Source organism: Pelophylax lessonae, assembly GCF_965119305.1.
Source record: "Pelophylax lessonae genome assembly, chromosome: 4".
NCBI classification, from domain to species: domain Eukaryota; kingdom Metazoa; phylum Chordata; class Amphibia; order Anura; family Ranidae; genus Pelophylax; species Pelophylax lessonae.
Window position 1 is genome coordinate 450347572 of NC_138771.1, and position 288358 is coordinate 450635929.

Here is a 288358-nt window from a genome sequence, read left to right on the forward strand (position 1 = left end):
CAAAAAAAGTGTATGTATATCACACGTACACAACCACACTGGGCCCCAATTACTATTGTTTGTACCCCTAAAAGGCTAGATGAGGAGTAGGGGGAGTATGGAACAGGCAGCACCCTCAAACCTTCAGAAGTATGAGATGAACCCCAACAACTTGGAAAGGTGGATCTCTCTCACACGTACCAACACAGACTATCCCCCAATTTAACTGATCCCCAAAGGTTTTTGATTAAATAGCGGAATAGAAAATATGATCCAAAAAAAGTGTATGTATATCACACGTACACAACCACACTGGGCCCCAATTACTATTGTTTGTACCCCTAAAAGGCTAGATGAGGAGTAGGGGGAGTATGGAACAGGCAGCACCCTCAAACCTTCAGAAGTATGAGATGAACCCCAACAACTTGGAAAGGTGGATCTCTCTCACACGTACCAACACAGACTATCCCCCAATTTAACTGATCCCCAAAGGTTTTTGATTAAATAGCGGAATAGAAAATATGATCCAAAAAAAGTGTATGTATATCACACGTACACAACCACACTAGGCCCCAATTACTATTGTTTATACCCCTAAAAGGCTAGGAGTAGGGGGAGTATGGAACAGGCAGCACCCTCAAACCTTCAGAAGTATGAGATGAACCCCAACAACTTGGAAAGGTGGATCTCTCTCACACGTACCAACACAGACTATCCCCCAATTTAACTGATCCCCAAAGGTTTTTGATTAAATAGCGGAATAGAAAATATGATCCAAAAAAAGTGTATGTATATCACACGTACACAACCACACTAGGCCCCAATTACTATTGTTTGTACCCCTAAAAGGCTAGATGAGGAGTAGGGGGAGTATGGAACAGGCAGCACCCTCAAACCTTCAGAAGTATGAGATGAACCCCAACAACTTGGAAAGGTGGATCTCTCTCACACGTACCAACACAGACTATCCCCCAATTTAACTGATCCCCAAAGGTTTTTGATTAAATAGCGGAATAGAAAATATGATCCAAAAAAAGTGTATGTATATCACACGTACACAACCACACTAGGCCCCAATTACTATTGTTTGTACCCCTAAAAGGCTAGATGAGGAGTAGGGGGGGTATGGAACAGGCAGCACCCTCAAACCTTCAGAAGTATGAGATGAACCCCAACAACTTGGAAAGGTGGATCTCTCTCACACGTACCAACACAGACTATCCCCCAATTTAACTGATCCCCAAAGGTTTTTGATTAAATAGCGGAATAGAAAATATGATCCAAAAAAAGTGTATGTATATCACACGTACACAACCACACTAGGCCCCAATTACTATTGTTTGTACCCCTAAAAGGCTAGATGAGGAGTAGGGGGAGTATGGAACAGGCAGCACCCTCAAACCTTCAGAAGTATGAGATGAACCCCAACAACTTGGAAAGGTGGATCTCTCTCACACGTACCAACACAGACTATCCCCCAATTTAACTGATCCCCAAAGGTTTTTGATTAAATAGCGGAATAGAAAATATGATCCAAAAAAAGTGTATGTATATCACACGTACACAACCACACTAGGCCCCAATTACTATTGTTTGTACCCCTAAAAGGCTAGATGAGGAGTAGGGGGGGTATGGAACAGGCAGCACCCTCAAACCTTCAGAAGTATGAGATGAACCCCAACAACTTGGAAAGGTGGATCTCTCTCACACGTACCAACACAGACTATCCCCCAATTTAACTGATCCCCAAAGGTTTTTGATTAAATAGCGGAATAGAAAATATGATCCAAAAAAAGTGTATGTATATCACACGTACACAACCACACTGGGCCCCAATTACTATTGTTTGTACCCCTAAAAGGCTAGATGAGGAGTAGGGGGAGTATGGAACAGGCAGCACCCTCAAACCTTCAGAAGTATGAGATGAACCCCAACAACTTGGAAAGGTGGATCTCTCTCACACGTACCAACACAGACTATCCCCCAATTTAACTGATCCCCAAAGGTTTTTGATTAAATAGCGGAATAGAAAATATGATCCAAAAAAAGTGTATGTATATCACACGTACACAACCACACTAGGCCCCAATTACTATTGTTTGTACCCCTAAAAGGCTAGATGAGGAGTAGGGGGGGTATGGAACAGGCAGCACCCTCAAACCTTCAGAAGTATGAGATGAACCCCAACAACTTGGAAAGGTGGATCTCTCTCACACGTACCAACACAGACTATCCCCCAATTTAACTGATCCCCAAAGGTTTTTGATTAAATAGCGGAATAGAAAATATGATCCAAAAAAAGTGTATGTATATCACACGTACACAACCACACTAGGCCCCAATTACTATTGTTTGTACCCCTAAAAGGCTAGATGAGGAGTAGGGGGGGTATGGAACAGGCAGCACCCTCAAACCTTCAGAAGTATGAGATGAACCCCAACAACTTGGAAAGGTGGATCTCTCTCACACGTACCAACACAGACTATCCCCCAATTTAACTGATCCCCAAAGGTTTTTGATTAAATAGCGGAATAGAAAATATGATCCAAAAAAAGTGTATGTATATCACACGTACACAACCACACTAGGCCCCAATTACTATTGTTTGTACCCCTAAAAGGCTAGATGAGGAGTAGGGGGGGTATGGAACAGGCAGCACCCTCAAACCTTCAGAAGTATGAGATGAACCCCAACAACTTGGAAAGGTGGATCTCTCTCACACGTACCAACACAGACTATCCCCCAATTTAACTGATCCCCAAAGGTTTTTGATTAAATAGCGGAATAGAAAATATGATCCAAAAAAAGTGTATGTATATCACACGTACACAACCACACTGGGCCCCAATTACTATTGTTTGTACCCCTAAAAGGCTAGATGAGGAGTAGGGGGAGTATGGAACAGGCAGCACCCTCAAACCTTCAGAAGTATGAGATGAACCCCAACAACTTGGAAAGGTGGATCTCTCTCACACGTACCAACACAGACTATCCCCCAATTTAACTGATCCCCAAAGGTTTTTGATTAAATAGCGGAATAGAAAATATGATCCAAAAAAAGTGTATGTATATCACACGTACACAACCACACTGGGCCCCAATTACTATTGTTTGTACCCCTAAAAGGCTAGATGAGGAGTAGGGGGAGTATGGAACAGGCAGCACCCTCAAACCTTCAGAAGTATGAGATGAACCCCAACAACTTGGAAAGGTGGATCTCTCTCACACGTACCAACACAGACTATCCCCCAATTTAACTGATCCCCAAAGGTTTTTGATTAAATAGCGGAATAGAAAATATGATCCAAAAAAAGTGTATGTATATCACACGTACACAACCACACTAGGCCCCAATTACTATTGTTTGTACCCCTAAAAGGCTAGGAGTAGGGGGAGTATGGAACAGGCAGCACCCTCAAACCTTCAGAAGTATGAGATGAACCCCAACAACTTGGAAAGGTGGATCTCTCTCACACGTACCAACACAGACTATCCCCCAATTTAACTGATCCCCAAAGGTTTTTGATTAAATAGCGGAATAGAAAATATGATCCAAAAAAAGTGTATGTATATCACACGTACACAACCACACTAGGCCCCAATTACTATTGTTTGTACCCCTAAAAGGCTAGATGAGGAGTAGGGGGAGTATGGAACAGGCAGCACCCTCAAATCTTCAGAAGTATGAGATTGTGTTCACTGTACCCCACAAAGATTGAGTTCACTGCACCCCACAATGATTGTGTTCACTGCACCCCACAAAGATTGTGTTCACTGCACCTCACAAAGATTGTGTTCACTGTACCCCCCAAAGATTGTGTTCACTGCACCCCACAAAGATTCTGTTCACTGTACCCCACAAAGATTGTGTTCACTGCACCCTAAAAGGATGTTGTTCACTGCACCCCACAAAGATTGTGTTCACTGCACCCTAAAAGGATGTTGTTCACTGCACCCCAAAAAGATTGTGTTCACTGTACCCCCCCAAAGATTGTGTTCACTGCACCCCACAAAGATTGTGTTCACTGCACCCCAAAAAGATTGTGTTCACTGTACCCCCCAAAGATTGTGTTCACTGCACCCCAAAAAGATTGTGTTCACTGTACCCCCCAAAGATTGTGTTCACTGCACCCCACAAAGATTCTGTTCACTGTACCCCACAAAGATTGTGTTCACTGCACCCCAAAAAGATTGTGTTCACTGTACCCCCCCAAAGATTGTGTTCACTGCACCCCACAAAGATTCTGTTCACTGCACCCCACAAAGGATTTTGTTCACTGCACCCCAAAAAGATTGTGTTCACTGCACCCCAAAAAGGATTTTGATCACTGCACCCCAAAAAGGATGTTGTTCACTGCACCCCAAAAATGATTTTGTTCACTCCACCCCAAAAAGATTGTGTTCACTGCACCCCACAAAGATTGTGTTCACTGCACCCCAAAAAGATTGTGTTCACTGTACCCCCCAAAGATTGTGTTCACTGCACCCCACAAAGATTCTGTTCACTGTACCCCACAAAGATTGTGTTCACTGCACCCCAAAAAGATTGTGTTCACTGCACCCCAAAAAGGATGTTGTTCACTGCACCCCAAAAAGGATGTTGTTCACTCCACCCCAAAAAGATTGTGTTCACTGCACCCCACAAAGATTGTGTTCACTGCACCCCAAAAAGATTGTGTTCACTGCACCCCAAAAATGATTTTGTTCACTGCACCCCAAAAAGGATTTTGTTCACTGCACCCCAAAAAGGATGTTGTTCACTCCACCCCAAAAAGATTGTGTTCACTGCACCCCAAAAAGATTGTGTTCACTGCACCCCACAAAGGATTTTGTTCACTGCACCCCAAAAAGATTGTGTTCACTGCACCCCAAAAAGGATGTTGTTCACTGCACCCCAAAAAGGATTTTGTTCACTGCACCCCAAAAAGATTGTGTTCACTGCACCCCACAAAGGATTTTGTTCACTGCACCCCACAAAGATTGTGTTCACTGCACACCAAAAAGGATTGTGTTCACTGCACCCCAAAAAGATTTTGTTCACTGCACCCCAAAAAGATTGTGTTCACTGCAGCCCAAAAAGATTGTGTTCACTGCAGCCCAAAAAGATTGTGTTCACTGCAGCCCAAAAAGATTGTGTTCACTGCAGCTCACACACAGAAAAATGGATGTGGATCACTGACACCTGCCTATCTCCAATCCCACACCACACAGCAATATCGATTGTAGTTTGTAGAACACAGTTTCCCTAAAATTCAGCAGACTCTGTCCCTAACAGGATTGAGAAGAGATCGTAGATCAGGATTGAGTGCAGATTCACCCCACCCCCCACACAGCAATATCGATTGTAGTTTGTAGAAGACACTGACCCTATAATTCAGCAGACTCTATCCCTAAAATGCCTACAACTCGCCCTGCCTAAACACTCCGACCTGTCCCTCAATTCTATCCGGACACAAATGGTTTTTTCCTGCCTATCTTTCCCTAATCAGCAGCCAGCACATTGATGTGTGCTCTGTCCCTTAGCTAAGCAGCAGAATGACGCTGCTGCGGCGGCTGCCTCGAACTTATAAAGACTTGGTCACATGCTTCAGACGGCCAATCACAGCTACTAAGACATTTGCAGGCATGGCTGGGATGGCTTAAGGCACACCAGTTAAACGATTGTTGATTGGCTGTTGAAAGCCCGCCATGAAAAGAGCGCCAAAGCATGCAAAACCCGGAAATAAAACGACCGAACACGGATTTTTACCCGAACATACAGTAAAGTGTCCGTGTCCGTGTTCGGGTAAAAAAAATCCAATTATTCGGTACGAACACGAATAATACAGTCCGTGTTCGCTCAACACTAGTCTTAATCAAATTGCCTACAAAAATTTCTAATTGTTTTTGCATTTTGTTATCTCTCTGAGAGAAGGAGGGATCATTTAATAATGTTACACTATCTAAGTAGAGTTGTTTAATATCGTTATTCACAATTTCCAAATCTTTGGTATATTGTGAGCACAATAAATTCATCATTTTTAAAGAACAAGAATGCAGATTTGATTCCCATTCACTTTTTAATTCGGCATTGACTGTTTTAATTAGGGGAAAAATCTGAATTCTTAGTCCCCAAGGGACCAATTTTTCATCAATATACTTCAAAAAATATTTTTTATTCCAAAATATCTTGGATTTTTTTTCCAATAATCTACGCAATCTCAAGAAGAAGTGGTCAAGGGTAATTCCTCCCACTGATGAACTTTGAGCCTGATGGAACTTCATTAATCCATCGAAATCTTTCCCACAGCAGCCATCCATGGTTGTGAGAACCAGGGCTACTGGGGGAGAGGTTTCTAAGTCACAATACCACTTAAACGTAGCTAAGAAATGTCTACAAGTCAAAAATACCTCATAGAAAAAACAAAAATTGTAAATATATATAGTAAGAACAAGCTAAACTTGATTAATATAACGAATACACATTTTTCTCCAGCAATACAGGGGTAGTGGGAAATATAATCCCTAATCGTAAATTTTGAAGAGATATTGCTAGAGATGAAGTAAAAAGGACCACATCCCTTAAATTGAGTAACTACAATGGAGGGGGGCAAGTGGGACTATAAATCCAAATCCCACTTTTTTCCTATATTGCAATCTAACCCTAACATTTGGGCTTTTACCCAACAAGTGATTAGGGAAATTCAGAAGACTAAGTGGAAAGATGTGAATTCCTCTAACCTTAATGATAGCCAGATTAGGGCTATTCAATCACTTCAAAACGACTCCTCCCTCACAATTAAACCCTCAGATAAGGGCGGAAATGTCGTTGTAATGGACACATTAGGGTATGAAGCTATGGTTTTGAATATTTTGAATAACAAAGATTGGTATAGAAAAATTTCTGAAAGTTTCCTAGCAAGAATAATCATCAAATATCGTCAGCTTATCTTCGAAGCCTATTCAAGAGCCCTGATAGACAAGAAAACTTGGGAATTTTTGAATATCAAAGATCCCAAAACCCCTACCATGTATGCCTTACCCAAGGTTCACAAAAATCTTAAAAAACCCCCTGGGAGACCAATAGTTTCGGGCAATGGCTGCCTAACGGAACGAGCGAGTCAACTGGTGGATGATTACCTGCGTCCCCATGTACTGGCTTTACCTTCCTATATCAGGGACACTAGTGATCTCATCAAAGCCATTGATGGCATCCAGGTCCCTGAGGAGGCATGGCTAGTGGGCATTGATGTAGAGGCCCTCTACAACTCCATCCCACATCACTGTGGGGTCCGAGTTGTGGAGGGCTTCTTATCAGAAAGAGGAGGTTCTTCAGTGGAATATAATGCCTTTGTCATCTCACTTCTTAGATTTATTTTGTCCAACAATGTCTTCTTATTCAATGGCTCCCATTACCTCCAGGTGCAGGGTGTGGCTATGGGGACCAAGTGTGCCCCCTCCTATGCCAACCTGCACCTGGGGGGATGGGAGCGTGACCTTTTTTCCAGAGTTAACCTGGAGTCTTTGTTATCTTATATACTCCTTTGGAGAAGATTTATTGATGACATTTTTATGATTTGGACAGGTCCTTTGAGTATGCTTTTGAGATTTTTTGAGGTTTTGAAAGTCAATGACTTCAATCTCAAATTTACCCACACTTATAGCCAAAGGTCTTTGGACTTTTTGGATATTACCATTTATGTAGATGAAGATGGCATTTTGGGCTCCACCCTCTTCCGCAAAACCACTGCAGGCAACACTATATTGAGGGCAGACAGCTCCCATCCTCAACCTTTGGTATCTAGTATACCATACAGCCAGTATTTAAGATTACGATGTAATTGTACGAAATCTGAAGATTTCGAGAGAGAAGCTAAGAGCTTACAGAGGAGACTCTTGGGAAGAGGCTATAGTAGGGCCTGTTTGAAAAAATCTTACCATGGAGCGAAAAAATGGAACAGGTCTGATTTGATTTTTGGCAAAAAGAAGAATAAAACTAATACTGATGGGGTACGTCTAATTACACAATATTCTGGTCAACATGACCAGGTACGGTCAATTCTTAAAAAATTTTGGTACCTTCTAGAGGCGGATGAAAAGGTATCGAAATTTATTGATGTCCTTCCCCAGATAACGTTTAAAAGGTCTCGTTCTTTAAGGGACCAATTGGTTCACAGTCATTATGCTCCTTCAAATAAATCTAAAAAAACACTTACAGGCACATATTCCTGCAGAAAATGTAATTTCTGCAGATATCTGCCTAATTTAAGTGAAATCATTCTCCCTAATGGAAAACTGTATAGACCGAATTTCTATGCGAACTGTCAAACAGTAGGAATTGTCTATATAATGTATTGCAGTTGTAAAGCCTTTTATATAGGCAAAACAAAAAGGCCTTTTTTTAATCGAATTCGTGACCATGTTAAACTTGTCAAAAACAAAAAGTTCGTAAGTCCCATTAGCCGACACATGGGTTTATACCATGGCTTTGATGATAGGATGATGACCTTTTTTGCTTTGAAACACATCCCACTGAATGAAAGAGGTGGAAGTGTAGATAGAAACCTATTGCAACGTGAAACCAAGTGGATATTTAACCTATCAGCTATTCAGTATCCGGGTATAAATGAATCCATTAGTTTCAAACCCTTTCTAGGCTAGATAATGTCTTTTGTATTTATTGCTGATTCAGCACAGGACCTCTGTAGCTGGTCAGCATTTTGGATTTTGTACTTTTGTTACAAAGTCCTTTCCTTCTAGGTGCCTTTATTGGCACATCTCATATATTTTGGCAAAATTGCCTACATGTGCTTATTTTTGTAGATATGGTTTATTTACCGTTTTAAGAACAAGAATATTCTGTGAATTGTCCATTGTATATTTCTTCCTGACCCCCGCCGTTATGTGGATGCGATTGTAGGTGGCACATCCCGGGGTAAGCACATTGGGGGACCTCTTGGATTCGAGCCTATTTTCGGCCTCTATTATGGTTGCCCATATGGGCACCCGCGGTGCCCTACATTTATTTTCCAGGAACAATGGTCCAACCTGGTTAGTAGCAGCACCGCTTCTAAACGCCCAGTTGTCCTTTTATGGAGTTTTCATTAACATCTCTTTTTTATTTAATTGTCATCTGTATCACAATACTGATTGATTTATTAGATGGGGTAATTTTCTCTTGTTTATGACCCTTTTGTGTCTTTGGATTCTTTCCCCTTTGTATAGGCATTGCGGATATATTTCTTTGAAATCCGGTCTTCAACAATGCTGTCAATTTCATTTGGATCCCTTTTAGATTGCTTCCCGGCAATCTGTTACCTCCTCTGCTTACATTCATGTCCGGACCGGATGTTGTCATCCCCGACCTTCCGGTTCCGGCGGAATAACGTGATGCGGTCGCGTCTTAATGACGCACTTCCTTCTCGGCCTCCATTGGACCACTGGGCGTACCTCGCTCTCACTCCCTCGGTGACGTCAGACGCCGAGGGAGTGGAGAGGGTGTATAAATGCCGGCGCCGCATGGTCAGTATTACACTAGACCACCGGGGAACGATACATGATCTTTGAGACCATTTGCGGTAAATGAAATCTTTTGAACCCTGCTTCTCTCCATATATCCTTGGTAGATTCTAACGCTGACTATGTTCTTCCATGCCTTTCTCTTTCTCCTCCCGTGCAGTCTCCTTCATTTTTGAGTGTACTATTGGAAAATTTGTTGAATTGAAATGGCGGTGAACTTTTGAACACTGCATGACAATTTAGGTGCTGAATCTTGTCAATTTTGGGTAAGCACTCATACCCTCAAAACTTGACAGACCCTTATTATATTTATTACTATCTTCAACAAATTCCATTTCTTTTTGTTTCAAGGGATACCTCCCATTTGGGGGATTTTAAGGGGACTTCATTTTCCCTTCCTGTCTTTGTTACATTGAGGTACCTGGTGAATCAACTGCATATTTATTCATAATCAGGTGACTATCTTGTTAACCTTTCTACCTGATATTTAGCCCCATACCAATTGGAGACATAGCAACTTTGGGTTGAAATGTATTTCTATGCTGTGGTTTTATTATCTTTACCTATCGTTTCTAGCTTGGCTGTCACCCTCTCTATGGGTCAACTCTAGGAGTCCGAAGGTCTCGGCTCCCCTCCCCCTCTGTGCTTGCTTTGGTGGCGTCACCTCTATTGCCTCCACCCTCGGCATAAGAAAGGGCTCAGGTCATCTTAAGGTACTTCATTGGTATCATTGTCTTTACAATTATGTAAATCAATTGGGCACTCAATATTAGGACCATTGAGATAAGCCCTATATACATATACATGTCATTTTTTTTATGTCTTCTCCTTTTGTTACCCAGAAATGTTCACTCTCGAGAAATGTCTATGAAAACTCCTGAAGAAGCTATTATGAAGATGGCGAAACATGTAGAGTTGATATTTTCGAGTGCATTTTCTTGATTTTATCATTTTATATTGATGTATTGTCTTGTCCTCACTTTCTATGTGTAATAAAATGTACAATTTTTGAGAATTCAGATTTTTCTCCATCATTTAGCACCGTTACCACTTGCCCCCCTCCATTGTAGTTTACAAAAAAGTAATCTTCTGCCCAAGACCTACCTTTCTGCCTAAGATGCTATCTAACTTCCATCTTAAAGTTATATTAAACATACAATGTTTATTTGCCGTCATCCCTTCTATTTATGTATAAAGTTCAGGCTACACTATTTAATTTATTTACAAAATATATATATATATATATATATATATATATATATATATGTATAGTGGTGTGCCCCTTTATCCAGATGCAGGTGCAAGTCCCTTTAACTCAATTCCCCACATTCCTCTGGGCTCCCAGCATCCCCTGAGTTCCAGGACACGCCCAGGGAGTATAAATGCCAGCTCCGCCCAGCTTCCTGTGCTCAGAGAGATCCTGCCTGATGGGACAGCAGTGACTGGGCAAGTGAGCTGTCCCCAGGTGCTAGGTCCTCATTCAATCAGTCTGGTGTGTGGGCCACCAGCAGTGAGCACAAGAGCACACAGCATCTATCCAAGCCCCAGTCACTGGAGAGGACTCTGTTACAGTCCATGTGGAGAAGTTGTCCAAGCAGTTGGTTGGTCCTATCTACGGCCCCCAGAGCCTCCTGACCGAAGTCAGCATCAGCAGTGCCAGTGTGAAGTCTGTGCCAACAGGAAATCCCCTCAGCTCACAGTCTGCTGAATGAACGATTAATATATGGAACACTTTCTGCTCTTTATCCTATCAGTAAACTGAGCTCAGTGCACTCTGCTGCCATCTAGTGGCCATTAGTAGAACTGCAATAGAATTGTTTTCATGTGCGTTATGCCTGTTTCTCCCTTCCTCATATTGCTGTTTTGTACTGCAAATCCCTGTCCACATGATCTCCTGTGTAATCTATGTTCTACATTGTTAAGTAAAGTAGAAATTGCACATCTCCACTGGTCTGATCATTTGGCTGATACCATTACATAACATATATATATATATATATATATATATATATATATATCGGAGTACCTTTTTTAATCTTTGCTGTTCATCTATCCTCAGGGAAAGTTCTGAGGGAGGAGTTTCTAGTACTCTGCTGATGTATACATATTTGTCTGCACAGGGCTGATAAGTGCTGCGCCGGTCACATGACATATTAAAACGATTTTAGAATAGATAATTAAAATAAATAATTAAAAGCAACAAAGTGTTTTTAAACTTTATACAAATCTTTATTTTAAAGCAAGTGCTTTTTTTTTTTGCACTAACATAGTGTAGGTGGAGTTTAAGTTAACTGACAATAGCTTTCACTTATTTCATGCTATAAAGAGATCTGGAGGAGGTTCTGTCAATCACAGGTTGTGTCTTGCCCCTCCAGCCTGTGTCTATGGTGTGTATGTCCTGGGACTAACAGGGATGTGAAGCCTCCATCAATCACAATCTTATATCCTGCCCCCATAGTGTTTAGCAGTATGAGGACATGGAGGAGGAAGGGGGAAGGGAGGTGAGTGTCATTTACCACTGTATATGCACCCACGTGTGTTACTCTGTATCAGTGATGGCGAACCTTGGCACCCCAGATGTTTTGGAACTACATTTTCCATGATGCTCAACTACACTGGAGAGTCCATGAGCATCATGGAAAATGTAGTTAAAAAGCATCTGAGGTGCCAAGGATCGCCATCACTGCTCTATAGTCATATTGGCTGCACAGATAACAGAAATGAGGAATTGAACGGCTTATAAGGGAACTGAAATTTGAGCATATTCAGTAGAAGTCAACAGCTCGTCTACAAATTCTCAGGCTGCAGCAGTGACACAGACAAGGAGGGGGCAGCAGTGAATAGCAGGAATACCCAGGATTTTTGCAATCTACAAAAAAAGAAATGCTTCAGTGGAAAAGTAAGTATGAACACAATGTAAAAAAGAGAGCAGGGTCTGAAACTGCTTTATAGGTAACACGCCTCCATCCCTATTCATACATAAAAAGAAAAGAAAAACGCCCATGGGACTTTAAATGAGGTGGGTACCGTAGGCCATAAATGCTGCATTTCATTTTGAAATACAATACACAGTAGACAGGATCAAACAGTAAAAATACAAAAAGTATACATATAAGTCCATAACAGTATAAATTGCATATTGGTACATAAACATCTTGAGGCTTAATGCATTTCCTGAGATTCGACTCACTTCTTCAAGAGCAGATGCGTTTTTGGTCTATAAATATAATACAGCATAGTATCAAAATACAATGCAGTGATCATAATTTTTTTTTTTTTAAATGGACCTAAAGGCATATAAGTACTCACATCGGCTGAGCCAGGATGAGAGACCTGTGCAACCCCCAGGTAGCGGCTGCAAACGCCTGATCCGGGAGTTGAAGGAGTGGAACAAACAGACAGCCTCCAAGGGGGGACATGTGGGATATAAATGTGGTATATCCAATGTGGGAAGATATCCCTTGTGCTCCATAGCGGTTTGCTGTAACAAATATATGTGTATATGCATATATAAGAATATGTAAAAATAATGAAATAAGGTCATCTACTATATATAGTAATGGAGTAAAGGAAGTATCTGTGTAGTATACATATAGTAGAGCACAAGCAGGAGTATGGAGCAAGAGATAAGAAGATCAAAGATGTATGGTGAAACAGATGGAGACCAGGGCAGTGGCGGAAAAGAAACAATAAAACCAATAATGAGTGTGGCTGCTACCTGGGGGTTGCACTGCACAGGTCTCTCATCCCGGCTCAGCCGATGTGAGTACTTATCTGCCTTTAGGTCCATTTTAAAATAAAAAAATGTATGATCACTGCATTGTATTTTGATACTATGTTGTATTATATTTATAGACCAAAAACGCATCTGCTTTTGAAGAAGTGAGTTGAATCTCAGGAAATGCATTGAGCCTCAAGATGTTTATGTACCAATATGCAATTTATACTGTTATGGACTTATATGTATACTTTTTGTATTTTTACTGTTTGATCCTGTCTACTGTGTATTGTATGACAAAATAAAATGCAGTATTTATGGCCTACGGTACCCACCTCATTTAAAGTCCCATGGGCATTTTCTTTTCTTTTTATGAACACTATGTAATATATCATGCATAGAAAGTTTTTGATGATTTGGGTTTAATGACACTTTAACACAGACATTGTCCTTCCCTGTTTGTGCCCTGCTCCTTAGCACACCCAAAAATATTACTTTGCATTTGCTTGGACTTGTAGGAGCTAAACATTTATCTAAAAGCCGCAGCTTCTATAAGAAAGATGGATTCTTTTTTGTCTTGCCATCAGGGCCTCACAAAGGACATCATGCCTTGAAATCCAGTATTGCCAGGTATATAAAACAACTTGTCTCTAGAGCTTCCAGTCTAATAGATAAGACCCCTCCAGTACTTACATGCTCACTCCACCAGAGCGATGGGTATTTCCTTGGATTTCTAACATCAAACCTCTGTTGCCCAGCCACCTGGTCTACAGTTCATAGCCTCCCCAAATTTTACCAGGTGCTTCTGCTAAAGCAGCTTTCGGCTGCAAAGCTCCATGCAACAGCATTCTGAGTTGGGTTTGTTAATCTTGTTACTGTTGGGCCTGTTGGTGCAAATCTGTTTGCCTTGTTTGTCTGACTCCTGTACTTTAGGATTAAGATAAGAGGAATTTTAACTTACCTGTAAATTCCATATCTTAGCGTACAGTGCAGGATGCAGGGCACTCTCCCCTCTGTTCCTGCATTTCTTGCTAAACTTCTGATGAATCATGGAATCAGGTAGGATTATAGGGGTACACCCAGGGAGATGTGTCCATCAAAGCTTTGCCAAAGTCAGAGGCGTAACTAGAACCTTCAGGGCCCCGGTGCAAGAAACCATGAAGGGCCCCCCCCCCGGACCCCTGGCGGTGGCCCTTCCCTTCAAGCCTGGGGCTCTTCCCACTGATCCTGGGGCCCTTTACTCCCCTTGCGGGGCCCTTTATTACGGTCCCACAGCGGGTCTCTTTCACAAGTTTTGCAGTGGGCCCCCTTCCTGCCATCTTGGGGCCTCCCCACGGTGGTGGAATGCCAGGGCCGGTCGCAAGTGTGACCTTTGTGATCCTGGAAGTTCACCCACTGGTGTCAGTAGTTTTTATTTTTTGGTATTTTAATTGTATTATTTTTTATCATTTTATTTTATTTTTTTACAATGTCACTGACTATGACTCTGTCCATTTAGAGAAGCAAGGAGCTGGTAAATTACATATTTAGCGACCTCTTCCTGGTTCTCTATTGTGACACATCCCCTGCAGCAGCCGGCAGGAGAGGGGAGGGATCACAGTGGGGGGGGGGGGGACCAGGGGAGCACACAGGGGCCCAGAGACAGCAGAACACAAGTGAACTGGATAGGAGGAGTAGCGGGGGCAGCATACAGAGGATCCAATCTCCTCCACTTTCATTCTGCAGCTACAGGAGGAAAAAGGAGGACAGTGATTTCTCTACAGGCTGCCCCCGCCGCCCCTCCTATCCAATGCTGGGCCCCCTGGAGCATTGGGCCCGGTTGCAATTGCAACCCCTGCAACCCCTGTAGTTATGCCCCTGGTCAAAGTCTAAGCATCTGAAGGTAACAACATATAACCCAAGATAAATGATTATCCAGCCTGTGCCCTGTGCTGTACCCTAAGATATTGAATTTATTTAATTCCACCTTTTCATGCTTGCTCAAAATTTTCATTAAACCAGTATATAGGTTCCCCCTGAGCATCTATCCTGAACAGATGGGGTGAGAATGCCTTTTCCCTGTCAATGGCTGAAAGGCAGTCTATGATGTGAAGTCTCACCATTCATTAGGGATAAGGGGTCAAAAATCTATTCGACTTTCACAGTAAAAGTTTAAATATGCGTATGAGTATACTGATTGTTCATTGTTAAGACATGCAGTTTTTAATAAGAGCTCATTCATGCTTTGCCATCCTTGTGTATCATGGTTGCTTCACCCAGTGGCCAGCTGTAGTCAGTTACCTGATCGTATGACCTAGAAATACCCTCTTCCACTTCCTGCTGATCTTATGACCTAGAAATACCCTCTTCCACTTCCTGCTGGCACCTTAGGAGTCAGTTACCTGATCTTATGACCTAGAAATACCCTCTTCCCCTTACTGCTGGCACCTTAGGAGTCAGTTACCTGATCTTATGTCCTAGAAATACCCTCTTCCACTTCCTGCTGGCACCTTAGGAGTCAGTTACCTGATCTTATGACCTAGAAATACCCTCTTCCACTTCCTGCTGGCACCTTAGGAGTCAGTTACCTGATCTTATGACCTAGAAATACCCTCTTCCACTTCCTGCTGGCACCTTAGGAGTCAGTTACCTGATCTTATGACCTAGAAATATCCTCTTCCACTTCCTGCTGGCACCTTAGGATAGGTTTTGCTTTCTATTTTGTCTGTTGTTAATGTTCTCTTCTATTTGCTGACCTTGGCTATCCCTGACTTCTCTTTGGATCACCCCGTTGGATTGTACCGATTCTGGTTATCAAACTCGGCTCGCTCTTGATCACTCTCTGGATCACCCCTTTTGGATTGCACAGTTTCCTGTTTTCAACTCGGTTCACTCCCGACCTCTCTTCTGGACTTCGCTTGCTTTGGGTCTGGCTTCCGACCTACTACTCCTAACCGTGAGTCATTTACATGTTTGTTATTCCCTGATCTGCGTTTGCCCTTCCAGTGCTCCTTACTATCTAGACCAGTTATAGGTGGAGGAGGTGACCACTTTTTGCAATATCGTATAATGTTTATATTGGTCAGGCAACGCGCTGACACCTTCGCTGCCATTGTGCTATGTGCTGGGTGTTCAGTGTGACCCTGCGCCTTTAAGGAGGGGTGGGCTCCCTCCAGTCACCTGTCCTCCATCTATCTCATCAGAATGCATGTACTCCCATTGTGGAGACTCTTTAAAGGTAGAGTTAGGGACTGCAGATATCAGGGTGCCTTGGCGCGGCCTGCAGCTTACGCATGTATTTGCAAATGTGTGCAACTAAACCCCTGTTTTTAAGGCATACTGTTAGACAGGTTAATTTGGCTGGTTGCTGGCTGGTTGGTAAGTAGTGACTGGAAATCCCTTTGTTTTTGATTTGTTATTTCCTGAGTTTGCTTGTTGCACTTTCATTTGAGGTCCTGATATTTTGGATGCAGGACCCTATCCAGTCCTCCACCTGATACCAGGATACCAAGACTACTGGTCAGGAACCCGGAGGGGCGGTTGGCATCTCTGGCAGGCCTACCAGATACCACATTTAACAATACTGCATATACATATTGGTATGATTTACTAAAACTGGAGAATGCAAAAGCTGGTGCAGCTCTGCATAGAAACCAATTCGCTTCCAGTTTTTTTTTTTTTTTTTTTTTGTCACAGCATAATTGAACAAGCTGAAATTAGAAGCTGGTTAGCTATCATAAACAGCTGCACCAGATTTTCTCTCTCCAGTTTTAGTAAGTCTACCCCATTCTGACAGTGCTAGGCCATGCCACTGGCTAAATGGTAAAGGAAATGACACAAGATTCCCAAAGTTACAATTTTAGAAGTTCCCAAGTATTTGTTATTGATGGAGAAAACTGTTTGTACAGCTTTTCCGGGTTTTGTAATACTGGATCATGGTCTGGAGCTTGAAGGTTTAAAAGTGTCTTGAGTGGGACAAAACCTTCAATCCTGTGTCCAGATCTTGCTGGAGGACTGCAGGCTATGTGGTTGTACAGAATAGAAGCTAGGCCTGATCATAGATGGAGACATATCCCTGTCAGAGAGCAATGAGCTCCAGCTAGGAGGGACATTTGTTCCTGTCAAGAGACTGCCCCCTTTACACCCTTTGTTGGGGGGATTCCTTGCCCACATGTCTAGGTGAGTTGAGATAGCTTTCTCAGTCTCCCAAGACAAGTGAGTACAGGGGACTGAAGGAAATCCGTAGTGAGAAAGCCTGTGGTGTCAGGAAACCCCTAACGAGAGGCAAGTATTGGGTTCGTACAGCTGGAGACTGTAACTAAAGGCTGAACAAGCCAGAAAAAAAAACAGAAACCCAGGTCATAGAAAAGAGCAGTGGTGCTGCTGGAAAGACAGCCAAGTGGCTCCGCATTTAGTTTACATTTTTCTGTGTGAAACTAAAATCCCTTGCGTAGGCAACTTTGTTTGAACTTTTACTTTAATTTGCCTTGTCACAATACACATACAAACATTCTGGCTGGTCCAGTAATGTCACGGATCCTTTCTCTTCTCCAGGGATGGCTGTAGATGATCCTTATTGCTGTTCTGAAAGATATGCGTGTTAATGATCTGTGAGCATCATTTAGTGCAGTAGTGCTCTGAGCTCAGGTCAGCGCTGTGACATACCCCAGTGAGCAGGTCCATGACAACCTGAGCTCAGAAAGAGGGTTTATTGACCTGGGCCGTCATTTAGCTAAAAAGACTGGTGACATGTAGGGGTGAAAATTAATTACTATGAGGCACAGCTTTGGACTAAAAGTAAATATTACAGAAAAAAGTTTTTTTTTTTTTTATATTTCTATTTTCATTGATCTAGACATTCTTTTTCTTGGATTCTGCTTTAATGTGGTAGGCAATAATGACGTGGTAGGTAATAATGATAGAGCATGCAACTATGATAGAGCAGCTTTAAATTAAAGAGGTCTTTTTAAATAAAAATTCAGAAAAGTATAGTTAATCTCATTTTATTTGAATCCAATCAAACTGATTGTGTTACAGGCTTCCAAAAAGTTTGACATAGCTGCCCTTTAATTTATTAAATCCCATATGATTAGTTCTTAATTACTTCACAATAATTGAACATCTTTAAAACTTTATGATACTGTAAAAATATATATTTTTTTTACTCTGTAATGTATTTTGCATGCTTAATAAAAATAACAATGACAGTACAGTAAATTATATTATCCTTGTAACATAAAAGTATAGGTTTATAAGTTGTATAAAGCTGTGGTCAGTATAGAATAATAATCAAAATGTTGCCATACAATTGTTGCCTAATGCAATTAAATGAGTATGTTACATTGTAAAGATGTAGATTGTATAGGCAGTGCATTGGCTGTTTTAGTAAATGCTAGAAAGTATAGATACAAAAATAGTTTGTAGTACACTTTAGGCTAGATTTTAATGATCTCAACATAATCGGTTTCATTCTAAAGACATCCTTCTACTTCTGCAGTATTCTTCTTAAAAACACCTCCAGCAGTCTTCAAACCTGCCCTTTTAGTGACATGTATATATTAATCATTTAATACTGTCTATGTTATAAGCTTATCTGACTTTTTTGTAGGTCTACAAAGTCTGTGTTAGTATTCTAGTCCAGGTATACCTGAAAATTAATATATATGAAGCTGCTGCATATAGGAATGCACTATATTAACACTGAAAATTGCATTGCAAATCACAAGAAGCATGCAATAAGAAATACTTTTATTAATGATACATCCTAGAATATGGACATAATGTTTATAGATGGTCCTTTTAAAAAAGGCTGTGGATGCTTGAGTGCAAAATGTTTTATATATTGAGATATATTAGAATAATCAGGTTCAGTTTTAGAGTACCCTTAACATTAAAGCTCCACTAAACTTACAGTTTACATGAGCCAAACGCACTCCACTTGCATCAAAACAAAAGGTGTGCAAAGTATTTAGGTAAATTTTCGTGAGAAAACAGCTAAAGACTGGTCCTGCCACCATGCTGCAGAGCAGGACCCTTTATCTTTGTGTGGAAGTAGTGGTCTGCCTGCAAAGGTCCCACACACCCCCTGTGGAATCAGACCTACAGGTCTCCAATCAGCAGAAAGCGTGAAGTTTAATTATTGCAGAACCACTAACTCAGTAGGGGGGTGTGTTGAATCTCTGCAGAAAGGCTACTGTAATATCTTGCACACCTTTTGCTTTGATGTACCTGAAATGTATTTAGCCTGTTTAAAATGAAAGTTCAATTTGGCTTTAAATAAATCAAGCATTTAAAAGTGAGCTTTAATCCCTATCCCAGCCAAAGGTTTTCTCATGTTTGCATTAGAGTGGGTAAGTATCAGAACCTCTCTCAAGTTTTATTGCTGTCTGTGCCCTTGTTGGGGTGATTTACCCTCACTTTCCCTCAAGTGTCCCTGGGACAGGAAAACACAGACAATGTAAGGCTCGCATTAAAAAAAAAAAAAAAAAAACAGACCCTTACCTTGCTAATTATTTAATAGGGAATAATTAAGGATTACCATGATAATGGGTCTCCAGAGAGAAATGATTCAAATAACTATAAAATACAGTATAACTAAATAATATTAACTTCATTGAAAGCTTAAAATTGGTCATGGACCTATTGGTTTAACAAATACTGGGGCCTGACACAAGATAAATCTATTCACTCACACATGTAAATAATCAAGTGTTATTCATAGCATGCACCTTTCCAAAAAAAACCCTCCAAAGTCTAACTTAAAAATTCTCTACTTTAAAAGGAATAAGCGTTCTCAATTTTTTGACAAACTACAGATAACACCACCGTTTTGAAAAGCATAAATTCTTGAAATCATTGATATAGAGGATAGAAGTTAAAATGCGCACATATATGATATTCCTGCAATCAAGCATGAATCCTGCTTTGTAATCCAAAGAAAGCACTTACTGCTTTTACCAGGACATGGTGTTTAATAATCATAAACGTGGATAATTAGAGTATCCCCCTCAACTAAAATGTGGATTATATTGAACCACATAAGAAGGTTATGCTGCATAAATCCAAGAAAAACCTCAGCAGTTCCTACTGGCTATCTATTGGAGTTACACCAAATGATCTCTGGCCAGAAAGTTCTACCATAAGGCCGAAAGGTCGACCAATATCATCTGTGTAAAAACCCACCACTACTGCTATATCAATGGTTCAGCAAATGTAGACATGCATCTGGTCAGTCATATGTTTGTAGAATTAAATAGTTTCAAGTAAATCCTTGGCTTTGGGTAAATTATACTACTACTTTAGTATATAACAGTAGCATAAAAAACAATCAAGACTGAATGGGTAATGTAAATGTAAACTGTAAACCTGCCAAACTGCAAAGAGTGCAGCAACTCCCAGTCTAGATGCATTTTCACTGTGCAGGCTTTATCAGGGGGGTTTGAGCTTTCATTGAATTCAATGAATTTCATGATTGCAGGAACATCAAATACCGTATGTGGACATCTCCTATGTAATATTTTATGAGAACCGATTTTTAAAAAGGTGGTGATATTTGTAGTTCGCCAAAAATTTGAACAGGGTTATTCATTTTTGGGTAGAAGTCAGATTGGTGATTTTCAGCAGTGTGCATGCTATGGTTGAGACTTGATTATTTACATGTGCTAGAACAGATTTATCTTGTGTCTTGGCCCCAACATTTGTTAAAACAATAGATCTATGACAAATTTTAGGTTTTCTAAAATTAATAAAATTTGGTTTTGTATTTTATAGATATTTGAGTAATTTATCAGTGCAGATTTATTATCATGTTAATCTCTGATGGTACTCTATTGAATCAAAAGAATTTGACATATATTCTAACCCAACTCTACTAAATAAATGTTCTCAGTGTTGCTGTCTCTGCCCCCTTTAATTCATCACTTTTTGATTTTGTGACACCATGCCACCAGGACAGGATGTGAGTATGAATCTACCTAATGGGGTATAGATATGTTTTAGCCCTTCCTACCTTTGCTTGAGTTGTGCTTGAAGAAAAACTCAAAAACAGACAAAAATATAGGTATCTAATATGTGTGAACTTTGCTTTTGAATGCAATGTCCAACTGAAAAGCCAGTCACCCCCTCCAAAAACACAAAGGCTTGTTTGAGGTATGCAGACTTCTAAACATGCTGGGGACACCTGTCTGCTGTTAGATGTGACCTGAGTCTTAGAAAATGCACCCAGAATCAAAGTTGGTGATTTGTTATAAGGAGTTGGGAGCTGGTGGAGCAGGTAGGCTTACATTTTAATGTTAAGAGGTGTTTGCATTAAAATAAAAAAAATATCAAGTGAAAATATTCCTTTCCTGTGTAGATTTTTCTCTTGACCAAAGTTTTCCTTTAAGAACAGTCCAGAAGTGAAACATTGAGGTTGATTTACTAAAGATAAATTCTCAAAAAAAAAAAAATTGCCTGAAAATTGCTCTGCTTTGATGTGAAGGCAGCCTAAGTTCCCGAGCCCTGTCACTTAAGGAATGTCAGTTCTTGCTGAGCCTTGGGGCAGATTTTGACTTTAAGAATAAATGAAAATAAATGGTTTCATATTATTAGGCCGTATCTCTACTATAATGTGGTAATTTTGTTCACTGGGGCAACAAAGAAAGATTTGCATGCTTCTGCTTCTTAAGATTAGGAACAAACTCCCTATTTTTTGGAACTGTGATGGATGTGAGGCACACAAGTACCTTCTGTTTCAAAAAGGCCCTGCTGATTTTCGGAAAGGTGCAACTTACAGTGTTTGCATTCTCCGAAGATGATGCAAGAGCCGGTCTGCATCAGTTTAGCCTTTAGGTACTGTACCCATCCTGATACTCACTCCGCCCCTGTGTGCTGTCAGAGCTTGCTGCTTATGCCTTGGGTAATGGTCAGGAAGACTTGGTAATGCAAAAACAGTGAAAGCCCTAAACAGACAGTCAGAAGTTGTTTTGCTGTAAAAACGTACCTATTTATGGTATATGTACAGTTTTGCAGCATGTTCGATCCTTTTTTTTTTTTTAGTCCTGCATTTGTGAATAAAAGTAGTCAAATCTGTAAAGGCTCAAGGGTTTATAGGCATTATTTCTTGCTCCTTCCAAACAAAAACAAAAAAAAAACATAAAACAGAACTCAGGACTTTAACCTTGTAGGTTCACTATTGAATGGTTTGCTTGCTTCTCCCCTTTAGGAAATAATGTGTCCAGGCAACTATAATAACCAAAGTCTATCTGTAAAATTGTTTCCTTTTTTGTACAGACAGTTCTCCAAGATTACAATCACTTCTTCATGAAGATTTAAAGTTTTTAACACTTTTGAAATGTGTTTAAACTCTGTCTGAACTTTGTATTCTGTCTATATCATTAACACCCAGTGCCTGGAGCTTGAAAATGCCAAAGCTTCAGTTACAAAAATTATTTTGTATTATTTACATATACTCTGGCCCTTTTTTCATATTTCGACAGCCAGTGCAAGCACTCCCATTGACAGTTTAACTTTACATTTCAGTTGGTGTAAATTGTACAATGACATGTAATATAAGAACAAACTGCAAGCATTTTACTTTAGGGTAGTTTAAAAAAAATCTGTATTTTTGGCAGGTATGCTGTGTGCATGCCTTTCACTTGCCTGGAGCACCTTATTGGTCTGTATATCTATTCACATTGAAGCATTACTAGCGAATAGGTCAGTATGATTATCAGTGTCTCTTGCCATGTTAATTGGTCCATTAGAGTAGAGAGTTTTCAGTGCTGTGACATTAATGCTACATTTGTTCACACCCCTCTGAGAGAGTGGGTTTCATTAGCTTAATACAGTATAAAATGCCCTTTTATTTAGTCCACCTAATATATAAAATGTGGAAGTTGTATCACATCACATTCTCCTGTAGACTTGCCGACTGCTCCTTTCCGTCCACTGTGGCTGTATCAGGATCAGCAGAACTGGTAATTGTTCCCTTTAATAAGAGGCTGCTTGATATCTGTGCACTTTTCACCCCCACAGTCTTCATCTTGTTGACCCTGAATGATGTTTGTATATTCCTTTAATAATGAAAAAATACAACATTATGCTTGTGTAGTACAAATGATAGCACTCTAACATAGTGAAATATTAACACAGCTTGAAAAATGTCTAATGTCCACTAAATCAGATTCTAGTTCAGAAGGGGATGACAGGCAGAATTCAGTAGAATCTCCCACATTTGTTCCATTATCTTACTGTGTTTTTAGGACACAAATGCTGAAAATAAATCAGTGTGTGCTCAACAGTGGTCATCAGTTGAGCAGTTGGGTTGGATGCTTTTATACAATCATACATATTTCCCCAATTAAAAATAGGGTTAAACATGGTCATCAATGTATCTTACAAGAAACAAGTGGACCAAAAAGTGGTTAAATAGGCAAAATTGTGCCACCACCTCTTTTGGAAGAGCATTCCAATCTGCCTGTCCTTACTGTTAAACAATTCATAGCAGAATGTTCATATTGGTTTAAAGTTTCATTCATCCATCCTCCATCCCTAATACAATGCAGTGGTAATTCTACCTTGGGCACAGCAGGGGCCTACAGTCATCCCCAATCACCTGATAATGGATGGTTCATAAAACCATCCCACGAATGGCTACAAGATAGCCACATTCTAGATCTATTTTCATCAGTCTTTTGGACTGGCTTCCACCTTTAAAAGGTTTTGCCATTACATCAAAAAGCACTTCTCCCTTATGTCTTCCTTTCTGCCATAGTGATTATTACCCAACAACAAAATCCTATTATCCCTACTCGCTGACATCTGATATATGTATTGATAAAATCAGGGAAGCCATCAGAGATTGTGGGGCCCCTTACACAGCTTTAGGCCTGGCCCTTCCAGGCCTGACCACCGACATTTCCAACGGCCTGCTGACTGACCATCCCACTGAATCCACCCACTGGCCATCCCATCGAATCCTTCAGACACCCACTTTTATTTTGACACTCCTAAAACTTATTATATTCTCTATCCCATGTCCTTCTCCTCCAGTCCCATCTCCTCCTCCAATCCCATCTCCTTCATACCATGTCTGCCTCCTCCAATCCCATCTCCTCCATACCATGTCTGCCTCCTCCAATCCCATCTCCTCCATACCATGTCCTCCTCCTCCAGTCCCATCTTCTTCATCCCGTGTCCTCTTCCTCTTCCAGTCCCATTTTCTCCAATCCCATCTGCTCCATACCATATCCTCCTCCTCCAGTCCCATCTTCTGCATCCCATGTCCTTTTCCTCCTTCAGTTACATCTTCCCCATTCCATGTCCTCTTTCAGTCTCGTCTCCCCCCCATCCCATGTCCTCTACCTCCTCCAGGCTAGAGAAAGAGAGAGAGAGAGAGAAAATGAGGGTGAGAATGAGCGCGAGAACAAGGGAGAGAGTGAGAGACAGAGAGAGAGAAAACAAGGGAGAAAATGATAGAGAGAGCGAATGAGAGAGCGAGGGAGAGAATGGGGGAAAGAATGAAATCAAAAGAATTAGTGAGAGTGAACAAATGAGAGAGAGAATGAGAGAGAGAAAGAGGGAAAGAATGGGGGAGAGAGACAAAGAAAAGGAGAGAATGAGAGAGAGAGTATGAGAAAGAGAGAGAGAGTAAAGAGAGAGAGAATATGAGAGTGCATGCGAGAAAGAATGAGAGAGAGAGTATAAGAGAGAGATAATGATAGAGAAAGAGAGAATGAGTACGAGAGAGAGTACAAGAAAGAATGAGAGAGAGTGCAAGGGAGTTAGTAAGATGGGAGAGAGGAGGTTGAGAAGGAAGAAGAGAAGGGGAAGGAAAAAAAAGGGGGAAGGGGTTGAAACAGAAGGGGGTGGGGGGAGATGGTCCTGAGCAAAAAGGGGTGGAGGGGTGAGAGGGGGGGGGGCTGTTCTGGGTGCGGAAGGCTCAGTCACCAATTATGCCTCCCTCATTCAGGCTCATCTCCCCCAGGGCTGGGGCAGCAAGCAGCTATTGTTTTAAAAACTCCCACCCAGTTGCCCTCAGAACTCCTCTTACAGCACAGTGCATTGCATTGAGGTGGCTGGAGTGTGGCCAGGGTTGACACATATGGGGAACGGAGTGTCAGATTGGACAAGCAGCGGAGTGAGGGTGCGGCTAGGTGGACAGTAGAAACAGGACGGGAAATGGAGCTAATACAGCCCAACTTCTATGCAAGCTGCTTTCCCCACTCTCACTGTGTTACTATGCTAGGCTGACAGTGGATGTGCAGGGCTGGAGCTAGAGGCGTATAGCTGAGTCGGTCATTGTGTCTGGGGGAAGAAAACACCCGGACAGCTGCACACACAGGCTCCGCCTCCTGCTCCTCTTCTAGGTCTAGTTTATCTGTATGGCTTTTTATGAGGCATCAGAGTGGCCCCCTGTACCAGTCCGCCCCTGCTCTCGGGACGCCCGGGCCCCTACATGTGTGTGAGCTATCCCCTCCTGATAGCGGCCGTGGCCCCACTTTTAACACCATTACTTGTGGACTAAAATCTTACCTGATCTTTGATGAGACCCATTTGCTTGCTGATTAGATCAGTTATTTGGTTAAAAGTTGGCCGATTAGTAGGTTCCAGGTCCCAGCATGCTTTCATGAGACGATATCTATGATAGAGATATTCCATTTCAAAACCAATTGTTGCAATAGGATTCATTAATGTGTATCTGTAGCTCTGCAATTAAAAGCCCTGCTCTTCTACCAAGATGGTTGTCTTAAAACACACACAGACACAGTTTGTAACAAGGCACGGCAAGTTAGTAATGGGGAAAATATCAGATGCAGGAAGACCACAGCAATACTGGTGAACAGTTCTTTGTCTAAAACGGGTAAACTTAGCAATATTTTAGCAGTATATAATGCTCAACTTTGCATGCTAATTAGTGTTTGATTCAACAGAAATCAATTTTATATAATAGTAGTTGGAAGTGGGTCAATTATCCATGTGAAAACTACTATAAGGAACTATACAAAATACCAATTTTCAGATCTTCTGCCTTACTTACACGTCCAAAGGAGAACAATCTGGGCAATCCATCTTGTATCCTTCTTTTATCATCTTATAAAACTTCCTGTTTACAATAATTCCAGGATAAGGGCTTCTGCCTGTAAAAAAAAGAAGGGCAAATTTTACAGTTAAAAAATGTCTAGTCCACTGGTGTTTGTCATTGCTGAGCAGTGTCCACATTTTCACCAAAAGAAATTCTTCTCTCACCAATATCCACATCTCAACTACACATTGCGCTTGATTTACTAAAATTGGAGAGTGCAAAATCTGGTGCAACTCTGCATTGAAACTTTAGCTTCCAGTTTTTTTCATCCAAGTATAATTGAACAAGCAGAAGTTAGAAGCGGATTGGCTACCATGCACAGTTGCACCAGATTTTGCACTGTCCAGTTTTAGTAAATCAACCCCATTGTTTATTCATCAGTGTCCATATCACTGTTTACACTACTATTTTGCACTCTTTGGCCAGTGTCCCCACTAGCTTCTTTCATGGTTCTCCACAGCCTGTCTCCAAGCAGGTTCTTCCGCTGTTCTCAACTAGTGTGTGCATTGTTACCTGGCACCTTTATCCACATTGAACGTACTACGTGCTATGCCTCAGAAATCTAAAACTACTCCATATTCCATATATAGCATGCAATACCATATTAGGTATTCATTTTATTGGTGTAATTAACATCATCATGATTACTTAGTGCTTACCAAGGGAGAAGATCTCCCACAGAAGGATTCCATAGGACCAGACATCACTTTGCACTGTATAGATGCAATCAAAAATGCTCTCTGGGGCCATCCACTTTACTGGAAGACGTGCCTTTAATGAAAAAATTAAACAAATCCATGGTTAACTTTTTTGCCTTGCATTATTTGGATTTGCTATTCAGTTCTTACCAAGACAACTATTCCTATATTTTGTATGCTCTACCCATGTTTATGTGAATTCCATCTGAGTCACTGTTGCCCTAGACATTTGGCTTTTAATTGCCATTATGGCAATTAACCATTGTGACATTACTGCTACTGCATTCTCTCCATACCTCACAATTGCCAATGATCTCATCAGGTCAGGTTGGCACTGATATCTTTCATCACATAGTTAGCAGCACAAGCATGAGGCTTCAAGGGCATGATACTGAGAGTATTACTAGGTTCCTAAAAAAGGGGGGCACCCTTGGCACTGCCTGCGTTATCATCCCATCTCCTTTCCTTTTTAAGCCTGTTTGTTATCCCTTTACTGCTATACTTTCCTTCCATTACTTCTCTTGCCCTTTGCTCACAGGGATCCCAAGCCAAAGAACCCAGACATGCAAAACCTGAAGAAGGGTTGTCTCACCACATCCCAATATATGAGGAGTCTTGCAGCAAAAACATGAGAGAAGAAAACAGACAAACCCTTATACTGTATTGGTGTTAAACTAACAGATTGAAAAGATATTGTAATTGGTGTGGAATAAGTAAAAAGTGAATAAAAGGAAAGTCAATCTGAAGGAGCAGCAGTTAGCTGCAAAACAGGGCACCTCTGCCTTTGTTTAACCACACCATACAACTGACTTGCAAAAAGTCCCCAAAAAGTTCCTTGCAATGTCACTGCTTCCATCTAACCTTAATATTGTGCACCTTAATTAAGCCTCATAGAAGTAAAGAGATACAACTGTATTTGTATTTAATACATTCTCTGTAAATCTGGGTGTAATATAATCTATTTTACTGAAAATATGAATTGTTCCCAAGCAGTCGTAACTGTAATTTAGTAAATATAGAATGGAAACTTATCATCATTGCTGAAAAGTTAAAATGTATATACCAATGTTCAGCAAAGATACAAAAAATTACTGCAATGCAGACCTAATGCACTCAGTAGAAGAACCTGACCATGTGCCCCAGGTGCAAGGGTCTAGCAATGCCTCTGGCAGGATAAGATGAGAATACAGAGTTAGGGGTTAGGCTTGTGGGTTAGGAGGTTTAGGTGTGGTGTCAAGGTTTGATTTGGGGAGAAATGTTAAGGCTCATGTTAGAGGTAAGGTTTTGAGTATGCCTGAAATATGGCGCTGCTTAACTCTAGAAGGTCACTGTGCAAGCCACGGCTATCCTACCAAGATGAGAAAGCTGAGTGAATGGGGAGTGAAGGGTTTGCATAGACTGGGTTAGCTAGGGTGGCTGAGTTTTTGTATTGTTTATGAGTAGTGTTGAGCGAACACGGACTGTATTATTCGTGTTCGTACCGAATAATTCGATTTTTGTTACCCGAACACGGACACGGACACTTTACTGTATGTTCGGGTAAAAAATCCGTGTTCGGTCGTTTTATTTCCGGGTTTTGCATGTTTTGGCGCTCTTTTCATGGCGGGCTTTCAACAGCCAATCAACAATCGTTTAACTGGTGTGCCTTAAGCTATCCCAGCCATGCCTGCAAATGTATGAGTAGCTGTGATTGGCCGTCTGAAGCATGTGACCAAGTCTTTATAAGTTCGAGGCAGCCGCAGCGGCTTCATTCTGCTGCTTAGCTCAGGGACAGAGCACACATACGTGCTGGCTGCTGATTAGGGAAAGACAGGCAGGGAAAACAAATTGGTGTCCGGATAGAATTTAGGGTCAGGTCGGAGTGTTTAGGCAAGGCGAGTTGTAGGCATTTTAGGGATAGAGTCTGCTGAATTATAGGGTCAGTGTGTTCTACAAACTACAATCGATATTGCTGTGTGGTGTGGGATAGGAGATAGGCAGGTGTCAGTGATCCACATCCATTTTTCTGTGTGTGGGCTGCAGTGAACACAATCTTTTTGGGGTGCAGTGAACACAATCCTTTTGGGGTGCAGTGAACAAAATCTTTGTGGGGTACAGTGAACACAATCTTTGTGGGGTGCAGTGAAGACAATCCTTGTGGGGTGCAGTGAAGACAATCCTTGTGGGGTACAGTGAACACAATCTTTGTGGGGTGCAGTGAAGACAATCCTTTTGGGGTGCAGTGAACACAATCTTTGTGGGGTGCAGTGAACAAAATCTTTGTGGGGTACAGTGAACACAATCTTTGTGGGGTACAGTGAACAAAATCTTTGTGGGGTACAGTGAACACAATCTTTGTGGGGTGCAGTGAAGACAATCCTTGTGGGGTGCAGTGAAGACAATCCTTGTGGGGTGCAGTGAACAAAATCTTTGGGGGGTACAGTGAACACAATCTTTGTGGGGTACAGTGAACACAATCTTTGTGGGGTGCAGTGAAGACAATCCTTGTGGGGTGCAGTGAAGACAATCCTTGTGGGGTGCAGTGAACAAAATCTTTGGGGGGTACAGTGAACACAATCTTTGTGGGGTACAGTGAACACAATCTTTGTGGGGTGCAGTGAAGACAATCCTTTTGGGGTGCAGTGAACACAATCTTTGTGGGGTACAGTGAACACAATCTTTGTGGGGTGCAGTGAAGACAATCCTTGTGGGGTACAGTGAAGACAATCTTTGTGGGGTGCAGTGAAGACAATCCTTTTGGGGTGCAGTGAACACAATCTTTGTGGGGTGCAGTGAACAAAATCTTTGTGGGGTACAGTGAACACAATCTTTGTGGGGTACAGTGAACACAATCTTTGTGGGGTGCAGTGAAGACAATCCTTGTGGGGTGCAGTGAAGACAATCCTTGTGGGGTGCAGTGAACAAAATCTTTGGGGGGTACAGTGAACACAATCTTTGTGGGGTACAGTGAACACAATCTTTGTGGGGTGCAGTGAAGACAATCCTTGTGGGGTGCAGTGAAGACAATCCTTGTGGGGTACAGTGAACACAATCTTTGTGGGGTGCAGTGAAGACAATCCTTTTGGGGTGCAGTGAACACAATCTTTGTGGGGTGCAGTGAACAAAATCTTTGTGGGGTACAGTGAACACAATCTTTGTGGGGTACAGTGAACACAATCTTTGTGGGGTGCAGTGAAGACAATCCTTGTGCGGTGCAGTGAAGACAATCCTTGTGGGGTGCAGTGAACAAAATCTTTGGGGGGTACAGTGAACACAATCTTTGTGGGGTACAGTGAACACAATCTTTGTGGGGTGCAGTGAAGACAATCCTTGTGGGGTACAGTGAACACAATCTTTGTGGGGTGCAGTGAAGACAATCCTTTTGGGGTGCAGTGAACACAATCTTTGTGGGGTGCAGTGAACAAAATCTTTGTGGGGTACAGTGAACACAATCTTTGTGGGGTACAGTGAACAAAATCTTTGTGGGGTACAGTGAACACAATCTTTGTGGGGTGCAGTGAAGACAATCCTTGTGGGGTGCAGTGATCAAAATCTTTGTGGGGTACAGTGAACACAATCTTTGTGGGGTACAGTGAACACAATCTTTGTGGGGTGCAGTGAACAAAATCTTTGTGGGGTACAGTGAACACAATCTTTGTGGGGTACAGTGAACACAATCTTTGTGGGGTGCAGTGAACAAAATCTTTGTGGGGTGCAGTGAAGACAATCCTTGTGGGGTGCAGTGAAGACAATCCTTGTGGGGTGCAGTGAACAAAATCTTTGTGGGGTACAGTGAACACAATCTTTGTGGATTACAGTGAACACAATCTTTGTGGGGTGCAGTGAAGACAATCCTTTCGGGGTGCAGTGAACACAATCTTTGTGGGGTACAGTGAACACAATCTTTGTGGGGTGCAGTGAAGACAATCCTTGTGGGGTGCAGTGAAGACAATCCTTGTGGGGTGCAGTGATCAAAATCTTTGTGGGGTACAGTGAACACAATCTTTGTGGGGTACAGTGAACACAATCTTTGTGGGGTGCAGTGAACAAAATCTTTGTGGGGTACAGTGAACACAATCTTAGTGGGGTACAGTGAACACAATCTTTGTGGGGTGCAGTGAAGACAATCCTTTTGGGGTGCAGTGAACACAATCTTTGTGTGGTACAGTGAACACAATCTTTGTGGGGTGCAGTGAACAAAATCTTTGTGGGGTACAGTGAACACAATCTTTGTGGGGTACAGTGAACACAATCTTTGTGGGGTGCAGTGAAGACAATCCTTTTGTGGTGCAGTGAACACAATCTTTGTGGGGTACAGTGAACACAATATTTGTGGGGTGCAGTGAAGACAATCCTTGTGGGGTGCAGTGAAGACAATCCTTGTGGGGTACAGTGAACACAATCTTTGTGGGGTGCAGTGAAGACAATCCTTTTGGGGTGCAGTGAACACAATCTTTGTGGGGTACAGTGAACACAATCTTTGTGGGGTGCAGTGAAGACAATCCTTGTGGGGTGCAGTGAAGACAATCCTTGTGGGGTGCAGTGAAAAAAAATCTTTGGGGGGTACAGTGAGCACAATCTTTGTGGGGTACAGTGAACACAATCTTTGTGGGGTGCAGTGAAGACAATTCTTTTGGGGTGCAGTGAACACAATCTTTGTGGGGTACAGTGAACACAATCTTTGTGGGGTGCAGTGAAGACAATCCTTGTGGGGTGCAGTGAAGACAATCCTTGTGGGGTGCAGTGAACAAAATCTTTGTGGGGTACAGTGAACACAATCTTTGTGGGGTGCAGTGAACAAAATATTTGGGGGGTACAGTGAACACAATCTTTGTGGATTACAGTGAACACAATCTTTGGGGGGTACAGTGAACACAATCTTTGTGGGGTACAGTGAACACAATCTTTGTGGGGTGCAGTGAAGACAATCCTTTTGGGGTGCAGTGAACACAATCTTTGTGGGGTACAGTGAACACAATCTTTGTGGGGTGCAGTGAAGACAATCCTTGTGGGGTACAGTGAAGACAATCTTTGTGGGGTGCAGTGAAGACAATCCTTTTGGGGTGCAGTGAACACAATCTTTGTGGGGTGCAGTGAACAAAATCTTTGTGGGGTACAGTGAACACAATCTTTGTGGGGTACAGTGAACACAATCTTTGTGGGGTGCAGTGAAGACAATCCTTGTGGGGTGCAGTGAAGACAATCCTTGTGGGGTGCAGTGAACAAAATCTTTGGGGGGTACAGTGAACACAATCTTTGTGGGGTACAGTGAACACAATCTTTGTGGGGTGCAGTGAAGACAATCCTTGTGGGGTGCAGTGAAGACAATCCTTGTGGGGTACAGTGAACACAATCTTTGTGGGGTGCAGTGAAGACAATCCTTTTGGGGTGCAGTGAACACAATCTTTGTGGGGTGCAGTGAACAAAATCTTTGTGGGGTACAGTGAACACAATCTTTGTGGGGTACAGTGAACACAATCTTTGTGGGGTGCAGTGAAGACAATCCTTGTGCGGTGCAGTGAAGACAATCCTTGTGGGGTGCAGTGAACAAAATCTTTGGGGGGTACAGTGAACACAATCTTTGTGGGGTACAGTGAACACAATCTTTGTGGGGTGCAGTGAAGACAATCCTTGTGGGGTACAGTGAACACAATCTTTGTGGGGTGCAGTGAAGACAATCCTTTTGGGGTGCAGTGAACACAATCTTTGTGGGGTGCAGTGAACAAAATCTTTGTGGGGTACAGTGAACACAATCTTTGTGGGGTACAGTGAACAAAATCTTTGTGGGGTACAGTGAACACAATCTTTGTGGGGTGCAGTGAAGACAATCCTTGTGGGGTGCAGTGATCAAAATCTTTGTGGGGTACAGTGAACACAATCTTTGTGGGGTACAGTGAACACAATCTTTGTGGGGTGCAGTGAACAAAATCTTTGTGGGGTACAGTGAACACAATCTTTGTGGGGTACAGTGAACACAATCTTTGTGGGGTGCAGTGAAGAAAATCCTTTTGGGGTGCAGTGAACACAATCTTTGTGGGGTACAGTGAACACAATCTTTGTGGGGTACAGTGAACAAAATCTTTGTGGGGTGCAGTGAAGACAATCCTTGTGGGGTGCAGTGAAGACAATCCTTGTGGGGTGCAGTGAACAAAATCTTTGTGGGGTACAGTGAACACAATCTTTGTGGATTACAGTGAACACAATCTTTGTGGGGTGCAGTGAAGACAATCCTTTCGGGGTGCAGTGAACACAATCTTTGTGGGGTACAGTGAACACAATCTTTGTGGGGTGCAGTGAAGACAATCCTTGTGGGGTGCAGTGAAGACAATCCTTGTGGGGTGCAGTGATCAAAATCTTTGTGGGGTACAGTGAACACAATCTTTGTGGGGTGCAGTGAACAAAATCTTTGTGGGGTACAGTGAACACAATCTTTGTGGGGTACAGTGAACACAATCTTTGTGGGGTGCAGTGAAGACAATCCTTTTGGGGTGCAGTGAACACAATCTTTGTGGGGTACAGTGAACACAATCTTTGTGGGGTGCAGTGAACAAAATCTTTGTGGGGTACAGTGAACACAATCTTTGTGGGGTACAGTGAACACAATCTTTGTGGGGTGCAGTGAAGACAATCCTTTTGTGGTGCAGTGAACACAATCTTTGTGGGGTACAGTGAACACAATATTTGTGGGGTGCAGTGAAGACAATCCTTGTGGGGTGCAGTGAAGACAATCCTTGTGGGGTACAGTGAACACAATCTTTGTGGGGTGCAGTGAAGACAATCCTTTTGGGGTGCAGTGAACACAATCTTTGTGGGGTACAGTGAACACAATCTTTGTGGGGTGCAGTGAAGACAATCCTTGTGGGGTGCAGTGAAGACAATCCTTGTGGGGTGCAGTGAAAAAAAATCTTTGGGGGGTACAGTGAGCACAATCTTTGTGGGGTACAGTGAACACAATCTTTGTGGGGTGCAGTGAAGACAATTCTTTTGGGGTGCAGTGAACACAATCTTTGTGGGGTACAGTGAACACAATCTTTGTGGGGTGCAGTGAAGACAATCCTTGTGGGGTGCAGTGAAGACAATCCTTGTGGGGTGCAGTGAACAAAATCTTTGTGGGGTACAGTGAACACAATCTTTGTGGGGTGCAGTGAACAAAATATTTGGGGGGTACAGTGAACACAATCTTTGTGGATTACAGTGAACACAATCTTTGTGGGGTGCAGTGAAGACAATCCTTTTGGGGTGCAGTGAACACAATCTTTGTGGGGTACAGTGAACACAATCTCATACTTCTGAAGATTTGAGGGTGCTGCCTGTTTCATCCTCCTCCTCCTCCTCCTCCATCCTTTTAGGTGTACAAACAATAGTAATTGGGGCCTAGTGTGCTTCTGTACGTGTGAGATACATACACTTTTTTTGATCATATTTCCTATTCCGCTATTCAATAAAAACCTTTGGGGATCAATTAAATTGCGGAATAGTCTGTGTCGGTACGTGTGCGATCCACCTTTCCAAGTTTTTGGGGTTCATCTCATACTTCTGAAGCTTTGAGGGTGCTGCCTGTTCCATACTCCTCCTCCTCCTCCATCCTTTTAGGTGTACAAACAATAGTAATTGGGGCCTAGTGTGCTTCTGTACGTGTGAGATACATACACTTTTTTTGATCATATTTCCTATTCCGCTATTCAATAAAAACCTTTGGGGATCAATTAAATTGCGGAATAGTCTGTGTCGGTACGTGTGAGATCCACCTTTCCAAGTTTTTGGGGTTCATCTCATACTTCTGAAGCTTTGAGGGTGCTGCCTGTTCCATACTCCTCCTCCTACTCATCCATCCTTTTAGGTGTACAAACAATAGTAATTGGGGCCTAGTGTGCTTCTGTACGTGTGAGATACATACACTTTTTTTGATCATATTTCCTATTCCGCTATTCAATAAAAACCTTTGGGGATCAATTAAATTGCGGAATAGTCTGTGTCGGTACGTGTGAGATCCACCTTTCCAAGTTTTTGGGGTTCATCTCATACTTCTGAAGCTTTGAGGGTGCTGCCTGTTCCATACTCCTCCTCCTCCTCCTCCATCCTTTTAGGTGTACAAACAATAGTAATTGGGGCCTAGTGTGCTTCTGTACGTGTGAGATACATACACTTTTTTTGATCATATTTCCTATTCCGCTATTCAATAAAAACCTTTGGGGATCAATTAAATTGCGGAATAGTCTGTGTCGGTACGTGTGAGATCCACCTATCCAAGTTTTTGGGGTTTATCTCATACTTCTGAAGCTTTGAGGGTGCTGCCTGTTCCATACTCCTCCTCCTCCTCCTCCATCCTTTTAGGTGTACAAACAATAGTAATTGGGGCCTAGTGTGCTTCTGTACGTGTGAGATACATACACTTTTTTTGATCATATTTCCTATTCCGCTATTCAATAAAAACCTTTGGGGATCAATTAAATTGCGGAATAGTCTGTGTCGGTACGTGTGAGATCCACCTTTCCAAGTTTTTGAGGTTCATCTCATACTTCTGAAGATTTGAGGGTGCTGCCTGTTCCATACTCCTCCTCCTCCTCATCCATCCTTTTAGGTGTACAAACAATAGTAATTGGGGCCTAGTGTGCTTCTGTACGTGTGAGATACATACACTTTTTTTGATCATATTTCCCATTCCGCTATTCAATAAAAACCTTTGGGGATCAATTAAATTGCGGAATAGTCTGTGTCGGTACGTGTGAGATCCACCTTTCCAAGTTTTTGAGGTTCATCTCATACTTCTGAAGATTTGAGGGTGCTGCCTGTTCCATACTCCTCTTCCTCATTCTCCCTTTAGGGTAGGAAAAAATTTAATCGGGCCTAGTCTGTGTTTGTACTGAGATACACAGTTTTTTATCCTATTCCGCTATTCAATACACACCCTTTTGGTGTAAAAAACATTAAATTGCGGCATAGTTTTGACTGTGAGATACACCCGTGCGATACTGTTGTTCTTTTGTTCTGCTATTCAATAAAGACCTTTCTAGGGCAAGATCTTAAATTTCAGAAATATGAGGAGAGCGTCAAATAGGGGCCGTGGCCGGGGTCGTGGTGCTGCTGCTAGAGCTCCTGTTGCAAGGAGAGGACGTGGTCGATCTGTGCCAGCTACACGCACAAGTGAAACACCTTCCTCAAGTGTGAGTAGGCGACCTGCAGCAGTATTTGGTAGGGCATCATACGCCTCTAGAAGTGATGAGGCCAGAACACAGAGAGGCGATATTAGATTGGTTTGCTGCTGACAGTGCCTCCAGTTCCTTCACATTGTCTCCCACCCAGTCTACTGCAGAAAGGTCAGAGTTGGCACCTGCAGCCAATGTCCAACCGTCTTTCACCTCACCCCCTTGCAAATCAGGCAAGCAGTCTGAGCCCCAAGCCATACAGCAGTCTCTTATTCTTTTTGAGGACTCTGTCAGCAGGGTTTCCCAGGGACATCCACCTAGCCCTGCCCCAGAAGTGGAAGAGATTGAGTGCAGCGATGCCCAACCACTTATTTCTCAAGATGAGTACATGGAAGGACCATCACAGCACGTCTCCGATGATGACTAAACGCAGGTGCCAACTGCTGCGGCGTTCAGCATTGTGGAGACCGACAGGGAGGGCAGGGGTGAAGACTGGGTGGAAGATGATGTGGAGGACGATGAGGTCCTCGACCCCACATGGAATGAAGGTCATGCAGGTGACCTGAGTATTTTGGAGGAAGAGGCGGTGGTCGCACAGAGCCACCAGCACAGCAGAAGAGGGAGCAGGGTGCAGAAGCGGAGCGGCCGTGCCCTAGACACTACGCCTGCTACTGCCCAACGCAGCAAGGGAACGAGCGCACCAAAGTCAGCTCAAAAGAGTTCTCTAGCGTGGAAGTTCTTTAGAAAATGTGCTGATGACAGGACACGAGTGGTTTGCACCCTGTGCAATCAGAGCCTGAAGCGAGGCATAAACCTTCTCAACCTGAGCACAACCTGCATGATCAGGCATCTAAGTGCAAAGCACGAGCTGCAGTGGAGTACACACCTTCAAAACCAAGAAACGTCTCTGGCTCATCCTGCTTCCTCTTCTGCTGCAGTCTAGGCCGCTCCAGCCACCTCCGTAGTCATACCGGCACCTGCCAACCCGCAAACAGACGATCTGTCAGCAACACCACCACCTGGGTCACCAACAACCATCTCCACAATGTCCCGTGGAAGTGTTCAGCTTTCCATCTCCCAAACACTTGAGAGGAAGAGGAAGTACCCCCCTACCCACCCGCGATCCCTGGCCCTGAATGCCAGCATTTCACAATTATTGGCCTTTGAAATGCTGTCATTCCGTCTGGTGGAGACGCCCAGTTTTAAAAAGCTTATGTCGGTGGCTGTCCCACAGTACGTCGTGCCCAGCCGCCACTACTTTTCCAGGCAAGCCATCCCTTCCCTGCACAACCAAGTGGGGGAAAAAATCAGGTGTGCACTGCGCAACGCCATCTGTGCCAAGGTCCACCTAACTACCGATACGTGGACCAGTAAGCACGGTCAGGGGCGTTATATCTCCCGGCACACTGGGTAAATGCAGTGGCGGATGGGCCTGAGGCGGATAGCAATTTGGCGCATGTCCTTCCACCACCGAGGATTGCAGGGCGCTTCAGTTTGCCTCCTGTTCCTAACTCATCCTACTCCGCTACCTCATCCTCTACCGCCTCCTCATCCGGACAGCGTAATACCTTCACCACCAACTTCAGCACGGCCAGGGCTAAACGACAGCAGGCAGTTTTACAACTTGCCTGTTTGGGGGACAAACCACACACCGCGCAGGAGTTGTGGAGGAGCATGGAACAGCAGACAAATGAGTGGTTGCTGCCAGCGAGCCTCAAGCCCGGCCTGGTGGTGTGCGATAATGGGCGAAATCTCATAGCAGCTCTGGGCCTAGCCGGTTTGACGCACATCCCTTGCCTGGCGCATGTGCTGAATTTGGTGGTGCAGAGGTTCCTTAAAAACTACCCCGATATGTCAGAGCTGCTGCAGAAAGTGCGGGCCGTCTGTGCGCACTTTCGGCGTTCTCACCCTGCTGCTGCTCGCCTGGCAGTGCTGCAGCGTAACTTCGGCCTTCCCGCTCACCGCCTCATATGTGACGTGCCCACAAGGTGGAACTCCACCTTGCACATGCTGCAAAGACTGTGCGAGCAGCAGCAGGCCATAGTGGAGTTTCAGCTGCAGCACGCACGCGTGAGTCGCTCTGCGGAACAGCACCACTTCACCACCAATAACTGGGCCTCCATGCGAGACCTGTGTTCCTTTTTACGCTGTTTTGAGTACTCCACCAACATGGCCAGTGGCAATGACGCCGTTCTCAGCTTAACTATCCCACTTCTATGCCTCCTTGAAAAAACAATTCGGGCGATGATGGAAGAGGATGTGGCACAGGATGAGGAGGAGGAGGAGGAGGATGAAGAGGTAACATTTCAAAGGCTTTCAGGGCAGTCATTCGCAAGGGGCTCCGAGGGTGGGTTCCTGCACACACAAATGCCAGGGACACAATTGTCCAGCAGGGGCACAGTTCTGGAGGATGAGGAGGAGGAGGAGCTGGAGGAGGAGCTGGAGGAGGAGATGGAACCATGTTCACAGCAGGGTGGCACCCAGGCCAGCTCATGGCCATCACTGGTGCGTGGCTGGGGGGATACAGAGGACACGGACGATACACCTCCCACAGAGGACAGCCTTTCGTCGCCTCTGGGCAGCCTGGCACACATGAGCGATTACATGCTGCAGTGTCTCCACAACGACCGCCGAGTTGCCCACATTCTAACTTGTGCTGATTACTGGGTGGCCACGCTGCTGGATCCCCATTACAAGGACAACGTACCGTCCTTAATTCACTCACTGGAGCGCGATCGCAAGATGCGCGAGTACAAGCGCACGCTGGTAGATGCGATGCTGCTGGCATTCCCATCTGACAGCGGGGCCACAGTGGAAGCACAAGGCAGAGGAGGAGGAGGAGGAGGAGGAGGAGGTCGCCAACGCAACCAGGGCACCGCCAGCACCTCAGAAGGCAGGGTTAGCATGGCCGAAATGTGGAAAAGCTTTGTCAGCACGCCACAACAAACAGCAGCACCAGCAGCTCAGATGGAACGTCTTAGCAGGAGGCAGCATTTTACCAACATGGTGGAGCAGTATGTGTGCACACGCCTACATGTAGTGAATGAGGGGTCTGCCCCCTTCAACTTCTGGGTCTCCAAATTGGGCACATGGCCTGAGCTTGCCCTTTACGCCTTGGAGGTGCTGGCGTGCCCTGCAGCCAGTGTATTATCTGAACGGGTATTTAGCACGGCTGGGGGCGTTATAACAGACAAGCGCAGCCGCCTGTCCAGAGACAATGTGGACAAGCTCACTTTCATTAAAATGAACCAGGCATGGATCCCACGGGACTTTTCCGTACCTTGTGCAGAATAGCAATGGATACCGACCTTACCCACCCATTGTTCCATTTTTGCTCTTTCTCACTCTTTTGGGGTGTACCCTCATTTAAAATTTGTGAAAAGAAGCAGTGTTGGCTACCTCGTCCTCCTCCTCAGGGCCAGATTAACGTAGGGGCTATTGGAGCTGCAGCTCCAGGCCCCTACCTTTTATATAGGCCCCGGGTTGGCCATATTCACTGTGACCGCTCTTCTGTCACTTGTAAACACAGAAGTCTGGCTTCTATGCTCGCTTCCCCAGGCAGCACCCTCAGAACCTCCCCACACAGCGCGAAGGCCTGACAAGGAGGGACAGTTGCCGATGCATGGATGTGTTTATGGGCTTCAGAGACAGCATCCCATGTTGAATTAGGCATGCATGGCTGCACCCTTCCTCCTCTGGGTGCATGCCAAGGCACGGCCCTTAAGGCCCTTCAAAATCCTCAGCACCAAGACCATGATGCTCTTAATCCGGCCCTGGTCCTCCTCCACCGCCGCTTCCACCTACACCGCCTATAGGTGTGTGCAGCCTATTGCATTAGGGTGTGCACCCCAAAGTTGAAATACACATGCATGTGTTTGCCTACATGTACATGGCCCCGATACATTACTCTCCCTGCTGGCAAAGAGAAATAGAGCAGAGCAGGTCCGAGGGAGATCTTTCCCATCTCCTCACTGGCAAACAGAGCGATAATGCTATGTGCCCTAGGTGATTAGGGTGTGCCCAGGTACACCCGGAACACCCTGTGCGCACGCCTATGACACCGCCACATCCACCACCACCTCAACCTCCCTCCTACTCCATATGGGCCTCATCCTTCAGAGATGAAGAACATTGTTTTATTTTTCTGTTTTTTTTTTGTTGTTTTAAGTTATTTCCCTATCCACATTTGTTTGCAGAGCACTTGCCATGCTCTTAACTACGTTTTGCTGCCATTTGCAGCACTCTAGCCCTTTCCATTGGTGTTTTAGAGCCATTTTAGTGCCTTAAAGTTCGGGTCCCCATTGACTTCAATGGGGTTCGGTGTCCGGGAAAAGTTCGGTAAAAGTCCGGGACACGGACCCGGACTTTTTTTTAAAGTTCGGCCGAACCCGTCGAACACGGACATCTAGGTGTCCGCTCAACCCTATTTATGAGTAGTATAGTTGACTTTTAACAATGATATGAGAATTCTATAATACAAAAAATGTAGGGTTTTTTTTTTTTTAGAAAGGAATATGATTTCCATATATAAAATTGGGTCTGTCCCTGGAATTGAGTTATGGATGTAGACTTGTCAGTTATTTATTGACTACTGATTCAGCAAATTCAGCTTGTCAATTTACCAATAAGTAGTAGTGTCAGTAGTAGTGTCACTGTGCCATAAGGCAGTCGTTATACCCAGGTGGCTTTTTCTTCCTGTAAGAGCTTCGATATGGAACAAATGTCACAGTAGACACAATTGTTGTGTGCATGCTTTTTAAAGCTATTACCACAGACAGGGTGACTGTATTATAAACCATAAGAACAGATCCATCTTTATGCTGATTGCTGTAACTATAGATCTTTTCCTACTTGGTCAGCAGAATACAAACAGGAGTTTCTGTTTCTATATTAGAATGCTGCTATTGAAGTTGAACTATCACACAGAAGGACAGAGGTGGATATTGTCATGTCTCCATCATTATATTGTCATGTTATTCTTATGAGAGTTTTCACAATGTGTAATTTGCTGTGTAACCTACTGTTCATGTTGTACCAGCGCCATCTAGTAGCCATTCACATATTACATATTGGAACAATTTTTGTCCCAGCCCAGCTACCATAGCTTTCACCTATGAACTTTGGTGACATCATCTTCCCTCCATATCTTGTTTTCTACAGGAAATGCAGCTAGAGGAAACACAGCTAGTTGCATCCTCCCTCATCTTAGTTTATGGCGGCATCGCTGGTGTGTATACTCTTATGGATGCTTAACATTATCATCCTGTATCTATGTCTTGTGTAACTTACATCTTGTGCACATTTCTTGTATTTGCATTGCTATGTACAGTAATGTCTTATATGCATTGCCACATGTCAGTATACATTAGTAAGTGTATTCTCTTTTCTGTTCCACAGTTTTACCACTCTAATTTCACGTATTTCCTTGCAATAAAAGTTGAAGTTGGACCTTGCTCCTTTGTCAATGCATTGAAGGAAATCAGGGTTATACTGCCTGTCAATCTATGTACCCTCACACATAGGGAGGACAGAACAGTAAAACAGCGACCTCCTAACAAGCTAGAGACACAGTAAAGCTGCAGATTCTGCACAAGCTGATGCAAGACGCTGTGACCTCTCACAAGCTGCAGTGAAACAGCAACCGAGTACAGGTTGGACCACGTGATACTGAACCCCACACAGTGCAAGTGTGCAAACCTGCTACCATGTCAACAAGCAAGTCTGATCCATTGGAGACAAGGTCCCACACCTCAGCCAGTTCCAGAAGCTCAAAGAGGTCAGTGAGCAGCTCCACTATTGCCATTGCCCGCGCAAAGGCTGAAGCCGCCAAAATGCGAGCAGCATTTGCTGAACAAGAGAGACAATTGAAAATAGAGAAAGCACGCATGGAAGCAGTCCTAGCTGAACAACAGGCAACATTGGAAAAGCTAGAAGTGGAGAAGGAAGCTGCAGCCGCTATCGCAGAAGCAGAAGCTTTAGAAGAAGCAGCAAACTCCACAAGTGATAGACTCAGCAACATGCTTGGGCCTGAACCTGGTCATCCTGATAACCTGAAACGCACTACAGACTACATACTGCAGCACTCTAAGTCAGGTGACAGTCTGCATTTAGGACCAGGAGCAGAGTCAACCCCTGCTAAAGAGCAGCAGAATCCTCACACACGGCAAGCAACTTCTGCTGACCATTCTCCTCATGTTAAGCAAGAGAGCAGTTTTGCATACCATCATCCCTCAGTGCAACCTGAAGTAGATGGTGACTATTACAGCAACAAGTTGACACCAAAAAGCTATACCAGCCCGTCGGGACCTTTACACCACAATTTATCTCCGGGTCCATCAAGCAGAAATGAAGGTATGTCAGACTTCCTTAAATTCTTTGCCCGACGTGAGCTAATAACCAAGGGGCTCTCCAAGTTTAATGACAGACCTGAAGGCTATAGATCATGGCGATCATCATTCAAGAATACGATCAGAGATCTAGATCTGTCTGCAAGTGAAGAAGTTGATCTTCTAGTCAAGTGGCTAGGAAATGAGTCAGCAGAACATGCAAAGCGGATTAGAGACATTAATATTAACTATCCATTTAGAGGGCTGAACGCCATATGGGAGAGACTTGAAGAGTGTTATGGCTCACCAGAAGTAATAGAGAACACACTATTCCAAAGAATTCAAGATTTTCCCAAAATTCATAACAAAGGTTATCAAAAGCTTAGAGAACTAAACGATCTGCTGATGGAACTCCAAGTTGCCAAGGACGAAGGAGACTTGCAAGGTCTAGCATACTTAGATACGGCGCGTGGTGTCAACCCCATTGTACAAAAACTACCTATTAGTCTACAAGAGAAGTGGATCGCTCAAGGCTCCAAGTACAAACAGCAGTACAATGTCCAATTTCCTCCATTTTCATTCTTTGTGGACTTTGTGCACCAACAAGCAAAGACCAGAAATGATCCTAGCTTTGACTTCTCAATGTTTGACACCGCATACCCCAAACTAGGTAAACCTGTCTCACCTCGCAACCTGAAAGGTACACCTGTTGCAGTACACAAAACCAGTGTATCTCTTAAAGACTCCTCAATCAAAACTTACAGTACTACAGAGACTGAGAAGGTCCCAACAAAAGACCTGCACAGAGAGTGCCCTCTACATAAGAAACCACACTCATTGCTGAAATGCAGAGGATTTAGAGGAAAACCTCTCAGGGAACGCAAAACCTTCCTCAAGGAAAACCATATTTGCTACAGGTGTTGCGCATCTACCTCTCATCTCGCAAAAGACTGTACAGAGAACATTAAATGCTCAGAATGTGACAGTGGAGAGCATATTACAGCTTTACACCCTGGGCCACCTCCATGGACTCTCACACCTTCAGACCAGGCTGCAGAGCACGGCGGGGAGGAGAGAGATACAAAACCTCCTGAAGTGACACCCCAGTGCACCCAAGTCTGTGGAGAAGGTCTTAGTAACAAATCATGCTCTAAGATTTGTCTGGTTACAGTGTACCCCATTGGTCACAAAGAGAAAGCCATAAGGTTGTATGCCATCCTTGATGATCAAAGCAATAGATCTCTTGCTAGCTCAGCTTTCTTTGATATCTTCAGTATTAAAGGACATAACTCTTCATACTCACTTAAAACTTGCACAGGTGTGAGTGAAGAAAAAGGCAGAAGAGCTACTGGTTACCAAATCGAATCCGTAAATGGGGAAGCATCCTTGCCTCTGCCTACCCTGATCGAATGTAACCAGATTCCAAACAATAGAGAAGAGATTCCTACACCTGAGGCTGCATCGCATCATTGGCATCTAAAACCCATAGCTCATCTCATTCCTGCACTTGATCCAGAGGCTCAAATAATACTCCTGCTGGGAAGAGACATCATAAGAGTCCACAAGGTGAGAGAACAGATAAACGGTCCTCACAATTCTCCATATGCTCAGAAGCTGGACCTAGGGTGGGTCATTATAGGTGATGTCTGCTTAGGAAATGTCCACAAGCCAACCACTGTAAATTCTTTTTACACGCATACATTGGAAAATGGACGTCCATCCCTCTTTCAGCCTTGCCCTAACAAATTCCTTGTAAGAGAGAAGCCTGCAGGTATGCTATATTCGGACTTTACTGAAATCCAGAACCCTTCTTGTGGTGAAGACCTAGACCACTTAGGATGCACAGTGTTCCAGAGGACAAAAGAAGATCACAAGATAGCTCCCTCCTTTGAAGATGAGACCTTTTTAAAAATAATGGAACAAGGAATTTTCAAGGATGAAACAAACACCTGGGTTGCACCACTTCCATTCAAAACTCGGAGACGCTGTCTCCCTAACAACAGGGATCAGGCCTTAAAACGCTTCTGTTCACTTAGACGCAATTTCCAGAAAAGACCAGAGATGATGGAACATTTCTTCTTATTTATGGGCAAGATATTTGAAAACAACCATGCAGAGGTAGCTCCACCTCTGAAAGAAAAAGAAGAATGCTGGTATCTGCCAATCTTCGGTGTTTATCACCCTAAGAAGCCAGGTCAAATCCGAGTGGTGTTTGACTCCAGCTCACAATATCAGGGAGTCTCCCTCAACAATGTTCTTTTGACAGGACCAGACCTCAATAACTCTCTTCTAGGTGTCCTCATCAGATTCCGTAAAGAATCCATCGCTATAGTTGCTGACATACAACAAATGTTCTATTGTTTCCAAGTTACAGAGGAGCACAGAAACTTCCTGAGATTCTTCTGGTTCAGAGACAATGACCCCACCAAGGACATCATAGAATACCGCATGAAGGTACACGTTTTTGGCAACAGCCCATCTCCTGCAGTCGCAATATATGGACTCAGACTCTCTGCCCGAGAAGGTGAAAAAGACTATGGACAGGATGTTAAGAAGTTTGTTGAAAGGGACTTTTATGTTGATGATGGTCTAAAGTCACTTCCCTCACCAGAAGCTGCAATCAGCCTACTCAAGAGGACTCAGACTATGCTTTCATGTTCAAACCTCAGATTGCATAAGATAGCTTCAAACAGTAAAGTTGTTATGGAAGCTTTTCCTACTCAAGATCACGCCAACGACTTGAAAGACCTAGACTTGGCTACAGACACAATACCCATGCAGCGCAGCCTGGGGCTCAGCTGGGATCTCAAGTCTGACACCTTTACCTTTCAGGTCAACCAAGAGGAAAGGCCCTTCTCACGACGTGGTGTCTTATCTACAATCAACAGTCTGTATGACCCACTTGGGTTTGCAGCACCCGTGATCATCCAAGGTAAGACTCTGCTCAGAGTGTTAACCACAGATACATGTGATTGGGATTCTCCACTTTCCTCAGAGAAAGAGGCACTATGGATAACATGGAGAGACTCTTTAAAGTCATTATCTAACCTACACATACCTAGGTCATATACCCACCTCTCTCCAGCAGAGGTTCAGTCTAGGCAACTGTTCATCTTTTGTGATGCTTCAGTAAAAGCAATTGCTGCTGTCGCTTACCTCAAAACAATAGTCAATAAAGGTCAAGTTCAAATTGGCTTTGTAATGGGCAAGGCGAAGCTGGCACCATGTCCTGAGCTCACCATACCAAGGTTGGAACTTTGTGCTGCTGTTCTGGCAGTAGAACTAGCAGAGCTTATTGTGTCAGAAATAGACATACAACTTGACAATACAGTGTTTCATACAGACAGCAAAGTAGTGTTGGGCTACATTTACAATGAGACTAGGAGATTCTATGTCTATGTACACAACAGAGTGCAAAGAATTAGGAGGTCAACACAGCCTACCCAGTGGCGCTATGTACCAACTGACCAAAACCCGGCAGATCATGCCACAAGAGCTATTCCTGCAGCCCACCTCAAAGACTCTACCTGGCTCACAGGGCCAACATTCCTCTACAGACCAGTAGTGGACACTCTTGAGGAAGATACATTTGAGTTGTCAGAGCCGAATTCTGATGCAGAGATTCGTCCTCACGTTTCTGTACTCACCACAACAGTTTCTAACAGACATCTTGGATCTGAACGATTCAACAAGTTTTCCACATGGAAATCGTTAAACAGAGCATTAGCTGGTTTGATCCACATAGCCAGATCTTTTAGAGCCACATCTACAAGATCAGAACATTGTAAAGGTTGGCATTACTGTCATAAAGCCTATACATTGGATGAACTCACACAGTCTAGAGACGTTATCATCCGGTGTATCCAACAAGAAGTTTATGCTCAAGATCTTGAACACTTCCAAAAGCAAAAATGCGTTCCTAAAGACAGTTCCCTTAAGAGACTTGACCCATTTATAGATGATAATGGACTGTTGAGAGTTGGGGGACGTATTTCTAAGGCAAAACTTGAGAGTAAGGAATGTAACCCAATAATACTTCCAAACAGTCATATTGCATCGTTACTTGTGCAACACTACCATGAAAAGACCAAGCACCAGGGACGTTTGTTCACTGAAGGAGCTTTACGGACAGCTGGATTCTGGATAGTGGGAGCAAAAAGACTTGTGAGTAGTCTAATTTTCAAATGTATCACTTGCAAAAGACTACGTGGTATATTTCAGTCACAGAAAATGGCTAATCTTCCTGCCGACCGACTCAGTACAGACCCTCCCTTTACAAATGTTGGTCTTGATGTGTTTGGCCCTTGGTCTGTCACTACACGACACACCAGAGGAGGTCGTGCAAACAGCAAACGCTAGGCAGTCATATTCACCTGCATGAGTATTAGGGCTGTGCATATAGAAGTCATTGAGTCTTTGGACACATCCAGCTTCATAAATGCTCTCAGACATTTCATTTCTATTCGAGGCCCGGTCAAACAAATCCGCTCTGACAGAGGCACTAATTTTGTGGGAGCCTGTAAGGAACTGCAGATCCCCTCAAACATCGACAGTGACCATGTAGAGAGATATCTTGCTGACCAAGACTGTAAATGGACATTCAATTCCTCACACTCCTCTCACATGGGAGGCTCTTGGGAGCGTATGATTGGTATAGTCCGCAGGATCCTTGATTCTATCTTTCTACAGCTGGGGACTTTGAAGCTTACCCATGAGTCTCTTACAACCTTTATGGCCGAAGAAGTGACGATCATGAATGCCAGACCTTTGACTTCAATATCCAGTGATCCAGAAGATCCTCTTTTACTCACTCCTTCTATTATCCTCACCCAAAAGGTTGGTACGGTTACAGCTCCCCCTGGTGAGTTTAGCACTAAAGATTTGTACAAGTGTCAGTGGAGACGAGTGCAAACTCTAGCGGATGCCTTCTGGGATAAATGGAGAAAACAATACATCCCTACTCTACAGTCCCGGAATAAATGGCAAACCAGTAAACCCAACATGAAGGTTGGTAATGTTGTTCTTGTAAAAGACTCTCAGTCAAAAAGAAATGACTGGCCTTTGGGACTGATAACCAAAGTATTTCCAAGTGAAGATGGAAGAGTCAGGAAGGTGGAAGTGAAAGTCTGCAGGCAAAATGAGCTTAAACTCTTCCAGAGACCTGTTACTGAACTGATTTTGTTACTCTCTCCAGAGAATAGTTAATGTGGTATCCTTGGGATACCAAGCGGGGAGTGTCATGTCTCCATCATTATATTGTCATGTTATTCTTATGAGAGTTTTCACAATGTGTAATTTGCTGTGTAACCTACTGTTCATGTTGTACCAGCGCCATCTAGTGGCCATTCACATATTACATATTGGAACAATTTTTGTCCCAGCCCAGCTACCATAGCTTTCACCTATGAACTTTGGTGACATCATCTTCCCTCCATATCTTGTTTTCTACAGGAAATGCAGCTAGAGGAAACACAGCTAGTTGCATCCTCCCTCATCTTAGTTTATGGCGGCATCGCTGGTGTGTATACTCTTATGGATGCTTAACATTATCATCCTGTATCTATGTCTTGTGTAACTTACATCTTGTGCACATTTCTTGTATTTGCATTGCTATGTACAGTAATGTCTTATATGCATTGCCACATGTCAGTATACATTAGTAAGTGTATTCTCTTTTCTGTTCCACAGTTTTACCACTCTAATTTCACGTATTTCCTTGCAATAAAAGTTGAAGTTGGACCTTGCTCCTTTGTCAATGCATTGAAGGAAATCAGGGTTATACTGCCTGTCAATCTATGTACCCTCACACATAGGGAGGACAGAACAGATATATTGTATTTTCATTTTGCATCTATATTCATAGGAATATTGTGCATCTTCAGTGACCAGAATCATTTAAGCTCAGCTTGTGCACAATTGCCCGTGCTTCCACAGTTTGCTAAAAGTTTGTTTTGGATATCTGAATAATGCCCACAAATACTGGCTTCAGCTGCGTTCACTATCCAAATGTGATTAAAATAAATAAATTGGCGCTATGTTCAAAAAAATTCTCATAAATGTGTCATAAAATAATGATATGTGCAAAATAATGCAATGACATATAAATAAAGTGCTGTGCATAAATAAATCATCAAATAAATACCAGATAATCCATGTAAAGTGCTAAATTATGAAAAGATAAGTGAATAATATAAAATAAATCTAAAATCTGTAAAAAGTGCTTGGTGATAGGAAAATATAAGGTTCAAATATATAGTATCATGTGCAAATGTGCAAGAACATAAGTGAATCAATAAATAAATGATAGGACATTGGTGTATCAAAATTCAAAGTCCATATATAGTGCTGGTGGAGCCCTGATGAAGTCACGTGACGGTTGACGGTTACGATGATGCACTATCGTAATTGTTGCCGGAGGACCGGCCGGCCACCCTAATGCCTTTTGCCGCTTTGCGGCTCTGCTTTTATGTGAGTTTACTAGCCTTTATTTAATACATTTTTTTAAAACAATGTTACACTATTGGATCCATTTCTCTCCTATTTGATTGTGAAAATCCATCCTTCCCGAGCATCCACTGTTGGTAGGAGGCTTCTCATACAGATCCTCTCATCTCGCTCAATCACATTTTTGCTCTTCAGTGATCCAGAATCTTGCCACCAGCTGACAAAACCATTCCAGGGCCTGTAAGGATCCCGATCTAGATGCTCAGGATCCTTACAGGGCCTGGAATGGTTTTGTAAGCTGGTGTGAGGCTTTTATTACACAATCTCAAAACTCTGTTTCCAATTATATCAAAACAGTTCCTTTCCTCCATGTTCAATCTTTGTACCTAAATCCTTTTTGTTATCAGTAGAATAAAATATTCAGTGTGGGCATGACACATACTAGTTTCATTATGTAAGTTACAGGAATCTGCAGATCCACTGATTAAGCCTCCCTCCTGGCCTTCCTATCTTGTACCAACCTTAAGCAGACCGGCTTCCTCCACTACTGCAAACCTCTCTTTTGCCCTTACTAAGGGGATTTCACCATCCTTTAAAAAAGCAAGGAATTCTTCCCCTTGTGCAGTAGCACTCAAAAAGGCTTTATTAAGAAACAATATAACATATAAGGGTAAAGTATATTTACCCTTATATGTTATATAACCAAACGATGGACTTCCAAATGGGTAAAGGTCCCTTCCCTCAATGGATTTTAGCTCTGACCATAATCATCCAATTTGTTTCAAAGGTTAAACAACCTTCTTCATCAGAGGGACCCCTGTCGTTTTACCTTTGAAACGTTTGGGCATTAATGGTGGGGAGCTAATTTCCATTGAGGGAAGCAACCTTTACCAGGTTCGAAGTCCATGGTTCTGGTTCCAGACCCAAAACGGATGTTTTTTTTTTTTATAGCTTTCAACATGTTATTATACTATGCACTTTGCACTAACGTGAGTATGCTATTTTATTTCATAACAAAGTCTTTTGGAGTGTTACTGATATACAGCAGAAAGACCGAGAGGGAGGCTTAATCAGTGAGTCCACAGAAGCATAAAGCGGGACCCAGAGGGAGACATGGGACACATGAGTGACAGGACTGCAGAGGATACAGATGAAGCACCGTGGAGACGATTCTTGTAACTTACATAATGAATGTGTCATGCTTTATCACACAGGGAATTAGTTTGTATATTGATCGCAAAAAGGAACCCGGGACAAAGACTGGGCTTGGAAGAAAGGAATTGTTTTGATATAATTAACCACTTTACCACCGGAGGATTTTGCTGTCTTAAATCTGGGCCACTTTTTGCGATTCGGCACTGTGTGATTTTAACTGACAATTGCGCAGTCGTGTGACGCCGTACCCAAACGATATTTACGTCCTTTTTTTACCACAAACAGAGCCTTCTTTTGGTGGTATTTGATCACCTGTGTGATTTTTACTTTTTGCGCTATAAACAAAAAAAGAGCGTAAATTTTGAAAAAATAACAGTATTTTTCACATTTTTTTATATGAAATTCCCCCCCAAAAAAATGTAAAAATCAAATTTTTTTGAAATTTTTGGCCAATTTGTTTTCTGCTACCTATGTTTGGTAAAAAAAATCGCAATAAACGTATTTTGATTGGTTTGCGCAAAAGTTATTGCGTTTACTAACTAAGGGAAAGATTTATGTCATTTTTGGTGTTTTTTTTTTAACGAGTAATGGCGGCGATCTGCGATTTTTTTTGCGGGACTGCGACATTGCGATGGTCAGATCGGACCCTTGACTGACATTTTTGACACTTTTGGGGGTACCAGTGACATTACCACAGTAATCAGTGCTATAAATATGCACTGTTACTGTAAAAATGACACTGGCAGGGAAGGGGTTAATTTTTATTATTGATCAAGGGGTTAATGTATGCCTGGTGCTTACTGACGTGTGTGGGGGGAGAGGACTATGTGACACAAGGACAGATCGCAGGTTCAGCTATGCTGAACCCTGAAATCTGACCCTGCCTGTCACTTAGGAGATCCGCCCGCTTGTGTTTACACAAGCAGGCGGATCTCCACACTCGATTCACCGACGATCGGGGAAGAGCAGCGGCGATCGAGAGAGGGGAATGTCTGGTGACGTAGGTCTAAGTCGCCAGACGTTATCGAGCCACTTTGCCGCAGTACAGCTCTAGTGAGCAGTGCGGAAGTGGTTAAAAACAGAGTTTTGAGAGTGTGTAATTGAATCCCAACACTGTGAGTGTGTTTGGGGGAAAAAGGAGAACTGTCATCTTTATGAGTTAAGATGATAAAATGGCTTTTCAACAAGTATAATGCAATCACACACTCAAATTTGTAAAATGTTTTGTGAACTGGTAATTGTTAATGTATTTGTTTTATGGTTACATGAGCTACAAAGTAGCATGTAAGCGGCTTAATTATACTGATTTCTTGGGTAACACATTATTGTACCTAATGAGACAAATGATGTAGATGATGACAAGAGATGGAGGTGATGACCTTGCTGTTGACAAAAAGTTGATGTTTGCATATCAGTAACAGTGCAATTTATGGAATGAGAGCATTTGAAATGCTGATGGAAGTTCTGAAAGTTTGTTTGTTTATATGCTTGAGTTTTAGAAGGGTTTACTTACAATACATACATTTTTTTAAATTACATAGAACAGGAACAATAATGTCAAGTAACCAATGGAAATGCATTTTATGATTTTCTGCACCATGGTACACAAGTTATGTATCAGTGTAGACACTGATGTCATACAGGGTGCAGGAAAAACAGTATGATGACTACTGGAGAACTTGGGAAGGGTGCTGGAAAAATATGAATAAAAGCTGTTATCTCAACAAATTTTTCTTTGCTTACATTTCCTTTTACAACATAGTTGCTGTCGTTCTCGATGTCCCTGGCCAGTCCGAAGTCACAGATCTTGGCAATACGTCCTTGAGTTATCAACACATTTCTGGCAGCAACATCTCTGTGAATACACTGTAATGGAAGGCATTGAAACATGAGATCTCCACTCACTACAATGTCTACTCTTTACTTTGTCATTGGTTGCCTGTATGTAAATGCATTAAATATTTCTTAAGAAATTCAAAGCAGATCTTACCACATGGTTCACATATATTTTTTTTGAATGGATAGAATTATTACAGTTGAAAATGCCACTCCTCCTAAAATTATTGTACTACATCACAGTCCCCCTCAATTCTAATACCAATGGCAACTTTAAAGATTTTCCAGTCTACAATATGAAAATGTATTAGGTGTTCACAGGGTTGTAGACTCTCCTTTATGGTTTTAGACTCTCACATTATACATAATTATTGTGCACCAAAAATAGCACCACTTTCCATCCTGTATTCTACCACATACTCTCCTGACTGGGTTACAATGGAGGCAGAGTCTTGTGATGCATATCTTATACATCCAATGTGAATAACTTTGAAACAAAGACCACCTATCATGTACCTGACTCGGTCTTATGGGCCATACACACTATAAGATTTTCTGAAGACTTTTTCCTTTAGACTTACCAAAACCATATAATATGAGGTCAAACCTAAAACTTTCAATTTGTATGCAATCTGGCAGGCCCTTGCACTACATAGAAAAGGTAAATCTGAAGGAAATCTAACCACAAAAGTTGAATAGTGTGTATCCAGCTTTACTCTATGAAATTGTGGGAAGATACTTGCAAATGTGGTTGTGGTGGGGGAGAGACTGGCTCTATTAATCTTTAGTAGTTAATTGGCACCTTCCCCATTGTGCAAATTTGTAAAAAAGGGAGAGGGGGTTTCCAGATCTGTTACACTTGAACAGATATGGAAACAAAGGGGATTTGAGTGTGCCACAGATGTAATAACTTTTTCCAGATTCAGTCCATTTTAAAATTGTAAAAGAGTTTTTATTAAATATACATTAAAAGAAAAATAGACATACATGTTTATACATTAACATACATACATTATACATACATACTGTGACAGGAAGTCAGGTAAATCTGGGAATGTAGTCACTGAGAGGAGACACATTCCCACCTGCTTTGAAAAGTTCACTGATACTATAGGGTGTTGGCTGCAAAAAGAGCCAGCAGGAAGTTGAAAACAATAGTTTGGTTTATTAGGTCAATTTTCTTCATACCAGTGCATGCAGCAAAAACATCAAAATAAAATAAAAGACAAAATAAATCCTTGCCTCTGTGGGCGGCTACCTTCTCACAGCTGGAACCTACCTAAGAAGTCTTTCCAACCTACTGTTGGGCCGACACTGCTGATCCTACAGCAGACACTCAAATGTCCATTTGTTTGCTTTTCACACAGCACAAACATTGTCCATTGAACATGTCCCTTTGTTTCTTTCACATCAACACATGTTCATTTATAACAGGATCCTTTACTCTTCAGATTCTTCACATTGAACACAGTTCATTTAACAGGTCCCTTTACTCTTCACACTCTTCACATGGAACACTTTGTCTTCTCACCTTTGAGACGTCTTCACTCGTGGTTACCCTCCTTAGCTTCACATCGCTGTAGGGGGTCTTCTCCCATGCTCACCAGCTTGTCGGGAGGCACACATCCGACTGTCCCCCTCTCCCAGCCCACACGGCGACAGGCGGCAGCAGTCCTTCTCCCATGCCCACACGGCGTCGGGAGGTACACGTATGTCTGTCCTCCTCTCCCAGCCTACACGGCGACAGGAGGCAGCACTCAATAGATTTTCTCTGGACAAATTATAGAGGCCTTGATCTCCTCATTCTGAACAGCTGAATGGTTTTCAACTTCCTGCTGGCTCTTTTTGCAGCCAACACCCTATAGTATCAGTGAACTTTTCAAAGCAGGTGGGAATGTGTCTCCTCTCAGTGACTACATTCCCAGATTTACCTGACTTCCTGTCACAATACATTATACAAAATAATAGATTAACTTCAACGCTGACAGCCCCATAGGGGGGTTTGTAACAGAGCGTGAATAGTTACTGGAACTTTTGTTAATCTATTATTTTGTATAATGTATGTATGTTAATGTATAAACATGTATGTCTATTTTTCTTTTAATGTATATTTAATAAAAACTCTTTTACAATTTTAAAATGGACTGAATCTGGAAAAAGTTATTACATCTGTGGCACACTCAAATCCCCTTTGTTTCCATATCTGTTCAAGTGTAACAGATCTGGAAACCCCCTCTCCCTTTTTTACATACTTGCAAATGTCTTTCCCTCATATCTTCCCATTCTCCATTGTCTCCTGCTTTCAATTTTTTTCCACACTATGATCTGCATTTTTGATAGATATTACTTGTGAATCCCCAAACAATTATATATTTTCTGAAGGCAGAAACCCCAGAAAATGAAATAGACAGTTGCAATTTTTTATGTTCGAAAATATTTGCACTGTTGTATATTAAAAAATGTACTAAAATTATTTTTTTTCTTTTTTTAACGCTTTCCTATATTTTCCTTCATTTAACTCTATTGATATCACAAGGGGGCTACAAGCCCTCCATGTGATAGTGTGGGCAGGTGACAGGTCCTATTGTTGGAGAAATCTGAGGTCTATTAGTCTATTAGTCCCCTACCAACACAATACTATATAGTATGGGACAGAAAGTTACAGATGTAATTGGGGTACAAGGGAATCATCTCTTGTAAACAAAGTTAGTTAAATCAGTTAACTTCCTAATAAGATGCCACACCTTCTGGCGTGGGGGAGGGATTTGAGTACTGATGTGGAAACAGATGACTGGTTCAACTAGATTGACAGAATATTTAAAGGTATTCTAAATCTAAATTTTGACATTGTAGTCATTGCCATTGAAAATAGCCACTGTTAATGGGGGGAAAACCTCTGTAGTAGGCTTAGAGTTTATGAAAAACAAGTTATTGATGATCGCGATCCATGAAAAACTAGTTAGTATAATTAATGATAAACAAAAACTTTTTGAGAGAACAGGGCAGCCTTGGACAAATGACATGCAACTGGCACACTGAACCCTTTGAGGGATGTGATGATTTTTGTCTTATGCTTTCTAGTTTTGGGAAAGGTGGGGTCCTGGGTTGCAAGGGGAAGGGTGTGGACTGATGGGTGGCATCTTTTCTATGTCCCCCTTTCTCTGTTTCCATGAGTTTCGATGGGAATCAGAGCTAGGCCACTTCACTCGCTAGCCCAGAGCTGCTTCCATCAGACCTTCTGACTTTTCCTTTTGTTCTCTTCTTTTTAGTTCCTTCTTTTAATGCAACGCTACACTTACCTACACTGTGAGTTTTAGTGATAGGTGCTGAGTACTAGTCATATGTGAAACCTTATTACTGATCCTGTTCTATCAATGGTAGGTACAGGATCTCATTTATAGATAGCACGCTTATGTATCTAGTTATTGCTGTCAGTCAAATGTTACTATATCTTGCACTGTTTCATTGACAATATTTAAACATTTACAATATTTTATTTTTTTTCTGGTGCATTGGCTAGATTTATCAGGCATAACATGTTTAAAAGCTGAGAGTAAAAAAACAAAAAATGCACGAGCAGACTCAAGAAGTAAAAACTGAACCTTCACTCAACATGATCTTTAGTATATGTCTCCCAACATGTAAACCTACCAATTGGTCTCTAAGAAAGCGTATTATAAGTAGCACCAATAAGAAGCCTCAGGATGCAGAGTCAAGGATAAGTCAAGATCTGCAATTTCAGCTGACTATATCTTTTGATCTGCTGATCACATTGACATGCAATGTTCACTATAAATACAGTGCCTTGCGAAAGTATTCGGCCCCCTTGAACTTTGCGACCTTTTGCCACATTTCAGGCTTCAAACATAAAGATATAAAGCTGTAATTTTTTGTGAAGAATCAACAACAAGTGGGATACAATCATGAAGTGGAACGAAATTTATTGGATATTTCAAACTTTGTTAACAAATAAAAAACTGAAAAATTGGGTGTGCAAAATTATACAGCCCCTATACTTTCAGTGCAGCAAACTCTCTCCAGAAGTTCAGTGAGGATCTCTGAATGATCCAATGTTGACGTAAATGACTAATGATGATAAATAGAATCCACCTGTGTGTAATTAATCTCCATATAAATGCACCTGCACTGTGATAGTCTCAGAGGTCCGTTTAAAGTGCAGAGAGCATCATGAAGAACAAGGAACACATCAGGCAGGTCCAAGATACTGTTGTGGAGAAGTTTAAAGCAGGATTTGGATAAAAAAAGATTTCCCAAGCTTTAAACATCCCAAGGAGCACTGTGCAAGCGATAATATTGAAATGGAAGGAGTATCAGACCACTGCAAATCTACGAAGACCTGGCTGTCCCTCTAAACTTTCAGCTCATACAAGGAGAAGACTGATCAGAGATGCAGCCAAGAGGCCCATAATCAACCGGGGATGAACTGCAGAGATCTACAGCTGAGGTGGGAGACTCTGTCCATAGGACAACAATCAGTCGTATACTGCACAAATCTGGCCTTTATGGAAGAGTGGCAAGAAGAAAGCCATTTCTTAAAGATATCCATAAAAAGTGTCGTTTAAAGTTTGCCACAAGCCACCTGGGAGACACACCAAACATGTGGAAGAAGGTGCTCTGGTCAGATGAAACCAAAATCGAACTTTTTGGCAACAATGCAAAATTTTATGTTTGGTGTAAAAGCAACACAGCTCATCACCCTGAACACACCATCCCCACTGTCAAACATGGTGGTGGCAGCATCATGGTTTGGGCCTGCTTTTCTTCAGCAGGGACAGGGAAGATGGTTAAAATTGATGGGAAGATGAATGGAGCCAAATACTGCACTATTCTGGAAGAAAACCTGATGGAGTCTGCAAAAGACCTGAGACTGGTATGGAGATTTGTCTTCCAAAAAGACAATGATCCAAAACATAAAGCAAAATCTACAATGGAATGGTTCACAAATAAACATATCCAGCTGTTAGAATGGCCAAGTCAAAGTCCAGACCTGAATCCAATCGAGAATCTGTGGAAAGAACTGAAAACTGCTGTTCACAAATGCTCTCCATCCAACCTCACTGAGCTCGAGCTGTTTTTTAAGGAGGAATGGGCAAAAATTTCAGTCTCTCGATGTGAAAAACTGATAGAGACATACCCCAAGCGACTTACAGCTGTAATTGCAGCAAAAAGTGGCGCTACAAAGTATTAACTTAAGGGGTCTGAATAATTTTGCACGCCCAATTTTTCAGTTTTTTATTTATTAAAAAAGTTTGAAATATCCAATAAATTTAGTTCCACTTCATGATTGTGACCCACTTGTTGTTGATTCTTCCCAAAAAATTACAGTTTTATATCTTTATGTTTGAAGCCTGAAATGTGCCAAAAGTTCGCAAAGTTCAAGGGGGCCGAATACTTTCGCAAGGCACTGTATGTATTTTACCATCATATGCCCAGTTTGAATTTTCCAGGCTTAGGATTGGTTTAGTTATACATTCAGTTTCCCATTACCCTGTATATAAGTTGTATTAAAGTGCACTAGAAAGTTCAAAGTAACTTAGAAGCAGACAATTTTGTTGTGTAATGGTATTACTTAACAGGAAGGCTGCCTCTTATAACAGCATAAGACTTCCCCATCCCATCCCCATATGCTACCTTTGCCGTCAGTTGCTTAGTTATTGTGAACCTTTGAAATGTTTACCAATAAATGCTTTTATTTCCTCTACTGCATTATGCATTGTATGTTTTATCAGCATTTTTGTAAGTGATACACATGGTGACTTACATTCTTAGAGGCCAAAAATGACATTCCCTGTGCAATTTGAAGTGAAAAGTTCAGAAGATCATGTAGATCCAAAGGCAAATGATCGTCTGTGTCGTCCTCAACTTCATTCACTGAAGAATTTCCTGAAATATAAAGTTATTTTAAAGCCAGAGTGCATGGAAGCTCTAACAGGTACAGGAGCTATTTCTAAGGCATTAGCAGATATATGATGAATTCCACAGTGACCGGGTATTATATTTTAGCTGATTACTAATTGTTTGCTACAGTGTGTTATTGATTCTTTTAGCATAATAACATAAAGCTGGCTTCTTAGAATGCAGAAATAACATTTATTCTGTATATAAAGGGTTGGTGAAATTCTCGCGCTGTCTCTCTAATTATTGTCTAAAATATACCACCTTTAATGCCGCAGGTACTAAAATTGGTAACCTACACAATTCAGATAAATATAGTTGGGGGGAGTACCGCGCTTTAAAGTGCTTAATACAACATAGGTCAAATTATATACATATGTGAAAAAGTGCCTTAGTGCTTCTTAAATACAATATTAATAAATTATGTGTCTCAATGTGCAAAATAAATACAATCCGATATAAATCCTTCAATTAATATAATAGGTGATAAAATAGACTAAACTAAAATTGCTCTTAGTAAAACCAACTCTATCAATACAATATATAGTGACAACATATATATATAATCCGTGACTATTACAAAATTTTATAATGTGCTTTAAATAGGTGGTAACAAGTAAAGTGCTGAAGTGTCCTTAAATAATTATATAAATATATAGTGATCAACAAAATCTTCTTTATCCAAATTTGGCATGCAGGTGCTCTTTCATGCGGTGCCCACTAGGTGTCCTAAGCGCTCACCTCAATGCTCTTTTAAAAGAGCCTTAAGTTGTATGCCTCGGTATGCTGTTCCTTCCTCCTTACTGGCATATATGTACCGTTATGAATCCTCAGTTATATCTCCCTTGGATTTTAGTTTTTTATTTAATAATGAAGAAATAAGAGGCACGATAAACATATGTGACTTCAATAAAATGGCGGTATGTTTACATCCGGTTTTAAGAATATTAGCAGTAAATATGGCAAATGGCGGAACATCCGTTTCCGGCTCTAGGGCTTTATAAAGGACGTCACAACGGAGGGCGGGTATCCCTGGAAGAAGCTGCGTGGGTACGCAGCGTAACGCGTAGGATAGCCAAACCGGAAGTGACGTATCGGCAAAGGAATGTTTGTTATGCTAGAAACAAGACGCAATGCAATGTGAGTGTTACTCTTACCTTTTTTAATAAAACTTATGGGACGTACTTCACCATGTTTGGCCCAATTTGATGTTTTTTTGGAGATATAAAGAACCGCATATATCCCCTGGAATATAGCTGGTTATACAAGGGAGATATAACTGAGGATTCATAACGGTACATATATGCCAGTAAGGAGGAAGGAACAGCATACCAAGGCATACAACTTAAGGCTCTTTTAAAAGAGCATTGAGGTGAGCGCTTAGGACACCTAGTGGGCACCGCATGAAAGAGCACCTGCATGCCAAATTTGGATAAAGAAGATTTTGTTGATCACTATATATTTATATAATTATTTAAGGACACGTCAGCACTTTACTTGTTACCACCTATTTAAAGCACATTATAAAATTTTGTAATAGTCACGGATTATATATATATGTTGTCACTATATATTGTATTGATAGAGTTGGTTTTACTAAGAGCAATTTTAGTGTAGTCTATTTTATCACCTATTATATTAATTGAAGGATTTATATCGGATTGTATTTATTTTGCACATTGAGACACATAATTTATTAATATTGTATTTAAGAAGCACTAAGGCACTTTTTCACATATGTATATAATTTGACCTATGTTGTATTAAGCACTTTAAAGCGCGGTACTCCCCCCAACTATATATAACATTTATTCTGTAATTAGCCGGTAAAGCTGACCTGCAAAATGAAAAGTTGCAATATTAAAGGGAACATTTAGAAATATTAATTGAGCCTAAAAAGTACCTTGTATGTATGTTTTGCTTTGAATTCCTGAAAAATATCAGTGAACTCCCTTGACCTTGAGCCTCGTAGCTGTATATTTGCAGTGTGAGCTTTCATATACTGTACCTGAGGGCCTGCAGTATAAGGATCTTCCTACTTCTACTTCATTCATTCTGTGGTTCTCTACTTCCTAAACCTTTACCTCTACTTCAGCTCTCACATTGCAAGAGTTGCACTACTCTTCTACCAAGATGGTTGAAAAAGACTAGCTGCCAGGGAATCACAGGCAATTCTGGTGTCAAGGCCCTTTAAAGGAGACCTATATTGATAAAATGCCCAAGACCTCCCCTCCCCCCACCTATCCAAATCCAGCATTAGAAAAATAACTCCCCATGCAAGGCCAGGCCCAGGATGTTGCCAGCCTGAAATATAGAAAAGACTGGGGAAGGGTAGTTTACAATACCCAGAGGGAACTACCCTGATTATGACATGCCTTCAAATGCTCCATTTGGAGTTCACATAATACCTGCCAGGGAGTGCTAAAATATTTTTATCCCTGTGGGAGCTCAACAGACACAAGTGAGTACTTATAAGCCTCTGTTTTAGGTGATATACACTATTTTACCAAACGTAATGGGACGCTCGCACATGCACTTTAATGGCATCCCAGTCTTAGTCCATAGGGTTCAATACTGAGCTGGCCCACTCTTTGCATCTATAACAGCTTCAACTCTTTTGGGAAGGCTGTCCACAAGTTTTAGGAGTGTGTCTATGGGAATGTTTGACCATTCTTTCTGAAGTGCATTTGTGAGGTCAAGCACTGATGTGGACAAGAAGGCCTGGCTCGCAGTCTCCACTCTAATTTATCCCAAAGGTGTTCTGTAGAGTTAAGGTCAGGACTCTGTGCAGGCCAGTCAAGTTCCTCCACCCCAAACTCGCTAATCCATGTCTTTATGGACCTTGTTTTATGCACTGGTCCAAATCATTTGGTGGAGGGGGGGATTATGGTATGGGGTTGTTTTTCAAGGGTTGGGCTTAGCCCCTTAGTTCCAGTGAAGGGTACTCTTAAGGCATCAGTATATTAAGACATTTTGGACAATTTCATGCTCCCAATTTTGTGGGAACAGTTTGGGGATGGCCCTACCTGTTCAAGCAGGACTGTGCGTTAGTGCATAAAGCAAGGTCCATAAGAACATGGATGAGCGGGTTTGGAGTGGCGGAACTTGACTGGCCTGCACAGAGTCCTGACCTCAACCCGATGAAAGGCCTTTGGGATGAAATAGAGCGGAGACCATAAGCCAAGCCTTCTCGTCCACATCAATGCCTGACCTCACAAATGTGCTTCTGGAAGAATGATCAAACATTCCCATAGACACACTCCTAAACCTTGTGGACAGCCTTCTAGGAAGAGTTAAGCATTTATAGCTGCAAAGGGTGGGCCAACTCAATATTGAACCCTACAGACTAAAACTGGGATGCCAATAAAGATCATGTGCGTGTAAAGGCAGGTGTACCAATACTTTTGGTAATATAGTGTAAATCCAGGGTTCTTTTACTATCTAAGCTTTATGTATTATGCCTAAGTAACGTACCTTGTGTTGTTTTGTTTTTGGAGGTTGCTGGTTTCATATCAACGTAAGTGGACATGCCGTCACTCCCAAATTCACTGTCACTATATATAAACATAAATAAAATAAGGCAGCTAAAAAAACAACTAAAAAAGGTTTACAAAAAATGTATACCAACAACAATCATTTGAAACTGTTGCGTTGTACCAATACATCAATTAAATATTTACAATATAAATACACTTAAATAATTAAAATATGGGACTTTCAAGGTACTCTAACTGTCAAAGATCACACTTTTGGTTTCTGCTAGAGACAGATTCCTCCACAAATGATATGCAAGATATACTCTTCCACCTCTCCACACTGTTGGAAGTTTCTCCAAGACCCTGAGAGTTGTTTTCTTATGTGCTAGGAATGCCCTGCCATACAATAATTCTGGTCTGTTATAATACATTTTATGTTAGCATTGACTTCCATTTTATGTCTTCTTTTATTTAGTGCTAGGAAAGCTATTGTATTAAAAAGGAAATCTGCAAAGGCTTCCACATTGGAGTTTGGAAAGTTAGTTTGTAAAGCTACTTATGAGTCTAGAGGCTGGGATGCCTGACATTATTGTCCACAAACATCTAATCCCATAACAAGATTATAGATAACATCTTTATTGGTGGAGGAGAGATAAACTGTCTTACAAACAACTAGTGGGTGGAAGTGGGATATTAAGAGGCCAGCTATCAATTTTCATGATAATTTTCTATGAGTTGAACAGGTCATGGTGGAACTGAGTGTGACTGAATTTGCTGTGCTCACTACTGTTTCGTGGTGTTTTTCTTCCTTTTTTCTGTAAGTTGCTTATTTTGTACTTCTAAACCAAGGATATGCTGACATGGCTAGGTTTTGGATCTCAACCAGAAACTGGTTAAAAAAATAATTTATAAAAAAAAAAAAAACATAATTCAACTAGCTATCCCATTCGTTCAGGAATAAATGCCCTAACAATATTTTTTCACATTATGTAGACATACAACTTCAGAGATTTGTAATACAATAACTGTCTTATATGAAGGACAAACTTGTCCTGTTGAGAAAAGTGTACACTGTATGGACCACTGGTTAACACTGGATGTACAGTAGCTACACTTGTTAGAATATTCTTCACCAGAAAGGTGGTAAATTGATTAAATACCTTTAAAAAGACCATTTTATGTCACTGGGCCAAAATAATTTTATTTTAGTCTGTAGAATTTATTCTAATCAAGAATGATATTACTTTTTACATAAGCTTTATTCTCATATTACATAGTTACATAGTTACATAGTTACATAGTAGGTGAGGTTGAATAAAGACAATAGTCCATCCAGTTCAACCTGTGTAGGCATGTGTGGCTGTAATCATCTCCCATACCCCTGAATGTTCTGATCCTTGAGATGTAAGTCTAAGAGTCTTTTGAAAGCCACCATACTACCCGCAGAAACTACCTCTTGTGGTAGAGAATTCCACAATCTTGTTGCCCTAACAGTAAAGAACCCCCCGCGTTGCCTGAGGTTAAAACGCTTCTCCTCTAATCGCATTGTATGCCCTCGAGTCCTCATGCAATCCCTTCGAATGAACAGCTTTTATTCTAAGCTGGGATCCCCATTAAGATATTTATAAATTGCTATCATGTCCCCCCTCAGACGTCTCTTCTCCAGGGAGAATAAATCGAGCGATTGTAGACGCTCTTCATAGTCAAGGTCCTCCAATCCCCTAATTAGTTTAGTTGCCCTTCTCTGGACTCTCTCCAGCTCCAACACATCCCTCCTGAGGACTGGCGACCAGAACTGGACGGAATACTCCAGATGCGGTCGGACCAGAGTTTTATAAAGTGGAAGGATTATAGTCTTATCTCTGGAATGCATCCCTTTCTTTATGCATGCTAATATTCTGTTGGCTTTGGAAGCTGCCGCTTGACATTGCATGCTGTTTCCTAATCTATCATCAACCAATACTCCCAGATCCTTCTCCATTTTTGATTCCCCCAAGGGCTCCCCTCCTAACGTGTATTGTGATTTTATGTTTTTAGTCCCCAAGTGCAAAACCTTACACTTCTCCACGTTAAACCTCATTTGCCATGTCGTTGCCCACTCTGTTATTTTGTCCAGGTCATTCTGCAGGATATCTGCTTCATGTTGTGAAGTTATTGCCCTGCCCAATTTTGTGTCATCTGCAAAAACTGATATCGAACTACTGATCCCGACCTCAATGTTGTTTATGAATAAATTGAACAAGGTTGGTCCCAGGACTGAGCCTTGGGGGACCCCGCTTAAGGGCACAAAATGGGAACGAGGTTTACATTGAGTTTTGCAAATCTCTATTTGGGGTTGTTTTTAAGAGCAGTCTGTGTACAATTATCTGGATCTCGGTGCAAGCTTTGTGCTCTATCATTGCTTTATAGATGATGTTACCAGCATTTGGAGTGGTGATTCTTTCTCTATAGAGAGATGTGTTTCATAGAAACATAGAATAAAAAAAATTGAGTCCCCAAGTTTACAACTGAGTGGTTTAACTACGATTAACTTTTTAAATATCCCCTTACAGTAAAACCAGGTGAATTGATATCCATTAACCCACTTCCATTGGGGAACCAATGTCCCCTTTGGACCGTGTAAAAGAATAAGGCACAATTGCACTTATTTAGGCCTAAATCATGCCATAAAGATTCATCAATAGAAAATTAGCAGTGGGTCTCCTTAATGGGGCTTTGAATAAAACTAAAAATTATACACAAGATTATTGTTTAATACTAAAGAAATGAGTTAAAGGTCCTAAAAGGTGGGAGGATAAAAAAAAAACGTTCCTTACAACCTACAATTTCTGTCATCAAGATTTTAAAGCAAGCTTTTTGGATATAGAAAATAAATACTATAATACCAGATGGTTTAAATGAGACTCTAAATATTTATTTGAACCCTGTGTTTTAGAGAGTTCATTAGAATTTATTTAATTTAAAAAAACTTACTTATTTATTACATGGTTATTTTAGACTTAACATTTAATTTGATTCTACGTTTATTCCTTTTACACGTCAGGTCACATATACTGTATATTTGTAGTCATTTTAGGTGTGGCACAATGGAATGCTGCTAATATGTTTTGTCAGGTCTAATGGCCCGTTTCAGCTTTTTACTTACACCTTAAGTGTTTCCTATGGCTATTCTGATGCCTATCTGATAATGTTATTTGAGCCAACTAGATTAATTGTGATCCTCCTCAGTTGGCTGATTGTGTCTCAGTGGGGTGCGAAAGTCAACGCTGGGGCTGTGGGGACCTAGCAATGTTTCTAGCTCTGCCTTTATCCCCCACCAGCTACTTACTAGGTGATTAGAACCATTACATTTTGCCTGCTGGTAATTTTTTTTTGGCCTGCAGAGTGGTGCTTTTGGGAATTTATCCTATGGAAAATATTTAATTTAGTGCATTGATTTATTCTTTATTTTATTTATAAATGTAATATGTTTATTTGTAAATAATTATGCAATTTATATTGGATTTGCACCTTACTATAAACTATATAGTTCTTACGCTATATAAAAACAGAAGAAAACTAGATGTTAATGACCAGGGGTTTTAGAATTCCTGGGGGGAGTGAGGAGTGTTGAAATGCGCCAAATTGTTTTATTAAAGTTGGAGTATTATCTGCCACTTTCTTCAAGAAATTGCCTTTTTGCTTTATTTCTTACATTAAATATTAACACGTTTTCATTATATCAGTGTTCAAAGGTTTTAATAATGTTTTTGCTGCCGTGGTTGCGGGATTCCCTGATTGCTGGTTAAGCGCATATGGTTGATTTGAAACATGTAGGGTTATCATAATGGTAGTGCTCTCAGCTGTGTTGTGCTATGATTAAGTCCTTTCTAGCGTGAAACGCATCCACGTGTGTATTTCCTGGTTTGTAGTGCTGTGATGTTTTTATCTGGAATCATTTATTAAATAAGGCGTTAGAGTTCTTGCTACAGTGTGCGGCCACCCGCTATCCATATAAACCGCTGACACACATTTCAAAGATTACCTTGCTACATATTTTTGCTCCACTGTCATATTTTTGTAGTTGCCAGTGGAATCAGTCAGATAGGCGGTAAACATATCATTCATTGCCTCTGCTTTTCTCCTCAAGAAGTTCAACAGGTCACCGTGTGGGCAGTATTCTGTGATCACCAGAATCGGGCCTGGGACAAAGAAACAAACGTAAAATGATAGCATTGCTTCTAGTTATTCCAATAAGTGTTTGCAGATACAACAGATTAGTGTCAAAAAATAATAAGCAACAATTGAATCTAAAGATGTACAATGCTGCTGTATATAAAAATTGTAAAACTGCAACATGTATAGCATTATTCCAACTGCCCATCTGCAAATTGCCGATTGTTGACTCTTTGCGTTACATTAGAGCGAAGTACCACCCAAAAGTGGAACTTCCGCTCATCTGCTTCCTCCCCCCTTTCGGTGCCATATTTGGCACCTTTCAGGTTTTTGACAGGTACCCTTCCCCACTTCCAGGAGACAGCTCCACGGTACCCTCCCTCGAAAGTTCTTTCCCCCTTCTTGTTCCCCCCGCCGCTGAGCAAACTAGAATGCGCAGCGCGTTTCACACATGTCTATTAAGGAACCGGCTGTGAGGCCAAAAGGCTTCATTGCTGGTTTCTCTTAGAACAAATGGCGGCAGCAGCAGCCAATCCAAAAATTCGCTGGGGTGCTGACATCATGGGCTCCCTGGACGGGTGTCTATATATTAAAAGTCAGCAGCTACAGTATTTGTAGCTGCTGACTTTTTTTTTCCCCAGGCTGGAACACCGCTTATAAGTATTACTAAACCCAGGACCCTGCATTCATTATAGCTGGTCACACACACAGGGCCGTAGATAAGGGGGGGGGGGTTGGGGTGTTCAAACCCCCCCAGAGCATCCTGCCAAAACTGAAAAGCGTCTCTGCCCTGCTGCTTCTCACGGCGCCAGTGCCGCTACAACAGGCAGCACAGCAATTGGTATGGTGAGCGGAGTGGATGCAGCAGGTCGGGACCGATGTAAGGCACACTGGCACAGGCACTCACATCACTCTGTTACGGCCAGGCTGTGCAGGGTTCCCAAGTGACAGATCATAGGCACAGTAAGAGCGGGTGGTGCCTGTAGTCCCGCCCACCATGACCGACTGCCTCTACACTGGCATCAAATGAGGCCTGAAATATCCATCTGGTAGAAGTTAGAAAAAACGGAACCTACAAGAATGCATCTTGAAGGGAAAGGGAGGCACCTGAGTCCATAAGTTTTGATGATGGTTTTGCTGATGTACTGAGAGATAGTGAAATGAGAAGCTAGGGTACCCTAATGGAGTCTATCTGAAAATACATAAGGAATCAGCCTTCCTAAAGAAAGCAGTGGCTGTTGGATAGACTCACACAGATCGAAACACATCAACAATCGAGGAAATTTTCCTATTGGTGAACTGGAGCCAGAAAGAGGGACAAAAGATGAATGTCCTGGTGGAGGCGAAAGAAGAACTACCTTAGACAAGTAGTTGGCAATATAACCTGACAGTCTAAGAATTGGTAAGAATTAAGCACAAGTGGGTTTAACCAATAATTTTCTGCATATTAATTCTTCATGATCAGTGTAACAGGGAGCATAGCAAGGGTGTTCCGTTTTGTCGAAGTACTTGTTCTAAACAGTGTCACTTTTTCTTACCTCAAAAAGGTAAGAGGTATGGTCAGTAACTTCTAAAGATGTGTTTCCTTTCCTACCTAACTCCTTATCTAAGCATATTCCCAGGTGCATAGATCAAAATTCATCTGATTCAGCAAGGAACATCTGAGTTTCGATCCATGTATGGGCATGCTGGTTGTACAGAAGTCAATCTGTTTTTTCCCAAATGATCATTGCCCCCCGCCATAGCTGGCAGCACTGATTAATGTATTCTAATGACAGGAAAAGCTCCTCGCTGTCCCAATACAATAACTCAATGGGAGGAATTTGATGTTAATGGGGGAATCGGCTCTTAATAATGTATTACCAGCCTTTGATAACAAAATATAACAGCTGTGGCCTTTGGAAGTGTTGAGCCTGTAGTCAAAATCTTCCTTGCTGCTGGCTGCAGATGCTTGGTAGACAGAATCATAAAATATCAGCATACACTGCTTATGCTATAGGCTGTAAACATTGTAGAGGGCCAAAACGGTCAAATCTGGCAAGTATGCATCCAGGAAGGGTGAGGGTCAGCTATTTTATGTCAGAACTGCTAGGCAAGCTGGGTAGGCGAACATTATGTCAATGGGCACTTATCCTTTATTAGACAGCCCATAGTTTACATAGTGTATATTTTGCATTTAATAAATAATATGGAAATACACTGCACTATCTCTCCAATAGAAGCTGCCAGCAATACAATTGACATATAAATTTGTCCATAGAATACTAAGAAAGAAAAAGTGCAGCGCTCAATGAATGTACATCCAGTGAATTATAAATATGAATGTAAAAAATGGTGCCATAAAGGTAATTTCATGAAACCATAAGTGAGTCCACAGTTCATACAATAATGTGAAGAAAGCTGAAATGTGAAGCCGAAGTGTTCAGATATCAAAGGTTTTCAGTAGAAAGAACCCAACAACAACATTGAAGGTATATGCGTTCCCCAGAAAGTATGGACCAAGATACCTTATAGTAAATGTGTCAAACAGGCCATATGATCCTTAATGGAAGAAGGAAGTCCAATCGTGAGGGATGAGCAATCAGGCTGTATCCATATACCTTTTAGGTTAGAATGGCCAGCTATCCTGTGCTTGCAGCTGCATGGTCTTTCTCTTTCAGGGTGGCAATGATTAAACCCAGTCTCTCACAAAAGGGGCTGGTCAGCTAGAGATGGAAAGGCCTTATTCCCTAGACCAGAAGGTCTAAAAGCATTTAGGGTGCAGTCAGTCGTTTTTCAGATTATTTTGATTTACTGGGTTTGGCATCCCTGAACCTTTTTCACAATGTGGAAGGGCATGTAGGGTCATATACAGTGTAGGCTGTGTCTTAGCACAAGGGGTTTATGATGGAAACAAAGTGTTACCTCAGAGACAGTAAGTCTGGGAGAACTCCAGCTCCGACTTCCTTTTTTTTGCATTCTGTCAAAATTGTCTGTCTGCAGCTCCAAGTGAAGAAAGAACTCCTCCTGTTAAGTCTCAAGTGCATTTCTACAATAAAAACCTCAAGCACCACAGCAATAAAAAAATGAGACTAAGAAAGTGCTGGGCTAAAAGTAAATAGAGGCTGGATTCACCCCTTTTCTATGGATAGTGTAGGACTCACTGATAATGGGGTACTTTGACGCAGTGGTGGGCTTGAGCACGATATGGCCATATGGTGGGACTAAACCCCCATTTTTATTTATGGATTGTCTCCATATTTAATAGTCATTTCTTTTGCATGGTTGCGCTATTCTTTTTTAATATACATGTTGCTTGGTCCATAGCTGCACCGGCTTTAGATATACATGTTCAGGGTTTGCTCCCCCTATTTTTTGCTTGTTTATTATGTATTCGGTCTGACCAGACTTCTGTGGTTGAGCATCCCACCCCCCACACACACCTGTACTCTATCAGAGTCCACTATCAAGTAGATACAGGAGGAGTCCTTTGTAGTGCATTATCACATCCATCCCAGCAAGGAGTGTTGTCTCCAAGGGTTGGAGAGGCTGGATTCACCCCTTTTCTATGGATAGTGTAGGACCCACTGATAATGGGGTACTTTGACGCAGTGGTGGGCTTGAGCACGATATGGCCATATGGTGGGACTAAACCCCCATTTTTATTTATGGATTGTCTCCATATTTAATAGTCATTTCTTTTGCATGGTTGCGCTATTCTTTTTTAATATACATGTTGCTTGGTCCATAGCTGCACCGGCTTTAGATATACATGTTCAGGGTTTGCTCCCCCTATTTTTTGCTTGTTTATTATGTATTTGGTCTGACCAGACTTCTGTGGTTGAGCATCCCACCCCCCACACACACCTGTACTCTATCAGAGTCCACCATCAAGTAGATACAGGAGGAGTCCTTTGTAGTGCATTAGCACATCCATCCCAGCAAGGAGTGTTGTCTCCAAGGGTTGGAGAGGCTGGATTCACCCCTTTTCTATGGATAGTGTAGGACCCACTGATAATGGGGTACTTTGACGCAGTGGTGGGCTTGAGCACGATATGGCCATATGGTGGGACTAAACCCCCATTTTTATTTATGGATTGTCTCCATATTTAATAGTCATTTCTTTTGCATGGTTGCGCTATTCTTTTTTAATACACATGTTGCTTGGTCCATAGCTGCACCGGCTTTAGATATACATGTTCAGGGTTTGCTCCCCCTATTTTTTGCTTGTTTATTATGTATTCGGTCTGACCAGACTTCTGTGGTTGAGCATCCCACCCCCCACACACACCTGTACTCTATCAGAGTCCACCATCAAGTAGATACAGGAGGAGTCCTTTGTAGTGCATTAGCACATCCATCCCAGCAAGGAGTGTTGTCTCCAAGGGTTGGAGAGGCTGCATTCACCCCTTTTCTATGGATAGTGTAGGATCCACTGACAATGGGGTACTTTGACGCAGTGGTGGGCTTGAGCACGATATGGCCATATGGTGGGACTAAACCCCCATTTTTATTTATGGATTGTCTCCATATTTAATAGTCATTTCTTTTGCATGGTTGCGCTATTCTTTTTTAATATACATGTTGCTTGGTCCATAGCTGCACCGGCTTTAGATATACATGTTCAGGGTTTGCTCCCCCTATTTTTTGCTTGTTTATTATGTATTCGGTCTGACCAGACTTCTGTGGTTGAGCATCCCACCCCCCACACACACCTGTACTCTATCAGAGTCCACCATCAAGTAGATACAGGAGGAGTCCTTTGTAGTGCATTATCACATCCATCCCAGCAAGGAGTGTTGTCTCCAAGGGTTGGAGAGGCTGGATTCCCCCCTTTTCTATGGATAGTGTAGGACCCACTGATAATGGGGTACTTTGACGCAGTGGTGGGCTTGAGCACGATATGGCCATATGGTGGGACTAAACCCCCATTTTTATTTATGGATTGTCTCCATATTTAATAGTCATTTCTTTTGCATGGTTGCGCTATTCTTTTTTAATATACATGTTGCTTGGTCCATAGCTGCACCGGCTTTAGATATACATGTTCAGGGTTTGCTCCCCCTATTTTTTGCTTGTTTATTATGTATTCGGTCTGACCAGACTTCTGTGGTTGAGCATCCCACCCCCCACACACACCTGTACTCTATCAGAGTCCACCATCAAGTAGATACAGGAGGAGTCCTTTGTAGTGCATTAGCACATCCATCCCAGCAAGGAGTGTTGTCTCCAAGGGTTGGAGAGGCTGGATTCACCCCTTTTCTATGGATAGTGTAGGACCCACTGATAATGGGGTACTTTGACGCAGTGGTGGGCTTGAGCACGATATGGCCATATGGTGGGACTAAACCCCCATTTTTATTTATGGATTGTCTCCATATTTTTTTTTTTTTTTTGAAAATCTTTTTTATTGAATTTTGCAAGAAAAAACAACAACTACAAACATTGGTGCTCAGGCTCAGACCAGATACGAGCTAGCAGCAATACATACATAATGAAACACGGCACCCGCGCAGGGGTCCAAAGGGAAAGGCAAGTGTAGTACAAACCAAGTGAGAGGTATACACAGCAGCCCTGAGAGACACAGCAGATATTGTTAAACAATAGGAGATCCTCACCAAAACTCATCAGCAGGGCCCATGCTCAATACAGGACAGCCCCAAACATCACAGAATCCCATAACACCCCAAGGCGAGGGGCGCCATCCGCCTAAGACGGAAGGCGAGACCCGCCTCCCCCACCCGGGACAGCGGGGGGATCGGAGAGCCACCGAGTCCACACCCTATCAAACTTTTTCCGGCAACCCCTGTGCACATATGTGTCTTTATATAAGGGGAGGACTGAATTCACCAGGGACCTCCATTGTTGAACCGTGGGAGGGGAGCGCTGTCGCCAGTGGAGCACAATGGATTTCCTGGCATAAAACAATAATAAACCGAGCAACGTGCGGTCCGCCACCCGAGACACCAGATCATCCAGTAGACCGAGTAAACATATTCTCGGGGAGGGATCTAGCGAGACGGAGGAGACCTCTGTGATCGTGTGTAGCACCCCGGACCAGAAGGTAGAGAGATGGGGACAGGTCCAGAATATATGAAGGAAGTCACCCGGGGCCTGGCCACAGCGCCAGCACTCCGGCGACTGGGAGACGTGCATTTTATGTAACCTATGCGGGGTGAGGTAGGCTCTGTGTGCAATTTTGAAAAGTCTATCCCTAAGTGAGACCAACATCTTGAATGGAACCTCCCACATGTTCATCCAGTCCTCCTGGTCCAGGTCCGGAACGTCCCCGGTCCACCGAGCACGGAGACCAGAGAGCTCCGGAGAATGCACCCGGAGGAGATGCGCGTAAAGGGTCGACAGCGCTCGTTCAGAGCAGTCGTGCCGCAAAACCCGCTCAAGATCTGACTGCACTACCTGGGAACCACCGGGTGGAAACTGGGATTTGAAGGCATGGGAGAGCTGTAGGTAGCGGAAAACCATGGAGGGTGGTACATGGAAGGAATCCACGAAAAATTGAAGGGGGGGAAAGGAGAGGTCAGGGGAGATGTCTGAAAGTTTCTTAACATGGTACTTCGTCCACACCGCTGGGTCCGGGAGGGAGCAGAGATGCGGCAAGTTGGGATTATACCACAGAGGTGCGTTGGGGGAGACAGCAGAGCCCGGGTAGCCCTCTAGCTGCAAACCAGATTTCCATGCCCGCAGGACCGTAACCATGGAGGTCGTGAGACCATGCGGGGCCCTAGGACCCCGAAACAACAGATGAGTGAGCGCCTCCACGGACCCGAGCACCGCTGCCTCCACCGCAACCGCCGAGTTATGCAGGTCGGGGTTCAGCCACCAAGCCGCAGACACCAGCTGGGAGGCTAGAAAATATTTGTGGCAATCAGGGAAAGCTAGGCCCCCCTGTGAGGGGGGGCGCATAAGGGTGGAAAGTTTATATCTTGGGGGGCGGGGACCCCACAAAAAGGAGGAGAACAACTTATTCAGGGAAGCGAAGAAAGACTTCGGTATCCATTGCGGGGAGTGTCGGAAGAGATACGTAAATTTGGGCAGCACTTTCATCTTGACCAGGTTAATCCGGCCCAGAAGGGAAAGGGGCAAGTTCTCCCATGCCTTCAGCTTGGTCCTGAGCGCCGCCACCACCGGCTCCAGGTTGAGAGCGACAAAGTCGTCAGCGACCCCAGAGACCCTAACTCCTAGATACACCAACACATCCACCCACTGTAGCTGAATATCGGGCGGCGCCGAGTGTCGGGCCCCCTGGTCAATCGCCAACAGCTGCGACTTGGACCAGTTGACCCGCAGCCCGGTTACCCGAGAGTAGGCCTCCAGGACATGTAAGGCACCCGTGAGCGAAGAGTCGGCATCATTCAGGAACAACAGCAGGTCATCAGCGTACAGGGCCACCCTCTCCTCCAGCCCGGCAATCCGCAGGCCCCGAACCAGCGGGGAAATGCGGAGGGCCTCCGCCACCGGCTCCATAGCAATGGCGAACAGGGCCGGGGAGAGAGGGCAGCCCTGCCTCGTGCCCCTGGACAGAGCAAACCAAGACGACAGCCGTCCCCCCAAACGAATAGCCGCCACCGGTGAGCTGTAAATGATTTTTAACCACTTAATGAAGAGCAGGGGGAACCCCATCCTTCTGAGAGTCTCCCACAGGAAGGGCCACTCCACCGAATCGAAAGTCTTTTCGATATCCAGTGAAGCAACCACTCTGGAACCCACATTGACATGTTGCGCCTGGAGGTTGGTATACAGTCTGCGGAGGTTAACGTCTGTGGACCTATGAGGCATAAAGCCAGTCTGGTCTTGGTCTACCACAGAGGGGAGCAAGGGCTGCAGGCGGATAGCCAGTAGTTTGGTCAGGATCTTTAGGTCCGTGTTGAGCAGCGCTATAGGTCGGTAAGAAGCACACAGTTTCGGGTCCTTAGGGGGCTTATAGATAAGAACAACATGCGCTTCAGCCATCGAGGGAGGGAGAGACCCCTCCGCAAGACACCTGGAGAACAACGAAGCCAGTAGAGGGGCCAAGAGTCCAGAGTGGGTCTTGTAAAAGTCCACGGGGAGACCGTCTGGACCCGGAGCCCTGCCCCCTGGAATAGTCGAGAGAACAGCCAGGACCTCCTCAGATGTGATGGGTCTCACCAGCCATTCCCTCTCACAATCAGAGAGCCAGCCCAGGGCCACGGGGTCCAGAAGGGAGTCCAAAGCGGTCAGTCGAAAGTCTGGGGGAAGGGTAGTGGTGTAGAGGGCGCTATAATATGAGCGAAAGGCATCTAAGATGTCCTCGGGAGCGGTCAGGGAAACCCCCGCGGGAGAAGTGAGCTCTGGGACCACCGTCAGGGGGGCATCATGCTGGGATATCAACGCCAGAAACCTACCATTCCTATCCCCTTGCTCAAAAAAGGATTGTCGAGAGCGATACATGGACAACCTCGTGACCTCGGACATGTGAAGATGGAGGTCTCGCTTCATCGCCTGCAACGCCTCGAAGTTTGAGGTAGAAGGGTCCAGGCCGTACGCGGCAGTGGCCCCCTCCACCCCCCCTCCAGGCGAGTCAGCTCCGCGGCCTGCTGTACCTTAACCGCTTTGATGATAGACATATATTGGCCCCTAGTATAAGCTTTAAACGCGTCCCAAACCAGCCCAGGTGAGGACGTGTCAGCATTGTTCCTCCAATAGTCCTCCAGAACCGGCGGGATCCGAGAGGCGACATCCGGTTGTTCCACCCACTGGGAGCCCAAACGCCACATGGAGGCCGAACGGGCCGCGCCAGAGCGGAGGGTGAGCTCCAAGGGGCAGTGGTCAGACAGACCCGCCGGTAAGTACTTCGCCGTCGCCACATCGAATAACGCCAGGGAGTTGGCAAACGCCAGGTCAATTCTGGAGGAGGTCTTATAAGAAGAGGAGAAACACGAATAACCTCTTTGGTCCGGGTGCTTCCAACGCCAGACCTCCCGCACCCCAGCAGCCTCCGACCAATGCAGCAGATCCTCTGAAAAGGATTTAGGGGGTGAAGGCCTGTCCAGAGCAGGGGAGAGAATGGCATTGAAATCCCCCAAAAACAGCAATTTCGCAGGGCAGTAAGGGGAGACCTTATCCAACACAGTGTAGAGAATATCAGACTTAAACGGAGGAGGAACATATAGGCCCACTAACACATATCTACAGTGCCACATGGTGAGGACCAAAACAACATAGCGGCCCATGGGGTCCGTGTGGACCGCCTCCACCTCACAAGGCAAGGTTTTGCGGATCAGCACCGAGACCCCACGGGCGTAACTAGAGTAAGAAGCATGAAATGATTTGTGAACCCACGGCTTCTTGAGGGACTGTAGCTTGCTTCCCACCAGATGCGTCTCTTGAAGGATCACTATAGAAGGCTTGCGGGAGGACAGGTACTGAAACATCAGAGCCCTCTTAAATTTGGAGTTGAGGCCCCTGACATTCCAGGAGATAATGGAGAAGGACTGGGAGTCACGGGAGGCCATAACAAACAGCTAGGGTGAAGATGGGGAGGGACCCCGCGGGGGCCTGCCGTAGCATCTGGGGAGCAGCAAGACCAGTCGGACCCAAGCACCACACACTTAAACACAGAACAATGAACACCAAAACACAAAAGTGAATAACAACATAACCCAGGCACGTAGTGCCTATCCTGCCAAACCCCAGCATCCCCCGCAAAAAGAAAAAAGGAACCGGGGGGGGAACCAAGGCCCCCCGGGGGGAGCTGGGGCCGGCCTGTACCCCAAAAAACGACAACGTCATTGAACCAGAGCTCCCGCGAGAGCTATAGCATAGAGCACGGGAGTGAGGGGCAGGGGGAAACAAAAACAAGGGGGGGGGACCCGAGTGAGTGGCCGGGGGGGGGGGGCAGCACCAGGAGCGGAAGGGTCAGCAGAAGAGAAAAAAGGGGAGAAAACCAAACGTCACAGCACAGTCCAACGTCTTGAAGCCAGCTCCTTAACAGTGAGCTACCCAGAGTACATCATGAATGGGTAAAGGCAATTCTCAAGGCACGAAATAGGAGATGTGGGGGGGCAGGCAGGGGACCGAGGCAGGAGGGCAAGGCAGGGGGACAGATAAGGGAGAAATCCAGGGCCACAACTGAAACAGGATGGATGCTTGCGTTGCTCGGGCCCAGGAGGCAGCACGGATCAACGAACGTCCAGCCAGGAAGCCGCCTGTTCCGGAGTATCAAAGAACCGGGTGCGATCACCATCGATTACCCGGAGTCTGCTCGGATAGAGGAGGCTGTACTTGATGCCCAGATCGCGGAGACGCTTGCGGATGTCGGTGAATTGGCGGCGTTGACGTTGCACTTCTTGCGAGTAGTCCGGGAACAGCATAATTCGGGCGTCCTCATAACGGAGTTCTTTCTTGGAACGAGCCGCCGCCAAAAGTCTGTCCCGGTCCCTGTAGTTAAGCAGCCGCAGCAGGAATGGCCTGGGAGGCGCCCCCGGAGCGGGGGGGGGGTCGGGGGAACCCTGTGTGCCCTCTCCACCACGAAGGTTTGCGGCATGTCAGGCAAATCCAGCAGCTTGGGGAGGAAGGCCTCCGCAAATTCGGCAGGTTTGGAGCCCTCAGCCCGCTCCGGCAACCCCAGGATGCGGATGTTGTTGCGCCTCAGGCGATTTTCGGTGTCAATCGCCCTGTCCTGGAGAGCCTTCACCTGCAGCTGTAAGGCATGGATGTCCCTGGAGTCCTCCCTGGAATTGTCCTCCAGGCGGGAGATGCGATCCTCCGCCTCAGACACCCGAGAGCGGAACTTGTCCAAGTCATGTCTAATAAGGCTGATATCCGTCGCCAGATAGTCGATTTTAACAGTCAGGGTATCCTTACATGCCTTAATCGCCTCCAGGATGTCCGATGGAGAGGGATCCTGTGGTCGGCCAGGGCTCGGCTCCGTCTGGGTGCTGACCGACATGCTGGAGAGAGGAGGCCTCGTGTCCAAGATGGCCGCCGGCGGCCTCTGGGGACCGGGAGAAGAAGCGGGCGCAGCCGAAGAACGGAGCCTCCCGGGAGCTATCGGAGGGGCTCGCTGCTTCCCGCTCGTCTTCTTAGGGGGACCCAGGGTGAAAAAGGGGGTGCCGAGGATGATCGGGTAGCTCAAGGGCAGAAAAGGATGAGATCAGGATCGGAGCTCCGGCTTCACACGTCCGCTCGGCTTCACATCCCGGCCACGCCCCCGATTGTCTCCATATTTAATAGTAATTTCTTTTGCATGGTTGCGCTATTCTTTTTTAATATACATGTTGCTTGGTCCATAGCTGCACCGGCTTTAGATATACATGTTCAGGATTTGCTCCCCCTATTTTTTGCTTGTTTATTATGTATTCGGTCTGACCAGACTTCTGTGGTTGAGCATCCCACCCCCCACACACACCTGTACTATATCAGAGCCCACCATCAGGTAGATACAGGAGGAGTCCTTTGTAGTGCATTAGCACATCCATCCCAGCAAGGAGTGTTGTCTCCAAGGGTTGGAGAGGCTGGATTCACCCCTTTTCTATGGATAGTGTAGGACCCACTGATAATGGGGTACTTTGACGCAGGGGTGGGCTTGAGCACGATATGGCCATATGGTGGGACTAAACCCCCATTTTTATTTATGGATTGTCTCCATATTTAATAGTCATTTCTTTTGCATGATTGCGCTATTCTTTTTTAATATACATGTTGCTTGGTCCATAGCTGCACCGGCTTTAGATATACATTTTCAGGGTTTGCTCCCCCTATTTTTTGCTTGTTTATTATGTATTCGGCCTGACCAGACTTCTGAGGTTGAGCATCCCCCCACACACACCTGTACTCTATCAGAGTCCACCATCAAGTAGATACAGGAGGAGTCCTTTGTAGTGCATTAGCACATCCATCCCAGCAAGGAGTGTTGTCTCCAAGGGTTGGAGAGGCTGGATTCACCCCTTTTCTATGGATAGTGTAGGACCCACTGATAATGGGGTACTTTGACGCAGGGGTGGGCTTGAGCACGATATGGCCATATGGTGGGACTAAACCCCCATTTTTATTTATGGATTGTCTCCATATTTAATAGTCATTTCTTTTGCATGGTTGCGCTATTCTTTTTTAATATACATGTTGCTTGGTCCATAGCTGCACCGGCTTTAGATATACATGTTCAGGGTTTGCTCCCCCTATTTTTTGCTTGTTTATTATGTATTCGGTCTGACCAGACTTCTGTGGTTGAGCATCCCACCCCCCACACACACCTGTACTCTATCAGAGTCCACCATCAAGTAGATACAAGAGGAGTCCTTTGTAGTGCATTAGCACATCCACCCCAGCAAGGAGTGTTGTCTCCAAGGGTTGGAGAGGCTGGATTCACCCCTTTTCTATGGATAGTGTAGGACCCACTGATAATGGGGTACTTTGACGCAGTGGTGGGCTTGAGCACGATATGGCCATATGGTGGGACTAAACCCCCATTTTTATTTATGGATTGTCTCCATATTTAATAGTCATTTCTTTTGCATGGTTGCGCTATTCTTTTTTAATATACATGTTGCTTGGTCCATAGCTGCACTGGCTTTAGATATACATGTTCAGGGTTTGCTCCCCCTATTTTTTGCTTGTTTATTATGTATTCGGTCTGACCAGACTTCTGAGGTTGAGCATCCCCCCACACACACCTGTACTCTATCAGAGTCCACCATCAAGTAGATACAGGAGGAGTCCTTTGTAGTGCATTAGCACATCCATCCCAGCAAGGAGTGTTGTCTCCAAGGGTTGGAGAGGCTGGATTCACCCCTTTTCTATGGATAGTGTAGGACCCACTGATAATGGGGTAATTTGACGAAGTGGTGGGCTTGAGCACGATATGGCCATATGGTGGGACTAAACCCCCATTTTTATTTATGGATTGTCTCCATATTTAATAGTCATTTCTTTTGCATGGTTGCGCTATTCTTTTTTAATACACATGCTGCTTGGTCCATAGCTGCACCGGCTTTAGATATACATGTTCAGGGTTTGCTCCCCCTATTTTTTGCTTGTTTATTATGTATTCGGTCTGACCAGACTTCTGTGGTTGAGCATCCCACCCCCCACACACACCTGTACTCTATCAGAGTCCACCATCAAGTAGATACAGGAGGAGTCCTTTGTAGTGCATTAGCACATCCATCCCAGCAAGGAGTGTTGTCTCCAAGGGTTGGAGAGGCTGGATTCACCCCTTTTCTATGGATAGTGTAGGACCCACTGATAATGGGGTAATTTGACGAAGTGGTGGGCTTGAGCACGATATGGCCATATGGTGGGACTAAACCCCCATTTTTATTTATGGATTGTCTCCATATTTAATAGTCATTTCTTTTGCATGGTTGCGCTATTCTTTTTTAATATAAAAGTAAATATGATGCCCGAATGAGAGAAATAAATATATAGTGTAGAGTGTCAGTGTACCATTAGTTAGCAAGTCACAGCATTTTCAATCAGTCGGGTAATGTTGCAATCATTCCATGCACTACAATTCTCATCGCCCCTTGCACAAGTCCAGAGAGCTTGGACAGCTGTCCTGCTTTTGGTAATCAGAAGGGTAGATGGACAGGGCGCCTTTGAAATTGCGAAAACAATTAGTACCGTATATTTTCTATAGGCGGCGCTGCAAAAGCCCCCTATAGGTCATCAGCTTAGTGTTACGGAGGAGATGTGGTGCTAGAATTATTGCTCCAACTCTGGCGCGCACGGCGATATGTAACATGTGTATCGCAATAGATGTTTTCACGCATAGGCGCCCCCCGATGCATTCGTTTACATTCGTATGCATGTATAAGTGGGGGGGGGCCTCAATTTTTTTTTTTTTTTTGAGGAGGGGGTTATGTGCTTTGGTGTATCTTAAGTCCCCTATGTGATGATTTTTAATTGACAGATTCTCTTTAATTAGGCATGCAAGCTCTATCAGACTGGCTAGACACTCTGCCTGTCAGTCTGGAGGAATCTGCCTGTCAGTTTTATACACAATCCCGGTAGCTGCAGCCACTGGATTGTGTGAAAAAAACCTCCCGCTGTCAGGTCCATACAATGTACAGGCCTGGCCGTGAAAGGGTTAAAACGCTTAACCCCCCCCCCTTCACCTCCAGCACTTGCAGTTTACAATTTTAAATGCTGCTGACCCCTCAGTGCAGCTTTCCTGAAGGTCTGGTGTTTACAGGAAAGAGTTAATGGTGGACAGTGTAGTCTCCAGCCAATGTGTTAGCTTGAAGAAGGGAGGAGCAGGGGAGCGCCTTGCTATGCTAGGCTATAGGGCAATTGATGCACACAGTGTAGGGAGGCACAAAGCTAGTTCCTGCATTAGGGATGGGCTCTGTGTTCGAGTCAAACATCAGCTGTTAATGTGTTTGCAGAACTCACAAACAAATGGGGCGCTCAGACCCCCGCACCCAGAATTTTGTAAAGCCCGTGATCAGCCACTCACCTTGAACAGATTTACATATAGAGCTATTTTTGGATCTTGCCTGGACATAAATTTTAAAACAAAACACCAGCAACTTTTATATATTTAAACCCAAAAATCTTACCTCCACATGTACAAGCACCCAGAAGGTTCACAATGTTCTGGTGGTTTCCCAAGTGACTGAGAATTTTCAGTTCCGACATCAAAGCCTCCTTTTCATCTGTATGTGCACTGGCTAAACAATATCAGACATGGAATCTTTTACTCACGACATATTCAACAAAATTGTTAACAAAACAAGATAAAAAAATCAAAAACAAGATAAAAAAAGAAAAAAACTCACTTTCTGAAGACTGAATTAGTAAAACAATTGAGGCAGCATGTTTTTTGCAAAGTGATCACATAAGTCTTCATTTTATGATTTTGTTTTATTATTGTATACGTTTTTTTTTTTTTCAATTTTGCATATTGTATTTATTTTATTTTATTTCAGGTTCTATAAGTTCTATTATAGCCTGTGTTCATGCTGGGGAGGTTTACCTCTACTTCCTATCTCAATTACCTCAAACTATCTCAAACTATCATGGGAAGTTAGAAAATCTCCCTAAAAGTTTTATGAAAAAAAGTATCTTTTGGGAATGCTAGTTCAATGCAAGTATAGAGAGGGAATCTGAAGATTTCTGGCACTTACTTACAGTATGCATGTTGACCTAAAATATAATTAATGGCAAATTTTTTTTTTTTTTCGTTTTGGATAGAGCGGAGAGAGAATAGCACCCCTGTCAGTTTTCATTGCTGTATTTACCCTCATTAAGGAGATTCACCCTCCTCTATTGGTCCTGTTTACCATCATCATTGAGAGTGAAAGTAAAAGAAAATCCCAAAATTTGGGTTGTCCCCAGAAAAATAATAGAGAGAAAATATTTCAATGGGGACATTAGTTCTGGTGACCTAGGGGTCCCCAAGGAATTCCCTTAATTTGCAGGGATTTCCTCCTCTCTTCCTGTTTGGCTATAGGAGAGGAAGTGAAGGGAAATCTCTGCAATGGGACACTAATGGCAGAAAAAATTCTGACAGGGTTTACAACCCTCCCTTACTCTATCCATGAAAAAAAACTTTTGCCAGTGATGATAGGATGTAATGATTACACAATGAGTCTCACCTTGTGCATAGATTTTCTAGCTCGCAAACAATTTAAGCACCAACAGACTTTACTTTTTTCAGTCACTTGTGGGGTGGTGACTGCCGCTATTTGAGTGGCACCAGCTCTTTCTCCCCTCCTATTTGTCCCATGTGTATTCTGAATTAATTGCAAGGCAAATACAGCAGGGATAACTGATAGAGGAGTTCTCTCCCCTGCTAAACCCTTTCCCACATGACTAACATTCCAAAAGAACAGGGAGATGGTTTTCAGGTTGTGATTGGAAGAGGCTTCTACAGTGGGCCTTATTGCATATGTTTTATAGCAATACAGCAGCAGGATATTCCTTAGGCTGTCCATACATGGTTTGAACCTCAGCTGGGTGAGCAGGAACCGGCCAAGATTTGAACCGTTAATGGGCAGGCTGAATGTACCAAGTTGATCTATTGATCAATCTGCTTGGGTACAACCAGCCGGCCTGATTCTCTTGCTATTTTTGCTAGTGGCTGCTAAAGCTGCTAGTGATAATCACTGTCCTCCCCCCCCCCCTCCACCCACCGCCGGGAGAGCTCAGTTGCTTGTCAGGAGGGACTCCCTGTCAGCACTGTCTGCGTTGCTGGGGGAATTGTGCAAATTTCTTTCCTGCGACCCGCTGGTTGAGCAGGGACCGGCCAAGATTTGAACTGTTAATGGGTAGCTGAATGTACCAAATTAATCGATCGATCAGCTTGGGTACAACCAGCCTGCTGGATTCTCTTGCAATTTTTGCTAGTGGCTGCTCAAGCAGCTAGTGATAACCACTGTCCAACCCCACCCCCACCGCCAGGAGAGGACAGTTGCTTGGCAGGAGGGATTCCCCTTTAGCACTGTCTGTGTTGATGGGGGAATTGTGCAATTTTTTTTCCTGCAACCCTGAAATTTGCACAATTCCCCATCTGTGTTGATGGGGGGAATTGTGCAAATTTCTTTCCTGCAACCCCTGGATGCAGAAAATAAATTTGCACTGTGTATGGCCAGCCTTAGGACCAGCAGGTGTTTCTTTGCCAAATATATTATTTTTACAAATGCATTTAAAAAAAGTAAAATTCCCACCTACCAGTCTTCAAAATTCAAGATTCAAAGATTCAAAATAGGTAGATTGAGTCACAAGACAGCAAGATAATGCTGCCTAAATAGAGTATTTATGCACATTGCAATGCAATCTGGGTTCTTTTGAATATAGTGTTATCCCAGCTGAAATGTATCAATTATTATATTAATGGGTATAATTACATTTATTGCCAACTATTCTAAATACATCTATATTCCATCTGACAAGGTTTCACAACCCGAAAATCAGTATATTATGTAGCAACATGAAATTACAAATTGTTAGATGTTAGGCAATCTAGTGTGCTTTATTATACTTTCTGGGACATGTAATATACCTGAAGGTGTGTTAGCGTCCAGCTGATTTTTTTTACATTAGTGTAAATACTTTGGTACATTTTACATTAGTGTAAATAAGGGTAACTCCATTACAGTAGGATATGAATTGGAATTTAGAGTTTGGATGTATGGATTGCAATATGAATTAGAATTTAGAGTTTGGATGTGTATTTTCTTAAGACTGTTTATTACTTGACCAAAGCCATTACAATTCTCCTAAGTATGATTTTTATTTTGCATTTACAACCTCCTAACAAGTCTGATTCTTTTCTTCATCATAGAGGCATGTGACCAGTATGTTAGGAGTCTGTAGAATTTTCTCTGGGAAAGGTAAGAGTTTTCAGCTTCACTAAGGCTCCATTCACACCTGGGCGTTTTCAGCTCCAAAAACGCTCAAAAGAAACGCTTCCAAAACGCCCAACAATTAAAACCACATTAATTTAAATGGCCCCTGTTCACATCTGAGCGTTTTGTTAAACGCCTGTAGCTGAAAAAAGTACATGAGCTTCTTTTTGGGCTGATTACCAGCGTTTTTGATAGATGTCAATGAAAAACGCCTGAAAAAATCGCGGTAAAATCGCGGTAAAAATCGCGGTAAAATCGCGGTAAAAAACGCTACGCTCAAGTGTGAATGCAGCCTTAAAGTCTTTCCTTATACAAGCAAAACGCTTAATTTTCCAATTCCGATAATTACTTGGTATCTTCGTAAGGTAGGGGGAAGGAACACCTATTGGAGTTAGGTTCATTCACTTCTCCTAAATAAGGATAAGTGTACGGTATCTGATTACATTTTATATCAAACGTAAAGTTTCTGCTTTGGAATTACCCAGGTTGCTGTTGCAGTACTTCTAAATTATTAATATAAATAATTTATACAATGATATATCAGCCACTGTAACAGCACAGCCATACCATACCAGGTATTGTATACTTACGTTTTAACATTTTCACAGCTACTGTGAGGGCAGAGTCATCTTTCCCCATCCCAAAGGCTGTCGCTTCCACCACTTTGCCAAATGCACCTGCTCCAAGGGTCTTTCCTGTGCATGATTTACATTTATTAAGTTCCATCAACTTTGCAAGCTACACACTTCTCATTTTTTACACAAACCACAAAAAAAGAGCAAGCAGAGCAAGATTTTGTGGAAGTGCAACATTTTGCTGCTAAGCTGGAAAAAAGTGCAGGTGTGCTGATTTAGACTGTGCTAAAAATAGGTACATGCAGAAGAAGAACTTCCTTCACAACAACCCATTAGATACTTAAGTAAATGGTGCCTATGAAATACAAGGCACACACAGAAAATATTGTTATTGTATTCTGAACAACAGATGGAATAGGATAAAAGTGTGTATGTGCAAAGTATTGATAGCAGTTTTACAAATCCACAAGGCAATAAAATGGTAGGTAAATATAATGCAGTGTATTGATAAATACAGTCCAAGCAGGGCTTCGATTTGCCCAGAGCCACACTGCTACCCTACCTATGGCTACAGTTCAGGGAAGAGACTGCTGCCTATACATCACCCTTGGGTCCCTTTGATAAGTGCCACTTACCAGGAGTGTTTGTGAGTGTATTTTCTTTATTAATCCCTCTTGATGCACTAGGTGGGGTTCTTGCTATTTTTCCCTACATAGCTCCTCTTGTGTAAAGACTGCCTTATGGGTGAAGCTAGTGTGAGCAAGTTGGAAAATGTTTATCCTGGAAACTATAATGATATGCACCATTATGTCCTTCTGCTTGTGAGTTCATTGTAAGTATTTTTTCTCTCCCATATACAGTATCTCACAAAAGTGAGTACACCCCTCACATATTTGTAAACATTTTATTATATCTTTTCATGGGACAACAAGTAGTGAGTGTACAGCTTGTATAACAGTGTAAATTTGCTGTCCCATCAAAATAGCTCAACACACAACCATTAATGTGGAGATGTCCAAATTGGACCCAAATTGTCAATCTTTTGTGTGGTCACCATTATTTTCCAGCACTGTCTTAACCCTCTTGGGCATGGAGTTCACCAGAGCTTCACAGGTTGCCACTGGAGTCCTCTTCCACTCCTCCATGATGACATCACGGAGCTGGTGGATGTTGGAGACCTTGCGCTCCTCCACCTTCCGTTTGAGGATGCCCCACAGTTGCTCAATAGTGTTTAGGTCTGGAGACATGCTTGGCCAGTCCATCTACTTTACCCTCAGCTTCTTTAGGAAGGCAGTGGTCATCTTGGAGGTCTCAGGAGGGAGGGGATCATGCTCTGCTTCAGTATGTCATAGTACATGTTGGCATTCAGGGTTCCCTCAATGAACTGTAGCTCTCCAGTGTCAGCAGCACTCATGCAGCCCCAGACAATGCCACTCCCACCACCATGCTTGACTGTAGGCAAGACACATTTGTCTTTGTACTTCTCACCTGGTTGCCGCCACACACACTTGACACCATCTGAACCAAATACGTTTATCTTGGTCTCATTAGACCATAGGACATGGTTCTAGTAATACATGTCCTTAGTCTGTTTTTGTTCAGCAAACTGTTTGTGGGCTTTCTTTTGCATCATCTTTAGAAGAGGCTTCCTTCTGGGACGACAGCCATGCAGACCAATTCGATGCAGTGTGCGGAAAATGGTCTGAGCACTGACAGGCTGACCCCCCACCCCTTCAACCTCTGCAGCAATGCTGGCAGCACTCATATGTCTATTTCCTAAATACAACCTCTGGACATGACGCTGAGCACGTACGCTCAACTTTTTTTGTCGACTAAGGTGAGGCCAGTTCTGAGTGGAACCTGTCCTGTTAAACCACTGTATAGTCTTGGCCACCATGCTGCAGCTCAGTTTCAGGGTCTTGCCAATCTTCCTATAGCCTAGGCCATCTTTATGTAGAGCAACATGTCTTCTTTCAGATCCTTTAGAGAGTTCTTTGCCATGAGGTGCCATTTGGAACTTCCAGTGACCAGTATGAGAGAGTGAGAGTGATAACACCAAATTTAACGCACCTGCTCCCCATTCACACCGGAGACCTTGTAACAGTAATGAGTCGCATGACACCGGGGAGGGAAAATGGCTAATTGGGCCCAATTTGGACATTTTCACTTAGGGTGTACTCACTTTTGTTGCCAGGGGTTTAGACATGAATGGCTGTGTGTTGAGTAATTTTGAGGTGACAGCAAATGTTCACTGTTATACAAGCTGTACACTCACTACTTTACATTATAGTGTCATTTCTTCAGTGTTGTCACATGAAAAGATATAACAAAATATTTACAAAAATGTGTGAGGTGTACTCTTGTGAGATACTGTATATTTATGGTACAACGCAAGGTTGCTGCTCCCTTGTTTTTTGGTTTTCTCTATTATATTCTGAACTTGATTCCAGCACAGTGTTTTGCTCTGAAAACCTTACAGGATTTTGTAATCTGTCTACACTAATAACAGTTTGTTCAGTGTTATATTTTGCAATTCTAAAAAAATTATCATTCCATGTCTTTTGCCCTGTATGATTAAGGCTCGTTTCAAACTAGTCAACTCCAAAGTTGTGAGATTTTAGGGGTAATTTTGATACAACTTTGAAGTGAGTTTGATAAGACTTTTACACTCTATGGCATTGAAGTCGTGTCAAGGTGAGCTCAAAGTAGTACAGGAACCTTTTCTGAAGTTACAATGATTTCAGTAGTGTCAATTGGAACGGCTCTCAGAGAGATACATGGCATTTCACATTTAAATGTACAGTACACAAATGTATCACTTTAAGCTTAAATATTTTCTGTTCATACATATACCAGCTTGGGCATTGCTCTGGTACCCTGGTGGTTAAGGAGTCTATTTGAGTTTGGCTGTAAATACTTTTATTCATGTTGCCTATGTCCATAGTTATGAGCACAGAATTATTATTTGTTCATAAATATACCAGCAGGCGTGGCCATGGGAACTTTCATTGGGCCCTGGAATATAAGGGGCTCAGTAGAGTTTAGCTATATGCAATGTTATTGATGCTGTCTTTAGGTATATTGATATGAACACTCATTTCAATTTTGTTTAAACATACACCAGCAAATGTGGCCATGGGCACTAGCGTGGGTCCCAAAAACACAAGGGTCTTTATAGAGCTGACCCATATTAAAATGCAATTTGTGTTGTCTCTAAGTATATAGAAATAAGCACTAAATTGCTTTTTGTTCAAACATATGGCAGCAAATGTAGCCATGTATATTGCTTTAAGGCCCTTGAAGATAAGATTCTTAATAAAATGACAAATATATGTATAACATTTTATTGATATTGTTTATAGGTATATGGATAGAAACAGTCTTCACTTCCTATGTAACTAAAATAGAAAAAAAACTGTTATATTCCCTGTTTCTTATTCCTATCCTAACAAGTATTTTGTATATAATAATTACCAAATTGTAGATTTGCCCTTGGGAACTCCCACTTCTCATTGTATGGTAACTGTGTTGGGTCAATACAAGTATAATGGTTGCCTTCAGACACTTGAACAATCTGCCAGCGAACTTCAAATTTTGGTTTCTGTTGTGTGATGAAACATAAGAGAGTGATAGTAAACACTATTGATGTGCTGTCTAAACAGACCAAACAGTGCAATTAATGATATGCAAATTTCAAATTATGGTCAAAGTTCAGAAGCTTGGCTTTCATTTCTATCTCTAACAAATCCCCAAGACATGATCCTAGAGACAATCATGCTAGATTTCTACAGAATTTTATATATTCATTTTTCACTTATTTTCCAGAACACAAAATAAGAACATGTTCTTGTATCGTAAATTACACCTATTAATAAAATTCACACTCTTCAAAAATAAGTCAGACACCTCTATGTTGCCATTAAAGTCTGATTAGTTATTTTGTGCAGGTAAGGTTTTGTAAGGTTTTTTTACAAATATGCCCAACAGCAATATTTTCTTTTTTATATATTTTGCTGGAGTATGTTGTTTGTGAACCATGTGCCTTGCTCTTCATCATAAGATATATGTAATTAATAAATGAAAGATGTGAGTCAATAAAAGTGATACACTATATTGTGTATCACTTTTACATGGACATTTTCTCTATATACTCTAATCACAGATTATATAATTCAGTGATAATTATGTTTTTTTTTTTTACACCAAAAACAAAGTTAAAAAACACATGATCCTAAATGCCTTGAGCCATAATGACGAGGCAAATCAAAAAGAAACTTAGTACATCTCTGGAATATATGCACTTTCCCCATGCATTGTCTCTTTTAACACTTCATCTCTCACATCTGTACACCCTCTATGGACCGAAGCAATATTTTTGTAGTGAACCTGTTTATTTGGCATAACTTCATCATTACTTTAAGTAGAAATAAAGGCAAAACTTTTTTACTTTGGATAGGGAGGAAGTGCCGTGATGACTGCATTCCCACTCATGCGTGGGAGTGATATCATTGTGCACTGGCCAATTAAGATGCTCAAACACTGGCACCTTGAAGAACCTGGGGAGAAGATGCCAGCACCGACAAAGAACCATGAGGGCATTGAACTATTGAAACCAAGGTAAGAGTGTGCCTTTAATTCCACTTTAACCTCTAAAATCTTACTTTAACCTTGACACATAACCTTAAAACCCTTAACCCTAAAATGTAATCTAATAGTTACTGTCCTAAAGCGTAACCCGTAAAGCAGTATTAATCCCAAAACCCAAAATGTAATATATCGCAGCTTGCCATCCAATTCTTAGATGTAGTGGCTGCATTAGTTGTCTTTTTAAAGGCCTTTTTTCCTTTAATGTCACCTGGTATAAATGGCATGCGTTCAGGTACATTCTCCTTGCTTATGCAACCATTTATAGTTCATTGGCAGGTACATTTGACCTGACTTGCATCTGACCCTCTTCTAAGCACTGTCAACCTGGTTCAAGCTGCTTTTACGTTACCATAGATTTGTGTGGGCTGAGAAGCAGGTCTGATGTGAACAAAAACCCATCAACATTGGCATTTAAGAAATGAGACAGTGCAGAAGTTTGAATTTAATTATTTTTCAGTCTGTAGCTGCTCATATACCAAGCATGAAATACAGTGCTCATTTGAAATGCCGCCTGTGTGGTTCACAGGCATTTCACATTTTTAGTTTCTGTTCCTATTTTGATAACCATTATTTAGATTTTTTTTCCAATTTGTACTCCACAGAAAAGAGGTCTAGCTGTGATTTCTTAAGAGTTAGAACACGGTTTCCTGACAGGTTTGTGAGCACAGATTGTTTTTAAGTCTTTACGCTGTCTGCAGCACGCTTTTTTTTTGATTTATTGCTAAAAGGCAAGATCAGAAAGGCAAATGAGAAATATGACTCTGGTCCCTTGAAGCTTCAGCTGTAGCTTTTTAAAATTAAGCTTACTGTTCGCACCTCCTTCATATGCCAATGCTACTTATTTTTCTCAGTTTGGACCTGTGTTTAAGTAAAAAGTGGAAGGAGATCTGATTTCTCGTTGGCATTGCAAAAGTTGAACACTACCCAAGCAGTTCATTGCTGAATCTAGCAATTCACGTTATTGCTTTAGAAAACAATTTTGAGTCAACTCTTCTGAAAATCTCCAGAGACATGCGTCTAAATGCTACGTTTCACAATTTATCCCACAAATGGCAAAATAGATATTACAACATACCTGCTTATACTTATAGAACAAAAAGACTGACAGCAGCAGAAGGGAAGCTGCAACTGCAACCATTGCAATCAGTAAGGGGTCGAAGAGCTGGTGCTTTGAAATTACCGCTAAGGAAAACAAAAAACATGAACATAACAGTAACAAGTAAATCAATATATATATATATATATATATATATATATATATATATATATATATATATATATATATATATATATATATTTAGTACATACACAAAACATTAACTTGATTAGTATCAACACAGTCCTATAGAGCAAAAACAGTGGAACATGTTTACATAGTAACAGGTTGCCCTAAAAACCAAGATCAAGTTCATTTAATGGATTGCAAGTGAGTTTCAATGCAGTGGGTGCAGCACATGAGTATTCACATTCTAAAGAAGCCAAAAACACCTGAACAAATGCTGTGGGTGGTCTTCAATTGTTTTCCTGGGTTGCACTGCCTTACGGCTGTTGCTGCCTCCTTACTTGACCTAGCTTTTTTTCTGACTTTGTTTTCTGTCTGCTTTCTCAGCTTTACATCTTGGCTACCAATGACACAAAAAAAAGAGAAACACTGAGTGGACTTTTGAAGAACCCAAGAATTGCAACTATATTCATCTACCAGTACAAATGTTCATTAATATATATCAAAAGAATTATATAAAATAAAGAGAAATACTGTACATTATTCTCATAAAGTCAATCCACAATAGTTAAGCTGGCAAGTATAATCATTTTTTTTTTGGATTGAAGATGCAGTTGATCCTCTAGGCGTTTCTTGGTTGTGCTCAAGTTCCTCAGAAGGATGAGAAAGGCTAATACTGTATTAAAGATAGAAAACAGTTACCAGTGAAGCCTCTGCCACTTGCCCCAGGGACCCCACTTATGACCATGTGTCCAGGGAACCTGCAGTCATTCAGCACGTGGTAGATATTAACATTCATGAATTACTGTAAATATGGATATATATTGAGACATATTGCTGTATAAATGGTTATGTAACTATTTCTATGTTTATTACAGTATTAGCCTGAGTAACCACAGCATATCTGAGAGATGCAAAGAGAAATGAGGATCCCATTGTCCACTGCATCTTCAATCCACAAAATGTATTATACTTTACAAAAAAAAAAAAACTTTATGAAATTAACGTATGGGACAGGGATAAAGGGATTAGTATTTTTATAGGAATATAGTTGTAATTATTGGGTACCTCAAAGATCTGCTCAGTGTTTCTCTTATTTGTAAGAAAAGAGAAAAGTTACGTGCTAAAAACATGTGCAAAAAAAAATGCCTAAAGTAATCTGACATGTAAAGTGCTACATATAAACATACAGTGTCAAATATGTAAATGATTGTGCAAAACCAAATAAAGTGCAAAGTGACAAATGTGCAAACGAGCAACCTCTATATATCACAATAAAGGAGCAAAAATTGCATGGAAAAGAATAAAAGTCCTCAATAGCGTGAATAAAATGTGTTCAAATAAGGAATTACGTCCATGCCCATCCCATATTCAGAATGGAAGATTGCCAAAAGGTGCGACCATCACCACAGGGAAGAGTCAGGAGCGCTTACCAGAGTTAGTGGACTCTAATGCCAGCGGCAGAGAGTCATTCAAGAAAGAGGTTATAAAACCGAGATGATACACTAATCTCCAGAGGATTGTTAATGTCTCCTCTGCCACATCAAATCTTTACTTATGCATATCGGAACTCGGATACCCATAGAAAACAAAAAGTCTCCTCATAGTGTAAAACCATCAAAGAAGGACTTTATTTAAAAGTAGAAAACTCAGATTCTCTCTGCAGTTTACAAGCAGTATCAAGTAGTGTGATCACAGACAGTATCCAAAGGGCGCAATGTCACGGAGCAAACTTGGCACTACCCAACGCGTTTCATCCACACGGACATAATCTGGGGTTGTATTGTAATGGGGTACCCCAGATGATGTCAAGTCATTGCATCATTAACTGACATATATGACTATTACAAATAACTTTCATTTTTTGCAAATCCTACACTCCCACCCCCCCTTCCCCTACAAAAAAAAAAAAACTTAGATAATCATCCCAATCCCCTCCTGTTATATTCTCTGTTACATACACACTCTGCAAACTCCTTCTCTCTTAGGCATCACAATTCCTGACCCTGATCATCCAGGTCCCAGTGATTCAGCTCCCCAAACTCTCTCCTTTATTAGCCTCAACCACCCAACAACTTCATATAATCCTCAGTTTTTTTAAACCTCAACCAAACCCCTATATAACCAGGTATTTCGCACAGGAATCTTCCGCTATATATCTCGTTTCCTCAATAGTCTCGCCCAATCCACTCTTGCTGCCCAGTCCCTCATATTCGGGACTTCTGGTGAGTGCCAAAGTGCTGGTATCAGGTTTTTAGCTGCATTTAGAAGGCGGGGTACTAGCGTGTTCTTGTATATCCTCCCCTTTTTCTCTGTGTTGTGAAACAAACAACTCCAAGGTTCCAGTTGAATACAATTCCCAGTAATCTGGTGAATTAACCCAACAATCCCTTCTCAAAAAACTTGAATCTTTGTGCACTCCCACCACAAATGCGCAAAGGTCCCAGGAGCTCCGCATCACCTCCAACAAGAGGAGGATGTCTCTGCAGTTCCCAGTTACAGGGCCAGGACTTACTTGGATCTATCAGGCCTATCTTTAAAGTACAATGGAAAAATGTGAAATATAAAAAATCAGTAGTTAAGATGGTTTAAAAGATATATACAGCTGCACTGGTATCTGTGTAAAATTTGCATAAATGGACAAGTAACATTGATGATCAATTGTAGAGGCCTTATTTACAGTGATCATCTAGTACTGTATCAGCAAATCACATGCACCTTGAAAGAAGACGTTGTCATCCTCTTAGTGTAAACTTTATGTTGTCAATATGAAGGTGCCCCATGGGCCAGTTTTCCCCTTTCCCATTTGATTAGTTATCTCTTGCCTTACTTACAATTCTGACAAAATGTTCAGGATTCAAATAAGTCTTGGAGAGAAAATGTAAAAAAACAGGGTTACACAGTAAAGCTGGTCATACATGGTTCTATTTTTTCATTCAGCCAGTCCAATTCTGCTTTCCGCACATTTTGTGTGCATGTGGGAATTCACCCCACTGTGTCATGTATTGTACTGACAGTGTGGAGATTCCCCCACCTCCCCGCCATCAGAATATACAGATCAGTGCTGCAGCCCAAACTGGCAAGAATTGAAAGAGTCTCCATGGTCATTTTCCTGGATTAATTGAGAAATAAGATGGGAAAGTCCCCTTCACTTTTCTTCTGTTTGCTTTTTACATGAACCCAACAGACCAAAGTCTGATAGAGATATAGTTTTACTCACAAATGCATAGTAATAAATAATATAGTAATAATTTACTTGCATGTGGTTGTGCCTAGTTCCAGTGAATCAGGAGGGGTCCAGGCAAATGAAGATTTTCCCATGTAAGTTCTCTGAAGTAGGGTTTACCATTTATCAAGTCTAGGCTTAAAGTGTACTTTCTATTTTATCCAACCCCTTCTTGAACCTCTGTGTAATTCAAATATAAAAGATATTCAGCGAGATATAACTTATATACCCATGAGGGAGTGCAGCACAACCTTTAATCACTAAAAATAAAATCACCAAAATGCAATTATACCATGTGTATCTCCATGCATCTATTCAGAACCTTTAAGACCTTAAATGTCCATGCTTAAATTTCATAAATCAATAAATGGCCATATACTGTATCACTACATATCAGTGTCTTCAAATGTGACAATATATTACACCACAGTCCTCCTCCTCCATGTGTATTGAAGACGCTGATATGTGGGGACATATGGACATTTTATTGATTTATGATATTTAAGCATGGACATTTACAGTCTTGAAGTTTCTGAATAGGCACATGGAGATACATGTTATAACTGTATGTTGGTGATTTATTTTTGATGATAAAAGTTGCACTTTTAAAAAATGTTTTCATTTTTTTATATACTTTCACCAGTGTAGTACAGCTGCATTATATGACTGGTGTGGCAGTATTTAGGGATAATGAGTGCTGACAGTATGTAGGAAAAACATTTTTTAATTCAATCTTTTAAATATTTTTATCTTTTTTGAACATTTTTTCTTTTTTTAGATACTTTCACCGTAGTGACACTGTACTGCTCTAGGATGGAAAGTCGAACGGATGGGGGGGGGGATTGATCAGGAATTTTTTTTTTTGATTGTGATTGCTGCTACAGTGATTATCACTGTGACAGCGATTGTTTGATTTAATGAAAGAATGAATGAATGAATGAATGAATGAATGAATGGGTTACATTTATAACAGCTAGGCTTATTTTTGACATGCTGTGATTGGCTACAACTAATATAATTGTACAGGGTGCTGTGATTGGCCCAGGTACTATGTGATAGCTGTGAGCCAATGACAGCATCACTCTACAGGAATCACAGCTGTTATGTATGAAATTCATTCTTAACAGCTTTGTTGACATTGTAATCATGTGATCGCATGATCCCCTGGCCACTGAATACGGCCGGGTACCGGGAATTATAATCCTCTGTGTTCTGTAGACACAGCGGTGATAGGAGCGGTGCACCACTGCACATATGCCAGGCAACAAATGTTCACCTTGCTGAGCCTGGCTGTGCCGTCTGTCCACAGTAAAAGTATTGTGGGTGGATAGCAAGTGGTTATTACCACTATAAAAGCAAGTGCTGCCGGTCATTTTAAATAAAGCTGTCCTTAGATAGGTAGAAAATCATTAAAAAATTAGTCCAAAACACTCGATCGTTTGACTTTCTAATTGTTAGTGGGCTCATATCGATTCTCGAATGGCAAAGATTTATGGCAAAGAAAACATCAACCGTGATGGAATTTTTTTCTACAAACGAACGATTTCCGAACGAGTAGTGGAATCATTTGGGAATAACATGGCAAATCGTACTGAGCATTGGCATGTAAAAACATGACCCCGGAAGCACAACAAAGATATTTCCCCTGAACATTTGTCCATCAAAGAAAGGGCAATAGACATTGTAAAGAGGAATGCATGAACGAGCAGTGGAATTGTTTAATAGCAGAGTAGATACCACTTGGCATCCACTATACTTTTATTTTAAATCATTTTTATTTAAAATAATAATGAGGCAAGAATATGAACTATTTTACACAAGGCACCTGAATAGAAAGTGTCACCGCATTGAGAGCCAAGGTGTCGCAAAGACATTAAAATACCTTTTAATGTCAGAAAACAGTAATGTGTGAAACATAAAGTATCTGTTTAGAATCTATATTGTGGGAGCAGACACAGGGCCCTGAAAGCCTGTAAAAGTTGTCACCTGTGATGGTTTTATCAATAGGGCCATACACCCTTTCAGACATAAGGTGCCAGGATGCAAATTGAGTTGCAATTTCACACCTCAGAGTACCTACAGACAATATTTACACCTTGGGTTTCAGACACCTTTAACCACTTCTGGACCGGAAGCATTTGCCCCCTTAATGACCAGGCCATATTTTGCAATTCGGCACTGCGTTACTTTAATGGACAATTGCGCGGTCGTGCGACGCTGTACCCAAATAAAATTGATGTCCTTTTTTTCCCACAAATAGAGTTTTTTTTATGGTATTTGATCATCTGTGTGATTTTTATTTTTTGCACTATAAACAAAAATAAAAGCAACAATTCTGAAAAGAAAAAAAAAACCCAATATTTTTCACATTCTGCTATATAACATTCCCAAAAAAAATTAAAAATCAAAACTTTTTAACATTGTAGGCCAATTTGTTTTCTGCTACATATTTTTGGTAAACAAAAATCACAATAAGCGTATTTTGATTGGTTTGCGCAAAAGTTATCACGTCTACTAACTACGGGAAAGATTTATGTCATATTTATTGTTTTTTTTTGTTTTTTTTACTAGTAATGGCGGCGATATGCAATTTTATGCGGGACTGCGACATTGCGGCAGACAGATTGGACCCCTGACTGACATTTTTGACACTTTTGAGGGGGACCAGTGACATTATTACAGTAATCAGTGCTAAAAGTATACTGTAATAATGACACTGGTAGGGAAGGGGTTAACACAGTAAGTGATCAAGAGGTACCTAGGGGCGTGTTTCTAACTGTATGGGGGTTGGGCTTGTGAAATGATCACAGAGACCTGTGATCCTACATAGAAGGATCACAGGAGCTCTGTGATCATTCCAGAGAGAAAAACGGTCAGCTGTGTTTACAACAGCTGACTATCCTTCTCTCTCAGCGGGCAGCGACCGCGGGTGTCAGGCGGCAATTGGAGGCGCCTGCCCCGTGCATCTGAGTCCCCGCTGCCGAGTGGGAGCGGGAGCGCGCCGCCGACGGTGCGTGATCGCCCGCTAGCTGCAGGCACGTGACCGAAGTATACCTACGTTGGTTCATACAGGGGGGTCACCCTGCCGCAGTATAATGCGGCAGGCGGTCTGGAAGCGGTTAATGAATGGGAAACAAGTGATTGACAGAAAAGTGTGCAGAACAAATCAATACACATCCAAAGCAGCAAAAAATTAGGTATTTGGGCAGGAAAGTTTTCGTCATTACTCTGCTAGTTTTACTTGGGATTTTTTTGGTAAGTGCTTTGGCATTTTTTTGTTTCCCTAGAACTAAGGTCATGTATGTGAAATTGAAAAACAAACACAAGAGTGCACCGGCCTAGTGAATTATCCTCTAAAAAAGGTTTATTGGAAAAAAAGGTATAAAAATACTCACAAAAGAGTTCTTGATACAAGCATATCAAATAGGTATATTCCATTAGCATCAAGATCAAAGGGTGTATCGTCCTCTGAAGCTGGAAAGGCTTATGTGTTTTGAGGCTTAGCCTCTTCCTCAGAGCCTAGATCAGATAGGCTCTGGAAGCGGGGGAAACGGAACCCCTCTGGTACCTCTCAGACTCTCTGAAGGAAACTGACCCCCTCAACGCAAGTCAACTTTTACCCGGGCAGACCCCTTCAACAGTGTGGTGAGTCTCTCTCTTTCACTTCTGTTTGCTAATGTGGCTGCTGACTTGGCATAGCATTGACTGCTTGTTGAATCTAACCAGTTACACAAGGGACATAGAAGCACCACAGGGGTCTGCGACTTAAAGGGAAGCGGAGAAGAATAATATAGAAAAATGAAAGGTAAAACAGTAAGAGGAGGAGCGTCTTCCATGTCTCCTAAAACAGCTCAAGTCCTGGAACAATTAAAAAGTACATGACACAAGAAGATGGCCCAGACAAGCAGGCTCCAGAAAAACAACTGGGTACCCATGTAAGGCAGATAGAAGGGAAAGAAGAAAATGGACAGAACAGACCATCAATAGGTACAAATACGCTAGGGCAATCTAGAGTGGAACAGGACTTGGAGAGTGACACAGAGTCGAACCACACTGTAGAACACAATATGAAAACCCAACTGCCCACAAAAGTGAAAATGGCGGCTATGTTTGCAGCATTAGAAAAGTCCTTAAAAACAGAAATGGCAACAATACATAACGACCTAGGCCACCTACTGACATGTGTCGGAGATATAGAAAAAAGACAAGACAGTCTCTTACAAGCAATAAATGAGCTAAAAAGAGAAATGAAAGATCTAAAAATGGAACAGAGGAACCTGGCTTATAAACTGGGAGACCAAGAAAACCAGAATAGAAGGAAGAACTTGAGAATATTAGGCCTGCCAGAACCAACACATGGAGAGGACTTGATAGATAAAATCAGGAAAATCTTGAATCCATTACTAGACAGAGGAGAAGTTGAACAGATAAAAATAGAAAGAGTACACCGGATTAGAATATCTAAAAGGTACACCAGTGGAGGCCCCCAGAGATGTAATTATAAGATTTCAGAACTGTGAAGAAAAAGCCCAAATTTGGGAGAGCCTGAAAAGAAAGCCACCGATAAAATATGACAGTGTCAATCTCCAGATCTTCACAGATCTGGCACAGGAAACATTAAGAATAAGGAGATTACTGAAGCCACTTTTGGAGCTGATGCAAAACCATGGAGTATGGCGGTACAATTGGGGCTTCCCAGCATGTCTGGTAGTCCGGAGCGAAGGCTGCACCGCACAATTGAGATTTCCTGAAGATCTGCAGGGTTTCTGTAAAAAGATGGAAATTCCCACACCAAATATACCAGGCTGGCCTGAAGACAAGATAGAAGACACAATTCAAGAACAGTGGTCGTTGGCCTCAAAGAAAATAAACGGAACTGTCAACTTGAAGAAGTATGCAGGGCAAAGAGACTGCCGGGGGAGGACTCTGCCGGGGGGGGGGGGGTTGTGGGGAAGGGGTGGAGGAATGGGAAGGAGTAAGGGAATTCAAGATGGCTAGTCTAGAGCACCACGCAATGGCAATAAGAGTAGGTGGGCAAGGAGTGCCCATGAGGAATAATATAGACTACTTTAGGACTACGAGTTGGTCAAACTTACATCTTGCTAAAATTAGTAGTGGAAATGGGAGGGAAGGAGGGTGGAGGGGGGGATTGGAGAGGAAAAAAAAAAAAAAACCTAGGAATATGCAAAATTGATTTGCCAGGATGCCAAAGGAATTTTACACCACATGCCTAGTTTTAGATAGTCTATATATTTTTTTAATTACTGTACACTTTAATTTCACAAGGGAAATGGCTTAAGAATATGATCGTTTTAGTAAATCTCACCCAATATATATGTAAGATTTTTTAAGACATCTCTTTGTTACTGAGTGCCTTTTAAGTTTGCTAATAAACCATAACAATCTTTTCACAAAAAAAGTATCTTTAAATACTTTGCTTTTAAGACCAGGGTAATAGCCACACAAGTTTCCAGATTAATCTGTGTCAGTGATTGAGCTGATATTCTGGGGGAAAATGTTGAATCTTCAAAAATTCTTCCTGTCGCTAAACAGGATTGTATAGCAGGGTTGCTATATGTCTCTGTTCAGAGCTGATGACTTTCCGCATCAATTAATCAGACTTCTTTATATGGTGACCAATTAGTTGGAGTAGTAGCTCCAAAGCTTCTGTAGACATTCTCCAATAGTTCCGATAATCTTCAGGATAACTTTCCTTTAAATTGGGGAGCAAGGGAATGTGGAAAAATTGTTCTATTTTCAAAATCCAGTCATTGCACCAAACTCTAGATTTTTTTTTTCTTCCTACTTTTTTTTTAGCTCCTCAATTATTGCCATTATTGCCAGGATTGCAATTCTTCTTTTTTTCTTGAATCCATAGCTCAAAATCTCAAATGAATGCACAAACAAAACAACGGCTCAAACAAAAGATGTGTCGGGCATGGAATGATGTGTAATCACATTGTTATTATATAGGATCTATATAGCGCCAACAGTTTGCACAGCGCTTAACCACTTCCATATTGGGCCATTGTAAAATGACACCGGCAGGAAGCTTTTGTCGAACCAGACGGCCGTCATATGAGGTCCGCTCGCTCTCGCCGCTACCGCACTTCCCCAGGAGCGCGCAGCATGGCGATCAGGGATGAGGCTTGTCCTGCGGATTGAGCCCATCCCCGATCAAGGTAAACAGCCAATAAAATTGGTTGTTTACCACGTGATTGGCTGTGTCAATCACAGCCAATCACATGAGCGGCTCCAGCGTGAGCCGCTCATTCTCTCCTCAATGCGCGCCCCTGGGGGCGCACAGCATGACGATCGGGATGAGGCTCGTCCTTCGGACAGAGCCCATCCCCGATCTAGGTAAAGAGCCAATGAAATTGGCTTTTTACCAAGTGACCGGCTGTCAATCACAGCCGGTCACAGAATGTCAACAGAGAACACGGTAACTAGCTGTAATCGGTAACTAGCTGTTACCGTGTTCTCCTCCTTACACACTTATCCTGTGTGAGGAGGAGATTGTGGTAACAGCTAGTTACCGATTACAGTGCACCCCAAAACACACTGATTGCCCCCCCAATAAAAAGTACCTGTCACCAGCCCATCAGAGTACCAGAGTACCTGTCACAGCCCATCAGGTACTCTGATGACAGGTACTCTGATGGGCTGGTGACAGGTTCTCGGGTACTCTGATGGGCTGGTGACAGGTATTCAGGTACTCTGATGACAGGTACTTGAGTACTCTGATGACGGGTACTCGGGTACTCTGATGACAGGTACTCTGGTACTCTGATGACATGTACTCGGGTACTTTGAGTACCTGTCATCGGAGTACCCAAGTAGCTGTCATCGGAGTAGCTCATCAGAGTACCCGAGTACCTTTCTGAAGCCGATCAGTGTACCTGAGTACCTGTCTGCAGCCCATCAGAGTACCTGAGTACCTATCTGCAGCCCATGCCTCCTAGATTATGTGTTGGGGTGTTTTCTTTCCAAAATTAAGTCATTTTGTGGGGGTTTCCATTGTCTTGGGGTTCCAGGGCCTTCAAAAGTGTGATTGGTTGTAATGAAATTATATGTGTAATGTATGCTCCTAGAACACCTGACGGTGCTCCTTTGCATGTTGGGCTTCTGTATGTGGTTATGCTGTGACAAAGTCCCACAGATGTGGTATCCCTATACTCAGGAGGAGTAGTAGAATGTATTTTGGGGTGTCATTTTTGCTATGTACATGCTATGTGTTAGAAATATCTTATAAATTGACAACTTTGTGTAAAAAAAAATGCGTTTTCATTTTCTTTCCACATTTTCCAAAAACTTGTGGAAAAAAATGACATGTTCAAAAGACTCATTATGCCTCATAGAATATACATTGGGGTGTTTGCTTTCCAAAATGGGGTCATTTTGTGAGTAATTCTATTGTCCTGGTGCTCCAGGGCCTTCAAAAGTGTGATAGGTCGTTAGGAAATTATATGTGTAATTTATGCTCCTAGAACACCTGACGATGCTCCTTAAGCCCCGTACACACGTACCGATCGTCGGCCGACGGAACGTCCTACAAATGTTCGCGGCTGGTGTGTTTGTTGTTTGTCTGTTGAAAAGTGCTTAAAACTTGCCCAGGACATTTGTCTTCCGACAGAAAATGACGTCACTACGTTCCACGCACGTTCGCCGCTACAAAAGAGGAAGTGAGTGTTTGGCCGTGACCCTTCTGGGCATCTCGCGCTGATTTCGGTAGCATTTGTTTGGTTGACGACATTTCGCTATTTTCCGAGACATCGTTCGAGAATTTATTATGGCGACCGTGAATTCGTCCGTTGCTGTCGTTAGTGTTGGAGTTTTGGCTCTGAGACGACATACGAGCAATAGGAAGAAGAAGCGGACCTCCTGGACGAAAAATTGGTTGCTTAACCGTGATCAATTTTCTCATATGTCCTTGCTGAGGGAGCTCCAGGAAAATAATCCTGATGACTTCAGGAATTATTTGAGGATGACGGATCCCATCTTTTACCGTCTTCTTGCCCTGGTGTCCCCCTATATTCTGAAGCAGGATACTTGTATGCGGCTTGCAATTACTCCTGAGCAAAGGTTAATTGCGACGTTGAGGTATCTTGCAACAGGGAGAAGCCTGCAGGATCTGAAGTTCACCACAGGCATCTCCCCCCAAGCTCTTGGAGTCATCATCCCTGAGACCTGCTCTGCCATCATCAAGGTCTTGCAGAAGGACTATATCAAGGTATGTTTGATTTTTTACATTACATTACATGTATTACTAGTTTCACCTGAATTATGATGTTTTTGGATGTACAGCAATTGACACAGGCCATTATTTGTAAACTACCCTCTGTCCGCATGCACATAGTAGTAAAGATGTAGATTATCTTTAACCATTTGTAAAATTACCCACTAACCACCCCACCATTCTCTCCTATGTGTCCCTAAACGCATTGCCTGTTAACAGTATTTTGAATTTGGGTCATTTTATTGCTTTCCCTCAAACAATTATTCCTTGGCCAATGTTTTAGTACCTAGTTAATGATTTATCTAAAATACATCAGTCCATCCATTCCCACCTATGATTCTGTATGTTTATGTAATGATGTTAAAACCTTCACTGACCACAAGCCCTAATTGATGTATAAATGCCCAGTTTTACTTACCCATCCCCCCACCCACATGCTAAATCTCAAAGTCAGCATATACCAAAGCTCAAGTTCAGAGGTCTTCAAACTATGGGCCACCAGTTGTTCACGAACTTCAATTTCCATCATGCCTAGTCATGTCTGTGAATGTCAGAGAATTACAAGGCCTCATGGGATGTGTAGTTCTGCAACAGCTGGATGGCCGTAGTTTGTAAATCTCAGCTCTAGCTGGTGAGTATAATGGGCCATACACACTAGAAGATTGTCAGAACAATTTATCCTTCCGATTTACCAAAACCAAATAATATGAGGTCCAACAAACACTTTCAAATCCTATGCAATCTGGTAGGCCCTTGCACTACATAGAAAAGGTAAATCTGCACGAAAAAGTCTTCAGAGAATCTTCTAGTGTGTATGGCCCTTTACAATATAAGAACAATAGGAGGTTGAAAATAAATGTATGTAGATGTTACATCCCCATATCCAAACCTTTGCCTTCCTGTTGTATATTTTTTTAGCAAGTTGCATAAGCATTTAACAGACAACTGTGTGTGTAATTAATAATGTGATGTGCTCAAGCACTAATTTTTTTTTTTTTTTTTTTTTCCCCACAGTTTCCTTCAAACGCAGAGCAATGGCTGGAGATTTCTGATCAATTTCTGGAGAAGTGGAATTTTCCCAATTGTGGGGGTGCTATTGATGGGAAGCACGTCCGCATTGTCCCCCCTCCGAATTCCGGCACATTTTATTATAATTATAAAGGTTTTTTTAGTATAGTCATGCTAGCCATAGTTAATGCAAACTATGAGTTTATTTTTTTGGATATTGGCAAAAATGGCCGCAATTCGGATGGGGGAGTTATTGATCAGACGGAGTTCGCTCGTCGTCTAAAGAACGGCACTCTGAACCTGCCATCCAGGGAGCAAACTGTTGAGGGTATGAGCTTTGTGTTTATCGCAGATGAGGCTTTTGCGCTTGGGGAGCATCTCATGAAGCCCTACCCTCAGAGGAACCTCACCCCAGACCAAAGGATTTACAACTACCGGTTGTCCAGAGCTCGCAGAGTTGTGGAGAATGCCTTCGGGATAATGGCCAACCGGTTCCGGATATTCCTGACGTCCATAAACCTGGCACTGTACAAAGTGGATAATGTGGTCTTGTGTTGCTGCATTTTGCACAACTTCCTACGCAGGAATGCACAAAATTATGTCTTGCAGCAACTGGATACTGACCCTGCTATGCCAGGTACAAGTGGAGAGGCCCAACCTTCTAACCAAGTGGAGTCCATGCCGTCAATGGAAGTTGGACGGTCAGCATTGGCATCACACAGGGCCCGTCAGATCCGCCAGGAATATCTGGACTATTTCGTGGGGAGAGGAGCTGTGTCCTGGCAGCAATCACTGTCACAAACACATTAATCTTGTTAAAGATTGGACACACAAGATAAATGTCAGAGATATATTATTTTTCAACACATTAAACAAAAATTGCAATGATTCTGTATTGTGGATTATAATCATTTGGGCACATATGCCAAACACAATTATTTGGGTTAATCATGTGTTATATATGTGTGACTTTGGAAGGGTTAATACATTCATCAGTGTGTTTCTTGACTGTAGTCTCTCACCAGCTGATCCAAAGTGATGATGGCCATGTGTTATTTTTTAGCCAGTGGTGTAAATACAAGGGCCTTCTGCACCCCACAAAATGTACACAAACCCTGTCACATTGAGAACTAGGTCACACCCAAGGTTCATCTAATGTCACCTTATATTGGTGTTCATTGTCCAGAAGTTGCCCATACTATATATTTCAGATAATACATTAGGGTATTAACAAAGTACCTACACCTGTTATGTTGTGTTCATTTATGACATCCTTCTCACTGCCCACCAATGTTAGGATATGTCAGTGTTATGTGAAACTTGATCATTGTTCATCTCAAAGTGTTATATATATATAGGTAATGGAAAGTGAACTAGAGCAACGAACAAGCAATACACTATAGATTACACTGATCTCCCTACACTGATTGCTACTGGCAATATCAATGCCATATTGAATCCTAGGACTGCTAGTACCTTGAGTGTTGAGTCACACTTATGCGATGCGGGAAGTCTGCGACTTTGCAGCCTTCCAGCATTGCATAAGGGTGACCCGCCACTTACTTTTTCCACAGGATTGTATTCCACAAGTGTTAAGCACTGTGCGATCCAATCCAGATACATCAGAAATAAAGGGTCATGTGCGACTTGTATGCGTGTTCAGTGCGAATGTAGCCATACAAAGTGTATGTCTCAATTCACACTGCACAGCTGATGGCATGTAATATCGTAGCGCACTGCTCCTTTATTACATGCGATCAGATGTTCATGCGAAAATCAGCTATACAGTTTGTATGGCTCAATTCGCACTGCACTCGCACAAAAGTCGCACATGATGCATTTATTCAGCCGCATCAGGATAGGATCGCACAGTCGTTCAAACTTGTGTGCTCCGATCCTGTGTGAAATGTCAGATCGCACTGTGATATGCGTTAAAACTGGGGGTATCTTTAACATTTCATTGACACCTCCAGCAACTTGCATATGGCAGTGTCCAAAATGCTTTCATTAACATGTAAATATGTGAATAGGACAGCCATCATACATTTAGTGCTTCTTTACACAGCTTTAGACCTCGACCCCCCAACGAAAGTCTAATAAAGAATTGAACACACATTGTTGAATGTAAAAATGTTTTAGTATCAAACATTCACAGGGTTAGGGTTAGGGTTAGGGTTAGGGTTAGGGTTAGGGTTAGGGTGTTGGAAAGTGCTTTTCCCAAACTTGGGTACACTCTTTAACATCTGAGTGTCATAAAACTGGCATAAAATATTATATAAAAATGGGAACATCCCAATACAAACAGTAAAAAATTTTAAAATAATTATTTTTAAAATTTGGCAAGCATGTCCACAAAATCACGCATCTTTCCTTGCAATGCCGTTGCAGTCTCTTTTATTTGCTCGAGGTCTGAGCAGCATTGAAGAGCCTCACGGGTCAATTTGGCCAATGTGCAAGTATGTAATACATGATCTGGAAAATAAAATACAACGGAGTCAATGTGAATCACCTACATGAGGTCATAATATAGAAACATTTGGTGTGCAGGTAATCTTTAAATTCCTCTTGAGTTAATACCTACCCTGTTCTTATGCTCTTTTGCCCTAGGCTCTTCATCTTCCTCCTGACCTCCTCCAATGCTGTTGCTGATGATTCTGCCGGTCTCCTGAGCTTACTATATATTCATTAGGGGTGTGAACGCATGATGACGTCATTGTGAGGGCATGGTTGTAATGTATATATATTAAGATGCAGAGACCAGAGACGGGCAGAATGCACGGCAACAGCATTGGAGGAGGACAGGAGGAAGAAGAAGAGCCTAGGGCAAAAGAGCAGACAACATAAGAGCAGAAGATTGGACAGCAGAAGACTGGAGAGGAGAAGATCCAAAGAGCAGAGTGGAGAAGACCGGATGAAGATCTTTAAGAACATTTCATAAACGTCTCCTGTCGTTATTCACATACACTTCCATTTATGTGGTTAATGTGTAGGGGTACTATGTACCCCATACCCATTCACATAGTGATTGGGGTCTGGGATCTGGGGGCCACCCTTTGTTAAAGGTTGCTTCCAAAGTCCTAGGAACCCCCTGGCCGCATGACCCCCCAAAACCACCAGACAGGGTTGTGGGGATGAGGCTCTTGTCCTCCTCTACATGGGAGTAAGGTGCTTTTGGGTGTGCGGTGCAGAGGCCCCCTGGCCCAAAGCAACAAAACCCCCCCATGTTGAGGGCATGTGTCCTGCTGTGGTCCAGGGGGTGTTTGGTCCGCTTGCTCGTTCTCTTTCCTGGCCTGACAAGCTGCATGCTTGTATAAGGGTCTGGTAGGGGTTTTGGGGGTAACCCACGCTGTCTTTTTGTTGTGGGCATACCCTCAAACTCAATACCACACACAAAAGGCCTGGTTGTGAACTTGGGGGGACACCCACGGTGGGTTGTTCAATTTTTTGGTGTAGTTCCCCCTCAAAAATCTTCACAACGCAAGTGGCCCCGCAAGTCAGAGCATCCTGATCCGACTTACGGTGCGACTTCCATTCAAATAAAGAGGCTCCCATAGGGAACTAGTGTTGTAAATTGGAGGCTAAAAATAACACTGATAAAAATCATTCTGAAAAAACCTACGTGGGCACACAATTGGCTCTTGGACACTTGGTCCTGGTTCCTCCACAGTTTCGGAAGTGGCTTCCATGCTGCTTGGCAAGTTGCCAGGAGATCGGGGTTCTGACATGGCTGGGGATGCCACATCCTGGCATGATGCAACATCTGCAATGTAAATTTGTAAGGGAATACAAGAATATAAGGTTAAACAATCATTGCAAATACACATATTTCTATGATACCACTACACAAAAATCTGTGACTACCAACCTTCTTGTTGCTCTGGTGTCTGGTCACTTGTAGGCTCCACCAGAATCACCTCAGGCATAATGTCTTCATCTACATAATACAAAACATTGGCCATATCATAAAAGTCACAAGAGGTACATTTGTTAGGACATGGTGCCCTGCTTGATAGCTCTTTTAGTAACAAATATGAAGACATGTACATGGTTATCTACGAAAAATATGGTACATTAATGTTTGACAGTGCATAGGAACCAATTACCTTTAGTGGAATCTGTGCCACCTTCTGTGCCCATGTCCTCATCTTGTTCCACAACTGCCGATGGAGCTGCCAAACCTCTCCTCCTCCTTTCCCATTGTTTGGCACGGAGTTTACGTTTTTCTCCTATTTAAAGGTTTGAATAATAATCTGTGATTAATAGGAATGTTTGCTGAGAAGATTCGTGCAGGAAAGAACGTTCGTTGCAACACAATACATATATTTTTCACTATGGCTTCCTGACTTTTAATGTCATATACTAAAACATCAACAATAGATCGATCAAATCACGACATGACAACTAAAATGAGTAATCTAACTTTTTACATAGACATTATAATCTAGACATGTTAATACAACATACACAAAATTATAAAAAACATATTGCATGATTAAAAAAATAAAGAAAAAATAAAACTTACTTTTTTTCAAAATCCGATGGATTTGGGAAAGCTGATCCTGCTCACGGTGTTTGAGGTCAGACCACCGTTTCCGAATCTGATCTTTCGATCGCTCGACACCGAATTTTTTGACCAAACAGGCCACCACCTTGTCCATGATGCCATCTTTCCTGGCATTGGGCCGATCGTAATTTGCCAACTTTCCATCGTAATCCATTTTTTCTAAAATGGAGACCATCTCCACCATTTCTGGCTTTGACATGGGTGTAGCCCTTGATTTTCGGGTGGCCCAATCACTTCGGCCCCCACTAATTGAGCTCCCAGATTGTTGAGACATGGTTCCTAATTAAACAATTATTATTCCACTGCCTCAGGTGTGAGTGTCGCATGTAGGCCTGATCTTCGGCACGTACACACCCCTGCACAAGCCCGCCACTGGAGGAGGAGTTGACGCCTGCGCTGTATTTAAAGGACGCCAGATCGTTCGGCCGACGATTCGCTAGCGGACATATCGAGAGTTGGAGCACGATCGAGCGGCGAATCACGACTTTTCCCCACAAACAAAGGTACGACTCTTTTAATAGAAAGTGTGTGTTTTGGGCCCTATACAGCTTTTATTAGGAATATCTTTATTATGTGCCAAAATACATGCTATTTTAATATGTTTTGTGTTGTTTTGTGTCTTGCAGGCATATACTGTCCTGCAATATGGTGGACAATTTCACCACCCACAACTTTTTAATAAGTTTTATTGATGAGTTCAGGCAACTGCCGTGTTTGTGGCAAGTGAAGTCCGCGGATTATAAAAATCGAAAACTCCGAAAACAGGCCATGGAACATTTGGTGGCCTTCTACAAGCCCGTCTGTCCTGGGGCAAATTTTACTTATATCCGCAAAAAAATAAACAGTATTCGCACTGCCTACAGGCGGGAGTTAAAAAAAATAGAGGAGTCCACCCAGTCTGGAGCAGGGGCACGGAATGTATATGTACCACGGCTGTGGTACTATGATAACATGCGGTTCCTGGCAGACACCATGGAATCCAGGCCGTCAATTTCTACACTGCCTTCTACTTCGGCAGAGGGCTCAGTGTCGGTAGATCCAAGCCAGGATGAGGATTTCCTGGAGGAGAGTTTTACTCAGGTATGGCATTTCACAATATATTGTCTGCTAAAATGTAATCATGTAACAAAATTATAAGCTAAACCATAATTGACCCTTTAGGTAAACGGGCATAGCAAGGGGTTGGCATGACAGGCAACCGCCAGGGGCGCAGGCCAAGGGGGGTGGGTCACAAAAACATTGGCATTGTTTTATTGTTTATTTTAACAATCCACTCAGCCTGCACACCCCAGAACCCCCAGTTTGCAGGCGGATTCATGCAGGTGTAAAACATTGAGAGCAGCTTCATGCAGGTGTAAAACATTGAGAGCTGCTTCATGCAGGTGTAAAACATTGAGAGCTGCTTCATGCAGGTGTAAAACATTGAGAGCTGCTTCATGCAGGTGTAAAACATTGAGAGCAGCTGAGCCAAAAGACCAGGAGACTGAGACTGCCTCTCACTGCATCCCCAGCACCCCTCCGGTCTTACAAACACTGCTGCATCCCCAGCACACCTCTGGTCCTAAGAAACACTGCTGTAGCCTCAGCATTCCTCTGGCTCAACCTTTTTTAATACAAAACTAACAGCTCCTGCAAATGATCCATCCATCCTTGCTTCCATGTCTCTGGTCTCTCACTCTGGGTCAGCAAGGCAGGTGGCTTCCTTATTCCTGTTTCCCTGCACTGCTTCACCCTCAATGCCCTACATCAAGTCCTCTGCAAGTTCAGGCCCCTCTCTCTCTGCAACCCCCTCCTCTCTCTCTCACACCCCCTCTTTCTCTCCCTCTCTCTATCTCTCAACCCTCTCTTTCTTTTTCACACCTGAGACAATGATTGCCCACTAGAGAGCTCTACACTGGGCAAACAAGGGGCAAATTAGAAACTTTTAATGCCCTTTAATTTTTTTTTGGGGGGGTGGGTTACAGTTTTACATTGATCTTGGGGGGGGGGGGGTTGTTGCCAAATACAGCTCCTCAACAAGGGCACTGGAGACCCTAGATATGCCACTGTATGTAAAGTCTGCTATTTGTTCACAATAATATAACAAACATGCATTTTTATATACACTATAACATTCTAATCAATTGTTCATTTCATCAACAGGGAAGTGTCACTGAGGAGGAGCCAGGTTGCAGCCAGGAGCCTGGGGAGCCTGTGGAGCCTGAGGAGCCTGCGGAACTCTTTCCACCACCACCTCCTCCTGCCAAACGGAGGCAAAAGAGGAAGCACGTGGATGACATCACCGACGAGTTTATCCAGGAGGCCACCATAGCCCTCCGTAGGAAACCGGAGGCCAATGAGTCCTTCGGGAATATGACTGCCAAAATCCTGGATAAGGTGGACCTCAGGCAGTGTCAGTATGCCAGAAAAATTATTCTGGATGTGCTGCAAAACGCAGAAAACGGCATACTTACTGAGCACAGCCACGCATGCCAGGAGCACCCGTGCCCTCCACCTCCACCTCCACCTCCACCTCCACAACACCCACCACCTCGCCAAATGCCACATGGCCAGTGGCAATATGGCCAGCAGGATCCAAACCTGCCCTCATGGCAACCTGATTACAGTTACCAGCCACTTTAATTTGTGTAACCCCCTATTATTTATTTTACCCCTGTTTGCCAGTTTCTAGTTTAATTTTGTCCAAATGGACCTTTTTTATGTTTAGTTATACGGAAAGTATTGATGTTTGCTTTGTTTTTTTTTTGCTGAGATCCAAAAAATAAAGAAAATTTAAAATAAAAAATGGCCTATCTGAATTTGTTAACATGTTTAATATTGTGCATAACCTGAAAAATATGTTTTAGACATTAATTCATACAAGAATAAAGGGTCATATCAATAGTTAGATCTTTGGTGTGAAAATACAAAAATAATGGTGAAGAGTTCAAATTATTTAATTCTAAAATTTGATAGAACAGATAGAATAGACAAACATTATCTTCATCATAACAGAACACATGCCTTTTTATTAGAAAAGTATGGCATTATGAGCAGCATCTTCCTTCTTCTCACATTTATCAAGATGAGCATGTGCTCCGCATTTCACCTATTTCTTGGACTTCCGCGAGCCGAAAGTTCTTTCTGAATAAAATGTTGAGTTTACTAGAGAAAATTCTTCCGGGAACTCATTTGGTTTGATCATGCGTGTTGGGATTTGTAGCTGTGTGTCGGCCGAATTGTGTACTGACAGGCGAACAATCGTCCGTTCTGGTGTCGGCATACAAATATTTTCATGTTTGCAAGAAAGACTTTTGTCCGCGGATTGTGCGCAGACATCTGTCGGAGGCACCATACTAACACGCGTACAATCGGCAGATCCTTCGTCCACCGACGTTTGTATGCCGACGATCGGTACGTGTGTACGGGCCTTTAGATGTTGGGCCTCTGTATGTGGCCAGGCTGTGTAAAAGTCTCACACATGTGGTATCACCATACTCAGGAGGAGTAGCAGAATGTATTTTGGGGTGTAATTGCAAGTATGCATTTACTGTGTGTGAGAAATAACTTGTTATTATGACAATTTTGTGTAAAAAAGAAAAAAGAAAAAATGTTTTCTTCATTTTCCCAAGAACTGTGGGAAAAAATTACAACTTCAAAAAACTCATCATGCCTCTTACTAAATACCCTGGAATGTCTACTTTCCAAAAAGGGGTCATTTGGGGGGTATTTGTACTGTCCTGACATTTCAGGGCCTCAAGAAATGAGATAGGCCGTCGGTACATCAGGTGTGATCAATTTTCAATGATTGGAACCATAGCTTGTAGACTCTATAGCTTTCACACAGACTAAATAATAACCACTAATTAGGGTTATTTTTACCAAAGATATGTAGAAGTATAAATTTTGGCCCAAATTTATGAAAAAAAATTACTTATTTGCAAAATGTTATAATGGAAACTAAAATAAAATGTGTTTTTTTTCAAAATTTTTGCAATTTTTTCACTTATATCGCAAAAAATAAAACACCCAGTGGTTATTAAATACTACCAAAAGAAAGCTCTATTTGTGTGAAAAAAATGATAAAAGATTTTATTGGGTACAGCGTTGTATGACTGAGTAATTATCATTCAAAGTGTGAGAGCGCCGAAAGCTAAAAATTGGTCTGGGCAGGAAGGGGGTGTAACTGCTCTGTATGGAAGTGGTTAACAACATTAGGACAAAAAGTACAGTTACAATACTATTCAATTCAGGAGGAATCACATGTGCTCTTTGTTAAATATTCAGTAGGCGAGTGGGAGTGTTTACAAAGGTCACAAAATCTTGACATCATTTCCACTTATTCTGAAATTGATTCACAAAAATGTACCGTACATACCCTATTTGTAAACGAACAACAATATGTGGCAAAGTGGGGGAAAAAAATTGTATCAATGATGGTGTAATCACATGCCCAATCAACAGGTCTTTATCAAATGCAAACAAATTTTTGAGCGATTTTCTACCCATCTATGGCTAGCTTAAGACTTTGAGAGACTTCAGTTGAGTAGATTTTAGAAAGTTTCAAGTTTGGTCCTGTAAGTTCTGTAAAAACCATCTATACGTATATATCAGTGACATAAATAAATACAAGCAGAGTAGTATATTAAAGTGGTTCTAAGTCCAGGTTCACACTTGTCATGTGACTTAACAGTTTCAAAATGCATGACAAGTCGAAGTCTATTTTCGGCAATGAAACCATTCATATCGCTGAGATTCATGTCACAGCGATTATGAAAAAAGTTCCTGCACTCATTTTTGACAATTTAATTGTGACTTGCATAGACTTCTGTTAAAAGAAGTTGCAAGCTGCAATAAAATCATCAATGCAAATCGCACTTATGTGTGGCTTTGAAATGCGCTGAAGTAGAGGGAATTAAAAGCTGCACCGATGTGAACCAGAACTAAAGGTTTTAAGGTTTTTTTTACCATCATGCATTCTTGCATGAAGGTAAAAAACCTTAAGTATGTGGCTCCCCCCGCAGCCCCCCTAATTCTTACCTGAGCCCGATGTGCAAGAGAGCGGCTGCTCTCTGAGGTCTGTCTCCTCATTGGCTGACAGCAGCGAGAGTCATTGGCTCTGACTGCAATCAATCACATCCAGTGAGGAGGGAGAAGTGGGTGGAGCCCAGCACCGTTCTGTGTGTGTTGTTAAAACACAGAGAGGGGCTTGGGGGCAAGCATGCTCTTGCTATGAGGGCACTTAAAGAAGAGGTGGAGCCAGGAGTGCTGGGGGGGGGACTTGAAAAGAGGAGGAGATTTTTTAAACTTGTAATCCCTTTTAAAGAGTAAGATGCAAAATAATATATATGATGCTATAGGATATTATAAGAATTTACAATAATTAGGTACCCTAAAACTAAGATATCTAAACTAAACAAAAAATAAAAATTACCATATTGCAGCCATTTCTTAGTTGTTTTCTTTTTCAGTCTTTTTCCCATTTCCCATTATTTTTCACTTGATTAGTAGCACAATTCTTGTGATTAGTAACACAATCCTAAGGGGACAACACTGTTACTGCATTGTATTAATGAACAAGCAGTGTTGTTACCCTAGGCTGCTCTCTTGATTTGGACTGCAAACACCCCCATTTCTCCTTATTACAATTACATAATGCAAAGCTTTTTGTAGTTCAGAGAAGATAGTTGGGAATGCTTATAACATTATTTGAGATATTATTTCAGTCCACAAGATTTTACTAGGACATAATATTTCTAGGGGGATCAACAGGTATTGTTTTATAGTTGCAGAAAATGAAGTTATCTTGAGTAAAGAAAGCTAAAGCCACCACCACATCAAGGGATAGATACATATATTTAACACATTTTTTGTTCTTGGATTAAGATATTCTTAGCTGACAGATGGACAAAATAACTGTTGAAATAAAATTTAGTCTATGGCTGCTGCGGTGCATACTTACGTGCAGTGCTAGTTTTAAGCATTTGAACCGGTGTAGAACTGTTTCCTGCAAGGTTGGAAGCTAGACAGAATAAGGTCATGCTGCTGACACTCTCATTGAAGTTCAGAGTACTTGCCACTTCATTGTCATCTACGACTTTGGTCACTTCACCTTCAAATGGATCTTTTATGTCATCTATACAACTGCAAAATGAGTCATTGAATTGTAGGCGATAATACATTTTATGCATATTTTTATTTTAACTGAACCTGTGTCCAGGCTATGTACAGTATCTCACAAAAGTGAGTACACCCCTCACATTTTTTGTAAATATTTTATTATATGTTTTCATGTGACAACACTGAAGAAATGACACTTTGCTACAATGTAAAGTAGTGAGTGTACAGGTTGTATAAAAGTGTAAATTTACTGTCCCCTCCAAATAACTAAACACACAGCCATTAATGTCTAAACCACTGGCAACAAAAGTGAGTACACCCCATAAATTAAAATGTCCAAATTGGGCCAAATTACCCATTTTCTCTCCCCAGTGTCATGTGACTCGTTAGTGTTACAAGGTGTACTCAGGTGTGAATGGGGAGCAGGTGTGTTAAATTTGGTGTTATCGCTCTCACTCTCTCATACTGGTAACTGGAAGCTCAACATGGCACCTCATGGCAAAGAACTCTCTGAAGATCTGAAAAACAGAATTGCTGCTCTACATAAAGATGGCCTAGGCTATAAGAAGATTGCCAAGACCCTGAAACTGAGCTGCAGCATGGTGGCCAAGACCATACAGTGGTTTAACAGCACAGATTCCACTCAAAACAGCCTCGCCATGGTCGACCAAAGAAGGTGAGTGCACATGCTCAGTGTCATATCCGGAGGTTGTCTTTGGGGAAATAGACGTATGAGTGCTGCCAGCATTGCTGCAAAGGTTGAAGGGGTGGGGGGTCAGCCTGTCAGTGCTCAGACCATGCACTGCACACTGCATCAAATTGGTCTGCATGGCTGTCGTCCCAGGAGGAAGCCTCCTCTAAAGATGATGCGCAAGAAAGCCCACAAACAGTTTGCTGAAGACAAGCAGGCTAAGGACATGGATTACTGGAACCATGTCCTGTGGTCTGATGGTTCAGATGGTGTCAAGCGTGTGTGGCGGCAACCAGGTGAGGAGTACAAAGACAAGTGTGTCTTGCCTATTGATAGGCATGGTGGTGGGGGGTGTCATGGTCTGGGGCTGCATGAGTGCTGCCGGCACTGGGAAGCTACAGTTCATTGAGGGAACCATGAATGCCAACATGTACTGTGGCATACTGAAGCAGAGCATGATCCCCTCCCTTCGGAAACTGGAACGCAGGGCAGTATTCCAACATAATAACGACCCCAAACACACCTCCAAAACGATCACTGCCTTGCTAAAGAAGCTGAGGGTAAAGGTGATGGACTGGCCAAGCATGTCTCCAGACCTAAACCCTATTGAGCATCTCTGGGGAATCCTCAAATGGAAGGTGGAGGAGTGCAAGGTCTCTAACATCCACCAGCTCTGTGATGTCATCATGGAGGAGTGGAAGAGAACTCCAGTGGCAACCTATAAAGCTCTGGTGAACTCCATGCTAAAGAGGTTTAAGGCAGTGCTGGAAAAGAATGGTGGCCACACAAAATATTGACACTTTGGGCCCAATTTTAAAATTTTCACTTAGGGGTGTACTCACTTTTGTTGCCAGTGGTTTAGACATTAATGGCTGTGTGTTGAGTTATTTTGCGAGGACAGCAAATTTACACTGTTATACAAGCTGTACACTCACTACTTTACATTGTAGCAAAGTGTCATTTCTTCAGTGTTGTCACATGAAAAGATAAAAATGTGAGGGGTGTACTCACTTTTGTGAGATACTGTATTTAAATATCCTTTACAAGTAGAAAATGAGCCCTAATGTTCACATCGAGGTGGACATTGGCTTGTTTAAGTACTTTTACTGTTTGTTCAGAATATGTGAACACTGGGCATGGGTTCACTTTAAAGCCCAAACTCAAGATTTTAATAAAATAGTAAAAAAGCAAAGCAACCCAGCACTAACAAAAACAAAAAAATAGGCTATCACTGCCATACTCTTCTCCTATTTGGTGCTGTCCCCCACAGACTCATCAGTGCAGTTTTCCACCAGTGGTCCACTTCTGGGTTAAATGACACCTAGCCTAATTCATACCATTCTTTTGAGAAGGCCGTTAATTAGGTTGCACCACTCTATATAGCATTCAAACCCACCCACTGCTGTAGGAGGATGAGGGCACATAAAGCTACGTAACTGCACCCATGGAAATGAGGTATACCTTTTTTTATAAGGAAATAAAGGTGGAAGGGGGAGACCTTTAGTATGGGCCTAAAACAACCAATCACTAAACTCTGCAGCTACAATCATTATGGGACACTTGATCCTAAGAGTTCATAACTTATCAGCACTTTGGTCCAATTATAATACAAGTCTTAGCAGCTGTATCGACTTTTCCCCAGCATAGACCTGACAGTCATCTAGCCTTCTAATAAAACACAGAGCTCTAAGTCCTTGTAAGAAATGTTTCAGGTATATACCAGGTACTAGCAAAGAGCTATTGTCCTGTCAAAACTGTTAATACATACGTACATGACTTATATAAATCTCAAAAGGCTGAATTTAAATTTTCTTACCTTGTACCCGAGCATAGGAACCACGAAATGTCTGGCAGTGGAAACCCCTTTGCATTGCAAGTCACCCTATGGGTCCCATTATATTCTATTATAGATATTTCAACTTTAGGAGGCTCTGCAACATATACGTTAAATACAGTTAGTGGGAGATTTCATAGATGGAAAACTATTTAGACTATTTTCACAAGGTTCTCCAAAATGTAATGGTAATTGGGAAAGCCTAGTAACTCAAACCAACCAATTCAATTTCACATTACTGGAGTAGGATATATCATATGGCCAAAGGTTTGTGGACTCCTGGTCATCACTCCCACACAAGCTTGTTGGACATCCCATTCCAAAATGTAGCCTATCTCCATGTAGTTACACTCTACCCCCTACCCTCCTTTGCTGCGATAACAGCCTTCACTCTTTAACCACTTAAGCCCCGGCTGCTCAAAGACCAGGGCCTATTTTGTGATTCGGCACTGCGTGATTTTAACGGACAATTGCGTGGTCGTGCGACGCTGTACCCAAAAGAAATTGACGTCCTTTTTTTCCTACAAGCAGGGCTTTCTTTTGGTGGTATTTGATCACCTGTGCAATTTTTATTTTTTGCGCTATAAACAAAAAAAAGAGAGTCAATTTTGAAAAAATAACAATATTTTTCACATTTTGTTATATGAACTCCCCCCCCCCCCAAAAAAATGTAAAAATCTAACTTTTTTAACATTGTAGGCCAATTTGTTTTCTGCTACATATTTTTGGTAAAAAAAAAATCGCAATAAGCGTATTTTGATTGGTTTGCGCAAAAGTTATTGTGTTTACTAACTAAGGGAAAGATTTATGTAATTTTTATTGTTTTTTTTTTTTAACTTGTAATGTGGCGGCGATCTGCGATTTTTTTGCGGGACTGTGACGTTTTTTACACTTTTGGGGGTACCAGTGACATTACTACAGTAATCAGTGCTATAAATATGCACTGTTACTGTAAAAATGACACTGGCAGGGAAGGGGGTTAACTTTATTAGAGATCCAGGGGTTAAGTGTGTCCCTAGGGGCGTGCTTCTAACTTTCAAGGGGCGTGGCTTTTGATGTAACCACAGAGACATACGATCCTACATAGCAGGATCGTATAGTCTCTGCTGTTACACCAGGGAGATTGACAGATGGCTTTGTTTACATTAGCCGCCTGCCTTTCTCCCTCTCCAGTGGGAGATCGCGAGTGGCCGGCGGACATCGGAGCCACCGGTCACTCGCGCAGGGATGGCCGTGAACGAGCCTTGGCTACAGGCTCCTGGGCGAGCGACGTAGTACTACGTCGCTTTGCCCAGGAGGGGCTGACTGCTGCAGTAAATGTACTTGCGGCGGTCGGCAAGTGGTTAAAGCCACATACACACTACTATTTTTTTTTTTTTTATATTCAACCTGACGGCTTAGGTCAGAGCCGCTGTACTAACAATACGATGTCAGTACAGCGATCTCCCCTGCTGTGCTATTGCGTTCTGACAGGGGGATGGCCCCCCTTCCGAACACTCTGGTCAGGGAGCCAGTTGGCAAACCTTTTTTCACTCATGACCCTTTGACAGAGGCTGTCCAGATGGTCGGCTTCTGTCGGACCAGCTGCCATACACACGAGCTGAATGTAGGCTGGTTTCTATTTAACCCGCCGATGCCGCCTGACATTCGGCCCCTGTGTACTAGGCTTTAGGAGGGCTTTCTGTTGGAATCAGTGCTTAAACTTTTTTTTTACATACTGTACTTGGCTTTGCGAACAGGGCACAGTCTTTCTGGAACAGAAAAGGGACTTCCCTAAATTGCTGTCACAAGCTTGAAAAAGCACAATTATTTAAAATTGTTTTGTATACTGTAGCATTAATTGTACCCTTCACTGGAAACCTCAGAAATGAATAATTTGGAGGGTTGTCCACAAACATTTGGTCATATATCGTAGTGAAGCAATAAGCGAAGAGATTAGAGGCAGAATTATTGAATAGGGAAAGTGACTTTGTTTCTTGCCATCTTGCTTGAGGTGATAGTAGCCATATTAGTGCACTTGCGACAGAAACAATTGAGTAGTGTCAGTGCATACTTTTGTTTTATTTCCACTAACATACAATTTTGCTTTCAGCACTTTCAGGGTGTACCCCCTTCTTCAAGGCCCAAGTAAATATTTTTGTATAAGTCCATGTATGGTTTTCATTTACACATATAGCTTTGTTAGCTTGTTATTATTGTTTACAAATATTTAACACTAAGGCTACATTCACACCTGAGCGTAGCGTTTTTCGCGCGTTTTTTACCGCGATTTTACCGCGATTTTTGCGGCGTTTTTTACCGCGATTTTACCGCGATTTTTACCGCGATTTTTGTGCAGGCGTTTTTAGATTGAATAGAGATCAATGGAAATCGCCTGTAATCTGCCCAAAAAGAAGCTCATGTACTTTTTTGAGCGTTGGGCGTTTTGTAAACAGCGTCAAAACGCTCAGATGTGAACAGGGGCCATTGAAATGAATAGGATTTGTCTTGTTGGGCGTTTTGAGAGCTGATCCTAGAGCAGAAAAACGCCCCAAAAACGCCCCAAAACGCCTAGATGTGAACGGAGCCATAAAGAATTGCAAACAGTAATATTACATGTGTCTGATTTCTCGAGGTAGATATTGAATAATGTGATTAATTTCAACCACTTCTGGACCGGAAGGATCTCCCCCCTTAATAATCAGGCCATTTTTTTGTGATTCGGCACTGTGTTATTTTAACGGACAATTGCGCGGTCGTGCGATGCTGTACCCAAATAAAATTGATGTCCTTTTTTTTAGAGCTTTCTTTTGGTGGTATTTGATCCCCTGTGTCTGTTTTTTTTTTTTTTTTTTTTTTTTTGCGCTATAAACAAAAAAAGAGCAACAATTCAGAAAAAAAAAAAAAAAAACAATATTTTTCACATTCTGCTATATAACATTCCCAAAAAAAAAAAATTTAAATTCAAATTTTTTCATTATTTTAGGCCAATTTGTATTCTGCTACATATTTTGGTAAAAAAAAATCCCAATAAGCATATTCTGATTGGTTTGCGCAAAAGGTATCATGTCTGCAAACTATGGGAAAGATGTACCGTATTTTCCGGTGTATAAGACGACTGGGCGTATAAGACGACCCCCCTAATTTTCAAGTTAAAACATAGGTTTTGGGCTATACTCGCCGTATAAGACTACCCCCCCCCCCCTCCAAAGCTCACCGTATAAGACTACCCCCCTTCCAAAGCAAGGCAACACCATTGAAAAACATCAGATTTCTCATAGATCTCCAAGGTACCCCGAGTACTGTAATACATGTAATCTCTCATAATATCTCCAAGGTACCCTAAGAATAAGTATTACCAGTAGATGTAATCTCAAGACGCTGGCTTCGGCTTCATACAGTGTACTGTGCTGAGCCAATCACAGTGAGCAATGTATTCTATTATTAAATACAAAGCCTGCTCTGATTGGCAGAGTCAGAGAGGCGGGCTGATGTTACTCCGCCAATCCGAGCAGGCTTTGCATTCAATAATAGAATACATCACTCTCCGTGATTGGCTCAGCGCGGTATACTGTATGTAGCCGAAGCTACGGTACATATGGTATACCGGTACAGGATTCCCACACAGCCAGCGTCTTGAGATTACATCTACCGGTAATACTTCTACGTAGGTTACCTTGGAGATATTATACTCGGCGTATAAGACGACCCCCCCATTTTTTGGGGATTTTTTTGAGGTTCAAAAGTAGTCTTATACGCCAGAAAATACAGTATGTCATTTTTTTTTTACTAGTAATGGCGGCAATCAGCGGTTTTTAGCGGGATTGCGACATTGTGGCGGACAGATTGAACCCCTAACTGACATTTTTTACATTTTTTTTTGGGGGGCGGGGGACAGTGACATTGCTACAGTAATCAGTACTAAAAATATGCACTGTTACTGTAATAATGACACTGGCAGGGAAGGGGTTAACTCAGGGGCAATCAAAGGGTTAAGTGTATGCCTAGGGGAGTGTTTTCTAACTGTGGGGGGGGGGATGGGCTTGTGGAATCAACACAGAGACCTGTGATCCTAAATAGGAGGATCACAGGTGCTCTATGCTGATTCCTGAGAGAACAACGGTCTGCTGTGTTTACAACAGCAGACCACTGTTCTCTCTCCACGGGGAGTGAACGCGGGTGTCGGTGGCAATCGCGGCCTCTGGCCCCGTTATTCAGCTACCCCGCTGGCATACCCGTGGATTGTCGTACAGGTATGGCAAATTGCGCAGCCGAGCCAGGCTGCTGCAGTATATCTGCGGTGGGCGGTCGGCAAGTGGTTAATAAATTATCTACATAGTTTGTACTCAAAGTACCCGTACTGCAATAAACCTCTGCAAAATAGCATAAAAATATAAATAATTTTCTTATGTCTTATCACAATCCAACATTAAAATAATACCCCTACTGGGTATTGTAACTGGGTATTGTTTTTGGTTACAATACCCAGTAGGGATATTATTTTAATGTTCGATTGTGATAAGACATAAGAATTGTATTTTTATTTTTGGGTTTTTTGTGCACATCTTGATGAGAAGTTCACTGCAACACTGGCACTTTAAGTACAAACTCCGTAGATAATTTATTATTATTATTCGCATTATTTAATATCTAACTTGAGAGATCAGACATATATAATATTACTGTTTTCAATTCTTTATGTAGTTTTAGTATTCTTTAAGTGCCGGTTCACACTAATACGACTTGTCAGGCGACTTGGTCAGCCTGGCAAGTTGTGCACCGTCGCGGTCATTGAGTAGTACAGGACCGGTTCTAATAGGAGCGACACAAGTCGCTCCGACTTAGAAAAAGGGTCCTGTACTACTTCGGGGCGACCTGGAGGCGACTTGCATTGACATTCATTTTATGAAGTCCGTACAAGTCGCACCGAAGTCACGCTGCACGCGACTTCACAGGTCGCCCTCTAAGTCGGAGTGACCTAGTGTGAACCGGCACTTAGTGTTTGAAGCATAGCGCCACTTCAGATTTGTAAAAAATTGTATTTTAGATGCGGGGTCACATTGTGAGCAGCTGCTTCCTATTTCTTATACCGTATTTTTCGGACCATAAGGCGCACCGGATTATAAGGCGCAGTATCAGTTAACAGTAAATTTTCAGACTATTTTCATATATAAGGCGCACCGGATTATAAGGCGCACTTTTTTTGTGCAACGTTAATCCGCACAGGTTTTACTGGCAGGTGCTCAATTTGCAAACATTTTTCATGGATCGGCATAGCCTTTAAACGCAGACCAAAAAGAATCAAAACACTAAAAAAAAATACAGAGAAAAATCACTCACTTTTATTAAACTTTTAAACAGCTTTATTTTACAGTCGGCTCTATTCATCTTCCATGAAACCTTCAAACTCTTCATCCTCCATATCGGAGTTCATCAATGTGAAACAGAAATTGTTTTGAGATCCCTTCAATACTCAAGGTTCATATATAAGGCGCACCGGATTATAAGGCGCACTGCTGGTTTTTGATCAAATTTTAGGATTTTCAGTGCGCCTTATAGCGCATAGAATTCTATATCTACATGTAAATGTCATTAGTTGCTTTTCAGTTTTTTTTTTTTTAAAGTTTAATTTACTGGTCTTTTTAAGAATTACTCAGCAGGACTGAAGGTTGAGTCATGGCAACCTTTATCAACTCATTAGTTACAGAGCAGATTTTATTTCACAATTCTTGCTGGACTACTTACTGTACAAGGTTATTTTGAAGGACAGGGAAGCTTTGGCCTGTAAATTGGCTGCATAAAAGGTATAGGTCCCTTCTTCATTTTCCTTCATTCGGTTTAGAGTCAAAGTACTTGTGCTCCTTAAAGAGTAAAATAAATGTTATATAAAAAAAAAAAAAATGTTATAAATATACAAAATATACATCTGGAATCAAATAATACCAAATTTGCTTGTTTTTTCCAAGTTAGGCCCCTTTTACACGGGGCGGACTTCGGTAGTGGATCCACCTGCTTAGCAGGGAACCTGTCCACTGATCCCCCCCTGAGCAGGCGTTACAGGTCTGCTCCGCTGATTTAGAGCAGACACAAACACAGCCCACTGTTCTCTATGGGGCGGGTGGATGGAAATGGATCGCCTGTCTGTTTACACCCAACTGCTATCTGATCTAATACCACCAGATGAATGAAACTGTCATGTAATTTTTTTATCATGTCACTTGTGCGACTGATATTCTGCGAGTTGGGCAGCCTGTTCATTTAAAAGGGCTGTCCCTATCTGCAGAAACCTAGGTAAATAAGTCCTAGACCTTTTTTTTTTATAAATGTGCTGCACATGATCACATGGTGCTGTGACACAAAACAAGGGTAATTTGCCAATGCATGGGGACACTATTAAGAGTTAGTGGTACCACCGTGTGTTTGTTAAAGAGCAGTGTATTTTGCCTTTGGGTTGGGAACATGCTTGATTTTTCAAGTGTTCCTGACCTGTACAAGTGTAAACCTAGATTTAAAGTGATTCTAAAGCCAAAACACCCCTGCATTAATCTAAAAAAAATGTTTTACAATTATCTGCACATCCCTAAATACTAACCTGAGTCCTCAATCGATCCAGCGCTGTGTACAGCTGGATCTCTTCTCTTCCTCTCTGCCCGACTCAATTTTCTTTTCTGGGAGCAGGTTGGAAAAACCCAGCTGTATACTGTGTGAATTCCCGCTATATACTATATGTAGCTGATACTACATACAGTTTATACATCGCTGACAGCAGCTGTATTTAGTTAAAGGAGAAAGTTCATTTGGGCTGGATTGGCCAAAACAAACTATTTAAAGTGACAGGGAAGATGGAGTTTGGCTTTAAGGACACAGTGGAAAATGGCTGAACTTCTGTGAGGTTTTATTTTTGTTTGTGAACTCGTTGGAGATTTCCCACTCACTTTCCCAACCTGTGACAAAAGGATATGAAATTAAGGGAATTTGGGTCACCAGCGATCAGCCAGAAATTCTAACATTCCCAGTGTGCAAAAAAATGTGTCATTGGCTCATTTTACACTAGCAGGCCTATCAGGTCCACCTGGACGCTCCAGTCTCCTCAATGGACATGTGTCCATCAACACTCATCGGCAACCAATCTATCTGTTAAAAACAGGTGGATGGGATCGCAGTCCGCTGTAAATGGACAGACGGAGCCGATAGAGGCGAGGGGACTGTGTCTATGTCTGCTCTGCATAAGTGGAGCAGACAGGAACCAGCCAACTGCCTGCTCAATGGGGATCAGCCAATAAATTCCCTGCTTCCCATGTGGAAGAGGCCTTACCTCTTTTTCTTTTGGAAGGATGCCTTATCACTAGAGTTGAGTGGACACCTGGATGTCCGTGTTCGGCGGGTTCGGCCGAACTTGAAAAAAAAGCCCAGGTCCGTGACCCGGACTTTTTCCGAACTTTACCCGGACACCAAACCCCAGTGAAGTCAATGGGAACCCGAACTTTTAGGCACTAAAATGGCTCTAAAAAACCAATGGAAAGGGCTAGAGTGCTGCAAATGGCAGCAAAATGTAGTTAAGAGCATGGCAAGTGCTCTTAAAAAAAATTCCCCTTTAAATTTGTAATTTTTAAATAGCAGATTAGAACTGCACTCTGTAGTAAAATATAGCTGAATGCTGCACACAACAGACTGATAAAAATATTTTTTTTTCTCCCTCCTCCTCAGTGGTCTCAAATGAGGGCAAAAAGATTGTTAACTGCACCACCCCCCACACAGCAAAATCGGACGATTGTTCTGTCCTGTGTCTCCTAATCTCTCCCTGCCTAATCTCTCCTGCCTGTCTCTAAAATGCTCAAATATCTTTCCCTGCCTACACTCCGACCTGTCCCTGCATTATTTTGGGGCACAATGTTGTTTTTCCCTGCCTGTCCCTAATCAGCAGCAGCCAGCACGTATGATGTGTGCTCTCTCCCTACACTAGAGCAGACGGACGCACCACGCTGTGTCTCTCGAGCTTATAAAGACCTGGGTCACATGCTTCAGCTGGCCAATCACAGCTACTAATACATTAGTAGGCATGGCTGGGATGGCTTAAGGCACACCAGTTAAACGCTTGTTGACTGGCTGTTGAAAGCCCGCCATTAAAAGTGCGCCATTACATACAAAACAGGAAATAAAATTACCGAACACGGATTTTAAACCCGAACATACAGTAAAGTTTTCGGGTCCGTGTCCGGGTAACAAAATTCCAATTATCCGGTACGGACCCGAACAATACAGTCCGTGTTCGCTCAACACTACTTATCACTTTTCTCTGTGACACCCTGATACGAAGTGAACAATGATATATATATATATAAATCCTGTATAATAATAAAATAATGATAATCTCCACTATAAGAACACATACAGCAATATAAGTCTGACCCAGGTTTTAAACATTCTCCAGTCCATCCAAAATATCTAGGGAAGGGTTCAATGCTCTACCATTGTTTAACTCCTAGAGGGTTCACTTAAGAAGAAATGTCCCCAATGGGGACACAGACAGCAAAAAAGCCACTGGTTCTAACCTTTCCACACTCTGCTAAGTAAAATTGTTTTTGGTGCTGTCTGTAAACCCTTTGGGAGGTGTCTTGATCATAAGTAATGGATACAGATTGCCATGAAAACCTGGTAAAGATTCTATTCCTTCTACGCAGAAAAAATAAAAAACCTTTGTGTTTAATAATGTTATATTTCAGTCCTAACACTAGGATCACAGTACACTACATATTACGTATGCATGTCTGGTAAGTTCAACTGTCTGTTTATCTTGATAAGGCACTGTGCAATCATATTATCTTACAGGCTGAGTTTTTTGAGATATGTCAGGTATGCAAACTGACATTTGGAGTAAATAATAATAAATATCAGGCATTATGAAATTATCCCTCTAAATTCAAACCTGTAAGTTCCATTGGGCTGCAGATCCCCTATAGTAGAAACATTCAGCACATGGTCAGAAGTCTGATGTACCCATTTCCAGGATAGAACATTGGGATATGCTTCAATCATGACTGTCAGTGCCACAGACTGACCCACGTACAATGAAATATTTTTTCTTTCTGGAGTTGCGATATTAATGAAACCCTTTTCTGAAATAAAAGAGATGTAACAACATTTTTACTGTGTTAGACACATAAACGCAGCCTAGAGAATAGTTGCCCTATTAGTGTATAGTTTCTGGACATTTGATTGCAGGGAATGTGGCTACTTCCAACTCTTTCTGACCATATGGACTAAGCTTGCCTGTTACCCAAGTAAAGATTCAAAAATAACGCTGTCTGATCTCCCCAGGTATGCAATAAACAATTAGTCGTAATAAACCATTGATTGCCCCCCAGCCGTCTTCTACCATCTGTAGTAGAAGTAAAAACCACCAATTTGCATTCAGTTAGTCCCCTACATACAAACTTTCAATTTGCAAACTTTCAAAGATACGAACATGGGTTTATATGTCCAATTTGGTGAGTTTGTTTACATTTCTTATGAGTGTATCCTCTACAAGTGGTTGTGCTTCTGTGTAATTTACTATATGCAGTACTTTATCTTTATTTCAACCTCTTTTCATGCATTATTTGTTTGAAATGTCTTATAAACCTATTACAATAACTGAATAGGCTGATTGTGTTGGTTGGGTACTTTGTTGAACTTAAAAACAAATTGGACTTAATAACATGCTCTCAGAACAGAACTTACTGTATTAGTAATGTTATCTTTGGAAATCAAGTGATAGATTATGGTTATGCTTATCTTCTTCCTTTGTAACCTAGTCAGTTGTCACTATAAGCAATGTGTATAATCCCCAGCCAGTTTCATTTGGTCTTACAATTTAGACATTGGCCTTATGATATGGGTGATGTGCCAGATCTGCCAGATATAGTCAGAAATCTGGATGGTCATACAGTATATGTTACAGATTAGGCTGCCCAGAGCTAATAAAGAGTAATCTCAGATGGCCATACCTGCTTGTGCATGTACAGCTTCAAGTGTACCTGTCACTTTGCTCATTCAGTGAAATTGAATAGCCAATAGTAATTTTGCCCAATTCAATCTATCGATCAGCTTGGGTAAAACCAGTCTGTTGTATTTTTTGCATACAATTCCTCTCAGCAGCTAGCAGTAAGCATTGTGTTCTTCCGGTTGGAAAGGCTCCCCGCACCGCCCTGCCAGCAGAACACAATAGCACTGCAGGAGGCATTCCCTCATCAACACTGACTGTGTTGATGGGAGAATTATGAGATTCCCATTTTTTCCATCCCAGTTTTCAAATGACATGTCCAACAAGCTAATATATCTGGGGTGGCAGATAATTAGATTATGTCTATAGGGTTCATTTACTAAAGGGAAATAGATTGTTCATTTTGAAAGGAAATGTTCACTTTACAAGGGAGTTTACCCAGAGCTTAGTAAATGAGCTGAAGCTCTGCTGACTTCCATCATCCATTACTGGTTTTTTTTTTTGCTTGCATTTGATTGGGTATTCTTTGCAAAGTGAATTTTAACCACATTCATTAATCTAGGGGATATATTTCCTTGTAAAGTGAACAACATGCTGCCTTTAGTAAATCAACCCCTATGTGTCTGACTATATTTTGATGTTTATGTATATAGCCAAGCAACACAAAGTTGCAAAAGCTTGTGCAGCTGTGCATGGTAGCCAATCAGCTTCTAACTTCAGTTTGTTCAAATAAACTTTGACAAAAAAAAACTGTAAGCTGATTGGTTTCTTTGCAGAGCTGCACCAGTCTTTTGCACCCTGCAGTTTTTGTAAATCATTCCCAAAGTATTATTGTAGAAAGATGATGGAGCTGGGATCTTGCAGGGATTGCAAATTGTTATAAAAGATCTGATGGACACAGCTGTCTCCTGTGAAATCTCAGTTTTGGAAGGACTAGTTTTAAGCATGTGCTGCAATTTGACAATGGCAGCTTTAATGTTGCAGTACCTATAACTCGAAGGTTGGCTGAAGCTCTATTCGATTTTCCTTTGATGTCTCCGATACACGTGTATTCTCCACTGTCACTGAAGTCTATGTTCGGAATTCGTAAGGTCGAATCACTAATCCAAGTATTTCCGTCGATATTATATATTATATCTGCTGTTACCTTTGAGAAGATAAACACTTAATTACAATTTATTTTTTTCTACTTAAGCTGATCATATTACAAAAACATTTTTTTAATTACATTTTTCGTTGCGTGTTCCCATCTGATCCGAGACTCCCTGATAGTGCTAGTTGATGTGCATGTGATCTGGAAGATTTCTCCTTGAATTCTGATATTCTCCAATGATGACACAAAGACAGATGGGGGCTCCTTCGGCACTAAACAGAATCATATCAAACATTTTTAAAAATGTTATTTTTTGTTGCAGAGCCATCATAACCAAAATTTTAATACAAAGCTCATTTCAAACATGGTAATGGATTGCATTAGTAGCACTACCAAGCTAGTAAAATGTATTCAGCACACATACTTTGTACATGTTTCGTTTGGGTGTATATACAGTGCCTTGCAAAAGTATTCGGCCCCCTTGAACTTTGCAAACGTTTGCCACATTTCAGGCTTCAAACATAAAGATATAAAACTGTAATTTTTTGTGAAGAATCAACAACAAGTGGGACACAATCATGAAGTGGAACGAAATTTATTGGATATTTCAAACTTTGTTGACAAATAAAAAACTGAAAAATTGGGCGTGCAAAATTATTCAGCCCCTTTACTTTCAGTGCAGCAAACTCTCTCCAGAAGTTCAGTGAGGATCTCTGAATGATCCAATGTTGACCTAAATGACTAATGATGATAAATAGAATCCACCTGTGTGTAATCAAGTCTCCGTATAAATGCACCTGCACTGTGATAGTCTCAGAGGTCCGTTTAAAGCGCAGAGAGCATCATGAAGAACAAGGAACACACCAGGCAGGTCCTAGATACTGTTGTGGAGAAGTTTAAAACCGGATTTGGATACAAAAAGATTTCCTAAGCTTTAAACATCCCAAGGAGCATTGTGATAATATTGAAATGGAAGGAGTATCAGACCACTACAAATCTACGAAGACATGGCCGTCCCTCTAATCTTTCCGCTCATACAAGGAGAAGACTGATCAGAGATGCAACCAAGAGCCCCATGATCACTCTGGATGAACTGCAGAGATCTACAGCTGAGGTGGGAGACTCTGTCCATAGGACAACAATCAGTCGTATACTGTACAAATCTGGCCTTTATGGAAGAGTGGCAAGAAGAAAGCCATTTCTTAAAGATATCCATAAAAAGTGTCGTTTAAAGTTTGCCACAAGCCACCTGGGAGACACACCAAACATGTGGAAGAAGGTGCTCTGGTCAGATGAAACCAAAATCAAACTTTTTGGCAACAATGCAAAACGTTATGTTTGGCGTAAAAGCAACACAGCTCATCACCCTGAACACACCATCCCCACTGTCAAACATGGTGGTGGCAGCATCATGGTTTTGGTCTGCTTTTCTTCACCAGGGACAGGGAAGATGGTTAAAATTGATGGGAAGATGGATGGAGCCAAATACAGGACCATTCTGGAAGAAAACCTGATGGAGTCTGCAAAAGACCTGAGACTGGGACGGAGATTTGTCTTCAAACAAGACAATGATCCAAAACATAAAGCAAAATCTACAATGGAATGGTTCACAAATAAACATATCCAGGTGTTAGAATGGCCAAGTCAAAGTCCAGACCTGGATCCAATAGAGAATCTGTGGAAAGAACTGAAAACGCTCTCCATCCAACCTCACTGAGCTCCAGCTGTTTTGCAAGGAGGAATGGGCAAAAACTTCAGTCTCTCGATGTGCAAAACTGATAGAGACATACCCCAAGCGACTTACAGCTGTAATCGCAGAAAAAGGTGGCGCTACAAAGTATTAACTTAACGGGGCTGAATAATTTTGCACGCCCAATTTTTCAGTTTTTTATTTTTTAACAAAGTTTGAAATATTCAATACATTTTGTTCCACTTCATGATTGTGTCCCACTTGTTGTTGATTCTTCACAAAAAATTACAGTTTTATGTTTGAAGCCTGAAATGTGGCAAAAGGTCGAAAAAATCAAGGGAGCCGAATACTTTCGCAAGGCACTGTATATGTATATGTATATGTATATACAGCATTTCAGAAATATAAATATTTTATTATATCTTTTCATGTGACAACACTGAAGAATTGACACTTTGCTACAATGTAAAGTAGTGAGTGTACAGCTTGTATAACAGTGTAAATTTGCTGACCTTCTGTAATGTTCCGGTACCTTTGGTACCCTAAATTACACTTTCCACAAGTGTATGCGCCCCACCATTTACTTTTGGAAAGGTGCGCATACACCTTTAAGACTGGAGCTGTCATCACCCAGCGCCGGACTAGATGGCTATTTAAATCGCCGGTTCTCACTCACATGTGTTCGTTCAAACACCCTTACCTGGATGCTAACCTTGCTTGAAGCTTCCATGCTTGCAAGCTTACCTCGCTGACGGAACCTCGCTGCGCTGATCCCTGTATCCCGCTACTGGATCATCCGCCTCTCCTGAACCACCCTTCGGCTGTATCGCTAATAGTGCTAAGTACCCCGCAGGGGAATTCTCTATAAACTTATACTAAGCTTACACTATCTAGCTCTGCATAGTAAAGACTGTTTATCACATCTACATAACTAGATTGCTAGCTCTTGAGACTACTGCTACTTTTCTGCACTGGGTTGATCTCTTTTGTATGTCCACCTGCTATTCTGTCATCTGCTACCATACAACATTGCTAAACCTTCCTGCATCCATCTGCTACTGTCTCACCTTCAAGTGTCTATCACCTACCACCTCCACTCAACCTATCCCTCAACCTTCATCATTGTGTTACCACATACATAAAGTCACTCTAGGAACCAGCTTGCTAATTGTGTGTATTTACTGGCTGAAATAAGACCTTCCACACATGATGAGTCATTGAGGTTGGGAATGGTATCTCAGCATATCTCTTACATGACTACTGACGTGGAACTATTTCTGCAGCTGAAAATCCACACCATATAAGAAACGCAGGAGCGTTACACCTTCAAAATAACTCAACACACAGCCAATAATGTCTAAACCGCTGGCAACAAAAGTGAGTACACCCCTAAGTGAAAATTTCCAAATTGGGCTCAATTAGCCATTTTCCCTCCCCGGTGCCATGTGACTCGTTAGTGTTACAAGGTTTCAGGTGTGAATGGGGAGCAGGTGTGTTAAATTTGGTGTTATCGCTCTCACTCTCTCATACTGGTCACTGGAAGTTCAACATGGCACCTCATGGCAAAGAACTCTCTGAGGATCTGAAAAATAATTGCTGCTCTACATAAAGATGGCCTAGGCTATAAAAAGATTGCCAAGACCCTAAAACTGAGCTGCAGCACGGTGGCCAAGACCATACAGCGGTTTAACTGGACAGGTTTCACTCAGAACAGGCCTTGCCACGGTCGACCGCAGAAGTTGTGCTCAGCATCATATCCAGAGGTTGTCTTTGGGAAATAGACGTATGACTGCTGCCAGCATTTCTGCAGAGGTTGAAGGGGTGCGGGTCAGCCTGTCAGTGCTCACACCATACGCCGCACACTGCATCAAATTGGTCTGCATGGCTGTCGTCCCAGAAGGAAGCCTCTTCTAAAGATCCTCAAATGCATTGGGGTGTGCACCCCAAAGCTCAAACACACATGCGTGTGTGTGTGTGTGTGTGTGTGTGTGCGTATATATATATATATATATATATATATATATATATATTGTGACAGGAAGTCAGGTAAATCTGTGAATGTTGTCACAGACAGGAGATACACTTCTGCTTGGTTTAGACAATTCACCAATTACTATAGGGTGTCGGCTGCAAAGGCAGCAGGAAGGTGTAAAGAAGTTGAAAACCATTCAGCTGTTCGGAATGAGGAAGTTAAGGCCTCTATAATTTGTCCAAAGGAAGTCTATGGATTGCTGCCTCCTGATGCAGTGTGAGCTGGGGAGAGAAGGACAGTCAGATGTGTGCCTCCCGACGCTGTGTGAAGCCTGGGAGAAGGATTGCTGCCTCCTGACGCTGTGTGAAGCTGGGGAGAGGAGGACAGTCAGATGTGTGCCTCCCGACACTGTGTGAGCATGGGAGAAGACCTCCTGGAGCGATGTGCGCTGAGGAGGGTAAAAAGTGTGAAGACTTCTCAAGGTGAGAAAATGAACTATTTCTATGTGGAAGAAATAAATGAACTATTTGCTATGTGAAGAGACAAGCAAAGGGACATGTTCAATGTGAAGAGGAACCGGGACATGTTCAATGGACATTTGTTGTGTGAAGAGAAAATAAATGGACTATTGAGTGTCTGCTGTAGGATCAGCAAAGTTTGCCCAACAGTAGGTTGGAGACAGACTCCGTAGGTAGGTTCCTGTATGTGAGAAGGTAGCCGCCCACAGTGGCAAAGATTTATTTTGTGTTTTATTTTTATTTTGATGTTTTGACGCTTGCACTTGTGTGAAGAAAATTGCATGAATAAACCAAACTGTTGTTTGCAACCACTTCTCGGCTATCTCCCTGTGTGTAACGAACCCCCCCAAAGGGGTCATCCATACCCGCCACCGAGCTAATCTCCCACAATATATATATATATATATATATATATATATATATATATATATATAAATAAATACATACGCACACTCTTATGGCAGAGCCGGTACAGTGAAAGATTAGTACGGTAGCAATTCATTAATGGCAGAATTGGTCGGAGGGGGGTGTTTCTCCCTAATACAAATGTATTGGGGTGATTAGGGTGTGCCCAGGCACACCTGGCACACCTCCTGCACACGCCAATGCTCAAATGGAAGGTGGAGGAGTGCAAGGTCTCCAACATCCACCAGCTCTGTGATGTCATCATGGAGGAGTGGAAGAGGACTCCAGTGGCAACCTGTGAAGCTCTGGTGAACTCTATGCCCAAAAGGGTTTAGGCAGTGCTGGAAAGTAATGGTGGCCACACAAAATATTGACACTTTGGGCTCAATTTGGACATTTTCATAGGTGTGTACTCACTTTTGTTGCCAGCAGTTTAGACATTAATGACTGTGTGTTGAGTTATTTTGAGGGGACAGCAAATTTACACTGTTATACAAGCTGTACACTCACTACTTTACATTGTAGCAAACTGTAATTTCTTCGGTGTTGTCACATGAAAAGTTATAATAAAAGATTAACAAAAAATGTGAGGGGTGTACTCACTTTTGTAAGATACTGTGTGTGTATATATATATATATATAGGACATAGGCTAGTTTCACGTATTGTTACCTGCTCTAAATTCATGCACTCCCCCCTTCCATGTTAACATTTTTGACTTTTTTTCCCCCTCAGTGAAAATGCCCCCCTACCCCATCCACTATTCTATGCTGACATGCTGAGTATCATCCACACCCCTTTTCTCAATTGCTCAAACACAGACTATTGCAGAGAAATAGAGGGGTGCATCAGACCAGGTGTGTTACTTAAAGAGGTTACTAAAGTTACGAAAATTCTTGTACCCAAGAATTACAATTTGGAAGTGATGTCTTGTGTTGTAGTGTATTTGTATTGTATTTTTGAAACTCGTAGGATCTGGTATCATACGCGGATAATTTTTGTGTTTGTCTGATCGGATTATATCGAATGAACTGTCACGATCGGCTCTCGAAAGCTCTGATCCAATGATCAGATTATCGTACGATCGTTTCAAAAGCCGTATTTTTCATAAGTTTTTCTGATCGTGTGTACAGGTCTTTGGTACTGATTACTAAGTGCATTGGGGTTTTTTTTACTTAAGCTGGAGCGTGCAAAATTTGTTGCAGCTGTTCATGGTGGCCAATCAGTTTCTAATTTCAGCTTGTTCAATTATATTTGACACAAAAAAACTGCCAGCTGATTGGTTTCTATGCAGAGTTGCACCAGATTTTGCACTCTCCAGCTTTAGTAAATCAACCCCAATTTGTCTGACGTTGGTGCTTATTAGACATCATTCACAACTGTTGTAACAGGTAGTAAGACTATAAATGGCATTGATTACTGGTTCAGAGGCTAACACTGTATTGTTGATAACAGGTATCTTGAGATGGAATGCCATTTGTTCCCCTGGTTCAGTTCCTCACTAGTAGCCAGACATGTGCTATACATTCGTAAATAAGTAAATAAGCCAGTTGAAATCTAACAAAAAAAAAAGGATATTGCCTGTTGTACATTTTATCTCTGATACTATTCATTGGATCAGTGTTTCTCAACCTTTTTTCAGTCAAGGCACCCTTTAAAAAGTATGGACAGTCTTGAGTAGGGATCGACCGACATCGTTTTTTTTATTTATTGCCGATACCAATATTTTGGTCATCGCGTATTGCGCCGATATAGGCCAATATTTTCGTACATTTTTTTTTTTTTTTACTTGACAGGTACTCTTGTGGAGGGATCTGGGGTCTAAAAGACCCCAAACCCCTCCTCTGCACGTAAAAGCATTCAAAACACCAAGTTTGGCTGTTTTGAATGCTGTCATTTTTTTTAAATCTGGCGCCAGTACCCCGAAGTGATGTCATGACATCACTTCCGGGTTTTTGCATGGAGATTAGAGCCAAATGCTGCTTTGATCGGGTCTTCGGTGGCCGTGCAAGCTGTTTGCCCGGGTCTCCTGGTGGGACGGGAGACCCGGCGAGCCACAGAAGGCGGCTGGAGGGGGGGGGGACGTCCCCTCCCGCTCCTTGTAATGACAGCTGAGCAGCTTCTCAGCTGAGCGACCGTCAGCCTTGGACGCCTGTACCGGGGTGATGCCTCTAGCTGCAGGCATCACTCCGGTAGAAGGACTTTCTGAAATATCGGTAATATCGGTAACCTCTGAGGCCGATTCCGATAGATCGGGGAAAGTGCATATCGGCCCTCAATATATCAGCTTTGCCGATAATCGCTTAATCCCTAGTCTTGAGGCACCCCGTTCTAAATTGTTTAAAACTATTCGTTTTACATAATGCAGCAACATCCACAAGTCCAAGTATGACACCCAACAGTGGAGGTGATTTATTCTTCCAAAGCAAATACACTTTTGAAAACTGGTACCAACTAGTATTGCAGTGTTTCTCCATCACTCAGCTAATGTGACCCCACCGCTGATGGAGAGGGGCGGAGGCATTGGATGCTATGCAGGTGGCTGACATCTTCCTTACCAACTGATGAAGCCATTGGATGCTATGCAGGCGACTGACATCTTCCTTACCAACTGATGAAGGCATTGGTCATTAGGATGCTGGCAGCTAGAAGGTTGTAATGGTGCACAATAAAAACCTTTGACTTACTGTACCTAAAAGGTATCCTTTATTCACACGCAATTTGGGCAGTTTTTTGTCATTTTGCCAAGGCACCCTTGAATAAATCTCTGGGCACCCTGGTTGAAAAAGGCTTCCTTAGATCTCCCCTAAATAATAATGGAATTCCCAACTTACCTGCATTGACTATTAGCTTAATTTTTGAATCTTTGTCCAACTCATTCACAACAGCCCGACACAAATATGATCCTGCATCAGCCAACTGCACGTTGTGGATAGTAAAACCTTTCTTAATGTCAAATAGTGCTTTTTGGTTCCTTTGACCTTCTGAAGATAATAAAGATATTTCATGTATAGATGGATCTGTTATCAGACATGGAAGAAGGGCATCTTCACCTTCATCAACACGTACTGTTTGCGCCAATGTGTACCATGCATTTGAGGCATCTAATAAAGAACAGACAAAGATAAGTTGGTATCAATGCCATGACTTTGAGACTTAATTTACACCTATGCCTTTTTAAGCAAAGAATATTAAAGTTAATACAAAGTTAATACAAAGAAAACAAAGTTAAAGAATATGTAAACCCAACTTTTCATATTCCTGATATGTGCCTGTTGTACCATGTAATTGTATGAAAAAAGTCTCCTGTTCTCTTTGTATTGCTTCCTTTGTATGAATTCCCAGGTGTTCCTGCCAATCTCTCTGCTTTCCTATTAAAAATGGATCACACTAAGAATGAGAGCTCAGCGTGGTCAGTTTTCTTGCTGTGCTGGGAGCTAATGCAACAATCAGGCTTGTGCTGACACATCCCCCCTCCCCGCACTGGGAATACCAGTGTGCTGCTGTTTCTCCTCCTCCATCTCTTTGAGCTCCTTTTGCAGCTGAGAAGAGAGAGAAGAGAGGGTATGTGCTCACTTATAAAAAAAAAAGGGGAAAAGAGGTATGTATAATATATTTTTATGAACACATACATTTTTTGTGTTTCATCTCTATTTTAAACTGAATGGGTTGTTTTACAGGGTTCATATATACTTTAACCACTCGCCGACCGCCCCACATAGATTTACTGTGGCAGGGCGGCTCAGCTGCGCATAATCACATAGATCTACATGATTATGTGCACGCGTTGATTAGACACAGCGGGAGCCAGACCACGTCAGGAGTGGGCTCGATCACCGCCGGCCTCCTTTGGCTAGAATGACAGAAGATCCGCCTGCTTATGTAAACAAAGCAGGCAGGTCTTCTGTCAGAGAGGCAGGGAAAGATTGTGTGATTCAGCTAAGCTGAATCACATGATCTATCTGTGCCTCTGTCCAACCCCCCCCCCCCCACAGTTAGTAAGCACAAAAGGGAACACATTTAACCCCTTGATCAACCCCAGTGTTAACCCCTTCCCTGCCAGTGTCATTTATACAGTAACAATGCATATTATTTAGCACTGATTACTGTATTAATGTCACTGGTCCACAAAATTTTAAAAAAATGTCAGTAAGGGGTCTGTTCTGTCCGCTGAAATGTCGCAATCTTGATAAAAATCGCTGATCGCTGCCATTACTAATAAAAAAAGAAAATATAAAGTCCTTAAATCTATCCCGTAGTTTGTAAACGCCATAACATTTGCACAAACCAATTAATATACGCTTTTTGAGATTTTTTTTTACCAAAAATATGTAGCTGAATACAAATTGGCCTAAAATGATAAAAAAATTAGATTTTTTTTAAAAAATTTTTTTATTGGGAATGTTATATAGCAGAAAGTAAAAAATATTGTGTTTTTTTTCAAAATTGTCGCTCTTTTTTTGTTCATATCGCAAAATCTAAAAACCGCAGAGGTGATCAAATACCACCAAAATAAAGCTCTATCTGTGGGAAAATAAGGACATTAATTGTATTTGGCTATGGTGTTGCATGACCACGCAATTGACAGTTAAAGCAATGCAGCGCCAAATCGCAAAAAATGGCCTGGTCATTAAGGGGGTAAAACCTTGGTCATTGTTTATAATTGGGCAATTTAACTATGCTATGCTTCGACATGCGCTGGCCAAAAAAATAAATAAGTAAGAATAAATTGTGTCCATTTTTTGATCTACAGAATTGTTTTACTGGGCCTTTTGATTGTAATGTCAGCACATGATAATGCACTTGCACAAAGCCTTTAAAATGCACATGGAAAGGGATGTGTTTTGGCCTAGGCCAACAAGGCCCAGGCCTAGGGTGGCACTTTGCAGGGGGCAGCAAAAAAAGCCACCCCCCTCCACCTGAGATTCTATTGACCACTGGTTGCTAGAGCCGCCTCTCTCACCCCCTCTCTCTCTCTCACACTCACCCTCTCTCGCTCACCCCTCCTCTCTCTCTCCCTCTCTCTCTCTTTCTCCCTCTCTCACCCCCCTCTCTCATCCCCTTCTCTCTTTCTCATCCTCCTCTCTCTTTCTCTCTCATCCCCCTCTCTCTCTCACACCCTCTCATCCCTTCTCTCTCATCCCCTCTCTCTCTGTCCATCCCCTCTCTCTCATCCCCCCTCTCTCTCTCATCCCCTCTCTCACTCTTTGATCCCCCCCCCCCCTCTCTCTCACCCCCTATTTCTCTCACCCCCCCTTTCTTTCATCCCCCCCTCACCCCCCTCTCACTCTCTCATCCCCCCTCTCTCTCCCTCCCTCACCCACCCCCTCTCACCCCCCCCCCCTCTTGTGAGATCTCAGGGGTTCATGCTGGGACTTGTAGACCTTGAATTTTGGAGGAAGTCACATCCGTTAAAAAAGGAATGGGGCAAATTTACATAGGCGGGTCGCCCAATTTTAGTCTTGCCTAGGGCAGCACAAAACCAAAATACACCACTGGATGTGTCTATTTGTTTATTGTAGAAAATACAGATAGAGACTGCGTCAGTAGAAAAATCCTGCAGCAGCTTTAAAAACGCTCAAAGCAATATTAAATCCAAAAACAAACATTTATTATATTGCACCTTACCAATGCTTAGATGTGGTGGCTGCATACCTTTCCTTTTTTTAGGCTTTCTTTCCTTCATTCTCACCTGGTGATCCTGTCAGTAAGTCTGTTGTTTTTCAACAGAACAAGCTGCCCTGCAGTTGTAGCATTCTTATTAGATGTACTGTATTAGAGGGTTGAGACAAAACATTTACCAATGACAGGGGTGCTTACAATAATAAGCTTTTATTTTTTTTTGTAAAACCTTTATCCCAAAAAGGAACACAACTGTTTGCTGTAACTGCTTAATGAGTGTTAGTTAGATCTAAATCTGCTTCTGCGTCTAACACTCCCTCCCGATTGACAATGCTGCTGTCCAAAGGTGTCTCTGTTGCTCCTTCATCCAGAGTGAAGGCCCTCTAATACAGGAGCTGTGTTACTGATCAGATCACCAGGTGAAAACAGAGGGGAAAAAAGCCTAAAAAAGAAAACAAATGCAGCCACCATATCGAAGGGTTGGTAAGCTGCAACATATTACACTTATGGTTTTAATATTGCTTTAGGATATACATGAATGCTAGGCCATTCTGATAGGAACAGTTTTGGCCCCTCCTGAAGCTTTCCCACCCCTTTACATTCTTTAACCACTTGCCTACAGTGCACTTTGACCCCCTTCCTGCCCAGAACGATTTTCAGCTTTCAGCGCTCTCACACTTTGACTGAGAATTACTCAATCATGCAACACTGTACCCATACAAAAATTGTGTCCTTTTTTTCACACAAATAGAGCTTTCTTTTGATGGTATTTGATCAATACTGGGTTTTTTATTTTTTGTGCTATAAATAAAAAAAGACTGAAAATATCGTGAAAAAACGCATTTTTCTTTGTTTCTGTCATAAAATTTTGCAAATTAGTCATTTTTCTTCACAAATTTTGGCCAAAATTTATACTGCTACTTATCTTTGGTAAAAATAACCCAAATAAGTGTATATTATTTGGTCTTTGTGAAAGTTACAGAGTCCACAAGCTATGGTGCTATTCATTGAAAATTGATCACACTTGATCACACCTGATGTACTGAAGGCCTATCTCATTTCTTGAGACACTAAAAAGTCAGGAAAGTACAAATACCCCCCAAATGACCCCTTTTTGGAAAGTAGACATTCCAAGGTATTTAATAAGGTGCATGATGAGTTTTTTGAAGTTGTAATTTTTTCCCACAATGCTTTGCAAAATTAAGATTTTTTTTTTTTTTTTACAAATTGCCGTATTAACAGGTTATTTCTCTCACACAGCATATGTATACTTGCAACTACACCCCAAAACATATTCTACTACTCCTCCTGAGTATGGCGATACCACATGTGTGAGACTTTTTCACAGCCTGGCCACATACAGAGGCCTAACATCCAAGTAGCAGCGTCCGGCATTCTAGGAGCACAAATTACACATATAATTTCCTGACAACCTATCGCACTTTTGAAGGCCCTGGAGCACCAGGACAATAGAAACCCCCATAAAATGACCCCATTTTGGAAAGCAAACAGCCCAACTTATAATTTTTGAGGCATAATGAGTCTTTTGAATATGTCATTTTTTTCCACAAGTTTTTGGAAAATGTGGAAAGAAAATGAAAACACATTTTTTTTACACAAAGCTGTCCATTTATGCAATATTTCTAACACATAGCATGTACATAGCAAAAATTGCACCCCAAAATACATTCCTCCTGAGTATGGCGATACCACATGTGTAACACTTTTTCACAGCCTGGCCACATACATATGCCTAACATCCAAGTAGCGCTTTACACAAAGTTGTCCATTTATCCACTTTAAGACTGGGCCTATTTTTGACACTTGGTGTTTACAAGCTAAAATCATTTTTTTTGCTAGAAAACTACTTTGAACCCCCAAACATTATATATTTTTTTTTTAGCAGAGACCCTAGAGAATAAAATGGAGATCGTTGCAATATTTTTTATCACACCATATTTGCGCAGCAGTCTTCCAAATGCGATTTTTTTGAAAAAAATTCACTTTTTTGAACTAAAAAATAAGAAAACAGTAAACTTAGCACAATTTTTTTCGATAATGTGAAAGATAATGTTACGCCGAGTAATTAGATACCCAACATGTCATGCTTCAAAATTGCGCATGCTCACAGAATGGCGCCAAACATTGGTACTTAAAAATCCCCATAGGCAACATTTTAAAAATTTCTGCAGGTTACTAGCTTAGAGTTACAGAGGAGGTCTAGGGTTCAAATTATTGCTCTCGCTCTAACGATCGCGGCGATACCTCACATGTATGGTTTGAACACCGTTTACATATGTGGGCGGGACTTGCGTATGCGTTTGCTTCTGCGCGCGAGCTAACGGGGACAGGGCGCTTTAATTTTTTTTTTTTTCCTATTTATTTTATTTATTATTTTTTTATTTTTACACAGTTTAAAAAAAAAAAATGTTTTGATCATTTTTATTCCTATTACAAGGAATGTAAACATCCCTTGTAATAGAAATAGGCATGACAGGTCCTCTTTATTGTGAGATCTGGGGTCAAAAAGACCTCACACCTCACAACTACACTAAAAAAGAAAAAAAAAAAAAAATTGTTGAAAGAGGAAAAAAAAAAAAAGAAAAAAAAAAGCGGCCCTTTGCAGTTGCTAGGCAACGTCTTTTGACGTAGCTCCGGTCCTCCAAGACCATAGAGTTGAGTGAGGGCCATCTTGCCCTTACTCGACTTCCTGTCTCTGAGGATCCGGGAACGGATAGTTTTCCCCGCTGCCGGCGGGTCCGGTAAGCTGGTAAAACGTCTGGGACGCGGCAGGAGGGGGGGGGGCACCTCTTCCCCTGCACCGTAAGGGTAATTCCGCGGCGAATCTGCCACTGGGACCACCCTTATCTAAAAGCCGACCGCCCGCCGTTTCAAAAAATACCGGGGTTATGGGGGCTATCTGCTGCCATAACCCCAGTATTTAGCTTTTAATGGCCGACGCATATAGTCGTTAGGCGGTCAGTAAGTGATTGCATGTATATGCCAAACAGGTGACGATGACTGATGGGGTGACAGGTGACGATGACTGATGGGGTGACAGGTGACGATGACTGATGGGGTGACAGGTGATGATGACTGAAGAGGTGACAGGTGACGATGATTGATGAGGTGACAAGTGACGATGATTGATGGGGTGACAGGTGACAATCACTGACGGGGTGACATGTGATGATGATTGATGGGGTGACAAGTGACGATCACTGATGGGGTGTCAAGTGACGATGATTGATGGGGTGACAGGTGACGATGACTGATGGGGTGACAGGTGACGGTGATTGATGGGGTGACAGGTGACAGGCGATGGTCACTGATGGGTGACAGGTGACGGGCGATGGTGCACGGCGGTACTGATGGCAGTCTCTGGTGACCAGTGAACTTTAGGCTACGTTCACATGTGAGCGTAGCGATCGCGGGCAGAATCACTGCGATTCTGCCGGCGATCCAGAAATCATTGCAAATTGCGGGACGCCTGTGCGTTGCCCGTTTTTTGCAATAGCACCCCAAACGCTGTGCGATGTTGCTGCGATTTCCGCCTGCCGAATCGAGGTAACATCACGCAAACAACGCATGACGCCCCAAAGAAGCTCCTGTACCTTTTTTGGGCATCATGCGATGTTTGCGCGATGTTACCGCGATTCGGCAGGCGGAAATGGCGGCAACATCGCACAGCGTTTGGGGTGCTATTGCAAATCACGGGCAACGCACAGGCGTCCCGCAATTTGCAATGATTTCCGGATCGCGGGCAGAATCGCTGTGATTCTGCCCGCGATCGCTGCGCTCACATGTGAACGTTATGGGTGTCAATTTCTGGGCACTGATGAGGTGACTGTTGGGTGACAGGTGACATTGGGGGGGGGGGGGGGGCTGAGGACTGTGTGGGGACCTTTATTTGTGTGATTTTTACTTTGATTTTACTTTTACATGTGTACAGAGCAGTAACTCACTATTTCTAGCTCTTCTCCCCTCACACTGGAAACTGTATGAGGGGAGAAGAGCTAGTAACACTGAGTTACTGCTCTTTGTTTACATTTTCTGATCGGCTGTGAATGGATTCACAGCCGATCACTTAGTACTGTCAGTGACTGTTTACTACTGCCGGTGACAGCTGTGTTCCTACGGAACACAGTGCCACCGACATGACCGCGCTGCACGCTCCCGATCGCGCATGCGCGGTCATCTCCCGGGCGCCTCCATTGTGATCGGCTGTGTCATTGGAACACAGCCGATCACGTGGGAAACAGCCATGCCTATTGGCTGTTTCCCCCCTGCCGGTGACCGGCTGTGTCCCGGGGACACGCCGACACCGGCAGTGCACGGCGGCATGCACGGCGGCGCGCCCGCGATCGCGCGCCTGTCCTGCATTTACTGGGTCACGTCATATGACGTCCGCCCAGGATAATAGCCGCACCGTCCCGCCGTCATATGACGGCGGGCGGGCGGTAAGTGGTTAACCACATCCCGCCCGCCCTATAGCAGAATGACGGCGGGAATGTGGTTGTATTATCCTGACCGGACGTCATATGACGGCGGCGCGCAGAGCAGGGATCGGTGATGCGAGGTGTCAGTCTGACTGCCTGCATCTCCGATCTCGATAAAGAGCCTACTGACGTAGCTCTTTACCATGTGACCAGCCGTGTCCAATCACGGCTGGTCACATAGTAAACAGGAAAAGCTGTTGATCGGCTTTCCTCAGTACGTGCCTGACAGGCACGAGTAAAAGAGCGCCGATCGGCGGCTCCCCTGACAGGGGGAGGGGGTAGGCACTGGTAATCAAATCATTGATTACCAGTGCAGACCCTCGGGGGGGGGGGGTGCCACTAGAACCACCAGGGATGCTCACCCATGACCCCAGGGATGCCCACCCATGACCCCAGGGATGCCCACTATGGCCACCAGGGATGGCAATCAGGGCTCAGGGAGCCCCTATTGCCATCCCCATCAGTGCTGCCCACCAATGCCCTCCCTATCAGTGCTGCCCACCAGTGCCCATCATTGCAATCTATCAGTGTCGCCCACCAGTGCCCATTATTGCCCACCAGTGCCGCCTATCAGTGCCCATTAGTGCCCATCAGTGCCGCCCGTCAGTACCCATCAGTGCCCACCAGTGCCGCCTATCAGTGCCCATTAGTGCCCATCAATGCCGCCTATCAGTGCCCAGCAGTGCCGCCTATCAGTGCCCACCAATGCTGCATATCAGTGCCACATATCAGTGCCACCCCATCAGTGCCACCCCGTCAGTGCCTCCTCATCAGTGCCTGTCAGTGCCTGTCAGTGCAGTCTCATCAGTGCTCATCAGTGCAGGAAAAAACATATCTATTTACAAAATTGTTCAACATAAACAAAAAAACTTTTTTTTTTTTCAAACTTTTTGGTCTTTTTTTTATTTGTTTAGCAAAAAAGTAAAAACCTTGCGGTGATCAAATACCACCAAAAGAAAGCTCTATTTGTGGGGGAAAAATGACATAAATTTGGTTTCGGTACAGTGTTGCATGACCGCGCAATTGTCATTCAAATTGCAACAGCGCTAAAAGGGGAAAGATGGCCTGGGTAGGAAGGGGGTGAAAGTGTCCTGTATTGAAGTGGTTAAAAGAATACGAATGTGAGGAAGCTGGACTTAGCGGCAAACTTCAACACTTCTACCTGAAGGCTTTTAAAAGCTAATGTAGCTTTGCAGGCATTTCTATGGCATGCACTATATACACTATATTGTCAAAAGTATTGGGGCACCTGCCTTTACACGCTCATAAACTTTAATGGCATCCCAGTCTTAGTCTGTAGGTTTCAATATTGAGTTGGCCCACCCTTTGCAGCTTTAACAGCTTCACCTCCTCTGGGAAGGCTGTCCACAAGGTTTAAGAGTGTGTCTATGGGAATGTTTGACCATTCTTTCAGAAGCTCATTTGTGAGGTCAGGCACTGATGTTGGATGAGAAGGCCTGGCTCGCAGTCTCTGCTCTAATTCACCCCAAAGGTGTTCTATCAGTTTGAGGTCAGGACTCTGTGTAGGCCAGTCAAGTTTCTCCACCCCAAACTCGCTCATCCATGTCTTTATGGACCTTGCTTTATGCACTGGTCCACATCATTTGGTGGAGGGGGATTATGGTGTGGGGTTGTCTTAAGGAATTGGGCTTGGCCCCTTAGTTCCAGTAAAGGGGACTCTTAAGGCATTAGTATACCAAGACATTTTGCACAATTTCATGCTCCCAACTTTGTGGGAACAGTTTGGGAATGGCCCCTTCCTGTTCCAACATGACTGCACACCAGTGCACAAAGCAAGGTCCATAAAGACATGGATGAGCAAGTTTGGGGTGGAGGAACTTGACTGGCCTGCACAGTCCTGACCTCAACCTGATAGAACACCTTTGGAATGAATTTGAGCAGAGACTTTGAGCCAGGCCTTCTCCAACATCAGTGCCTGACCTCACAAATGCTTTTCTGGAAGAATGGTCAAACATTCCCATAGACACACTCCTAAACCTTGTGGACAGCCTTCTCAGAAGAGTTGAAGCTGTTATAGCTGCAAAGGGTGGGCCAACTCAATATTGAACCCTACGGACTAAGACTGGGGTACTATTAAAGTTCATGTGCGTGTAAAGGCAGGCGTCAGAATACTTTTGACAATATAGTGTACCTGGAACGGTTTCCCCGTTTTCTTGGAGACATTAAAAAGTGGGGTCTATTTTGTAGATACTGTCACCTACCATCTAAAATGACTGCATTATACCTGTAACTCAAAGACATTAAAACACATGCAAAAAAAAAGGGAAATGCCATAAAATTACTTTATTTTCACTTATTATTTTTACATTATTTTGACTGAATAAATTGCTGTTTAACATGTAAATGTGTCACTATGTCCTCATTTTACCTTTTCAGAGAGTATTTATTGAGTTGTCTTTATTTTACAACTCAATGATATAGCAGTCTTTTTTTTTTAAATATTTTTTCAATAGACTTTGCTATCAACAAGTTGCATAGTAAATGCTGGAGCTATATGTGCAGTATTTGCTGTATACCCCTGTACAATTTGTTTCAAAGTATGTGTTACCTTTTACAAAGACATGCACAGAGGCTTGTTCTGTTGAATTGGAGGAGGTGTATCTGCATTTGTAGGTTCCTGTGTTTCTGTATGTGGCTTTTACTATTTGCACTGTGTTATTTACTGGTTTAAGTCTCTGTTGACTTCTTGTGAGATCCCATTTCACGTTTCCATTTCCAGAGCATGATAAAGTTAGAGGATCCCCATTCTGTAGCACAATTTCACTCACAGGAGGCTCGATTACCAAGGAGGCTAGGCCTAAAAAAGCAAACAAAGTAATGTTAACACAATATAGAATAAAATATATATGTGTACCTGAATTTGCAAAACTATAGATGTCTATACATGTTCTTCTAGGTAAACCCCACCTTCAGCCAAAATGTTTTACGTTGTTTTGGGTAGAGCAGGGAATGGTTTTAATCTCTGTTAGCTTTTCAATGCTGTCTAGGTCAATAAAGGGGAGAGCTCTACTTACTTCCTAACAGTTACACGCATGATAGAAAATCTCTCCTAAAGGATCACAGACATAAACCAGCTCATATTTTATGTAGAATGGAGAGGAGTTAGAACTTTTGCCAATATTTTTTAATGCTGTGTGCGCTTTAATGTCTCGGTAATGACTGTACCCCTTATCTTTGTATGGGCATCACAAAGGCAGGATGTAAGGAAAACAACTACCCAATGATGACACAAAAACAAATTAAACCTGTCAGAGATCTTAAATATTCCTCACTGTCTAAAAAATGGCTGATTTAGGCTTTTAGGAACCTGTCAAGATATACATATGGGAGCCGTCTTTACTAAATTATTCTTGAAGGAGCAAGTTGTGGTGCTATCATAATCATCCTTCCTTCAATACTTGGTGGGTCACTGACCTGAATATATCAGATGCTTGTGACTTATTCTTGAAGGAGCAGATTTTGGTGCTATCATCACCATCCTTCCTTTACTACTTGGTAGGTCACTGGCCTGGAACATATCAGATGCTGTGACTCCTATAATGCATGTACTAACCTTGGCTTGGCAGTTTACTTAGAAGTACTCAAGCAAGATTTTTTTTTTTTTTTTAAATAAGTTTTTATTTGATTTTCCCCCAAAAAATTATACGGACAAAATACAACACATAATACAAAATAACATACAAAAAAAAAAAAAAAAAGGAAGGGGGGGATAGAGGTGGAAGGAGGGGAAAGGTGCTGGCCATATGTGGTGGATTCCATACCATCCAAATTTCCAGACTTAAAAAAGAAGACTTTGATTAACTCTTATACCAACATCTACAACGTTATTCCTCTGTAGTCATAGTTGCCCTATAGGTTGAGGTGGTTTTAAACAAATACCATTTATTCCATATTACTTTATGTCTATCCACATCTCTTCTAGTTATATACAAAAGTTCTTCCAGTCGACATAAGTCATCTATTCCCTTCCACCATTGTTTCATTGTAGGAGAATATTTTTCTCCCCACATAGCCAGGATTAATGCTTTAGCTGCGTTTAAGAGATGTGGGACAATTGATCTTTTATATACATTAGGTGATTCACTGGTAAAATGAAAAAGCACTGTCCAGGGGTCCATCTGTATTGTATAATTTGTTATTTTTTCTATATAGTCAACTACTTGTTGTCAGAATTGACAAATTTTTGAACAATCCCACCAAATGTGGGCATGTGAAGCAGATTTCCCACATTCTCATATATAATTAAATCGGAATAGAGAGGATAGATGAGATGTTAAATATATTCCCAGATATTTAATTTTGTGTGATTGCCAAGTGAATGGGAATAATGGCTTCAAGAGTTCTACTTCTTTTATTGGAATGTTAATATTTAATATTTCTGATTTTGTTTAGTTTATTTTAAAATTAGAAAGGTTTTGAAAGTTTTGAAAAGATTCTAAGAGGTTCGGGAGTGATATACGCGGGTTCTGAATGGAAAACAGAATATCATCTGCATAAGCCACATATTTATGAACTGTTGTGCCTATATCAATACTCCTTTAATATTACAGTAATTTCTAATCCTGGACAAAAAAAGGTTCTAAAGCAATTGCAAATAATAAAGGTGATAATGGACAACCTTGTCTTGTCCCATTAGACAGAGAAAAAGAATCACTCATTTGTCCATTTGTCCATTAACTCTCACCCTAGCCGTGGGGCATGAGTATAAGGCTGAGATCCAATCATACATTTTATGTCCTATTCCAAAATGTTGCAATGTCGTCATAAGATAGTCCCAGTCCACCCTATCAAATGCTTTTTCGGTATCCGTTGAAAGTAATAGGGTGGGCTGGGACGCATTGCAGACATAGTGCATGATTGATATGGTTCGTAGGGAGTTATCTCTGGCCTCTCTACCAGGGATAAATCCCGTTTGGTCTAATGAAACCCATTTGGGAAGTAAATGCAGTAGTCTAGTAGCTAAGACTTTTGCATATAGTTTAATATCCACATTTAATAATGAAATTGGACGGTAACTTCCACAGCATGTGGGATCTTTCCCAGGTTTAATAATGATTGCAATATTAGCTTCTAATGTCTCTGGTCGAAGACCTCTAGAGCTTCCAATTGAATTAGCATAACTGGTTAGTTTAGGGAGCAAGATTTCACTAAATAATTTATAATATGCGACAGTAAATCCGTCTGGGCCAGGAGCCTTTCCAATAGGGACGGATGCCAATGCCGTTTAAATTCATCAATAGTGAAATCTACTTCCAATTCTTCCAATTCTGTTTCAGATAATCGTGGGAGATTAGCTAGTTCAAGAAAATCTTGGATTGTATTAAAATTATTTTTAGAATTATTGCCTAGTGAGCTATCTTTGATGTTTTAGAGGGCTGAATAGAAATCTTTGAAGGCATTAGCTATTTGGGGTGACGAATGTACTAGTTCTCCCGAGGGAAGTTTAATTTTTGCAATAAAACCTGCTAATTTTTTATCTTTTAATGATCTTGTATATATCCGGTTGTTATTATTCTCTGCCTGATTGCATAAAATAAAATATTTGAAAAAAAAAAAAACTACTGACACCATCCACTGCCCTACTGACACCAATCTGTACCCTACTGACAAAATTCACTGCTTCACTGACACCATCAGTATATATTGTGACAGGAAGTCAGGTAAATCTGTGGATGTAGTCACAGACAGGAGATACAGTTCCACCTGGTTTAGAAAATTCACCAATTACTATAGGGTATTGGCTGCAAAGGTAGCCAGAACTGTCTAAGGACGTTGAACAGACTTCAGCTGTTCAGAATGAGGAAATTAAGGCCTCTATAATTGGTCCAGAGGAAGTCGATTGATTGCTGCCTCCTGACGCGTGTGAGCTGGGGAGAGGAGGATAGTCAGATGTGTGCCTCCCGACGCTGTGTGAAGCCTGGGAGAAGGATTGCTGCCTCCTGACGCAGTGTGAGCTGGGGAGAGGAGGACAGTCAGATGTGTGCCTCCCGACGCTGTGTGAAGCCTGGGAGAAGGATTGCTGCCTCCTGACGCTGTGTGAAGCTGGGGAGAGGAGGACAGTCAGATGTTTGCCTCCCGACGCTGTGTGAGCATGGGAGAAGACCTCCTGAAGCGATGTGTGCTGAGGAGGGTAACAAGTGTGAAGACGACTCAAGGATCGTTTCTATGTGAAAAAAGAAACCAATGGACATTTCCTGTGTGAAGGGGAAATTAATTAAGACTGAAGACTACTCAAGGTGAGGTCTTGAACTATTTCTATGGGGAAGAAATAAATGAACTGTTTGTTATGTGAAGAGACAAGCAAAGGGACATGTTCAATGTGAAGAGGAAAAGGGACATGTTCAATGGACATTTGTTGTGTGAAGAAAAAAACATGGACTATTGAGTGTCTGCTGTAGGATCAGCAAAGTTTGCCCAACAGTAGGTTGGAGACAGACTCCGTAGGTAGGTTCCTGTATGTGAGAAGGTAGCCGCCCACAGTGGCAAGGATTTATTTTGTGTTTTATTTTTATTTTGATGTTTTTGAGGCTTGCACTTGTGTGAAGTAAATTGCAAGAATAAACCAAACTGTTGTTTGCAACCACTTCTCGGCTATCTCCCTGTGTAAACGCACCCCCCAAACGGGTCATCCATACCCGCCACCGAGCTAATCTCCCACAATATACACATACACACGCACACATAGGTGTTTGAGCTTTTAGGTGCACACCTTAATGCAATAGCCTGTGCACACCTATGCATTCATATAAGTTTTAATCACACTTGTGAGAGACATATGTACCATGGAGCACAATTTTTAGTTCAGCAAAGTCACAAAGAATTGGACTAACATACAGGCGGAGCTACTTCTTCCAATTCATTAGGGGATCCATACATTACTAAACTTCAGTATCAGACTGTACCTATTGATGGTATTAGATAACTATCCCAGGTGCAATTTTGCTCCACTCTACCTATGGTAAATAATCAACTGTAACCTCAAGCCACCCGCCCTAGTGAAACAAAACCCGAGGTTAAAACAATGAACACAAAAGCATAATATAATAGCAGCACTACAAAACCATTAACTGCCCAGGTCATGAAAAAACCCTAGGGGAATATGGCTACTAGCTTGAGTAGTTTATAGGAACAAAAAAGCTAGCTGATCAAAACAAACATATCACTCTTTTCAGAGAGTGAGTAGATATGGTCTTCAGCATCAGTGAAGACAATTCTGTGAATATACCAGATCAAGTAGCCCCTTTAGGCCCCAGAAGCAAAAGTTGATTCTACAAATGCTATTATCAGCATCAGAAATTAGTTAAATGCTAGTTACAAATCAGGCTAAGTAATGAAGTCAGCACAATGTTTATTATCTATAAGGATGCACTATTACCAAAGTGCCCAACCTGCATCCTAGGGGCTGTTAGTTGCCCTTTGCCACTTATTGGGCCTTGGTTGGGGCCCTTGCAGACACTATTGTGTGCTTTGGTGATTGCTCATGTCAGCGATTTAGATTTTTTATAGATCAGCTTCTAGTATTTAAACGTTTTTTTTTTTTCTTTTTTTTTACACCATGTTACACCATCTTACTTTTTTTGTGCTGGTTGTCACTACTGCTTTTTTATTTAATCTTTCCTCGGATGTCTTACAATGAATCTTGCTGAGATCATATAGGGGTTTGTTATTTCATTTTATTTTTTCCTAACGTATCATAAGGAGGTTTCTTTGGTACAAGATGGTCTTATTTCACTTATTTGTACCATGGTAATTGGGGTACGGGGGAATGTTGTTATTCTGTGTCTTTTTGTCTTTTATATTATTGTATTGAAAAATTAATAAAAATGTAATATAAAAAAAAAAAATAGGGCGCAGGTCATTTTTAACCACTTTAAGACCGGAAGGATTTGCCCCCTTAATGACCAGGCCCTATTTTGCGATTCGGCACTGCATTACTTTAATGGACAATTGTGCGGTCCTCCGGTGCTGTACCCAAATAAAATTGACATCCTTTTTTTCCCACAAATAGAGCTTTCTTTTGGTAGTATTTGATCACCTGTGTGGTTTTTATTTTTTGCGCTATAAACAAAAAAAGAGCGACAATTTTGAAAAAAATATATATATATATATTTTTCACATTCTGCTATATAACATTCTAAAAAAATCAAAATTTTTCAACATTTTAGGCCAATTTGTTTTCTGCTGCATATTTTTGGTAAAAAAAATTGCAATAAGCGTATTTTGATTGGTTTGCGCAAAGTTATCGCGTCTACTAATTACAGGAATGATTTATGTCATTTTTAAAGTTTTTTTTTTTTTTACTAGAATGACAGCGATCTGCGATTTTTTGCGGGACTGCAACATTGCGGCTCACAGAGCGGATCCCTGACTGACATTTTTGACACTTTTGGGAGTACCAGTGACATTACTGCAGTAATCAGTTCTATAAAGGGGAAGGGGTTAACAGTATAGGTCATGGGTGTCCAACCTTTTGGCTTCTCTGGGCCACATTGAGTGTAAAGAAATTTTCTCGGGCCGCAAATAAAATATATGCTATAGTTAAGGTATATAAGTAATAAAACTCCACCGCGCCCTTCCCGCACTGCCGCGCCCCCCCCCCCCCAGCACTAATTTAACACAACATCCCTTCCGAGGCAGCCTCTGCCTACAGTTAGTTGGAAGCCGCTGTGGCCGTGCCCCCGACCCGACTTCCTTCCTCCCCAGCAAAAAAAGAAAAATTGTCAGGGAGCAGTAGGCCGCATTGCCTGCATGAGGCCCCCGGGCTGCAGGTTGGACATGCCTGGTATAGGTGATCAAGGGGTTAAATGTGACCCTAGGGGAGTAATTCTAACTGTATGGGGGTTGGACTTGTGAAATGCAATCCTATATAGCAGGATCACATGAGCTATGTGATCATTTCAGAGAGAAGGACGGTCGGCTGTGTTTACAACAGCCGACCGTCCTTCTCTCTCAGCGGGGAACGATCGAGAGTGTCAGGCAGCAATCGGCGCCGTCTGACACACGCATCGGCTCCCCCGCTGCCAAGTGGGGGCGGGAGCGTGCCGTCGGCGGCACGCTCTCGCCCCCTAGTTCCTCCCAGGTGAGCGACGTATCCCTACGTTGCTTTGCCTGTACGAGCCAGCCTGCCACAGTAAATATACAGGAGGCGGTCGGGTACTGTTTAAGGCTGCTTCAGAGAACGCACACGTGGAAGCATTGAATTGTAAATGTGCAGTAACAGGTGTGATATTTAGCAATCTCATGTAATGTGTATTCAGTCTGTGACTGCCTCTTAAAGCATGTCCCCAGTCTCCAACAACTCAGGGACGTGCCGTGAGGTCAGTGGCTGGTGAGGCACTGGCCAGTATCAGATCCAGATACACACAGGTTACATATTCACAAGCTACGTATTCGATTCTCATTATGTAGGCGATGGCAGTTTTACTAGTTATACTCATTTAACAAAAATATTTACAAATGCTGCCCTTTAAGATGTTTTTTGCAATTTCACTGGTCAAGTACAGGGCTGTTACAGAATGCAGAAATAAAAAAAATTACACCGTGCTCTATAATCTATATAGCTACCAACAGTCTTGATTTTATTAAAACAAGTCCTCTTTTGGTTAAATTAGTAAATTATGAGAACTTATGAAAGTCCCATATTTAATCTATATAATAAAAGAATAGGACCTGAACATTCTCTGATTATATAGATAATATATAGCACCTTCATTATTTCTTATAGTTTACTAATTTAATCATTATAAGGACTTGTTTTAGCGTATGTAAACAGCGTTCAAACCACACATGTGATGTATCGCCGCAAACGTTAGAGCGAGAGCAATAATTCTAGCACTAGACCTCCTCTATAACTCTAAACATATAACCTGTGTAGCGCCCCCCCCCAACCTCCAGAGGCCTGGTGGTGACCCCCAGAGACAGGGAGGGCCGACATTACTCCTCAGGGTGCAGGTTACCAGGCATGGTGGGTGGTGTACAAGGTAGAAATATGGGCGCCGGTCCCTTTTATGCTTGAACAAAGACAAGTTTATTTCTCACAACAGGAAAAATGTGGGAGAGAGGGGTAGAGCCCAGGACACCCCTAGTCAAAAACAGCAGATTGGCAGACTCCTTAGACAATAATGTAGAATAGGTAGACAGCGGTACAGAAAAGAGCCTTTAACCACTTTAAGACCAGGTCTATTTTTGACACTTGGTGTTTAGAAGCTAAAATTAGTTTTTTGCTAGAAAACTACTTAGAACCCCCAAACATTATATATTTTTTTTAGCAGAGACCCTAGAGAATAAAGTGGAGATTGTTGCAATATTTTTTATCACACCGTATTTGCGCAGCGGTCTTCCAAACGCAATTTTTAGGGAAAAATTCACTTTTTTAAATTAAAAAATAAGAAAACAGTAAAGTTAGCCTGATTTTTTTCCATATTGTGAAAGATAACATTATGCTAATTAAATAGATACCCAACATGTCATGCTTTAAAATTGCGCACGCTCGCGGAATGGCGACAAACTTTGGTACTTAAAATCCCCATAGGCGACACTTTAAAAATTTCTACAGGTTACAAGCTTAGAGTTACAGAAGACTAGGGCTCAAATTATTGCTCTCGCTCTAAGGATCGCTGCGATACCTCACATGTGTGGTTTGAACACTGCTTACATATGTGGATGGGAATTCCGTATGTGTTCGCTTCTGCGAGCTAACGGGGACAGGGCGCTTTATTTTTTTTTCCTATTTATTTTATTTTTACACAGTTTAAAAAAAAAAAAAAAAATTTTGATCATTTTTATTCCTATCACAAGGAATGTAAAAATCCCTAATAGAAATAGGCATGACAGGTCCTCTTTACAGTATATTGTTTTTAGGGTAATTTACTATATTTTCAAAAACTGTACTCAAGCAGATGGCTTAATGGAGAAATTACTAAAGTTTGAAGTTATGACTTGAAACCAGTAATTTCACAGTAAATAGATAAATAATACATTTTTATGTTTAAAACATATAGCATATTAATATATTATTTTGCTTGATTAAAAAAGTACCTTTTCAGCAGCAGCAGCAGCAGATTCTCCCTCTTAACTGTGTGAGAAAAACATGGGATTATGGGTAAACCTTATACCCAAAAACCCATGGATTTTCCTTGTAGTTAAGAGGGCTGGGCTGGAAGAGACCATTTGTCTTTTAGACACATGCCCCCTTCTATCACACTGCAGTGAGAGGAGACCCTCCACTGCAGCATTTTTTTTTTTTTTTTTTGGATAGCCTTGACCAATGGTGCTTTATCATTTTTTCCCACAAATAGAGCTTTCTTTGGTGGTATTTATTTTTTATTATATTCAATTTTGAAAAAAAATAGATATTTTCTACTTTCTGTTATAAATAATTTCCAATAAAAAAAAAATAATAATAAAAATTATTTAACATTTTTGCCCAAAATTTATTCTGCTACATGTCTTTGGTAGAAAAAGAAAATCCCAAAAAGTGTATAATAATTGGTTTGTGGAAAGAAAGTAGGGAAATGGCGCTGCCTAGTTGGGAAGATATGGTAGGAGATTATTAAGGTGCAAATGTGCTGAGATAGAAAAATGATGCACTGAATAAAAATGTAATGCCCTTTACAAAGAAAAGGAGGTATATCCCCCTGATGGTAAACAAGCAATCTAAAGTGTAAGGTGCAAATTAAATATAGTATTCTGTGGTACAGTGTGGAAGAAACCACTAATGTGGATATAGTGTAACAAATTGCAGTATGGCCTGTGGTGTCACCAGAAAAGGTGTGCGTAAATGAAGTGATATAAAGTGGTGCTCTGACCATACAATATCTAAATAAATAGTGAAATACGTGAAGTATACTTGAATATAAAGTGCTGATATAGGGAAGTGATCTATACCAAAATATATTAGTGACACAAAAATAGAATAAATAAAATAAATAGCGGTGATTGGACCCAAATATGGGTGACGAATAAATAAATATAGTGAAAAATGAATAATTTAAATGGTGAAAAAATGTCCAAAGTGAGACCAGTGCCCGTGTGGGTATATAAAACATGATAAAATATGAAATATTCAAAAAAGTCCGTTATTAGCAGCAGATGACAATTTCCAAATGTGAACGTGCAATGGGTGACCCCGTGGTGGGCGGTGAGGTACTTAGTGACCCCTCTAGTGAATGATGCACTCACCAGAGATACCCACCCCACACAGGGGTATAGAGCGGGTATATATGGGGGAATCCTCTGTATGGCTCCTGGTGTCCTCCGCTGGTCCTGGAATTGGGCGTCTGCAGAGGAGGATTCCTAAGTGGGGAGCGCCTGCGGTCTATGTGGAAAACTCAACCGTAGACCGTGGGTATGCCGGGTTTGCACAGAAGTTATTTATGGATAATTTATTATCATAGTATTTTAAGAAAAACTGTGAAAAATATTGATTGTGCTACATCTGAAAGAAATCAATTGGACTGCTTTTTTACGGACTACATTTTCACTATATTTATTTGAGATTCTTGTGGGTAATAATCTCTGCTACTCTTTTATGTGGTTTCCTGCTGCTTGTACATACGTTTATATTTTCGTATCTCTTAGATTATTTATTGGTTGGCTTATATATAGTGCTCTGCTGGTTTATATTGCATATTTGATATTATCTTCATTCAGCTATATCTAGGGACCGGTATAGCTGTCCATTTATCTTTTATATCACGCATTTTTTTACTTTTACATCACGTATTTTTAGATTTTATATCACTTATTTCTTAGATTTTTTACCACTTATCTCTTCGATCATTTATGGATTGCTATATATAAGTGCCCTGCTGATCTTACACCAGATTGCCTTTATTCGGCTATACCAAGGGACAGGATCTTTAGGGGATTTCTTCACCTTCCTTTACCTTAATTTATGTACCACTACATATATTTTGAAACACCCTTCACTTTATATCACTTTAACAAGCTACGGCTTGTTTATTTGTGTGGTTTTTCCATCATTAATTTTCATGTCATTAGGTCCTATTTAGGACCATAGAGCACCTCAAGTAACACTATTTACACATTTTTTATCATCATTTTCTAATCACCATCACCAGTTTTTTTATACCACTTCATTTACTTCATCAATAACAAGGAGTTATATATTTATTGCACTGTGGCACTTTTGTGGAATTTTTATTAATTAGTAAGAGCACACAGGCAGCGCCATACACCTTCCTTTTCTTTTAATTTCCTTATATACATGCGATCGCTAGGCAACCCGATGTCAACAAATCATGTCCGTATTCCGGATTACTAGCAGCGGGCTACACCAAGATGGTGGCTAATGTTATTGTAAATTTAGCACAACCAATGTAAATAGATGATACTAAATAGTGATTCCGAACCCGGATTTATATATTAATATACTACGCACTGATATATACAACACTTATTTTTTTATCGCAATCAAAATCTTTATAATATATAATAATTGGTTTGTAAGAAGTGTATAGAGGGGGATTTACTAAAACTGGCGTACACAGAATCTGATGCACCTGTATACAGAAATCAATCAGCTTCCAGGTTTTATTGTCAAAGCATAACTGAACAAGCTGCAGTTAGAAGCTAATTGGTTACTATGCACAGCTGCACTAGATTCTGTGTGCACCAAAATCTCCCCCATAGTGTCTACAAACTATGATAAAAATACTGGAATTTACGCAGTTATAGACGCTATACTGTAATGGCGGTGATCAGTGACTTATAATGTGACTGTGATAGCATGGCGGGCAATCTGGCACCAACAGAGCCTCACTGGGAAGTACATTAACCAACTAACTTACACTAACATAAATATTGACACTAATAAAGTGATCAGTGATAATACCAAATCTCCCAACTTTTTCTTTTTGAGAAGGGAGCGAAGGACACCTATTAGTCAAAATATGTAGGCATAGGACACACCCCTTTCCATGCCCCCTTAAAGAAGAATTATACAAAAAAATAAAAATAAATAAAAAGATTAGTTAACACCACAAGTGCTTTTTTTTTTTTTTTTTTTTTTTTACCCACTACTATTCCTTTATACTGTTTTTTGCAAATGCAGCTATTTGGAAGTTGGATGAAAGGTTTGGCACTGGGAAACACTTTTTTAAAGATAAAAAGTGCATTTTATATACAATTATATAGATCAGACCAAAATGAGGGACAAATGAGGAGGGAAGAGCGACAGAGGGACTTTGTTCCAAATCAGGGACAGTCCCTCAAAATCAGGAACAGTTGGTAGCTATGTAGAACTGTACCCTGATACTGTAATAATGACACTGGCTGGGAAGGGACTAACATTTAGGGGCAATCAAGGGGTTAGCTGTGTGCCTAACAATATGTAATGTGTGCTGCTTTTACTTTACTATCTGTTTGTTTTTTCTCCCTGCTTTGCAGGGAGAAGAAACAGCCAGATCGCTGTTCACAGTACATAGAGTTTTGTGTTTTTTGTGTGTGTGCGCAATTGGCCACAGCCAATCAGCTGACTTCAGCCAAAATCATTAGCTGAAATCAGCTACTAAATTTGTGCTGTATCCAATCACAGCATGGGTCGGCAGGGGGCACACCCATGCGCGCCCTGAACCCAGAAGAAAGGCTGGGATGTACAACTAGTAGTAAAAAGTAAAAGTAGTTAAAGTATATCTGAAGCAAAGCCTTTTTTTTAATTTGGAAAGAGGGAAGAGGTTTTTATTGCTGTCTGTGTCCTTACTAGGGAGAGTAACCCCCTCTATTGGTCTGGGTGGCAATTTTCACCAAAATAAATAAAAAATCCTAAGTACAGAGGTGTAATATTTTGAAATAAATCCAACTCTTGAATTGTTCAGACAATAACTGTATTTTGCAATGTTTACAAGAAGTATGACCACAGCTTCTAGGGAGAAGACATTTCAAGTTTTGATACCTCAGCAAAATTCTCTCTGAACTTGCAGAGAAAAGGAAGTGAGAATTCAGGGTTAGTGGGAGAGCTGAGGGAACTTGTTTCTGTACCCCATAGATGCTTGCTTACTTTGTAACACAGGAAACATGTTGCTTAAGGAAATTGCAATATTATCCACATCATCTTGGCCTGACTTCTCCTTTCACACCCTTTTACCTTACTTTTTTTTTTTTTTTTTTTTTGGAAAGCGCCTTTTAAATGTCAAATATTTTAAATGGTAAACATAAATATTATTAAATAATAAATTAAAAAAAATGTAACTTTCAAAAAATCTTTCAAAATATTAATTTGAAACATGATTTTTTTTTTCCTTTAAACACTTTTCCTTTAGCTTTTGGTGTATTATGCGATCAATCAAAAAGCCTAGTATGAATTCTTTATTTCTATAATGGAAAAAAAACAAATGAGCTATTATCTTGACATTTAGGAGGAGATTTACTAAAACTGGTCCAAACGCAAAATTCCTCATGCACACGTTCCTGAAAATGGCTGCAGTAATGCTGGGTGCTTTAATGACCACCGTCTGGAAACCGTAGATAATCACAGTGAAGAAATGTCATCAGCACGCCAAGGATTCCTCAAAAGGGTCCAAAGCTTTATTCACATTGTCACACGGTACACATACGGCAATGTTTCGGAGCCACGCAGGGAGCCCTTGTTAGGCAAGAGAGGCACTGACGAAGCCCTGGCTGGCTCCGAAACATTGCTGTATGTGTATTGTATGACAATGTGAATTAAGCTTTGGACCCTTTTGAGGAATCCCTGGCGTGCTGATGACATTTCTTCACTGTGATTAACTACGGTTTCAAGCCGGTGGTCATTACATCACCCAGCATTACTGCAGCCATTTTCAGGAACGTGTGTTTTAGGAATTTAGCATTTGGACCAGTTTTAGTAAATCTCCTCCTAAATGTCAAAATAATAGCTCATTTGTTTTTTTTTTTTTCCATTATAGAAATAATGAATTCATACTAGGCTTTTTGAATCTGGTGTAGCTGTGCATAGTAACTAATCAGTTTCTAACTTTAGCGTGTTCAATTAAGCTTTGTCAATCAAACCTAGAAGCTGATTGGTTACTATGCACAGCTACACCAGATTCTGTGTGCACCAGTTTTAGTACATCTCCCCCATAGTGTTATAGCTTATTAGATTAAAGTTAAGGGCCCATTCTGCTTTCCTAATTTTTTTAAAAAATATTCTTTATTTATGTGATAAGAAGGTGTGTACAATATTGAAAGATATGCATTTTAAATATGTGTTTAAATATACTGTGCAATTCAACAAGAAAATAAAATTATTAATATAATAAATTAATATTAATAAATATATTATAGAAATTAATATTAATACATATATTATAGTTAAAGTATAAGTATGCAATTAGTTGACCTGAACTACCTGTATCTGTTAACCGAAATAGTCTTGTATGTAGAAAGTCAGGAAAAACAGGAAACTAATTTAAGAAAGATAATCTTCATCGTATTCATAGATGAGAAAAAAAAAAAAAAAGAAAAGGGAAAACATTTCCCATTATTTTTAACTAAAACCTGTGCATTGTTGAACATGAAAATAAAATTTACACAAAAATCCCATCCATGCCTATTTGGTTAGTCCATATGTGTGTGCTGATGATTAGTGTGTTTTTAGCCAGTTAATGATTTTGGATGTACAGTGTATGTACTAAAAAAATAGATTAACTATTTGCCGACCAGAAGGGTACCTGTACATTGCTAGACTTTACTTGGTATACTGGGAAACAAACAAAAAAATTCAAGGTAGCAACTGTCCCCCAACTCCAGCGCTTATGTAGCAAAGGATTCCCAAAACTAAATGTTATGCAATTGGTGCTGCTGTGAAAGACAAAATTATAACAGCGCTCAACACCTAAAGTGCTTTATAAATGTGTAGTGTGATATGCAGCTGCTGTGCATCCAAAACAATATTGGAAAAAGTATGTGTTACCAAATTAAAACAGCGCTAGCATAAAAATTGTGACCAATAAATATGTGTAACAATATACAAATATAAAAAATAAAATTGATATCACTTATTATCCTTTTTGCTTAAAAAAGTCCTTCTTGATGAATATAGTGACTCTTAAAGTGCTTAAGTGCAAATCCTTATTCCTGGTGCAAAAGATAATTAAAGTGCTCAGGTGCAAAGCCGCCCAAACAAAATTGGTGCTCTTGTGAGTGGCCCTCCAGGTCCCCTACTCACCACAATGTAGATATATCAGCGCGTGTAGTAATAATGCGACTTGAGATATACAGGCCCCAGTACTGGTTCCAAGTGCTCTTGATGGGATCGCTCCGATATGGCGGTGATCGTATAGCCAAGATATGTAATAAAAAGAGGGGCCAATAGTGTAATACGTTCTCGTATTTATTTCCCCAAAAATGTATATTTTAATGTTTTGAAACATATGTGTGCTGGATTTGGGTATACGGTTTTACTGTTTTACCACATTTTTGAATAGTGTTACCCTGCTTTGAACCAAACCTTGAAACAAATGTTTAAACTGGCTAAATTATAAAATAAAGATCACGTGACCGCACAGCTGTGGTGTCAGAAACGGTATTTATCCTTTTCATACCGTATCTAATAAACACATACAGTTTTGGTAATGGCTGGATATATGCATTACATACATTAGAATGTGCTGCATTATGCAGCAGAATACAGGGTGGAGGTGCGGGGGGAAACACTCTCATACGAACAAGGAGGGAGGGGGAGAGACTGTCAGAGGAGAGACAAGGGCTGCGGATAATGGAGACATGTAAGCTGACCACAGTAGTCAGGGCTCAGAAGCCATGATTATCGTGGTCAGCAGAGGCAGGGGGACTCAGGAACTGGCAGGATCAACCAGGTTTATTACTTGTTAGGAAGAGAAGAATTGAAAAGCACAAGAACTGTGCTGTTATTCACGTCTTAAAGGAACAAGATCTTATTTATTTTTTTTTTTTGGTTAATAAGAACTTTAATTGTACAGATTTCCCGGCCCCTGATATGCCACTGAGGTCCATACATGTACATTGGGAACCTGTTTCCAAGGTATTGCTTGTGTTCTACGACAACTAGGGGGGTTCTTTTTCTTTTATTGGTCAATGTTGTCATTATTTTGTATTGTTTTTGCGCCACGCTCTGATGAGCAGTCAGGTTTATTGTTTTGTGCCCTCTGTCTGTGCAAGCATGTGATTGGGTATTCTATACAAAGTGAACTTTGCCTCATTTACCATTTTTTGGAGCAAATGCACTTGCAGAGTGCAACTGCACTTGCAGAGTGCAACTGCACTTTTCAAAGTGCACAGTCTATTTTCCTTTAGTAAATCCACCCTATTATGTTCATTCTGAATTGAAAACACTATCTGTTTGCATTTTTAACATGAAGTTGCATTTTAAGGTGAGTTTGGAAAGTGTTCTTTTATTCTGATATTAGCTCTTTGGTCAGCTCCTTTGCTGTCTTTCTTTTGTTCATTTTATTTTGTGATTGGCTTGATTTCAGCAGTCACGTTTAGCTGCTGCCCCTCCATCCATCCAAACCATTTTTTGTTTGCCACAAGGCTTTCCTTTAAAGAAAATGGGCTTTTGTTTTAGAGAGGCGTATTTGGGGATTTCCATTTGTTTTGGGGAGTATTTTGCTTTTTTAACATAGTGGGCTTTTGCTTCAGGAGTGGTATTTTGGGGTTTTTATTTCCTGTGTGTTTTTCTTTTTCTTTTATGCATATGGGGGTTATATTGTTTGGGGTGCTTAAAGAGAAGCAATCAACTGTCTTTGTTTGCAGCATGTTCATAATCTGAAAGGAAAAACTAGGTGCAAGAACAGTGTGCAGGTAAACCACCTCACAACTTAGCACTCACATTCACTGCACTCCCCTATCCCCACATATAAAATAAAAGTTAGACATATACTAGTTATGTTTATGTAGCAGGATTTCCAGCCGTTTTGCTGGATATGGGTCCGCAAGGGTTACCGGTAGCAACAACAGCACAGTTAAGCATGTTCTCCAAGTGTAAGTACTGAGAAAAGAATCAGTCCAGTATCTTTGGGTTTTTAGGTTTATTGAGAGCTTGGATGGGAGAAGGGATGAGTGGGATACTCTTCTGGCTCAACTATGCACAAAATTAGGGGAACAACTGAAAAGATGCCTGCTGACGCTGACTTGATGCTGGCTGAATGCGCTGCTGACGCTCACTTGTGGTCTGTTAGTACTGAACTGATTTCTGTCACTTTCTTGTGGCACAGAGTCCTTGTAGAAGTTCTCTTAAAACTTTCTTTTGAGGAAGCTACTTGTAAATTTTCTGCAACGCTCAACACTTCAGGGCCCGCACCGGCACCCTCTTTACACACACTTCTCTTCAGGGCTTAGATTCTACTCTACTGGTTAGCTGGCTCCTGGATACCTCTGACCTCCCGGAGTGGTCCCCTATCCTAGGCAGACCCCTGGACAGTTTCCAGTACTCACGACACTGCTTTGCCAAAAACTCCTGCCCCGCAGCTCCACACGGTCCATAACACACTGGATCCCTCTCTGCAGCTCAGCTCAACCTTCCGTCCTTCAGGCCGACTGCCAAGGACACCTTTCCTGACACTGACAGGAGGAGAGACAGCCGTTACCCTCCTGCTGGGACTCTGCTTCCCAAAGATGCTCTGTCATGTGCTCCCCACAGACTTATGCCCCCTCCCAGGATGATTCTGCCCTCTGGGATAGATACAAGCCCTGGTGTGCTATTGGCCAGGTTTTCTCTACTGTCCAATGAGAACCCTCATTGGACACATTGGGGAGACTCCCCAAGCTCAACAGGCACACCTGAGAACATATGACAGCCTAGCTGAACAACCAAGGCCCCCCTGATAAGCAGACAGGGCCACTCATATACTTTTCCTAGCTAGAGGGTGCTACATCTATTATCCTTGATTAAAAGCATCTTGCTTGCTACTGGACAGCTTTACACTACTTTATTCTCTGTAGGATCCTAATTCTTGCAGGAAAGTCTCAGCCTGTGCTTTTTCTCTCCACTAAATTTGAGCCTAGCCCAAAATCCAGCTGCTGGCCAATTTTACACTGTGTCATTCTTGGGCTCTTATTTCTTGTAGTAAAACACCTGTCTGTATTGTTTTTCTCTAGTACATTTTAGCCAATTCTTTCTTATTAAAGTATAACTAATGGCAACAGTTTTATTTATGTTGTGGAGAGGGATTAGAACACCTGTCAGGTTTTTATTACTGTCAGTGCCTCCATTAGGGAGATTCACTCTCTCTATTTGTCCTGTTTACCATCATCATTAAAACTAAAAGTAAAAGAAAATCCAACATTTTGGGTGGTCCCCAGAAAAGTAATAACAGGGAAATCTTCCAAAGGGGACATTAGTTCTGGTGACCTGGGGGTCCCCAAGGAAATCCCTTAATTTGCAGTATTTCCTCTCACTTCCTGTTTGGTTATGGGACAGAAAGTGAAGTCTCCGCAATGAGACAGAGATGGTGAAAAAAAAAAAAAAAAGAGCAGGGAAATAATCCTCCCTTGCTCTATCCAAAATGGAAAAAAAGAAAGTTTTGTCTATAGTTATAGTTTAAATATGTCCTGCTGCTGGCTTATTTTATACTGCTGTATAATCTGTGGTCTCTGCATCATCTGCAAGTCAAAGCAGACTTATTATTGTTTGAGGAAAAAACATGTGTCAATGCTAAAACTATCTGAAAAAAACAAAATTCTTTTCATCTGAAATTAATCAACCTGCATAGTATAGATCAATATCTTTGCTCTGTACAGATGTCAAAATATTGGCGAAAGTATTAGCTATTAGACTAGGTAAAATAACCCATACTATAATTCATCCTGATCAATGTAGATTTATTCTAGGTAGATCAACATCACTAAATATTAGGAGATTATTCTTAAATATACCAATCCCATATATATATATATATATATATATATATATATATATATTTGGAGTTCGCCTAAGAATACTACAGTTGGCGAAAAACGGTGGTGGGGTTTGGCTGTTCCCCATCCGTGGAGCTACTTCTTGGCAGCCCAGCTCCAACAAATAGGGGACTGGGAAGTAGGTAAAGATACCACCTGTTAGAGTTCATGGGCACTGCTGTCTTATACCCCCCACACATTGTTTATAGAGGCTTTAGAGGAAAACTCATGGTGGGGGGGGGGGGGGATAGAACAGTGTTTATCAGTAAAGCTATTGAGGAAGGTATGGAATATAACAAAGAAAAGAAAGGAAGAGGAGGCGCAAACACCTAGTGCATTACCCGTGGTCAATGTAGCAAATATTTAATAAAAAATGCCAAATGCATACTCACAGACATAAAGATAAAAACATGTTACAAGAATCCACCATGTGTGAACTGGAACAAGTCCTTCAGTCAGGACCGCTAACGCGTTTCGGGGGTCAGGCCCCCTTCCTCAGAGCTGGTCTTACCACATGCAGATCACAAATATATATAACAGCTTTAATTGCATCAGTTCAATCCCCCTCCCTCCCTCCTCCCTTTAGGAGAACGAGGGCGGGACCATCCAGTGCTTCTAATAATGGCTCTCTCAGCCTTATGTGAAAGTTAACCCCTTGCTCATCTTGATCTGAAAGATCATAATGTGCCCATCAGGAAGTGTGCATATGTGGGCCAATGAGTCAGCAGTGAAACCGTTAGGATGACTATTGTTATTGGTATATGTATGTTCATATATGTATGTTCAAAGTGGACACTTGTCAGCAGGAAGCTGGATGGTTTACAACATATTAGGGAGATTGCATACACTTCGTACATACCCCGCCATGATTACTGGCCCATGTCCTCCTGCTCTATGTTGCAGCGGCATCGGTGGTGTAAATGTTTCCCCCTGTTGTGTACATGTGTCTGCAGCTTCCTGTTCGGGATCGGCGTTGGTCCCGGGTCTCAGGACGCTCACCCGCCACTCTGCGCCCTGGGACTCGTGTCAACATACTTCCGGGATCGTAATGCAATGTGAGGCCTGCCCCTGCTGGTTGCCGTGGGAACCTGTAAACGTTCTCCACTCGTTTGGCATTAACTGCCGCCACCTAGCGGCTGCAGTGATGTACTGCACCCTGAGGTGTAATCTCGCATAGCTATGTTAGTGCGAGTTTGCCTCAAGAAAAAAGCCCCAAACGTAGGGGTAGGAGGAAAAGTTCCCTTTCCATCACTGTAACCGCTGGCTATGCAGGGATAATATTCTCCAACCCGGAGTCCAATAACAATGCATAAACATGTCATCAATCCAATCGTGGATTGACCGTGTGCATGTATGGTGTGCATATACCCATATATATAGATATATACACACTCGTATACCCGTGTGGAGCACCGAATAATCACGCCCCCTCCCCTCCTGGCATATATCAAATACAAGCATCTTATAGCTATCAAATGTGATAGCACAATTGGATGCACATACAAATTAATGTGTCTCAACTAACCTTAGTTCCATATTTTATATATTTGTACATTTAATAGCTACAAGATGCTTGTATTTGATATATGCCAGGAGGGGAGGGGGCGTGATTATTCAGTGCTCCACACGGGTATACGAGTGTGTATATATCTATATATATATGGGTATATGCACACCATACATGCACACGGTCAATCCACGATTGGATTGATGACATGTTTATGCATTGTTATTGGACTCCGGGTTGGAGAATATTATCCCTGCATAGCCAGTGGTTACAGTGATGGAAAGGTAACTTTTCCTCCTACCCCTACGTTTGGGGCTTTTTTCTTGAGGCAAACTCGCACTAACATAGCTATGCGAGATTACACCTCAGGGTGCAGTACATCACTGCAGCCGCTAGGTGGCGGCAGTTAATGCCAAACGAGTGGAGAACGTTTACAGGTTCCCACGGCAACCAGCAGGGGCGGGCCTCACATTGCATTACGATCCCGGAAGTATGTTGACACGGGTCCCAGGGCGCAGAGTGGCGGGTGAGCGTCCTGAGACCCGGGACCAACGCCGATCCCGAACAGGAAGCTGCGGACACATGTACACAACAGGGGGAAACATTTACACTACCGATGCCGCTGCAACATAGAGCAGGAGGACATGGGCCAGTAATCATAGCGGGGTATGTACGAAGTGTATGCAATCTCCCTAATATGTTGTAAACCATCCAGCTTCCTGCTGACAAGTGTCCACTTTGAACATACATATATGAACATACATATACCAATAACAATAGTCATCCTAACGGTTTCACTGCTGACTCATTGGCCCACATATGCACACTTCCTGATGGGCACATTATGATCTTTCAGATCAAGATGAGCAAGGGGTTAACTTTCACATAAGGCTGAGAGAGCCATTATTAGAAGCACTGGATGGTCCCGCCCTCGTTCTCCTAAAGGGAGGAGGGAGGGAGGGGGATTGAACTGATGCAATTAAAGCTGTTATATATATTTGTGATCTGCATGTGGTAAGACCAGCTCTGAGGAAGGGGGCCTGACCCCCGAAACGCGTTAGCGGTCCTGACTGAAGGACTTGTTCCAGTTCACACATGGTGGATTCTTGTAACATGTTTTTATCTTTATGTCTGTGAGTATGCATTTGGCATTTTTTATTAAATATTTGCTACATTGACCACGGGTAATGAACTAGGTGTTTGCGCCTCCTCTTCCTTTCTTTTCTATGTACCCGCTTTGGAGTTCCCTGCCTGAGGAGAGCAGCACGCCAGTCTTCCCATTCGGAGTGAGCGCTGGGCTGAAATTTTTTGTACTATGGAATATAACAAAATCAATATTTGGGTACTCAGGATTTACAAGATATACACCTATTTGGGATAATGAAAATTTTATTGAACTTATGAGACTAGAACATTTTTGTCACTGATAACTCCTGAGAAGGGAGTGACAAGATTATCGCAAATATATAAAGCAGGGATATTTAAGACATTACAGGAGCAGAAAGAAGAATTTGGGCTTTTGAACAGAAACTTCTATATGTATCTGCAATTGTGACATGCGCTGGCAACACAATTTAGGGAGGGAGGATTGGAATGGAGTAGAGTCCCTTTGTTGAAAAATTTGATAGAGGCTACATCTTTAAAAGGGCTGATTTCAATGTCATACAGAAATATACAAATAAGGGTGCTGGATAAAGATTCTCCGCTGCCAGGTAGAATAAAATGGGAGGAGGATGTGGGGGAATTGACAGATGTACAATGGGAAGGTAGAGTAACCCCAATAGATACACTATCCCTTTCAGCGACCCAAAAGCCCACACAGTTTTACATACTTCATAGAGCATTTTATATGCCCAAAATTTTTTTTTCGTTTGGGGGAAGATTGGATACATCCTGCCCCAGATGTAAAACAGAGGTTGGGGATTTGATTCACATGCTATGGAGGTGCCCCAAGCAACATAGATATTGGAAGGAGGTGCTGGATAAAATAAATTCAGTATTCAAAATAAATCTAGGATTGCATCCAGTGTTGTGTATATTGGGGTACATGGAGCAGAGAGTAGTGTACGGGACAAAGCGGACGGCAATCTTAAGATGCCTATATCAAGCTAGAAAAGTCATAACAGGGAAATAGATAAAACCTGAACCACCAAATATAACAGAATGGTTAAGAAAAGTTATGCCCCATACACACGTGCAGATTATCTGCAGACTTTTGTCTGCAGACTTACCTTTTCTATGTAGTGCAAGGGCCTGCCGGATTGCATACAAATTGAAAGTGTTTAGGTTTGACCTCATATTATATGGTTTTGACAAAAGTCTGCAGATAATCTGCACGTGTGTATGGGGCATTAATATTATATTATTTAGAGGAAAAAGTTGCTTATGCAAGAAAAGCAAGCATGAAAAGGTTTGAGAAAACATGGAAAGCATTGATAGAAGCTCCTTTCCTGGCACCTGAGATAGTGGATATTTAAAATGTCTGGTTGAACCGCACAACTTTAACTGGGTTACGGGGAGTGTGGGAGGGGATGGGGGGAGAGGTTAACTTTTGTCTATTGAAGGAAAATAATAAAAAAAAGAAAATAAGATTGCGAAGCTGCTGCTGTATGCCAGCCATGATAACTGTAAAGGTCCTTTCAAGGAGTTTTTCAAGCACTTTGGCATTAAAAAAAAGTGCCTGAAAAGCTCATGGAAACTGCTTCCCATAAAATCAATGAATGAATTGAATTCCACAACCAAATATATGCTGCAGTGTAGACTGTCACTGAGATGCTGCAGTGTAGGCTGTTCGCAAAACTATACTGTTCCATAATACCACATACAGCTTGGCATTCCCAAGTTTATTTAAAGGATTGGTGTATTTTGTTTTGCATTAACCTCCCTAGCGGTACAATTGTATTGCTAGTAATTCTTAAGGATGAGCAACCCAAACCAACTATTTACATATGATTTTTTTTTTTTTTTACTGTGCGTTCTTCTTTATAACATCTTGGGTATGATAAAGTTTGACACACAAAATCAAAAATTATAATATAAATAAGTTAAAATATATATATATATATATATATATATATATATATATATATATATATGAAAAGTACAGTAAAACTGCAGGAAAGGGCACTGGGGGGCAAACTAATATCAATTTATTTTATTTTGTAATGAAATCAGTGTGTTTGTGTTTTTTACTTTTCAAATTTGCAGCCGGTTCCACCCCCCTGCGAGCGTCACATCACAGGAGACGGAAGACGGGGCTCACAAGCATTGGGCGGAAGATCCGGGCCGCTGTATGCCGAAGGGACACATCGCAGGATCCCAGCAACAAGGTAAGTAACCCACTACAATGATCCAGCGATGCTCCCTGGCGGTACCCCGAGTGTGGCTCGGGGTTACCGCTTATGGCAGTGAAATCCCACCCCGAGCCACACTCGGGAATACCGCCAGGGAGGTTAAGCTCTGCTCAGATCTAGTCCTTTTTTAACAGTAGTTTGTATATTAGTTCTAAAAAAGGCTGGAAGTATCCACAAGATTCCATCCTTTCCCATAGACCTAAATTGGAATCACCTCCAAGTTCAGGTTCACCAAATTTTGAAGAAGATTCCCTTAACTCTTGGTGGATCAAACCTGGGCAGATTCAGGTCACCAATATACTTTTAATATACTTTTAAAGAAATGTAGCAAATTTAACAAATTTCATTATAGATTCCTACTTACTTTTTGGTTTTGCAGTTATACAGATGAACCCATCCAGTGCACTGAAAGTGACGGCTTGGTGGAGATAAAAATATAACAACCGATTCCAGTGTTGTGATACCAAACATCACAAATCTGGCAAACTTATAGGTGTGCAGCGCCCTTGGCAAGTATCTCACCAAACAGGGATACCTCACTACTTGCATAAGACAATCATCTACATTAAGGGAACCCCAAGAGCAGGATGATGAGAATTCTTGGAAGTCCTGTCTACAAAGTGAGTACTACTATCATAGTTACACAGAACAAAGTGTTATTGGCAGTTTTAGAATAATCCTAGCTCCAGAATGACACGCAAAAGTAATTTTATTAACAAATTGGCTTATGTTGTATTGCATTTGCTATATTAGATTTTAAGCCCAACTTAGGTAAAACTCAAAAAAATCTTTTTTTTTTTAACGCAATGATTGTGCCATCTTAATTCCATTGACTCATTTTAACCAAGCAAACATGGCCAGTCAATGGACAGGATGTCTGGTAAGTCAATAGGGGAAGCTGAATGAAAAAAGGAACACCTATTTATAGAGCGTGCTAAGTTCTCTAACCTAAACATTGCAGCAACTACAGTCATGTAACAATAAATGTACTGCTCTTTATTACTGCAAAGCTACCTATGGAGTCTTAGCCAATCCAAAGTCTTCAGAAAAAAAGAGGTATCTGAGAGACAGAGTGTCCCTGCATGTAAATTCTTCTCTTTTAGCCCTATTGTTGGATCTACATTCTGTAGATGTATTTAAGGGGTGGCCAGATAAGACACAAATATATATAAAAAAAAATCTTAAATGTTGTGCTTTGTTGCTGAACCTGCTTATCCCTCCGAACTTAAGTAATGGCCTACAACAGTAAGCAAGGCCGAGATGTGACAAGTGCATGTTCACTTTTCAAAATGTATGAACGTTAGTGAATAAGGTAAAGCAATGTTCACATTTGGATACTCAATCTTGTGCTAGCTAGCAAAAATCTTTTTTTTCTCACTCTCAGAGGGTATTCAAAATAAACATGGTTTTACCTTATTTACCAGGCTAAGTGAACTATGGTATGTGAACAGTATATATTCTGTTATGTACTATTCTATATTACAAATATTCTTTGTTTTCCATTCTATATATCAGGCACAAGAAACTAAAACAGCCATTTATTTATATAATATATTTTTAGGTGTGTTTACAGTAAGTATATATTGTCAAGCGCTGGCTGGCAGGATTGTGGATGGCCACCAGGTTCCACGGTCTGTGTCTAATTTAGAGAAAACACATTTTTTTTGTTTTCTCAGAATAAATTCTGGTCCTGGAGTGTAGAGACTTTGTAGAGCTTTGTGTTAGAAAAGCTTCTATTCTTAGGTCCAGATCTTAGCTGGTAGCCAGAGCTTTTAATAGTCACAGCATGAATGGAAATGCAGGCACAAAGTCGCGGTAGACCTATTTTTCTAAAGATTACCAAGAGTCCCCTTCTCTGATCTGAAATGCAAAGGTATAATAAACCACTTCCCTTTACTTTCCTTGTGGATGGTGGTTTACCTTCATGGTCATTGAAAAAGGAACAAGACCTTGTAAACATACATGAGAAAAACACATTTTCAGGGGGTTGACCAAGCAGACCAAACAAAAAAAATTACTCTTCAAAGATTGTTAAATAAAAATTATAGCCTATTTCTAAATCTTATCAGAATTGTGCTTTTCAGGAAATGTTAATAATAACTCAAAATGTATGCTCACTGAATATAAACGTATCTGGTTTGTTATAGAATGGGAACGTGCTGTGAGCCTTGTCAGGTGTTTATTGCTTTGTGTGTATCCACTGGTGAGATTCATGCTCTCTGTTTGTCCTGATGATCACTGTCAGAAGTACAGCAAGTAATAGAAAATCCAAAATGATACATCTGTGACAGCGGATCACAGTGATCGGTACCCGGCTGCTGTGAGCAGCTAGGGTATCATGAGATCGCTATGACTGGTCATATTAATCACATAAATACAATATCAACAAAACAGTCATGAATAGTTTCCATTCATGACTATTTTGCTTAGTATTGTGATGCTATGATTGGCCCACAGCTATCACATGGTACCTGGGCCAATCACAGCACCCTGTACAAGGTGATTATCTGTAGCCAATTACAGAGCACAATAGTATTCAAGCTGTCATGAATGAAAGCCATTCAGGACAGATAAAAATATTGCTTATATCAGTGATCAACACTGCTTTAAGCAATAATAGTGTAAAAATGTAAAAAAAAAGAAAATGCCTGTTCACCCTCTCCTTTCAAGAGTTGTAAAGTGACTATGTATGGTGACACTGAACTACTCTGATAACAGGATGTAAAATATACATATATATATATATATATATATATATATATATATATATATATATATATATATATACACACATATATATATATATATATAGTAAAAAAGAAAGAAAGGTTAATTGTGAAGCGCTGGCTGGCTATTCAATTAAAAAAAAAAAATAATAAATCATTTTTTTTTTTTTTACATACTGTCACCATTCAGTATCCCTGATCCCCTCCACACCAATAATATAATGATGCTGTACAGCATTGGTTACAGTATGTAAAAAATAAATGTTCACAAAAACCCAAATTTGAGGTAATTTCTTAATTTTCCAAAACATTTGGTGGTATGTAATCTTTTGGTGGTATGTAATCACCGCTAGATTCTTATTTTTTTGCTGTATAAACAAAAATAGCTGCACATTTTGAAGAAGACTAGTTTTTCTTAGTTTCTGTTACACAGTTTTGCAAACAATTATTCTTTTTCATAAATTTAGACAAAAATGTCTTCTAAATTTCCTTTGTAAAAATAACCATAATCAGTGTATATTTTTTAGTCTGTAGGAAAAATATAGAGTCTACAAGCTATGGTATATACCACTGCAAATCTACGAAGACCTGGCCGTCCCTCTAAACTTTCAGCTCATACAAGGAGAAGACTGATCAGAGATGCAGCCAAGAGGCCCATGATCACTCTGGATGAACTGCAGAGATCTACAGCTGAGGTGGGAGACTCTGTCCATAGGACAACAATCAGTCGTATACTGCACAAATCTGGCCTTTATGGAAGAGTGGCAAGAAGAAAGCCATTTCTTAAAGATATCCATAAAAAGTGTCGTTTTAAGTTTGCCACAAGCCACCTGGGAGACATACCAAACGTGGAAGAAGGTGCTCTGGTCAGATGAAACCAAAATCAAACTTTTTGGCAACAATGCAAAATGTTATGTTTGGCTTAAAAGCAACACAGCTCATCACCCTGAACACACCATCCCCACTGTCAAACATGGTGATGGCAGCCTCATGGTTTGGGCCTGCTTTTCTTCAGCAGGGACAGGGAAGATGGTTAAAATTGATGGGAAGATGGATGGAGCCAAATACAGGACCATTCTGGAAGAAAACCTGATGGAGTCTGCAAAAGACCTGAGACTGGGACGGAGATTTGTCTTCCAACAAGACAATGATCCAAAACATAAAGCAAAATATTCAATGGAACGGTGCACAAATAAACATATCCAGGTGTTAGAATGGCCAAGTCAAAGTCCAGACCTGAATCCAATCGAGAATCTGTGGAAAGAACTGAAAACTGCTGTTCACAAACGCTCTCCATCCAACCTCACTGAGCTCGAGCTGTTTTGCAAGGAGAAATGGCAAAAATTTCAGTCTCTCGATGTGCAAAACTGATAGAGACATACCCCAAGCGACTTACAGCTGTAATCGCAGCAAAAGGTGGCACTACAAAGTATTAACTTAAGGGGGCTGAATAATGTTGCACGCCTAATTTTTCAGTTTTTTTATTTGTTAAAAAAGTTAGAAATATCTAATAAATTTCGTTCCACTTGTTGATTCTTCACAAAAAATTACAGTTTTATTTCTTTATGTTTGAAGCCTGAAATGTGGCAAAAGGTCGAAAAGTTCAAGGGGGCCGAATACTTTTGCAAGGCACTGTATATACCATAGCTTATAGACTCTATATTTTTCCTACAGACTAAAAAATATACACTGATTATGGTTATTTTTACGAAGGAAATTTAGAAGACATTTTTGTCTAAATTTATGAAAAAGAATAATTGTTTGCAAAACTGTGTAACAGAAACTAAGAAAAACTTCTTCAAAATTTGCAGCTATTTTAGTTTATATAGCAAAAAATTAAGAATCTAGTGGTGATTACATACCTCCAAAAGAAAGCTCTATGTGTGTGGAAAAAATAATTAACATTTAATTTGCGTTGATGTGTTGAGTGTTGCATGATCGAGCAGTTGCCAATTAAAGTAGCACAGTGCTGAAAAGCAAAAAATGGCCTGGTTATGAAGGGGGTAAAATCTTTCAATGGTAAAGTGGTTAAACTGAAAGTTCTATTGGGTGTTAAAAAGTTTGGGCATAAACAAAGTTTATCCCCAAGCTAACACCCCTGGATTGCCATTTATCATGGGAACAAAAGTGATTGGCAGGAAAACACACCCCAGATGATTAAAGTTTTCCTAGAGTTGGTTGCTTGCAGCTTCTGTGGCTTATACACTATGTATAGAAGATGAAGACATCACAGACATTAAAATTACATTATCAAGCTGTCCTGATGGCCAGTGTCATGGTGACAGGATGTGTGTTGAAATGTCTCCATGGGAGACATAGAGAGTAATGCAAACCTGAGAGGTGGCTTAAACTATCCCTCCCCCATGTGTCCTAAACTAAAAGGGACACTGGTTTCCTCTGGTATTCGTGTGCATAAAACTAACGTAAAGTATTTGTGAAACATACAATGTTATAGACACATTCTAATACAGTTATAACTATGCAGGAACCATACGTGATTTACTTAGTTTCAAAAATAATCTTTAACCACTTAAGGAGCAGGCCTTTTTCTGACACTTGTTGTTTACAAGCTAAAATCAGTATTTTTTTGCTAGAAAATTACTTAAAACCCCCAAACATTATATATATATATATATATATATATATATATATATATATATATATTTTTAGCAGAAACCCTAGAGAATAAAATGGATATCGTTTCAATACTTTACGCCAAACTGTATTTGCACAGTGGTCTTACAAACGCAATGTTTTTGGAAAAAAATACACTTTTTTGAATAAAAAGATTAGAAAACAGTAAAGTTAGCTAGATTTTTTTTCTATAATGTGAAAAAGAATGTTACGTCGAGTAAATTGATACCTAACATGTCATGCTTCAAAATTGCGCAAGTTCGAGGAATGGCGACAAATTTTGGTACTTAAAAATCTCCATAGGCGGCGATTTAAAATTTTCTACAGGTTACCAGTTTAGAGTTACAGAGGAGGTCTAGGGCTAAAATTGATGCTCTCACTCTAATGATCGTGGCGATACCTCACATGTGTGGTTTGAACACCGTTTACATATGTGGGCATAACTTAAGTATGCGTTCGCTTCTGTGTGCGAGCTCAGAGGGTCAGGGCGCTTTAAAAAAAATATTTCTTACGTATTTTACCTTTTATTTTTATTTTTACACCGTCCTATAAATTTTTTTTTGATCACTTTTATTCCTATTACAAGGAATGTAAGCATTACTTGTAATAGAAATAGGCAGGACAGGTCCTCTTTAATGTGAGATCTGAGATCAAAAAAGACGTCAAATCTCACATCTAAACTTAAAAACAAAAAAATCATTTTTTTCTACAAGAAAAAAAATGGGCCCTTTAAGGCTTTTGGGAGGAAGCGAAGTGCTATAAAACATACCCAATTAAAAAAATGTAATAAATCTAATGTCTTCATCAATTTAGGCCAATATGTATTCTGCTGGATATTTTTGGGAAAGAAAATCCCAATAAGCATATATTGATTAGTTTGCGTAAAAGTTAAGGCGTGTACAAACTATGGGATATATTTATGGAATTTGTATTTATTTATTTATTTTTTACCAGTAATGGCGGCAATCAGCGACTTATAGCGGGAAATCAGACACTAACTGACACTTTTGACACTTTTTTGGTGAACCAATGGCACTAACACAGTAACCAGTGCTACAAATATGCACTGTCACTGTACTAATGACAGTGGCTGGGAAGGGGTTAAACATCAGGCGTTCATCAGGGAGGTCAAAGGGTTAACTGTGTGCCTAGCCTGTGTTTTATTGTTTTATTACAGTGGGGGAGGTGCTTTTACTAGGGGAAGAAATGAACCCATGTTCCTGCTTTGCAGAGACACAGGATCCATGCCTTCGCTCGTGTCAGAACTGCAATCTGTCTTGTTCACATAGGCAGACTGCGGTTCTGCCATTCTGTAGGATGATCGGTGGGTGCCGGCAGACATCGTGTCCACCGTACCCACAGATCTGCTCCCTCTGTGGATAATCACAGTGGATTGAGCTGGCGGTGGTGCACATTCGTGTCCTCTACCCGAAAGTGTATATACAGTACGTGATCCTGCGCACAGCGGCCACCCTAGGGCGGTCGGCAAGTGGTTAAAGTGGTTAAAGCATAACTCCACTTTTGTTGAGAAAAAAACATTCCCCTCTAAGTGATCTATGTACATTTCAAGAATTTTAACAAACTTTGTTGCAGATTCCTAACTTTTGTTATTCTGAAGTAATCATTGTTTGTTGTTCTGTTCCTCTGTGCTAAGTGGGTCTAATGGTAGTGGTTTCATAATTATCTATCAGCTGTGGCAGCTGCAGGGCTCTAATGACGAAATCTGCTGGGCCCGCATCCCTTTAGACGTGTTCCTATCGGGAGTATCTCACCAAAAATTAAATTTTTTTGCAGGGGATGCCAGAAATCTGACTTGTATCTTAAACAGACTTTTGGGAAAAAATGGTGAGCCAATCACACAAGCAGGAAATGTTTCTGGGGTGTGGTCAGTACACATTCGGTGTACAGAACAGCTCCAGGTAGCCATATTGCATTGCATTTTCAGAAAATTACAGAGCTGCAGATTGAAAAGGAAAGGTAAATAATAATAACATTCAATCACAATATGATTTGTGTCGCAATTGTATACGCTATATTGTTTTTTCTTTATTTGCTATTTTTTTAAGGCTAGAACTTGCCATTTTATCTTTAGGTATAGTATGAGTGACAACTGCCTAAAAGGAGAGTTCCCCTCTCTTCCTGTGTTTCTGGGACAGAAAATGGAACACAAAGCAAACATTTTTTTTTTACTTTTTTGTAACTAGATTTCAAACCCCGCAGAGGCAAGAACCTTTCACACCCAAGACAAAAAGACCAAAGTTCTCTGCCATTTGGGCTGTGAACTATTTTAGCATTTTTTGCATGGGTTGCAGATCCTGCCCTTTTGGCACCCCCTCCAGCTGAACTAACAAAGATGGCTGCCTCTTCTGCCTATCCAACGGCTTGGACCTGGGTCCTAAAGCAAAAACCAAAACAACCAAAAAACTGTTTTGACCTTGAGCAGACTATACACTACTAGATTTATGAACAAACTTTCAGACCAAAATTCTTTGTATATTCAATTCAGACGAATGACATTCAAAAGTACTTCAAAAATGTGTTTGGGTTTAACATTCTGGAATGAATGTAATTTCCTGAAAAAAAAAAAAAAAAACACAGAAATTGGTTCACTTGAGAAAATTCTTTCATCCCACTCCTTTGACTTTTCACCACACTGTGGTCAAAAATGAACATTAGTGTGACTCCACTAATGACTGGGAAATTGAACGAGCTTTCCTACAATAAAACATTTGGAATGACATGTGATGGTGAACCTTGGCACCCCAGATGTTTTGGAAATACATTTCCCATGATGCTCATGCACTGTGTAAGTGTAGTTGAGCATCATGGGAAATGTAGTTCCAAAACATCTGGGGTGCACCATCACCAGTGTATAGCCAGCTTTAGATATACTTGAAAGTTAGATTATGCTAAGGGGCTCAAGAATGAAGAGCTTGTAGTGAAACAGGAGATTCGTGAGACTCTGCTAGAGTTCACAATGCTACATGGAAAGAGAGAAACATCACCGAAAGCTACCACCAGTATTGCAGTGGATTTGAAAAGCTCATACTGAGAATGGCTTCCACGTTTCTGGAGACCTGCCACCTTTCCTCAGAGCCTCAGAGCATTTCTGTCCCATTGAGGATATTTTCATTCATTCATTTCCTGCCTTGAAGACATGACAGTCTTTCCAAAGTGAGGACAATCTTCCTTATGGACAAGTTGTCACCAGAACCGCTGTCCCAACTGTGACACTTTGTTCCCCACACCTCCTGTGCTGGTGACACCTGAAAAAACTGTGGATTTCCTATTGCCTTTGGCAACGCTGAAAATGGCCCCAGAACAAAGAGAAAGGGGGAATCTCCTTAAAATGGGGACAAACACAGCAATAAAAACCTCACAAGGGTTCCAATTCTATCCAAATTCAGAAAAAAGGTTTTGGGCATGCATACACTTTAACCGCTTGCCAACCAACTGCGGCAGATCGGCTCTGTCCTGCGAAATGACGTACCTGTACGCTGCTTCGCGGGACTGCTAGTGGGGGCGCGCGCCCATTCACCACAGGGGAAGCTGATCAGCTGGTCCAGCGGCTGTGATTGCTGCCAGGCACTCACGATCGCTCCCCGTGGAGACACAAGGGCAGTCTGCTGTTGTAAGCACGGCAGACTGCTGTTCTGTCAGTAATAAACACAGGGATCCTGTGTTCCTCTTATTTAGGAACACAGGTCTCTGTATTCACGCAGCAAGCCCATCCCCCCCACAGTTAGAAAGCACCCCCTAAGGACACATTGAACCCTTTGTTCACCCCTGGTGTTAACCCCTTCCTTGCCAGTGTTATTTGTACAGTAACAGGGCATATTATTAGCACTGATTACTGTAAAAATTTCACTGGTCCCCCCCCTAAAAGGCAAGTGGTTAAAGTAAAACTATAGGCAAAGGTTTTTTTTTTTTTGGACAGAGTAAGGAAGGGCTATAACTCCTGTCAATTTTTTTTTGTCGCCACCTGTGTCCCATTGCGGAGATTTCCAAACAGGAAGTGAGAGGAAATCCTTGCAAATTAAGGGAATTACTTACTAATGTCCCCATTGGAAGATTTCCCCTCAATTACTTTTCTGGGGACAACCCAAAATGTGGGATTTTCTTTTAATTTTACTTTCAATGATAATGGTAAAAAGGACAAGTATAGGAGGGTGAATCTCCCTAACGGGGGCACAGACAGCAGTAAAAACTGACAGCTGTTCTAATCCCTCTCCACTCTATTCAAAATTAAAAAAAGTTTTTGCCTTTAGTTATACTTTAATAACTTTCTGACCAGTCACGTTGACTGTACTGTGGCAGAGCGGCTTGTTCCCGTCCAGCGACCTACGTCGCTGGACTCCTCCCCTTGTGGGCGGTGTGCGCACGCCGCCGGAGGCTCGCTCCCGCTGTATTCAGTTACAGCGGGAGTCGGGCCAGGGGAGGAGCGGCGGTGATCACCGCCGCTCTTCCCCGATCGTCGGGGATCGAGTGTGGAAATCCGCCCGCTTGTGTAAACAAAGCGGGCGGATCTCCTAAGTGACAGGCAGGGTCAGATTGCAGGGTCAGATTGCAAGTGACAGGCAGGGTCAGATTGCAGGGTGCAGCATAGCTGAACCTGCGATCTGTCCCTGTGTCACTCAGTCCCCTCCCCCCACACACTTTAGTAAGCACCAGGCATACATTAACCCCTTGATCACCAATAAAAGTTCCCTGCCAGTGTCATTTTTACAGTAACAGTGCATATATATAGCACTGATTACTGTAGTAATGTCACTGGTACCCCCAAAAGTGTCAAAAATGTCAGTCAAGGGTCCGATCCGTCCGCCGCAATGTCGCAGTCCCGCAAAAAAAAATCGCAGATCACCGCTATTACTAGTTAAAAAAAAAAACAATAAACATGACATAAATTTCCCGTAGTTAGTAGGTGCGATAACTTTTGCGCAAACCAATCAAAATATGTTTATTACGATTTTTTTTACCAAAAATATGTAGCAGAAAACAAATTGGCCTAAAATGATAAAAAAAATTGATTTTTTGGGGGGGGGGGAATTTCATATAAAAAATGTGAAAAATATTGTTATTTTTTCAAAATTGTCGCTCTTTTTTTGTTTATAGCGCAAAAAGTAAAAATCGCACAGGTGATCAAATACCACCAAAAGAAAGCTCTGTTTGTGGGGGAAAAAATGACATAAATTTAATTTGGGTACAGCGTCGCACGACCGTGCAATCGTCCATTAAAATAACGCAGTGCCGAATCGCAAAATATGGCCTGGTCAGGAATGGGGTACAACCTTCCGGTCATAAAGCGGTTAGAAATACGCTCATTGAGAATTTTTTTGTCAAAGACATGTAGCTAAATACATCTTGGCCTAAATATATGACAAAAATTGAATATATTGGATATTTTTTAACTGTCAAAGTAGAAAAATATTGTTATTTTTTCTAAATTGTCGCTTTTTTTTATTAATATCGCAAAAAATGAAAATCGCACAGGTGATCAAATACCACCAAAAGAAAGCTCTGTTTGTGGGAAAAAAAGGACGTAATTTCGCTCTACAATACTCTGGTCCGGCCACATCTGGAGTATGCTGTCCAGTTCTGGGCACCGGTCCTCAGGAAGGATGTGCTGGAACTGGAGAGAGTCCAGAGAAGGGCAACAAAAATAATTAGGGGAATGGAGGACATCAGCTATAAGGGAAGACTACAAGCACTGAACTTATTCTCTCTGGAGAAGAGACGATCGAGGGGGGATATGATATCAATGTACAAATACTGTACTGGCAACCCTAGCATAAGGAACAAACTTTTCAGAGAAAGGGAATACAATAAGACACGTGGCCACTCACTAAAACTAGAGGAAAGGCGGTTTAACCTTAAAATACGCAGGGGGTTCTTCACTGTAAGAGCAGTAAGGATGTGGAATTCTCTTCCTCAAACAGTCGTATCAGCAGGAAGCATTGATAGTTTCAAAAAACTATTAGATGGGCACCTTGAAGACCACAACATACAGGGGTATACAATGTACGGTTAACAGCAAACCCACACACACACATCATAGGTTGAACTGGATGGACTGGTGTCTTTTTTCAACCTCATTAACTATGTCATTTTACTGTCCCTACTGTAATATATAATTAAAAAGAAAGAAAAAGAAATGACCTAACTAGTCAGTTTAATAAAAATGATTCACGTTGTACCTTGAACTATACTTTGAAATACGCACATTAAGAGGCCAAAGAGGAACTAACCACACATACTGAGCAACAACCGCAATGTCAGCAGACTCAAAAGCACAAAGCAGGCTTTGATCACACTGATTGCAACATTACATTAGCAGCTAGTAGTTATTAGTAGTTATTCTGAAATGTCATTCAACACCTAAAGCATATCTATGGTCAAATTTAAAAATCATACTATACATTCATTTCCGTATTGTATTTCAATTATTTCTAGCCTACTCCTATTACTCTGAATGATCTTGAAGCTTGTCAACTAAGCTTGTGAAAATCCCCACACATTTACTTCCTTTGGTTCTGTGACACGTATTTACTATGCCCTGTGAGTAGGCACTGCTGCATCACGCATTTCACAGAGCCTGCCTTATGAACTACGGAGGTGCTGAGAGGAGGAGTCTAAGGAGGTGGAGTCAGTACAGGAATCACTGCTTGGAGGCAGCAAGGTACCATGGGATATGTGGTCCTTAGAAATTGAAATTAACAGCAGATGAGAAGCTACAAAAGCATGAAGGGAACCCAGTAATTTGTGGAAAGAGATGGCCAGTAGACAGGCTGAACTCACAACATTAAAAGGTGATTTTTCAAGTAAGCATATACTGGATTGTTAAAAATAAATGTTATTTGTATTGTTATTACAATGCTTACGTTATAAAATTCTAATGTATTCTTATTATTTTATGTAATCTTTGACCATAGATCCAGTTTTAGAGGATGATTCCTTATTTCAGGACATTGGGCAAGTTATTCCTTTATGCCCCAACAGCATAATGCAGGTGGAGGGCTTTTAGTCCCTGATCATCATAACTAGGGTTGTCTGGAATTCACTGTCTGGAATTCACCCGGACAGTCCGGGTTTCGAATTGTGTGTCCGAGTTTCAGACTGCCTGAAACACAATAGTCATACCAGCAAAAATGTAGATAGAGAAAGATGGGGCTTTACGGGCCAGTGGGAGTAGAAGGATCAGACGCAAAACCAATTTATAAAATCAAATAACATTTTATTAGTTTATAGGAAAAAAAGGCATGGACTACCATGCACATATTGCAAGAACGGACTAACATAAAGTCATTGTTAAAATCAATCAAGGTGAGTCATTCACAGTATAGAAATACATCCCATGAGGGAAACAAAACCAAAAAGCCTGTGTAGGATGGAAGGTAGGTCTCAAGGTGGAATACGGTCAATGTAGGTCCCCAGCAAGCCCTTGCTGGGGACCTACATTGACCGTATTCCACCTTGAGACCTACCTTCCATCCTACACAGGCTTTTTGGTTTTGTTTTCCTCATGGGATGTATTTCTATACTGTGAATGACTCACCTTGATTGATTTTAACCACTTCCATACCGAGTCATGTAAAATGACGTCGGCAAAGTGGTTGTCTAGATCCGGGCCGCCGTCATATGACGTCGGCCCGTTCTAGCTGCTACTGCGCGCCCCCGGCGGCGCGCAGCGGCGCGATCAGGGATGAGGCTCGTCCCTCGGACATAGCCCATCACTGATCAAGGTAAACAGCCAATAGAAATTGGCTGTTTACCACGTGATCGGCTGTGTCAATCACAGCCGATCACATGAGCGGCTCCAGCACGAGCCGCTCGTTCTCTCTGCAATGCGCGCCCCCGGGGGCGCGCAGAGCAGCGATCGGGGACGAGGCTCGTCCCTCGGACAGAGTCGATCCCCGATCTAGGTAAAGAGCCAATGAAATTGGCTCTTTACCACGTGACCGGCTGTGTCCAATCACAGCCGGTCACAAATGTCAACAGAGAACACGGTAACTAGCTGTCACCGTGTTCTCCTCCTCACACACTGATCCTGTGTGAGGAGGAGATTGTGGTAACAGCTGGTTACCAACTACAGTGCACCCTAAACACACTGATTGCCCCCCCCCCCCAATAAAGAGCACCTGTCACTAGCCCATCAAAGTACCCGAGTACCTGTCATCAGGTACTCAGATGACAGGTACTCGGGTACTCTGATGGGCTGGTGACAGGTATTCGGGTACTCTGATGACAGGTACTCAGGTACTCTGATGACGGATACTCTGATGACAGGTACTCGGGTACTCTGATGACAGGTACTCGGGTACTCTGACGGGTACTCGGGTACTCTGATGACGGGTACTCGGGTACTCTGATGACAGGTACTCGGGTACTCTGATGACGGGTACGCAGGTACTCTGATGACAGGTACTCGGGTACTCTGATGACAGGTACTCGGGTACTCTGATGACGGGTACTCGGGTACTCTGATGACAGGTACTCGGGTACTCTGATGACGGGTACTCGGGTACTCTGATGACAGGTACTCGGGTACTCTGATGACGGGTACTCGGGTACTCTGATGACAGGTACTCGGGTACTCTGATGACAGGTACTCGGGTACTCTGATGACAGGTACTCAGGTACTTTGAGTACCTGTCAACGGAGTACCCGTCATCAGAGTACCTGAGTACCTGTCACCTACCCATCAGAGTACCCGAGTACCTTCCACCTGCTCATCAGAGTACCTGACGCCTGAAGTACCCAAGTACTTGCCGCCTGCTCATCAGTACCCATCACTACTCATCAGTACTCATCAGTACCTATCACGTATCAGTACTGATCATCAGTACCCATCAGTACAGTATCACCTATCACCTATCAGTCAGTGAGTACTACTCATCAGTACCTATCACCTGCCTGTCACCTGCCTATCGGAGTACCCGAGTACCTGCCACCTGCTCATCAGTACCAGAGTACCTGTCACCTGCCCAGCAAAGTACCCGAGTACCTGTCACCCTTCATACAGCCACCATGTCCAAGTCCAAAAAGGTTTATATACGTCGTCCGTTTAAACCTAAATACCGGTGTTATGGCAGCAGATAGCTGCCATAACCCTGGTATTTTTTTAAACGGTGGACGGTTGGCTTTCCGATAAGGGTGGTCCCAGCGGCGGATTCGCCGTGGGATCACCCTTCCGGGATGGCGGAAGAGGCGCCCCCCCCCCCCTCCCGACGCGTTCCGGTCCTTTCCCCGCTTACCGGACCCGCCGGCAGAGGGGAAAACGATCCGGTCCCGAATCCTCACAGACAGGATGTCGAGTGAGGGCAAGCTTGCCCTCACTTGACTCTATGGTCTTGGAGGACCGGAGCTACGGAAAATGTTGTTGCCTAGCAACCGGTTTAAAGGTCCTTTTTTTTTTTTTTTTTCATTTTATATTATAATTATTTTTTTTTTTTTTTTTTCTATCTTTTAGTGTACTTGTGAGATCTGAGGACTTTTTGACCCCAGATCTCACAAAAAAGAGGTCCTGTCGTGCCTATTTCTATTACGAGGAATATTTACATTTCTTTTAATAGAAATAAAAATGATCAATTTTTTTTTTTTTTTTTAAACGGTGTAAAAATAAAAAATAATAAATAAAATAAATAGTAAAAAAAAAAAAAAAAAAAAAATTAAAGCGCCCTGTCCCCGTTAGCTCGCGCGCAGAAGCGAACGCATACAGAAACCCCGCCCACATATGTAAACGGTGTTCAAACCACACATGTGAGGTATCGCCGTGATCGTTAGAGCAAGGGGAATAATTTGAGCCCTAGACCTCCTCTGTAACTCAAAGATGGCAACCTGTAGAAATTTTTAAATTGTCGCCTATGGGGATTTTTAAGTACCAAAGTTTGTCACCATTCCGTGAGCGTGCGCAATTTTGAAACATGACATGTTGGGTATCTATTTACTCGGCTTAACATTATCTTTCACATTATGGAAAAAAATTGGGCTAACTTTACTGGTTTCTTATTTTTTAATTAAAAAAAGTGAATTTTTTCCAAAAAAATTGCGTTTGGAAGACCGCTACGCAAATACGGTGTGATAAAAAATATTGCAATAATCTCCATTTTATTCTCTAGGGTCTCTGCTAAAAAAAAATATATAATGTTTGGGGGTTCTAAGCAGTTTTCTAGCAAAACAACTGATTTTAGCTTATAAACACCAAATGTCAAAAATAGGCCTAGGCAAGTGGCTAGGATGCATGATGATGCTCCTTGGATGTTCGGCCCCTCTATATGGCTAGGCTGTGAAAAAGTCTCACACATGTGGTATTGCCATACTCAGGAGGAGTGGCAGAATGTATTTTGGGGTGTCATTTTTGCTGTGTACATGCTATGTGTTAGGAATATCCTATAAATTGACAACTTTGTGTAAAAAAAAAAAGTTTTCATTTTTTTCCCACATTTTCCAAAAACCTGTGGAAAAAAATGATATGTTCAAACGACCCATTATGCCTCATAGAATATACGTTGGAGTGTTTGCTTTCCAAAATGGGGTCATTTTGTGGACTTTTCCATTGTATTGGTGCTCTAGGGCCTTGAAAAGTGTGATAGGTAGTAAGAAAGTTTTATGTGTATTTATGCTCCTAGAACGCCTGAATGTGCTTCTTGGACGTGGAGTCTCTTTTTGTGGCCAGGCTGTGTAAAAGTCTCACACATGTGGTATCGCCATACTCAGAAGGAGTAGCAGAATGTATTTTTGGGTGTAATTTTTGCTGTGTACATGCTATGTGTTAGAAATAGCTTATAAATTGACAACTTTGTGGGAAAAAAAAGAAAAAAAAATTTTTTTCTTCATTTTCCCAAGAATTGTGGGAAAAAATTACAACTTCAAAAAACTCACCATGCCTCTTACTAAATACCTTGGACTGTCTACTTTACAAAAAGGGGTCATTTGGGGGGTATTTGTACTGTCCTGACATTTCAGGGCCTCAAGAAAGGAGATAGGCAGTCAGTACATCTGGTGTGATCAATTTTCAGTAATTGGTACCATAGCTTCTAGACTCAATAACTTTCACACAGACTAAATAATATACACTAATTTGGGTTAATTTTACCAGAGACATGTAGCAGTATACATTTTGGCCCAAATGTATGAAGAAAAATTTATTTTTTGCAAAATTTCATAATTGAAACTAAAAAAAAGTGTTTTTTTTTCAAAATTTTTGCTCTTTTTTTGCATATATCACGAAAAAAAAAAACCCCAGTTGTGATCAAATACCACCAAAAGAAAGCTCTATTTGTGTGAAAAAAATGATAAAAATTTTGTTTGGTTATAGTGTAGCATGACTGAGCAATTGTCATTCAAAGTGTGAGAGTGCTGAAAGCTGAAAATTGGTCTGGGCAGGAAGGGTGTCAAACTGCTCTGTATGGAAGCGGTTAACAATGACTTTATGTTAGTCCGTTCTTGCAATATGTGCATGGTAGTCCATGCCTTTTTATCCTATAAACTAATAAAATGTTATTTGATTTTATAAATTGGTTTTGCGTCTGATCCTTCTACTCCCACTGGCCCGTAAAGCCCCATCTTTCTCTATCTACATTTTTGCTGGTATCCCAATAGGGGTAAGGGCCTAAATTACACGGCAACCTTTTTGTGTGACACAATAGTCATAATGGACTGTGGCTCCCCAAAAAAACCAGTACCACAACCGCCGAATGCATAGGGGTGCGCACATGCTCCATCCCCATACATAGACAGGAGTGGAGAGAGGGCTTGATCTTCTCCTCCTACTATCCCTACCTCTCTGTCAGCCCACCCACACTCCAGTCCCCGGTGTTCTGTGTCTCAGAAAAGGGATGTGTGGGCTGGAAATGTGAAGCCCAGCAGCCGGAAGATATATTGTGGCTGAAAGGTGTCGATGCCTGAGCCTCAATCCTTGGGTGAGTGAGCTCACCATCCAATGTCTGTGACTGAAGTCTTCCCTCTCTCTCCCTTCTCTCTACTGCCTCCGAGCGAGTGAGTACACTAAGGTAAGAGGGACTCCGATGTAAGGGGGGCTTTGGGAACACTAATTTAACCACTTAACGCAAACTGATGTAGGCCTACGTCGGCTGACTTTAAGTGGTTGTACCTGGATGATGCCTCTAGCGAGCAGTCGGCTTTCCGGCGGAAATGACCGATGCAGCTCGGGAGCCGATCGATCGTTACCCCGGCGAGGGGGAGTGGACGTCCCCCCCTCCCACCGCCTTCCGTGGCTCTGCCCAGGTCTCCCGTCCCACTGGGAGACCCGAGCAACCAGCCGGCATGTCCACCCGCTGGATGGAGTCCCAATCTAAGCTGGATGCAGCTTCGATCGGGTCTCCGATGATGTAACCCGGAGCCGGCGTCCATAATGTCACCTCTGGGTTACTCGGCTGCTAAAGGAGGCAGTTTCAAAAAGTGAATGTATTCAAAAATGCAGTTTTCGGTGTTTTGAAGTGTAGTGTAGTGGAGGGGTCTAGGGTCTTTTAGACCCCGATCCCTCCATAAAGAGTACCTGTCACTGCATATTGCTGTCACAAGGGATGTTTACATTGCTTGTGACAGCAATAAAAGTGATCAGATTTTTTATTTTTTTTAAAACCTGTGTTAAAATAAAAAAAAAATAAAAAATAGGAAAAAAAAAAAATTTAGCCGCCCCCGTCGCCGTGAGCTCGCACACGAAAGAAAACGTATATGGAAGTCGCGCCGCGAATGAAATCATTGTTCAAACCTCACATGTGACGTATCGCCACGATCGCCAGAGCTTGAGCAATAATTTATAAAAAAGAGCTACACTCTAGCTCTAAATTGGTAACCGTTAAAAGTTTTTAAAGCGTTGCCTATGGAGATTTTTATTGATCGTAGTTTGTCGCCATTCCACGGGTGTACGCAATTTGAAACCATAACATGTTGGGTATCTATTTACTCAGGTGTGACATCATCTTTCACAATATACAAAAAAAATGGGTTAACTTTACTGTTTAGTTTAGTTGTAGTGAAATGTGATTTTTCGTAATTTTTCCCAAAAAATGGCATTTGAAAGACCGCATGACAAAAAATATTGCAATGACTGCGATTTTATTCTCCAGAGTCTTTGCTAAAAAAATATATATATATAATGTTTGGGGGTTCTAAGTAGTTTTCTAGCAAAAAATACTAATATTATCTTGTAAACAAAAAATGTCAAAAATAGGCTCATTCTTGAAGTGGTTAAGGGGGAATGCTGGAATCTGATGTAAGTGGGAGGTTTGGTGAGCAGAAACCTTCTTACAGCAGAGTTCTCCTTTACATCAGAGTCCATAGCATTCTCCCTTAAATTTTTTTTTTGCCGTGCACCACTAAAAAGTGTTTGGGTTTGGCTTGAAGAAAAGGTGGCAACCCTAATCATAATCTGTTTGGTTATAATGTCTCACTGGGTCCCAAGTCCTACTCAATGGAAGCTATTATTCCATACACTTCACGGATGATGGCCACATGAGCAAGCAACCACCCACAAAACAAATATATATCATAACTCTTTCCAATCTTCTCCCATTGGCTTTTTAGGCGGGACTCCAGGACACAGGACAGACTTCCAGATCATGTGATCATAATTGTCATTGGCTGTCACAGTGGCCGTAATTGAAAGCCCATCCTGCTAGTTCCCAATCGAAAAAGAGATGGGGAGCCATGCTCTTACTTTAGATATGAAGGGAGGGGGTGGTTGTCTGTAGTCCTGGCCCACTTGCTGTCCTAGGGTGACAACACTGCATACAGGGTGAGGAGTGAGCATTGTCATCCTCAGGCATGAAGCGTCTTACAGGCAAGGGTCATCAAGTAAAAATAAAAGACAAAAAGAAACCCAAAAATTCCAGTCACCACATCTAATAACTGGCAAGCTGAAATATGATACATTTTTGTTCCTAGGTTTAGATATACTTTAGGATTGTTTTGGATTTCCTAAATGTAGTGTTTGCGTTGACGGGCTTTGGGCTTAAGTTGATGACATCAGTTAGAGACACTTCTGAAATCATTTAGAATTCATTGATAGGTGTAGTTGACCTCCTCACCTGAATTTAAAGCTGAAGTTGAGGTATGGCACTTTTTATATAGTTACATTGGTTTAGCTTGGACCAATGTATCTATATGCCATATCTGGCAGTGGAAGTGGAAATCCTTGTAGCATTCCCTGCTACTACAGTGATTGGTGCTAGCTTCCAGGTTCTGTACCGAGTGACTGCCCTTCTGCATACTCAACAGAGGAGGTCACTTTCTACGCATGGGCGCCTTTCAGAGAACACTTTGCATTTTTTAAATAAATGCAAAGTGTTTTCTGACTGGACAATGTGGCCGCCCTGCCTCTCCACCTTGTTGAATCAGACAATACTTTTTATTCACTGAGAAAGCGAGAGAGGGATCCCCCGTGTTCACGATGAGTCCAGGAGAAGGAAGCTAGTGGAGCAAACTGCAGTAGTGGTGCCTACTACAGTGATTTCCAGCAACCAGGGGGATCCCAAAGGTACAGCAAATCCATACTTACAATGGTCGAAACTGAACATGAAACTATGTAAAAATTGCCATACCTAAAGCCCCGTACACACGAGTAGAAATTCGGCCGGGAAATTTCGTCCGACCTGCCGATTTCCGGCTTGTTAGTATAGTGCTTCCGACAACCAACTCCGACTTTTCGGCCGAAAAAATCCTGGTGTGCAGGCTATATAATTGTTGTCGACCTTCAAAACCTGTCCGATTTTCGTCTCATTAGTACAGATTTCGATGGGGAAAAATCTTATGAGCAAGACTAGGCATACTCAGAGATGAAAGAACACAAAGAAAGCAATCCAACACATAACATCACTTCTGAAGTAGAATTCTGTCGTGCGGGAAAATTCATGTGCAGTCTAGAGCACATTCCAACCAACAGACACCACTCTGGACAAAAGACGGACGACCGGTCGGTGGAAATTCGTTGCGTGTGTACGAAGCTTAAGCTTTGGCTTTAACCTGCTTCAAGTTCACATTCCAAATTGTATGGAATCGTTAAACCTTTCTGAAGAGAACTTAAACTCATTGACTCAATCCCCTAATTTTACTAAGGTCTGGCTAAGCCCTGGCCAACAGCCATATCACTGCCCAATAGGAGTGCCCTTACTCGTTACTGAGTCAGAAGAATATCAGCTGGCAGGGCTTGGCCATGAAATCAGAGAAAGCTATGCCACACTAACAAAGTTAAACTAAATCAGAGAGGGCCACGTTAGCTTTTTCTAATATATGTAACACCAAGCATGTTGTGGGGTCTGCTCTAAGGCTCCACCTTTACTTTTAAAAGTTTAAAATACACAGTTTCACTTTGTAGAAATATTCCTTTGTCACTGTACGGCAAGATTATTCCTGCTATAACTTTCAGAAGCCAAAAGCCAATTAAGAGATTATAAAAACCATTACTTAAAGCTGCCTTATTGTGTGTATCTTTGCAGCTGTTATCTGAGGTATGCAAGGACATCCATTTAAATTTTGACTGATGTACGCCATTCTTGTTCCCTACAGTGAAACATGCCAAAAAATGAGTCAGGTCAGTCTTTTTTCAGGCAGCAGTATTCATCTAAAGTACCATCTATTAACAGTTCAGCCCTCACAATTGCCATATTTAAAAAAAAAATTAAAAAATGTGAAGAATACTTTTTTTTACATGTTTGCGCATTTGTTAGCCTATTATAAAAACAGAGCAGTGTTTTTAAATCAAAACAGTGTAACAGTGTCATTGACAGCTGGAGGCTGAAGGCTCCATTGACAAAAATGAAACTTTTTAGTCTTCAAATGAACACTGCCACCTTCAAGTGCCTTGTTCTTCTGCAGTATTATGCATTTTATAGTTCAGCTGTCACAGCTGCATTATCAAAATATTATAAAATTAATTTTAAAAAATTTAAACAAGATGTTTTTGCACATCTCTCTGCCTATAACAAACATATAAAGTTTTTTTTTTTTCTTTTAAGTTAAAACAGTGCCTCAAATAAAATCCTTATTTTTTTTAAATGATGCATAAAAGAGATTTGTGTAAATTGGTCATAACATTTTTTATTAAGTTTACTGACACATACTAACACTGCATCAAAGGGCATCAAAGACCTCTGGTCACAAAAGGGTTAAAAGTATACTTGCCACCACTGCAACATACCTTTACTTTAATATTATTATTAAACTGTCTTAGGCCCCTTTCACACACGGAGTCCGTTCAGATCCGACCGCCTGTCAGTTTTTTTGGTGGATCTGAACAGATGTCCCATTCATCTCTATGGGGCATCGGATGTCAGCGGACACATGTCCGCTGACATCTGATCAGATCCGTCAAAACCGGACGGATGGAAACCCTATTTTTCATCCGTCTGGCGGATCGGATCGGATGAGAACGGACAGACAGTCAGTTCCCATCCGATTCCCTCATAGAGAAGAATGGGGACCTGACAGCTGTGTCTCCGTACACAGCGCGGAGACACAGCTGTCATCCGCCTGCTCAGCGGGGGATTGGTGGATCGATCCCCCGCTGAGAAAAACGGAGTCCGCCTCACTCCATGTATGAAAGGGGCCTTACTGTACAAACTGACAAGTCTAATATAATACATTCCTTTTTGGATCACATTGTATGAAATAAAATTATTCAAGCTATCTAACCGCAAAAAATTTACCCAAACTTACTCTTTTGTGGTGACATCCTGATTTGCATGGTATACAGTAGTCCTCAAAGCATTACTGTTGTCATTATAAATATGTATTTGTTATTGCCAGAATACATTTTAACATTGAAAAATTGTTCCTTTCCTTATGAAAGACAAGGAAGTCTGCTACCACTTTACAAAAGTACAATAAAATTGTTGTGCCCTGTTTAAATAATAAAGCGTTGTTCTATCTAACACATTTGGGCTCAGACAAAGCCTTCTGTTAGCATTTTTTTGTATTAAAGCAGAACTAAAGGCAAAACTTTTCTTTTTCATTTTGTATAGAGTAAGAGAGGATTATAACCCCTGTCAGTGGCTCTTCTTTGCCATTTGTGTCCCATTGAGGAGATTCCCCTTCACTTCCAGTCCCATAACCAAAACAGGAAGTGGGAGGAAAGATGTTACCTCTATTACTGTTCTGGTGACAACCAACAATGTTAGTTTTATTTTCATTCTAATTTTTGTTGATAACAGAAAAACAAGGCAAATAGAGAAGCTGAATATTTCCTTGTTCACTTAAAGCAATGTCAGACAGGCAATATTAGACCTCAATTACTCAGGCCTTCTGCGCCTTTCAATTAAACATGGGAGAAATTGATCTGCGAAAGATATTGTTTCTTTTGCATTTACTTTTCTTTCCCAACTTATGCATTTACAATGTGTCCAAAATATCTAATTTGCCCCTGGATTTAGAAAGGTCCTATAAAAGCATTTAAATGCAAATAAACACATGTACAGTGCATCTGGAAAGTATTCACAGCACTTCACTTTTTCCACATTTTGTTATGTTACAGCCTTATTCCAAAATGGATTAAATTCATTATTTTCCTCAAAATTCTACAAACAAAACCCCATAATGACAACGTGAATGAGGTTTGTTTGAAATCTTTGCAAATTTATTAAAAATAAAAAGCGGAAAAAATAACATGTACATAAATATTCACAGACTTTGCTCAATACTTTGTTGAAGTACCTTTGGCATCAATTACAGCCTCAAGCATTTTTTAAAGTATGATGCTACATGCTTGGCACACCAATTTTTGGGCCATTTATCCCATTCTTCTTTGCAAGACCTCTCAAGCTCCTTCAGGTTAGATGGGGAGCGTCAGTGCACAGCCATTTTAAGATCTCTCCAGAGATGTTTAACCACTTTAGCCCTGCTCTCTGTGCCCCTACTGCGGCACAGTGGCTCGTTCCCATCCAGCGACGTAGACGTACGTCGCTGGACTCCTCCCCTTGTAGGCGGCGCTCGCGCGCCACCGGAGGCTCGCTCCCACTCTATTCAGTCAGAGCGGGAGTCGGGCCAGGGGAAGAGCAGCGGCGATCGCTGCTGCTCTTCCCCCGATCGTTGGGGAATCGAGTTTGGAGATCCGCCCGCTGTGTGTAAACACAGCGGGCGGATCTCCATAGTGACAGGGACTGACAGATCGGAGTGTTCAGCATAGCTGGACATCCGATCTGTCCTTCTGTCACACAGTCACCTCCCCCCCCCCACACGTCAGTAAGCACCAGGCATACATTAACCCCTCCCTCTCCAATAAAATTAACCCCTTCCCTGCCAGTGTCATTTTTACAGTAACAGTGCATATATATAGCACTGATTACTGTAGAAATGTCACTGGTACCCCCAAAAGTGTCAAAAATGTCAGTCAAGGGTCCGATCTGTCCGCCGCAATGTCGCAGTCCCGCAAAATAATCGCAGATCACCGCCATTACGCGTTAAAAAAAAACACCAAAAATGACAGAAATCTTTCCCTTAGTTAGTAAACGCAATAACTTTTGCGCAAACCAATCAAAATACGCTTATTGCGATTTTTTTTACTAAACATAGGTAGCAGAAAACAAATTGGCCAAAAATTAAAAAAAAATTGATTTTTACATTTTTTTGGGGAGGAATTTCATATAAAAAAATGTGAAAAATATTGTTATTTTTTCAAAATAAACGCTGTTTTTTTGTTTATAGCACAAAAAGTAAAAATCGCACAGGTGATCAAATACCACCAAAAGAAAACTCCGTTTGTGGGAAAAAAAGGACGTAAATTTCGTTTGGGTACGGTGTCGCACGACCGCGAAATTGTCAGTTAAAGTCGCACAGTGCCGAATCGCAAAAAGTGGCCTGGACGGAAGACAGCAAAATCCTCCGGTGGTAAAGTGGTTAAAGTATGATGCTACATGCTTGGCACACCAATTTTTGGGCCATTTCTCCCATTCTTCTTTGCAGGACCTCTCAAGCTCCTTCAGGTTAGATGGGGAGCATCAGTGCACAGCCATTTTAAGATCTCTCCAGAGATGTTTAACCACTTTAGCCCTGCTCTCTGTGCCTCTACTGCGGCACAGTGGCTCGTTCCTATCCAGCGACGTAGACGTACATCGCTGGACTCCTCCCCTTGTGGGCGGCGCTCGCGCGCCGCCGGAGGCTCACTCCCGCTGTATTCAGTCACAGCGGGAGTCGGGCCAGGGGAAGAGCAGCGGCGATCGCCGCTGCTCTTCCCCCGATCGTTGGGGAATCGAGTTTGGAGATCCGCCCGCTTGTGTAAACACAAGTGGGCGGATCTCCTAAGTGACAGACAGTACAGATTGCAGGGTTCAGCTTAGCTGAACATGCGATCTGTCCCTGTGTCACTCAGTCACCTCCCCCCACACACGTTAGTAAGCACCAGGCATGCATTAACCCCTCCCTCTCCAATAAAATTAACCCCTTCCCTGCCAGTGTCATTTTTACAGTAACAGTGCATAGTGTATAGCACTGATTACTGTAATAATGTCACTGGTACTCCCAAAAGTGTCAAAAATGTCAGTCAAGGGTCCAATCTTTCCGCCGCAATGTCGCAGTCCCGCAAAAAAAATCGCAGATCGCCGCCATTACTCAAAAGGACAGAAATCTTTCCCTTAGTTAGTAAACGCAATAACTTTTGCGCAAACCAATCAAAATATGCTTATTGTGATTTTTTTTTACCAAACATAGGTAGCAGAAAACAAATTGACCAAAAATTTTTAAAAAATTTAGATTTTTAAATTTTTTTGGGGGGGAATTTCATATAAAAAAATGTGAAAAATATTGTTATTTTTAAAAATTTACACTCTTTTTTGGTTTATAGCGCAAAAAGTAAAAATCGCACAGGTGATCAAATACCACCAAAAGAAAGCTCTGTTTGTGGAAAAAAAGGATGTAAATTTTGTTTGGGTACGGCGTCGCACGACCGCACAATTGTCAGTTAAATTTGCACAGTGCCAAATCGCAAAAAGTGGCCTGGACATAAGACAGCAAAATCCTTCGGTGGTAAAGTGGTTAATCAGGTTCAAGTCTGGGCTCTGGCTGGGCCACTCAAGGACATTCACAGAGTTGTCCCGTAGCCACTCCTTTGTTATCTTGGCTGTGTGCTTAGGGTCTGTTGTCCTGTTGGAAGATGAACCTTCGTCCCAGTCTGAGGTCCGGAGTGCAGGTTTTCAGCAAGGTTGTATCTGTACATTGCTGCATTTATCTTTCCCTCAATCCTGACTAGTTTCTCAGTTCCTGCCTCTATAAAACATCTTCACAGCATGATGCTGCCACCACCATGCTTCACTGTATGGATGGTACTGGCCAGGGGATGAGTGGTGCCTGGTTTCCTCCAGACTTGACACTTGCCATTCAGGCCAAAGAGATTTTTTTTTTTCTTTTCTTTTTTTTTTCAGGCCAAAGAGTTTAATCTTTGTTTTTCAGACCAGAGAATTTTGTTTTTCATGGTCTGAGAGTCCTTCAGGTGCCCTTTGGCAAACTCCAGAACGAGCTGTCATGTGCCTTTTACTAAGAAGTGGCTTTTGTCTGGCCACTCTACCATACAGGCCTGATTGGTGGGGTGCAGCAGAGATGGTTGTTCTTCTGGAAGGTTCTCCTCTCTTCACAGAGAAATGCTGGAGCTCTGTCAGAGTGCCCATTGGGCTCTTGGTCACCTCCCTGACTAAGGCCCTTCTCTCCTGATCACTCAGGTGTGAGTCCTGGTGGTTTGAAACATCTTCCATTTACTGATAATGGAGGCTGTGCTCATTGGGACTTTCAGTGCTGCAGGAAATGTTCTGTACCCTTCCCCAGATCTGTGCCTCAATACAATCCTGTCTCAGTGGTCTACAGATAATTCCTTGGACTTCATGGTTTTTGTTCTGACATGCACTGTTAACTGTGAGACCTTATATAGACAGGTGTGTGCCTTTCCAAATGAAGTTATAGAAACATCTCTAAGATGATCAATGGAAACAGGATGCACTTGAGCTACATTTTTTAGTGTATTTCAGGCTGTGAAATATTATGTACATGTAATTTCTTTTATTTTTAATTTTTAATAAATTTGCAAAGATTTCAAACAAATTTCTTTCATGTTGTCATTATGGGGGTATTATTGGAAAGAACTTTAAGGGAAATAATTAATTTAATCCATTTTGGATTAAGGCTGTATCATAGGGTGACCAGACGTCCCCGGTTTCCAGGGACAGTCCCCGGATTGAGGACACTGTCCCCGGATTCAGGACCGGATTAATATAGACAGGGCAACCCATGCTGGCTGAGAAACAGCCTGGTGGCTCAGATGCAGATGCCCCCTGCTGGACGATCTCACTACCGCTCCTGTTGCTGTTCAGTGGAGGAGAGGCAGAGCCTGTGTGGAGGGCTGAGAAAGGGAGTTGAGCAGATGGAGGGGGGTCTGTTTGTACACAGGTGACGGCAGTGGGGGAGCAGGGTCAGAGCTGTTGCAGCTGCATGGAGAGATGGAGAGTTTAGCCATTGTGGGGGAAGGGCTAAGAGGTGGCTGCAGAGATAATCTGTGAGAGAAGGGTGCAGAGGTGAGCTTTGGATGTGGGGGTGAATGTGTCCTCTGTGCATAGCAAACCTCTGAACCCTGCACTCTATGCCTAACACCCTCCTGTATATTATGTAGTCCTGTCTGTGCCCAGTGCTCTGTGTATTATACAGTCCTGTGCCCAGCGCTCTGTGTATTAGGCAGTCCTGTGCCCAGCGCTCTGTGTATTATGCAGTCCTGTACCCAGCGCTCCATGTATTATGCAGTCCGTGCCCAGCGCTCTGTGTATTATGCAGTCCTGTACCCAGTGCTCTGTGTATTATGCAGTCCTGTGCCCAGTGCTCTGTGTATTATGCAGTCCTGTACCCAGTGCTCTGTGTATTATGCAGTCCTGTGCCCAGCGCTCTGTGTATTATGCAGTCCTGTGCCCAGCTCTCTGTGTATTATACAGTCCTGTACCCAGCGCTCTGTGTATTATGCAGTCCTGTGCCCAGCGCTCTGTGTATTATGCAGTCCTGTGCCCAGCGCTCTGTGTATTATGCAGTCCTGTGCCCAGCGCTCTGTGTATTATGCAGTCCTGTGCCCAGTGCTCTGTGTATTATGCAGTCCTGTGCCCAGTGCTCTGTGTATTATGCAGTCCTGTGCCCAGCGCTCTGTGTATTATGCAGTCCTGTGCCCAGCTCTCTGTGTATTATGCAGTCATGTACCCAGCGCTCTGTGTATTATGCAGTCCTGTGCCCAGCGCTCTGTGTATTATGCAGTCCTGTGCCTAGCGCTCTGTGTATTATGCAGTCCTGTGCCCAGCGCTCTGTGTATTATGCAGTCCTGTACCCAGCACTCTGTTTATTATGCAGTCCTGTGCCCAGCGCTCTGTGTATTATGCAGTCCTGTGCCCAGCGCTCTGTGTATTATGCAGTCCTGTACCCAGCGCTCTGTGTATTATGCAGTCCTGTGCCCAGTGCTCTGTGTATCCTGCAGTCCTGTGCCATTTGCCAATAAAAAAAAAATGTCCCCGGATTTCATTTTAAAAATCTGGTCACCTTACTGTAACAAGTAGATGTGGAGAAATTGAAGCGTTGTGAATACTTTCCAGGTGCACTGTATGTCATTGCCACTGTGAATGAGGCTTTTCGTTGTATCATTTGTATTGTGAACATGGTGCTTCTGAAAGAGTGTTGCATTGTACAGAGTGGACGAGAGTTAGGCGAGATATTTTTTTGGTTGAACTAGATGGCCTTGTGTCTCTTTTCAACCTAACTATGTAATATCTGTCTATCAGATGGGTGTTAGACAGGGAAGGAAGTATGAGGAAACCTCCTCAGACAGCAATAAAAGCTTTTTTTTAGTAGAGCGGGATACGATTAGAACAACTGTCCTGCTATTATTTGTGTGTTTGTCCCCACAGGGGATGTGTTCCCCCACTTCCTATCCAGGTGATGATGTGTGTCAGACAAAGCAGGGGGAGATGTTTTTAGTAAGGACACCTAGCAGAGGTTTTAACCTTTCCCAACAAGTTCCAAATAAATAAAAATAACAATATTGAGTATATTATGTGGGTTGGGGATGAGTTCTCAAGGAACGCCTAAAGGTCTAAACCTGACGATTTGTGGTAGGGAGGTCAAGAGAAAAGGAGAGTCTCTGGAGAAATCATGGAGATGAGAATGGGATGAGGTGACTAAATGCATACAAATGCATATAATATTATTAAATGGTGTAACTAGGTATGGTATAGGTCAGGGATTCCCAAACTACGGCCCTCCAGTTGTTCAGGAACTACAATACCCATCATACCTAGTCATGTATGTGAATGTCAGCGTTTTACAATGCCTCATGGGATATGTAGTTCTGCAACAGCTCCAGGGCTGCAGTTTGGGAATCCCTGGTATAGGTGATAGATAGATAAATAGTTAGATTGGTGAAGTTTGCTCCTCCCCCTAATGGTGTGGCTGGAGGCAAATCTATCTCAGCATGTCTGCCTAACAGAATGCTCCAATCCATTAGTTGGGGCTGCTTATAGTGTTCTGGTGCTGTTACGTTTTTCTAGGGGCTCCTATCGCCGCCTTGAAACTAGTAAAGATTTTGGGACCTAGACAAATAGGCAGCATGAGTATGTGGAATTCTCAGCCAATTACAGGGGAGGTACCCCTGAGCATGCTGGGATTGGACTATATATTCAGAGAATATGTGAGCTCTGGGTCCTTGCCAGATGTTGGAGTGCACCAGCCAGGGCTGAGGCAGGCTTTCCGCCCCTGGCACTTGCTGCCATGCAGACTCAGGTAGGCAACCTAAGGGCCTGAAGCTAAGGTAGAGGAGTGACCCTGGTGCTTCTGAGCAGCTGACTGAAGGGGAGCCGTTCCTGAAAGGATCTGTTTGAGACTCTTGTGAGTACAGACCAAAGATCTAGGGGCCTGTTCTTTTTGGCTACGCCCTTTGTGCTAGTACAATCAGCCAAGGGTCCAACTAAAGGGATCACTGACTAGTGATCTGAAGAGCTTTGTCTACCTGCCCTTTACTGTAAGAGACTTTGCTCATACTCTTCTTTTCTGCACTGCTACACAGGAGAAGTCTGCCATCTGCTCCCAGCAGGGGACTTCACCTACTGCTCAATTCTAGATCAGCTAGAGTCCTCAAGTTGTGAATAGTTTTTTCTGGAGTATCCTACTACAAATCCTCTATGCTATCCAAGTTCCTATAAAATAAAACTACAAAACAGCACTCCTAGACTGGTCTTCAACTACATCGAGCTGAAGTGTGTGTACTTGGCGGCAGGAAATACCTTGTGCCTGGCTGCCAGTTAAGAAGTAAGGACTATCTGGGTTATAATCAAGCGCCTCCTAGGGGGGTAGTGCTACATACATCTCACGTTTTCTTTCATGAGGGATCTAGAAGGCAGAAGGTTTTTGGAGGAGCAAAGAGGATTGTTTTCTTTGACAGTTTGAGATGAGGATGGCTCGGTTGCTTGGGGCAGAGGTGTACAGTAGATGGCTTTTTACCTTATTAAATAAACACAACACAATATTTTATTTCCAACTAATGAATCCCAAAGACTGGTGACACATAATAACCAGTAGATATGAGCCAGTCTACAGTTTGGATTACAATGATATGGAAGAGCAGATACAAGTCCACCAGCCAGATAGTATCATATTATGAATCAGTAAAGGGGTCCTTTGAACTCCACAAATAATTCACTTGTGTTCAGAGTGTGCAGGCTTCACACCACCCCCATACAAGGAAGCAATAGAGATAAATAGTCAAAGGAAGGAGTGATTAGGAGCACGGGAGATGTGAGTATCAATGGGTTGGAGGGGATGTCCTTTATACTGTTATTTTTCCCAGTTTAAGGAGGGGATAATATTTTTCAGAAGAGACTAGGTTTGCTTACTTGACTGTCAAAGCCCCACTTATACCCAGCACCGAACTTTACCATAGTGGGTTGGAACATCTATGCAAGTGCAGATAATTTCAAAAAAATACTTTTAATCGTGTACCAATATCCCTTTTACTAAATGTTTCAGTTGCAGGTGCAGACTCCTTTAACTCTATTCCCCAAAATCCACTGGGCTCTCACAGTCCCCTGGACTCCCATCATCTTCCAGACTCCTGGACATGCTAAGTGAAAGCAACACTCGGGAATACCGCCAGGGAGGTTAAACTGAGCTGCAGCATGGTGGCAAGAGTGGAAGAGGACCCAAGTGGAAACCTGTGAAGCTCTGGTGAACTCCATGCCCAAGAGGGCTAAGGCAGTGCTGGAAAAGAATGGTGGCCACACACAATATTGACACTTTGGGTCCGATTTGGACATTTTCACTTAGGGGTGAACTCACTTTTGTTGCCAGCGGTTTAGACATCAATGACTGTGTGTGTTGAGTTATTTTGAGGGGACAGCAAATTTACACTGTTATACAGGCTGTACACTCACTACTTTACATTGTAGCAAAGTGTAATTTCTTCAGTGTTGTCACATGAAAAGATATAATAAAATATTTACAAAAATGTGAGGGGTGTACTCACTTTTGTGGGATTCTGTATATAGATATATACACTGCCCAAAAAAATTCAAGGGACACTTTTTAATAAGAGTATAGCATCAAATCAAATTAACCACTTTACCACCGGAGGATTTTGCTGTCTTCCGTCCAGACCACTTTTTGTGCTTTGGCACTGTGCGACTTTAACTGACAATTGTGCGGTCATGCAATGTGGTACCCAAACGAAATTTACGTCCTTTTTTTCCCACAAACAGAGCTTTCTTTTGGTGGTATTTGATCACCTCTGCGCTTTTTATTTTTTGCAATATTAATAAAAAAAGAGCGAATATTTTGCAAAAAAATGACATTTTCAACTTTGTCTTTTAAAAAATATCCAATATACTCAATTTATGTCATTTTTTTTGGCCAAAATATATTAAGCTACATCAGAAATCAGGTGCACTCTTTAAAAGTATTAAATAATAATGAAATATTAAAATAAAAAACTCCTCTAGAGTCCACTAGCGGCGCTTATCAGTCTAAGTTCACCATACACTGTGTATAGGTAAATGCAACAGAAAGAGTCCAACACCAGATGTGTAACGGTAGTCCAAATATTAAAAGTCCAGCCGCCAGCCAGTTGCAATATGACTGGACTCCTGAGAGGGATAAGATGACAAGACCTCCACCTCACCACGGTGCACACCCTGAAGGAAATGCACTTACCAGACGGAACTGAACAGCAGGCTCGTAGCAATAAAAACCCTGTCAGGTCCTCCTCACCCGAGATCTCTCCGACTGATAGGCAGACTGGTTCAACCACTCACAAGGTATACATGCAAAAATAAAGCGTCATAGGCACATAGCGTAACCCCGTTTTCACTTTATTGTAAAGATATGCATGACATCAAACTCTTAGGACTTGCACTCACATGTTAAAATAAAATCATAAGCATAATCATCGTAGATGTATATCCGTTACCGTGCAGTCGTTCGTCCAGCACCGAACATGGAAATGCCGCCGGGTACCGAGGCGGTAGAACTTCCGGGTGCGGCGTCTGACGTGTACCGGTAACTGTGGAAACCGCGTGCTCACGCCCTAAAGGTTTTACCTTTTGTGCGCTGGGTGAGCAGAAACTATATTGTATATATTTTTTCTTCTCCTAGTTTAGTAATATTAAGCTACATGTCTTTGACAAAAAAAAATTCAATGAGCGTATTTTTATTGGTTTGCGCAAAAGTTATAGCGTCTACAAACTATGGTGTAAATACTGAAATTTTACGCAGCTTTAATTTCTGACTGCCTATCTCAATTCATGAAGTGCTAAAATGGCAGGGAAGTACAAGACCCCCCCAAATTACCACTTTTTGGAAAGTAGACATCCTAAGGAATGTTCTGAGAGGCATGTTGAGCTCATTGAATATTTAATTTTTTTGTCACAGGTGTTTGAAAAATGACTAAAAAAAAAAAAATTTTTTTTTTAACACAAAGTTGTCACTAAAAGATAAATTTCTCACACATTCCATGGGTATATGTGTAATTACACCCCAAAATATATTCTGCTGCTTCTCCTGAGTACAGGGATACCACATATGTGAGACTTTTTGGGAGCCTAGCTGTGTACGGGACCCCGAAAATCAATCTCCATCTTTAGGTTTTCTAATGGCGTAAATTTTTGATTTTACTCCTCACTACCCATCACAGTTTCGGAGGCCCTGAAATTTCAAGATAGCACAAAACCCCCCAAATGACCCCATTTTGCAAAGTAGACACCCCAAGCTATTTGCTGAGAGGCATGGTGAGTCCATGGAATATTTTATATTTTGCCACAAGTTTTGGGAAAATTACAATTTATTTATTTATTTTTTTTAACACAAAGTTGTCACTAAAAGATAAATTTCTCACACATGACATGGGTATATGTGGAATGACACCCCAAAATACATTCTGCCGCTTCTCCTCAGTATGGGGATACCCCATGTGTGAGACTTTTTGGGAGCCTAGCTGTGTACGGGACCCCGAAAATGAATCTCCATCTTTAGGTTTTCTAATGGCGTAAATTGTTGATTTCACTCCTGACTACCCATCACAGTTTCGGAGGCCCTGAAATTTCAAGATAGCACAAAACCCCCCCAAATGACCCCATTTTGCAAAGTAGACACCCCAAGCTATTTGCTGAGAGGCATGGTGAGTCCATGGAATATTTTATATTTTGCCACAAGTTCCGGGAAATATATTATTATTATTTTTTTTTTTGTTTTTTTACACAAAGTTGTCACTAAATGATATATTGCTCACACATGCCATGGGTATATGTGAAATGACACCCCAAAATACATTCTGCTGCTTCTCCTGAGTACAGGGATACCACATGTGTGAGACCTTTTTGCAGTCTAGCCAAGTACAGGACCTCGAAAGCCAACCCCCACTTTCAGGCTTTCCAAGGGCGTAAATTGTTGATTTCACTCCTGACTACCTATCACAGTTTCGGAGGCCATGAAATGCCAAGACAGCACAACCCCCCCCCCCCCCCCAAATGACCCCTTTTCAGAAAGTAGACACCCTAAGCTATTTTCAGAGAAGCATGTTGAGTGTTTTGCAGATCTCACTTTTTGTCACAAAGTTTTGGAAATTGAAAAAAGAGGAAAAAAAATGCATTTTCCTGTTTTTTCTTCATTTTCCAAAAAAAATGAGAGATGCAAAATACTCACCATGCCTCTCAGCAAATAGATTGGAGTGTCTACTTGTATTTTGGGGTGTCATTTCACATATACCCATGGCATGTGTGAGCATTATATCATTTACTGACAACTTTGTGTAAAAAAAAAAAAAAAAAATAATAATTTTCCTGAAACTTGTGGCAAAATATAAAATATTCCATGGACTCATCATGCCTCTCATCTAATAGCTTGGAGTGTCTACTTTGCAAAATGGGGTCATTTGGGGGGGTTTTGTGCCATTTTGGCATTTCATGGCCTTCAAAAGTGTGATAGGTAGTAAGGAGTGAGATCAACAATTTACGCCCTTAGAAAGCCAGAAGGTGCGGATTGGTTTTCCGGGTCCTGTACGCGGCTAGACTGACAAAAAGTCTCACACATGGGGTATCCCTGTACTCAGGAGAAGCAGCAGAATGTATTTTGGGGTGTCATTTCACATATACCCATGGCATGCGTGAGCAATATATTATTTAGTGACAACTTTGTGTAAAAAAAAAAACCAAAAAAAAACAAATTGTCATTTTCCTGAAACTTATATAAAATACTCCATGGACTCAATATGCCTCTCAGCAAATAGCTTTGGGTGTCTACTTTCCAAAAAGGGGTAATTTGGGGGGTGTTTGAACAGTCCTGGCATTTTATGCTCAATTTTAGCAACACATCACCCACTCTTCTAACCACTTGAAAACCAAGCCTTTTCTGTGAGTTTTTGTTTACATGAAAAAAAAAATTTTTTTCACAAGAAAATTACTTTGAACCCCCAAACATTATATATTTTTTTAAAGCAGAGGCCCTACAGAACAAAATGGTGGATGTTGCAATTTTTTTTGTTACACGGTATTTGCGCACACATTTTCCAAACGCAATTTTTGCGTAAAAAAAACACTTTTTTTATATTTAATGCAGAAATACACTATATAATTCCAAATTGTTTGGTAAAATTTAAAAGATGATCTTATGCCGAGTTCATAGACACCTAACATGACATGCTTTAAAAATTGCGCACGCCCGTGCCGCGGCAACAAACTACGTACGGTTTTAAAAGCCTTTAAAAGTCTTTACAGGTTACCACTTTGGACTTACAGAGGAGGTCTACCACAAGAATTACTGCCCTCGACCTGGCATTCGCGGCGATACCTCACATGCATGCTGAAATTGCGGTTTACATATGACACTAGACCAACGCTTGTGCACGCATTTGCGCGCAAGCACGGGGGGACAGGGGGGCTTGATTTTTTTTTTTTTTTTAATTTGCTTTCTTATGTTATTTTGACACCTTTTCTTTCATTTTTTTTTTCTTTAATAATTTTTATTGTTATCACGGTGAATATAAATTTCCTCTATGATAGCAATCTGTAGTGACAGGTACTCTTTTTAAAAAAAATTGGCGTCTTTTAGACTCTAGATCTTTCCTCTGACCTTAACGCATCTGACCATACCAAAATTGGTGTGATAAAATACTTTCCCAATTTCCCAATGGCGCTGTTTATTTCTGGCGAAACAGAAGTCATGAAATGCTCGTAGCCTCCGGCATCTTAGGCCATAGAGATGATTGGAGCTATTCTCATCTCCAATCAGCTCTATGGTTAGATAATTGAACCACCGGCTGCACTCTCGGGTTAACCGGTGGGACAGGAGAGCCCGAGAAAAACCGTGGAAGGCAGCGGAAGGCGGCAGGGGGGGGGGGGAGTCCCCTCCCACTGCATGTAAAAGCAGTCTAGCGGCCAATTATCTGCTAGGATTGCTTTTACATGTAAGCCGACCGCTTGCTGTAAAAAACGATACCAAGATGATGCCTAAATCTGCAGGCATCATCCTGGTATAACCACTCAAAGTCCAGCAACGTACCAGTACATTGCTGGTCTTTGTTTGGCATATAGGTTTTTTTTTTTTTTCATGCAGCCTGTGGGCTGAACGAAAAAAAAGAGAACCTATCAGAAATCAGCACAGGAATAATGCGTAGTATTACTCATCATTAACCGCCCAAACAACCACCCACTGAATTTAATGATGGGTATACACGACACTATCCACGTATACCAAAATAGGATTTTAACTGCAGTGCTGAAATCAGAAAATCACCACAGCTGCTATCAGCAAAGGTATCCATATATGCTGAGCGCAAACGCTGTTTGTGTCAGAATATATAAAATCAATGCGTGGTAGCCGACGAGTACCTGCAAGAGAAACAGGTCACAAAAGAATGAAAAAAAAAAGTGCATTAAAAAAAGTACATTAGGAAGAGTAGGACATATAAAATGACTGACACAACAAAAATTTTTGGATTCTCATGATTAACCGCCCAAACAACCACCCACTGAATTTAATGATGGGTATACACGGCACTATCCACGTATACCAAAATAAGATTTTAACTGCAGTGCTGAAATCAGAAAATCACCACAGCTGCTATCAGCAAAGGTATCCATATATGCTGAGCGCAAACACTGTTTGTGTCAGAATATATAAAATCAATGCGTGGTAGCCGACGAGTACCTGCAAGAGAAACAGGTCACAAAAGAATGAAAAACATACAAAGGACATTAAAAGTACATAGGAAGTGCAGAAGAACATAAAAAATGACTGAGACGACAACTATTTTTGGCTTTTATGTTTTTTTTTTTTTTTTCTTCAAACGTCGAGTTCCAGGTTCCAGGTTCGGGTCTCTCAAAATGACGATAGCCATCGAACATCTTTTGAGACCCTGTGTAAATGTGCCCTAAACTGTGCCGTGCTGTACCCTACGCTAATAATCCACTAGTGTGTGGTAGCGACGGAAACAGTCACCGTGGCAAAGACCAGGTCGGTCAGGACAGTCGGGACAATAATTCCGGGTGTCACACCTAAATCCGCGCTTGCTGCAGACACGGCATCTTTTTTGGGGGTATTGTTTGTTAGGGGTACTCGGGAGGAATTGCGGAAAATGCCTCTCATGCAGCCGGCGCACTGCATCTGGTTGGGGAAGTTGGGCAGGAGCACCAGCTGAATACAGAAGGGCTCTGATTATCTCTTCTTGGAATTGAAAGAAGGATAATGTTCCAGCAGACGCTTTGTATAAGACAAAAGTGTTGTAAACAGCCAATTGAAATAGGTATACAGACACTTTTTTGTACCAGCGTCTGGCCTTACGGGCAATTAAGTACGGTCCCATCATCTGGTCGTTGAAGTCCACCCCTCCCATTTTACGGTTATAGTCGTGGACACAGAGGGGTTTCTCAACAACAACACCGGTGACCGTAGTAATTTGGACTGCCGTGTCTGGGTGAATGGAGGACAGCACGTAAACGTTTCGTTTGTCCCTCCACTTCACTGCAAGTAATTCATCGCACCTCAAGCAGGCTCTCTCCCCCGAGCTCAGTGGGGCATTCACTAGCCGTTGGGGGAAGCCCCGGCGATTAGATCGCACGGTGCCACAAGCGCCAATTTGCAATTGATAGAGGTGTCTATAAAGTGGCACGCTTGAATAGAAATTGTCCACGTACAAGTGGTACCCCTTTCCGAATAAGGGTGACACCAAGTCCCAAACTATCTTACCGCTGCTCCCTATGTAGCCTGAGCAGTCGGGGGGCTCCACAGTGCTGTCTTTTCCCTCGTAGACACGGAAATTAACTGTATAGCCTGTGGCCCTGTCACAAAGCTTATACAACTTGACCCCGTATCTGGCACGCTTGCTGGGGAGGTACTGTTTGATAGCAAGGCGACCAGTAAACTTAATCAGGGACTCGTCAACGCAGACATCTTGTTGGGGGGTAAACAAGGCTGCGAACTGCTGATTGAAGTGGTCTATGAGGGGCCGAATTTTGTGGAGCCGATCATATTCAGGGTCTCCCCAAGGACGACAGAGTTCATTGTCGTTGAAATGCATGAACCGAAATATTTGTTGGTATCGAGCCCTGGACATAACAGCAGAGAACACGTACATTTGATGAATTGGGTCAGTGGACCAATATAACCGCAATTCATTCTTTCTTGTAATGCCCGTGTTGAAGGAAAGGCCCAGATAGGTTTTAAACTCCTGAATCGTAATAGGATTCCAGGCGAATGGTCTGGCAAGGGGTGAATTTGGGTTGGCGGCGATGAATTGTTGAGCGTAAAAATTTGATTGGCCCACAATAGATCTGAAAAGATCTTCAGTGAAAAACAGCTCAAAAAAGTTTATGGGATTAAAACCAGCTGGTTCCACTTGGATCCGGGTTGGGCGGTGAATGGGGGAAGTACTGGCGCTGTGGAATCTGTGGGCTGCCAATTAGGATATGCCAGCGCTTCAGGGAGGACACTATGGGCTCTACGGGCCTGTCTTCGGATACGCGGTGGCTGCGGGCCACTACTCGTGCTAGCCACCGCACCAGCTTCAACTGCACTCAGGTGACTCGCCACATCACCAGGTGATACTGCAGCGCTGGTTGAAGGTCCAGGGTGTACTAGGCCGCTCGTGCTTGCCAGTTCACGAGAAGTGTGAGCGGCACTAGTACTGGCACTCTGCTGCATACGAGAAACCTCCAGTTCTTGCAAGTCAACAACTCCAGAATGGGGTCGGGTACGCCTGACCCTAGCAGGGACCCCTCTGTCGGAGCTATCTGTCAGGGAGCCGCTGCTGTCATCTGGTTCGTATATTGACCCTGATTCTGACAGTGAGGCTTCCCCATCGCTCTCACGTGCCGTGGTCAGCATTTCGTAGACCTCTTCACCACTGTACCAACGTTTTGTCATTTTGGTAGCTAAATTTACTCATACAGTGATGCGACTACTAGGTAATAAAAGCACCTGGTTGTCGAGGACTATTTGGTCGCTACAAAGAAAAACTGCTAGTGCTAACAGAGATCAGGCCTGACTCTGCTAACGCAGCGGTTTTGTGTGATGTGTTTTTTGGAAGTATCAGTAATCTATTGATTACTACACTTGCCTGGGTAAGGTGGTCTGGGCAAGGGGGCTAAACGCAGGTGCTAGCAGGAATCAGTGCTGATTGTGCAAACACTGCGTTTGGGGAACACTAAATTATGAGGACGCTAGTATAGTTCTGATCAGATCAGATATTGCTCTGTTCAAACACTATACTAGTAACGGTGGTGTGTGTGTGTTAGTGTACTTGACTCTAACTGACGCTAAGTAACGGTGGTGTAGTGGGACCCTGACGCTAACTAGCTAGCCTAAGTTGTGTCACCCGTGACGCTAAGACAGTGATCGGTAATCACTGTATATAGTGAACACTGTGACAGGGAAGTGAAGGGGTTAAACTGGGGGAGATCAAGGGGTTAAACCTTTATAGAGGATAGATGGCGGGTGGCCTAAACCTATTCGGGCCTAGCGCAAGCGCAAATTAGGGTCACAAGTGACACTAAATACAGTGATCAGTAGTTATCTGATATACTGTATATATTAGTGCACTGTTTTATATGGAGTGAAGGGGTTAACTGGAGAAGATCAAGGGGTTAAAAGTTTATTAGGGAATAGGTGGCGGGTGCCCTAACCCTATCTGGGCTTAGCGCAAGCGCAAATTAGGGTCACTGGTGACACTAAATACAGTGATCAGTATTTACCTATATACTGTATTTAGTGCACAGAGTAATAGGTAGTGAAGGGGTTAACTGGGGCTGATTAAGGGGTTAAAACTTTATTAGGGGATAGGTGGCGGGTACCCTAACCCTATTTGGGCCTAACGCAGGCGCAAACTACGCTCACAAGTGACACTTATACAGTGATCAGTAAAATATCTGTATACCACTGTATATAGTGTTCACTGTGAGGGGTTTGGGGGTGATCAGGGGGTGATCAGAGGTGATGAAGGGGTTAAATGTGCCTATGTGAGGTGTGTCAGTGTAGTGTTGGTGGAACTCACGTTTTTGATGTCTCTCTGTCTTCTCCTGGAACCGAAAGGACTCCAGGAGGGACAGTGACATCACTTCCCCTGTCTGTGTTTACATTACACAGACAGGGGACAGATTTTCATTGGTGGGGACCGATCTGCAGACACTGACCAAAAATCATTGGTCAGTATCTGGTGATTGATCGGTTCCCTACCGAATGCGATCGGTATCGGGACCCGCGGCGCGCGGGAGCGCGCTCTGGAGCCGCAATCGCGCATGACGTTAATACTACGTGGCTGGACGGTATCGTGCCGCACTGCCGCAGTAGTATTACTGCGCGCGGTCCTAAAGTGGTTAAACTCCTGGGATATTTATCTGTTCAGGTAAGTAGCAGAGGGGGTTGTTAAGCAGTTTCAGTTGCTTTAGTGTTAATGAAATGAACATCAGGTGCACTAGATTGGCAACAATGAGATGATCTCCAAAACAGGAATGGTTTTACAGGTGGAGGCCACTGACTTTTTTCCCTACTCATCTTTTTTTGACTGTTTTTCAATAGTTTTGCATTTGGCTAGGGTCAGTGTCACTACTGGTAGCATGAGGCAATACCCAGACCCTATAAAGGTTGCACAGGCAGTTCAACTACTCCAGGATGGCACATCAATTTGTGCCATTGCCAAAAGGTTTGCTGTGTCTACCAGCACAGTCTGAAGAGCATTGAGGAGATTCCTGGAGACAGGCAGTTACTCTAGGAGAGCTGGACAGGGCCGTAGAAGATTCTTTACCCATCAGCAGGACCTGTATCTGCTCCTTTGTGCAAGGAGGAACAGGATGAGCTCTGCCAGAGCCCTACAAAATTACCCTCAGCAGGCCACTGGTGTGAATGTCTCTGACCAAACAATCAGAAACAGACTTCATGAGGATGGCCTGAGGGCTGATGTCCTCTAGTGGGCACTGTGCTCACTACACGACACCGTGGAGCTCGATTGGCATTTGCAATTGAACACCAGAATTGGCAGGTCAGCCATTGCCGCCCTGTGCTTTTCACAGATGAGAGCAGGTTCACCCTGAGCATATGTGACAGACGTGAAAAGGTCTGGAGAAGCTGTGGAGAACGTTATGCTGTCTGTAACATCATTCAGCATGACTGGTTTGGTGGTGGGTCAGTGATGGTCTGGGGAGGCATATCCATGAAGGGACGCACAGACCTCTACAGGCAAGACAATGGCACTCTGACTGCCATTAGGTATCGGGATGAAATCCTTGGACCCATTGTCAGACCCAATGCTGGTGCAGTGGGTCTTGGGTTCCTCCAGGTACACGATAATGCCTGGCCCCATGTGGTGAGAGTATGCAGCCAGTTCCTGCAGGATGAAGGAATTGATACCATTGAATGGCCCTCACACTTGCCTGACCTAAATCCAATAGAACACCTCTGGGACATTATGTTTCGGTACCATTCGATGCCGCCAGGTTCCACCTTAGTCTGTTCAGGAGCTCAGTGATGCCCTGGTCTATATCTGGGAGGAAATTCCCCAGGATACCATCCATCGTCTCATTAGGAGCATGCCCCAACATTGTCAGGCATGCATACAAGCAAATGGGGGTCATACAAATTACTGAGTACCATTTTGAGTTGCTGCAATGAAATTTCAGCAAAATGGACTAGCCTGCTGCATCATTTTTTCACTTTGATTTTCGGGGTGTCTTTGAATTCAGCCCATTGTAGAATAATTTTAATTTCCATCAAACAATGTGGCATCCTTTCCTTCCTAACACATTACTCAGTCCATACCAGTATAGATATCCAGTATGATATTTTTCCCCATTCAGATCTGATGTGTTTTCAAAGTGTTCCTTAAATTTTTTTGAGCAGTGTGTATATATATATATATATATATATATATATATATATATATACATATATGTGTGTGTGTGTATATATATATATATATATATATATATATATATATATATATATATATATATAAATAACCTCCTTTAGCCAAATATTTAGATAGATATTTAGATAGATATTTGACTCCATTAATTGTGAACGCTCCTTCATACTGTACATACTGTACATTAAAGACATAACATCACAGAGTATTTTGTGCATAAAATTAAGGATGTTTCTGTTGGTTCCAACTCCATCCTGGTCACTTGGGATGTTGCCAATTTATATACAGCTATTTCTCACAGTCTAGGTATCGAATCTTGCCAGCAGTTGGTAAATTATTCAAAAGTCTATAATACTGCACACATTTTGTTTTTGCTTCAGTTATCTACTATTGTCCTAGAAGAATTATTATTTGCAGCTTAAAGTGATTGTAAAGTCTTTTTTTTTTTTTCTCTTAAAATAACAAACATTTTATACACATCTGCTCTGTGCAGTGGTTTTGTACGGAGCATCCTCCTTTTCTCGGGTCCCTCTTCGGCTCTCCTGGCCCATCCCTCCTGTTGAGTGCCCCCACAAGAAGCAGCTTGCTATGGGGGCACCCGAGCTGAGTCACAGCCCCCTGTGTCCATTCAGACACGGAGCCCTATTTCTGCTCTGCCCCCTCTCTCTCCTGGTTGGCTAACTGACTTTGATTGACAGCAGCGGGAGCCCATGAAGCCACTACTGTGTCTCAGCTAATCAGTAGGAGACGGCCAAGGAATTCATAGACATTACTGGAGGAAGAATGGGCTCAGGTAAGTACTAGGGGGTGCTGGAGGGTGGCTACTGCACACAGGTTTTTTATCTTAATGCATAGAATGCATTAAGATAAAAAACCTTCTGACTTTACAACCACTTTAAAGGGGTGATGGGCTTGAATGTTGCACCACCATATGCAAATGTTTTCATAGAACATATATAGATAGAACATGCATTCATATATAATAACCTTTTATTTAAAGATCACTGTACCTGTTGGTATAGATTTATTCAGCAGAGGAGCCTCCACCTCCCAGTGATAGTAGTGCATATAGAGATCAGAGCAACTAATTCCCATCCACTGTTATTTGACAGTCCATAGATGTTAATTTATAATCCACTTCAACACACCACTGGTGAAAAAAGGTGCCTCAGTCCCTTTATGCCATCTCACTCCTTGCTAATCATTGCTTCCCATCACTGATCGGCAAAATTCACTTAGTGATCCAAACCATAGCAAAAAACAGCTCGCTTGCTCTCAGGATCTGTTGTCATTGGCGGAGCCTGGTGTAGTCAGTCTCTAATAGCGCTCTGCCTGGGATTATATGACTAACCTCTGGGACCATACCCTGGGACCATACCAGCCAGAGTGACTACACGGGCTCCGCCAGTGACAACAGATGATAAGAGCAAGCAAACAGTTTTTTGCTGCATACAATGTTCCAGTATGATTAAAGGGAAATCCATGTGGTTTATTATATGTAGGAGAAACTACACAAAAGGTTAAAGACTATTGCTCGTCACAAATACTCCATTAAGAACAAACTAGTACAACTACCTTTAGTGCAAAACTTTGTGGAAAAAGGGCATTCAGTCTCCCAACTTAAATACATGGTAATTGATGGGGTGGCCCGCAATAGGCGTGGAGGCAATAGGGAATTGGCTTTAGGGAAAAAAGAAGTTCAATATATTCAATGATTGGACACATTAGGGTAGATTTACTAAAACTGGTGCACTCATAATCTGGTGTAGCTGTGCATGGTACCCAATCAGCTTCTAACTTCAGCTTGTTCAATTAAGCGTTCACAATAAAAGCTGAAAGCTGATTGGTTTCTATGCAGAGTTGCACTAGATTTTGCACACTCAAATTTTAGTAAATAAACCCTATTGTGTCCAAAGGGGTTAAATTCAGATTTTGATTTACCGTATTTTTCGGTGTATAAGACGACTGGGCGTATAAGACGACCCCCCTAATTTTCAAGTTAAAACATAGGTTTTGGGCTATACTCGCCATATAAGACTACCCCCCTTCGGAAGCAAGGCAACACCATTGAAAAACATCAGATTTCTCATAGGTCTCCAAGGTACCCCAAGTACTGTAATACATGTAATCTCTCATAATATCTCCAAGGTACCCTAAGTATTACCAGTAGATGTAATCTCAAGACGCTGGCTGTGCGGGAATCCTGTACCGGTATACCGTATGTACCGTAGCTTCGGCTACATACAGTATACCGCTCTGAGCCAATCACAGTGAGCGATATATTCTATTATTGAATGCAAAGCCTGCTCGGATTGGCAGAGTCAGAGAGGTGGGCTGATGTTACTCCGCCAATCCAAGCAGGCTTTTAATTCAATAATAGAATACATCGCTCTCCCTGATTGGCTCAGCGCGGTATACTGTATGTAACCGAAGCTACGGTACATACGGTATACCGGTACAGGATTCCCACACAGCCAGCGTCTTGAGAGATTACATCTACCGGTAATACTTATACTTAGGTTACCTTGGAGATATTATACTCGGTTATAAGACGACCCCCCATTTTTGGGGGATTTTTATGAGGTTCAAAAGTAGTCTTATACGCCAGAAAATACAGTATTTTTTTTTTCGATTGGTAAATTCTGTAACAATTTGTGATGTTTGTTATTCCAGTAATATTTGAAGGTTCTAATTGATTAATTATTATATTCCTTCTGATATTAGGTGCCATATCAGAACTTCATTCAGTTGATATGAGGTAAGTGATTACTTATTTCATTCATGATTAAGGGCACTTCATTTACCCATTTCGGGTCAGGTAAATCTATTGACAATAAAGGATTTTTTACAAGTCAGAGTACACATGTAATGTATATTCCGAAATGTCCATGCGGATTATATTATGTGGAGGAGATCACTCAGAAAATTAAGGACAGGATATCCCAGCACAAATCCTCTATTTGCTCTCCACAGTCTGAATTACCAGTTTCTAAACATTTTAAACAGTGTGGGCATACCGTAGCCCAGTTTAGATTCATGGTAATTGATCACATTCCACAACGGAGGAGAGGAGGGAATAGAGAATTGAAATTGAGAGAGAGGGAAGTGGAACGGATTTCACAATTAGATACTATTTATACCAAGGAGTTGAACAAAGATTATGATTTGCATTTGTTTTTGAAAAAATTGTAATAAGTTGTAATTTTTATTTTTTTACAGGTATCTATATGAAGTAACCAGAGACACTGTTATATTATTTGTCCTCTTAATATTAGCTGCTGTGTTTGATTGCATTGTATCATAATTGAAGTGATTCGGGTGTTGCTAATTTCCAGTCCAGGAAAAATGTGTTATATAAAGAGTATATGTGAGTTTGAATTTCATGCTTGTTATACGTGATGAAGGATCTTTACAGATCCGAAGCTGTTGTAATCTAAATGAGCTTGTAACTCTCTTAATAAATCCACAAGGAGCTGCAGTGCAGATTGGACTTTTTTTGTTTTTCTATACATTGGAGTTTGGGTGATCTCCGTTGTCTGCTTTGCACCTGAAGGATCTGGTTTTTTTTGCTGGGTGTGTGCTGCCCTGACCAGTATATATACACACACATATATATATATATATATATTTAAGCTGCATCTGAAGGATCTGTTTTTTTTTTTTTTTTTTTTTTGCTGGGTGTGTGCTGCCCTGACCAGCATATATATATGTATATATATATATATATATATATATATAAAATGCATCTCAAAAAATTTGATTATCATCAAAAAGTTAATTTATTTCCGTCATTCAATTAAAAAGTGAAACTTATATTTTCTATAGATTCATTACACACAGAGTGATATGTTTCAAGTATTTCTTTCCTTAAACTTTTCTTTAATAATACCCTAATATGGGTATTTTATACATAATTACATTGTTGCTCCTGCTTGGACCAATGCAACTATGTATAGTATATACCATACCTGGCCAATGCCCCTGGAAGCTGGAAATCAATGAAGTAAACAATGCTACTTCACTGATCTCCCCTTGCTCCCAGGTTACTTGCTGAGTGACTGCACCTCTGCTTACTGAGCACAGGAAGATGGCCACCGAATATCGGCACCTTTCACAGAATGCTGCAACAAATGTTTTCTGATTGGACTAGGTAAAAAGCATGACATCCATTCCGCACCTCTCCAACTCATCCAATGTAACTATGTATAAATTATCCATACCTGGAATTCATTTTTAAACATTCTGATGCCTGAGGTCCCATAAAACTTTGTACATGATAATTCGTCAAGTTGCAGTGGTGCATTTGACAACATAAATGTAAAAGATTTGTATACAGTTTAGAAAAGCATATAAAAAAATACTATTCACTTTGATAGGAATAAATTGTTGCCTGAAAGTGTTTTGAAAAAATGATGTTTAGAATTCTTGTGTTTGGCAAAAGATCTGGCAATGTTGATAGCTGAGAACTTTAGTGGATATTTATATGTCTTTCGTTGGATTGCCAGTACAGATCAAGATTCTTACCCAAACAATAAAACCATTACATGAACAAAGAAGACAGAAGGACTGAACCCACTCCCAGGTCTCCAGAGGCACTGGTCACCCTCTAATGCCCCGTACACACGTGCAGATTATCTGAAGACTTTTGTCTGCAGACTTACCAAAACCATATAATATGAGGTCAAACCTAAACACTTTCAATTTGTATGCAATCCGGCAGGCCCTTGCACTACATAGAAAAGGTAAGTCTGCAGACAAAAGTCTTCAGATAATCTGCACGTGTGTATGGGGCATAAGAGGTTAGAAATGGCTCCATTATGACAATCAATGCACCACATCTAGCACATTGTCTTGAGCAAATCTGACAAGTAGAACAACCAAATCACACATGCTTTAAAATAAAGGGTTTAATTAACTAAAGAACAATTTTGAAGAAGTATATTTGGAGCTTGGATTACACTATGCTGCTATCATCAGTGCCAGCGCTCATCTTTTATTGGAAAGGGAAAATTATCTGTCCATGTAAGTCCAGCATTATGGGACTTGTAGATGGAAAATGACTGTGGTTAAATACATGCCATTTTGGTAATATCAGACAATAATTGTGATATTTGAGGGTAAGATTTTAAGTTACAATCTTACCCTCGAATATCACAATTGTTGTCTGAGAAATTATTTACTAGAGAAATTGTGTTTGAGGTGAAAAATAATGAAATAGAGTGGTCCTTTAATGGTTTTGCTTTGGGGCCCCCTCACACCTAGTTACAATTGTGTTTGAGGTGGAAATTAATGAAATAGAGTGGTCCTTTAATGGTTTTGCTTTGCCCCCCCCCCCCACACCTAGTTACAAATTGTAAATAGGTGTGAGGGGGGGGGGGGGGGGCCCAAAGCAAAACCATTAAATGACCACTCTATTTCATTAATTTCCACCTCAAACTCAATTTCTCTAGTAAAACAGAAAACAAATTGTGTTCATAAAAATTATAAAGACTAGAGTTTCCTAAAGTCTATGTATTCTGATATCTTAAAACTTTATTTGCCAAATCATATTGCTATCTGCAGTATGTCACTATGCAGCATGCACAGCTCTGGGCCCCACAGAAGTCATATAGTCTGCTATGACTATAGATAAGTAGGGCACTGCAGGCAATAGGCTATAACAGTCAAAGAAAAATATATACCAGCGAAACATCAAGCCAAATGTTTCAGCAACCAAAGCCTAGGAAACTGTACATCTGCCTGTAGACAAATATAGAGAAAATCCAAGAAGTGGCTGGAGAAAGGTCTATTTTTTTTAGACTTAAGTCTAAAGCATGGGGGATCACCTGAAGAAGTCTGTAGCATGAGGGATCACTGAGGAAGATCAAGAGATTATATTGTGGTGCTGATTTACTTTTTTTTTGCTAGAGGAAATGTCTTCAATGATTCTGGCAGTACCCATCTGTGAATAAGGTAGCTGAGCAGGACATGGTGAACATTACACATATACATATGTGGAATACCACAGTTTGTATAAGTGTGGCTGTCATAAATAATCCAGTATCAGAAGAAAGCTACATATCAAACAACATTCAATAGTAAGACACTTACATAGCACTTAAAGTTATATAAGGCAACAGTAAAGCCCTGTACACACGCACCGATTGTTGGCTGTAAATTTTCGGCCAACGTCCGATCGGCCGATTGTCGGCTTGTTAGTATGATGCTTCCGACAACCGACTGCGACTTTTCGGCCGAACAAAATCTGGTGTGCATGCTATAAAATTTTTGTTGGCCGTCACCAGAACGGCCGATTGTTCGTCAGTCAGTACAGATTTCGGCCGACAAAAGTCAGATGAGCAAGACTGGGCATGCTCAGAGAAGAAAAAACACACGAAAAGTAGACCAGAACATGACATCACTTCTGCAGTTGGTTGTTGTTAGCCGACAAAATTCGTGTGCAGTCTAGAGCACATTTCAACCAACACAACAACACTGGACAAAAGACGGCCGATCGGTCGGCCAACAATCGGTGCGTGTGTACGAGGCTTTAGGCAATTTTGTGTCCAAACTTCTATCCCACAATGAACCAGAAAATTGCTACTTTGAGTTTACAAAAAGTGGAAGATCTGAACACAACTCCAGAACTGAGTGCAATACATCTTTTTATTGCAGCTTCTAAAATTATACAGATTGGATTCTTCATTCTACTCTATTGTATACAGCTTGCATGGCAGTGCATTTCAAACCAGTTGAGCCTTTAATCACTGTCAGACAGAAAATGATCAATAAATGGTCAGTTAATAAAAGTAGTAAAAGTTCAAACCCAAGTTTGCTAGTCTTTTTAACCTAAAATATATAGAGTACTAGATTTGAACCTGGTAATAAAATAACGATTGTTTAGCATCTCTGAAGTAGAGAACTCACCATGTCTGAGGCATGCTAAGATGATCAGGGCCAGGACCCTTGTGCCCATTGTGCCTCTTACTCCTACACGTCAGCTGTGCTTATCCAGTGCAGTACGATAAGAGATGAATTAATGTAAGCAGCTCCTGACTGCCAGAGAGACCTTGGTGTTCTGTCAGCTTTATTTCTGGTACATCCTTTTATCTGGCAACTTCTGTTTTCTCACTTACCACAGATGTGGAAACTGAGTCTTCTAACCCAAAATGAACGACATCTTCTTTAAGCTGTACTCCAGGCAGATATTAAGGACACACATGAATGCAGCTAATTGTTTATTATTACATCATGAAATCTATTTTCTTAATGCGAGCAGTGCAATAATTTGGCCTTGCAATCCTTATTCAGCAAATATTAGACTGGGGAAGGAATAATAAGCACAAGGAGCTAGTCAGTTGTGCTGCACTGCTCATGTGCTAACCAGGAACATGATGATGGTAGGAAAGAGCAGAGTGACAGGGAGAAAAGCTCATCAGTCTGCTACTTTTCCTTTTACTGCCCAGTCACAGTGCCCAGTGCCCATACTATGGACATTAACCACTTGCTGACAGTATAACGTAGTTATACTGCAGCAAGGGGGGTCTCGCTGCCAGAGACCCACTCCCCCTGAGATTAGACACAGTGGGGGCTGATCTACAGGTACTGCAGACTCGATGTCCGCCTGCACCCGCTGATCATTAGGTAGAGAACCAGAACAGCAATCTGCCTATGTAAACATGTATAGAAGGCATGGATTCTGTGTTCCTGTGAAGCAGGGACATGGATCCATGCCTTCCCCTAGTAAAAGCACCATGTGATCAAACACTTCCAGGTCTGGGGCATGCATGCGCACTGCCGGAGACCCGCTCCTGCTGTGATTTGACACAGCGGGAGCTGTTCTACAGGTACCTCAGACTTGATGTCCGCCGGCACTTGCTGATCATTAGACAAAGAGCCAGAAGAGCAATCTGCCTATGTAAACAAGTAGAGAAGGCATGGATTCTGTGTTCCTGTAAAGTAGGAACATGCATCCATGCCTTCCCCTAGTGAAAGCACCTCCCACACATTGCACAAACGCTGGCAAGGTATGTGATCCAACACTTCCAGGTCTGGGGCATGCATGCGCACTGCCGGAGACCCGCTCCCTCTGTGATTTGATACAGCAGGAGCTGTTCTGCAGGTACCGCAGACTCGATGTCCGCCGGCACTCGCTGATCATTAGACGAAGAGCCAGAAGAGCAATCTGCCTATGTAAACAAGTAGAGAAGGCATGGATTCTGTGTTCCTGTAAAGTAGGAACATGGATCCATGCCTTCCCCTAGTGAAAGCACCTCCCACACATTGAACAAACGCTGGCTAGGTATGTGATCCAACACTTCCAGGTCTGGGGCACGCATGTGTGCTGCCGGAGACCCGCTCCCACTGTGATTAGACACAGCAGGAGCTGATCTGCAGGTACTGCGGACTCGATGTCTGCCAGCACCTGCTAATCATTAGGCAGAGAGCCAGAACAGCAATCTGCTTATGTAAACAAGTATGGAAGGTATGGATCCTGTGTTCCTGTAAAGCAGGAACATGGATCCATGCCTTCCCCTAGTAAAAGCACCTCCTACAGTGACAGTGGATATTTTTAACCGCTAGTCCCCAAAAAATGTCAAAAGTGTCAGTTAGGCTCCATGTACACGGGACGTTAGAAAAAACGTCCTGCAAAGCTATTTCTGACGCCGGGAAAAAGCAGCTGTTAAACGTGCTTTCAGTAGCTTTTTCCATTTGCGTTATTGCACGTTTGGCCACGTTGCTTTTAGCAGCGTTTTTCTGCCTCCATTCAAAATCAATGGTTCCCTATGGGAGTATATTGATTTGAATGGAAGTCGCACCGCAAGTCGGATACGACTTGCGGCGCGACCTGCACTGTGAGAATCTTGAGGGGGAACTCCACGCCAAAAATGGGAAAAAAACTGCGTGGGGGTCCCCCCCAGGTTCCAAACCAGGCCCTTCGGGTCCGGTATGGAATTTGAGGGTAGCCCCACGCCGAAAAAACGGCGTGGGGTCCCCCCCAAAATCCATACCAGACCATTATCCGAGCATGCAGCCCAGCAGGCCAGGAAAGGGGAGGGGGCGAGCGAGCGGCCCCACCCCCCTGGACCACACTAGGTCACATGCCCTCAACATGGGGGGGTGTTGGTGCTTTGGGGCAGGGGGAGCTCTGCACCCCCCACCTCAAAGCACCTTGCCCCCATGTTGATGAGGACAAGGGCCTCATCCCCACAACCCTGGCCGGTGGTTGTGGGGGTCTGCGGGCAGGTGGCTCATCGGAATCTGGAAGCCCCCTTTAACAAGGGGGCCCCCCAGATCCCGGACCCCCTCCCTATGTGAATGGGTATGGGGTACACTGTACCCCTACTCATTCACCACATAAAAGGCAGTGTATGGAAATAACAACAGGAGACGTTTTGGAAAGTGTATTAAAAATCTTCATCCGGCTCTTCTTGTCTTCTCCTCTCCGGGGGTCTTCTGCTCTTTTGCTGTCCGCTCCTCTCCGGGGTCTTCTGCTCTTTTGCTGTCCGCCCTTCTGCTGTCCTCTCTTCTTTTCTTCTCCTCTCCGGTCTTCTGCTCTTTTGCTGTCGGCTCTTCTTCTTCCTCCAGACCTCTTTCGACGACGTCTCCGGTGATTATGCCGGTCTCCGGTCTCTGCAGCTTATTATATAGCCATTAGGGGGCGTGGCCCCTGATGACATCATCGGGAGGCCCCGCCCCCTCATGTCACAGATGACGGCATGCTATGTAAAATGCACGTCCCTGGTGTGTGCTGTCAAGGTGTCGTGGGATTCATTGTTATGTTTCACACATTTTACCTTTTTTCACATTTTATTAGGTGTATTTTGAGGGAAAATTTACATTTTATTCTACTTTTTGCACTTTTGCAGTGCATTAGGATGTTTACATTTTTAAAGAAAACTTTATTGAAATGTCACAAAGGGGGACATTTATTAAAAATTGTGCACAAAGCATTGGGTGCAGCTGTGCATAGTAACCAATCAGCTTTTAGGTTTTACTGTCAAAGGTTAATTGAACAAACTGAATTTAGAAATTGATTGGTTACTATAAACAGCTGCACCAGATTCTGTTGCACACCAGTTTTATTAGACTGTGACATTTTATCAAGTTCTTTTGGCTGCAGCGTGGTGCGAGGCAGTGGATTGTGTAACACTGTGCCATACTGCCATACTTTCATTGCAAGCTGCAATATATTGTGTTTTTGTTCTTGGGATTAGTTATCCTTTACGTTGCACAGAATCCCCCCCCCCCCCCCTTATGGCTAAAGCTTTTCTTCAAGGTGTAAAAGCTAAAGAACTAAACATATCTATACAATCATATACACTCACCTGCCACTATATTAGGTACACCTGCTTAAATGCTTGGTAACACAAATTGCTAATCAGCCAATCAAAACGCAGCAAGTCAATGCATTTAGGCATCTAGATGTGGTGAAGACAACTTGCTGAAGTTCAAACCGAGCATCTGAATTGGGAAGAAAGTGGATTTAACCACTTGCCGACCGCTCACATTGAGCGTACTGCGGCAAAGTGGTTCGTTATCGTCCAGCGACGTGGGTCTACGTCACTGAACTCCTCCCCTTGTGGGCGGCGCACTGCTGGAGGCTCACTCCCGCTGTATTCAGACACAGCGAGAGTCGGGCCAGGGGAGGAGAGGCGGTGATCACCGCCACTCTTCCCCAATCGTCGGGGATCGAGTGTGGAGATCCGACCGCTTGTGTAAACAAAGCGGGCGGATCTCCTATGTGACAGGCAGTCACAGATTACAGGATTCAGCATAGATGAACCTGCGATCTGTGCCTGTGTCACACAGTCCCCTCCCCCCACACACGTCAGTAAGCACCAGGCATACATTAACCCCTTGATCACCAATAAAAGTTAACCCCTTCCCTGCCAGTGTCATTTTTACAGTAACAGTGCATATTTATAGCACTGATTACTGTAGTAATGTCACTGGTACCCCCAAAAGAGTCAAAAATGTCAGTTAGGGGTCCGATCTGTCCGCCGCAATGTCGCAGTCCCGCAGAAAAAAAATTGCAGATCACCGCCAGATCGCCGCCATTACTAGTTAAAAAAAAACAATAAAAATTACATCAATTTCCCGTAGTTAGTAGCTGCGATAACTTTTGCGCAAACCAATCAAAATACGCTTATTGCGATTTTTTTTTGCCAAACATATGTAGCAGAAAACAAATTGGCCTAAAATGTTAAAAAATTTAGATTTTTACATTTTTTTGGGGGAATTTCCTATAAAAAATGTGAAAAATATTGTTATTTTTTCAAAATTGTCGCTCTTTTTTTGTTTATAGCGCAAAAAGTAAAAAGCGTACAGGTGATCAAATACCATCAAAAGACAGCTCTATTTGTGGGGATAAAGGGACATACATTTATTTTGGGTACAGTGTCACACGACCGCGCAATTGTCCGTTAAAATAACACAGTGCCGAATCACAAAATATGGCTTGGTCAGGAATGGGGTAAAATCTTCTGGTCTTAAAGCGGATAAAAATACGCTAATTGAGAATTTTTTTGTCAAAGACATGTAGCTAAATACATTTTGGCCTAAATATATGACAAAAATTGAATATATTGGATATTTTTTAAAAGTAGAAAAATATTGTTATTTTTTCAAAATTGTCGCTTTTTTTTATTGACATCGCAAAAATAAAAAGCGCAGAGGTGATCAAATACCACCAAAAGAAAGCTCTGTTTGTGGGAAAAAAAGGACGTAAATTTCGTTTGGGTACGGTGTTGCACGACCGCGCAATTGTCAGTTAAAGTCGCACAGTGCCGAATCGCAAAAATTGGCCTGGATGTAAAGCAGGAAAATCCTCCGGTCCTAAAGTGGTTAAGTGACTTGAATGCGGCATGGTTGTTGGTGCCAGATAGGCTGGTCTGAATATTGTAAAAACTTCTGATCTACTGGGATTTTCACGCACAACCATCTCTAGGGTTTACAGAGAATAATCTGAAAAAGAGAAAATATCCAGTGAGTGGCAATTGTGTGGTTGAAAATGCCTTGTTGATGTCAGAGGTCAGAGGAAAATGGGCAGACTGATTTGAGATCATAAAAAGGCAACAGTAACTCAAATAACCACTCGTTACAACCAAGGTATGCAGAATGTATCTCTGAAAGCATAGCACATGGAACCTTGACGCAGAAGGGATACAGCAGCAGAAGATCACACCGGGTGCCACTCAACTAACCAGGTCAGCTAAGAACGGGAAATGGTGACTACAATTTCGAGGATGCAATCAAATTTGGACAATAGAAGATTGGAAAAACATTGCCTGATCAAATTAGTCTCAATTTTAGCTGTGACATTTAGATGGTAGGATCAGAATTTAGTGTAAACAACATAAAAGCATGGATCCATCCTGCCTTGTATCAATGGTTCAGGCTGGTGGTGGTGGTGTGGGGGATATTTTCTTGGTACACTTTTACACTTTTAATTACACTCAAACTGGTTTCTTGAACATGACAATGAGCTCACTGTACTCCAAAGGCCTCCACAGTCACCAGATCTCAATCCAATGGAGCACCTTTGGGATGTGGTGTAATGGGAGATTTGCATCATGGATGTGCAGCTGACAAATCTGCAGCAACTGCTATCATGATGCTATCATGTCAATATGGACCAAAACTTTTGAGGTATGTTTCCAACACCTTGTTGAATCTATGCCATGAAGAATTAAGGCAGTTCTAAAGGCAAAAAAGGGTCCAACCCAGTACTAGCAAGATATAGCTAATACAGTGGCCGGTGAGCGTATGGGCCTACTTTAACCATGTGTGATAATTAATTGTACAAAAAAACTCATACAAATATATAATAAATCATAATGAATATAAAGAAATATGGCAACCTCCTAACCACATTTTTTATTTTAATATTTATTATCGAATAACTTCATCTGGGGTTCAACAGACAAAAGTCCTATGCGCCACACATTACTGCAAGACCCTGTTGATATATAAAATGACAGCCTCAGCCCAGGCTCCAGCCAAGCCACGCCTCCAACGCATTTCACTCTGCCTGCTGAGCTTAACCATGGGGTTGTTTAGTAGGCGCTCACATAGATAGCTGTTTGAGAGAGCAGCAGCCTGATTTGATAACAGTGCACAAAATCTAAGGAGAGATCTTTCAAGCTGAGCCTTAAACACAAAGGTAACAGCTATCAATCGTGATGTGTCTTGCACTGGTTTAAAGAGAAACTGTAATAATTTTGGGTGCATTTTTTTTTTTTTTTTAAGTTTAATTTTTTTTTTTAATGTTTTCATTTTTTTACTATATGTAAATTACAATTTTTATTTTGCAAAAAAACTTGAACACTACAAATGATTCCCATAGCACTATGGGCTAAAAAAGAGACATTAATGCAGTTGCTGCCTTCATTGTAGCTCCTTTGCCTGACTGATATATGAAATAACTGAGATCCATCTTTTTACCTTTGAGTTTAAATAAGTTACAATTAAAAATAAATAAATGGTGTGAAAAATCACTTTATACTCCCCTAAACTAATATTAGGCTGGATTAGTTTGGGTTACAAACTTTTTTCTGCTACTTTTAATTCTATTTTTCTTTCTAGACAAAAACTGTTAAAATTTCAAACAGAGCAAGTTTTAAAACCTCAAGATCTCATACAAAGCTGTTTTATGCTGCAGTTTATCTAATCTGTTAAAAACAGACAGAAGTGGTGGAGGAGTCAGGAGGGGAAGAATTTACACCACTGTTATATTCTGTACATCACCTTGGTATTCTAGAGTCTTTGTTTTTTTAGGGGATCATTTTTTTATGTTTTCTTTTCTGTGCTCAGTACTGAAAAAGACTAATTTAACTGTGTTTTTTTATGTTTGCCATTAACCCACTATCTGGGGGAGCAGGGCTTTTTCAGGGTAAAGGGGGAGGACTGGAGGTGGGGGGTTAGAATCTGAATTGCACTTTGTTAATGAAATGGACATGGGCATTTTTAGGTGGATCACTGAGGCTTGAGGGTGGGATCTACTAAACGCCCAGTCTTCCCAAATCATGGGATTTTTTACTTACCGTAAAATCCATTTATCTGATGTTCATTGACGGACACAGCTCCTGATTCTTCTTAACCATTGGGTTATGCTTCCCCCTACAGGAGTAGGACACTAGGCAGAAAAAAAACTTGACTACACCTATGGGGCAGTCCCAGGGGGTATACTCCCCCTTCCTGCTGTAGGTACTCAGTTTTGTTGCAAGCAGTGTCAGAAGAAAAAAAACCCAACCCCATAGAGGGGCTGTGTCCGTTTTTGAACATCAGAGCAATGGATTTTACGATTAAGTCAAAAATCCCCTTTTCTCTTTCGTTCATTGCTGGACACAGCTCCTGATTCTTCTTAACCATTGGGATGTCCCAAAGCAGTGTCAAACGTGAGGGGTGGGAAACAGCAGAAAAAAAAATTCCCAATGCTAACCATAGCCAACCAGGTAACATGGTGCTCAACCATAAACAATTGGAGCTAACTTGAAAAAACAATACACCCTCAAAGAGGACCAGGTCCTCCAATCAGCAGCCAACAAAAACCTTGTGGCCAAAGGAAGCATCCACAGATGCCAACACAACCACTTTACAAAAACTTTGTAAAAGTGTGCACCGACGACCAGGTGGCTGCCTTGCAAACCTGTGGCACTGATGTTTAAAGACGGAAAGCCCAGGAGCCAATAAATACCCTAGCAGAGTGCTCCTAAACAGGGAAAAGGGATCCTTGATGCAATAGGCCTGAACCACCATCTGATCCAACTTGAAATGGTCGCAGAAAAAGCTGACAAAAGTCAAAAGTCCATAATGAGGGCTTCCAAAGTCTGTCCGTGAGCACAAATATAGTCTGACATCCTAAAAGACTCCACAGCTGCCAGGTACACCCTGATTGCCCGGACCACATCCAAGACATGCAAGGCAATTTCCTTCAGATGTTTAGGCCTGGGACACAGGGAAGGCAGCACAATATCTTCATGCAAAAGACAGTCGGAGACCACCTTGGGAAGGAATGACGGACAGAGGCAAAGCACCACCTTATCCTTGTGAATCATTATAAGTAGGGATGATCGAACGGTTCGGGTCCACCATCGGTTCGGCCCGAACATTGGGTGTTCGAGGTTCGGCCGAATTTAGAACTTTTTGCCCAAAAAGTTCGGAATTCGGCAACCAGAACCGCCCAAAATGCAATGCTTCAGGAAATGGGCTTTAAAAGCCCGTGATTGGACCAGAACCATTAGCAAAAGCCAATTGAGGGGGCAGGAGAATGCTAGGAATGTGATTGGAGTGACTAGGGGGTCCCTAGACCAATCATTAGTGAATACGCCCCCCAGTATATAAGATCGCCCCCGCCATATTCCCAGCATTGTTATACTGGACATGGAAGAGAGTGGAAGCAGTTCTGTTAATTTTACTTTAAAAGTGTCATTTAGCTATTTTTAGTGTGAGGAAAGGGATATCTAGTGTAGTTAGAGTGCTCCTTTACACTTAAGTTAGCTTCAAAAATTTAGTTTCTGTAGGGAAAGTGTTAAGTGTCAGGGGACCGTAGTGTAGTGTAGGGTTAACTGACAGTGACTGCTATGGCAGGGTGACAAAACCCTTCCATAGCAGGGTGACCGCTATAGAGAAATGATCATTTCTCTGTGTTGCTTCGGGACAGGCATGTGGCTTCTCACCAGCAAGTATTTTTTAATGCTGCAGGGGCTGCCACTGCCAGTGCTTTTTTGAGGACATGTTTGATGTCAGACATGACATCTGAATATGTGTATAGGGGGAATATATAGACATATATGTCTGAATATATACCCCTAGACATATATAGGTGTGATAGTAGCAGAAATAAATGCTTGCGCTAATGAAATCATTTACAGTAATATATTTCTGCTACTATCACACCTATATATGTCTAGGGGTATATATTCAGACATATATGCCTATATATACCCCCTATACACATGTTCAGATGTTTTGCCTGCCTCAAAAGAACCCCAAAAAATGCCAAAAAAACGCTAGCGTCAAAAAAAAAAATGCCCAGGTGTGTTTTTGCTGGCATTTTTTGGGGGGTTTTGGAGGCAGGCAAAACATCAGAACTTGTGCACAGTACCACTATACACAAGTTCAGATGTTTTTCCTGACTGCAAAGAACCCAAAAAAATGCCTGCTATTAAACCGGCAAGGTGTTACAGCAGAGAAGCCATATTCCTGTGCTTAAAGTTTTCTAATACAAACGATCTTTTTTTTTATGGTTCTGGACATGCTACAGAGCTGAAACTTCACAGGTACACCTTTTAGACCCCCCAGACACAAAATCACACAAAAAAAAGTTCTTAAAAATTGTCATTTTTGATAAAAAAGCCAATTATTGAAAAATTAAAAAAAAAAAAAAAAAAAGAGATTTTTTGATTTTTACTTTGGATTTAGTATCTGGGGGGTCTAAAAAGTGTGCATGTGAAGTTTCAGCTCTGTAGCATGTCCAGAACCCCCCAAAATTAGCATTTTCTTATAATTTTTATTAGAACAGGAATACGGCTTCTCTACGGCGCTTTTTCTTGCATTTATCGGGCATTTTTGGAGGCAGGCATGACTTTTTTTGGATTTAGTGTCTGGGGGGTCTAAAAAGTGTACCTGTGAAGTTTCAGCTCTGTAGCATGTCCAGAACCAGAAAAAAGATAATTTTTCAGTAGAGCAGGGATGGTGGGACCCCTCTTTTACACTTATATGATCTTTTTTTGGGGTTCTGGACATGCTACAGAGCTGAAACTTCACAGGTACACCTTTTAGACCCCCCAGACACAAAATCACACAAAAAAAAGTTCTTAAAAATTGTCATTTTTGATAAAAAAGCCAATTATTGAAAAATTAAAAAAAAAAAAGAGATTTTTTGATTTTTACTTTGGATTTAGTATCTGGGGGGTCTAAAAAGTGTACATGTGAAGTTTCAGCTCTGTAGCATGTATGTGTATATATAGGCATATATGTCTGAATATATACCCCTAGACATATATAGGTGTGATAGTAGCAGAAATATATTACTGTAAATGATTTCATTAGCGCAAGCATTTATTTCTGCTACTATCACACCTATATATGTCTAGGGGTATATATTCAGACATATATGTCTATATATCCCCCCTATACACATGTTCAGATGTTTTGCCTGCCACAAAAGAACCCCAAAAAATGCCAAAAAAACGCTAGCGTCAAAAAAAAAAAAATGCCCAGGTGTGTTTTTGCTGGCATTTTTTGGAGGGTTTTGGAGGCAGGCAAAACATCAGAACTTGTGCACAGTACCACTATACACAAGTTCAGATGTTTTTCCTGACTGCAAAGAACCCAAAAAAATGCCTGCTATTAAACCGGCAAGGTGTTACAGCAGAGAAGCCATATTCCTGTGCTTAAAGTTTTCTAATACAAACGATCTTTTTTTTTCTGGTTCTGGACATGCTACAGACCTGAAACTTCACATGTACACTTTTTAGACCCCCCAGATACTAAATCCAAAGTAAAAATCAAAAAATCTCTTTTTTTTTTTTTTTAATTTTTCAATAATTGGCTTTTTTTATCAAAAATGACAATTTTTAAGAACTTTTTTTGTGTGATTTTGTGTCTGGGGGGTCTAAAAGGTGTACCTGTGAAGTTTCAGCTCTGTAGCATGTCCAGAACCAGAAAAAAAGATCATATAGGTGTTAAAGTTAAAGGAGGGTCCCGACCCACATCCCTGTTCTACTGAAAAATTATCTTTTTTTTTTTTTTCATGGTTCTGGACATGCTACAGAGCTGAAACTTCACATGCACACCTTTTAGACCCCCCAGATACTAAATCCAAAGTAAAAATCAAAAAAATCTCTTTTTTTTTTTTTTTTTTTTAAATTTTTCAATAATTGGCTTTTTTATCAAAAATGACAATTTTTAAGAACTTTTTTTTGTGTGATTAATAGTTAATGGGGCATGACCCAGAACCCTAGGCACTTTTTAGGGGCATTTATTGGGTTTTAGGGTTAAAAATGGTGTTTTTTGATTACAGAAGTTCGGGTCCCATTGATTTCAATGGGGTTCTGAAATCCGGGCCGAACTTTCGTGAAGTTCGGGTGTTCTGGTCGAACCGAACTTTTCAAAAGTTCGATCATCCCTAATTATAAGGTGAATGACAGGATAGCGCCGTCAGATCCGACACCCTGCATGCAGAGGTGATAGCCACCAAGAAGGTCACCTTCTGGGGCAGTGTAAGCAGGGAAACCTCCCAAATTTTTTCAAAGAGAAGCCTCAGTAGAGCTGAAAGCAACACATTAAGATTCCAGGGCAGCAACACAGCCCGCACTTAAGGAACCAAATGTCGCACACCCTGAAGAAAAAGGTACGCACCAGGGAGTGTGTGGCCAAAGGTCGTTGGAAAAAGACCGAATACCTGGCCCTTGATGGTATGCAAGGCCAAATTCTGTTCAACCCCCCATTAAAATAAGGTTAAGATCTGAGCCACTGAGAAGGAGCGAGGATAAACCCCAAGAGACTCACACCACGCAATGTACGTCTTCCACGTACGATGGTAGATCTTCCTAGAGGCAGATTTCCTAGCTTTTACCAGCATAGGAATCACTGATTCAAACAAACCTCCATCCTTCAGCACCTGGCCAAGCCGTTAAAGCCAAGGACTGTAAAGCAGAATAGAAGATTGGTCCTTGGGACAGCAGATCCTGAATCCTGCACAGGAGTTGTGGCAGAAGTTTGAGAGGACTGAAAGAAATCAGTCAGCTCACCTTAGAATGCCGGCTACTTACCGAGCCGCCAGGACACTTCTTGTGCCCCCTTGGTGATTGACATCGACCAGGGCCGTGGCATTGTCTGAATGAATTTGTACCGGACACCCCTGAAGACGATTGTCCAATGAGCCAGACAAAGTCTGATTGCTTGGAGTTCCAGTACACTAATCAGAGGTCTGGGCTCTGCCAGAGTCCAGACCCCCTGAGCACGTCTGTGCTAAGGACTCCTTCCCACCCGGACAGGCTGGCTTCCATGGAGACAACAGTCCAGTACAGGGGGAGAAAGATTTTCCCTGCCGAAGACCCGGAGAGCGAAGCCACCTCTAGAGACCGTGGATCCTTGATCTATTTCACCAGAAACTCTTTAGCAGAGATCTTGTGTGGAAATTGTGCAAACACATTGCCTCGAGGGTGAACACCATCAAGCCCTGCACACGCATCGAAGCCTGGAGGAATGACCATCTGCTGAACAACAGCAGCTGAATTGCCTCCTGCAATGTCTGGAACTGGCTGAGGCCGAGTCCAGAGTCAGATCCAGATAGTCCAGTTTTTGTGGACAGAACCAGAGCAGACTCCTGAATGTTCAGGATTGAACCAAACTGCATCAGAGTTCGCAGAGCAATCTCCAGTAGTCCATCAGAGCAGTCAGAGACTCCGCTTGCAGAAGAAGATCATCCAGGTACCCCAGTACCACGATCCCCTGCTGACTCAAACAATGCCAGCAATGAGGCCAACACTCCTGTGAAAACCTGAGGTGCGGAGGTAAGACCAAAGGTCAGCGCCACAAAATGATAATGCTCCTTGTCCACGGCAAAACGGAGGAAGTGCTGGAGACCAGCACATATAAGAATGTGCAGGTAGGCATCCTTGATGTCAATAGAAGCGAGAATAAATACCCCTGATGAAGGGACACCACTTCCTTGTGTTTGAACTCCATGCTGAACTTCTGTACTCTCACAAAGCAGCTTAGCGCCTTGAGGCCTTCCTTCCTGGGGACTATAAAGAGGTTTGAGTAAAAAAACCTTAAAAATGTTCCAAAGTCGGAACAATCACCCCTTAAAGTAACATGTCTTACACTGCCCCAAAGAGACCCCGTAAGCAATCTGGAGATAAGTGCAGGTAGGTTGGAAGGGAAAAAACCTTTCCGAAGGACAAGACAAAACTCAATCTCGTAGCCTGACTGGATAACTTTGTGGACCCACTTGTCCTGTACCAGGGAGGTCCATGGATCTGGAAACATGCAAAGACGTCCCCCCACCCAGATATGGGTGAGGGTGCCCCTTCATGCAGAGGCAGCCTTGTCTGCAGATCTTGAAGAGCCCGCTCGTGGGTTGCCAGACCAGGTCCTCTTGGAACCTCCAGGGGAGCTCCTGACTCTTGATCCTTTGTCTTGAGATCCTGAGAGACGAAGAGGCCGCTTAGGAGCCAAGGAGAATGGCCCACGTCTATGACGGGGCTCCTTGCCCCTGGTAGCATGCGGATGAAGAGTACTTTTCTGCCCGTGAGACCCTTAACTATATCATCCAAGTAAGCTCCAAACAGGCGATCCCCTACAAAAAAAGAGAAAGATCAGATAAGGCCTTCCTAGAAGTCTAGTCCGCAGACCAGCATTTCAGCCAGATAATACGCTGAAGGACCACTGCTGATACATACAGTCTAGAAATAAAAGCAGCCGCAACCAAAGATGCATCACAGACAAACTGTAGCACCTGGACCAACCGGTCCGCCAGCACCGCAAAGACAGGGGGAAGCTATTCTCCCTCCAGGTCCCAGGCGTGGGTGCCAAAAGGAACCAGTGCCTCCAACGCGACGTCAGCCACAACCTCCATTTTTAAAGTTTCATGCACTGACACAAACAGTGCATCTACCAGCGTCTATTTAAGCATGGCTAGAGGAGCCGAGGAATCATCCACACAATCTGAGCACTCAGGGTGCGTGGAGGTAGACCCAGTAGGGTCGCTATACACTAAGCTCACCCCGAAAACATAACAATGAGTGGAGGCGGCCAACTGCGATCCTGCAAAGGGGAAGCCGGCCAAGGGTCCAAAAATGGACCACCTATTGGACCCCACAAAAAACAAGGGGGTCACCCTCTGAGCCCTTCATAGACGATGGAATAGGACATAGCCCCCTTCTAAGGATGCCGCCTGCCATGACGTGGACGTGCAGGCAGGGTACCCTTGCTAAAACAAAGTAGGTGCCCCACACCATAATGAGGGCAATACTGTCATTGAAAATGAAGTGCCCCCACAGCGCCACCTGGTCCAAGGGAGGTGCCAAGCTGACCAAATGGCCCAGCAGGCTGCAGTTTGCAGCCTCAATTTTTGTGGGCGCCCAGCTGCAATTGCACGGACCCTCAGCCCGGCAGATGCCCAAAGGAAGAGTGGGGCTTCAGCTACATGCACTGGGGCCGCCCCCCAACGACGGCGCCCGACTTGGCCTAGTAGGCTGCAAGCCACGGCCTAAATTTTTGAGGGCGTCCGGCCGAAAGACTTAAAGTGACCAAAATTTTAGAGGGGCTGGGAGAAAGGTAGGGGAACCCAGGGGTCCGACCATCCCAGGGAGGGACCCACATCCACCCGAAAATGCTCCAAGGGTAGTAAGGGGACAGCTAATTACCACACCAGGAACAGGGTGGGCACCAATCCATCGTAATGTAGGTGCTGTCCGCCAGGAGGAAACTCTGCTAGCCAGGCTGAAGCCAGTTCATATGCATCCTCGCGAGACGTTTAACCTCGCAGGACAGCAATCTGGTGGGGCTATGTTGTAGCCGACCTTGCGTGGAGCTGCGGTCTCCACGTGCTCGCTGGCTGAACTGGGGGGACCCTAAGGATCTATATTATCCAGTTCGTCCCCCAGTCTGGCACTTGATTGTAGTTCTCACAGGAACAAAATAATAAAAGAGGAAAAAAAAAATAGATAGCTGGAAGTGGGAGTATACCCCCTGGGACCGCCCCATAGGCGTAGTCAAGTTTTTTCTCCTGCCTAGTGTCCTACTGCTGTAGGGGGCAGCATAATCCAATGGTTAAGAAGAATCAGGAGCTGTGTCCGTCAATGAATGAAAGAGAAATTATATTTTACTTAGTGAAGCTTTTTGGACTTGGTCATCCCCTGGCTTCTTTCATGTTCTGGATACTCCAACAGTAAACTTCTCCCGCAAGACTCCACTATCCATATGGCAGTTTTGGGTATTCCTGTTCAATTTTGCCTTTTCCAGATCCCCTTAAAAAAGGTGCAGCAGGTGTTTAGACCTTAGAACTATAGTACAGGTATCTCCATTAAGTAGCTTAACTCTCCAGTGTCCACCAAAAACAGTTAGCAGCTGAGTGGACTGACCCTTGAAGCCTTGGGGTTTGATCTTGTAATTATAATGAATATACCAAATTTACCTGAAGGAATGTTTACCAGAAATCATTGCACAATACGTTTGCGTGCTGTAAGTATTGAGAAACAGCAGATTGTGTACGTAAAATGTTACCACATGTACTGTTCACTGTTTTGGTTCCCATTTTTAATTTTAACTTTTTTTAGCAATCTTTCTTGTAGCAAGCTTTCTTTATCTTTCTTGTAGCAAGCTGTAATAAAACATATAACATATATAACATATACAATTAAAAAAAAAAGCTGTCTTCATTTTAGTCTTCTTCAAAGAAGCAACTTTGTCACATTATAAAAAAAATGAAAGAAAAAAAAAGTTAAAACAATTTGCCGATGAAGCAGCCAATCATGATGATGGAGTAGTAGAAATGTGTGGGAGAAAGTGGGAATGCTATTACATTAGGAAGAAATGCCAGAGTTTTGCTCATCATAACTAGACTTAGAGGATGTTGTAGGTACATACCTGCCCTTTATACCTAATAACAGCAGTTTTTTTTTTCATGACAGGTTTGCTTTAACCTTTAAGATGATACTGATCCACAAGCAACGGAATTAATGACAGATTAATACAAAATGCTATCCTTTATTGAGAGTGTATGTACTTCAAAATAATGATATATTTTATTTACCAAATGTGGCAACATTATATGTACAATTAAGAAAAACATAATGAACATAAAAAATTCTGCTGTAAAATAGTACCTATAAAAAATGAGTACAGTCATGAGATCTGTTATCTAGAAACCCATAGTCCTAAAATAATTACTGATGCTCAATAAAGAGGACAAACATACAAACATTTTCTCTTATTATCAGTGGTCTCGATTATAACTAAACTGAGCTCAGCACCAATCAAATTGCATTATAAAATATTTAATTTTAAAATTAGAGTAGGGGCAAAGGCAAAGACAATTTTTACAGTGTTAAAGTTAATCATTCTTATTTTTATAATCCTTATTTGAATGCCATGGCATAGGTCACTTGGTAAGCAATTTCTTCTATCGATTATTATGAGTCCTCCTTTTCATTCCATTATTTGCATTACTATAGTAGTCTGACTTCTGCTAAGAGATTTAAAACACTTAACTAGCTCAGAATGAGAATAAGGGATGATGTTGACCCTGGTGCAGAGGCCATGACTGATGACACAGACAGTGCTGGAGATTTAAAGAGGTTCTAAAGACTTAAGTTTTTTTTACCATAATGCATTCTCTGCATTAAGGTAAAAAGTCTTCTGAGTGCATCTCCTCCCCAGTCCCTCCTTATATTTACCTCAAACCAATCTCGATTCAGAGATGTACACAAGAGCATTGGCTCTCTTTGTTCTCTCCTTCTTCAAAGTTTAAAGACAGCAGCAAGAGCTATTGGCAGAGATAGCCAGAGAGGAGGGATTAGGGGTGGAGCTGGGCCAAACTGTGTGTGGATGTCAATGAACACACAGAGCGTTGCTCGGGAGCAAGCCCACACAAGTATCCCTAGGAGGGAGGAGACAGGAGCGCCAGAGGGTTTACAATCACTTTAACCACTTGCCGACCGCTCACATGGAGCGTACTGCGGCAAAGTGGCTCGATTCCGTCCAGCAACGTAGACCTACGTCGCTGGACTTCTCCCCTTGTGGGCGGCGCGCGTGCGCCGCCGGAAGCTCGCTCCCGCTGTATTCAGATGCAGCGGGAGACGGGCCAGGGGAGGAGAGGCGGTGATCTATGCCGCTCTTCCCCGATCGTCGGGAATCGAGTGAGGAAATCCGCCCGCTTGTGTAAACAAAGCTGGCGGATCTCCTATGTGACAGGCAGGGACAGATTACAAGATTCAGCATAGCTGAACCTGCGATCTGTGCCTGTGTCACACAATCCCCTCCCCCCACAAACGTCAATAAGCATGAGGCATATATTTAACCCCTTGATCATCAATAAAGTTAACCCTGTCCCTGCCAGTGTCATTATTACAGTAACAGTGCATATTTTTAGCACTGATTACTGTAGTAATGTCACTGGTCCCCCCAAAAGTGTCAAAAATGTCAGTCAAGGGTCTGATCTGTCCGTCGCAATGTCGCAGTCCCGCAAAAAAAATGGCAGATCGCCACCATTACTCGAAAAAAAAAAAACAATAAAAATGACATAAATCTTTCCCGTAGTTAGTAGCTGCGATAACTTTTGCGCAAACCAATCAAAATACGCTTATTGTGATTTTTTTTACCAAACATATGTAGCAGAAAACAAATTGGCCGAAAATGTTAAAAAATTATGATTTTTACATTTTTGGGGGGGGGGGGGGATTTCATATAAAAACACGTGAAAAATATTGTTATTGTTTCAAAATTGTCGCTCTTTTTTTGTTTATAGCAGAAAAAGTAAAAATCGCACAGGTGATCAAATACCACCAAAAGAAAGTTCTATTAGTGTGGAAAAAAAGAACATTAATTTAATTTGGGTACAGCGTCGCGCGACCGCGCAATTGTCCGTTAAAGTAACGCAGTGCCGAATCGCAAAATATGGCCTGGTCAGGAAAGGGGTAAAATCTTCCAGTCTTAAAGCGGTTAAAAATACGCTCATTGAGAATTTGTTTGTCAAAGACATGTAGCTAAATACATTTTGGCCTAAATATATGACAAAAATTGAATATATTGGATATTATTTTAACTGTCATGTAGAAAAATATTGTTATTTTTTCAAAATTGTCGCTCTTTTTTTATTAATATCGCAAAAAATGAAAAGCGCAGAGGTGATCAAATACCACCAAAAGAAAGCTCTGTTTATGGGAAAAAAAGGACATAAATTTGGTTTGCATACAGCGTTGCACGATCGTGCAATTGTCAGTTAAAGTTGCACAGTTCCAAGTTGCAAAAAGTGGCCTGGACGTAAAGCAGGAAAATCCTCCGGTCCTAAAGTGGTTAATTTCGAAGCTGCTCTAGAAAACGACTTCTTGAATCTGATTGGTTGCAGATGAGCATTGCCTATAGTTTAATTTCCTAATTTTCTTTATGGAAATAACACTTCAAATAGTAAAAATACCCTTTGTTGGACAAACCTTGAGGGAAGCAAAGATTTCAGATAACAGATTTCACACCTATACATGAATTACCCTTGTATAAAATTGCACATTACAGACATGCGAGACATCTGTCTCTTTCCATAGTGTCTATATTTATAGGAAGTTAATTTGAAGCGGAAATCTGACTCAGTGGAAAGTTCTGTGCATAAATAATGTGCAAAACAAAAGACAATTAGAAAAACATAATACACATGGTATTGTTATCATAAAGAGTTGGTTGGCAATGGCATTATGTGCAGATTTGTAGCTTTAACAGTGGAGCTATGTTTAATAATATATGTAACACCTTCATGTATGTTTTCCCAACCCATTAAATTATTATTCCATTCAGATAAAATGGAGCTCTGGCCAAAACCTTTTCAGTTTCAATTTGGACAGCGTAGTAAAAGGTTAAAACCTCTGTTAAGTGGGGTACACACTAGTAGAAAATTCCCGCCCGATGTGAAATCGTCCGATTTTCGCCTAGTGTGTACACAATTTTCAGCAGCCGATGCCGACATTTTCAATGAAAAAAAACGGAGGGACAAACGCCAACATTTTTTTTGTCCGTCCCCAGACGACCAATTTTCGTTTAATGTGTATGCAGTACGTCCGTGAAAAATCGGATACGAAAGACCGCGCATTATCTGAAGTTGCTGACAACCCGGAAGTCTAGGAACAAATGTGCCAAAAAAAAAAGAAAAATCGGACGAGAAACTTCGTGAACATTTATGCACTGTCGACTAAAAACGGTAATGAACGCTGAGAAGACAGAGAAAAATCGGAGGATATTTTGTCCGATTTTCGTCAAGTGTGTACGGCCCTTTAGGTTTGTGTTGGTGTCTATGTCAACACTGGGGAGATTTACCTTCACCTATTGTCCTGGTAACAATAGGAAGAAAATGAATAAAAATCAAGCATTTTAATGTTGTATCTGAAAGAGTAGAGGTGATATCTTCTAATGAGAACAATTGTTTCAGTGACAACTGTTGAAATAGGATTTCTCCTCAATTTAAAGAGATTTCCTCTCACTTTTTGTTGTGTCTATGGAACTGGAAATGGGGTGAAGTCTCCTCAGTGGCAGAACAGACAGTAAAAAAATTGAACCTAGTGGAACCTATACTCTACCCCATATTCTTAAAAAAAATTAAGGGTAAGGCTGGAGTTTTAATTTAATTTAATAGCCAGGTAAAACATTTCTAAGGATGCGTTCCAAGTTCGTATTATTAAAATGTGCTATTAAGCTCTAAAGTGTATCCTTCTGTTGTGGACACACCGGGTGCTGGTCCCTGGAGCCCATTCATGCTCTATATTAGGGATCCTCAAACTACGGCCCTCAAGATGTTGCAGAACTACACATTCCATGAGGCATTTGTAAAACTCTGACATGCACAGACATGACTAGGCATGATGGGAATTGTAGTTCCTGAACAACTGGAGGGCCATAGTTTGAAGACCCCTGCTCTATATAAACACAAGATAAGGAACAAAGGCTGCATGTTGTGATAGTAGTGATACTACCAACATGTAGTATCACTTCCTTAAGCATGTTCTATTATACACACAATACATCTCCATCTCAAGAGACACCTCTCTAACGCATTTCACCCTTCCAGGCTTAGTCATAGAGGCCAAGACCCGGAGGGTGAAATGGGATAGAGGGACAGTACTCTAGGTGGAGGTGAGCAAGATGTACTGTTTGTACGATAAACTTGCTGGATGAAGTGATACTACTAACATGTGTTCCTTTGTTACTTATTTAACTCTCTTTCTAAAGAACTCTTTCTTGAACTCCAGGTTAACAGTTGATAACTTGCTGAAATACATATATGGGAGCTGTTTTAGCTACCAAAATATTTGAATTTTTATCCATCTAGTCCTGAGATTTATTCAGCTCTTCTAGACCAGTGGTCCTCAACCCTGGCCTACAGGGCCCACTAACAGGCCAGATTTTAGGTATTACCTTGGGGAGATGCAGACTAGAGTACTGCAATCACTGAGCAGCAAATGATATCACCTGCGGTGTATTTCAGTTATCTTGAAAATCTGGCCTGTTAGTGGGCCTTGTAGGCCAGGGTTGAGGACCACTGTTCTAGACAGATCAGCTGAGCTGGTGACCTGATTTTTCTCTTCTGTAGTTAGAACAATACAGCTTGGCCACTACCTGCTTCCAGCCTGTAACTGATCAGTAAAAAAGCAGCAGCAGTAGACTGATGAGGTCCTCCCTCTGCTCTCTTTTACTGTCAGTACTAACCTGTACTGTAGTAGAGTCTGATCGGCCCCTGGTATTGTCCCTCCCTTTCCCATTGTGCTAGCTGATTTTTAGAGTATTACAAGAGAGTTGCATTTTAAAAATACATTTATTATTCTTTAACCATGGAACTTTGTTGCTTTTTGCTGTCCACCTGGTGTTCAGCTGTAATATATTCATATATATTTTTTACTAAAAATGTTACATCTACATTTTACCTGGATCCTACTTTTTACAGTGATTGAAATATATGATTGAAATTGCGAGTAGATAAATGTGAATATAGATGATGTCAGAAATTTTTCATATATTTGTAGTAATAATAAAGTGAATAACAACGGACATGCAAATATTCTTTGACGGTTGAATTGTTTGTTAGAAATATATAGATATGGTTATAAAGATGCTACAAATTAGATACAAACCCAGGAAATCAGTCACAGACAGATCTAGGGCCTATTTAGGTTTGTTACAACAGGGTAAAGCGCATTGCCCTCCCTGCAATAATCTGTAATATTTTTCCTTTTCATTTTTTCTTTTTTTTTTTGGCTGACGGTCCAGCCGCCACCATAACATTATATTCCCAAGAATTTTTTTTTAGTACATATATAGCTGTGTACAAAGCTGCATTTACACTCTTTAGCTTTCTGTTCACAGATTGATGGAGCTGCAGATTCACTGACTGTTCTGTTCAGAAGGATAATGCTGGACAGGCAGATGAGTCTATCAGCCACTTCCCTTTTAGGCCTGTAAGAAACCTAGATTTTATTATCTATGTGTATGAAAATCTGATAGATATAGACTTTTAGTTTAGATGCTGAAGCCTATTTAATATTGGTAAAAACAGAATTGATCATATGAGAACCATGCATAATAATGCAGAAGCCTCATTCATTCCCTTCTCCCTCCCCTGCCTTTCGATATCCAAGTCTATCTGTTGGCCTCAAAAGTCAGAGGAGACATTTTCTGGCCAATATTTATTATTTAGGATTGTGCTAGAGTCATTGCAAAGTTGAGATGTGCTATAATTTGTAGGTAGCATGGATTATGCAAACATAAATGCATACTGTACTTTCACAAAGGTATCAGCAAGATAATATAGACATGTTCTCTATGTCCAACTTCTGCCTAAACTGTCCATATTTGGTTAAACTATGTCCATTTAACCAAATCACATTTCTTCTGGGACAATTAAGAAGTTGGGTGATGTTCCCTGTGCCTCCTTTAAAAACAGTAAGAGATGCCACCAGTTTCTTCAATTCTAGAAGTGCATTAGTCATGCTGACAGCCATATTAGCAGTAAGGAAAATACATTGATATACATGACCACTTGTACTTCTCAGATATCCATACTTTGTGCTTCTGACAGTCTCTCCTGGTGCTTTCAGTACCATTCAATACTTCATCAAAATAAACATTGGAATTCATCCATTATATTGCACATTTATTCATAGTTTAACACTTAGAATGGAAGATCAATGTTCGTAATACTGGTTTGGCGTCTGTGGATTTGCCATCCTATGGTTTAACCACAATACCTATGAAAGGCTATTGTCCTTGAGTTAAAAGTTCTTGAAACTGAAGTGTGATATTGCAGTGTGCCAAGATTGTAGAGCATAATGATTTATTTGGTCTTCAAATCCAGGTAATGGGCCTGGTTAGCTTTGGGATGACAAGCCAGATCAATCAGTACATAAAATTGTTTTGTACCTCGATGCATAAAAACCTCATTGCAGCTGATGGTAATTGCCAAATCTTGATTTTTATTTATTTTTTGCTACAGGAAACTTTCCTCTACTTGAGGTTGTTCAGCTTGCTGAGGATCACTTTCCATCTCTTGCTCTGTCTGTCTCAGAGGACTGTCACAGGAGATTGTGGATGATGTATTTCCTTCTTGTAGTGTAGAACTGTGTGATAAATCAAAAAGAAAAAAAAAAATTATCTTAATTGCAAAAAAACTGTTGACCATTAAGATGGCCACACAAAGATGCTTTTGCCTTTTGAAACAAATTATTATCATAATAGGTGTAATTATTGGGTGCAATTTTTTAGCCTTGTGCATTATTTTTAGAGTCTAGGGAGACTTTACGTCATAAAACGTAAAAAGTCAATCCACCCATACCATATTTCACTGTTTAATAGATGCTAGAGAGTTTCCGAGAAATTTATCAGGAACTCTAGTAATGAGATATCTGCTCCTGAGTCCGTGGACCTGCATGCATGCTGGGCCCACTATTGTTGAATTTTTTTTTTATCATGGACCAGGAGCTAAAACACACAAAGGTAGGCAGGAACACCCAAAACTTTTGAGGTGGGAATAAACAGCCAGGAATTATGACAGGAATACACACTGTTGGAGAATCCAAGACACATATAAAGTCAGCATCTGACATAGTCCCAAGGGTTTCATTCAAAACTGATCTATTACTTAAGGATAAACTGAATCTTGAAGTTTTGGAGTTGTAGAGGAAAATATATAGTCTTATGGGGGCAGGTTTCCTCTGTAAGATCCCAAAGTGAACCCGCAGTTCACCCATAATTAAATAATTAGGATTTATTCATAAAATGGCAGATGCCATATATATGAAAAAATCATAAGTTGGCGCTAACTAGCGCAACTTATGATTTTGTCTTGTTTTTTTTGGTGTATATCTCACTTTATAGTTGCTGCTCCTGAATGCATTAGGTTTAGCGCAGTTTATTTCCCTATTACTATAGATGCCAAATATATATATGCTGTATTTCCCGACCCAGATAGTTTAGTTGCTGGCGTCTCAGAGCTGCTTTTATGTCACACAGGGACTATTTTATTCAGCACTGATCTGAGCACAAAATGGCCTAATGCTTTTGGTGTTGACAGGTTAAGTATGAATTTGAATGGGTCAACATTATTTGAGATTTCAGTTCAGTACACGGGAAGTTACAAGGACCGTTGATTTCTGGCAGGAACAAAAGATATTTTTGTGTACTAAAAAAGGAGAACAAATGCAACCACCACATCTAATGACTGGAAACCTGCAATATATTGAGTTTTTGCTCTTGCATTTAATAACTTTAGGTACACTCCAGTCAAAACTATAGATTAGCCCAATAAATGCAATACGCTAACCCTTTTTGCTTTGGGTTTAAGTTATTCATTCACAATCTGGGAACCCCTTTTTCTTATCTGTTTGTAATGCTGGAGAAGAAGTCTCAAACGCACCCACTGCAGACTTTTTGTTTTCTCTGACATACAACAAGCCTGTTTTATAAAACTGTCATTAATAAAAAAGTTCCTCATAGACACCAATTAGATTCAAACCTGAATATATTCACCCAACTCAGGTCTACAGATATACAATACCCCAAAAATATGATCACAATGCAATATCGTTGTAGCCTTCAGTTCAAAATATGTTGCACATTATAATACTAAGAAAGGAGCTGCAAACAGAAAATATCCATTATATCAAAAAAAGCACCACTGTAAAAACCAAAATGACCAGTTGTATGACAAATAAAGACTGGCCCTTGAAACATGAAAAAACTTAAACTTCCAAACTGAGGCTGAAGGCTGAAGTGTCTCCCTACTTCAGGGAATGGGAGCAGGCATCGAAATTCACTCATCCAGATGTGTCTAACTGTGTAGTCTGGGATGTCACTCAGACCAACCTAGTGCAGATAAAATGCATTAAGATATGTGGCCTCAGCCAGCGCTAATCTGTTTACACCAGCACAGCTGTCCTGCCACAGTTCTAAATAAACTCGAAAGTCCAGTCTTTCCACCGTGAATGAAAAGTGCTCCAGTGCTCAAACAACTCTCCCAAGCAGACCAGAACTCACCAGATAACAATGGAGAGTGGAGAGATTGAACTTATTTAGTTCAACTGTTGCAGGATGGACTAATGTTCATTTAAGCACAGGAGCTCTTTTTTTTTTTTTTATAAACGTTTTATTGAGAAAAATAGAAATGAACATTAACAAGTGATGGCATTATAGCACTGTCAGCAGATACAAATACAAATAACAATATACATCTGAAATAACCATAGACTGTATGAAGGAGCAGAGAGATGCCATCTGCGGTACATACTGAGATATAAACAAGTCAAGTGTGACCCGGCCATGTAAAATACATGGCCAGGAATTCAGTATAACATTGCAGGTACGGGGGGCCGATGCGGCTCGGGTACGGACCCCAGCCATATGGGCCGAAACCAGTGTGTAATGGGGCTAAGTGCAATCATATGGGGAATTGGGATTCTATTGGGTAGGGCAGCAATGAGGAAAGGAGAGAATTCCGACCCCTCAAACTGGAGAGGTATGGACGGGGGCGGCCAGGAGGCAGGAAGATGACGGTCTTGGATGGAGCACCCCCGAAGTGGACACCCCCAAGGGGAACACGCTGTGTCCAGGGCCGGAGGCGCACCATCCACACATGCGTATAGACCGCCCCTCGCTGAGCATGGGTACGGTAGGTAACAGGAGGTAGGGGAGAAGGGAAGCTAAGGGAAAGCAGGTGGGGGTGGCAGACGCCAAGAGCGTCATGAGACAGTGTGGGAAGAGAGCAATAGCAGAAAAGGAGGGGTAGAGGGATAGAGAAAGCAAACTAAGTGGGGAGAGTAGAAGGGAGATAGGGAGTGGGGAAGGACGGAGAAGAGGAGTGCGGGCGCACTCCTCCGGAAGACGACCGAGAAGCAGGTGGGGTGTGGCAAGTATAGGGCAGACTATGTGTCCATCAGGCGACGGTATTCATCCGATGCAGCAAAGTCAATCCACGGGGCCCAGATGTCATAAAATTTGGAGGGAGTGTCAAGGGCTTGAAAAGTGAGGTCTTCCATACGGGAGATTCTTCCAACCCTCCGCAGCCAATCAGCTACAGTGGGTGGGGAGGGAGACAGCCAGAGGCACGGAACGCACATGTTGGCGGCGGAGATCAAATGAAAGACCAAGGACCTCCTGTACGTCCGTTGGGGAAGGGAAGAATGATGAAGGAGGAATTGTGCCGGGCTGAGATCCGGTGTAAAGGTAGTGATACGGGTTATGAGGGCGTGTATCGCCCTCCAGAAGGGCTGGATCCGTGGGCATTCCCACCAGATATGCAGAAGAGAACCTGTATGAAGATGACAGCGCCAGCAAAGGGAGGAGAGGTCAGCCGACATTTTATGTAAAAGTTCAGGCGTCCTGTACCAGTGCGCAAAAATTTTAAAGCCAGTCTCCTGTGTGAGGACGTTCCTGGATCCCTTGTGGATGTGAAAGAAAATACGCTCCCAGTCATCATCCGACAAGGTTTTGGCCGAGATCTCCTCCCATTGGGCCCGTAACCGGACGAGGCGAGGTGGTAATTGCAAGGAAAGGAGGGAGTACAGTAGGGAGATAAGATGCCGTTGTGGGTCTGACGATCTGCACAGGGTCTCAAAGGGAGTGAGGACCCTAGACCAGCAGGAGACATCAGGGGTACTGAGTAGGAAGTCTCTGAGCTGCAAGTAATTGAAGAAACGAAGCTTGAAGTCCGGGTATTTCTGTGCCCAATCAGGGTGAGAGAGCAACGTGCCCGCTTGAAAGCATTGTTTGGCCCTGCATGGAGCGTTGGAAGCAGAGCCCTGCGGGGGGAGGTAGGAAAGGCCCGGAGGGAAGTCCGGATTTTGAATAAGGGGTACCATAGGGCCAGGTGAGGAGGCCAGGTGCAAGGTCTTGCACAACTTGCGAAAAATCGTGATCGTGGGGTTGATGGTCGGGTGCTTGTAGTACAACGTCGGAAAGGATGGGGGTGAGATCCAGGGCAGGTGTTGTACGGGGATGGGGGAGAAAGAGTCCTCCAACGTGACCCAGGCTTTGACATGACGATGTTTGTGCCAGTCCACCACCCTCGCCAGGTGGCAGGACCAGTAGTATTTCTGTAAGTGCGGTAAGCCCAGGCCACCCACCTCCTTCGGAGCAGTCAGGACGTCCCAAGAAAGCCTGGGGCGCCTCGAACGCCAGATGAAGGACGTGCACGCAGATCGATACGAACGGAAAAACGCTGGAGGGAGATTTAAAGGGACGGCCTGCATAGTGTAAAGAAGTCTGGGAAGGATATTCATTTTGACCACCGCAATCCTGCCGAACCAGGAGAAGGAGCCAGATTCCCATTTAGAGAGGTCTACTTTTATAGATTGCAGTAGTGGCAGGTAGTTGCGCGAGTAAAGGTCGGCAAGTGTCGAAGGGATTTGGATGCCAAGGTATGTGATAGCAGAGGGTTCCCAGCGAAAAGGGAAGTTGTCCTTGCAGAATTGCACCCTGCACGGCGGGAGGGATATATTCAGGGCCTCTGATTTCGCGTAGTTAATTTTAAGATTGGATATAAGGCGGAAGGCGTCAAGGTCCCGGAGAAGGTTAGGTAAAGAGATTGTGGGGTTCGTCAAAAACAACAAAATGTCGTCGGCAAAGGCCGCCAACTTCTAGGTTTTATGGGCTACGGTTATTCCGTTAATATCGGGATTAGAGTTAATGCGGCGGAGGAGTGGCTCAAGGGTGATGATGTATATCAGGGGGGAAAGGGGACAACCCTGTCGGGTCCCATTCGACACGGAGAAGGCGTCCGACAGGCCTCCGTTGACCCGCACCCTAGCCGAGGGTGACGAGTAAAGGGCTTGTATAAAGTTCAGCATGCGGCCAGCGATGCCCAGAGACTCCAATGCTGCGGTCATGTAGTCCCAGGCAACCCTGTCGAACGCCTTCTCCGTGTCGAGCGAGAGGAAGAACCCAGGTGTACCGGAGGAAGTCAGCCAGTGGTGGATGTTGAGGGCCTTGAGAGTATTATCCCGGGCCTCGCGGCCGGGGACAAAACCCACCTGGTCGAGCGAGATGACATCGGGAATGTGGGGTAGTAGGCGGTTCGCCAGTACCTTGGTGTATAATTTGATGTCAACGTTGAGGAGGGAGATTGGCCTGTAGTTGGAGACTAAGGAAGGGTCCTTGCCGGGTTTAGGAATGACGGTAATGTGGGCTTCCAAGTAATCTGGGTGCAAAGTCGGGGAATCAGAAAAGGAGTTGAAGGCGGCAAGCATTGGGGATGACAGGATATCCCCAAAGGTCCTGTAGTATCCCACCGTCAAGCCATCCGGGCCCGGGCACTTCCCCGGTTCAAGTTGTTTGAGCGCAAAATGCAATTCAGAGGAGGAGATGGGAGCATCAAATTCCGCCAAGGCTTCCGGTGAGAGGGGGGGGGGTATTCCTGCAGGAATGCCTTAATGTTTGCGGCTCTGTCTGGGAGGGAGACTTCGGGGTCCGGGGTACCCAGATTGTATAATGCACGGTAATATGTAAGGAATTGGTGGGCAATATCATTGGTGCAGGTGACCTTCCCGCCACGTGGGTCCGTAATCGAGTGGATCGTCCTCGCCGCCCGTCATGCTTGAAGTGCTCTGGCCAAGAGTTTGCCCGATTTGTTGCCGCAGTCGTAAAACAGTCGTTGCTGCAAAGCGAACTTGCGTTGTGTTATAAAGCCCAATTCCGTGAGGAGGTCTTGTCGGGTCTGAGTCAGTTCAGTCAGGGTGTGTGAGGCCAAAGTGAGCTTGTGCGTCCGTTCCAGGGAGTGGATGCGTTTGGTAAGGGTAGCAATATGAGCACGGCGTTCCTTATTGTGTTTCGCGGCTAAGGCAATAAATACGCCCCTAATGGTGCACTTATGGGCCGCCCACAACGTGGCAGGGGTCACATCAGGCATAGCGTTACATGCAAAATACTCTCGCAGAGCATAGTTCAGCTCCGCGACATAGACCGGGTCGGACAATAGGGAGTTGTCCAGGCGCCAGGAGCGGGAGCGACCGGGGTCGGGCCTCAGGGATAGGGAGATGGCAATAGGGTGGTGGTCGGACAGAAACATGGGATCAATGGATGCAGAGCGTAAGGAAGAGAGGGCAGCCTGTGAGATAAAAAGATAGTCAATCCTGGAGTATTTATTATGTGGGTGCGAGAAATACGTGAAGTCTTTGGTGTCCGGGTGCAACGTCCTCCAAGCATCATGTAACAGGAGATCTCTAAGGAGGGTCTTAATCGCTCGCAAGGCGGTGTAAGGTAGGGAGGAGGAGCCTGAGGAACATCTAGGAGGGGGGACAGGGCTACGTTGAAGTCCCCACCCACTACCAAGGTACCTGCCTGAAATTCGGTCAGGCGAAGAAGCGTTGCTCGGAAAAAGGGTACGAGGCGTTTGTTTGGGGCGTAAATGTTCGCGAACGTGAAAGTTTGACCACGGATGGAGCCCTTAATGAAAAGAAAGCATCCCTCCTGGTCTGAGACGGAATCTTGTAGAGTCCACGGGCAGTTTTTAGAGACGAGGATAGAGACTCCCTTAGACTTAGAAATGCTGGATGTTGAGTGATAAACCGTCGGATAGAAATGGTCGTAGAGGCGGGGAGTCTTATCCGAGCGGAAATGGGTTTCTTGCAGAAACACCACATCCGCTTTAGCCTGTCGGGCAGATAGCAAGAGCTTGGATCTACGCTCGGGAACATTCAAGCCCCTAACATTAAGGGAAAGGATTTTCAGGTGTGATTCGGGTGAGCTCATTCCGGAGGAGTGCGCCACACGCCGCCTAGAGCGGGTAGGCATAGTGGTTGGCATAGAGGAGGGAGAGAGAGGGGGGAGGAGAGGGGAAAAGGGTAGAGAGGAAGAAGAGAAAAAGAAGAGGAAAGGAAAAGAAGGAGGGAAAGGAGAAGAGGCGGATGGGAGGGGGGGAGGTTAAGAAGGGGTGGAGGAAGGTACGGGAAAGGAGGAGGTTTGTGAACGATCCGGTGGCAGGAGGTCCCGCTTACCTGTCAAGCACGGATACAACAATAAGGAAAGTAGTGTAGAAGTGCTAATGAAAGATGCGATTTAGACAGATGCAGTCAACTGTGATACACTAGGGGGGTTGGATAGAACCCAACCTGGAGGGCACACGTGGGACCCTGTTTCCACACTCGGGTGAAAAAAAAAGGGTAGAAACAGGAACCAACTGACTGTGCGCTCCGCCGATGGACAAGAAAAAAGGGAGGCAACATGAGGAGAGACAGTAAAAAAGGACTAGATGCATATGCCCATAGAGAGAGAGGGGGAACAGGAGCGCTTTTTATTCACTTTCACAAGTCGCTTTGGTTTTTACAGTGGGGCTTTGATATAATGCACATTTTATGTTCACAGCGCCTTTTTTATTGTTATATTGTGTTACAAAGATTCAAACCTGCCTTGGAAATAGGAATCTGCCTGGCAGAACTGTAAAACGGGAGAAAGAAAGTTACACAGCACAGTTGAACAAAGCAAATCCTCCGACCCCATTTGTGAGAAGGTATCTGGACTGACCCTTTTGCCGGGTATTTATTTTAACAAAAATCTTCCAATAGGATTGTATGTGTATTTACATATTTTATGCATACCATTTACCTGTATAAGGTTGTGTGGACAACCAAAAACTCTGGGACTGCTTTTTCTTCTTGAATGTGATGTCAGCAGCCCCAGCAAACTCAGGCCTGTCACTCTTTAGTAATCCACTTCTCTCCTCCCCTGGCAGTTACATAAAAGTTTATATAGGGATGTGAAGCGAGAGGTGGAGATGCTGGGCCAGCACAGAGAGTATTTAAACACTCCCAAAAGAGGGGAGGGCTATGACGTGAAAAGAGGGAGAGGGCTTTGCTAGAATATAGACTTAGACTCTTCTTGGTGAAATGTTTTTACCTGCAATTTTTTTTTTTCACTTGCTACAGTGTGATTAACGTTATGAGTCTTCTTACCTTGGACGACTCTCTGAATTCTCATTGAGCATGTTCTCGGACTCTTCAGGCTTGGGGTCAGGCAGAGGAATAATATAGTCGCTGTCATTTGGTTGCACAGCTGAATACAAAATATTTGTAATGCTTTCTCCCCCGTTATTCATTTTCGCCATTCTGGGTCTGACACGAACCACAGCGGGGTGATCACTTCTTAAAAATTCTTCATTCACTTGTTTGTATCTCTGCAAAAGACATTGCAGAAGAATTGATTCTACTTCCTGCCATTCAGACATTACCTCCTATGCCAATTTAATCCAATAAATTATTAATCAATAACCCATTTTAGAAACTGCTTGGAATATTTGCTTTGCTTTTTCCATATCCTGTTATAGTGACAATGTCCCTACATGGTAACTTAAAAACAACAAGCACTATACCCAACTTTCCAGCAGCTCCTGTCTTAAAATGCCACTGCTTCACAACCTCCGAGAGCAACTTTCCCAACCATCCGAGAACAGTATGTTGAGGAACAATGCCTTTTCTTGCATGATGATGATAGTGATAACTAAGTGGCTTGGGAACAAAACATCTACATTTTGGGTCCATGACCAGGACACTCATCAGACCTAAATCCCACAGAGAACTTGTGGTCAACCTACAAGAGGTGGGCGAACAAAAAAACCCCACAAATTCTGACAAACTCTAAGCAATGATTTTGCAAGAAGGGGCTGCCATCAGTCAGGATGTGACCCAGAAGTTTATTGACAGCATGCCAGGGCGAAATGCAGAGGTCTTGAAAAAGAACGGTCAACGCTGCAAATATTGACTCTTTGCATAAACTTAATGCAATTGTCAATAAAAGCCTTTGACACTTATGAAATGCTTGTAATTAAATTTCAGTATACCATAGTAACATCTGACAAAAAGATCTAAAAACACTAAAGCAGCAGACTTCGTAAAAAATTGGATCTTTCACTTATCGTAAAATACATTTCTCTGATGTTCATTGAAGGACACAGCTCCTGTCATTCTTGAGCATTGAGTTATACTGCCCCCTACAGGAGTAGTACACTAGGCAGAAAAACACTTCTGGCTACCCCCATGAGCAGTCCCAGGGGGTATCTCCCTGCTTTAGTCATTCGGTTTTGTTACAAGCAGTGTCAGGAGAATTATAACTCTACAGAGTGGTAAGTCAAAAATCCCATTTTCTCTTTCATTCATTGACGGACACAGCTCCTGTCATTCTTCACCATTGGGATGTCCCAAAGCAGTGTTAAACATGAGGGGTGGAAAACAGCAAAAAAATTCCCAAGGCTAAACATTAGCCAACCAGGTAACAGGGGCTCAACCAAAACAACTGAAGCCCACCTGAAAAAAACAATACACCCTCAAAGAGGATCGGATCCTCTTAAACAGCAGCCTGCAAAACCTTGCGGCCAAAAATAGCATCGACAGATGCCAATACATCCACTTTTTAAAACTTTGCAAAATAGTGCACGGACAACGAGGTAGCTGCCTTGCAAACCTATGTCACTGGCGCTTGATGACAGAAGGCCCATGAGGCAATAAGCGCCCTAGTAGAGTGCACCTTGACAGGAAAAGTAGGAACCTGACCCCTGACGGAATAGGCCTGAACCACCATCTATCTGATCCATCTGGAAATGGTCACGGAGAAAGTGGACAACCCTTTGCGAGGTCCATCCTTTCGCACAAATAGAGAGTCTGACTTCCTGAAAGACTTGGTAGCTTCCAAGTACAGTCTAATTGCCCGGACCACATCCAAGGCATGCAAGGTAGTTTCCTTTGGATGTTTAAGCCTGGGACACAGGGAAGGCAACACAATGTCTTCATTCAAATGAAAGTCAGAGCCCACCTTAGGAAGGAATGATGGACAGGGGCAAAGCACCACCTTATCTTTGCGAATCACCAGATAAGGTTACATAGTTGCATAGTTAGTGAGGTTGAAAAAAGACATCCGTCCATCCAGTTCAACCTATGATGTGTGTGTGTGTGTTTGCTGTTAACTGTACATTGTATACCCCTGTATGTTGTGGTCTTTAAGGTGCCCATCTAATAGTTTTTTGAACCTATCGATGCTCCCTGCTGATACGACTGCTTGTGGAAGAGAATTCCACATCCTTACCGCTCTTACAGTGAAGAACCCCCTGCGTACTTTAACCACTTGCCGACCGCCGCACGACTATCTACGTCGGCGGTCAGCCCCTCACAGGCAAACTAACGTAGGGCTACGTTGCTTGCTTGTGAGGGTCTAGGGAGCGAGCGCGCGCCGCCGGAGGCGCGCTCCCGCTCCCGCGTGGTCACGGACCCCCCCACGCGTGTGACCAGCGGACCCGATGTCCGCCGGCCACTCGGCGATCGGCGGGGGAGAGGGAGAATGTCAGGCAGCTTGTGTAAACAAGCGACCTGTCATTCTCCTCGCTGTAAAGACACTGATCACATGGATCTACTATGTACATCCGTTGATCAGTGTCCTTACAGCTCAAGCCACAGCCAATCACAGTAGAAAGCACGCCCCTAGGGACACACACAGCCCCTCCCTCCCAAATAAAGTTAACCCCTTCACTACCAGTGTATTTTTACAGTAACAGTGCATATATATAGCACTGATTACTGTAGAAATGTCACTGGTAACCCCAAAAGTGTCAAAAATGTCAGTCAAGGGTCCGATCTGTCCGCCGCAATGTCGCAGTACCACAAAAAAAATCGCAGATCGCCGCCATTACGCGTTAAAAAAAAAAAACAACAAAAATGACAAAAATCTTTCCCTTTGTTAGTAAACGCGATAACTTTTGCGCAAACCAATCAAAATACGCTTTTTGCGATTTTTTTTTACCAAACATAGGTAGCATAAAACAAATTGGCCGAAAATTTAAAAAAATTTTGATTTTTACATTTTTTTGGGGGGAATTTCATATAAAAAAATGTGAAAAATATTGCTATTTTTGCAAAATTGACGCTCTTTTTTTGTTTATAGCGCGTGATCAAAAAATCGCACAGGTGATCAAATACCACCAAAAGAAAGCTCTGTTTGTGGGAAAAAAAGGACGCCAAATTCGTTTAGGTACAGTGTCGCACGACCGCGCAATTGTCCGTTAAAGTCATGCAGTGCCGAATCGCAAAATACCCCCTGGTCGGAATGGGGGTAAAATCTTCCGGGGCTTAAGTGGTTAAGGTTAAACCACCTTTCCTCTAGTTTTAGTGAGTGGCCACGTGTCTTATTGTATTTCCTTTCTCTGAATAGTTTGTTCCTTATGCTAGGGTCGCCAGTACAGTATTTGTACATTGATATCATATCCCCCCTCAATCGTCTCTTCTCCAGAGAGAATAAGTCCAGTGCTTGTAGTCTTTCCTCATAGTTGATGTCCTCCATTCCCCTAATTATTTTTGTTGCCCTTCTCTGGACTCTTTCCAGTTCCAGCACATCCTTTCAGAGGACTGGTGCCCAGAACTGGACAGCATACTCCAGATGTGGCCGGACCAGAGTCTTGTAGAGTGGGAGAATAATCTCTTTATTTCTGGAGTGAATCCCTTTTTTTATGCATCCCAGTATTCTGTTGGCTTTGCTTGCAGCGGCTTGGCATTGCATGCCACTGCCAAGCCTGTTGTCTACCAGTACCCCCCAGGTCTTTTTCTATCCTAGACTCACCCAGAGGTCCCCCCCCCCCCCGTGAGTAGCTTGCTTTCTGGTTTCTGGCACCCAAGTGCATTACTTTACATTTTTCAACATTAAACCTCATCTGTCATGTAGTTGCCCACCCCATTATTTTGTTCAGGTCCGCTTGTAAGGTTTCCACATCCTGCATAGAAGATATTGGCATGCTTAGTTTATTATCATCTGCAAATACTGAGATTGTACTAGATATCTCCTCCTCTAGATCATTTATGAATAAATTAAACAGGATTGGTCCCAGGACAGAACCCTGGGGGACCCCACTTTCCACACCCGCCCAATCCGAGGACTCCCCATTAATCACCACCCTTTGCACTCTCCCCTGGAGCCAGTTCTCTATCCAGGTACTCACCTTATGGTCCATACCTACCTTCCTTAGTTTGAACAGTAAGCGTTTGTGGGGAACGGTGTCAAAGGCCTTTGCAAAGTCCAGATACACCACATCCACAGGCTTTCCTTTATCTAGGTGGCAGCTCACTTCATCATAGAAGGTTAATAAATTGGTTTGGCAAGAACGATTTTTCATGAATCCATGCTGATTACTACTAATAATACCATTTTCATTACTAAAGTCTTGTATGTGGTCCCTTAACATCCCCTCCAAAATCTTGCAGACTACAGATGTTAGGCTGACAGCCTATAGTTACCTGGGATATATCTCGGCCCTTTTTTAAATATTGGTACCACGTTGGCTTTTTTCCAATCAGCTGGCACCATACCCGTCTGTACACTATCCTTAAAGATCAAGAATAATGGTCTGGCAATCACCTGGCTGAGCTCTTTAAGAACCCTCGGGTGCAAGCCATCTGGTCCTGGTGATTTATTTATGTTAGGTTTTTCTAGTTTGGTTCTAAGTTTATCTTCTGTTAGCCATGGCGGTACTCCCTGAGGTGTATTATTTAGTTTGTCCTTACAAGCGGAGTTAGTGTAGCCCCCCGATTCTTTTGTGAAGACTGAAGAGAAGAAATTATTTAACACTTCTGCCTTTTCTCTGTCCTCTGTGGCCATATTTCCTTTGTCATCTTTTATGGGGCCAATGTGTTCTGGCCTCGCTTTCTTACTGTTTATATACTTAAAGAATTTCTTGGGGTTCTTTTTACTCTCCTCCGCTATATGTCTCTCGTGTTCTATTTAAGCCGCCCTGATTTCGTCTTTAGATTTCTTATTGCACTCTTTGTAATGCTTGAATGCTGCCAATGACCCCTCAGTTTTGTATTTTTTTGAAGGCCTTTTTTTTAGCACTAATATGCATTTTTATGGTGGAGTTTAGCCACCCAGGGTTTAGTTTAGCTCTTTTAAATTTATTTCCCTTTGGAATGCACTGGCCAATCCCCTTGTTAAGTATGCTCTTGAAGCACTCCCATTTTTCCTCCGTGTTCTTTGTTCCCAGGGTTCTATCCCATTTGATATTTTCTAGCAGCGAGCACAGTTTTGGGAAATTGGCTCTTTTGAAATTCAGTGTTCTTATATTACCCTTGTGTTTCCTATTACTGTAATTAATACTGAAACTTATTGACCTATGGTCACTGTTTCCTAAGTTTCCCCGTATTTCTATATCCGTGAGCAGGTCTGTATTGTTGGTAATCAGTAGGTCAAGTACCGCATTGTTTCTTGTTGGTGCATTCACCATCTGACCCATGAAATTGTCCTGCAAAACATTTAGGAACTGCCGAGCCTTGGCTGAATGCGCGGTTCCTTCTGTCCAGTCTATATCTGGATAATTAAAGTCCCCCATTATAATGACATTTCCCATCCTTGCTGCCAATCCTATCTGTAAAAGGAGGTCCGCCTCCCCCTCCTCCCTCTGGTTGGGGGGCCTATAGCATACGCCCAATATTATAAGGTGAACGGCAGGATAACACCACCAGTTCCGACACCCTGCGCGCAGAGGTGATAGCCACCAAAAAGGCCACCTTCTGGGACAGTGTAAGCAGGGGAATCTCCCAAATATTTTCAAAGGGAGGATTGTGTAGAGCTGAAAGCACCAAATTAAGATCCCAAGGCAGCAATGGAGCCCTCACAAATGTCAGACACCCTGAAGAAAGGTACAAACCAGGGAGTGTGTTGCCAAAGGTCATTGGAAGAAGACCGCCAAAGCCGACACCTGGCCCTTGATGGTACTCAAGGCCAACATTTGTTCAACCCCCCATTGAAGGAAGGTTAAGATCCGAACCACCGAGAATGAGTGAGGATGCACCCCAAAAGACTCACACCACACAATGTATGTCTTCCACGTACAATGGTAGATCTTCCTTGAAGTAGATTTCCTAGCTTTTACCAACGTAGGAATCACCGCCTCAGACAAACCTCTATCCTTTAGCACCTTGCGTTTAACATCCAAGCCATCAAAGCCAGCCATCAAAGACCACCCAAAAAGCTCCAGTGTATATGGGGGGGGGGGAGGGGCAGGCTGAGGGACCTGGCAAAAACAGGGGGACGCCTGCGGGAAGGAGGGGAACCCGGGGGTCCGAACATCCCAAGGAGGGGCCCATGTCCACCCCAAAACCCTCCAGGGGCAGAGGGGGGACAGCTACTCACCATACCAGGAACCAGGTGGGCACCGCTCCAGACAGATCCTCCTCTCCATTGAATGGGGGACTGTCGGCCAGGAGGAACGCTGCGACTCAGGCCGAGGCCAGGTCACATGCGTCCTCGCGAGATGTTTAACTCCCAGGGCCAGTCCCCCTCCAGTGGGGCTATATCGTGGCTGACCTAGCGCAAAGCTGAGGCCTGCATGCGCTGGCCAGACTGGCGTAACCACTGGATCTAGATTATCCAGCCCGTTGCCCTGTCTGGCAGTTGATAGTAGATCTCACAGGAAAAATCTAGAAGGAAAACATTTTCTATCTAAAAAATGTTCTATCTAAAAAATGTTGCCAGGACCAAAGATCCTAGGTTCTTACTCCTAACTAGGCAGAAAAAAAACGGAGTAACTATAGCAGGGAGAGGGAGTATACCCCCTGGGACTGCCCATGGGTATAGCCAAAAATGTTTTTCTGCCTAGTGTCCTATTTCTGTAGGGGGCAGTATAACCCAATGGTCAAGAATGACAGGAGCTGTGTCCGTCAATGAACGAAAGAGAAAGTAAAATTTGTGAAATTCTCAAAACTCTTGGCCAAGGCTGTATGAGCAAGCCAGAGAATCCAATGTTTATAGCATGGGGAGCAGCTATTCCTGGACCAGGAATTGGGAAATACATGCAGCAACCAGGGAGAAAGAAAAACAGAAGCAGCAGTATTTTCACAGGTACTTTCCCCATCAGACCTCATAATTACCTGCAGTGGCCAGGACGTAGTGAAGCTAGGGCATTTCAAGTCACTGGAACCTGGAAAGTGAGTATAGTACCACTCCTTTTATAGGTTGGACCTTTTTTCTAAATTACCTTTTGGTGATAGGGTCCCTTTATAAAACTTTGCTCTTGCTGAGTAGGAAAATGGACCAGGTAGGGTTCCTTTAAATTAGGACAGACAACGTACCTGTTTGTAGCCTTCAACTAAAAGATTTCCTGTCATATCCACTAGGTTATTGAAGGAAGGCCTCTTCTCAAATTTCTCATCCCAACATTTCTGCATAATTTCATATCTGAAAGAAGAAAAGGTGACCAATCAGAAAAGTTAACCAAATGTCAAACAAATGACAACAGTTAAATTATTTTCCAGTTAAAAATGCCCCTGATGACGTCAAACGTATGACGAAACGTGTTGGGTGGGATCAGACATGATGTTATCACGCACCTTGGCCGATTCTTACAGAAACACTGCAGCCGGTTCGCCTAGGATTTTTAAACATGTTCGTTTACACATTGTATCATGTGGGTGTATCATGTGGGTGTATCCTAGGATCCTTCTATTTATTTTCATGGCCATTGGATTTTGTACATCATCTGCAAACCCTCTCAATGAATTACCCTGGTGATTTCTATCTGGTGAGGTAAATCCTCAAAAGTGTTTAAGGCTTGTCCATTAATTTGGAGGCCAAATCTATTTGGTAAGCTGCCAATTTTTTTTCACACTTGTTGGTGCCCCCTTTCTATCAAGAGTTGGGAAGATTGGCTCTACATGCATGCTGGGACTTGTGGTTCCTCCCTATGGATAGTGTTTTCTTCACTACTGGAGTGTTTTCACTTTATTAGTCATGGACACTTTTTATGATAAGGACACTTCCTGGATTTTTATGCACGATTTCTATATATTTATCTTTTTATACATTTATCACTGTGGTTCATGTATGAATTTGTTTTCACAACACATGTCATGTCACTTTGTTGCTAGCGCTGCACATATTACTATATTGTTTATTGGGTTTTGTCTATTGACCCGTGTGAGCTGCTGGTGTATTTATTTATTCATATATATTCATTTATTTATTGATTTACCGTATATATTCTGATGTTTGTTATTTTTATTTAGTGCAGATTTTCTTTTGTTTTTTTTTTATGAATTTTTAAATGCATTTTTTTCTGTACAGGCAACATGACGTTTTTTTTTTTCTACTTTGATTGTGTTGATGCGCATTAATGCGTGCATTGCGCTTCATAAAGATGCAGTATGTCTGTATTTGTTGTCAAAGCAAACCAATACACTTGTGTCAGGGCACATTTTATAACGTTGTGTTTAGCCTGTGGTGATCAATGCAGCTCAATGCTTCTGACATGAATGAGCCCCTACTCCTTTGACAACTATAACATTTCAGAATTACTGTCACGGTCAGTAGAACATAAGAGTGTGTCTCCCAACAGGAACACAGAAAGAAACCCATAATAGGCAGGCAGTGATTTTGTCAAAGGGACATTGGTCAGGTTATTCTGACTTACATTTCCTCTGAAGCGTAAGAAGGTCTTGACATCCGATAGCCTCTCTTTATAGCATTGTAAAACTGCTCATTCATTGGCAGCTCTGGGTAGGGTGTTCCACCTGTGGAGATGGTAAAAAGTAGATTTCTTTAGGAATGACAGGGTTGCTGAAACCTCTTCAAGCACAGAGAATATATAGTATACTAAAATGGGATAGAGGGCTAGGATACTTACCTTTCCTGAGAAAATGCTGATCCAAGCTTCCTCCATTAGTGGTAAGGGGACCAAAAGTCTAGACAATTTGCCACATGACCTTATCTGAAGGTCATGTGGGGTGGATCTGAGTTCAAACTGGCTGATCCTCCATTTCAGCAAACATCATGTGCCCAAATGCATAGAAATTTGGTCATGTCACAAGCGCTAATGTAAGTCTGCAGCACCATGTTCTCCAGGAAAGTACTTCATGTAGTCTATTATTTTTTTACTAGCATGACTGTTAAGATTCAAGTTAAAGTGGTTGTACACCCCATTTATGAAATCTGACATAGGCACATACAGTATATCTGTAGTGTTTACTTATCTCTCTCCAGACCTCTAAATGCCATGTCTTTCTGCTGCTCTGTTCCTCTGTTATAAGCATGAAAACGTTTGACAAATGATAAAAGCAACTGAAAATTTGTGTCAGGGAGGGAGCTTAGAGGTAGATTAGCAGAGAGCTGGTCTATTCAGACTGCAGCTCTGCATGTTTCTTCATTCCTCTACCTATGTGGAAGGGGGGGTGTGCCTTTCCTCCAATCAGCTCACACAAAGTGTAAGCCTGGACTTCACACCCACTGCTGGAAGAGGGAAAAAAGATTTGTAACACAATCAGCACTTTCTAAAGAGTTTACAAAGCTGACAGCAGATATACATGTGAAACATATGTAGGGAGCTTAGTTTCATCTCTGTGTTTCAGGTGAGGCTGTATACTTCACTGGTTATAGGAGAGGGTTTACATACACTTTAACCTTAATCTATACTAATAGACACCTAGTGATTAGGTAAAGCCAGCCAATCAGGGTCTATGTCTTTACACTGATTCGCCCCTTTGGAACCACATAATTTATTTTTCTTCATAGGAATAGAAATTTCTCTCAAAAAATGACATAGGAAGCCTAGTGGAAAGAGTGAGATGCAGCAATCATAGTTGTATTATAAGTGGACAGACATCTTATTGCCATATTCACAAACGGGTTTTAAAATTTGCTGAGGGAAGCAATGCTTTCCCTCTTCACCCAAAACAAATAAATCTACTTTTTCCCTTTATAAAAGAGAAAAAAAAATATGAAAAGTTGAAATATCCATGCTTTTAGGTGAAATTCAATAACTTTCAGCTAACAGTTCCAGTGCTCGATTTCTGGACATTTTCTATAACAGTTTGATACATGAACCATTGTGTAATTTCTCAACCATATAAATATAAATCACATATTTCCTTTGGATTTATTGAAGCAGATTTACAGTCAGCAGTATTTTTAACCATCTGTATGAGAAGTTTATTCTACAGGTCCTAGATTTTATAAGGAAAAAGGTCTGCAGTGTGAATTTCATCTACAGTGCCACCTTCTGGTGAAACCTCTTTTTGCAATACAATCATACAAAGGGATTGATTTACTAAAGTTGGAGAGTGCAAGATGTGGTCCAACTTTGCATGCTAGTTAATCAGCTTCTAACTTCAGTTTGTTCAGGTAACCTTTGCCAAAAAAAACCCCTGAAAGTTGATTCGTTTCTATGCAGAGCTTCACCAGATTTTGCACTCTCCAGTTTTAGTAAATCAACTCCTAGTTTCTCAAAATAATCTCTGTGTATTTATTGTTAGATAGTCAGGGCCCAATCACACCTGTGCATTCTGGAAATGCCCCTGCAGGTGGTGCGCTGCTTTAAAAAAAAAAGTCTTGCTCATTTTTTGCTTTGATGTTGTGAGTTGACAGCCCTTTTATAATAAATGAGCTGACTTAACCACTTCCGGACCGCCTGCCGCAGTTTTACGTCGGTATTTTGATGTTAAGTACCAGTGTTATGGCAGCAGATATTTTCTAACAAGACCGGCGGTCCTCTTTCACATAAAAGTGGTCCCAGCTTCGAATTCACCACGGCATCACTTTAATGGGCGGCAGGAGAGGTGCCCCCCCCCCTCCCCGTAGCTTCTCGGTCGGTTTCCCCACTTACCGGAGCCGTTGGTAGCGGGGAGAAAACAATCTCGTCTGTTGCAGTCCCAGGCAGGAAGTTGGGTGAGGGCAAGATGGCCCCCACTTGACTCTATGGCCTTGGAGGACCCAACGGCCTTAAAGGGGGCATTTTTTTTCTTGCTGAAAAAAATTACATTTTTTTTTTTTTTTTGCTTTTAAGGGTAGATATGAGATGTGAGGTCTTTTTGACTCCATATCTCACATTAAAGAGGACCTGTCCTGCTTATTTCTATTAAAAGGGATGTTTACATTCCTTGTATTAGAAATAAAAGTGATCAAAAAAATATATATTTTTTTACAAGGAACAGAGTAAAATTAAAAAGTTAAATAAATAAGAAAAACAAATGTAAAGTGCCCAATCCCTCCAAGCTTGTGTGCAGAAGCAAACGCATATGCAAGTCGCACCCACATATGTAAACGGTGTTCAAACCACACATGGTGGGAGAAATAGCAAAGCTTTTATTGCTGGCCTTCTTCTGAATATACCAGTTGACTGGCTGTCTCTGTTTCCAATATTTTGAGAAAATTACCTGGAGAAAGTACACATATCTAGAATGTCTGAATACTTGTTTCAGCTCGGTGACTGACAAAGTACGAATCTATTGGGGCAATATGACATTTTGGGAACAAGTATTTTCAGAAGGAAAGGTCGAGTGTGGGACAATCCATACTTAATTACACGCTCCAATAAACATTTTTTCATATTTCTTTAACTAAATACAACACAACAACTGCTTCAGAAACATTTTAAGAACAGAGATTCATACACAGTTCATACCCAAAGTGAATATCTCCCAAAGAAGGATTCCAAATGACCACACATCACTGAGAGTGGTGTACAGGTTGTTGAATATACTCTCTGGTGCCATCCATTTCAGGGGAAGGAAAGTCTGAATTAGAGGGAAGAAAACGTTAGCTTACTTGTCTGTTGGCAAACAAATCTATTATCTGAACTTATTGGTGACTGATTGTTGGAGTGTGCAACACGTCAATTTTAATTCACTAGCCAATAACTGCAAAGGTATACTATATTGCCATGCTGCACCCTCCAGCACTGGTGAAGCTGCATTTTAAAATGTATAATTGAATACATTCAAAACTAGATTAAAAAAAAAAAACTATAATGATATTAGAATGCGCTAATTCCAAACTTCTGCCCTAAGTCAGCCCTTAGTAATTAAGAATGACTATGTGCAAACCACAGAAACGGCTTGTTTAAAACTATTATATAGTACAGGAGCATTCTCATGAAATTAGAATATCATCAAAAAGTTAATTTATTTCAGTAATTCAATTCAAAAAGTGAAACTCATACATTTTATATAGATGTGTTACACACAGAGTTATATATTTCAAGCATTTCTTTCTTTTAATTTTGACCAATATGGCTTACAGCTAGTGAAAATCCAAAATTCAGTATCTCAGAAAATGAAGACCTAAACCCCATAGAGAACACGTGGGGTATTGTCAAGAGGAAGATGAGAGACACCAGACCCAACAATGCAGATGAGCTGAAAGAAACCTGGGCTTCCATTACACCTCACCAGTGCCACAGGCTGTTCGCCTCCATGCCACGCCGCATTGATGCAGTAATTCATGCAAAAGGAGCCCTGATCAAGTATTGAGCGCATACTATACTGTATATGGACATACTTTTCAGTAAGCCAACATTTCTGTATTAATATATAAACATGAACATATGAACATCATAGTCACATTCCCAAAGCAAAGTTTTTATATCTATATCTAGTAGAAAACATTAATTTGCCCAGAGTTCTATGTATACTGCTGACACTGAGATGGGCTATTCATGAGAGAGGAGGAGAGGTTGGAGGAGAATGATCTAAGGACGATCCCCCCTTGTTTTACTAGTGATCCCGCTGCGCATGTGCCCTGACCATGAGAATGGGGGGCAATAATTTGGGGTGAGTTGCCAGCTTATGGGAGCGGTATCACGATGGTGGTGGATTTATGGTGACCCAACTTTATCGCGGGACTCTTATTATCTGATCACAACTCTCACCTAGAAGTTTACTTTATGAACTGCAGTGTGTACGGAGCATATTGGACTAGTTCCTGTGCACATCTTTTTGAAGACCGCTATCTATTCATTTATTTATTTTTTGTCACTAATAATAGTATGTGATTTATTTACCCACGTATTTTTCATTTTTACTTTCTAGATGCGCGGCTTAGTGATCATTGTTTGGAAAGGGATTCACTTTGGCATATTGAATATTTCTGTATTCATTTTTATTTTATTGGTCTTATGTAATATTCAAATTTTCTGAGCTACTGAATTTTGGGTTTTCACTAGATATAAGCCATAATCATCAAATTAAAAGAAAGAAATGCTTGAAATATATTACTCTGTGTAAAATATATGGGTTTCACTTTTTCAATTGAATTACGGAAATAAATTACATTTTTGATAAAATTCAAATTTTTGTGACATGCACCTGTATATTATCTGATATTTTACAACTTTCTTTAGAAAAGTGAGCAAATAGTTAAAGCGGTTGTATACTCAGAAAAAAGACAAAAAAAAAAAAACAAACCCTGCAGGAGAAAGGCATAATGAGCTAGTATATATCGCATACTAGCTCAATATGAAATACTTACCTTAGAACGAACCCCCTGCACGGTCGTCTAGACAACGCTGAGGAAGCTGACATGCTCCCTCGGCATCTCTTCCTGGTTCGGCGGCTCCGGCACTGTGAGTGGCCGGTGCCACGATGACGTCACTCCCGCGCATGCGTGTGGGAGTTTCACTTTCTGGCAAGATCCGGCAAGGAACTCTGAAGATCCGCCGGACCTTCAGAGCGCATGCGCCGCAGACATCAGCGGCTGCATGCAGGTTCAATATCTCCTAAACCTGCACGGTAGGTTTAGGAGGTAGAAATATTAATTGTACCTACAGGTAAGCCTTATTATAGGCTTACCTGTAGGTAAAAGTCATATAGCGGAGTATACTACCGCTTTAACGTGTATCTGAAGTATAGAACCCTATTTAGATGCATTTGCTTTAATAAACCCCCGGCAGATAAATTCCGGACAGCTCCTCATAATGATATACATAAAAAAGGCAGCCTTATGCTGTCTATAATGATAAAAAAAACTTTACAGGAACACTTACATTGCCTTTAGAAATATAGTTGGAGTCTCTGACGATGTCTCTGGCTAGGCCAAAATCACAGATCTTCACCAGTTTTCCCTCACAGATCAGGACATTCCTTGCAGCCAAATCACGATGAACACACTGCAGATTGATTTACAGGATCAGATATTTATTTTTTCATTTCTTATATCCTAATGCTGAACACTTACAAAAAGCAAAGGTGGCCATACTAATCTCTCGGCTCTGCAGGTGGATTAAGATCATGTACTAAAAATAATTTACTTATACTTGTACTGAATTCTCATTCATATGAGCAGTCTGCCACTTATAAGGATAGAATGAGGACAATACATACGCCAGAAACCAAAAGGAACACATATTGATGGTTTCTTTGGAGCATTCAGGTTATATGGACAGTATTAGCAAGTAAGTGAATTCTAACAGGTATTAGTTGAACCCCATGAATGAATGGAGCTCCATGTTTTTGTATTAGGTCTCATGCACACTGGACGTTTTTACAGCGGCTGATTTTGGCATCAGACGTTTTTTTCTCTAGCCAGTAAACTCCCCAGCATGTTATCCTATGTGTCCATGCACACATAGGCTGTTATCAGCAATTCTTGGCAGGGGCGTTTTCTGGCTAGAAAAAACCCCCAGAAGTAGTGGATTTTAAGAGGCGTTTTTCACCTGGAAAAAAGCAGAAAAACGATAAAAAATGCTGAAATACGTGGCTGTTTGGCTTTTATCAATGTTCTTGAGCAATAAGCTTTTGTGAGAGTATAGTTTTGCAAAAAAAAAAGCTAAAAAAGCTACAGCTGAAAAAAAAGCTAAAAATGCTGAAAAACGCTACTGCGAGAAAGGTAATAAAACTCCTTCTACAGCTACACCTTTCTACTGACATTTTGATAACCTCCAGTGTGCATGAGGCCATACTGGAAAGTAGAAAGCACCCAGGCATTAATAAAGCTGGCCATACATTATACAATTTTCTTATTCCATTTCCTTTAGATTACCCTTCAACTATGTAGTGCAAGGGCCCGCCTGATTTCATACACATTGAAAGTGTTTAGGTTTGTCCTCATATTATATGGTTTAGTAAATCTAAAGGAAAATTGTACAAGAAAATTGTCTAATGCATGGTCAGTCGTAGACAGGCATAGGTAAGACCTGGTAGATAAATAACATGAAGTGTTTTTATGAGGATGCCACAAAGAACACTGAAAATTATTTAAAGTGTATGTAGGCCCTAACAATGAACTTCTCTTCTTTGCTTTTTATTTGTCTGTTAAATATACCATTTGGAAGCATTCTGCTAACTCTGCATGACGACTACAAAAACATGCCTGTTGGTTCTGCAACAAATTCAGCAAGGTCTTAAATTCCTGTAGTGAGCTGATAATGCTACACTGAAATCTCTAGGGCTGCATTAACACCTGAGCGTAGCGTCTTTGCGCGTTTTTCTGAGTGATTTTGGCAAGTTTTCATGAGCGACATTTGGCAGGTTTTCAATGCGCATTTAAGTGCGTTTTATGTGGCGTTTTTGTTCTTGGGCGTTTTTTTATTAGCCAATAGATAAAAGATCATCTGTTTCATCATTTGTTGCTATGGTAATCATCCACTTCATGGGCCAGAAAAAAGGCGGAAAAATGCGCAAAAGCACATAAAATGCGCCAAGTCGCGTGCCAAAAACGCCCAAATCAGCCCGATTCGAGCTACAAAAAAACCTCCAGAACTTTTTTGAGCTTCAGGCGTTTGGTTTCAGGTGATTTGGAATGGAGATGTGAATCATGCGACGCTGTACCTAAATAAAATTAATGTCCCTTTTTTCCCACAAATAGAGCTTTCTTTAGGTGGTATTCGATCACCTCTGCAGTTATTTTTTGCACTATAAACTTAAAAAACACAGACAATTTTGAAAACAAAACAATATTTTTTACTTTCTGCTATAAAATAAATCCAATATAAAAATGTAAAAAAAATCAAATGTCTTCATCAGTTTAGGCCAATATGTATTCTGCTACATGTTTTTGGCAAAAGAAATCCCAATAAGCGTATATTGATTGGTTTGCGCAAAAGTTATAGTGTCTACAAACTATGGGATAGATTCATGGACTTTATTTTTTAATTGTTTTTAAGCGATTTTGCGTTTAAGAGCCACCCTGCGCAGTATATGTATGTGGGGCGGTCCTTAAGCGGTTAAAGACAAGTTAACCTTTTGGAACATGTTTCATGTTCAACCTGTATTTAGGGTGGTACATTTAACATGTTCCAGCTCCTGCCGTCAATTCTGTTGATCTTCTCCCCTCACCCTCTGTCGCTTTTTGAAAAAAACGCGGTCGTGCGGGGCTCAGCACACACGGGCACATCATTCTGTGAATTAATGGACCACAATTACCATCATCTATAGCGGCTCACGGCTTGTAGTTCTCAATGAACGGCGAGGGCGCTGGTGAGCGCCTTCATAGTTTATTGATTCTTTCTGCTCTCATGTAACTTCCCGTACAAGGTTCGGGCAGACAGCTTTCGTAAGAGTCTGCCGGAGCCCTACATTGCACCTCTGATCTGCTGATCGGGGGTGCAATGCTCTGTAGGCTCCCTAGAAAAAAAATAAAAATTATAAATGCACATGTTTTTACCGGCAAAAAAAATGTGCATTTATTATGTCTACTAAAAGGCGAGCTTATCCTTTACATTTTTCTCTTTACTGTTCTTTTTAAAACTGTTTTATATTAATACTACACTCAGGTGGCGCTTCCTGGTTTCCCTCTTGCTTCATCACACAGAGCTGGCTTTCTCTGAGGATAGCTGCTGCCATTAACTTATTACATGGACTTATGGACTCGGTTGTAGCAGTGCTATATAGGGACTATACCATCTCCTGTTTTTATTGTGCCCCTTTATAGAACTATATAAATGTTCACATTTATGCTTTTTTTAACCGCTGCATTTTTGAAAAGGGTCAGGGACTTTTTAAAAAAGTAAAACGGTGCGTTCTTGGTTCAATAAATTTTAGGCTAGGTCCACACGTGTGCGGCAGTGCAGGCCACGGTTTGTGTGGGCATAGGACACATTCATTTGAATGGGCTGCCGTGCCCCACGACACGCAGGAAAGAAGTCTCTGCACTATTTTTAAAATCGAGGTTTCCAGTGTGGGTGCAATTTTCAGTGTGGGTGGTGTGCCATTAGGGTCCGTGTTTCACTGTGCGGGTGGTTGCAGCTGCGGGAATTTGTGCAAGTCCTGCAGCGGTACTACCTGCACAGGGGTGAACCTAGCCTCAATGGAGAAGCTGCAGAAAAGCATGTAGTGTGTGCCACAATTTGTGTATTTTAACCTGCCTAACAACAAATTGGGTGGAAAAAAAAAGCATAAAATTTGCAAAACGCATAAAAAAACATGCAACAAAATGTATCAAAAACGCGTTTGCAAAAAAAGGAAAATGCACCATAAAAAGCACTGCAGAAATGGATTAAAAGCAAACTGCATAGGTGTGAATCAAGCCTTAGGCTGATTTCACTCTGAGGAGTTTTTAAAGCAATTTTGTGTTGAAAAAAAAAAACGCCTGAAAAGCTAAAAAAAAAATGGTTCCCTTTAAAAATCAATAAATGCGTTCACCCTGGGGCAGTGCACTTTTGTTGCGGTGAAAAAAATCCTGCTTGCAGCATCTTTGGAGCATGTTTGGGGAGCTAAAAAAATGCACCTTCCCATTGAAAGCAATAGAAAAGGCAGTGGAACTGCCGCAAAAATGCCTGCGATGCATTTTTGGTGCGTGTTTTCAGTCACATGTCCTTTAAAAAGCGCACCACAAATGCAGTAAAATCGTGATAAATTTGTGGCAAAATCGTGGCAAAAAGGCATATGTGTTTTTGCAGCTGATCAGTGTGAAAGTGCCCTTACTGTGGGGATAAAAGGGAAGAATGCCATCCTTACCAGTAACTCAAAAGATCATTGGTGTCATGCCACCTGTTCTGCCAAGTGACATTAAGCCCAAGACTTTGCGGACACCATCAAATCAGAGGTCAATCTCCTATTGCTCAAGGAACTCCTAACAACCTCAGGAGAAACACAATAGAACCCTGGTTGAGAATTGCTGAGCGATAGTATTTCCTAAATCACTGCCCTTGAACAGGCATACCACCAGTCATCCTGGATCAGCGACCAACAGCATAAATTATTGGTTCTTCACTATACAACTAGCATTTTTAGCAGACAGTCTATATCAGTGATGGGGAACCTTGCCACCTCAGATGTTTTGGAACTACATTTCCCATGATGCTCAACTACACTGAAGAGTGCTTGATCATCATGAGAAATATAGTTCCATAACATCTGGGGTGCCAAGGTTCACCATCGCTGGTCTATATGTTATCTCAGTACAGGTTTTAGGGTTGCAGTTTTAAAGATAGCATCACTAAGGGAAATGTTAAGTAAATAAATAAATAAATATGCAAATAAATGGCAATGGGCAGTCTGTCACTCAAACCGATGGATGCAATACTATAATTATTGCACTAATAATATCTAATGTAAAGTTTAAAGAGAAGTGATAAAACTTACATTCTTTGAAGCAAGAAATTCCATCCCATTAGCGACTTGGTAGCTAAATCCAATTAGATCGGTATAACTGAGGATTGGAGATTCATTTATCAAGGTGAAATAATTGGTCCTTTCATGAGCTTCATTAAAACAGAAAGAAATATAATTAGTTTGTTATTCATATGAAAAACGGGTGTTGGGAGCCAATTTGGATGGCACATCTATAAGATAACTTCTGTCTGTAAAACATGGACTTCATAATGCAGTGCTTTAAGTGAACCTGGTATTCACGTAAAACTTTTAGGGTTGATTTACATCTACTTTATGTGTTTTGGCAATGCACTTTACAGACGCTTTTTACAAATTCATTTTGATTATCACCCAACAAATCCATGGCAGCATGTGCGGCAAAAATTATTTAAAAATATCAGATTTTGGGTTTGTGTTGATGAGTCTGAAGCCCATTCATTTCAATGGCCTGCCTTAATGCCGCGCATGTTAACACGTAACAAAATGCACATGCATTAATGCACCACACAAATGTGAATGGGCTCTAAAAGTATTTATTAAGAGCAAAAACCACAAAAGGACCTGAAAGTGTAGGTTCACCTTTACAGAAAATGTTTAAGAGGAAGTAAACTACCCCGGTTTGGTTGTACCTATAGGTAAGCCTATAATAAGGCTTACCTATAGGTTTTGTAAATATCTCCTAAACTTGCACCGTTTAGGAGCTATTTACTATATACGCTGCCGATAACGTAATTGGCACATGCACTCTGAAGGAATGGCTGCCCATGCTGTTTCTTCAGAGCCCTGTGCTGTGTCATCGGCCATTACCAGCGTCGGAGCCCGTGAACCAGGAAGAAACACCAGGGAAGATGTCAACCATCTCAGCGATGTACGGGCGCCGCCAGAGGGCTTAGTTCTAAAGTAAGTATTTCATAATGGGCTAGTATGCAAATTAGCTCATTATGCCTTTGTCTTGCAGGGTTTTTTTTTTTTTTGGTTTTGTTTCTCCAGGGTGTACAACCTCTTTAAGAAATATTCCCGGCTTTCTCTCCTCTCCTTGCAGCGCTGACAGGATGGGCTCAGGGCCGGCCTTTGGGGTGTGCAAGCTGTGCGGCCGCACAGGGCGCCATGGGCAACAAGGGCGCCGTGCGGCCATCACAGCTCACAGAAGATCAGGCAATTCAGGCCGCACAGCGGGAGGTAAGCGGCGACCGCGGCCTGGACAGGGTTAACACAGGCCGCGGCCACCGCTTACCTCCCGCTGTGCGGCTGTGCCTCTGTCACCAACTGCTGCAGTGAGGCGAGCTGTGTATCACACACAGCTCAGCCTCCGATCCAAACTGAGTGTGTGTAGGGGGTCTGTGATGTAAGGGGGGCTTTGTGTGTGTGTATGGGGTCTCTGATGTTAGGGGGGCTCTCTGTGGGGGGGGTCTCTGATGTTAAGGGGGCTTTGTGTGGGGGGTCTGTGATATAAGGGGGGCTCTCTGATGTGGGGGGCTCCGTGTGGGGGGCTCCGTGTGGGGGGGATCTGATGTAAGGGGGCTATGTGTGGGGGTCTGTGATGTAAGGGGGGCTCTCTGATGTGGGGGGCTCTGTGTGTGTGGGGGGCTCTGATATAAGGGGGGCTTTGTGTGTGTGTAGGGGGTCTGTGATGTAAGGGGGGCTTTGTGTGTGTGTGTATGGGGTCTCTGATGTTAGGGGGGCTCTGTGGGGGGGGCTCTGTGTGGGGGGTCTCTGATGTTAGGGGGGCTTTGTGTGGGGGGTATGTGATGTAAGGGGGGCTCTCTGATGTGGGGGGCTCCGTGGGGGGGATCTGATGTAAGGGGGCTATGTGTGGGGATCTGTGATGTAAGGGGGGCTCTCTGATGTGGGGGGCTCTGTGTGTGGGGGGGACTCTGATATAAGGGGGGCTTTGTGTGTGTTTGTGTGTAGGGGGTCTGTGATGTAAGGGGGGCTTTGTGTGTGTGTGTGTGTGTATGGGGTCTCTGATGTTAGGGGGGCTTTGTGTGGGGGGTCTCTGATGTAAGGGGGCTCTGTGTGTGGGGTCTCTGATGTGAGGGGGGCTTTGTGTGGGGGGGTCTCTGATGTGAGGGGGGCTTTGTGTGGGGGGTCTCTGATGTAAGGGGGCTCTGTGTGTGGGGTCTCTGATGTAAGGGGGCTCTGTGTGTGGGGTCTCTGATGTGAGGGGGGCTTTGTGTGGGGGGTCTCTGATGTGAGGGGGGCTTTGATCTTAGGGGGGCTTTGTGTGGGGTCTCTGATGTGAGGAGGGCTTTGTGTGGGGGGTCTCTGATGTGAGGGGGGCTCTGTGTGTGGGGTCTCTGATGTGAGGTGGGTCTCTCTGTTGTAGGGGGGCTCTAAATTAAGGGATGCTTTGTGTGGGGGGTCTCTGATGTGAGGGGGGCTCTGTGTGGGGGGTCTCTGATGTGAGGTGGGTCTCTGATGTGACGGGGGGCTCTCTGATGTAGGGGGGCTCTAAATTAAGGGGGGCTTTTTGTGTATATGAATTATATAAGTATTGTGAGTTTTGTTTTGTTGTTGTTTTTCTTTTCTTCTTTGTGTATGTATTGATTATTAATCAATAAAAATTTAAATGTCGAAAAAATAAATTAAGGGGGGCTTTGTGTGGGGGGTCTTTGATGTAAAGGGGGCTCTGTGTGGGGGTTCTCTGATGTAAGGGGGGCTAAGTTATTAGTGATCATAAAAAAGAAAAGTCAAATAAAGTGCAAAAAAGGTTAAAAAAAATGCGCGAGGGGAGGGGGGGGGGCGCCAAAGGATTAGCTCGCACAGGGCGCCTGAACACCTAAGGCCGGCCCTGGATGGGCTAGACAGATTCTGATTGGTCAGTGCCATCCATGTGACCGTACTGACCAATTAAAAATGTATCTTGTCCGTACATGCTGAGAGGTACAGAAAGGAGATTAAGCAAAGGGGTTTAAAATCCCCAGATCAGTGAAAAGGCGTTCCAAACCTTCACAGAGCAGGATCGGGGGACATTTCAGCAGGACTGGAGCTGATGGGGAGGGGGTCCAGCGTAAGGTCACCTTTTTTTTTATAGCTAAACCCCCAGCAAACACACATATGAAATACATATTGGAACTGTTTTACCTGACAAAAGAATGATTATTTCTGTCTATTAAGACCTGAGATTTACAATACAAAGCACTGCCACACAATACAGCCCTGACTGGCAGGACAGGAGAATCCACAGACTGTAGCTGCTGGCTTTTATTATAAGTACACTTACCTGTCCAAGGATCCTGCAATGTGGGCACCCCAAGCCAATTCGTCAATCAGCTTCAGGTGCAGGAGCCAGCATTGTAAGTAAAGGAAACCGGCAGTGAAGCCTTTTAGCTTCACAGCCAGTTTCCTACTGCTCATGCTTGAGTCACACTACGCTTTCCGAATGGTCCCGCCGTCTTCTGGAACCTGTGTGTGTCCCAGAAGGCTGCGGGGGGAAGGAGGAGGGCCTGGGAAATGTCATAGACTGGTGATCTTACCCAGAAGTGGGAGTGGGCATCTGTCAAAACCAGGTACCCGCTGCCCCCAAAAACTGCCAAAAAACTGCCAAATGTGGCAGTCAAATTCGGATGAACCGAATTTGATAAAGTCACGTGTTTTTGTGACGCAACGCGTCGGTACACTGTGGTGACGTCACTTCTGTGTCTACGGCCGAGACCGGAAGCCGGAAGCTCCTGGAAGCTATTGTTGTGACCGCATCGGCGGTATCTATTTGAAAGGCATTTTTTTACCTGCTTAATTGTAAGTGTAACCTTGAATTATACTCATTAAATATGTTTTGAAGTTACTACACTATGAGATTTCCTTCCGATTTTTCTCTGGTATATGAGTGCTCTAAACCAGCCCTGTAGCAGTCACCTCCTGCCTGATGCCAACCTAGAGGATTTGGATTACGATACATACGGCACCCAGAGGAGACATCCCCTTAGTTCTACAGGTTGACGTGTGACACCTGAAACGCTCTTGTGAGTGTTAATGGAGGTGAGCGGCCATTACACCTATTTGTTTGGAATCATAGCTCACTAAAGGTCGCACTGGGAATCACCGGAATTACCTAATTATTTCACATGTTATGAACTTGATTTTCTGTTTCATCTATCAGCACTGATTTTTACCTGGATTTGGACTTTTACTCTTGGTTGATTACTTATTCCCGTTAGAGTAACCACAGTGCATTAGTCACTTTATGATACTGTTCACTACTTTGAATTTGCAAAAAGTATTTTTTACTACTGAAAAGTTGACAGTGGTTCGCCCTTCATAGGGCTCTTTTTACATTTTCACATTGCTTCTAAATTTTTCTATGAGGTTTTATATCTTGTTTATGACTATCACCTGTGTCACTTTCTAGTGAGTTATTTCACTTTATCACGAAGAGCGACAGTAGCTTACTCTTCATAGGGAACATTGTCAAAATATTTCTTTGGTTTGATCTTTTTGATCTATTTCTTGCACAACACTTATTTTTCTATCTTTCACGTTTACACAAGATATTCGCCTAATTTATTCAGCTATTTGTTGATCACCTTTTAGATCACCTGAGCACTTTTTCTTTGGGATACCTACATTTTCCACACATTATTTATCATTACTTGAGGATTTTTTATTATCTTTATCATCCAGCATTTCTAAATATATCACTGTATTTTTCAATCTCTTCTTACCCATGATCTTGGGTTTACGAATTTTAGATTATTTTACGTTGTTTTTTACTTCTATTTTTATACATTTATTCACTTTCACTTTGGCACTTCAAGCACTTTATGGATGTTGAAAATTGATGTTTTTAAACATTATTGAGTGATTATCTTACTTTTAGATATTTATGGTTCACCAAGTATAGAGTGCCTGCGCTGATTTTTATCTTTTTACTCTTGCACCTGTTGTATGTGGTGACACTACATAATTAGCTGCAGGTCTCTGGTGCTCCATTTCTCTAATATCATCACCCCTTGTTTATCCGTCTCCTTCTCTCTATTTGGTAGCGCATAGGTTCACTTTTACACAAATTTGGATACACTACTTACTTTTAATGATGTATTAATGAACACATTGCTGCATTCATTTGTCTCTTTAGCTTTCTAAAGTTTATCTTTAACATTGTGTTCTACTGGTTTATTGCAATGCATAAACAATTCTTAGAATAAAACTTCCTGAAATATAGTCTATTTTTCCTAAGAAATATAGAGCTAATAAATATATGTAACCTTCTGGGTTTTATTTGAAGAAGCTTAATTTTCACTGACCGGAATTGGAGTAACTCTCCAGCTCATATGCGGTTCCATAACTAGATGGTTCAATCTCTGCATATTTAATATCTTCTTTGAGGTCCAGCATAGGTACATAGTAGATATCATCTTTGTTCATGTCCATGTAACCTCCATCACTGTCTACCGGGATTGAAAAGTTGCTGGAAAGGTAAAGAATGAATATATATATAAATAAAAAAATAAATTTAAAGAGAAAAATCACATTCGTGATATTTTGAGTGTATTCTTGAAGAGGAACTGAACGTCAGGACTAAAAATACTTTTTTTGTTTTCTCATTTATATCCAACAGGTGGAGCTTTGGTTTCTACATATTTTTTAGGGTATTCATATTTGCTTTGCTAAAAAGAAAACACAAAAAAAAAAAAAAAAAAAACTGTTGTCTACATAACTTAAAGCTGAACTCCAGGAATTTAGCCACTCTCTAAACTTTTCAGGATTACTAGGGGTTAAGTTCAACAAGGTGCATGCCACCTCATGGACCTATCACTTTGATGTATAATTTTTACTTTTACTAGTGCCATGAGCATAGCTATCATATGCCACCACTCTGCCTGCACAATCCCTCCTCCTGCTAATCACAAAGCCCTTTGTTTTATGTGAAGCTATTCACAAAATACAAAGCCTTCTGTGAATGGGCAGCAGAGGGGAGGGGCAGGCAGAAATGCTCTGCAGGAAAAGGCAGTTTCTTTCCTGTGAAACCGCAAAGAGTGTAGCAATAGCTGTACTCCTGGCACTCAGTAAAATTGTCAGATGTAAATTCAAACGTTAAGTCCATGAGGTGGCATGCACCTAGATATACTAAGCCCATAGTAAGCCAGCAGATGTTAGGAAATGGATGAATTCCTGGATCTCAGCTTTAACAACTCAAATTCCATTATACTCACACAAATGAATGAGTCAAACCCTTTCCCTGCCTGCTTGTTAAAACCACTCTGAAAAAAGTTTCACTGAGACAGAGTCTGAAAAGAAACCGTTTCTTTGGTGCTTCTCTTTGGACAGTTCATATTACTGTGTAACCATGCAGAATCATGTGTATGTATATGTCAGAGATGACAAACGCATAGTAAAAATGTAAAACACCAAGTTTTTAAACCTTAAACCATAAAGGTAAATTCCAATGTAATCCGTTCTATATTTTAATATTTTTTTTGTAAGGTCAGGAACTTTAGGGGTGAACTCTGGGTAACTGTGAAAATCAATCTGTGCAATGGGCCCATCCCAAGATTTCCCCAGTGGTTATATGTGAAGAGGCAGTGGGCCTGCCAACACTCAGGAGCACTACAGAGTGTCAGGGGAGCAAGGAATAAGGTAAGAATTTTGCTTATTGCTACCCCCCTAGACAAAACAAGCATTTAATTCTTGTAGTGTGGGGGTCCCACTGTATGGGTAAATTTTACTTTAACCCTAAGCCAGCTATAGATGGTTAGAACCTCGGGTGGTTCAGGAGGAACAGGCCAAGATTCGAACCATGTATGGGCAGGCTCAAAATACCCAGGTTGATCGATCAACCAGCCTGTTGGATTCTACATGCGATTATTGCTAATGGCTGTTATAGCTGCTAGCAATAATCACTGTGTTCTCCCGACGGGGACAGTTTCACCCACCCTCCACCACTGCCGGGAGAACACAATGGCTCCACCGGAGGGAATGCCCTATGAACACTGATTGTGGTTGCAGAAAAGAAAACTGCTCCATCTATGGCCGGCTTAAAGCAGAGCTCCACCCCCCTCTTTTTTGCATCCCCACATCCACTGCCACTGCACCTTTTTGGGAGGGAGGGGGAGCCGGTATCTGGTTTTGACAAATATACAATGATGTCTAGCCCCTCCCTACTCCCACCACAGCCTTCAGGTTCCAATAGATTGTGGGACCATTCAGAAAGCGCAGCACGACTTAAAATATTTCACTGCCGGTTTCCCTTTATTAGGATGCCCGTCGCCTGCACCTGAAGCTGATTGAAAAATCGGCTCAGGTGCCATTTTCGCTGGATCCCTGTACAAGTAAGTGTCCTTATATTTAAAATCAGCAGCTACAGCTTTTGTAGCTGTTGACGATTAATCTTTTTTTTTTTTGGGGGGGGGGGGGACTGGAACTCCGCTTTAAGTTCCGCTTTCCTATACACCCAAGGTCAATACAAAAACATTTCATACGCCTTTTTGTTAAAATGCCTGTAATGTGGTTTAGGGAACATTCTGTGCATATGTAACAAATGCACCCATTCTTTGCAGCCAAAATCCAGTCAAAAGTTTTTGATAGATAGCTTTGGATAGAGTGGAAAATAATCAGAACCTCTGTCGACATGTTATTGATGTCTGTGCTCCCAGTTGGGAGATTTCTCCCTATTTTCTATCTTCTTTTTGAGGACATGGCTGTAGTTGGCATTAAAATCATAACTTAGCTAAAGAACAGAAAAATTAATACATTGCTGCTTGCATTGTGATCACCTGTAGAAGTGTCCTTGTTACTTCATTTCAGATGAACTGAAAGCAAAAACAATGTTATCTTTCTTTTTTTTAAAAAAAAAACGAATATCATCAATTCACCATGTAATGGAGATGAAAAAAGGCAGACATGTTAAAATGTAGCCTGCGTGACAACCAAAGCCCCCTCTATACACACAGTGGAGAACTGAAAATAGCTGAAGTGTATTCATAGGCTTTTAAAGTTATTCATGTTGAAAAAGACACGTGTCAATTAAAATGTTTGTTACCCTAAAAAAAAAAATGTTAAAACATTTTTTAAAAAAGAACTCCTGTTCCCATATAACAGGTAAGACACCACAGTGCTTGTGCTGTCTAACCTGCCCCTCTCTTACCTGTAAAAAACCTGGTTGATCCTTTCTTTTTCTGCCCTCCCCTCTGTAAACTGACCATGGTTTATCATGGCTGCTGAGCCCTGACACCATGGTCAGTTTACGTGCCTACGTCATCCGAAGCTTTCCTCTGTCCTCTCCCCCCTCCCCTCCCTGCCTGTCAGCTCAGTGTGTCTGTGTGAGTTGTCTCCAACACCACTCCCCCCCCCTTCCTGCTGCTATTAGTAGTACATACATGTTTAAAAAAATGTCACTGCCTGCTGCTCTCCTTTATCCAGCAATAACACAGTGTAAGTGGTTAATAAAATCAATGCCTCTAAATAGCCTTTTATCAGATATCTTCAGGCCAGTCACGTGACTCCTGGCCGCTCTACTACTCCGATCCAGGGCTACAGCAGGAGGGGCTGAGCAGCCAACAAGGCAGGCCCGTGGACTCCCGGCTGACTTCAGAGTGAGATCTCAGCCCCTCCCGCTGTAGCCCTGGATCGGAGTAGTAGAGCGGCCAGGAGTCACGTGAACGGCCTGAAGATATCTGAAAAAAGGCTATTTAGAGGCATGGATTTTATTAAACACTTACACTGTGTGTTATCGCTGGATGAAGGAGAGGGGATGGCAGTGAATGTTGTTATTAAGGTTACGAACACTTTAAGTTCCATCAATATAAAAGAAGTGAAGAAATAACTACATACATAAATACCTGAATATACAGAACACTATATATCCCCAGTTGCTCCAGAGGAAGGCAAAGAACTCTAAAGCATGGTGCTATTTGCTCCAACAGGTGGGAAAAAAATGCTTCCAATCTTCTAATGCAGCCGAAAATTAAATACATAAAATATTTTATCTGGAGTTGGGGTTCAACACATAGCAGTGTTTAGAAGGCTTTCCTTGGCGTCACTCCCAGATATATAACGTGGCTAAAGTACATTTATGGTATTACCAGCACCTCCGCTGTGTATATATGTTTTTTAAACAATCCAATCCTGATATCCATTTACACGGGATATGTGTTATTAGTTGCAAAACCTTTACAATTAATTGATTAATGCAATTATTAAAAAAAAACCTTGAACTCTAAATCTTAGCTTTAATAATCATATGCTTTAAGGTGTTGGAATCTGAATTACCTATCAAATTTCTAAACTCATATTTGCGTTCAGTAGTATGAATGGAGAAGCAAAGATTACCTTGACATCCTCTCTCCTGTGGAAGTGTTACTGTAGACCTCATTCTCTTTTCTACTTTTGTCAGCATAGTACTGCAAAAAGGTGTGTTTGTTTCTGTGTAAATAATCCACAAGGTCTCCGAATCTGCAGTACTCCGTCACTATGTAGATAGGTCCTGGTAACCCAAGAAATGGTACATCTTCAGTATGATATAGCACACATACATTAAGACCTATCCTGCCTGTGGCTAACAACTAAATCTTGTTTCTCGAACAACTCATCCCTACACAGTTACTACCTTTAGTATTATTTCTGCTTTTGTTTACATTGTAGGCACAAGTAGCCCCCCCCCCAAACCTTCTTGACTTGAATTATATTGTAACTGTACTGTCTCTCCTTATTTTGTAAAGGCATGTGCAAACGCTTTGTGCTACTTAAATCCTGCATAGTAATAATAATTTGCAAGCTGTGCCCATATGTTTTGTTTAGACATATGAATTATTTATTTTATTTTTATTATTTTTTCATGTTTTTACATATAAGGCCCCTTTCACACTATCGGACCGATCAGGTCCGCCTGTCCGTTTTTCAAACGGACCTGATCGGGCCACCCAATCTTCTCTATGGGGAGGCAGATGCCAGTGAAGATGAGTCCGCTGACACCCGTCTGCCATCCGATCCGACAAAATCCGCTGAAAACAGATGGATGGCGACACGTTCACCATCCATCCATCCAGCGGGTCAGATGGGATGAAAACGGACATGCTGTCCGTTTTCATCCTATCTTCCCATAGAGGAGAGCGGGCCTCTGACAGGTCCGTCTCTTCACAGTGAGCAAAGACGGACCTGTCATCTGCCTGCTCAGCGGGGATCACGGAGCGAACCCTGCTGAGCTAGCAGGGTCTGCCGAGGAGATCCGCCCCGTGAAAAGGGGGCCCTAATGTTTGTTTTTAAAAATAATACCTAAATTATTCAATTTTACCGAACCCTTTGTTATTAAAAGTGCAATTATTAAAAAATTAAACTTAATTGCACAAAGTTTGTGCTAGCTTGTCCAGCTATTCAGAACAAAGGGCACAAATGATGCCCTTGACTCTTTGTACTGCAATACCAGATACCACCAGCAGAGGTAAATTTGTTATTTTATCTTGTGGTCAGGGTATAACCAGGTAACTGAAAGCTCTTTCCAATACTAAGGCTACATGCACATGTGCGTATGAACTTAAGCTCCAAATATGCTGCCAGAAGTTGGCAGACAGAATGCCTCTAATGTGTACATGCATATTCCATTGGAAAAAATGTACATGCATATGCACAAGTTTATGTATGCTTAAGTGTAAACAGGCATGAATTAGGCTAAAAAAAAACTCCTCTCTGAACGCAGGTTTAGGGCATTTTTTTGCCCTAGAATGCAGCTCTAAAATAAGCCTGTAAATTACATAATGTGCATAGGTACATTAGATAACCTAGAGCTGCTTTCAGAGGAGCAAAAAAAAGCCAGACGCCCGTAAAAGCGACATTTTTTCTGCTCATGTGCATGAGGCCTTAAAGGAGGCACCTAATCCTACTTCAAAAGGTAAGGTTTTGCTAAGGTGACTTGCCTCCATATGAACTAAGGTAGTCTTACCAAAGATGGATAGATTGCTTGTAGACGGTAAAGGAAAAACAACTATGTAAGAAAACATTTTTTTCTAAGAATTATTGAATATTTTTTGATAAATTGTCAGAAAATATCCACAGTATGGTACAATGAAAAACCATCTCTACAACAATGTTGGTACAACAGAAGCACAGGCTGAAATCATTTCAAGACAGACCCATCTAGACTTGTGGACCCGAAGAGACGTAACAGCCCCTTGTACTTGGTGTAGTTACAATTTTGCTCATGGTGTTGAATGTTGCCTTTTCCAGAAATGATTGCATCAGCATTTTATTCCTAAGCCCCATATAGATAAATACTAACACAATTAACCCATTATGTTTAGGGCATGCGTCGACAGGCTTTTGGTGGAATCAGATGGGTTCTGCATTCCCATACAAGTCAATGGGAAAGCTAAACCGGCTTGAAGCAGGTCAAGTGCAAGTCAGAAGGAGGTCTCTGCAGGACACTTGTACCTGTCAATAAATTCTAAACGATCTCAGGAGTGACTCAAACTGTTGCCACTAACACAAGCCTTAACCCCATTGATAGAACCTTAGATTTGCATTTAGGAACCCTAAAAAATGTTTAAGGAGCCAAAATCTAGACTATGTTTCAGCCTTTTTTTAGGTGGTACTGCTCATAAAAGGAAATATGGTGCAATTTTGACTGGATATGCCAAGTCAAACAGAATATGTAAGGTGAGTTATATTCAAAATGAATGCTCATAAAGTCTTGAAGAGTCTTGGTGGTGATAGTAGGATACATTTTAATTTAATGAAAATCCAGGAAATCTAAAACATAACTGATTTATTCTTTAATACTGTTTATTAAAGTAAATGTAAAGGTTTTATGAGCTTATCAGAAGAACTTTTACTAGAGTTGGAGACACGTTTTTGAGACATCACATTGTGTAATCTTTTCTGGATATTACCAGTATAAGATTATTATTTCTGGTATTTTCCACAATGCCTGCAGGGCCAAAATGTATGTTTGGGTAAAGCAAATGCTGTTAAGTTCTAATCCATCTTGATTTAAAGTTTAGCAAAATAACCTGTGGTTTATACTGACTCCCAGCATGCTGTGTCAGCAGTAGTACGGGTGCATTGTTTTTCATTGGAACTTTAGTTGTGTACAATAACTGAGCACAGTAACTTGTGTTTTCAGCATACTGGCTTTTTAGATGAGTTTCCCCAGTTTCAATAGAGAACAGGAAATACACTTTTCCTTTTTTGCATTGTCAAGTTCTTGTTTAGCAGTTCACAGACCTCCACCATGCTCCCCATATAGGATCATTCCCAGCAATGTGCAGTCTACTGGTAGTAACTAACAATGTTGTTGTTCTAGGAGAGAAGAAAGCTGCATCTCACACAACTTAAAAGGCAGGAATGGAATGTTAAAACTAAGACCCCTGAAAAGGTCAGTCCACCCACAATCAGTATTCTTGTTATAAACTGAGTATAGTAGGCTAAGACAGTCCCTAGCTTCTTATCTGTATTCGATAAGTTGAAACCACTCTGCCATGACTTTAATCCTGCGAGTTTGGGATATTTCTGCCTACTTTTGAGTGTTCCAGCTTTTCCTGTAGCATTCTCTGTGCTATAAAGGAAATTAAAAAAAAAAACTCAACGGGGGGAACTACAGAAGGTGTCCAGACCCAGAAATTCCAGCGTAGAGCTACCATTAATCGAATCCCTGACATAAAAAACTCTTGAGTGGGTAAACCCTCCAGCATCTACCAGAAAATCGCCTGAACCTTGGGTAGGAAGTCTGCTTGACTCATTGTATTGGAATGAAGGCCGCTCTGGATGAGAAGACTGGTCAGAGACAATAGGCGCAGGGATGGTGATGTGAGTCAGGCAAACAGAAGACTCGGATGGCACTAGAGTAGCACTCCAAGAGGGAAGCAATTCTCTGGTAATAGAAAAACAAACAGAAGGTGCTTCTAAGTGCAGTAACACAAGATTTATTTTTTGCCCAAGGTAAAAACACAGTTACTAGAAGTAAGATGGGGGAGGCTCATCAGGATCGCCATGGTAGGAAGGTATGTAGTCCAGCAACAGGCAGTCCTAAGGGTAGTTCCATGTGCAGCCAGTTAGACCAGATCCCAGCCGACTAGCAGAGGGGGGCCGCGAGAAGAAACACCAGGAGCAACGGCCGTGCTGCCGGGACCAGCGTGGATTGCAGGGCCCTAAAGTGACGTCAACTGGAACCGACTGGGGCCAGCATGAAACATAGGTTGGCAGAAGTGATGAAAAAGGGGAAGGGCGCATTTCGGAGTGTGCTATAGCGTGGCCAATAACAGAGCATTGTACACAAGAGTTTATTTAACAGCAAAGGCTGCAGCACTACGGGTGGGATAAAAACGGCAGCAGCCGTGGTGTATGTACTAAACACTATAGTTAACAATCATGCAGATAGTGAAAAAAATATATATACATAAAAGATAAAAAAAGCATAAATGGTTAAAACAGACATTACAACAGCACAAATCACAGAAACATGTATATACAAAGGCAACCAAAGATTAAATATAAAACAAAACTTTGGAAGGACTACAGCTACCAGCATTCCATATAGAACAGGACACAAGATACAAGGGACCAGCTGGACTACAGGTACCAGCATTCCGCACATAGAACAGAGAACTACCTTCCTACGTAGTATTAGGGTATGTGAAGCAGTAGATCAGCTGGACTACAAGTGCTAGCGTTACACACATTGAACAGGGGAACTAAAATGCAATATGATATATCAGGTGGTTGTAGGAGAAATAGCACATAAATATATAGGGGTTTTATATATAAATATTTATAACTGAAAACATTTGGAATGGAGACCACCATTTTACATAGTATAATTAGGTGTGTGAATATATATCAACTATGTAAACTTACATTTACAGGTATGTGGCGTGATTCTCTCACTATGTGTATATATATATATGGAAGTGTTTCTGAGCCTAAAAACACATAAAAAGGGGAAGGAATTATTTCTTAGAACCAAATATATGCATTAGTTGTCATATATTTGATTCTGAGAAATCATTTCTTCCCCTTTTTTTGCATTTTCAGGCTCAGAAACACTTTCATAGATATACACATAGTGAGAGAATCACGCTACATACCTGTAAATGTAAGTTCACATACTTGATTTATAATCACACACCTAATTATACTATGTAAAATGGTGGTCTCATTCCAATTTTTTCTGTTATAAATATTTTTCATCAGCACTCCCTGCTGCACATCTGTACATACAGTATACACTACCTTTGTCCATGTACATGCAGCACTCCATATACATACCCACTTGTACGTGTGTGTATGCATGTATGTACATATATACACAATATATATATATATATATATATATATATATATATTATATAGCCCCTGTAAATTTGTGTGATATTTCTCCTACATCACCTGATATACCATACAGCATTTTAGTTCCGCTAACCCCCTGTTTAATGTGTATAACGCTAGAACTCGTAGTCTAGCTGATCTACTGCTTCACATACCCTAATACCACATGGGAGGTTGGATCCTTGTTTTACGTGCGGAATGCTGGTACCTGTAGTCCAGCTGGTCCCTTGTTTCTTATATCCTGTGCTATATAGAATGCTGGTAGTTGTAGTCCTTCCATTTTATGTTTCATCTTTGGTTGCTTTTGTGTATACGTGTTTCTGTGATTTGTGCTATTGTAATGTCTCTTTTAACCATTTATTCTTATTTTATCTTTTTAATATATTTGTGTTTTACCATTTGCATAATTGTTAACTATATTGTTTAATACATATACCAAGGCTGCTGCCGTTTTTATCCCACCTGTAGTACCGCTCCCAGTCTGGTGCTATATAAACTCTTGGGTATTAGACTCCATTATTGGTATGAAGAAGGAGCCAATTGCACGCTCCGAAATGCGTCCTGCCCCTTTTTCGTCACTTCTGGGAACCTGCGTTCCATGCTAGCCCCAGTCGCTTCCGGTAGACGTCACTTCGGGCCTTGCATTCTACGCTGGTCCCGGTGTTCTGCCGAAAACTCCAACCTGCCATGATCTCCTACAACGTTATTTACAGTGAGTGTACACCAGCAATAATTAAAGATTTCGACCACTTGGTGTTTTCACAGAACAGGCGGCAGCCTTTCCACTCCGGTAGATGCAACAATTCGTGGAGATTGTTGGTCCGCCCGCTAGTAACCAAAAACATGGCCGCCTCCAAGGCAGCCTCAACTAGCAGGCAGACTAACAATCTGCGCTAATTATAGCATCTACCGGAGTGTATAGACTGTCGGTGTTGTGTGAAAACACTAAGTGGTGGAAATCTCAAATTATTCCTGGTGTACACTCACCGGAAATAACGTTGTAGGAGATCTCGGCAAGTTGGAGTTTTCAGCAGAACACCGGCAGCATGGTCTTTCCTCCTGGTGTTTCTTCTTGCAGCCTCCCCTCTGCTGGTCAACTGGGATCTGGTCTAACTGCCTGCACATTGAACTACCCTTAGGACTGCCTATTGTTGGACTACATACCTCCCTACCATGATGATCCTGATGAGCCTTTCCATCTTACTTCTAGTAAGTGTGTTTTTACCTTGGGCAACAAATTAATCTTATGTTGCTGCACTTAGAAGCGCCTTCTGTTTGTTTTTGCTGCTTGACTCATTGCCTCAAGTATTCCCCTGAGTGAACATTGTTACCTCTGCCAGTCCTCTAGATTGTCCATGTGGGGCCAGAGAATTTGTATGTAAGAATGCTGCTCTTTCACTGCGCATTGCATTACATATCCAAGACTACTTTGTTAGTGGAAGTGACCTGGAGTCACTACTTTCATGTGAAAAAACATATCCTCAATATCCCACATAGTTGGGAGGAGGGAAAAATGTTTCTTTAGAGAACCTGTCAATTCAATATTATCTGGCTCAATGTCTTAGATCAGGGGTCTCCAAACTTCCTGAACAAAGGGCCAGTTTACTGTCCTTCAAAATGTAGGGGGGGGGGGAGCTGTGGCTAGTGATAGTAGAAAATGTCCTAGCACCAGTGAGAGTAGACAAAGGGGTCAAGTCACAAAGCTTTACTGCATGCGATAAGGGTATCATATTACTCATTTGCATAAATTATTGCACACGATAAATTAAATCCAATTCACCCAAAAAAAATGGTTATGCGGTATTTACCAAAAAAAATGTGCTGGTAAATATTGCATAAAATGCTCTTACGTCCAATTTACAAATGGACCAGAGACTAAAAAAGCATGTGATAATTACCACCAGGGTTTTGCTGGAGGTATCACATGTGGTATTTATCAAAAAACAGACTATGATCGGGGGTTTGTTTTTTGACAAATAGCTGGTTGCTATGCAGCTTGCCATGCAGCTTGCCAGGAAGCCAGCTACTGTATCCTTAACAACAGATCACTCATCAGCTGTCAGCAGGCTTCCCTGCTAACAGCTGATTGTAAAAAAAAAGCAGACAATTAAAAAGTAGGCCACAAAAAACAGCGTGCCCCCCAGCTCATACCAGGCCCTTCGGGTCCCATGGCAAAAAAAAAAAAAAAATACGTGGGTTCCTCCCAAAACCCATACCAGACCCTTATCCAAAGGGCTGTATCTGGCTGGTGGGCTGCAGTTTGGAGACCGCTATCCTAGATGGAGGAATCAAGATGACAAGGGAACAACCTAAGGCTCTGTGTTTATCAGTCGAGAAGGAGGTCTCTAATTTCTCACACTTTAGCGCCATATTGGGCGTGCATAAATCTGCCTCACAGTTCTAGTTTTTTAAATAGAAGCTTCTATATAATTTTTCTGGTTTGGGAAGCTAAGTAGACTCATAGTTCCTCTTTTGCTACTATTCCTAACAGTAAATTGATAAGTTGTGAAATTTGAGTTCTCTGAGAGGTCATCTTGGCAAATGCAGGAGCCAAAAGATTATACATCTTTGCGCAGCTATCAGCAAGCCACACTCTCTGAAATGGTAGCTTTGAGTGGACTGACCCTTTAAACAGATATCAGCATGCAACAGTCTAATGCTAGCATCTTCTGCAGATGCCATGAGTTACAACATATCTGGGTCCCTTGCTAAAAGACCTTCTGTAAGCCCTGGAGTGTACAAAAGTCAATTATAAGCAGGAGAGCATTATAAATTACCTCCTTTCGTACATGCGGCTAACAAGTTGACGATATTTAGGTGTGGACCTAGATGACTCATGATCTTCAGCTCAGACATCAGAGCCTGCTTCTCACTGCTCCTGGCAGTGGCTGTGAAAATACATTAGTGGTATAAGTGTATATAAACATTCATATTGTAAGAATATTCAGACATAACAGATTTTATGTTTTGATCTCAGGATTACTGTCAGAAACTCAACTTACATTTTAGCATCTTCACAGCTACTTTTGTGGTGGACTGAGCATGGCCTAATCCATGAGCTGTAGCTTCAACAACTCTACCAAATGCGCCAGAGCCAAGGGTTCGACCTGTAAAACAAAATAAATAGTCCTTTCTCAATGGCATCAATGGATTTCTTTTATAGTGAAGTAGAAATTGGCACAGGATTGATTTGGTGGGACAAAAGATCCTCAGGTTGGGAGGGGTAGAGGCACATGTAGAAGGACCATTCATGTTTTTTATATGAGGAACTGTGACTGTCATGTCACAGTTCCAAAAAGCATGACAAGTCGCACCCTAATGCCAGCAATGGAACCATTCAAATTGCAGTGACTCATGTCGCAGGGACTTTGCAAAAGGTTCCTTCTCTAATTTTTTCCAATTTCATTGTGACTTGCAACGAAATCAGAGGTGCAATTGCACTGATCTGGGGCTTTGAAATCATGCTAAACTAGCGCGATTTTGAATTGGCACTGGTGTGAACCAGGGCTTAACCTCAGAAATTAAATCTGAACAAAGCATCTTTAGTGTGCACTTGTCTTAATCCAGAGCACTAAGGGGTTGATTTACAAAAGACAAATAGACTGTGCACTTTACAAAGTTACCCTCTGCAAGTGCAGTTGCTCCAGAGCTTAGTAAATGATGCAAAGCCACACATTGCAAAGAGTGCCCAATCACGTGCAAGGAAAATAAAATAAAAAAAAAAAAAAAAAACAGCATTTTTGCTTGCACATGATTGGATGACAGAAATCAGCAGAACTTCTGCTCATTTACTAAGCTCTGGAGGAACTGCTCTTGCAGAGTGCAACTGCACTTTACAACGTGCACGGTCTATTTGCCTTTAGTAAATCCACCCTTATGAGTCATTTATGTCTGCTGCCTCGTTCCTCTGCTATCTGCATAAGTCATTTCTGACAAGCAACATTAACCTCCTTAGCGGTATTCCCGAGTGCGGCTCGGGGTGGAATTTCAGTGCCATTAGCGGTAACCCCAAGCCACACTCGGGGTACCGCCAGGGAGCATTGCTGGATCCTGGAAGAGATTACTTACCTTGTCCCTGGGATCCCGCAATGTATTCCGGCAGCATATGCTGTGTGCCCCGGCGGCAAATTCAAAAAGTAAAACACACAAACGCTGATATATTGTAATCCTATTGGATCACATTACTAAATAAATTGACCTTAGTTTGCCCCCTAGCGCCCTTGCCTGCAGTTTTACTGTACCTTATATATATATATATATATATATACACACATACATATATATATATATATATATACACACATACATATATATATATATATATATATAATATATATACTTTAACTTATTTATAGTTATTTATTATATTATAATTTATGATTTTGTGTTTTAAAATGTATCATACCCGAGATGTTATAAAGAAGAACGCACAGTAAAAGAAAATCATATGTAAATAGTTGGTTTGGGCTGTTCGTCCTTAAGAATTACAAGCAAAATAATGGTACCGCTTTCAGCACCAAAAATCTGAAACAATCATACCACCAGGGAGGTTAAGGGGAAGGAACAGGGGCATAGTACAAAAAATGATTTCTATTATATTTTATTATAATTATAAGAGAGCCAAAAATGCTGAACCCAGAGAGAGAGCAGATGAAGATGTCGGTACCAGTGAGGGAGTTCATGGACATTGCATTGATAAAAGAGAGAAGAGGCATGAGCCCAAGCTTTTTTACTTTTGGATGGAGTAGGGTAAAGGGTTAAAGCCCTGCCCGGCTTTTTTCCATCTGTGCCCCATTGAGAAATTTACTTCCACATAGAAACAACAGAAAGTAAAAGGAGATAGGAAAAATGCCCTATTGGACAGTGGTAACCAGAAAAGAATTCCCATCTATTCCTGTTTTGGTGATGGTGACAACTGAATTGTTGGAATTATCCCTCGTTTTCAGGTCTGTTGAGACCAGAACTCAAGAAGAGGATAGATCTCACCAGTCACCACTGAAGACACAGGTAGCAATAAAAAAAGCTTACAGAGATTCTTGCCCTTCCCTACTTTAGCCTAAAAATAAAGTTCTGGCTTTAGTTACACTTTAATGAGAAATATCGTTTTTTGTTTATTATAAACATTTTTATACAGTTCATACTTTACCTGCCTTATTGTGCAAGATTAAATGCCACTAATTGCATTGTTTTGGCATACATGTTCTTGTTTTTGTTGTAAACTTTGAATATAATAAAAAAAAAATCACTTCTCTACAATATAGGAGTACAGATCAGTTGTTTCCTATTTGGAGTTACTCTCTTTTAGAACCAAATCCCTCTGTCTCCTATTCTTCCTCACTTTTCCTTCTTTTTGGTGTGACCCTTCAGGGGCAAGACCTCTAATAAAAAAAAAAAAGGCATTAACTACCAAAAGAGTTTATATTACTTTAAGCCCCTGTTCACAATCGAGAGACTTGTCATGCGATTTGACAGGTCAAATCACTTGAAAAGTTGCACCCTTTTGCTGGCAATCAAACTGTTCAAATCTGTGCTGTACAGATCACATGTGAGGCCTGTGTGATGCGAATTCAGTCTTACAGATTGCACGGCTGATTTGGCATCGCATTCGGACCAAAATGGTGCAGGACCCTTTTTTTGGTTCGCACTGGAATCAGATCGCATGGGTGTTCACACCTATGTGATCCGATTCCTGCACCGTTTCACTGTTCGCACTGCGATCTTCAAACCGATTTTGGGTTGTCATTAACTTTGTATTGCATAGGGCAGTGTGAACTGCCTGCCAGAGATATGCGATGCAGGAACCCACACAGGAATCATGCTTGTTCCCGAACCATATAGGTGTGAACCCAGCCTAAAGCAGAATTAAATATAAAAGTAAAAAAATGCAAGCAGGCAGGCCCTTTACTACAGAATAGACATGCTATGTCTCCTCTACAACAAAACAAACTTACCCACCTGTTCTCAATCTTCGTTAACATATACATTGAACTGCACATGCGCAGCTCGGTGTACAATTTGGGAATAGCACTGGTTATGAGTAAGGCCTGTAGGGGCTGAAACCCGTCAATGTTTTAGTGCTGGATTTTATTCCCCCTGTCCTGCTTAATCTTCAATAAAGTATGCTTTACTGCAGTACACCAAGGCGTTTTCTCTTGTGATTGTACATTCTGGGAATATCTCTGCCAGAATCAGTAAACGTCTGTATGCAAGTGTGGGAGCTACATCCTTCTGGCCCGGCCAATCAAGAGTATGTTAAGCCGAAACCTGTTTTCTAGTTCTGGATGGGGTGGAGAAGAATTGGAACTTCCGTTGGATTTTTTACTCCTATCAGGGGCCTAATTTGAGGAAAGTACCTTTGTTTCCAGTCCTGCTGATATTGGAAAATCTGCATCAGGGACACCGACAGAAAAATAAAAATCTGACAGGGGATCAATCCTTTACCTTCTCTACTAAAGAGAAGCATTTTTTTTTTCTGTCTGTGTTGCCGTTGGAAAGTTTTATGTTGTTGTCAGCAGGACAGGAAGTAAGAGGAAAATCTCTCTAATAGTAAAAACCTGACAAGGGTTGTATCCCTAACCCACCCTGTCCAAAACTATAAAAAGATATTTTGATTTTACAAGCACTAAACATTGTTTCGCATATTCCTTTTTCATGATCCAAGAAAAGGAGATTGGCAGGAGTACTTTCCTATTTTTTTGTGCTAAAAGGTGTATCTTTTTCTCCACCTAGAAAGTTGTGCGGTATACTGGAAAGCTCTAATGTTTTTAATTTTAAGATTTTTTGTTTTTTTGTTTTTATTGGAATAACTGGATAAAAAAAATTACTTTTTAGGGAAAAAGTGTAATATTGATGATTCAGACCAGCCTTTTTGAACCAGGGTGGCCAGGCACCCTGGTGTGCCTTGAGGTTCCTTCAGGGGTGCCTTAAGGTTCCTTCAGGGGCGCCTTGACAAATGCCTTAAAAATTGCCCAAAAGTTGTATATGAGCCAGCATGTGGATGAAGTCTGCCCTTTCAGTTACACTAAGTCACAGGTTTGCATTATCAGTTGACAAGGAGGATGTCAGTCGCCTGCATAGCATCCTTGTTTGATCCTCCCTCGCCCCTCTTCATCAGCGTTGGCGTCACATTAGCTGAGTAATGAAGAAAACTGAGGGAGAACAGAAACATTGGACTACTAGTCAGTACCAGTTTGCAAAAGTATATTTGCTTTGGAAGAGGAAATCCCCTCTAATGTTGAGAGTCCTACTTGGACTTGTGGATGTTGCTGCATTATGTAAAACTATTAGAAAAACTTTTACATTTTAGAATGGGGCGCCTCTAGACTGTCCATAATTTTTAAAGGGTGCCTTGACCAGGGGCTGACTGGCAACTTTCGGCCCAGGAGGCAAGTACAAACCAGAGGCCCATGGTGCAGTGCCTCGGCCCCCCTCCCACTCTCCCTCTTCCCGGCCTCCTCCTGACCCCCATTCCAGGCTGAAGCTCTGCTCCAGGTACTCTCTACTCACTGGCCGAAACCGGGTTCCCGACCTGGCCAGCAGGGGGCAGTTGGGGGGGAGCTGGGACAGCTCGGTCAGAGCTGCCTGGCGAAGGAGAGTCTCCAGTGGGGCATGGAACCGGCCTCTGCTCATACACAGTTTACACCATCCATCTGGGGGGGGGGGGGGGGGAGGCCTGCACTCTGTCCTTGTCTTCATCCTGCACTCAGTAAGCCTGCAGTGGGGACTTTTTACTTCTCTTCACCAGGAGTCCTTTAGGAATGTCTGTGGCAGAAGCGGTGCAGCCTTTTTACGGGGCATCAGAGCGGCCTGGGGGGCAATTTCCCCTCTGATCCCTTGCCCAGTCCTCCCCTGGCCTTGACTGAAAAAAGGTTGAGGAACACTGATTTAGGGGGTTGTATATAAATTAAAAATACATAGTATGCAGGAAATCCTATTTGAATTAATTAAAATCGTACTGGTTCTTCGCTATACTTACTATTAACCACTTGGGGGCACTCTTTGCCTACTCACTGTTTCACAGTCTAATTTGCAGCACATTTCGATAAAGATGACTTCAGTTTGGTTTTACTATTGCCATCTAACTGCAAAGAAGCAATTTGCATTCATTCCCATTATGTAGCTATATGCTGTCTCTTTTTCCAATGGTAATAAAGCATAACGAGCAGTTGGCAATAAAAACACTAATGAGTCAGTAGAGCTTTTAGTAAACTTGTTCTGGAATGTGTGAAGAGAGGTGATGACAAGTGTATTATTATTATTATAGACCAATAGGCAGAGTACGAACAATGTAACAATAAAAGTGGAAACAGTTGGACTGTGTCATGCCGTACTTGTTGCTAGGTAATCGTGACGGGACTAAATTCTGACTTTTGAGGCCGAAAAAATGAAAAAAAATAAAATGCATTTGTAGTATTGCTAAGGACACAGGGTTCACAGCCCTCACAGATTTGACCAGGCTCATATGTCTAAGAGAGAGTAAGATAGAAGCCAATGACACCACAATATGAGCTATGACGTAAAACAGAACTCCATTCTAAAATGTATAAGATAAAAAAAAAAATTGCCACTTCCCGACCACTCGCCGCCTTTTTACTGTGGCAGGGTGGCTCTCCTGCACAAACCGACGTAGACCTACGTCGGTCACACCCGGGAAGCTCGGGGGAAGCTGATGCACAGGGCAGGAGGCTCTGATTGCCGCCTGACACCCGCGATCGTTTCCCGCTGAGAGAGAAGGACGGTCAGATGTTGTAAACACAGCTGACCGTTCTCCCTGAAATGATCACAGAGCGCCTGTGATCCTTCTATATAGGATCGCATGTCTCTATAGTCATTTCACAAGCCATGCCCCCCCCCCCCCAGAGTTAGAAGCACTCCCCTAGGCTCACATTTAACCCCTTGATCACCCATAGTTTTAACCCCTTCCCTGCCAGTGTCATTATTACAGTAACAGTGCATATTTTTAGCACTGATTACTGTAGTAATGTTACTGGTACCCCCACCAAAAGTGTCAAAAATGTCAGTTAGGGGTTCGATCTGTCCGCCCCAATGTCACAGTCCCGCAAAAAAAATCGCAGATCGCCGCCATAACTATTAAAAAAAAAACAATAAAAATGACATAAATCTTTCCCGTAGTTAGTAGAGGCGATAACTTTTGCGCAAACCAATTAAAACATGCTTATTGCAATTTTTTTTTACCAAAAATTTGTAACAGAAAACAATTTGGCCTAAAAAGTTAAAAAAATGTGATTTTTAAATTTTTTTTTGAGAATGTCATATTGCAGAATGTGAAAAATATTGTTTTTTTTTTTTTTTCTTTTAAATTGTCATTTTTTTTTGTTTATAGCGCAACAAATAAAAATCACACAGGTGATCAAATACCAAAGCTCCATTTGTGGGAAAAAAGGACATCAATTTTATTGACACGACCGCGCAATTGTCAGTTAAAGTAACGCAGTGCTGAATCGCAAAATAGGGCTTGGTCATTAAGGGGGCAAATCCTTCAGGTCTTAAAGTAGTTAAAAAGGTAAAGTAAAAAAAAAAACATCTTTTGTTGCAATTTTTGGTTTTCTTTCCCGCAGTACTTATTTTCTTCCACAAGATGCCCTCATTCTGCAGGATCAATCAACCCCCACTTACTCTGAGCCCAGGTCACCCTGGACCTGCCCCAGCCTGGACAGTGAAAGAAAAGCAGCACTGTGATGAGTTTATCTCGTTGTCACTCTTCTATATTCTCCTATCAGCATGCTTCTTGCCACTACATGAACTGATTGTCTGCTTCAACCTCTCACCCCCAAGCTCAGGTACAGGTACTGAAAGAGGGTGACAAGGGTCAAACTCAGGTACTTACACTGCTTGTATTTAAAAAACACATGTACTGTGGAAATAGGATATAATCACCTCCTTTAAAACAATCACATTTTTTTGCTTTTCAGCCTAAAAAGGAGACAGAAACAGTTTTTGTTTTCTCCAGCTGTATTTACTCAGTGCAACTTATAACATCCAAGTGAAAGATAGAACACCATCATGTCAGAAAAAAACAAAAAAAATAAAAACAGAATCGCTGAGTTGGAAAAAGGATCACCCCTTTATGTCAGTATTTTGTTGAACCATTTTTGTTTTAAAGAGGAAGTAAAGCTTGCTCTGTAACTTGTACCTATTGGTAAGCCTATATTAAGGCTTACCTATAGGTACTGTAAATATCTTCTAAACGTGCACTGTTTAAGAGATATTTACTTTGCATGCAGCCAGTGACATCACTGGCGTATGCGTTCTGAAAGAACGGCTGCCTGTGCCGTTCCTTCAGAGCCCTGTGCTGTGAATGGTGGCTCCCACACACATGTGCGGGAGAGACGTCACCGCAGCTTCGGCCAATCAGATGCCCCAAAAGACGAGAACCAGGAAGAAAGATGGGTGAACAGGTCGGCCGTGTCAGCGGTAAACGGACGCGCTGCGGGGGCTTCGCTCTAAGGTAAGTAGTTCATAATGAGCTAGTATGCGATGCATACTTGCCCATTATGCCTTTGTCTTTCAGGTTTCTCTTTTATTTATTTCTTTTTTTGAAGTTTTACAACCTCTATAATTAGAGCCTTTAGCCTGTTTGGATATGTCTCTACTAACTTTGCACATCTAGACTTTGCAATATTTGCCCACTCTTCTTTGCAGAATTGCTCAAGTTCAGTTACATTTGCTGGTGATCGTTTGTGGACTGCAATCTTCAAGTAATGCTACAAATTTTCAATGGGGTTTAAGTCTGGGCTCTGACTAGGCCATGCAAGGACATTCACCTTTTTCTCCTTCAACCACTCTGTGGTAAATTTTGCCGTGTGCTTTGGGTCATTGTCATGTTGGAAAGTAAACCTTCTTTCCATTTACAACTTTCTGGCAGAGGGAAACAGATTTACCTCAAAAATTTGATGGTATTTTGTGCCATCCATTTTTTCCTTCTATCCTGACAAGTGCTCCAGTCCCTGCTGTAGATAAACATAACAGGATAATACCACCTCCATGCTTTACTGTGGGAACGGTGTTATTTGGATGATGAGCTGTATTGGATTTCCGCCAGACATATCGTTTGGTGTTGAGGCCAAATAATTCAG

General features: G+C 42.0%; 2 protein-coding genes across 2 annotated transcripts in view; both read right to left on the reverse strand.

Moving 5' to 3' along the window:
- Positions 1-22553: 22553 nt before the first annotated feature.
- Positions 22554-214667, reverse strand: CSF1R (colony stimulating factor 1 receptor). The gene is made up of 21 exons (XM_082255573.1): positions 214417-214667; positions 143108-143356; positions 133252-133521; positions 125969-126105; positions 125728-125887; positions 123685-123874; positions 120504-120619; positions 114762-114876; positions 112097-112278; positions 88975-89081; positions 86727-86853; positions 83268-83372; positions 79888-79998; positions 65238-65394; positions 61212-61291; positions 57604-57725; positions 51729-51851; positions 26897-27008; positions 26193-26292; positions 25688-25793; positions 22554-23226 (listed from the first exon to the last, which is right to left on the reverse strand). The coding sequence occupies exons 1-21, from the start codon at positions 214463-214465 to the stop codon at positions 23119-23121; spliced, it is 2826 nt and encodes a 941-aa protein (XP_082111699.1). The 5' UTR covers positions 214466-214667; the 3' UTR covers positions 22554-23118.
- A 21669-nt stretch (positions 214668-236336) lies between these two features.
- The window catches only part of PDGFRB (platelet derived growth factor receptor beta), a 225715-nt gene continuing 173693 nt past the window's right edge, over positions 236337-288358 (reverse strand). The window contains exons 14-24 of the mRNA XM_082255005.1: positions 280265-280369; positions 280040-280150; positions 272277-272430; positions 268253-268416; positions 263001-263119; positions 258464-258586; positions 256106-256217; positions 253121-253220; positions 251784-251889; positions 244638-244858; positions 236337-236816 (exon numbers count right to left, since the gene is read on the reverse strand). Coding sequence (XP_082111131.1) covers positions 236687-236816; positions 244638-244858; positions 251784-251889; positions 253121-253220; positions 256106-256217; positions 258464-258586; positions 263001-263119; positions 268253-268416; positions 272277-272430; positions 280040-280150; positions 280265-280369 — 1445 coding nt within the window. The 3' untranslated portion in view covers positions 236337-236686. The remainder of the gene's footprint in view (positions 236817-244637; positions 244859-251783; positions 251890-253120; positions 253221-256105; positions 256218-258463; positions 258587-263000; positions 263120-268252; positions 268417-272276; positions 272431-280039; positions 280151-280264; positions 280370-288358) is intronic.

Bases quoted from the DNA above. Each gene is read 5' to 3' on its own strand.
- CSF1R (XM_082255573.1), bottom strand. From the start codon at position 214,465: ATGGGCACAAGGGTCCTGGCCCTGATCATCTTAGCATGCCTCAGACAT. The intron at 83,373-86,726 runs GTAATTATTATA...AATCATGCACAG, and splicing joins AAGGGCAAATCTACAATTTG to GAAAGACCCTTGGAGCAGGT. The intron at 57,726-61,211 runs GTACGTTACTTA...TTTATATTTCAG, and splicing joins CAAAAACAAAACAACACAAG to GAAATTCTTCAGTGAATGAA.